The sequence below is a fragment of the Oreochromis aureus genome, linkage group 7 (assembly GCF_013358895.1).
Source record: "Oreochromis aureus strain Israel breed Guangdong linkage group 7, ZZ_aureus, whole genome shotgun sequence".
Classification (NCBI taxonomy): domain Eukaryota; kingdom Metazoa; phylum Chordata; class Actinopteri; order Cichliformes; family Cichlidae; genus Oreochromis; species Oreochromis aureus.
In genome coordinates, this window is record NC_052948.1 from 55,624,729 (window position 1) to 55,883,413 (window position 258,685).

The 258,685-nt window shown below is 39.5% G+C and overlaps 7 protein-coding genes and 2 long non-coding RNA genes across 22 annotated transcripts in view; 3 read left to right on the forward strand and 6 right to left on the reverse strand.

Annotated features, from left to right (window-relative positions):
* The window catches only part of dennd1a (DENN/MADD domain containing 1A), a 30,365-nt gene extending 23,111 nt beyond the window's left edge, over positions 1 to 7,254 (forward strand). Inside the window, exons 21-23 of one of the 2 annotated variants that reach the window (XM_039614628.1) lie at positions 1,191 to 1,328; positions 3,186 to 3,435; positions 3,987 to 7,254. In XM_039614628.1, the coding sequence (XP_039470562.1) occupies positions 1,191 to 1,328; positions 3,186 to 3,435; positions 3,987 to 5,018 (1,420 nt within the window). In that variant the 3' untranslated portion in view covers positions 5,019 to 7,254. The remainder of the gene's footprint in view (positions 1 to 1,190; positions 1,329 to 3,185; positions 3,436 to 3,986) is intronic. The other variant, XM_031738384.2, reaches the window with a different exon arrangement.
* A 7,987-nt stretch (positions 7,255 to 15,241) lies between these two features.
* crb2a (crumbs cell polarity complex component 2a) lies at positions 15,242 to 62,152 on the reverse strand. Its single transcript, XM_039615577.1, has 13 exons — positions 62,009 to 62,152; positions 41,745 to 42,437; positions 39,599 to 39,794; positions 35,424 to 35,563; positions 34,976 to 35,146; positions 34,615 to 34,728; positions 32,980 to 33,933; positions 26,984 to 27,546; positions 21,379 to 21,544; positions 17,490 to 18,360; positions 16,624 to 16,740; positions 16,290 to 16,416; positions 15,242 to 16,036 (listed from the first exon to the last, which is right to left on the reverse strand). Exons 1-13 carry the CDS (start codon positions 62,073 to 62,075, stop codon positions 15,815 to 15,817), a joined length of 4,401 nt encoding a protein of 1,466 aa, XP_039471511.1. The 5' UTR covers positions 62,076 to 62,152; the 3' UTR covers positions 15,242 to 15,814.
* Positions 62,153 to 70,726: 8,574 nt separating this feature from the next.
* On the reverse strand, positions 70,727 to 85,309 carry fbxw2 (F-box and WD repeat domain containing 2). Its single transcript, XM_031738394.2, has 8 exons — positions 85,005 to 85,309; positions 84,007 to 84,299; positions 82,726 to 82,948; positions 79,814 to 80,008; positions 76,485 to 76,618; positions 76,253 to 76,339; positions 75,967 to 76,136; positions 70,727 to 72,798 (listed from the first exon to the last, which is right to left on the reverse strand). The coding sequence occupies exons 2-8, from the start codon at positions 84,271 to 84,273 to the stop codon at positions 72,510 to 72,512; spliced, it is 1,365 nt and encodes a 454-aa protein (XP_031594254.1). The 5' UTR covers positions 84,274 to 84,299; positions 85,005 to 85,309; the 3' UTR covers positions 70,727 to 72,509.
* An 8,583-nt stretch (positions 85,310 to 93,892) lies between these two features.
* On the reverse strand, positions 93,893 to 95,112 carry LOC120441239. Its single transcript, XR_005613907.1, has 3 exons — positions 95,061 to 95,112; positions 94,508 to 94,600; positions 93,893 to 94,200 (listed from the first exon to the last, which is right to left on the reverse strand). It is a non-coding gene; the product is annotated as an uncharacterized LOC120441239 (long non-coding RNA).
* A 2-nt stretch (positions 95,113 to 95,114) lies between these two features.
* LOC120441238 lies at positions 95,115 to 96,647 on the reverse strand. Its single transcript, XR_005613906.1, has 4 exons — positions 96,329 to 96,647; positions 95,574 to 95,639; positions 95,441 to 95,479; positions 95,115 to 95,215 (listed from the first exon to the last, which is right to left on the reverse strand). It is a non-coding gene; the product is annotated as an uncharacterized LOC120441238 (long non-coding RNA).
* A 6,507-nt stretch (positions 96,648 to 103,154) lies between these two features.
* On the reverse strand, positions 103,155 to 202,450 carry LOC116319160 (ras-specific guanine nucleotide-releasing factor RalGPS1). Of its 10 annotated transcripts, none has more exons than XM_039614689.1 (21): positions 188,122 to 188,158; positions 181,556 to 181,660; positions 180,223 to 180,338; positions 179,709 to 179,824; positions 175,195 to 175,245; positions 168,089 to 168,172; positions 166,425 to 166,514; positions 162,654 to 162,746; positions 158,519 to 158,645; positions 130,945 to 131,082; positions 128,307 to 128,400; positions 121,717 to 121,784; positions 114,759 to 114,885; positions 113,103 to 113,254; positions 112,946 to 112,994; positions 112,350 to 112,430; positions 111,815 to 111,920; positions 111,588 to 111,680; positions 108,527 to 108,632; positions 108,329 to 108,420; positions 103,155 to 106,066 (listed from the first exon to the last, which is right to left on the reverse strand). In XM_039614689.1, the coding sequence occupies exons 5-21, from the start codon at positions 175,228 to 175,230 to the stop codon at positions 106,037 to 106,039; spliced, it is 1,566 nt and encodes a 521-aa protein (XP_039470623.1). In that variant the 5' UTR covers positions 175,231 to 175,245; positions 179,709 to 179,824; positions 180,223 to 180,338; positions 181,556 to 181,660; positions 188,122 to 188,158; the 3' UTR covers positions 103,155 to 106,036. The 10 variants fall into 10 exon arrangements, with proteins under 10 accessions (XP_039470623.1, XP_039470621.1, XP_039470622.1 ...); XM_039614684.1 differs by lacking the exons at positions 179,709 to 179,824; positions 180,223 to 180,338 and adding exons at positions 201,330 to 201,433; positions 201,592 to 201,762 and having other exon boundaries at positions 103,490 to 106,066; positions 188,122 to 188,260; XM_039614681.1 differs by lacking the exons at positions 179,709 to 179,824; positions 180,223 to 180,338 and adding exons at positions 191,454 to 191,653; positions 191,762 to 191,842 and having other exon boundaries at positions 103,491 to 106,066; positions 188,122 to 188,260.
* On the forward strand, positions 136,477 to 158,328 carry LOC116319168 (angiopoietin-related protein 2-like). The gene is made up of 5 exons (XM_031738412.2): positions 136,477 to 137,256; positions 140,720 to 141,649; positions 154,552 to 154,745; positions 155,233 to 155,503; positions 157,675 to 158,328. Exons 2-5 carry the CDS (start codon positions 140,755 to 140,757, stop codon positions 157,872 to 157,874), a joined length of 1,560 nt encoding a protein of 519 aa, XP_031594272.1. The 5' UTR covers positions 136,477 to 137,256; positions 140,720 to 140,754; the 3' UTR covers positions 157,875 to 158,328.
* Positions 202,020 to 216,124, forward strand: LOC116317448 (G protein-coupled receptor kinase 5-like). Of its 3 annotated transcripts, XM_039614678.1 has the most exons (17): positions 202,020 to 202,047; positions 203,061 to 203,271; positions 203,877 to 203,966; positions 204,056 to 204,168; positions 207,055 to 207,132; positions 207,279 to 207,376; positions 208,168 to 208,260; positions 208,441 to 208,504; positions 208,880 to 209,020; positions 210,026 to 210,216; positions 210,294 to 210,331; positions 210,829 to 210,915; positions 214,249 to 214,457; positions 214,727 to 214,864; positions 215,180 to 215,317; positions 215,397 to 215,528; positions 215,611 to 216,124. In XM_039614678.1, the coding sequence occupies exons 2-17, from the start codon at positions 203,217 to 203,219 to the stop codon at positions 215,743 to 215,745; spliced, it is 1,800 nt and encodes a 599-aa protein (XP_039470612.1). In that variant the 5' UTR covers positions 202,020 to 202,047; positions 203,061 to 203,216; the 3' UTR covers positions 215,746 to 216,124. The 3 variants fall into 3 exon arrangements, with proteins under 3 accessions (XP_039470612.1, XP_039470613.1, XP_039470614.1); XM_039614679.1 differs by lacking the exons at positions 202,020 to 202,047; positions 204,056 to 204,168 and having other exon boundaries at positions 202,791 to 203,271; positions 203,877 to 204,004; XM_039614680.1 differs by lacking the exons at positions 202,020 to 202,047; positions 203,061 to 203,271; positions 204,056 to 204,168.
* An 8,119-nt stretch (positions 216,125 to 224,243) lies between these two features.
* ash2l (ash2 like, histone lysine methyltransferase complex subunit) lies at positions 224,244 to 241,350 on the reverse strand. Of its 2 annotated transcripts, XM_031736361.2 has the most exons (17): positions 241,262 to 241,350; positions 240,217 to 240,280; positions 239,996 to 240,141; positions 239,812 to 239,900; positions 239,615 to 239,709; positions 238,755 to 238,850; positions 236,633 to 236,728; positions 236,455 to 236,530; positions 235,162 to 235,179; positions 230,821 to 230,920; positions 228,919 to 229,136; positions 227,956 to 228,123; positions 225,938 to 226,131; positions 225,301 to 225,393; positions 225,110 to 225,208; positions 224,965 to 225,024; positions 224,244 to 224,879 (listed from the first exon to the last, which is right to left on the reverse strand). In XM_031736361.2, exons 1-17 carry the CDS (start codon positions 241,318 to 241,320, stop codon positions 224,772 to 224,774), a joined length of 1,779 nt encoding a protein of 592 aa, XP_031592221.1. In that variant the 5' UTR covers positions 241,321 to 241,350; the 3' UTR covers positions 224,244 to 224,771. The 2 variants fall into 2 exon arrangements, with proteins under 2 accessions (XP_031592221.1, XP_031592230.1); XM_031736370.2 differs by lacking the exon at positions 235,162 to 235,179.
* Between the last annotated feature and the right edge of the window lie 17,335 nt (positions 241,351 to 258,685).

Consider the following 258,685-nt stretch of genomic DNA (forward strand, 5'->3'; position numbering starts at 1 on the left):
TTAATATCTACAATCAGCATACCTGGACACTTCTAAGTTCATCATATTAAAATGGGTCTCCATATATAATCCGATATATTCTCAGCATCCATCTGCCATGACCGGTGGGGGTAAATGGAGATAGACGGGACAAAAGACCTGCTGTGGAAGAGAGCCAGAGATTAATAATAACTCATAACTAAGTGTGGATTCAAGGCCACCTGATCCAACCCTAACTATAAGCTTTGTCAAAACAGAAAAGTCTTAAGTCTAATCTTAAAAGTAGAGAGAGTGTCTATGTCCCTAATCCAAGCTGGGAGCTGGTTCCACGGAAGAAGGACCTGTAACCGGAAGGCTCTCCCTCCCATTCTACTTTTAAATATCCTAAGAACCACAGGTAAGCCTTAAGCATGAGAATGAAGTGCTCTATTGGGATAATAGGGTACCATGAGGTCCTTAACTTAACAGGATATTTCTAATTTTAGAGAGATTACACAAATTGAAGAAAGCAGTCCTACATATTTGTCTAACATGGTGCATTGAACAACATAGTCTGGTCAAAAGCGACTCGACTAAGAGTATAATTGGAATGTTTTTTGGTACCACTGAAAGATATTGATGACAGTGAAACAGTTGTTCTGTACTGCTGTAGTGAGTTAGACACAAATCAGACTCCCTTCAATTGCCTCTTGGTGCATCACTCACAATTCAGAAAAATCAATACATTTTGTGATGGGCATTGGTGCAGCCCTTTAGCCCCTATGTCTGAAATAAACTGTTTTAAACCACCTTGTCTTCTGATTGGCTACACTGTGTAAACAGATATTCTGAACATTAGGTGGAAGGGACTTCTGTGATGCCTATATAAGTACATCCCCTCTTTTTGACATCATAAGGATGAAGCAGTAGGACAAAAACTGTGTGTACCATTACAGGAACAAGATTTGCATCATTGGAAATTAGAAAAAATTAAGGATTTACTTGAAGGAGTGCCAAAAATTTGGATTATTTTCTTTTTCAACAAACTCTTTGTCCGTTCAAATCAATAATTGAATACTCTTATATAGCTTAAATTGAGCAACAAAATAATAAGAAACTAGAAAACTTCTCATTCTAAATCTTCTAATTTCTCTTCTTAATGTGCCTCTTGCTTTCTGTCCCCTGTGTAATGAACTGTGTATTTTCTGTTGTCTTTCCTCTTGTCACCGTAGCCCTGTCCGTCCTACTCGTCACTACACAGTCTTTCTGTCTGAGGATTCGTCTGGAGATGAGCTCCAATACGACAATGAGTCCATCTCTGGGTTTCCTGACAGCTTTTTCTTCTCGGTCCCTTTTGAGTGGTCGCCTCTGTATGCATTTCCCTGATTGACTTTGCACTGTTTGGTTCATTAACAAGCCTTTCTTATTCCTTTTCTCTTTCAGTAATTGTGGGCATGTCTGTGCATAGCTACTTTTAAAGCTGTACATTTGGATAGGTTCTTGGATAGGGACATTTGGAGATTGGTTTACAGTTAGTACGATTAGTTTAGGAAAAAAAAAAACGATGTTATGTTGTTGGTACAGGCTTATGAAACCTGGGATCTAAAGTAAGTTCAACATACCCAGGATATCTTTCCATTATCAGGATGGAAAATTGATGACAAGGATAAGTGGTCATACGTTGTTGAGGTTGTTATCAACTCAAGGGTGAAAGGGGTGGTGTGGGAAGCATCTGACCAATCACAAATGGGTGTTTCACAGATCATATGACTTCTCTTCCATAGAAAATTATCCCTGTGAGTGCAACCTACTCCAGAGATGTTATCTAATGGTGGTTAAAGATATCTAAAGAAATTAAATGTATACCAATAAAATGCATTACGGTTGTAAAAAACAAACAAACAAAAAACCCTGTAAGTATGCAGATCCAGAGGAATAATATGGAAACTTCACAAACAAATTTCCCAACCAACTAGGAAAATAAATCCAAGAGCCTTCTTAATCTGAGGTGACGATGCTTATCACTGTACAGTATGCTTATCACTGTACAGTGATAAGCACAGCTCTTCTTTTACTTCTATGTTGACATGTCTTTTTATTACTGTAGATGCTTTTTTTAGTACTCCATTGATCCATCCATCCAGCCATCCATTTTGTAATGATTACCTGGATCAGCTGTTTAACCAGAGATGGCCTGACCTTCCTCTCCCCAATCCTCTACTCCAGGTTTTTTAGAGACAGTGAAGTGTTCAAAGCCATGCAAGTTTATGCAAGTTTAAGCATCCAGGGACCAAAACAGGTTCAAATGAAAAAGCAGAAATGAAAAAAAAACAGCAGACCCCTATGGTTCCAGCCACAGATCAGTTGGTGGGCCTATGGTAGGAGTGGCCTATGTGACTCATTCAGGCTGAGCCTGGGCAGGCTCCATAGGTTAAGGCATGACCACCAGGTGCTCTCAAGTGAGCCCCTTCCTCTATGCCTGACTCTAGGGTGGGGTTCTCATAATTATGGTCTGGGTGATATTTATGGATTTCATTGTTGTAGGGGTTTATTATAGGGTTTGTTTGTTTTTTGTTTTTTTTAATCACACTTAGTTTGGCCCCTTACCCAGTACTAATTTGCCTTGGGAGCCTTTACTAGGGGCAAATTGCCCCTGACAACATGGCTCCTGGGATCCCTCCAAAACAATGAGGTGGCCATTCATGGAGGGGCAATTTAAGAGGGGTGGCTGTGATAGAGGTAGAGCAGTGCATCTACTGAAATAATAATTAAAAAAAATGTATATGATTAATTTCTATTAATATCTGACTAGTGCCATGATTCTCTGAACCAGTATGATGAAGTTCTCCAACTCTGCCTGTCTAAGTCAAAAACATTGAAGGGCAAATGTTCCAAACTGAAATTATTTTAAAGTCATTGGCTGAAAAGGTAGAGCAGGTTGTCTACTGATTTGAAGGTCTGTTGTTTTATCCCAGACTCCTGCTCGTATGCATGTCGAAGTATCCTTTGACAAGATACTAAACTCAAAGTTGCTTGCAGTGTGTTCATTGGCGTGTGAATCTTGCATAAAAAGCACTTAGATATAGAAAAAATGCTTGTATGAATGTGTATGTGAATGGTGAATGAGAAATGCTGTCATAAGCGCTAGAAAAATGGAGTAGAAAAGTGCATATAACATCCAATGTGAGGAAGAATTTATAACAACAGGTTTATCTCTTTTCCTGCAGGCCACAGCCGTACCACACACTAAAAGAGGTTGAGTTGATAGAAAGTCATGATACTGGTTTTGGGCCACCAGAAAGTCATACTGCCCCCCCTAGCCCAGTCAATGAGAAGTTCTCCAATCTCAACTTGCTTGGTGACTTTTTTGGGTGCCTGGACGAACCTGACAGCCAACCAGTTGCCTTGGCTAAGAGTCTCGAGGATCTGAGGACTTCTAAAGACTCCGATGAGTTGCAGCCCAAGTTTACCTACCAGGTGAGATTTCTGTTCCAGACACTACCTTAATAGTTTGTATTATAGTTAATTTTGTTATATAAGATTAGTTTTTCCTAAATTAAATCCAGATATTCCAGACTGTTTGTAAATTCCGCAATCTGTACATGAGTATTAATGGTCCTCAGATGATGATCTAAAAGCTTTTAGAAGATTAAATTATAGCCATTTAAATGACACGTAGTTGTGGATCACATATTTTGTTGTGTACCCGTTGAACACTATGAAAACACTATTTAAAATTGTATTGAAAAAAAAAAAACCAGATGCTTAAATCTCTATCTATAGATCCATATATATATATATATATGTATATATATATATATATGTATATATGTATATATATATATGTATATATGTATATATGTATATGTATGTATAAATCTCATCTCAAAAACTCACATGGCGTAATATATGTATATATATTACGCCATGTGAGTTAAGAAACAGTAGTACAGTAGGATTTACTGAGCTAAATTGTAAAGAAAAACAACTCAAGTGGTTCTGTAAATTCTGATCTCTTGTGCTTGCAGCGGATGGATGTAAACGTTGGTGACAATTCACGAACATTTCCAGGGCTCAAGCTCTCCAACTCTTACAACAAGTTGTGGAGTACAGGGCATGAAAAAACGCCTTTGCCTGGTCCCTCTACCTGTAATAGACCTCCATCTGTCCAACTTCCTGTGCACACAGTAACCCACTCCCCAGGGCTTGATAGCTCCAGGACGTGCCCTGAGCCTTTGGACCTTTCCTCTCTTGGTAGTATCACTATTCCTCGTCCCCAGGGAAGGAAGACACCTGAGCTTGGTTCTGTCTTGACACCTCCCACAGCCCAGTCATGCTCCAAACCAGCAGGAACTGGTGAAGGAAGGACTATATCAGGGGGAGAAGAGTTTAGACAAGCTCTGAGCATGTCCACAGATGGAGATTTGCTGAAGACCCCCAAGAGTACTAAGGAAGGTATAGATCTCATAAGCCTTTTAGATCCTCTAAAGAACTCAGCACAGACCAGCTCCACTGCACCAACTGATGGGACAGATAGTAGTGTCTCATCTTCCTACAAGCCAGTACTACAACCTGGATCCTACCCACAGGGCTTGCCTTCTTTCCCAAAATATCCAAACCTATCACTAAACCCTTTCACCCAGTCTTTGCAAAACCCTTCCCTTCAAATGCATTACTCACCAATTATAAGTGGAAACCCCTTTAATACAGTCTCCAGACCTCCGCCAGGCCCTTATATGCCTGCTCCAACCCAGCAGCAGTCATTTACAACACTACCGGGGCTTTACAGACAGCATTCGCCAGGCAGTTCCACTGCCCCACCCAGCTATTCACTGCTCCAATCAGCATTCCCATCATCAGTCACCTCTCTGCCTCACTCCTCTGCCAGCAATCACACTTTTTCCACAGCTATAAATGCACTGAGAAAGCCACTTAATGTTGAACAGGACAGTCAGAAGCCTCAGGATCCTTTTGGGGACCTGTTGTCTTTGGCCAGACCAGCTTCATCCCAAAAACAGAAGGTGGAGGACCTCCGGAGGAAATGGGAAACATTTGACTAAAGTCTTTATATGTGCATAGAGATTCTTTTATGTCACTTCTACCACTGCTCTATCAGGACCTTGGGTTGCTTTTAGTAGTGCAGTAATCTGATTCAGTCTGTTATACTTGTCTAGCTCAAAAAATACAGATTAAATGAAGATTAAAGACTGCTGAAAAATGCCATGTCAGAGTTCTAATAGAGTTATCCTGATTGCCTAAGTGGAAAAACGAAGAGCAGGTACATTTTGTATGCTATCTGCAACCAGGCTGATGAGTGTGCAGGCGCTGCCAGTTTTTCCCTTGTAGAATATAGGTCAGAACTTATATTTTTGAGGCTGAATTGTAAATTCCAAAGTAATAAATACAAGATACAATAAATAAAACGCACATTAATCAGCTGCATCATTAAAAACCACCTTCCTTGTGCTGGGTACATTAGTCATTCTGTTGTCATGTCATGAGTCTATCTGTGTAGATGCATTAGAAATGAAGTGATTTTCAAACCAGTTAATTTTTTTGTAGTTCGAAGCCTCTAACACTGAACTACAGAAGTCAACATGACAACAGTTCTTACGCAGGTGTTCTAATTCTTTGAATATGCTGAGGTCCTCTTTATTCCAAGTATCCATGATTGTGTTCATTGGCAAGTATAATATAGACCGGTTTTTGTTTTAATTCTTCTTTGGTGTAGTAGTCTTCAGGGCACAAGAGGAACCGTGAGTATACTGTTTTTGGTCAAATGCATGAATGTGGAATTGCAAAAGCAATTTAAAAGAAATTAAAGGTCCCTAGAGTATTACTTGTTTAGACAATAGCTCTGTGTTATCCTCAAAAATTAAACTAAAACAAGCGGTAAAATGGTTTGTTCAGAGGAAATGCAAATTGATGTTGATTTGTAAATACCCAGCTGTAGCCATCATTTCAGAGTTGATGGAAGAAAAAACAAGGTCTTTGTACCTATAAAGTCCTCTGTGGAGCTTCTCAGTAGGTGAGAATGCATCAAGACGTTCTCAGTAGGTTATTACCTTTTAGTGGGCTCCAGAGCAGTTTGCTCCAAAAGCACCTATTAACTGCAACAGAAGGTCCTGATATAGAAGGTAAAAATGGTCACATGATGACACCCTCACCCTCTGATTGATGACCAGTGACAAACTTTCTAGTAAACAGATTGGGAAACGTGGATGCATTTCTACAAAATGTGAACATCATGTGTGATTTTCCTGGGGAAAATGCCTTTCTGTAAAGGCATTTACCAAAACATTTGCTTGTACATTTCATTGCACAGATCTCTTGTGGGTCATTTGTCTTCGGTGCCATCCCATTATCTGTGTATAAACTTTAAGAATAGCACCCATTATTTCCTGAAAGCGCATAAATGTCACAATAGCACACGTTTTCATGAAGTCAGCTTCTATGATTAGCTCGCATTATTATTTTTAGCTAGTCTGCTATATCAAAAGAACATCCTAATGGAATTAAGTGGCTGTTGCTACAAAATATAGTGCACCTCACATGTGCATAGTTCTTCTATTGATGTTTTAGTAGCTTTGTACACAATGAATTTTTTGCTTGGGTGTTTTTTTTTTTTTTTGTTTTGTTTTTTTTTTTTAATTTTTGTTTTGTTTGTTGCTTTCATGATAAATTCTGTTTAATGCTTCTCTCTGATCTGAAAAAATGTGTTGTCAATAATTTTTTAAGACCGTCTACAAGCATAAGATTACATTACATTTCCTGGAATATTTTAAAATTGTTTGTCTGCTAAATATATGAATACTTTAAAATCCCTTGTTGTATAGTATTTTTTTGCTGGATCTTTTGGACAAGCCTGTTGCTGATATATTTTCCTTTTTTTGGTTTTTGCAACTGTGATTAGCTAATGAGGCTGCTTAAACATTGTGATGTAAGAGGAATAATAATAGCTTCTCACACTTTGGCCATCAGTTTCTAAATTATCTGTTCTGACCTCTCTACCATTACACAATTGTGTCAGTGTCCTTCTCAGCTTTTTACTGCGTTCCAGATATTTTTGATGCGCTCATGTGTGGTGAATACCAAAAAAATTAACAGCTTGAAAGTGCTGTGCAGATCAGCTGTAGCTGCTGTCTTGTGTGCCTATTTGTAAAGACAACACTATATTTGTTCTAAGAATGACTAAAGACTGCTGAATAGTATCCTACTGCATTTGAATATAATTTAAATCTACAAATATCAGTTTCATTAAAATTACATATTTCACAATGTTTTGTGTGAACCACACTGTCTGTGTGTGTGTGTTTCTTTTTAACTTTCTATATTACTTTAACTGTGGTTAAAGCTGGATTTTGTCAGCTTGAACTGGTGTGATGTGGTGACTTTTATTTATTTTTTGAACTGTTAGTAAGCATACAACATAAGTGAAAAATATTTGAAAAACACAGGTTTAATGACCATCAAAAAATTTAATGCTCCGAGAGACTGGGCCAAATTGAACCCCCTAAATGTATTACACCATTACACTGTGGTCTGGTTTATGCCACGGCTGTGTAAATTGAGGACAGCTGTGGCATTAACCACAGCTGTCCTAAAGCTACAGTACTTGTAATTACCAAAATCACTTTAGTCAAAATTATACTTTCATGCTTAGCAACAATTGTATATAAATTTTCAAAAAATGCTGAAATAATAGTAAAGCAACTTATTATTTTTGGATTAATATACTAAATTACAATTATTAATTAATGGATTAATGGTAGAATGTTATGCTTGATTAATATCTGTCTTCACAGACATGTCCAGTCTGCCTGCAAATTTAGGTATAAAATGTACATTTAGTTCAGTGAATTCAGTTAAAGTGTAATAAAGTTAACACAACTAGGCCATGTGAAAATCACACAGTGATGCTGAGATGCATGAAGGCTAATCTTATGCACGAAGATCACCAACCTTCTGCAGGATCAATAGCAACAGGCCTCCATGTTCAACATACCAGTATTAAGCAATTGAGCATAATTTAGCTGGTATAACCACATATTAATTATGGTAACTGATACATATTTATGTTCAATATGTTAGGTTATATTTTGATCTCATGTTAACCACATATAAATCATGGTTCTGTGTTTAACAGTTATAACACATATCTTCCTGCATTCCTCCAGATGGACACAAAACTGCCAAGGTTGTAGTTGGCTCATGTGCACACGCCACCACAAAACTCAGACATTAGAGACATTCTACTACTTAAACTACATTTCCCATTTATATATTGATCAAATTTATATTTTGATTTCTCTTTGATTAAATATAAAAATGCTTTATCACTAGGAAATAGAGCAAAACTCTGTTTTCGTCCCCTGGCCCTTTCTATCAGCTTCATCAATTCTTCCGCGGCACTGACTGCCCACACATACAAATCCACTCCTCCTGCAGCAGTCTCACTGGCCTATTTTTCAGCTGGTAATTTCAGTCGATTTAACACATACCTCCCGTCCATCAGATGTGTGGAGGTCACGTGGTACCTTCCAGAGGACTCCAAGAGCTTGACAACTGTTGGACAAAAGGCTCCATCTATACCCTGTCAGGTGTCTGGCTTGGCAAAGGAGTTGAGGTAAACTGAATTTCCGACTTGCATGTCACAGTCCTGGGTCAGTGACCCAGTGTTTTGTGTTATTATAATGCTTTGATTTCATCATGGTTTATCCTTATTAGTCTTTTGGTTTATGGTTCTGCATTTCTAGCTTTCTGGTTCTTCTTTGTTTTGTGATTTCTAGTTCTTGTGTTTTGTTCCTGTGCCCCTCATTTTTAGTGTAGGTTTAGTTCTGTCTTTATCTTTATTTTCTTGTTCAGTCGTCGTTGTTCAGTTGACATGAATCGTTCAGTCTCATGTCGCAGTTTGTTATTCCTGTCCCTGTGCTCCGTGTTCCCTTAGTTCAGTGTCATGTCTGTGCTTCTGTGCCTGTCGTGTATTTCCTGTTTTAATTTGTTAGTCCTTGTCCTGTGTACTGTGTATCTAGTTTTTGCTCTCCTCCTGTGTCTCATTCCCTCGTTATCCCTTGGTGTGTTTAAGCCCTGTGTTTCTCTCTGTTAGTTGTTGTGTTGTACCCTCACCGTGCTTAGTAACATTTTGGTTCTCTGTTCCCGGTTTTGTTTTCTAGTTTTCCCAGTCTTCTAGTTAGAATCTCGTGCTTTGAGTTATATTGTATTTCATGTTCGTGTTTTTTTCTCCAGCAATAAAGCTGCCACCCTTAGTTAATCATTCAGTCTCCAAGTCCTGCGTTTAGGTCCTACATCCTGCCTGCCACAGCATACCATGACATTGCACCAGCCACTTTATCTCTCCAATAATTCCATACCTGACCTGGAATGAGTCTACAGAGATGCTCCTGTGTGAGACAATACCAGCAACTGCTTTCCTCTTGCTGTGCAGTCATCCTGTGTGATGATTGGTGGGTCCTGCTCATTCCCTTTAGTACTATGGAGGATTCAGGTGTCTCCTCAAAATCTTCTCTCTGTATTTCCTTCTTTTCATCAAGTTGAGCTGTTCATTTCGGCTCTCTGATTTAAAAAACGTCTTAACCCCTGATCCTATTAGTCTTACCCAGTAGATAATGCAGGGTTCTGGAGCTGATGCAGGCCAGGAGACTCGCCCCGTGCTAACTACGAAATTGTCCAGATTAGAAAATCTCACCTATAATGTGCAAGTGGCGTGGTAAAATGCAGCTGAAGTGAGAGTACTGAAAAGGAAAGAGAGAGCATATTTTGCCCATACTTGCTTTTCTTCATACACTACCTGTTAAATTCAGAATGGAATTTAAAATCCTCTCCTCTCGTACATGGGCTTGAATAATCAGGCCCCATCTTATCTTAAAGACCCCATAGTAGTGCATCACCCACTTCACTCTCAGATGACTGGTTTGCCTGTGGTTCCTAGGGTCTTTGAAAGTGGAATTGGAGCCAGCACCTTCAGCTTTCAGGCCCCTCTTCTCTGGAACCAGCTCCCAGTTTGGATTCTGGAGAGAGAGACCCTCTTTACTTTTAAGATTAGGTTTAAAATGTGCCTTTTTGCTATAGCGCATAGTTAAGGCTGGATTAGTTGACTGTGAATTCTCACTTAGTTAGACTTCAATGGACTTACACTAGTGGGGGGCTTCCCATAATAATTCTCACTATGTGTTCATTCACCAATTTGTATTGGTCTTTAACTTACAATATAAAGCAGTGACTGCTAAGGTGACTGTTGTGATTTCACTCTATGTGAAGTGAATTAAACAGAACTAAATTAAATTGGCTTTATATTGTGGTACAATATAAAGTGGCCATCTGAAATGACCTTCAGAGCCAGAAGGTTCTGTGTTCGACTCCACCATTTGGCTGGGCCCTTTCTGTGTGGAACGTGCATATTTTCTCCGTGCCTGTGTGGGTTCTCTCTGGGTACTCCGACTTCCTCACAAAGACATGCAGTTATTGGTTAGGTTAACTGGTGATTGTAAATTGGCCATAGGTATGAATGTAAGTGTGAATGGTTGTCTGTCTCTCTGTGTTAGCCCTACAACAGACTGCTGTCTTGTTCAGGGTATACCCTGCTTCTCGCCGTATAGCAGCTGTGGCCAACTTCCCCACAACCCTGAATTGGATAAGCAGAATAGAATGGATGGATGGAGTTGAATTGAACTGAATTAAAATTAAAATTTATAATTACACCAGTCATGCTTTTTAGTCATGTAAAAGCTGGCATCATCAATTTGTTAGCAGTCTTGTCAAGGCTTGCTGTGTGGCTGGCAGGATTGTACCCAACTGGACTCCGAAACAGTTTTACTGCAGAGCATACAAAATAAACACAACATAAGCCAGTTACAGATCATCCTGGAAAGGATCCTCTGTAGCCATGTGAAGAGGGACACACAGCTTGAGGGAGAACACAACAAAGGGCAAGGGAAGACTACCTCCTGAGCATCTACCAAGGAGGTTGCTGGCCATTAGCTCTACTCCCTGTGCTAAAACTAACTGGTGATTGTAAGACAACTGGTGATTGACAGACAACCATTCACACTTACATTCATATCTGTGGCCCAATAACCATCCTGTCCTGTTCATTCATGTCCATCCAGAATTTTTTATTTACTCTGTAGCATGCAAGAATGGATGCAACACTCTTGGTTTGAAGAAACTTATTGAAAGAACCTTCTGGTTCTTCATAAAGAATAACTTCTGTGTGATAAGTTTGCTTGTAGTGATGATGAGGATAATTTGCATGGATAAAATTAAAGTCCAACCCACACAACCCACTTTTTTTTTAAATTTCATCATTATAATGCATTGATAAAAAAATACTGACAAAAGTCTTGATGAATCCCTACTTCCCAGATGTTTTTTAAGTTCTACTGATCAATAGTTCTCCAGGCTTGCTGAAGATTTTGCTCAGGTTTTTCTTTGGACATTTGCTGCTTTTTCATTTATTTTCCATGTAGTCCTTGTACCTGACTGTTTTCAGAATAATGTTTTATTCTGAAAACATTACGATACGGATAATTGGGAAACTTTGTGGAGGAAAACTGGTCTTGTTAGGAGAGACGGCATCCATCCCACTTTGAATGGAGCAGCTCTCATTTCTAGAAATCTGGCCAAATTTATTAAACCCCCCCAAAATGTGACTATCCAGAGTTGGGACCAGGAAGCAGAGTTGCAGCTTCTCTCCTCCTGTTATCCCCTCAAAACCCCATCCCCTTAGAGACTGTGTCAGCTCCCAAACAGACCAAAAACAAAGCAAAAAACGACTTAAACATAAAAAATCACAAAGAAAGAACAATACAGTATCCTCAACGGCACCAAAGAGTAAAACAGTGAAATGTGGATTATTAAACATTAGGTCTCTCTCTTCCAAGTCTTTGTTAGTACATCAGTTAATAATTGATCAACAAATCAATTTACTTTGCCTTACAGAAATCTGGTTACAATAGGATGATTATGTTAGTTTAAATGACACCCCCGAGTCATACGAACTATCAGAAACCTCAAAGCACAGGCCAAGGGGGCGGTGTGGCAGCAATTTTCCACACCAGCCTATTAATCAACCAAAGACCAAGACAGACCTTTACTTTATTTGAAAAACTCAAAACCAGTGTTATTTGTTTTCATCTATTGTCCACCGGGCCTTACACAGAGTTTCTGTCTGATTTCTCAGACTTTTTATCTGATTTAGTGCTCAGCTCAGATAAAATAATTATTGTGGGTGATTTTAACATCCATGTAGATGCTAAAAATGACAGCCTCAACACAGCATTTAATCTGTTACTAGACTCAATTCTAGTAACAGATTGGGGCGATCGTGGCTCAAGAGTTGGCAGTTCGTCTTGTAATCGGAAGGTTGCCGCTTCGAGCCCCGGCTTGGACAGTCTCGGTCGTTGTGTCCTTGGGCAAGACACTTCACCCGTTGCCTACTGGTGGTGGTCAGAGGGCCCGGTGGCGCCAGTGTCCGCCAGCCTCGCCTCTGTCAGTGCGCCCCAGGGTGGCTGTGGCTACAATGTAGCTTGCCATCACCAGTGTGTGAATGTGTGTGTGAATGGGTGGATGACTGGATGTGTAAAGCGCTTTGGGGTCCTTAGGGACTAGTAAAGCGCTATACAAATACAGGCCATTTTACTCAATTGGCTTCTCTCAAAATCTAAAAGAACCCACCCACCACTTTAATCACACTTTAGATCTTGATCTAACATGTGGCATAGAAATTTTTTTTCCTGAAAACCCTCTCTTGTCTGATCATTTCCTGATAACACTTAAATGTACAATAATTGATTACACAGCAGTGGGGAGTAGATTTCATCACAGTAAATGTCTTTCTGAAAGCGCTGTAACCAAGTTTAAGAATATAATTCACGTGCCGGTATCATCTTCAATGCCCTGTACCAACACAGAGCAGAGCAGCTACCTGAACGCTCCTCCAACAGAGGTCGATTATCTTGTTAATAATTTTGCCTCCTCACTACGTATGACACTGGATATTATAGCTCCTGTGAAAACGAGAGCGTCAAATCAGAATTACTTGACTCCTTGGTATAATTCTCAAACATGTAGCCTAAAGCAGATAACTCATAAGCTGGAGAGGAAATGGTGTGTCATAAATTTAGGAGATCATTATTTAGTCTGGAGAAATAGTTTGTTGCTTTATAAGAAAGCCCTCCGTAAACTGATGGCTATGAGTTCCTGAAGTTCATAGGGCTTATTTCCTCAGATGACAAAATATGCACAATCTGCATTGTCAATACATTTCTGTAGCACAGGTCTATAAGGAGGGGGTTATAACATCAGATGAGCCGGACATTCAGAGAAAATAAGAACAACCCCAGGTTTCTCTTTAGCACTATAGCCAGGCTGACAAAAAGTCAGAGCACTGTTGAGCCAACCATTCTTTTAACGTTAACTAGTAATGACTTCATGAACTTCTTCACAAATAAATAAATTTTAACCATTAGAGAAAAAATTACTCATAATCGTCTCGCAGATGTAACATTATCTACAGCTACTTTCAGTACCATTGATATTTATTTAGAGTCTTTTTTTCTTTCTGAGTTAACTTCAGTAATTACTTTCTCCAAACTATGTCTTTTAGACACCATTCCTACAAGACTGTTCAAAGAAGTCCTACCATTAATTAATGCTTCAATCTTAAGCATGATCAACCTATCTCTAATAATCGGCTATGTACCACAGGCCTTTAAGCTGGCAGCAGTTAAACCGTTACTTAAAAAGCCAGCTAATTATAGGCCAATCTCCTACCTTTTTTTCATATCAAAAATTCTTGAAAGAGTAGTTGTCAAACAGCTCAGTGCTAGGACCAATTCTGTTTACGTTATACATGCTTCCCTCAGGCAGTATCATCAGAAGGCATAGCATACACTTTCATTGCTATGCGGATGATACCGAAGGTTATCTATCCATGAAGACAGATAACACACAACAATTAAAGAACAGTTAAACTGCAGGAATGTCTTAAAGTCATAAAGATCTGGATCACCTCTAATTTTCTGCTTCTTAATTCAGATAAAATTGAGGTTATTGTATTCAGCCCTGAAAATCTTCGAAATATAGTATATAACCAGATTCTTACTCTGGATGGCATTACTTTGCCCTCCAGTAACCCTGTGAGGAACCTTGGAGTCATTTTTGACCAGGATATGTCCTTCAATGCACATATTAAACAAATATGTAAGACTGCTTTCTTCTATTTGTGCAATATCTCTAAAATTTGAAATATCCTGTCTCAGAGTGACGCTGGAAAACTAGTTCATGCATTTATTACTTCTAGGCTGGACTACTGTAATTCACTATTATCAGGATGTCCTAAAAACTCCCTGAAAAGCCTTCAGTTAATCCAAAATGCTGCAGCAAGAGTACTGTCAGGGACTAGAAAGAGAGAGCATATTTCTCCTGTATTTGCTTCCTTTCATTGGCTCCCTGTTAAATCCAGTACTGAATTCAAAATCCTGCTCCTCACATACAAGGTCTTACGTAATCAGGCCCCATCTTATCTTAATGACCTTATAGTACCATATCATCCCATTAGAACACTTCACTCTTGCACTGCGGGCTTACTTGTTGATCCTAGAGTATTTAAAAGTAGAATGGGAGGGAGAGCCTTCAATTTTCAGGCCCTTCTATGGAACCAGCTTCTATCTTGGATTTGGGAGACAGACACTATCTCTACTTTTAAGATTAGGCTTAAAACTTTCCCTTTTTGCTAAAGCATATAGTTAGGGCTGGATCAGCTGATCCTGAATCCTGCCTTAGTTATGATGTAATAGGTGTAGGCTGCTGGGGGATTCCCATGATGCATTGAGTATTTCTTCTTCAGTCACCTTCCTCACTCACTATGTGCTAATAGACCATAGCTTCATATATGAAATACTTTTTAAGATACACCAAATGATCAAATTTTCTCAAATTTTTATGCAAATCAGAGCCAGTTGAGCAGAACCCTTGGTTGATTTGAGACCGAATGACCCTAATATCAAAAATAGGATGCCGTTTTTGTTTGTTTGTTTGCTTTTTTGAAAAAAAAAAAAAAAACTAGGAAAACAACCTTGACAGAAAGAAAATCTGAGCACAAGAGACAATGAAAATCTAGACTAGAATTAAAAATAACAGCAAACAATTTAACTTTATCTCTACTGTCTAAATTCTTTATAACAAGCATTCTTCCTGGCCAAGCAGTAAAAACCTCTATTTGGCCTTTATTACATTTATAGATTTAATTTATGTGCATAAAAGTGGACACAAATGTAAATAAATGTAATCTTTAACAAGAAAAAGCATTTCTAAAAATTGCTACAAAGTCCCATATTACCAGAAAAACTGAAAAATAAGTCATGTTGCCAATCATGTCTATCAGAAAAGAAAGAACAGTAAAGAGTTTTCTCAGAGCCATACTGTCTCCACTGGAGGAACTGCACACACAAAGTTTCCAGCAGCAGCACCACTGGTGTGCCATGAACTTGTTGGACATTTTCCAAAGGGGACCATGTAGTGGAGAGCTTATTTGTCCTCTGTTTAGCAGTTTTGAGCATAAAAACTGGTATGATTTCTGATAAGAGGGGGTCATCAGAGGATAAACTGATGGCTATGAGTTCCTGAAGTTCATAGGGCTTATTTCCTCAGATGACAAAATATGCACAATCTGCATTGTCAATACATTTCTGTAGCACAGGTCTATAAGGAGGGGGTTATAACATCAGATGAGCCGGACATTCAGAGGATCTAACAGTTTGACAGTGACAGCCCTGTGCACCTCCCCACAGCATCGGATCGCCTCTAGCTCCCTTTATCAAATTGTGTTCCTGTCAGATCAGATAAGTCTCTCCTCCGGTGGTACTTTAAGCATGCTGTCCATCTCTAGCCGGGCTCCAGCTAGCTCCTGAGCACTGGGGCTATAAGCACCCTCTGACTGGCGCTTCTTCCTTGCTGTGAGCACTACAAAGGTCGAGCCAATAATCATTAGGAGAATGCACAGACAGAGCAACGGGATCACAATTAGCAGCCAGGGGATTCCCTGTATATGGGCTTCTTTCTGCAGAGACACAAAGAGTAGATGTTTGGTCTCACTGATGGATGTTTCCATTACATAGTTTGATTTTCAGTCATTTCAAAATTAAAAAGATGTGAATCAAAATCAAGTTTATACTGCTGTTCTGAAACTTAATGTAAAATATGAAAAGTAATTTAGTTTAGGAAACACATATAATATATCATTCGTTAAATGTTGGAACTAAGTTATTGATCTCGTCTATCTAGTTCTGAAGAAGAAATCAAAGCAAACATACGTTACTGTCACAGACTGGACCAATGTAACCGGGCGGGCATTCACATACAAACATGTTAAATCGATCCAAACAGGAACCTCCATTTCTACAGGGGTTAGACCCACACTCATTGATCTCCATTTCACATCTGCAAGACAGAAATTACCTGAAGTCAAACATTAACTGTTACATTAACAACTCTGAAGCTATGGAGATATTTAAAAAAAATAAAAATAAAGTCATATTTATGGTTATATACTTATATATATCCCCTCTACCATGATATACATACACACATGTGGTATTACTTAAATTTACTACCAGTTAGAGTACAATGACTCAGATGTGAGCTTACCTGGTGCCTGTGAAACCTGGCATGCATGTACAGTTAGCCCCCCACAGTCCATCATTGCAGACACCATCATTTGCACACATAACATCTTTACCACACTGTATAGGAGGATAGGCCCACCTGGAGGAAATGGTATTAGTCTTTATCTTGGCAAGACGTGCAGGAATTCTTAAGTGCATATGTAGTGAGTGCTAAATCTACAATGTTATTGTCTTTTCAAACTAATAAACAAAGATTGTAAACAAAGACAACACAACAATGCTTCCTTGCATTTTTTTTTAAATTGTGAAGACAAATATGGTGTAAAATAAAGCAGATTAGTTATGCTCTTAACTTGCTCAGCACAAGCTGGCAGCATGCATATCTTACATACACCATAGGAGCAAAAGTATTGGGCAAAACATTTGAATCTTTGAATTTGAGTGTTTTCAGTATCATGGCCACATGTATAATATCAAGCACCTAGTCATACAATCTGCCTTTACAAATATTCGTGAAAGAATGGGTCATTCTAAAGAGCTCACTAAATTTGAGCATAGTATTGTAATAGGATGCCAGTGCTGCAACAAGTCATTTCAGGAAATTTCTTCAAGATCAGTGATCCATAATCAGTCATAACTACTAATATTGCAAAGTGGTTTTAATTCAGCCATAAAGTGGCTGATCATATAAAACAGTGTAGGATTGGCATTAACATCAGCAAAAAACATCAGTCAGCAGGGAGTTTTATGGAATGAATTTCTATGGCTGAGCAATTCCTCTAGGGGTAATGCATAGGTGGCCCAATACTTTTGTGTAGTTTGGCTTCACTACAGTAGTTCACCTTTAACTACAGGGAATAAACAAATCACCATTTAGTGAGAACTCACTGGCAGTGGGAGCCCCTGTACTCTTTGGGGCATATGCAGGTGTACATGTTGGGTCCATCCTGACAGGTTCCTCCATGTTCACAATTATGATGCTCACACTCATCAATATCTTCATCACAGAGAGTGCCAGCATATCCCGGGTGGCAATGGCACTTAAAACCAGCCAAGTAGTCCTTACAGCTTCCATGAACACAGGGCTGAGACAAACAGTCATCAGTGTCCATTTCACACTGGTCTCCCTCCCAACCAGAGTCGCAGATACATCCAAATTTATTAAAGAGGTCTTCACAGGTGCCTCCGTTTAGACATGGATCTGAATCACAAACAGGGGTACCAGTGCAGCCCAAATAAATCTTTGGTTTCCCAACTAAATGGAACTGAGAAGGTTGTGGGGCCTTATAATCATCCACAAAAGGAAGGTAAACTCCTCCGAGCCTCACTGCACCCATGCAACCATTGAAGCTCTCTGCAAGGGCTAGTAAAGCCCCCTTCTGATTGAGAAAGCGAATACTACCTGTGCGCTCTGGCACACTGTTAGCATCTGTGATTCCATCCACAGTGATGATCCAGGGGGAGGCTTTGCGGTCCTTCTCAGTCATAGAAATGTTCACGCGGTGCCAGCTCCCGTCTGCAACCTGACGGACGCCTGTAAAGGTCAGAGGCTCAAAGCTGTTGCTTAGCTGGATCTCCACTCGGACTGATGAGTCCAACAGACCCACCATTAGGAGGTCAGAGCCCCAGGAGGCCCTCAGGAGCACAGCATTTTCTGACCGGGTCCTCAACTCCATGTATATGTTAGTGACAGGCTCAACCAGGGAGCCTCCAGAACTGTACTGCACAGCGTTGTTCTCAAATGTGGCATTGTAAACACCTAGGAGTCAAAATGAACAAAATGAACAATTTTTCCTTATTATTTCAAAATCTGGATGTCGTGTAGAAGATATTTAATTGGAAACTGGTTAATTGGAAACTCTAAATTGCCCGTAGATTTGAAAGTGAGAGTGAATGGTTGTCTGTGTCTATGTGTTTGCCCTGCGACAGACTGGTGACCTGTCTAGGGTGTACCCTGCCTCTCGCCCTAAGACAGCTGGGATAGGCTACAGCCCAACCCCCCACCCCCACCCCAATACATTGAAAAACAAACAAAAAACAGTTTAGGAGTGATTTTTTGGATGCGCCACTGCTCTCTGTTGAGTGTGGGAGAAACATGCTTGCACATAGACGCATGGACTGAGATTAACCTTATATCTTTACCTCCCTAACTCACCTCCAGTAACATTACAGGTTCTGTGAACACTGTGCAAACTACCCAGAGAGTGTTCTTCCTGTATCTGAGCTAGTTACCCTGGAGACTGATCTCCTTTTGCCCAGGCTTACTGCTGAAGATCTTCTCCCTGTGGCTGAGTCAGTTACCCCTGAGTCTGGTGATATACTGACCTCTGCAACACTTGATTCAGAGGGTAAGCATAGGTCCTGAGTATAAGTTAGTTCTTTTAGATTCTGATTTTTAAGTAGTCACAGATTCTGTTCCTGTCTCTGTATCGACAAGTCTGATCCAGTGCCCAAAAATTGTGCCTGGGTTGTAAGCCTGAGTTGAGTCTTTTTGTGCCTGTGTCTCCTCCTAAACCATTCCTCTTAGCTTTACTTTTTAGCCAGTACCATTGATCCATATGTGCATTTGCTAATAGTAAATCATCTTTAATTCTTAATCAAAAAATATAATAAAAGTATAAATCTAATCGATATGTTGAATTACAAATGTAGTTTGAGTAATGACAATTATTCTAATGTCTGAATTTTGTGTGTGTAGACATGATCCAGCTTTCATCGTGGCAGATTAATGCCTTTGTGCGTCTGAGACTGGCTGCAGGAATGTGAAAGATAGGAAATGTGTGTCCGACACATCATTATACATAATTCTGAACATAGAGTCATAATTAAATTTGGCTTTGGATATTGCTGATAGTTAATCATGCTTAACTGCTTAATACTGATCAGAATATAATCAGGTATAAGCTTAAACAGTAAAATGAAAACAAAAATATAATCTATGAAATTAATAACAGGCCTCTCACTTAGGATTTGTGTAGAGTGGCCTTTTTATGCAATGATAGCCTTCGAGGCTGCATGTGTATGTGTGCACAAGAAGGATTGGGAGACTTTAACATATATGATTTAAAAAATAAATTATGTTGAGCATATTGTAATTCACAAACACAAGCATTTTCAAGATAAAAAGTGTGATTGAGCTAATGAAAAATCTAGTTGAAGTAAAATAGCATAAACTAAATGAAACATGAGGGAAAGTATATTGACATGTGATGGAATTAATGATAAATCATGTTAAAATACAACACAGAAAATAAAAAAATGTAATGAAAGGATTTCAAGGTTTAAATTATGTTTTAAATCATATTGAAGTAAGAAAGAGAGAAGGAGAAAGGATGATAAGGTCTGGCAATTAAATGGCAACAACAGTGATAGGATGTTCACAATGTGTGTAGCAAGATGTAATCTCAGAAGACGTGATATCCAAAAAAGATTTTTTCTTAGGTGATTATACTTTCATAGGCAAGTATTAGTTTAGCTTTTTATTCGCACTGTAAGAACTATAGTCATATAGGAAAACATCTACATATAGCAGTATTTGTGACTTATATGGCTTTTTCATATAAGTACTGAAAGTAATAGACAATTTTTATTGTGTTGTCACTGAAAGTGTTTCATAATCAGAAAACCTTGAATTTTATAATTGGGAAAAAAAGTAATTGTGAAGAACTGTTTTTGTTTTACTGTTGTATTTTATCAAATGACTTCAGTTTAACGAGTTATTATACAAAGAAGACCTACAGGCAAGATCATTTTATTGAATCCACTTTGAAGCACTTTGGGCTTTTCCTTAACCGATTCAGTGTTAAGTGTGCAATGTCAAAAAATAATGAAATACAATGTATTGCCAAAAGTATCCACTCACCGATCTAAATAATTGGAAAGTATAGTGTCGGACACACACCACTACACAGTGTGGAACCACTCGACTCTGGAGTCTATCTGGCAACCCAAGGGGCGAGGCTGGGTATGGTGGTTGCCGAGAGACTTGTCTGACTGCACAGGGCTGAGTGTAAAGTTTGGTGGAGAGGGATTATGGTGTGGGGTTGTTTTTCAGGAGTTAGGCTCAGCCCCTTAGTATCATTTTGGACAATTTCATGCTCCCAACTTTGTGGGAACAGTTTGGGAACAGTCTGTTCCTGTTCCAACATGGCCGCACACCAATGCACAAAGCAAGGTCCATAAAGACATGAAGACCTTGACTGGCCTACACAGAGTACTGACCACAACTCGACAGAACCCCTTGGGATTAATTAGAGCAGAGACTACAAGCTGGGCCTTCTCGTCCAACATGAGTGTCTGACCTCACAAATGTGCTTCTCAAAGAATGGTCAAAAATTGCTATAAACACACTCCTAAACCTTAAGGAAAGCCTCCCCAAAAGAGTTGAAGCTGTTGTAACTGCAACAGGTAGGACAGCATTATATTTAATGTCACTTGAGATGTCACTCAAATTTTATATAGGTGTAAAAGCAGAGAAACAAATACTTTTGGTAATATAGTTTATCTATATAGTGTATTTGGTAATAGTGTATCTATCTGGTTTTGGATTTTGTGCTAAAACAATTACTATTATTACTATTTACCATTTTGCAATAATATTTTATCTTTTTTGTTAATTATCTGTTGGACAAATAAACTAATTATATTTATTCTTTACTTTCAGCTCTTGGTTTTTGTGTGCCTAGGGAAACAAGAGAATCTGCATGGGTGGTAGGCGAACAGAAATATATATTTTTTGCTCCATGGCATTATAGGAGTTGAAGTTTTATAAACTTACATTCATATCCATCAGGTAGATCCACACAATGGCCACCATTGACACATGGGTGGCTGACACACCACACACGTTTTTTGCAGGTCTTCCCAGTGTATTCCTCAGGACAAGAACATGTAAAATCGTTGAATGTGATGGTACACCATCCTCCATTTTGGCAAGGCTTCATCTATAAAAGGAAGAATGCAGATTATATTTTTGTAGAACAATGAACTGATATGGAAATAATCAATTACATTTTATTATTTTATTCAAATAATTTTATTTATATAGTGCAAAATCACACCAACATTTGGTGTGATTTAAGGTCCTACAATAATACAGAGAAAGCACAGAAAATCCAAACAATAAGATGACCTCCTATAAACAAGGGCCTTGGTGACACTGGGAAAGAAATACTCCCTTTTAGCAGGAAAACCCTCTGGCAGAACCAGGCTTAGGGAGGGGCAGCGATCTGCTGTGACTGGTTGGGAGTAAAGGGAAGAAAACAGAACAAAGGCAGTGGAAAAGAGATAGAGAATAATCAGATAATAATAATAAAATATCCTATCTTAAAGACATCCAAGACCTTGTAAGTGAGCAGAGTGTCACAGGCTGGGTGAGCTGCGGAAAAATTCCACTGGGTTCCTGATTCACCTGTGTCCACATTACTTAAGACCTGCGTTGACATCTCTTCACCATCAGTTTGTCAACTAATCCATGTTGGTAACAGGCTCTCACAGTCTCTCACTGCTATTGTTTCTAGTCCTTGCACTTCCCTTGTTCTCTTGTGCTGCAGTTTTCTGGTCACATCTCACCTCCATTCTTCAGCTTCGCTCACTCCTCGGATTCCCAGTCATACTCATTGTTACTTGGAAAACTTCCTGGAGACAGGATGTCTTTAATTTTAGTGTTATTGTGCAAATGCAAGCAAGCAGTCTTGTAATTATTGTTTAATATATGCAGTGAAGGCCATATCCTGGTCAATAACGACTCCCAATTATTCAGTGTTACTGAAGGCCAAGGTAATGTCATCCAGAGTAAGCATCTGGTTAGATGATATATTTCCAAGATACAATTATCTGATCTGAACATAGAAGCAGGAAATTTTAGGTCAATTTTGAGACTTTCCTGCAGTTTAAACTAATTGGTGTGTGTTATCTGGCTTCATGGATAGATAAAGTTGGGTGTCATTGACATAGCAATGGAAACGTATGCTATCCCTTCTAATGATACTGCCGAAAGGAAGCATGTATAGTGTAAGGACAACTAGTCCTAGCACAGAACCCTGTGGAACTCCATAATTGACCTTAATGTGTGAAGAAGACTCTCTAAGCCTCTAAAAGGATTTACAAATGAACAAATTGGAATCTATTACATAGACACAATTCAAATCACTGCAGTGCACTGCTTTAATACCTACAGCATGCTCTTATTGCTGTAATAAAATATTTTGGTCAACAGTATCGAACGCTGAGGTCTTGCAGGACAAGCACGGAGATGGATAAAAATTATCCTAGAAGGATCCTAGAAGGATAATTTTTAACCTTCACTAGCACTATTTCAGGACAGTGATGAGCTTTAACAGCTACTGAAACTCTTTAGATAAAACATTTCTCTGTAGCTGTTTTGCAATTATTCTTTCAAGAATTTTAGAGATAAAAAGTTAGATTGGCTTATAATTAGCTAATAGAGCTTGGTCAAGCTTTTTAAGTAGTGGTTAAACTACTGCCAGCTTGAAGGCCTGTGGTATGTAGCCAATTGATGGAGATGATTTGATCATATCTAACACTTAAGCATTAATTAATGGTAGGACTTCTTTGGGCAGGCTTGTAGAAATGGGGTCTAAAAAGACATGTTGATGGTTTGGAAGAGATAATTACTGAAGTTAACTCAGAAAGATCAACTGGAGAAAAACAGTAATTTCAATGGTACTGAAAGTAGTAATACATAATATTACATCTGTGAGATGGTTGTAATTTTCTTCTCTAATGGTTAAAATTGTATTATTTTATGAAGTCTTTACTTATTTAGGTTTAAGGAATGCTTACTTTTTATAAGCAGGGCTACAGTGGTAAAGAGAAACCTAGGATTGTTCTTACTTTCTGCAGTCAGTGATCAATATTAATATGTTCATTACAGCATTATGGGGGGCTTTTTTATAGAGCAGAAAACTACTTTTCCAGGATAAATGCAGATATCCAGTTTATACATGTAAATGTATAAACATGTCCTCTTCACACAGCTACTTTCTTCAGTCACTTTTTTTCAATCTCTGTGTTTATACACCTCTCTGCATTTAATTATTAGTTATTATTAATCTCTGGCTCTCTTCCACAGTGTCAGTGTCCTGTCTTCCTCCCCTAAACCCAGCTAGACATTGCAAATTGCTGCCCCTCTCTGAGCATGGTTCTGCTCGAGGTTTCTTCCTGTTAAAACGGAGTTTTTCCTTCCCAATGCAAAGTGCTTGCTCCAAGGGGGTCATATCATTGTTGGAATTTTCTGTTTTCTCTATATTATTGTGGTTTTTTCTTTTTTTTAAAACCTAAAATGTAAAGTACCTTGAAACTTGTGATTTGGCGAAATATAAACAGAATTGAATTAAATTGAATGCTAAGGTTATTTATGGAGTTCCACAGAATTATATGCTATGACATTATACATACTTCCGTTAGTAGTATCATTAGAAGGCATAGCATGCATTTTCAATACTATGCGGATGATAACGAAGGTTATCTAGCCATGAAGCCAGATAACACACCAAGTAGTTAAACTGCAGGAATGTCTTAAAGGTTTAAAGACCTAAATTCAGATAAAAATAACCTCAGATTTTCTGGTTCTAAACTCAGATTAAACTAAGGTTATTGTATTCACCCCTAGAAATCTTAGGAATATGATATCTAACTAGTTGTCTACTCTGTATGGCATTACCTTGACATCCAGTAACCCTGTGAAGAATCCTGAAGTCATTTTTGGCCAGGATACGTCCAATGTGTATATTAAACAAATATGCAGGACTGCTTTCCTTTTATTTGTGCAATATCTTGAAAATGAGAAACATCAACCAAGGCAACCCTACAACATCCAGAGCCTTTGGGAACTCAGGGCGAACCTCATGCACCCCAGGCTGAAGGCCTGGCAGAGAGAGCCGTCAGCTTGCAGGTCCTTCTTCTGGGAACCAGCTCCCAGCTTGGATTGGGGAGACAGACACCCTCTCTACTTTTAAGATTAGGCTTAAAACTTTCCTTTTCAATAAAGCAAATATTTAGGGCTGGATTAGATGACCCTGAATCTTCCCTTAGTTACACTGCAATTGGTCAAGGCTGCAGGAGGCTTCCCATGATGCACTGTTTCTTCTTAACTCACCATGTGTTTATACCCCACTCTGCATTTAATCATTAATTATTATCAATCTCTCACTCTTCTCCATAGCATCTCTTTTTCCTCCCCTTATCCCCAACCGTTTGCTGCAGATGGCTGTCCCTAACTCAGCATGGTTCTGAGGTGGTTCTTTCTTCCTGTTAAAAGATTTTCCCTTCCCACTGTGGCCAAAGCACTTGCTCAAAAGGCCTCATCTGATTGTTGGTATTTTTCCTTTTTTTCTTTGTTTTAGGGTCATTACAATAATAATTTTTTTGAAGCAACTGTTGTTGTGATTTGATGCTAAATAAATAAAACTGAATAGAACTGAATTGAATAATTGGCCACTGTGGGAGTAGAATTCAGGTAACTGCTCTGCACTGTGTTGGCAAGTGGCATTGAAAAAGGAAACAGTAGAGGAATTGTATACTTAAAAGACATCTATTGTGATAAAATGTATTCCCCAATTCTCTAGTGTGTTATTGTACATTTAAATGTTTTTAGGGAATGATCACACAAAAGAGGGATTTGGGGTAATATTGTTAAATGTTTGTTTTTATCCTATATGTCAGAACAAAATCCAGTGTGATTAAAATAATGTGTTTGGTTTCTTTTACATTTTGAGAGAAGCCAGTTGAGTCTAGTAATTGATAGTTGACTTAATGCTGTGTTGAGTCTGTCATTTTCAGTATCTACACGGATCTTAAAATCACCCACAATAATTATTTCATATCACATGAGCACTAAATCAGGGGTGTTGATTCATATAAACTAACGTAATCATCTTACTGCAACCAGTTTTCTGTAAGGCAGAATAAATCAAAGAAAAGTTTGTTGGTCGATTAATAATTGATGTACTAAGAGAGACCTAATCTTTAACAATAATGGGGTTTCGGGGGGATAACAGGAAGTGATGAGCTGCAGAGAGACTTGCAAGTCTGCAACTCTGCTTTCTCGTCCTGATTCTGCATAGACACGTTTTTGAGGTGTAATAAATTTGGCCAGATCTCTAGAAATGAGAGCTGCTCCATCCAAAGTGGAATAGTGGGATGGATGCTGTCTCTTCTAACAAGACCAGGTTTTCCCCAAAAGTTTTCCAATCATCTATAAAGCCCACATCATTTTTGGACACCACTCAGAGAGCCATCAATTTATGAAGAATATGCAGCTAAGCATGTCACACCTTGTTCAATAGGGGAGGGAGCCAGAGGAAACTACAGATCGGACACTGTTACAGCAAAGTTTAACATTAATTTTAGTGACCTCTGATTGATATAACCGGGTGTCATTACTGCCATCATGAATTATAATTTTACAGAGTTTACACTTATCCTTAGACAGTAGTTTCATGTTCCCTTCAGTGTTGTCTGCTCTGGCTCCTGGAAGACAATTCACTAAGGTTGCAGGTGTCTCTAGTTTCACATGTCTCAAAACAGAATTGGCAATAACCATAGTTTGTTTTTTTTGCGGGTATGTCAAAGAGTGGGGATAAACGATTAGAGACATGAACAGATTGGTGGCATGCCAGGGACCTCTGTATAGAGTTATGCTTCCTTTTTTTCCAACTGCTCGGGAAAGTCTGCTGGGGGAGAGCTAACAGTGTTTATACTAACTTTGACCACAGTGACCACAGGGGCGTGGCTAGCTGCAGGTTTTCAAGGGTGCAGACTGGGGCACTAATTATTACTTATTATATTCAAATTACTGTGAATATAATTAGCAGGTGATTCAACACAGAGTGTGCTTTGGATAAAAGATGTGAAGACTGATCTATGAAATAAGAAATTATATATAAACAATTTGAATTAAATGGGCTACACAGATATGCTACACAAAGACACCACTGTGCGTTGTAACTAGAACAGGACATGAAACTGTAATGCAGAGAAAGCCAACATGAAGCGAGAGCCACCCGGAACTGTTGGCTTCGGACTAGTATCAAAATAGTCTGTTTTTCATTTATAACACTTTCCCCTTTGGGTCATATTTTAACAAAGTGGGTACCATTTTGGCCTACATATCACCTCATTAGTTTAGAGATGGTTTATGGAAAAGTGTAACCTGCCTTTTTATAATGGCAGCTTACTGATGTCCATTAAATACACCATAAGCAGACAGTTAAGTTACTTTTTTCAAAAGACAATAGTTATACACTCACTTAGAACTGCACATCCAAACAACATGAAGGTGAACAACACACCTAAAGGTATTTTTCACAAGAACACAAAGATACAAAAGAATATAAAAAGATTTAGGAAGTTTGTCCTACCTTGCAGGTATTGTCACTGACACATCCCTTCTTTACGTTCTCAGAATAGGTTAATGAATAAATGTCCACTTTATTCAAGGTGTCCCAACCATCCACATCCAAATGCACGGAGTCTAAACGAAGATCCTGAAGGCAACCTTTGAAACGTCCCCCCCAGGTATCAGAGGTCCATTCCTTTGGAAGTCCTCCCACATAGGCCTCATCTCCACTGTTAACACTAACTTCAGGGATCTCTCCCATTCTGTAGCGAATTCCCGCATGTTCAAAGATGACCTGTCTGTGTTGCACTTCCACCTGCAGAAGGTGCTTCTCACCATTTGCCACAAATATTGGAGCTGTAAGTGGAGCACTACTTGGCAGAGAGCTAACAAAAACCCTCCCCATGCCCAGGTAAACTGAGAAGTAGGCCTCCTCTGTGGGCCTCCTCAGCTGGAAAAGCAACCCATCTGGCTTTAAAGAGCGCAGGATGAAAGACACACTGAAGCTGCTCCCGTGGCTTTTAACAATATCATATCCACTGGAACTCACTGTGTCTTCATGGTTGTAGGTCCACCAAGAAAATTCTGTCAGGGAACAATAATTGAACTACATTAAAAACATCATGTACACCTCTGCAACAATGCCCCAGGGTGTTCCATTAACAAAGTCCAGTTATATTTTATGTTTAGCACACATCTAAGTTAAAATGTTCTGGAAAAAAATGTACACCTGGATGTCTGTGGTAAAAGTGGTAAAGTCTACATTAAGTGATAGCAAGGTAATTGGACATGTATTTGTGTTGTAATTTCTGTTTTGCTGACCACTCAAAGCACTTTTACACTAAAAACCAAATTCACTCATTCATACGGATAGTTCATACATAGCTTTCAATTTCACTGTAGTATTTTATATTGGTAAAAAAACCCTGGACCCCAAAACACAAACAGATCATCCTCTATGAGCAAGCACTTAGCAACAACTGGAAGAAAGAAATCCCTGGCAACATGAAAAGCCCTTCAGCAGAACAAGGCTCAGTGAGTGAAACTATAAGCTTTACCAAAAAGGAAAGTCTTAAGCCTAATCTTAAAAGTAAGCAGGGAATCTGGTAACTGGTTCCACAGGAGAGGGATCTGTTAGCTGAAGGTTCTGCCTTCTATTCTGCTTTTTGAAATGGCAAGTAAGCCTGCACTCTGAAAGCAAAGTTCTTCATTGGCATAATATGCTACTAAGAGGTCTTTAGGATAGGGTCTGATTGTTTACTTTGTATGTGAAGAGAAGGAATTTAAATTCAATTGTTTATTTAAGAGGAAGCAAATGAATAGCAGCCAGTATAGGAGAAATAGGACATCTTTCTAGTCCTTGTATTCTTATGGTGACATTTCAGGGAGATTTGAGCTAAACCTAAACCTCCAAGTTGTTTGTTGGACTTCTGTACTAATCACAGTTTGTCCATAACAAACACTATGGGGAGGATGGTGGATAGGTCTGGTGTAACCAAACATAGAGTGAGGGTACACTGGGAGTGTCTGGCAGAAGCCCCATGAGATTTTTGAATCACACCACCAACACAACTTTATGATGGAGAATAGAGAGATTGAGCCTGAATGGTCCTTGTTAAATGCCGAGACAGCAGTACAAAGCTGTGGCCTGTCGTGGCAGTAATCCCCTAAACAAATGATGGACACCAGAGGTGAAGTGACCTATCAAGTGGAAGTAGGACTCAAGTGTGGTGAGTTTGTGGGTCTCCAGAGTTGGAGTTGGTGATCAGATAACATTTACTCTTTCAAAAAATGTTGAGATAAAAGGAAGATTGGAGACTGGCCTATAATGAGCTGAGACAACTGGGTTAAGCAATGGCTTTTTAAGTAATGTTTGAATTACCTCCACTTGAGGGCTGTAGTACGTTGCCCATTTATAAACAGATTAATCATGACAAACATTTAATAGACACATTGATGGCTTTGAAGAAGATATTACTGAAGTTAGCTCAGAAAGTTTAAATGGAGAGAAAAAGTCTAAATAAACATCAGTAGTATTGAAAGTAAATGTACGTAATGATACATCTAATTCAATTCAATTCAATTTTATTTATAGGGCACCAAATCACAACAACAGTCGTGACCCTAGAATAAAACATACAGAGAGAAACCTAACAATCATATGACCCCCTATTAGCAACCACTTTGGCGACAGTGGGAAGGAAAAACTCCCTTTTAACAGGAAGAAACCTCTAGCATAACCAGACTCGGGGAGGAGCGGCCATCTGCCGTGACCGCTTGGGGTGAGAGAAGGAAAACAGGACAAAAGACACGCTGTGGAAGAGAGACAAAGATTAATAACAAGTATAGTTCAATGCAGAGAGGTCTAGTAACACATAGTGAGCGAAAAAGGTGACTGAAGAAGAAATACTCAATGCATCGCGGGAATCACCCAGCAGCCTACGCACATAACTAAGGGAGGATTCAGGGTCATCTGATTCAGCCCTAGCTATATGCTGTAGCAAAAAGGAACGTTTTAAGTCTAATTTTAAAAGTAGAGATTAGGCCCAATCCAAAGTGGAAGATGGTTTCATAGAAGAGGGGCCTGAAAACTGAAGTCTCTCCCTCCCATTGTACTTTTAAATACTCTAGGATCAACAAGTAAGCCCGCAGTTTGAGAGCAAAGTGCTCTAATGTGATGATATGGTACTATAAGGTCATTAAGATAAGATGGGGCCTGATTATTTAAGACCTTGTATGTGAGGAGCAGGATTTTGACTACAATTCTGGATTTAACAGGGCGCCAATGAAGGGAAGCCAAAACAGGAGAAATATGCTCTCTCTTTCTAGTCCCTGTCAGTACTCTTGCTGCAGCATTTTGGATTACTTGAAAGCTTTTCAGGGAGTTTTTAGGACATCCTGAATGAAATGAATTACAGTAGTCCAGCCTAGAAGTAATAAATACATTAACTAGTTTTTTTAGTGTCAGTCTGAGACAGGATGTTTCTAATTTTAGAGATATTGCACAAATGAAAAAAAGCAGTCCTATATATTTGTTTAATATACACATTAAAGGACATATCTTGGTCAATAAAACAACTCCAAGGTTCCCCAAAGTGTTACTGGAGGCCAAGCTAATGCCATCCAGAGTAAGCATCTGGTTAGATACCATATTTCTGAGATTTTTAGCGCCGAATACAATAACCTCAGTTTTATTTGAATTAAGAGGCAGGAAATTAGAGCCTGTAGTTTAACTAATTGGTGTGTATTATCTGGCTTCATGGATCAATGTTGGGTATTATCTGCATAGCAGTGTAAATGTATGTTATGCGTAATAAATGACCTTAAGCACAGAACCCTGTGGAATTCCATAATTAACCTTAGTGTATGAAGAGGACTCAATTTACATGGACAAATTGGAGCCTATTAGAAAGATATGATACAAACCAAAGACCTTATAATTTCTGATGAATTCATCTTGCTGTTGTTGGGATTACCCCCTCCTGAGCAGCTCCCCAGCTTGGTCCTACTATCCACCCCTGGGATAGTAGGATTCATGGCCAGGCAGACTCCACAATGTTTTGGGACTCTAGTGCCCTTTTTTGTTTGGGGTGGTTCATGTTTTGGGGGTTTATTAAATTTGGCCAGATTTCTTGAAACGAGAAGGTGGGATGTATGCCATCTTTTCTAACAAGACCAGGATTTCCCCAGAAGGTTTCCCAATTATCAGTAAAACCTACATCATATTTTGGACACCACTCAGAGAGCCAGGAATTGGATGAGAATGTCACTACTGGTCCAATTGGGGAGGGGACCAGAAAAGTACAATATATTGTATTATTTAATTTAGTTCAGTTAATTACTGTTCTTACTGTCTTGGAGCAACTGTAACCACGTAATTTCCTCAGGGATGAATAAAGTCTGATTCTAAATGTTTTGTCAAAGTTACACAACAAATAAACATTCATTTTAAATGTCTCTGATTGATTTAACAGGATTTCATTATAATGGGAATTACTGTTTCATGAAATTTACATTTATCCTTAGCTAACAGTTTCAGTGTTTCTTCAGTGCCGCCTGCTCTGGCCCCTGGAGGACAATTAGCAATGGTTGCTGGTGTCTGTAGTGTCATATTTCTTAAAACTGAATTGCCAATAACCAGAGTTTGTTCCTTGGTGGGTGTGCAGGAGAACCGGGGACTTCTGTTTAGGGCTACACCTCCACCTCACTGTCACCCAGCTGGTTTCCCAGGAAGAGAAATGCTGTCTATGACCAACAGAACACCATCCACAGTCAAGCACAGAGTTACATTATGCTTTAGGGCTATTTTTCTGGTAAGGGTAAGGATCTGGTGAGGATGATTTTACCACAGTGAGAGGACAATAGTTGGGGCCATGTATCATGAAATCTTGCATAAGAAACTCCTTTCCTCAGCCAGAACACGGAATGGATTGTGAATTGGTCTTCCAGCATGATAATGATCACTTACCATCAAGGCAATAATGCAGTGGCTAAACAAGAAGCATATTAAGGAATAGAGTGACCTAGAAATTCTCCAGACCTTAATCCTATAGAAAATCTTTGGTGGGAGCAAAAGCTTGCCTTCAAGTAGAGTTTCTGTAAAGGGGAGTAGACCAAAAAGGTTTTCTCCACCCAGTACTTGGTCATGCTTTGCTTGTGATTCAAATACTTATTTCACTCAATAATGTCTGTCGAATGTGTTTTTTCTTGATTTTGGTTGATATTCTGACTCTCTCCATGAAAATAAAAGTCTCATAAAAATGTGAGACTGTTCATTATAAGTGAGGAAATTTAAAAATTCAGTAGGGAATCAAATAATTATTATTCATTAACATTTTGATGGACGCCAATTGGAATGTTATTATTATTTAAATGTAATATAAAAATAAAGTGCCCAACAACAATTATTTTGTCTATTTTGGTCAAAAGGTGATGAGTATCTATACATGTCGCCACTGGTTACATTTCAGCATTACCTTTATAGATCTGTCATTGATTCAACTGGATATTACTTAAATATCACTCAAGTAATTCTTCCCCAGCTGTTTTAAATTGGTTTCAAAATCTCCTGCTGGAGCCCATGCAGCTGGAAGAGCTAGAGTGTACTTTTTGCCATTGGAGTGTTTAGCTTCATATTTCTGAGTATGGCGTACATAGATGTGCTTAGATTAAGTATTTTAAGGAGAAATGACACAGGGAAAAAGTATTGAACATACAAAGAAAGTGGGGTGCAAAAAGGTATGGAAAGTCATGACATCAGCTGAAATCTATTCCTATTAAATCTATTACTAATCTAATTACTATCAGTAAGTAGAACCTCTCACCAACAAAAGCTTTTGTACCAAGTGTTTCAGTAATTTTAAAAATTTCAGTTAGCATGTTTAATATTTTTCCCTGTGTTATTTCTCATTATTACCCACACATACACTATGTATATATACATTTTACATTCATATCTCTTTGAAACTAAAATCAAATGTGAATCTCAGGCCAGCAAAATTATCATTTAAAAGATAAAATGGAGACAGCTACTTGTATGTAAAGTGATGTCTCTGTGTGTGTGGTTTACAAAGAGCTGTTCTAGTTGTCAGCTGGTCTAATTTCCTTTGAATTCACATTCCTTATTCAGTAATATGAATTTGAGTTCATTTAAACTGACTTTTATTTGCTTATTATTTTAGCTGGACTATCTCAGGTTTCAGTTTTAGTTTTAATCATTATTGTCTGTGAAGGTTCTCAGTCATCCAGGTCATCGTAGTCTAAAGAAATTTAATCATTATTCTTTATATAATCATCATTATTCTTTATAAAATCAATGAATTTAGTTTATTTTTTTTAGAAGGTAAAGCAAAGTAATAGGTAAGGGGAATGGATAAATCCCTTATTATATATCCCTTATATAATATATATAATATATAATATATATATATTATTACAGGCTTTAGTTTCTGAGAAATTGGGATTACAACATATAACAAGCTTGACAAGACAAGATTTGCCTGTGGTAAACATTTTTACCTTCAGAACAGTTTTCACCATGGAAGGGACGGTAGCAATCACACTGGTAACTGGTCCACAGGTCCACACACCGTCCATGCCCATTGCAGGGTTCAGTATTACACCATTCAGTCTTAGTACATCCCAGTTCATGGTCTTGGTCGTCTGGAAGTGTTTGTGGTAGAATAGGCTTAGAGTCAATCATCAGGTCTTCCATACACCCAATGAATCCTGCACCACTTTTAGAGTACTCTAAAAGGTCCTCTGGTGCTCCGCCTATATAAATATGAGTAAAGGCTTCAGAGAGCTCGAAAGGTGGTTCACCTGCACCACTATCTATAACTGTGCATCCATCATTGTCACAGTCAGGACCTTTCAGATTTAAGACTAGACCTTCCTGAGCCATAAACACGTGAGCGTCCCTCCAGTTTCCATCACTAACCAAGCCAGGAAATATTACATCCAACTCCGATTCCTCAGAAGAGGCTTTTGCATGAAGACTACCATTCACAATCTCTAGAAAGAGGTGGTTGTCCATATCCCCTCTGAAGAAGACCAACATATTAGATATAGTTGTCCGGAAGCGAAGCTGTATCCCGAGACCTTTGTGAACATGGTGGTCAACTTCCCTGCGAATTCTTTCTTCTACATCAACTTGAATGTGAATAAATCCAGGAGTGGAGAAGGAGAATGTTGTTCTGGTGGAGCATTTCTCATCTAGGAATCCATGAGGGCACAAGCATGTGTGGCCATGTTCTCCATCCTCTAGCCATGGATGGCAGGTGGCTCCATTCTGACATTTATGGTCAACGCAACCAAGGAGTTTCAAATTACAGTGACGACCTCCCCAAGGAAGGTCACCTGCAGCTGCCTCAGGACAGTGACAGGTGTAGGTGGCCCTCCCATCTTCACACCAGCCACCGTTCTGGCAGGGCTGGCTCTCACATTCATCAATGTTCACTTCACACAACTCACCTGGAAGGAGAAAATTGGTGGTTAGATATGGTGGAGGTAGATGACCACCAGATACTGTGTTGTACTAGAAAAAACAGAGATGGTAAATGAACTGGTTCTTATATAGCGCTTTTCTATTCTATCTGAAGACTCAAAGCGCATTACACAACTTGTACATTCACCCATTCACACCAGCACTTTCTTTCTAAGTTCTTCCTATCTAACATTCACACACATTCATACATGCATTGGAGAGCAGCATGGGTTCAGTATCTTGACCAAGGGTACTTCTGGTAACCCAGAAAGTGACCTAGATGAGTAGTTTTGCTGTCCAAACTTATATAAACAGGCTTAAATAAATGAATAATAAAGATTAATCGTAAAAAAAAAAAAAAAAAATACAGTAAAAAATAGAAAGTTGTGTAAAGGTCACAAACAGGAGTATATTCCTCATCTTCAAGGTGAAAATTCCAGGAGACAAAGAATTTTTTTCATTTGTTTGTTTTTAACAGAATTGAAATCCAATGTTGCTTAACTGTGTGTATGTATTACTAATTTATTTTTATAAGAGAGAATGGTTTGCAAGATTCACCTTTTGTTTAATTCACTATAAACTAGGAAGCACAGATACACTAATACGGAATTTAAATTTTGAGTGTGACAGGGAATTATGTCTCTGTATTACAAGATTATAAGACCCACCTAAAAATCCAGCAGGACATGTGCAGGTATATCCATTGATCTTGTCTTTACAAATGCCTCCATTTTGACAGGGTTCTGATTCACACTCATCAATGTTGACAGAGCAGTTCTCTCCTGTTATGCCAAACAAAATATAAGATTATCAGTAGATTTAATATCTATCTATCTATCTATCTATCTATCTATCTATCTATCTATCTATCTATCTATCTATCTATCTATCTATCTATCTATCTATCTATCTATCTATCTATCTATCTATCTATCTATCTATCTATCTATCTATCTATCTCTATAGATAGATAGATTGGATATATAGATATATAATTCTTTGCTCATTGATTCCTTTACTTTTATTGACCTGCAAATCCCGACTGACACTGGCAAATATATCCAGCTGCATCTGCAAAGCTCAGCTCCCAGTCTAGCTCCCAGTGAGATGCATCAGAGCGTTCAAAACACTCCCCATTGTTCTCACAGGGCTGATCAGCACACTCATCTATATCAGCTTCACAGTTTGGTCCTTCATAACCTAGAGAGAAAAAAAGGTGTGCGTCACACACTGAAAATATTGAAAAAACAGACAGACAAGAAAACATGACTCTGATTTAGTGAAGTGCAACTCTGATTTCTTCTGTAGGCAATTCCAGCATCTCATTGTGGTTTGGTTAAAAAACACACAAAAACAACAACAACAACAAAACAGATGGGGGTGTTATTAGAGAGATTCGTGAACATCAGAGGCATTCACAATTTGTACTCTTGTGTCTGGGACAGAAATGTTTGGATTGGAGCTTGTAGATCAGTACCTTGCCAGCAGAGACAGGTGTATTCTTTGACTCCTTCTTGACAAGTACCACCATGCTGGCAGGGATGAGACAGACATTCAGGAATATCTATCTCACAGTGATTGCCCTCATATCCTGTATCAGAGCAGTCACATGCATAGCTGTAAAAGACACAAGGATATCAACATTCAGAGAACGTGGAACAAAGTGTCCAACCATCTGAAGGTCACTGCTAATTTTCTCTTCTAATTTAACCTCAGAAATTTATGTTTTGTAGTTATGTACAAAACATAAAGACTCTTTAGCTTCTGCATAACTGAAGAGTTAATATATTTATAAAGACCCTGAAAACTTTCTGTGAAATTGGGAGCAAATATACAAGGAACCAGTGCAAAACTCTGAGAAGAAATTTGGAAAGCAGGTTAACTTCCTACTTCTAAATTCAAATAACCCTGAGATTTTTGTACTCAGTGCTAAAAATCTTGGTTAAACATACCGGTAGTATCTAACCAGATACTTACTCTGGATGGCATTACCTTGGCCTCTATTACAACAGTAATAGAAATTTATTGTTCTAATAAAGGAGGAACTATGGAAAAATATCTGTGGTATTTAGTTTTAGTTTGTGTCTCATGAATGAAATCAAGTGAAAAATCAAAATATCTGGATTTTTACATAAACTCCACAAGATTAAAAAAAACTTTGTTATGTATAAACACATATTTGAAAGTGAATTATATAGGTAGATTGAAGGCATTTTTGTCTTGAGAGAATAACAATATTATTGAGCTTATAGAGCTAAGTGGAAGTTAATGACATAAAAAAGTAATTTGAGGTCATGGAAATTCCTTATCTGATCTGAAGCAACTTAAGCAGAAATAAATAAAGTTTTAATTGTGTTATATTTAATATGCATTACATTTATGTATCAACACATTAAGTTACATCACATAAGTATTGTAATGTTTATAGCTAACTTGCAATAGATGAATGCTGAATATCTTTGACAGCTATATTGTAACAGTTTCTATCGTGAGGTAGCCCAGCATTTAAAATAAATATATAAAATAAGCATATGAGGATGTTGAATGTGGTTAAAAGGGTATTCTATACATTAGTGCAGTAGCTATGATAATAGGAACAATGATAATGACATGACTAACATGACAAAATGAAATGAGCCTTACAAGGACTAAAATGTTAAATACTGCACATTGGAAGCCCAGATTTTTACATCATTTTATTGCTCCAAACAGATGTACTTGTAAGTGTTAGACTAAATTTGGCCGGAAAAAAATTTCAAAGCTATGCCATCTGTAGAATGTAATGAAAGTTTGATAGGAATCCTGATTCAGTGTTCTTTACAGCAGTAGAGAAAAAAGAAATAGTTGATATTGTAAATACGTGTAAATACAATACATCCACTCGATATAGATTCACATCAAAAAGTTCAATATCACTGCCATTAACTGCATCAGGAGGAGAGGATTACAACAGAAACAGAATGCAGTTGGAGTATTCCTAGAGCTTAAAAAAGTATTTGATACAATCAATTACGACATGTTAATTAATAAACTAGAATGGTATTGGATTCAGGTGCTGTATTGCACTGGGTGAAAAATTATTTCACCCTGGCCATATTGTTTCACCCAGTACAATTATTTCACCCAAGTGTTCATCATTACCAATATTGTTTTGTGGGGAAGCTGAAGGCGCTGGTGAGTACGGTCACTTTGGTTTGACAGAAATAAACTATCATGAAATCTAAGTAAAACTAAAATTATGCTCTTTGGGAATTGCAAAATAAATTCACAAGTGCAGTTCTAATATAATAAAATAATATGGAAATTTCATATAAAACATATGCATAACACATTTTTAAGAAGCTCAACACATTCAGGACCGCTAATCAGCCAAAATCCATTGCAGCATAACTAAGCATGGATTTTGGGTCTCCTGATCCAGCCTTAAGTATTTAAGAAAAGCTTTAAGTCTAATCTTAAAAGTAGAGACAGTGTCCCAATACAAACTGGAAGCTGGTTCCACAGAAGAGGGGCCTGAAAGCTGAAGGCTCTGCCTCTGATTCTATCTTTAAATTCTCAAGCAACAAGGAGTAAGCCCGCAATCTGAGAGCAAAGTGCTCTCATAGGGTTATATGGTAGTATAAACTCATAAAGATAAGAGGGGTCTGGTTATTGAAGACCTTGTATTTGAGGATCAGGATTGTAAGTTTGATTCTGGATTTGACAGGGAGCCGATGAAGAGTAGCCAATATAGGAGGAATATACTCTCTCTTTCTAGTCCCCGATATACACACTGAAGGACATATCTTGGTCAAAAACAACTCCAAGATTCCTCACAGTGTTACTATAGACCAAGCAAATGCCATCCACAGTAAGCATCTGGTTAGATACCATATTCTAAGATTTTTAGCGCCGAATACAATAACCTCAATTTTATTTGAATTAAGAGGCAGGAAATTAAAGCCTGTAGTTTAACTGATTGGTGTGTATTACCTGGCTTCATGGATTGATAAAGTTGGGTATTATCTGCATAGCAGTGAAAATGTATGTTATGCATTCTAAATGATACTGCCTGGTCCTATCACAGAACCCTGTGGAATTCCATAATTAACCTTAGTGTGTAAAGAGGACTCGATTTACATGAAAAAATTGGAGTCTATTAGATAGATATGATTCAATCCACTGCAGCACAGCAGCTTACAAGACCTACTGTATACTCAACTAGCTGCCATAAAATATTACAGCCAACATTATTGAACTGAGCACTGAGGCTTAGCAGGAGAAGCCCAGGGATTCAATTCAATTCAATTCAATTCAAGTTTATTTTATTTTATTCATATATCACCAAATTACAACAACAGTCGCCTCAAGGCGCTTTAAGGTAGACCCTACAATAATACATACAGGGAAAAACCCAACAATCATATGACCCCCTATGAGCAAGCACTTTGGCGACAGTGGGAAGGAAAAACTCCCTTTTAACAGGAAGAAACCTCTGGCAGAACCAGGCTCAGGGAGGGTCGGCCATCTGCTGCGACTGGTTAGGGTGAGAGAAGGAAGACAGGATAAAAGATATGCTGTGGAAGAGAGCCACACAGATGAGTCCACTGTCAGAGGCAACTAGTACTGTTGCTGTACTGTGATGAGCTCTGAAACCTGAATGAAACTCTTCAGCTCTTCTTATATGTGTTCACTATGTTCATTATCCATTTTGCATAAAAAGACCATGAGGATAATCCATAACACTGGATAGAGATCATACAAATCCAGGCTGCATCAGGCTATCCACAGACCGCCCATTCCCAGTTTACTCCTCATTAGTTTGTGTGGCTTTCACCACACAAACCTGAAGTCTGTTTTACCAAAACAAAAAACAACACAAAAACATCCACATGGGAACATGGAATGGAAAAACACTGGACTAGGTCTACACTGAAGTCTACCCAGCCCCCGTCTCAGACAGTCATGGACTAGTTTTTTTTGATTCCCTCCCCTCTAGCAGGCTCGGGGTCAATAAAGCCAACAGAAAGACTGAAAAAGAGCTTCTTTCCAAGGGCTGTGAAAGCTCTGATTGAAGATTGAGCTGGACTAGCAAATTGCACCTTACACCCAACGCGTCACATTCATTGGACATTCACATTAGCCATAATTTGTCTGATATTTATTATTATTTTTCTTTTCATAATTGCACTATTGAACTCAAACTACTTAGCAATAGTCAATTTAGTACTTCCTATTTCTTTTTTTCTTTTTATATCATTTATTCTATATGCTGCTTTGAAAAAGACTGCCATCAAAGAGTTTTGCTGAACAAAATTGCACAATGGCAATAAAGAGCCTATCTAAAATAAGGTACAAGGATTTTTAAAAATAGGTTAAGTTATTATGATTATTATGTCTATTTCTCATGTTCAAAAAAGCACACATTATAGTATATGATATTACTGCTTTCCTCATGTTTAAACTGTATGTTGTGTATTAACGGCCTCCTGCACAAATCAAACTCTTGCACAAATCATTAGTGCTGACTGAGAGAATTAGAGTGACTACTCGACTATTGGCTTTAGTGGGTGTGATCAGCTCCTCAAAACAGTGACCTGGTAGCTTTCTAGTATCTGTCTTTAGTATTTCACGGTCTATGCTATTGTGGCAGCTACAGATGGACTGGCCTACCTGTTAACCATATCATGACAGACTGCACCGTTCTGACAGGGCATACTGGCACACTCATCAACATCAACTTCACAGTGGATGCCACCAAATCCAGGTAGACACTCACAAGAGTACATTCCTATGAGGTCATGACAGTCAGCTCCGTTGCGGCAGGGATTTGACTCACATTCATCTATTTCAGTCTCACAGTTGACTCCTGGAAGAGAAGGGGGGAGTCAAGCAAAGGAGATAAATCAAAGCGATGAAAGAATAATAAGTTGTCATGTCAAGAAAACAAAGCACAATCAACTACCCATTGAGATCAGCGACCGTCAACATTAGTGTGTCTATTCTCGTCTTCAGATACCCTTGATGATCAAAAGCTTCTGGTACATTCCTTAAACAAACTAATTGAATGACAGATGAATCTAACCTAAATGCTTAAAATACTGTGCCCAGTTTATCAACAACAAACAAAACAATAGAATTAGCAGAAGCAGAAATGCCTCTATGATGTGAGCAAGCACCGGTCTTCCTACTGATGCATTCTTAGTGAAAATGAGTATGTGATATGAAACAAAAATTTATGTGTGGACTAAGCAAATAATCAAATTAATCGGTTTCTGTTCAGACCACAATTAGTGGTAACATATACTGTTGAAATACATATTTTGGAAGTTTATTTGTCAGTGCATTAACAATGTGGAGGTTCTTTCATTTTTCCACTTTTTCACAATACATTTTGTAATTAAAAAGGTAATCCCTGTGGTCCATTGATTTAAGGTAGCATAACTGAAGAGTTAATATATTTATAAAGACCCTGAAAACTTTCTGTGAAATTGGGAGCAAATATACAAGGAACCAGTGCAAAAATCTGAGAAGAAAGCAAGTTAACTTCCTACTTCTAAATTCAAATAACCCTGAGATTTTTGTACTCAGTGCTAAAAATCTTGGTTAAAAATACCGGTAGTATCTAACCAGATACTTACTCTGGATGGCATTACCGTGGCCTCCAGTAACACGCTTGGAGTTGTATTGGACCAGATATGTCTTTTAATGCACATATTAAACAAATATGTAGGATTGCTTTCTTCCATTTGCACAATATCTCTAAAATTAGAAACATTGTGTCTCAGAATGATACTGAAAAAGTAGTTCATGCATTTATCACTTCATGTCTGGAATGTTTTCATCATTATCAAGCTGTCCTAAAAGCCTTCAGTTGATTAGACTTGATGGAGAGCATATTTCTCCCAAACTGGCTTTGCTTCTTTGGCTCCTAGTTAAATCCAGAATCAAATTCAAAATCCTCCTCATCACATACAAGGCCTTAAATAATCAGGCCCCATCATCTCAGACTGCTGGCTGTCGGCTTTTTACTTCCACCTGTCACCAACTGCTTGTTCATCTGTTTTTTTTGTTTGTTTTTTATTTTTTATTTATTTTTTATTGTTGTTGCTTTCTCTGTATTATTACTACTATGGAAGTCTTGCCTATGTGAGACTTTGGTTCACATTCCCTAAAAGTGGTAGGAATACAAAGTGAATGACATCTCAACCTGTAGCTGGAGGCACATAATACATTTCAGTTTGCTGAATAATTTCTAAAAATGAACTTCTGTTTTATGTGAAAGAGCACTCCTTGGGAACTCCTAGCATAGATGTTGCCTCTGCCTATACTTGGATTAACTTTGGTTAAGTTGGGCTCATGAATTTAAGTCCTTTGGGTGATTATCTTTTAACAATTCCATATCTCAGTTTGCTGAGTGCATTTTCAGATACTCTGGTCCTATTCTTTGGAACAAATTGCCTGCTCATTTGAGAGCCATTACAACTTTGTGTACGTTCAAAAACACACTCAAAACCTTTCACCCATGCATACACTTAATTGCTGCTGTTTTGTTTTGTGGTGCTTTGTTGTTTTGCTGTTTTCATTGCATCAAGGCACTGTATACCTTTGCAGGTTCCTATGTCTTTATTTTCTCTGTTAACCACATTGAGTTTTCATATCATGAAATGTGCCATTTAAATAAACTTGGAATTGGCCTTAGCCACTTTAGTATTAGTATAGTTTTAGGCCTTTTTAGAAATATATGCCTATAACGTAATATGGACACAGTTTTCCTCTCTATATCTTTGATGTGTGTGTATGCAACTTTTGAATGTACCTTTAAAGCCCATCAGGCACTCACACTTATAGTGGTCCTTCTCATTAATGCAAGTGGCGTTGTTGCCACAGGGTCTTGAAGCACACTCATTGATATCAATTTCACAGTTATAGCCTTGAAAACCTGGGACACAGAAGCAGTGAAATTCTCCCACTCCATCTATACAGATGGCACCATTCTGACAGGGCTCTGATGAACACTCATTTATATCTTCCTCACAGGTCTTTCCCTCAAACCCAGGTGCACAATGGCATTCAAACCCTTCAGGTTGTAATAAACACGTTCCATTGTTCTTGCAGGGTTCATCAATGCAGTCGGTTACAGGTGTCCTGCAGTCTCGTCCTCCATACCCAGATGGACACCTGCAGAAGTAGCCATTCAGCTGGTCTACACACAGAGAACGAGGCTCGGAACAAGGATTGCTCTGACACTCATCCACCTCCTCTGTGCAGTTATCTCCTGTCAGTCCGTCTGGACAGATGCAGTGGTACTCTGTGGTGCCAGGAACACTACTGCAGTCCTCACACGGAGCAAAAGAGCAGGCGTCATAGAGTTCATCACAGTTTTTGCCCATGTACCTCACCCCATCTCTGGCACAAATACAGGCATAATCATCCATTGTGTCCACACAGGTAGCACCATTTTGGCAGGGTGCAGACAAGCATCTATCTGCTGTGGCTGTGCAGAATGTTCCTGTGAGAAAAAAAGGAAACATATTGAGTTAATGTTAATGCATTGTCTCTGTTTAAACATTTAATATGTCTTCTATGTTCTATTGGGTATAAAACATGGATTTATGAGATTTGAAAGTCATGGTATTCTCTTTTACATTTTACATAGCTTCCCAACTTCTTTGGAATTGGGTTTATTTCCAGGCTGGCTGTGTAGAGCAGATCATTTTCTAGGTTGCTGTGTTAAAGGTTGGTGGGTCGATCCCTCGCTCCTCCAGTCTACATGTGAAAGGACTCTTGAACAAAATACTGAACCCCAAATTGCTCCTGATGTGTTCATTGGAGCATGAATATTAGTAAAGAAGAAGTGAGTGAAAAAGAAGCGGAAGAATATGCAGTATCTAATTGCTAAAAAGACTCTCAATATCTTTTATTTCATTCCAGGCTAATGTGTCCGATTTTATTATCCTATTAGAATACTGATGCATTAATATTGAGTATTTTAGTACTTATTTGTGTTTTTTCATCCATCATAACAGATATAAACGTGCTAAGTGGGCTTCCTGTTCTCAACATGACCCTAAAATCAGAGAAAACAGTCCAATCCAGTACTTTTGCCAGAACACTGATGACAAAATCTGCACTTGGCTGCACTTGGACAGCCTTTATAAAATCTGTCAGATTGTCTCTTTTCAGTTTAAACCTTTCCAAGCATACATATAGCTCCGTGGTCAAATCACTCCCTTACCTAGTCCCTTTCATTCAGCATATTACTGCCACCTCCTCTGTATTCTCAAAGTCTTGTTACAAAGATGACTTATACAAAGATGAGTAACTGGAGTGTGTGGCAGACACGACAGCTCTTGATCAGAGCCTAGGAGAAAAACTATGTTTGTGCATTGTACAGATTTCCTGCAATGTAAAGTGTTACGTTTTGTTAAGTCTTGGTTTGTCTGGATACTGGAGGCTGGATACTGGATGTGTTTATCAAAAAATGCCAAACATTTTTTGATAAACTCAAAAAATGCCAAACATTTTTTGATAAACTCCTCATCATTTACTGTTCTGTTTTGTTCTTTTGTTTTTTTTTGTTTTTTCTTTGCAATTTTACGATGACAAAGTTGTTCTTGAGCTGGTCTTTAAATGTGTAAACCTTGATTCAAATTCCTTTTTGCTTTTAACTTCAAATACCCCCTACCACTCCACATCAGTCAATATCTTGTGTTTCTCTGCATGTTTAGTCTCAAAATGGCAATTTTAATTGTAATCTAGACAGACTTGACAATTTTTAAAAAGTCACAAGCAAAGGGAGATCAAACAATGGCCCATGTCTAAACAAGGATGGTTTATTCATCAAAATGATTTATTAATTAAATAACTTTTTTTCTTTTAGTTAAAAAAAACATGTTCAAAGGACCACAATGGTAGCCCAATATCACAAAGAATCGTCACATGATATCAAACAGAAGCTGTCAAGTCAGTTCTCTTGAGCAGGTAATCATGATGAAGCAGTTCATTTTGATTCAGGCTGGTCTTAATATTTCTGGCCACCAGATGCCACCAAAGAGGGCTGTGTTGAAAAGCTTCAAGTAGCACCTTTACTAGTAGATCTAGTAGATCCTTCTTCAATACAAGCTTCAGTGAGCTTCATTTGGCCATTGACCATAACTAATGGGAACTAAAACCTACACTGGAAAAACACTGTGACTGCCAATTTAAGGCAGATATGCAGTATCTAAATATCAATCCATTTTTCATGTTTGAGGGTATCTAGGGAAAATGGCTGGGCAAGTACAGTGAATTCTTTCAATACATATTAATGTGTGCCCTCATCAGCCAGTGCTACTAGGTCTCAGTGGAATCAGTTCACATTCCTCTTAAATAGGCCAATCTCAACACACTATCCAAAGTACCCCAGTCTACCTCCCGGTCCCCAGTTCTTTGATCAGTGTTGTGGTTCCAAATTCTCACTGGAGTGGAAGATATTAAAAGTGACTGAGTTGCAGAGGAGAGGAATGTGGGAGCAGAGTGACAGTGTAAAAGAAAAGAGAGATAAACAATAAAAGTAAAGAAAGATGGTTATGATTACAAATTGCCTGCATTTTTTTCTGTTACAAAATTCTGTTAAAAAATAGAAAGTAATCAAGCCAAAAGATTATATGCTTTATTCTTTCTTTTTGCTCTTATATGCAGTTTATGTTCCCAGTTTTCATCATAGTGAAAAGTGGCATACACAAGTTGCAATTGTGTATAAATTTATTAGACCACCACCCAATGTAATGTTTATGCGACAGGTACCCTAAGTAACAATACTGGTAAATAACGAAATCATTTTTGGTTAATCAAGATTAATTTGTGATTTATCAGACATTTAAAATTCGTTTTATGTCTAAAACATGGAAGTGTGACAAATGTGCAAAAATATAAGAAATAATGATCAATGACTGTAAATATACTATGCTACAAATCCTAACTTCCATCATCATCCATCATCATTCCACCATCATCATCAGGAGAAAAGGGTTAGGAAATTCAGGAATAACCTAGGAACCACCAAGCTCAAGCCTACCATGAATTGGAAACCGCCAGAACACCAGTATCACTGACACTGTGAAGCAAGTTTTACATCACTGTGGACTAACTGAAATCATATCAAATGATTGCTCACAGCCAGAGACACTACCTTTAAATAAGACGACATCTCAGCTTATGGGACTACCAGAGAAGACTTGAGAAAAGCTAAAAGAAATTAAATAAAAATAAAAATAACTACATGCTAGGATTGGAGAAGACTTTTGTAGTACTGGCAGCAGACAGCAGATGTGGCAGGGCACTCAGTCCATCACAGATCATACCAAGAAAATGTAACATGTACAAACCAACAACTTTGTCAGCATTGTAGATTACCTTAACTGCTTATTTGCACAATTTGATAGCTGCAATAGCCCAATATTTTGGGTCCTCTTTTCTATTGACTCATCAGGAATGATGGTTTCTCCACTGGATCAACAGAAGGAAAGTAGCTTCTCCTAATGGTGTGCATGGACACCCATTACAGTCCTGTGCCGACCAACTGGCAGAGGTACTCACACACATCTTTATCTGCAGATCTTTATCTGGAAATCTTGAGAGATGAAGACAAAACTGCCCACCATTCCTCCTGTATGTAAAAAAACAACAACAACAAAAAAACAAAATGTTCTTACCGCAACCTTTTCAAAATGCTTTGAATGACTGATACCCACTTTCATCAAGGAATCCATCCCAGCTGATCTAGATCTAAACCAGTTTGTCTACTGAGCAAAAAGATCAACTTTTCAAGAGTCGGTGTGGCTCTCACACACAGCCCTTACTCATAGAGACAAACACAACACTTGAGTCAAACTTAAGACAAACGTCTCACACTAGTGCCCCCTCAATATGTTACTGTATATTATATTTTCTCATCAATCACCCTCAAACTGTTAAGCTAGGGGCAAGCACACCATCTTCACTTTGAGCACTGAAGTTCCACAAAGCTGTGTGCTGAGCCCTTTCCTGTATTGTCTGTATGCACATGACTGTATACCCATCTATGTATGTGTACCCATCTAAAGATATATGCATAAATAACTCAGGTTTTAACATGCAATATCCTTATATCTGATCTTATTGTTTATGTATGCCTATATAGATGGGCCAGATATTATTAATAACTAATGATTAAGATATTATTATATAAACTAATGAATGAAAATCACCCAGCAGCCTACACACATAACTAAGGGAAGATTCAGGGTCACATGATCAAGCCCTAACTATATGCTTTGTCAAAAAGGCAAGTTTTAAGTCTAATCTTATAAGGAGAGAGGGTGTCTCCCAAATACAAACTGAAAGCTGGTTCCACAGAAGAGGGGCCTGGAAGCTGAAGGCTCTGTCTCCCATTTTACGTTTTAAATACTCTAGGAATGAGATTGCTCATTTAGCTAACTTCATCTTAATAGCAAATGTTCTCCAGGCTTTGTTGATGATACTCTTTGGCTTTAATCTGTATGCTATTGTTGATTTCAGAATTACATTGTTTATATTTTGTAAGTTCAGGTAATTGATGACCTAACAGAGATTTAGAAGAGAGACACCTAATGTTTAAAAATCCATATTTCACTGTTTGGTGCAGTTTTAGATACTACATTGTTCTTTTTTTAAATGGTAAATATAGCGCTTTTCTAGTCCCTAAGGACCCCAAAGCGCTTTACACAACCAGTCATTCACCCACTGGTGATGGCAAGCTACATTGTAGCCACAGCCACCCTGGGGTGCACTGACAGAGGCGAGGCTGCCGGACACTGGCGCCACCAGGCCCTCGGACCACCACCAGTAGGCAACGGGTGAAGTGTCTTGCCCAAGGACACAATGACCAAGACTGTCCAAGCCAGGGCTCGAACCGGCAACCTTCCGATTACAAGGCGAACTCCCAACTCTTGAGCCACGATCGCCCCATTAAAATTGGCATTGCTGAATTTCGAATGTTTTTTTGGTGGTCTGGGGGCAGACAGTCTCTTACAGGATGGAGTTTTGGGGAGATAAGGGGAGGAGAGGAGCTGCAAAGGGGTGTGTAAGATTAAAACTCTTACACTCAGCCAGCCAGCAATGTATAGAGTCTGACATTGTTTTGGAAAAGTTATACAGCAGTAATTTTAGTGTCCTCCAATTCATGTTACCTGTTGTCATTACTGTTGACATGAATTACAGTTTTAAGGTATTTACATTTATCCTTAGCCAGCAGTTTCAGGTTTCGCTCAATGTTGGACAGTTCACTAGACAAATAATGGACACTATGGTTGCTGTTGTCTCTGGTTTTACATGTCTCAAAAAAGTTTATCCAATAACTGCAGCTTGTTCCTTGGCAGGTGTGTCACTGAGTGGGGAAAAACAATTATAGACATGAATGGGTTTGTGGTCCCAAGAAATTTCTAGAAATATTAGATCAAATGGAAGATTAAAGTAAGTAAATATATTAAATATATTGGATGACTGAGAACCTTCACAGACATAAATATATTAATAATATCTTAATTAAGTAAAACACAATTCGTGACACTGTTAAGACAAAAATCAGATGCTTTGGCACTCAAATCGACATTAAAGTGAACATACCACCACAATTGCTCTATCTTTTTCAGTCTATTCCCCATACAATCTCTGACACACAATTTAAATTCTGCAATAAAGGTATTTTGAGATTTTTATGTGCTGGCAAAAGACCGAGGGTCCATTATATCCAGGTAGAAGGGAGGATTAGGCTTTCCTAAGTCAAAGTGGTATTTTTATGCAATATTAAAATATTGACGTAGCCCTTGATCATAATTCAAACCAAGATCTAATTATATTGGATTCAGTTAGTAGTGGGACAAGGGCATTACAGCAGTCTGCACGTTAAGTCATAGGTTTTAATAGTCATAGCTTTTAAAGGTTTGCAGAGCTACAGGAATGTGGACTGGAAACAATATGGAGCCATGTTGGAGGTAGTGTGCAAGTTTGGACACCAATCACTCGCGCATATTTTCGTCATGCCCCCCCAAAAATCTAATATCAATCTGATACTGTGAAAAATACTGCAATACAAGCTCCACAATACTATTGAGGTCTTTTATTTGTGTCTTGAGAATGGACTTTAGACCAGGGGCGATTTTAGCCCATTTTGGGGGGTGCTTCAGCATCCCCAAAATGAATCAAAGCACCCCCAAAGATTTCTTACTTTTTTTTGACAATATTTGCTGTTTGTGTGACACACTACTAGAAATATAAAAAGCATACCTTACTGTACTTGTTTGAGACGTAACATTTTAACAACAATAGTAGAGATAATCCTCCACTCCCAAAATGGTTTGTTCCAGCTGCCTCTCCCCTAATCTGGCACTAGCACCCTTGCTGCCAGAGCGATGGTGGCTGAGACGCAGCGGAGCGGAGGTGTAAGTGCCTGGCTTAACCTTCAGTTACTCTTTATATAGTTAGGTAGGAGTCAGACCATGTTTCTGTTTAGCTGAAAAACATTACACCCAGGTAACCTGCAGTGTTGAAAACTTGTTTTCCGACGATGTTTGCTACCCTACAATCCGTCCTGCTCTGTAGTAAAATCAGTGACATTTGACCGTCCTGTTGCTCCCATTGAAATGTATATAGCCTATTTAAAATCTAAAACTTAAAATTGTCCGTAGCCTACTGTTGTTGCCACTGTCCTGTTTGAAATGGATGCTAACTGACTGAATGCCCATTAACCTTATAACTATTGTTGTGTGTGTGTGTGTGCGTGTGCGTGTGTGTTTGTGTACAGAGAGACAGCCAGGTTCATAATGGATATAAGGAAGTTTTATCAAAAAAAAGGAACCACATTCAGGTAAAAGTGTAAAATCAAATCATCCGTCAATCAAAAATAATGTTGGATCAGTGTTTCAATATTTATATCTTTTATTAGATGTACATGTGGTTTGGTTATTTGCCTTTTGGTTGAAAGTACACTGAGAGAGGACTTTTTGTTAGTGATTTTAATAGTTGTCTTGATGCATTCTCAATCATCCAGGAAAGTAAATCTCCAAAAGTTGAATCTGTTCATCTGGACGTAGCGTTTTGTGGGAGAAACGTTTCGTCACTGAACAGATTCAACTTTTGGTGATTTTAATAGTATTTTTTTTTTCATATTAATGTAATTTTTCATCTAATTGTATACAATCTATTTGTGTATGATTACCAGTCCAAAGAGGGAGAGGGGAATATGAGGAGAAAGTACAAGGTCAGGAAGAACCAGGTAAGAAAACAGACAGAGAATAGTGACAGGCAAAACAGAAACTGCTAAACTGACAAAGAGAAAAAACCTGATTTTACTCATACAATCTGGAAGTTGTTTTCTCCCTACATTAAAGCTGCTATACAGAATCTGCAAAACAAACTGGGTTGAAACATTTTTGACCTTCTTTAACAACATTCCAACATAACATTGTCATTGATTGGGGAGATTAAAATTAATGATATATTTTTATGTGGTTCAGCCACAACTCTACTAAAGCCTCAGCCAGTAATGGGTAGGCCAACTTTTGGACTGTCCAGTTGTCTGTATGACTGCCGCAGTACGTGCATCACATTTGCACACTATCAGAAAGTGCCAAACGGTGGAGTGAGGAGCTGTAAAGAGAAGCACAGTGCTCTGTTTATATTCTAAAAATGTTTTAAGCTAGCTTGTTTCAAAGATTCTGTACTGCAGCTTTAAATGTCTTCCAAAAGCACACATACACTTATCAGTGTTTCTCAAACTTTTTACAGTGTGTACCACCTGATAAAATGTCAAGCTCTCCCGTGTACCACTATGAAAGCATGAAACTCATAAATCTTACAACACAAAATTAGTATCTGCAGTAAAGATTTTTTCATACATTGTATACATTCTACCACAGGCAAAGTTGCCTCCATTTTATAGTTTTTTATTAATATTTTGTAATAATTTATTTGTAATAATTTATTTTGTTTTAGGAGTGTTTTTTATGTATCTGTATTATATTATACATACAAATTAAAAGTGAATCTCTGTCCAAAAAATGCACTCAGTTTACTTTTTACTCACTATCAGCATCATTCATTATTCTCCCCCAGTAATTAAGGTTAGGATAAGTATTTTTTTTTTATTCCAATCCATTCTTCTTTTGCAGCATTTAAATAACCTTTATCAGATTTGATGGTTTTGTTACAGACTTTTTAAAAAAATGTTTTGTTTTTCTTTCACAAATGTGGGGATTAAATTGTGTTAAAATGTACAAAAGAGTGATTTCATGTTTTGTGATGAGGACCCGGGCACAGAGAGACTTGATGAATTTAAGAATCTTATGATTTAATAAAGAAATTTGCAGACTTGCACAGAGAGGGTAAAATTATGATGACTGATAACGGAGATGAAGACAACAGACGATGAGGACAGGGAGGAACAGGGGTTTAAATGCACCAAAGAGACAGTTATAGAGAACTCGGGACAACTGGAGACATTTAAAGATGCAGGGACTAACAGAGACAGGGATGAAGTCTCATCGTGACGTGTAAAGTTTATCTTGCCTGGGTGCTCAGCACCCCCAAAGCTCTAATCCTAGAATCGCCCCTGCTTTAGACACATCCATCCATCCATTCAGCCATATCATGGGGATGATGATCTAAGAAGAGATATCGTAACTCCCAAAGCCAGCACAGAACTAAAAAATTCATAATTTTGAATAGATTTTTTAGAATTAAATTATAATTTTAATCAAATACAATCTGGGATAATTATAATTATTTTGAACTCTGACTAATTATTCCTATTATTTAATGTATTATTACCCTGCCTCTACAATTAGTTAGAATGTTGTAATTTGTCTTATTTACAGAATAACCATGCACACAAAAAAAGTAAACTCCTCAAGTTTGGCCTCAAGGCAGGCATTATCCACAGTCACTCTGTTAAAGTAGAAGGGTGTTAACATTTCCAGTTCTGGTTAAGGCGCCTTCTGCCCTCAATCCAAACATTAGACACTAACTGCGTTTGATCTTTCCAGATTACAGTGACTCCAGAGGAGTGTTAGCCACCTGTAGGCTGGATGTGCTCCAGGATGCTGTAAGGATTCAAGATTAGCTTCAAGTCTTCTTGATGTAAGACGGAGTATAGGATAAACATAGTAATTAATGACATAGACATGTTGTGATAAATCTTATCAAATTACACATTGTAGGGGGACATCGCCCTTTCACTGACTCCCCCAACCCACTTGCACACGAACTCTTGCCCACAAACACTCGGATTGTGTTGGACATTGTTGTTTATATAAGATTGTATTGTGTTGTATATAAGACTTTTATTTTATTTTTATCTTTTTATCTTTATGTTGTTTAGTGTACACTGCGGGCCGTGGCAGCATTGCACTTTCAAATTCCTGTGTATGATCTGTAAATATGGTTTTTAATAATAAAGCTGACTTTGACTTTGACATGAACAGCAACTATTTTAACAAATGTATTGCATTATCTTTTCTCTTTACCACTAGATCAAGGAGAGGTGAAATAGCCAATAATACTAAATATCTGTCTTTTTTAAAATTTGTATCTCATACATTGCATATGTATTTTGGTATATTTCAATATAATATAGTAACGCTTCTATATCCTTTTGTTTCTTATGCAGAAAAATTGCTGTGATGTAGTCCCTTTTTACTACTAACAAACAAAGAAGCAGTTAGATAAATATAGAAATAAATAAGTAGCTACATTAAAAGCTACTTTTAGCTGCTCCCTTCACAGCTCCCTTCACAGCTGGTAGCTCTACTTATTTGATTTGGGAGATTTTTTACACCTGGATATCCATTCTGAAACAAAGTCCAAAGGATTTGCATCTTGTCACGAGTTCAAAATATTGGGGATATTTTGATATTTTGATATAGTCATGATATAGTCATGGGGATATAGTCATGAACCTGGGAAGGTTCATGACTATATTAAGTAGCATAGATATTTGACGCTTAATATAAGAACTTTGCTATGTCCTTAGTTAACGGGTAATAAGATTTATAAATATTTACAATATGGTTTATTTTTAAATAAGTGAACAGATAGTGTTGAATTTTAGAATTAGAAACAGATTTATAATTCATTTGTAGGATATACTCGAAGGGAAACTTCTAATTTAACAATATTAATAAGTTCAACTAATTTACTTATTATTTCATTATTAAACATTTACTTGCATTGTGTGTTGCTTTATAGGATAACATATAAACACATAAAACATTTAATATGTTTAATATGTTTATTTTTTCAGTTCTTATTAACATATTAATTTTTATTAAGCACCTTATAAAGACTTAAAAGGGCTTTTTAATTTAACACGTATTATAGTGTTATTACATGTTGTGCCTGAAAAGGTTGAACAATTGGAAGGTTGGTCATTTGAATCTTTGGCTATTCCATAACCAAAATAACCTTGGGGAAGACTGAAAACAGAGTCATTGAAGTGTGAATGTGTGTGTGTGACCATTAGATAGAAAGCACTTAGATACGCAAAGCGCTTGTATGGTTTTATGTGTGAATGGGACATGTTGTACAAAGTACTTTGAGTGCTTAAGAACAGTAGAAAAATTACTGTATAAGAAAGCACCCATTTACCTTTGACACCTTTGACACCAGGTGACATGTTGTTTTTTCAGTTTATTTTTATTAGTTTTTATTAGTTGATTCTGTGTTGTTTTATGTTGTTTTTTAATATGGGGCTGTTTGAATTGTAATTTTATGTATTATGTGTTTTATTTTTTGCTGTTTTGTTTTATTCTATTGTTCTTAACTTATTTACTGTACAGCACTCTGATCCTGTGCTGGCTATTTTAAAGTGCTTTATAAATAAAGTTGGATTGGATTACTAACCTTCTCATATTTTACACATTTTCTCACTCATTTGATGTATACCTGAGATTAATTAGACAACGTTACTGTCCCTCTCTTTCACCAGATAAGTTCTGAAGGCCTCGTAAGCCTTTCCATGTTGTAATCCCTCTGGCCTCTTTGGGTCAATCCCCTTGCTCTTGTAATCTCCAGGTGGCGAAGAGCTTATAGCTTACAGCTTCAACCTCTAGCTTGTTTCCACTCAAGGAACCTACCAAAGTTCAGATTTGCCACCATAGGTTGTGTTACAAATGCAGTAAAACAAAGAAATGATCCATACTGTTTCATACTAATTTAGAAAACCAGTAGCACTTTATAATACAGCTCATTAGTAACATTGTAATTGTTGGGTAATAAATGGAGTGGACCTTTCTACTCTCCCGGAGTACTCAAAGCACTCTATACAACATTCACTTTCCTCTAAACTAAACACTTCCTAACTACACTCACACTGAAATGGATGTATTGGAGAGCAACTTGGGGTCAGTATCTTGCCCAAGGATACTTGGCATAAAGACTGGAGGAGCCAGGGATCAAACCACCAACCTTCTGATCAGTAGGTGACCTACTCTACCTGCTGAGCTACAGTCACCCTTCTGGTCTGACGCGTCACAGATGGATGAGTGCAGGCTTAGTGGTTGCTAGGAGAACGGCACTTGTCTGACTGCATTGTGCCAAGAGAAGATTTTTTTTATTTTTTCTAACTGGTTCTGTTCGGCAGTTTTTGTAAGCAGAATCATGGTCTGAATGCTCTTTTGCCCCAAACACATTTTTTTTTTTGCCAAGATGAGCTCTGTAGAGGCTCCTCTTGTCAGTCTTCTTTTTTTTAATTTTATTATCTGAATGGAGCCGGTGCTGAAAAGAGTTGAGGGCCATTTTGATGAAAGAGAAGAGATAATAACATAAAGATAAAAGGACGAGGAATAGAAAAAGAAAATGAGACAGAAAGAGAGAGAAAAAGGGGTGGAGAAGTGAAAAGTCGAGGATAGAGCAAACATAAGATGCACTGTGCTTCCAACTGCTGCATCTTTAACAAAACAGAGGTGGTTACACAAACAGACATACATATGTGTATGTGTGTGTGAGTGTGTGTGTGAGTGAAAGAAAAAGAATATGAGTGTCTCTGTATGAGCGCTTGTCATAAAAAGTACTTGATAATGAGAGTGAGAGACTCCAACAATGCCCCCCGGGAGCCAGAGGTGAACAGAGAAATACCAAGGAGACCCAGGCTGTCCACAATGACCAGTGGCGAGCAGCAGGGAGAAGAACACACCAAAACTAGCAATGACCTTGATATGCAGTTAGCCTAGCACCGAACCACTAGCCAACCGAGGCCCCAGACATGGTACAGGAAATGAGTGCAGGAAGTCTTGCCTCCTCCCCATCTCGCTTGTCAGTAGAGATAGGAATTGCAATTCGGATTCCATTACTGATATTTGATTCCTTATCGATTCTCCCATTGGTTCTAATTGAATTCCCATTGGCTCCGCTTTGAAAGTCACCACCATGGGCAGGCAGCATATCAAGGATATCACATGTGAGCAAATTAATTGTATGGTGTGTGGTCAAATGTTTATGTATGTTGTGATCAATGTTGAGGTTGTTACTCAAACAAAGCATTGTATTACACATATTACACAGAACACGTTTTCTAAAAGTAATGCAGGGGATTGCTCTCCTTGCTGTCCCCACTGGTCGCCACTGCCCCTCTCCTCCCCTTGGGACTTGACAGGGCATTTTGGCATGGTTGCTGGCCTGCACCCAGAGGGTTTGCATTTTGGTGGGGACTCCACGAGGGTTCGGGCAGTTCTCGAGGGTCTGGGGTCAGTGGCCATGTCCTCGACTCTTGCTTCGGGGGCTGGCCTCAACTGCATGCTGCCTCTGATCCCCTGACACCCCCACCCTTGGCTTTTGGAGGTGTGTCCAGTGCCCAGTTCTCTGCTTTCTTCTTATCTTTCACGAATCTGGCCTTTAACTGCTCTAGCATATTATCCACTAGACATATGAATAATAAAATAATGCAAATAAATAAAACAAAAACATTAGCAAAAGGAACTTAGAAAGAGGTCCTCCTCTTGGCAAAGCAAATGTGTCTGTCACTAGAAAGCATTCAGATCATAATTCTGCTTGTTACAACTGCTGGACACATTAAAAAAAAAAAAGTAATGCAGTGCGCTACTTAATTATTCCCAGGCATTCGTTACAGTGCTTACTACATTGCTTTCACATTTCTCTGTAAATGACCTGAAATGGACTGTCTCATAATTACCATTTAACTACATAAACCTATAGGCCACAGTCCCACACACCAGCACAATCCCTATTCTAATAAGATCACACCTATGATCTTTCTCTTTGAATTATGTATCAACACAAAGTTGATAGCAAAAAACAAAGTCTGTCCTAGACACAGTTTGCTCTTTACCATTGTCCTGTGAAGGTTCTCAGTCATCCAGGTCATTGTAGTCTAAGGAGCTTGGAAAGAAAAGCGTCTGGACTTCTTTAAGTTTACCATTAAGTTTACCATTGTTCTCTTGTCCTTTTGTACAATAAAAATAAAAGTAATGTCCATATCCATGCTGTGGACGCTACTATTTTTCTCTTTAGGGACATGAACTATAATCAACTGACTGTAGCACAAGAGCAAGTGGAACTAATAAGCAGGATTGGCAGCCAAGCAGGCTAATAATCCCAAGGAATTGAACCAGTTCTCTACAAGAACGAGTTCTAAATTTCCATCCCTACTTGTCAGACTTAAAGGTGAACCTTTGGGTGCATACAAGACATTTTGGAAAATTTCATGCTTCCAGTTTTTTGGGAATAGTTTGACGATGACTCCATCCTATTCTAACAGGACTGTGCACCAGCGTGCAAAGTAAGGTCCATAAGGACATGGATGAGCGAGTTTGGTGTGAAAGCACTTGACTGGCCTGGACAGAGTCTTGATCTCAACCGATAGAATATGTTTGGGATGAATTAGAGCGGAGGTTGATGCTGACTGTGCAGATAGCTGGACCTGTCAGACGTGATGCAGAGGAAAAGGTCAACAATTCAACAAAGCTGAAAATGCCCAGTGCACATTAAAGATAAGTTGCTGGGTCGCTCCTCCTTTGCATACAGAGCTCTCAAAGTCTACAGCTTAGCTGTCAAACTCCCTATGGCACAAATATAAGCAATCACAATCAATTTTCTCTTCCTAGACACACACACTATTTTGTCTCCATTTTCTGAGAGACAACTCAGATTATTAATTAACTACTAATGATAAAATAAAATTGACAACTTAACCTACAGCAACTTTAGTAACTGCTCATATTTATTTAGACTTCCTCTCTCCTATTGAGTTCTCTGAGGTAGCTTCTATATTTGTTTCGTTAAAAACATCAATATGTTTTATCCAAGCTTGACTAAAGGCATTTGACTACATTTCTGCCTGATGGCACGAGAGCAAACTGGTTAATATATAGGGCCAAATCACAACAACAGTTGCCTTGAGGTACTTTATATCGTAAGGTAAAGACCCTACAATAATACAAAGAAACAGAGGAAAATCCAGCAATCATATGATCCCATATGAGCGACAGTGGGAAGGAAAAATCCCCTGTTCACAAGAAGAAATCTCCAGCATAACCAGGTTTAGGGAGCGGCAACCACCTGCACCAACTGACTGGGGTTAGGGGAGTAACACAGGACAAGACTTGCTGTGGGAGAGGGTCAGAGATGAATAATAATTAATAACTGAATGCAGTGTTATGGTAGGATTCAAGGTCACCTGATCCAGCCCTAACTATAAGCTTGATCATAAAGGAAAGTTTTAAGCCTAATTTTAAAAGTAGAGAGGGTGTTTGTCTCCCAAATTCAAACTGGAAGCTGGTTCCACAGAAGAGGGGCCTGAAGGCTAAAGGCTCTGCCTCCCATTCTTATTTTGTCTGAGAGCAATGTGTTCTTATGGAGTGATATGGGTCTCATTATTGAAGACCTTTTATGTGAGGAGCAGGATTTTAAGTGATTTTAAGTGATTCTGGATTTGACAGGGAACCAATAAAGGCAAGGCAATATAGGAGAAACATGTTCTCTCTTTTTTAGTTCCTATCAATACTCTTGCTGCAGTATTTTAGATCAACTGAATGCTTTTCATGGAGTTTTTAGGACAATAACGGAAAATAACGAATCACAGAAGTCCAGGATAGAGGTAATACACACATGAACTAGTTTTTCAGCATCACGCTGACAAAGTGTGTTTCAGTTTGTCACAGTGTTACTGAATGCCAAAGTAATGCCATCCAGAGTAAGCATGTGGCAAGATACCATATTTCTTAGATTTTAAGGAGTACAGTAACCTCAGTCTTTTCTGTGTCATTTGCCTGTCCTGGTTTCATGGATAAGCAAAATTGGGTGTCATCTGCATAGCAGTGAAAATGTATGCTATGCCTTCAAATACCGCCTAAGGGAAGCATGTATGGAACTATAAAGAACTCAATAATTAATCTGGCAGTAGCTCAGGTGGTAGAGTGGGTCACCTACTCACTGGAAGGTTGGTGGTTCGATCCCGGGCTCCTCCAGTCTACATGCCAAATATCCTTGGGTAAGATACTAATCCCATGTTGCCCTCCAATGCGAGTGAATGTTAGATAGAAGCACTAAAAACCTTAGATAAAGTGATTGGGTGAATGCACAAGTTGTATACGTGCTTTGAGTGCTCAGTGAAAGTAGAAAAGCGCTACATAAGAACCAGTCCATTTACCATTTAATCTTAGTGTGTGAGAAGGATTCTCCATTCCATTGGAGTATATTAGATAGATATGATTCAAGCCACTGGAGGCAGTACCTTTAATACACTGAAAAAAGAGCATGTTGGATTTATTTAATTCAATAGTGGACATTGGTTGCACACAATTGTTTTGCTTTGGCAGAAACTTAAACAACTGAGTTAAATCAACACAACTTATTCATATTAAATAAACCTGTGCATTTTGTGTTGCTAAAACGTGACTGAAACATGTTTAGATGAAGTAAGTTGAGCTCTTGGAATATTTTAATCCTTCACAATTTAGTTATTTTATTCCAACACTATTCTATAACTTTTACCCCAATACTACTTACTTTTACTACTACTCACTTAAATACTACTTCTTGTCTTCATATTACATAATGTTCAACAAAGTCTAGAGTCTGGTTAACATAAAAATTGAATGGATTTACAATGACCACCATCCTCCCAAAATGATAGGTTAAGAGGCAGGGTATACCCTGGACAGCTCACCAGTCTATCACATAGAGACAAACAACCATTTGCACTCAGATTCATAGGTAATTTAGAATCACCAATTAACCTAACTGTAATTGCATGACTTTTAACTGTGGGAGGAAACCAGAACAACCCACTGCAAATGAGCCAGATTGTGGATTTGAACCTAAGACCTTCTTGCTGGAAGGCAACAGCACTATCCACCACACCACCAATCCAGGCTTAAAAAAAGGAGGAAAGCTATGCTATGGATTTCTGTACGTTTTTGTCCTTGACAGGTTAGACCACAATAAATAGCGATAACGTACACATGATGTGTGTGTAGTTGTTTGCCCCTTATGACTCCAGTGATTTTCCTGCAGTTTGAAATCTCATGTGATCTTGTGAATTTCATGAGTCCAGCAACTAACCACTCTTACTAGATTGTATCATGTCAAATCAACAAGAACAAATTAAGTTGTTGAATTTCTTACAGATCCTACATGATTTAATTACATTCACCACAGAAACATGAAATTATTTTGTTCAAATTACAAGTTAGAATTTTGTAAATGTAACAACCACCTAATGTCCTTTTTTCGGTATACCGAAAAAAGTAAAGGTGGCTGCTCTACTTGATTGAGATTGAAGTCTTCCTCAAACCACGATCCAAAGCGCGCAATGAAATCACGTGCAGTGTAGCGAGATTTAACATTGCTATATTACTGACTTACTTCACTCGAACATGATATGAACAATTTAATATACCCTCTCTGCATATCATATAGTTTCTGCACTATATATAATAAAATATAATGGGCAATAGTATCAAACTGAGCACTGAAGTCTAATAGGACAAGCACAGAAAACAGTCCACTACCAGAGCTACTGCCATCTTGAAGGCCTGTGGAACATAGCCAATTAATAGACATAGGCTGATCATATTTGAGACCGAAAGTGACTGAATGTAGTGTAAAAGGCTTTGGGTAAAAAGCGTTATACAAATGCAGGCCATTTACCATTTACCATATTAAACAAATATGTAAGACTGCTTTCTTCCATTTGCGCAACATCTCTAAAATGAGAAATATCCTGTCTCAGAGTGACACTGAAAAACTAGTTAATGCATTTATTACTTCCAGGCTGGTCTACTGTAATTCATTATTATCAGGAAGTCCTAAAAACTCCCTGAAAAGCCTTCAGTTAATCCAAAATGCTGCAGCAAGAGTCCTGACAGGGACTAGAAAGAGAGAGCATATTTCTCCTGTTTTGGCTTCCCTTCATTGGCTCCCTGTTAAATCCAGAATTGAATTCAAAATCCTGCTCCTCACATACAAAGTCTTAAATAATCAGGCCCCATCTTTTTTTAATGACCTTGTAGTACCATATCATCCCATTAGAGCACTTCACTCTTGCACTGCAGGCTTACTTGTTGTTCCTGGAGTATTTAAAAGTAGAATGGGAGGGAGAGCCTTCAGTTTTCAGGCCCCTCTTCTGTGGAACCAGCTTCGAACTTGGATTCGGGAGACAGATATTATTTCTACTTTTAAGATTAGGCTTAAAACTTTCCTTTTTGGTAAAGCTTATAGTTAGGGCTGGATTAGGTGACCCGGAATCCTCCCTTAGTTATGCTGCAATAGACGTAGGCTGCCGGGGATTCCCATGATGCATTGAGTTTTTCCTTTCCAGTCACCTCACTCACTCATTAATAGACCTCTCTGCATTGAATCATATCTGTTATTAATCTCTGTCTCTCTTCCACAGCATGTCTTTATCCTGTTTTCCTTCTCTCACCCCAAGCGGTCGCAGCAGATGGCCGCCCCTCCCTGAGCCTGGTTTTGCCGGAGGTTTCTTCCTGTTAAAAGGGAGTTTTTCCTTCCCACTGTCGCCAAAGTGTTCGCTCATAGGGGGTCATATGATTGCTGGGTTTTTCTCTGTATCTACTGTACAATATAAAGCACCTTGAGGCGACTGCTGTTGTGATTTGACGCTATATAAATAAAATTGAATTGAATACTTATTTTATCTGAGCTGAGCACTGAAACAGATAAAACATCCAAGAAATCAGACTCAAACTCTGACCAAGACCCAGGTGGATGGTAAATGACAACAAATAAAACTCCTTTTTGAGTTTTCCAGCTGGGGTGGACAAGGCTAAGTGTCAGGCTTTCAAAGTAATTAAAATTCTACCTGTGTCTGTGGTTGATTAACAAGTTGGAACTGAAGATTGTTGCCACATCTGCTCCTCAGGTTGTGCTTCGAGGATTGTGACAATTAGTACAACTCAGGTGTGTTGATTCATTTAAACTAACAAAATAATCGGGTTTCTGTGAGGCAGAGTAAATCAATTGGTGATCAATTATTAATTCATTAAGGGCTTAGAAATGACAGAAACCTAATGTCTAAAAATCCACATTTTCTCTTTTGTGCAGTTGTGGATACTACTAATACTGTTTTTTCTTTGTGATTATTGCAATATAGGGAGAACATGCGGCTGACATCACTCCTGGTCTGATTGGAGAGGAGACCAGAGAAAGCTATAGAGTCCGACATTGTTTTGGCAACATTAGACACTAATTTAGTGACCTCTGATTTCATATTTCCCTCAAATTTCCTTCTGGTCCTTGGAAGGTCGCTGGTGTCTCCAGCTTCACATCTCAAAACAGAATCTTTAATTATCAGAGTTTGTTTCCCAGCAGGTGTTTTGCTGAGTGGGGAAAAAGGATTAGACACATGAATGAGTTGATGCGGTGTACCGGGGGTTTCTGTTTAGGACTACGCTCTGGACAATCTGCTAACAGGGGCTATGCTACCTTCAGCTGAACTGGCTACAGGGGTTTTTCGAGGGTGTAAAGCTGGGTCTCTAATTTACAGATCTGGAGCTCCAGAGCTGCAAACAGGCTACGTTTATTACAAGTATCATTACTAAAGAAGGCCAAGGAGGAACTAAAGACCTGATACAATGAGCAAGAGCAGTGTGAAGTGGATGGGATCCTTTACAACAGCAAAGGCTATGTGGATAACAATGGCTGGAAGATGTCATGGATGGGTGGAAGAATGCCCTGTTTATGATTTTATAGAATTGCACTCCTGTGGTTTGCCATTTCTGAATCCCATAGTAATATATCTGTTCAGGATACTCCCTATTTTACTATTTCAGTGAAATTGATGATGATTGGTGGTGGGACTCTGGCTCTCTTTGGTGTTCAGGAAGTGCCTGCATTTGCTGGGCATTTCTTTTTGTTAAAAGGGAGATTTTAAAAAGTTGAAAATATGGTTTGTGCTTTAAAACTTTGTGACCAAGATGTGACCTTGTTTTTGCCCTCCTTTCATGCACATATAGGTGTGAATGAGCTTCTCTCCAGTCAACTGGTTGCACTGATTAGGAATGCATGACTAAGGAGCACAATCTCTCATTCAGATCCAATCATGTGTAAAATCTGACAGATAGAGCTTTCAAAAACTAGAAGCAAATGAGGAATTCTGTCTCTAACAAATCAACTTCTCTATTAAATGATCTAGCCACATATTAATTACTAATATTTAAAAATCTGCTAAATATATTTGTCTGACCACAGCCTAGTAATTAAAGTAATGGTTATGGACATGCCTATGTTTTCTCAGTATTCTCACTTATTGTTTTCAGTCCTGTCACTGTTGAGAACACAATATAGCACCTCCCTGAAACTTCTTTTTACTCATGGCATTTGTAGGACGTGCTCCTCTTACTGGTTTGTAAAAGTGAGAAACCTCAGGACTCATCAGGACTATCAAATAAATAAACAAATAAATGTTGAGAAAAAGAAATATCTTAAAGAATATTGTAAATATATGTATTTTTAAAATAGTTCTCCGTTTTTTATATATCCCTGTGATTACTCTTGCAATGTAATCTGTTACCTTCTCTAAAAAAAAAAAGTGTTAAGTGTGTTTGTACTCACCCCATTTGAACATCATCATTGTCAGCAGCACCGTCTTTAAATTCACATGAACTTTCCCCAACTCCATAGCACAATCACAGACTGGGGTATGTAAAACCACAAGGAAATATCAATTTGTTTTTCAGTAGAAAAAAAAAAGAAGTGAAGAAGTCCTACAGTAATGGCATGTTGCTGTGCAATGTAAAGGCTCCTCACTGTGTTGCAGTTGCCCCAATACTCATGCTTGGAAACAGACCGAAAGCCCTCCCTGCTTTAGACTGGAGCATAATCAGCCACGTGAAAGAAAACAGGAAAACATGAACTGGATTAGCACCTGCTAATACTGTTTTTCATTCAGAGGCCCTCAAACCCTTTAACTGTCCCACCTAGAAACAGAAAAAAGTAAGAAAATATTATCATCTGTAAATAATTTTTTCCTTCAACAAAAGCAAATGGTAAATGGAATGGTTCTTAGAAGCACTTTAGGGCAAATCTTTGAATTCTGCAACTTTTTGTGAATAAGTGCATTAAGTAAAACCCCTGTTAAATTCACTTCAGATAAAGATAAAGAACTTCAAATACTAAAGTGGGAAAGCCAACCATTCCCATTTAGCAGAATTTGGAAACAGTTTGGAGAAAAACAGAAATAATCTTCAAAAAAAAAGGAAGGCTGGCCATCAGCTTCAACCATTTGAGGAGAGGTGACAGTGAAAAGAAGTCCACCCCACTAACAGACAGAGGAAATACATGAGAGAAATCCACCACAGCAAAGATGTTCTCAGAATTACACCACCTACAAAGATAATTCAGAAATGTTCTTAAACATTTATCTATTTTTCTTAAATGTTGTAGTCACATTTGACCAATGATTCTAGTTTATGCAGCTTTTATCCCTGGTGACTATTGAAATAAAAGTCAAACTCTTCAAAAATAACAGCACAAATAGGAGTCTACAGTTATTTCAAGATGGCTGCCAAGTGGAAAAGCATTCTTGTACAAGGTCTATGACAAGTTCAATAACATAAATAAGGTAAAATTATCACTCTGAAATCAGCAAAAACTGAATGTAGAAGCTTCAAAAACAGAGTTTCAGTATTGTTTTGTAATAGTACATCTCTCAAAAGTACATCTCTTTGAATGTAGCCCTTTTTTTGCATGTGACACCACAATACACTGCTTTTTTTTCAATACATTTGTATCTACACTCGACTCTAAACTAAAGGCAAAAATGCACCCACAATAAATAAATAAAAAAAATAGAGATATATATACTTGTCTGGTTTTGACAGTGGGTGCATTATATGGATGGATTTTCTAATTTACATCAGTTCCAACATCTACCAGCTACATTTACACCTTAAAGAAATAAACTAACTGTGTATTATGTAAAACTTGTAAAAACAAATAAATAAATGTGTTTTTTTTTAAAAAAAGAAGAAAGAAATAAACCACTGTCTGAGCCTGGGTTGCAAAAACACATTGACAAGTTAGCACTCAATGACTTTCAGGTGAGGTCATGTTGGTCTGTATGTGTAACCCGAATGATGTAAACCATTCAGCCTGTTGCACTGTGTTAACTTGTACAGTCCAGTGAATCCAGCCCAGGGTTTAGTCCCTGGTCCATTAATGTCGTTATCAGCTTTAGTGGCTCCTTTGTAGTGTGGAGCTTAGCAGTCAGACATCCACCAAGCCAGTTAGAGACTTGTTACTTCACTTGTTACAACCTTAATGCCACACTCCACCTTAAACATCGGCTGCCCCCAATACCTTACCCTCTAATGGACAGATTTGGATCAGTGAACTCTATGTCACTAGCACATGATCAAGATATTGTGTACTGTACAAATGAGTACACTGGAGGAATGAATAAGATCAGGATTTAAACAACAGACTTGCCTGAAAACAAAATTGCGTTTAAAAAATAAAAAATAAAAAATCAAACGTGTGCATTGTTTACATGCACTGCTGAGAAGATTTGTACAGGTTTTTAAAGCAATATTTGTAATACTGTAAATGAAGACATAAGAAGATCATTTGTAACCTTCACTAAAGCTGTGTCTGTACTGTGATAAGCTCTTAAACCTGACGGAAACTCTTCAAATAAACCATTCCTCTGCAGATGATGTGTTAGTTGTTTGACAACTACTTAAGGGTTGACTTACCACAAAACCCCCACAGAAATGGATAATATATACAGGGCACATATAGGTCAGTCCTTTTGGGCCCATAGGCACCCCACAATGGGCATGCCCACAGAAAACCCAAGCATGGCCCACACCATGCATAAAACTCTTACTGCCAGCACGTGTGGGTTCGCGTATTAGTGGTGGGAAGTTCGTCTCTTTTCACAGAGCCAGCTCTTGTGGCACGGCTCCCAAAGAAGAGCTGGCTCTTTTGGCTCCCAAATGGCTCTTAATTTATTATCATCTGTAGCCTCATATTTTAGCTTTAATTGGAAAATATGAATGCTTTGTGTGTTGATAAACCCTTTTGCATTTAATGTTTTTGTGAGAAGCCTTATAATTGCCTAATTTTGTGTATTTGTTCTGTTACAAAAGCAGGCATTCTTACTTAAAAAAAAAAAAAATCAAACTTTTAATTTTAATTCAACACAAAAACAAAATACTGTAAACAAATCCACAGAACAGAAACAGAACCTAACTCAGTAGCCAAACAGTAAGACCGGAGTGATTCAGAAAAATCAAATGTCTCAGCTTGGATGGGGTGATTCCGTTTCTCCTCTTAGTGACTATCTGCTTCTTCTTTAAACTGCAGTCAGATGCTGCTTCATTTACGGGTGTCAGTCATATTTATGAGTTTTTGTGATGCACTTGCACTCTCTTCCTCATCGCTGTCTACCGTATCACTCACTGACTGAGGGGTGATGTGAGGAGCAAACCTGAAATATTGATACTTTCAATACCAGCATTTCATGTTGCAGGATCAATTCCCATATGAAAATATCAATATCTATTTTTATTAAATTTGTTTTAATTGTAAAGATGACATACAGACAAAAGTAAACTTTGCAATTAGCGGGATATTTGGCAATACCCTGTTAATAGGAACTACAATCGCCTTCCGCCTAGACTTGTAGTCAAGACCGCCTAAACCAAGACCAAGACAATACCAAGACCAGAGGGTATCCAGACCAAGACCAGACCAAGACCAAGTCAGAGTGAGTCAAGACCAAGACAAAGTTGAGATGAGACCAAAACCGAGTCTTTAAACTGCAGCCAGATGCTGCTTCGTTTACAGGTGTCAGGCATATTTATGTGTTTTTGCGATGCACTCGCTCAGCCTTCCTCACCGCGGTCTACTGTATCACTCATTAACTGAGAGGACAGACGCACGCTCCACTTGACTGTCGCGTCTCTCACCCTCTCTGTTTATCACATAATGATATTATCCTATATCCTTGCATGTGATTGGCCACAATATGGAGGGATTGGAGCACAGCTGAGCCACTGTGTGAGAGCTGAGCAGCGAAAGGAAATAAAATGAGTAGCCGGCTCTCGCTCAATGGGAGTTGACTCTTCTGATTCGCTACAAAGCACTCTCTAAGCATGGCTCTTAGACTCCAAATCTCCCGACCACTATGTCGCTCTGAGACAGCAAGACCGAGACAGCGAGACCAAGACAAGACCAAGACCAAAGTCCATCGAGACCAAGACAAGACCAAAGTCTGTCGAGACCAAGACAAGACTAAGACCACGTAAAAGTGGTCTCGAGACATCCAAGTCTACTTCCGCCTCTCGTTCATGCGCATGCTACGACTCCGCAAGAGTGTGAGCCAATGAGAAACCCTAGGCACAAATCATTAGACCACCAAACACGCAATCTTGACTTTGTTCACAGATCATAACCGCGTTAATGTTCAGCATATAAATTATGCTGTGTGCGATGTATGTGGAAAGACAGTTAAATACGGTGGCAACACAACAAACCTCGTTAAAACGAGTGGGGAGCTGGCTCTCACTTAATGGGAGTTGGCTCTTCTGATTCACTACAAAGGCTTTAGCACATGACACATTGAGCAGGCAGAGATGAGACACATTGACACTATTGCCTATGTAGACCTTATTAGTTTTCCGACTGAGTAGATTGTGCAGAGACAGAGGGAAAAATAAAAGCCTGGGCAATAATAAGTGACCTTACTATTACCCAGGCCAGTAATAGTAAGTAATAGGAAGTGAACAATTTCTTCATATTGGCAAGAAACTGTTCTTATGTATCTTTTTTAGTTGAGTTGGTTAAAGCTGTAAAATTCAGGTAACTGTGGAAAAATCTAATGAAAACTGTGCTACTGCATTTTTAAGTCAGGAGTAGCAGAGAAGTACACTATTGGTCAAAAGTTTTTCCGGGGGTGTTCTAAAACTTTGAAAATTATGCAGTTTAATGTCTCATTGCACTCTGAAATGAAAGCATAGTACAAGTAAGCAATTGGAGTTAAAAAGGAATCATGGAATCAATTTATAGACCAAAATGTATTCTAAACATTTGACTCTTCAAAGTAGCCACCTTTGGCAGATATAAAAGCTGAATGGTAATCTTTCTACAATAGAAATCAAATATTCTCCAGAAAGTTCTTCCCACATCTGTTGCAGAAGTTCCCATAAATGTGTGGTACTTGCAGGTTGCTTTGCTTTCACTCTTCTGTCCAGTTCATCCCAAACCAGCTCAATGGGGTTTAGAGACTGTGCTGGCCACTCCATGTTTTCAAGCTTACCATCTTGTTCTTTTTTCCTGAGGTAGTTCTGGTATAGCTTTGACTTATGTTTTGGGTCATAATCTTGCTGTAGGATGAACCCTTGACCAACTAGGGACATGCCAGAGGGTATTGCATGGTGCTGTAGAATGCTGTGGTAGCCGTTCAGGGGATCTCTCAACTCTGTACAAGTCACCGACCCTGGATCCAGCAAAACAGCCCCAGACCATCACACTTCCTCCATGTTTGACAATTGATGCCACACACTGTGTAACCATCCTTTCGCTTACTTGACGGCATACAAAGATCCTACGTGATGAACCGAAGATCTGAAATTTTGATTCATCTGTCCATAATACCTTCTTCAAGTCTTCAGTAGTCCAATGGTGGTGTTACATGGCCCATGCAAGCCTCTTTGTCTTATTCAGACGTCTGACTTTCTTGCTGCAACTCGTCCTGTAAAACCTGCAGCTCGAAGTCTTCTCTTCATAGTTCACACTGAGACTCGCTTACTACAACCACTATTAAGCTGTGCTTGAAGCTGTTGTTCTGTGAGCCGCCTATCACACAAGCTGTTACCTTCAGAAACTTGTCCTCTGATTCAGTTGTGGCTTTGGGTCTGCCAGACCTCTTCCTGAGTTTGCTCCAGTTTCTGAATGCCTTTTGATGGTGAAGGAAACTGTACTCGCTGACACCTTGACTTTCTTTCCAATTTTTCTGTAGGAAACACCTACATTTTCAAGTGTTATGATGGTCTGTCTCTTCCATTTTTAATTGCCTTTTTCTCACCATTTTTGTAGCAACAAACTACTTTCTGCAGTACAATACTGTTCAACTGATGCTCATGAGGGTATGGTACTAGCAGTGTGTTTCAGCACTGCTTTTATGCACACAGAGGGGGTTGTAAGTAATCCAGAAAAGTTGGAACACCTGTAGGAATTAGTAGCACCAGCTTTCAGGACTCAATCAGCCTCCATTGCTGCAGAATAGCTTTTTGTTAACCTATTTTGTGTTGCTGTCATGGTCCTGGGTCTGATAACCCAGTGCTTATGTTTTGATTAATAATATTTTGTGATTTAGTGGTTTTTCTAGTGGTTTAGTCTTTTGTATTTCTAGCTCCCTTAGTTATTCTTTTTGTGATTTCTAGTCTTTAGGTTTTGTTACTACCTCCCCTGTGTTCCTTGTGTTCCTCATTCCTCGTCATTCCTGTCTCTATGTTTGTGTAGTTCCCGTGTCCTGTGTTAGAGTATTCTGTTTTGCTTCCTCCCTGTCTCATGTGCGTGATTAGTCCCAGCTGTCTTTCCCTCCCGGTCCTCATTCCCTCGTTATCCCTTTGTGTATTTAGTCCTCTGTTCTCCTCTGTCTGTTGTTGGTTTGTCTGCTTTTCTGCCCTGTGTTTCCAGGTTTTATGTATTATTTTATATTTAGCTTTCCTAGTTTAGGTTGTTTTAATTCCCTTGCTGCCTATTGCTTGTAGTTTCTTCAGCCAAAATAAAGGGTAGCTTTACTTCGTCTCTGTCGTCTGCATTTGGGTCCACAGGCTCTCTGCTCCATGGTAGCAGACGTAACATTTCCTTGAAAAAGTCCTCTTTGTACAATTCTGAAATGTACATTATTTTTCAGTTTTTGGGTAACCCTACCTTTTTTTCACCTCTGGCAGTTCAGCACTTAACTTAACATAACTGTAGCATTTCAAGCTATTCATTGGGCTTGGATGATTTGAATTGCAATAAATAGCTGGAAAAAAATGGGTTGTTCTAAAACTTTTGACTGGTAGTGTAAGTGAGGATGGTGCATCATGTCTATGAGGAGAGCTAAACAGTAGTGAGGTGTGCAGTTGAAGAGACAGATGGGTACAAAGTGGGGCTAGGATTAGATCATTGATTGGTGCTAAGCCCGATCTTGTTTGACATGGTGATAGATAGTTTGACAGATGAGATCACGAAGGTGTCCATGTTAACAGACATTGTGATCTGTTATGAGTGTAAGGAGCAAGTGCAAAGACAGAATCGAGAGTCGGTAGAAGCAAGATGGAATACACATTTGTGAATAAGAAAGAGGGAGGTAAAACAGTGAAGTTGCAAGGAACAGCAGTAGAGAAGGTAGACAAGTTTAAACAGATGGGGTCAATAATACAAAGCAATGGACAGTGCACAAGAGAGGTGAAGAAAAGAGTACGGACAGGGTCAAGCAGGCAGAGATGAGTTTCAGGAGTGATTTGTGACAGGAGGATAGCAGCAACAGTGAAAGGAAAGGTTTACAAGGCGATATAAGGACCTGCTATGACGCATAATTTGGAGGCGGGGACATCGGCAAAATGACAGGAGGTGGAGCTGGAGATATCAGAGTTGAAGATGTTAAGATTTTAATTAGGAATGACCTGAATGGAGAGGATTAAAAATTAGTATATACGGGGGATAGCTCAAGTCAAGTGTTTTGGAGACAGGATTAGAGCTACAAGGCTGGTGGTGCAGAGGAAAGATGGTGGAGAAATTAGACAAATTATACCAAATATGGCACTAAAAAGCAGAAGGAAACCACGAGTATGGTTGGTTCATGAATATGGTGAAGGAGGTTTTGTAGAGAGTTTGTGTGATAGAATGATGCTAGGGATAAGATGAGATGGAGGCTGATGATCTGCAGTGGCAGTCATATTTTTGTGATTGATTTCAATTTGTTCATACAAACACAAAGTTTTCATCAGACAAAAAAGGCAGTCATAGATTTCCATGGGGTTCTGTGCTGGCACTTTTGCATGCTTCCTTTATGCAATGTTATTAGAAATCACTGAAAACATTTCTGTTGCTATGAAGTTAAATTTATCTATAAAGTCAGCCGACACAGTCAGCTGAGAGCCAGATATTAATAATAACTAATGATTAAATGCAGTGGTATATAAATACAATGAGTAAAAAAGGTGAGTGAACACTCAAAGGAAGTGAGGATTCAGGGTCAACTTATCCAGCCCCAACGATATGCTTTTTTTTTTTTTTTTATAGTTTTAAAACTAATATTAAAAGTAGAGAGGGTTTCTGTCACCCAAATCAAAACTGGGAGCTGGTTTCACAGAAGAGGGACCTGAAATCTGAAGGCTCTGCCTCCCATTCTACGTTTAAATACCCTAGGAACCACAACCCTGCAGTCTGAGAGCTTAGTGCTCTATTGGGGTAATACCGTACTATGAGGTCTTTGAGGTAAGATAAGGGCCTGGATTTTCAGGACCTCATATTTAATAAGAAGGCTTTAAAATTCAGTTCTGGATTTAACAGGGAGCCAATGAAGAAAAGCCAGTATATGAGAAATATGTTCTTTCTTTCTAGTTCTAGAAAGCAGGTTTAACAACCATGATGATGATGTTGATTGAACCAACTTGCATCTGCCTTTTTGGGACAGAAAACTGAAAAAAAAAAAAACCCTCACAATGTTATGTTGATGTCAGTAAAGCTAATTTAACATTTAAACTGGCAAAAAGTGAAAAAAACAAACAAATTTATCTAAAAGTTGGAACTGAATCTGACTAAATGTTGCAGTTTGCAATCAGAGTTTTATTTTAACATTTCTAGGGAACCCTTTTGCCCACAGTGTTAGGAAGATGTAACCTATAGATTTTATAGATCTTCTGTGCCTTTAAAAAAAATCCACAAAAAAAATCCATGTCCACTGAGCGATGTCAGCCTTTCAATTCAATAACTAATTATAAATTACCTCATGGTAAACACATAACACAACTCTAATATCTAAATAGGACTACAAGTTTGCAAAGATGTAAACTTTGGCAAATTAATTGTATACCGCCATTTGCTTTGATATCTGTAAGAACGCAATAATTAACCCAAGAGTCAATTAGTTCAGGTGCAGCAGAAGGGGAGGAGTCAGAGCTTGCTGAAGAAAACCTGCCTGCAAGCAGGTTAGATGTGCAGAATCAGTGAGTCAAATATAGTTTACGTTAGCTCTCTTTCTGGGTTAACAAACTCAGCTTTCAGAAATAAAGCCTGGGTACACCATTTTTGGCACGATAAAACACAAACAGATGCATCTGCTACATTATTTATTTGAAGGACTGCAGAACTGAAGCAGATTATAGATGCAAGGTGCAAGTAACCAAAGAATTATTACAGATGAGCAAAAGATTTTGTGATCTAAGGAACTTTGCAGTGCTTAAATGCAATGAAAGCAACTCTGAAAGGTACATGAACATAGAACTTTTCTTATTTCACATTTCTCACTTTATTTACAAGTCATGTTAATGTGTTTTAAATGTGTTGTAATGGTCAAGACAACAGTCAGAATACAGTATAGCGGTATCGTTTTAATTGGACTGGAAGTGTTAATCTAAAAGCAGTCTGTAAGTGTGCTGTGTACATTCATCCATGTGAGGATACAAGAAAAAGATCATTAATAATTAATTAAATCTCATAAACCAAGTCTGGTGAATGCACTCTGATCCATGGTCATATAAGGCCTGCCAGTGCCAAAAAAAGACAATGAAAAGTGGGGGATAATAAAAAGGTGACATAGAATGAGGCACGTTTAACAGAATTTCACATTATGGAAAAATTGGTCAAAACTCCTTTTGAAATTTAAAATAGTTTGGCAGAAGTCACTATCTCAGCTGTGTGAAATATTGAGACCTTTTACAAAAATAAAATTGATGTTGAATAGTCAATTTCTCATTTGTTCCCCAAGAAATTTACGCCAGGCAGTAGCAATAAAAATCCAGACATCTGAGACTGAAAGCATATCAAGTACAAAAATGTCAACAGAAAAGAACAATGTAACAACACTGCAATGTGCCAAAGTTACCAGGACTTCTAGTTTTTAACATCAAATGAACTGAAAAGGCACCCCAACTCACTCAAGCTGACACTGAAACCTCTTATCAGATAATCTTCAGTGGAATTTAGTGAAAGCGCCCAATATTGTACATTGTATACATATACACCAATTCAGCAAAAACGTCACTTAAACACGCAGTTAAGTGGTGTTAATCTTTATATTCCCATCTTATTCAAAACAGTTGCTGTGTTTACTACAGTGGTTCTCATACTCCAAGGTGTGGACAACCAGCGGAAACTATGGTGTCAAACCAAGTTAAGTGACAAGATTTATGCAAAGAAAATAAAGTCTGACCTGTAATTTACTACAGTTCAACTTGGATCCTCTATTGTCAATATATATATGTGTAAATTTCAGGGTGAGACAGACTTGAGTGTCAACTTTCTGCAAGGAATACCAGAGGAAGTTCAAAAACCACTGGTTTAAGGCAACCCTGCTTTTCCTGATGGAGACCGATATTTAAGCAGGTCAGTGTGGAGACTGGCTTGACAATGGATGTGCTCTTGGTGCATGCAACATGACCTAATAGTGTTTATAAAAGTTCACCCAGAAATAACACCCAATCACACACTGCAAAACTGCCTAACACATTTCCTCTTTCACAGCTGAGGCCATCACAGGAGAATTTCTATGATGGTATTTATTCTGGGGGCCAACTGTTAGCAATTACTGGTCTTCACCAAGTCTGTTTTTCTTCTTTGTCCAAGATAAGAAAACCAGCGAGAGGTTTTCAGGCTTCTGTAGAAATCAGGAACAATTGTACAAGGTCAAAAAAATTATTTCTTCATCTTCCATTTCCAACTGTGAGTGTTCATGTGGGTTTCTAGAGGATGACTGTATGCTGAAGAAGAAATGGCTAAAAAGAAAATGCTTTGGTCCATGTATGATCTATCTTGGCAGTTAGGGTTGATATATTCCAGAGCATGCATGACGCAGCTCATATTCTAGCAGTCTCAGGTACACTGACCCTGTCTGTGTTTATCCATTCTCCTTCCACAGTACTAAGTGAATGCTATGGTCCGGCATGCTGGTGGCAAACACCAGTCCAGAGTCATTGCCCCCATCCAAACCATTAAGCCAAGAGGTAACGCCGGCCAGGAAGCTGGATCCTCGCTTGGATTTTCTATACGCTGGCAGAGGCCAACGGCCTGAGATAGCCTCTGTCCTCAGGTCCATCACATACAGGAAGTGGTTGTCAAAAAGAAGCGCAAACACTTCACCAAAGCTGAGCAGGGACAGGTTGGCTGGATCTTGCATTTTTATCACCCTGGGAAAAGAAAGATAAGCTGCATTTAAAGTTGCCGAAATACAATCGGTTACTCATCAGTTTGCTCTGATTGTACATGCAAAAAGTGAGTTTAAACAACAACAACAACAACTAAATGGCTAGATGCTCTATAGCATAATGGTTTACACATTTGTTTTAAGTACAATCTTAAAATTAGAGAGGCCGTCTGTCGCCCAAATCCAAATTGGAACTGAATCCACAGAAAAGGGGCCTGAAAGCTAAAGGCTCTACCTCCCATGCTACTTTTAAATACCCTTGGAACTACAATTAAGTCAGGAATCTGAGATTAAAGTGCTCAATTGGGGTGGTTATATGAGGTCTTTAAGATGGGCCCTTATTACTGTACATTTGCGAGTCACACCAGGGAGTCGAGCACTTCTGATTTAAGGCTTTTTCAGAAGAGCCACAGTATCCAGGGTCGTACACAGTGAGGATGTAACACTATTGGCAAGATAATCTACCTCTGTGGGAGTACAGTTTAGGTAGCTGTTCTGCATTGTGTTGTCACACAGCATTGAAAGTGTTAACAGTGGAGGAATTACATTTGAACTTAGTTACACCGCTTTCAGAAACACATCTACTACACATCTAATGAAACATATTCCCCACTGTTGTGCAATCAATTCTAGTAAATCAAAATGTTATTAAAAAGGTGGGATTTCTTGAGTATAATTTAAGTGGTGGGTGGTCTCATTTACATTTTGATGGAAGTCACCTGAGTCTAATAACAGATTAAATATAGTGTTGTGTAGTGTGCTCAGCATCTACATCAGGGGTGTCCAACTCCAGGCTTCAAGGGCTGGTGTCCTGCAGGTTTTAGATATCACCCTGGGTCAACACAACTGAATCCAATGATTAGTTCATTACCAGACCTCTGGAGAACTTCAAGACATGCTGAGGAGGTAATTTAGCCATTTAAATCAGCTGTGTTGGATCAAGGACACATCTATAAACCTGCAGGACACCGGCCCTTGAGGCCTGGAGTTGGACACCCATGATCTACATGAATGTTAAAATCACCCATATTAATGATTTTACCTGATCTGAGCACTAAATAAGATAAAAGTCTGAGAATTCAGATGGAAACTGAGTAAAGGCCAGGAGAATGATATACAACAAATAACGTTTGAGTTTTCCAGTTACAATGTACAAGGCTAAGATTTAGCCTTTCAAGTTAATTACAACACTGCTTGGGTCTTTGGTTGATTATTTAACTGGAGTCAAAGACTGCTGCCACTCTTTGGCTTATGCTTCGAGGATTCTAACAGTATGACTTGGGGGTGCTGATTCATCCTACTCTAATCAGGCTACTTTTCAATCAGACAGGATTTTTTAGAGGTTCAGGAATTTCAGAGGGGTGCACAACAAAACAAATTTCAAAAACAAATTTTCAAACCTTTTAACTTTTTCACGTCTCCATAATTTTTCTTGTAACTGCCTTGATCTTTTGCTCATATTGAGGCTACAGGCTGGTTGGTGGCTGGCTCTAAGCTTTGGATAGTTTTAGCCACTTTGACTTAGCTCCTTTAAAATATACATGTTTTGTTGGTTGAGGGTGATTTAAGTGTATAATTAGGTTTGTTTTTGTGGTGTAAGGTATTTTTGACAAACTATGTGCCTCTACTCAGAGTAAAGATTTTCCATGCTATCAACATGTTAGTGTTTCACTGTGAGAGCGCATGGAACTATTTGCCTGTGCCGCTGTGTGCATGTTTATATGTATGAAATGGATGAGCTCATAATGAGTACGTGAAGCCAGCCAGCTGGTCACCAAGAAATTACCTGACTCCGGTCCATAGCCGGTCAATTGGTGCATCTCTAGTGGAAATCACTCAATTAGACTCAACTTGGATCAACTGGCTTTCCATTACAATCACTACCACCTAATGTGGTAGGTACAATTTTGGTACCTAGTACCAGGTACAGTGACCTAATGGAAAACCCTGAAAACTGTGGTGAGTTGATCCGAGTAGATACTAATGGAAAGGGGTTTTTAGATTTTCGCAGATTTTTTTCAGTGTTTACAGCAACCACGTAGATTAGTGTTGTTTTTCTTTCCAGACCAGGAAAAAAACTTTTAGAACGCTCATCGGCCTTCTATAGTCTATATCAAAATGTATTTTCCAACCTGTTCTTGCAATGATGCCAACTTGTAATTTCATTAAGGTTTCATATTATTTATTTAAATCTATAATTTAAATTTAAATAGAGATTATAGAGCCAGGTGGAACTAGAATTCGGTATGTTATCAAATTTCCCCTTACAAGCCACAATTGCTGATAGAGAACTGACAGTTAAATCTAGAACAAAAGCAAACTGATGGATAAACCACACTAAAATATGTCAGAGTGGTCAATTTGGGTCGGTTTTACATGTTGCATTTTTTCAGATGTTGTGCTTATGACACAAGGTTTTTTCCTAACCAGCCTCTATGTGTTAGCCCTGTGACAAACTAGCGACCTGTCCAGAGTGTACCCTGCCTCTCGCCATAAGACAGCTGGGATAGGCTCCAGTCCCCCCCACGACCCTGAAAAGGATAAGCTGAAGAGAATGCATGAATGGATATTATAATCTGAATTTCAGGGTTACAGCCTTGTCATCAATACCAATTCAACAGGTGATCAAATAATTATTTCCTCCACTTTAGTACAACCCTCATGATCTTACAACTTTAAAATCCCAAAAGAATGTCATATGGACATCTTGGGAAGGAAATGTGAACAAGGTGATCGACTGACACTTTCCTCAGTTACTTCAGTTTTTAACTAGCTTTTTGTACGCTGTAGTTTTCTTTGATTTTCTCTATCCATCCATGTTCTTGTGCTTATCCTTATGAGGGTTGCAGGAGAGCTGGAGCCTATCCCAGCTATCACAGGGCGAGATGCAGGGTACACCCTGGACAGGTCGCCAGTTTGTCGCAGGGCTAACACAGAGAGATAGACAACCACTCACGGAGGAACTGCAGGAGGAAGCCAGATTACCTGGAGAAAACAAAACGCAAACACGGGGAGAACATGCAAACTCCACACAAAAAGGGCCCGGCCTGATGGGGGAGTGAAACTCAACAGTACTAACCACTGCATTTTCTGTTACATCTTATTCATACTAGGCACCTGCATGTTTTCTAAATAATGCAACCTATTTTACCTGAGAATCTCAAAACTGGCAAAATCCCACTGATAGACTCCGAGATCAGAGCTGCATACGATGTAGCGTCCATCAAACTGCAGGCGAGGTTGGAGGCTGATGCTGCGGTCCTCTGACACCGACAGTGTCTTTAAACACTTGCAGTTGATCTCTCGGCCTAAAGGCCATACCTGTACACCAAACACAGGACTGGCTCCATCTTATGGACTCTTTAGATATAGCAGGTCATGTATGATGACTAAGTCGTTTTCCTTTAAAACACATTAACTATGGAAGGGAACATTACCTTAATCTCATACTTGTCAGCACTGAGGAGAATGTAATCACCAGGACTGTGCACCACTGATTCCACTTCACTCTTCTGTAGTATCACCTGATAACAGAAAATCAACAAAAGTTTTACATCTTTAAAACAACAACAAACAAAAAACATTAAGATTGGTTATTTCCTGCCAGTAATTGAAGTAATGGAAATAAGTTTCACACAAACTCAGACAAAAAAACCATAAAATTCTGACCTTTGTTACCCACTCAGTGTGTCCAGTCAGCGTGTTGAGACAGGCACCAGCAGATAAAGCCCAGACCTTCACTGAAAAGTCTGCAGAGCCACTGACAAGTACATCCAGCTCATCATTGTAGTCAACACTGAAAACTGCACGCGTGCACATACACATGCGCGCACACACACACACACACACACACACACATGCATTTAGGAGCTGTAGCACACATTAAACATGTAGCTATTCTATTGGCAGATAATACCAAGCTTTGCCTAGGACAGAGGTTCCCAAAGTGTGGGGCCTGCCCCCTGGGGGTGCGCAGAGCCATTGCAGGGGGGGCGCAGTATGAAAAGAAAAAAAAAAAAAAAAAAAAAAGAACGCTTGGACACTGCTAGCGTAATGGACAGGTTTTTGACGGGGCTCCCACACAAACGCAAAGCAGGAGATGAAGCATCGCCAAATATGTTTCCAAACCAACTTCCTTCCCAGCCAAAGACTAGAAAATATGATGAAGCATATCTTCCCTTTGGCTTCACCTGCACAAATGCCAAGGTAGGTCTCCCCTGCAAAATTAGTTTTCCCTGCGTCGGGAGCACGCGCTGGGCTCTCCAAATCAGGGACAAACAGTATCCCACATTCTTGATTTTTAGTTCACAAACACTTCTTGTAATGACTAACTACTCCTGACATTTTGGACATGTTAGCTCTTTATGCAGTAAAGTTACAGTGGGATACAAATAATATCAGGCTGGTCCTGCCATAATTTGTTCCCCCCGGTTCAAATCACGGACAAACAGTATCCCACAGCTGTTTTTGAACCCATTTTGCACAGAGAAGCATTTGTTGAAAAATGTATTGATAGCAATGTTGAATATTATTACACAGGAAAAAAAACGACTACACGTAAAATAATTACATCGTGATGCCTCTGCCTTTCTAAATGGAGGGACAGTAACTGCGTGTGCATATGTAAGCGTGTAAAACCTGAAGATAGTCAGATTAACAGTAACAGTATATTGTCTCTATCTGCCATTCTGCAATTCATCTCATGTAAAGAATAACGTGGCGCACAGCGTGACGTGAAAAGAGGCACACCTTTGTCGTTGCGCGACAAACTCTGTATTCCTCGTCCACACGTAAACGCAAAAAAAGAGTTTTAAATAATCTCCGTTTTCGGTGAATCGCAACGCCGTTTACGTGTTGACGAAAGGCCCAAACGCATAGAAACAGCTGTGTTTTCAAAAATACCCGTGTAGGTGTGGACGTAGCGTAAAAGGGTTAGTAGTATATTTTATTACTACCTGTAATTTATTGCCGTTTACTTGTATTTGCTTAATCGTTTACTAAATGTTTGAGGTGTGAAATAAACCGCAATGGAGCAAAATATGGGTGTGTGTGTTTGGAGGATGTGTTTGTGCGGGGGGGGGGGGGACATTTTTCTTGTAAAACAAAGGGGGGCCTGGCAAAAAAAAGTTTGGGAACCACTGGCCTAGGAGAAGTTCCACTAGTATAACAAAAATAGAACTATCCCGTTCTTGATAACCCTCATCTTTACACCAGCTCTTGAATCCACCACTGACTGTTTCAATGTACTCCATCTCTCTACTCTTTTTCATCCCCAAAATTGGTGGCAGATGACTGCTAAATATTCCACAGTGTACAGAAATGCGCACAGACAGTTGGGTTATATTTTTGCCATTTCCTTTTAGGATTGTTTCAAGCCTGTCTGTGGCTTCTGTTTCTTGCCTAATCAGACTTGTTGTAATGCCTTTGTTTTCACAGATTTTAAAGTGTCCTTGCCATGTAAAGCACTGTCACAAAGAGATAACATAAAATACTAAAAATAACGCTTCTTTCCTGCAAAGTTGATTGTTTCGCTATTGACAACATGTTATCTGCCTCTCCTCTAGCATTAATATGCTTCCTATTCTAGATAAGGACATAATTGCTCAACACTGAAACTAGAGATGGACTGATTCGATATTACGTATCGGTCCGATACGGACCTAAATTACTGGATCGGATATCGGAGAGAAATAAAAAATGTAATCCGATCCATTAAATATCAAAAAAGCACCTCACAAAACTTGCGACATGGCATAACTCGGCTCATAACCGTAGCACGTCGGAGCACTATGCATCACGTGATAGAGCGGCTGTGGCGTGCGAGACCCGTCGGGGGTCTGGTTCAGCATTTGGAGCCTCGCTACCAAACCGGCATTTCATCTCCGAGAAAGTTATCCCAGAGAGAAGTAAAGCAAGTGTGTAAGTTCATCTCTGAATGTTTATAAAGCATTCCAGCGTTAAGCTTAAGAACCGATATATGGAGCGACTGCCTCTCCTCTCCCCCTCCCTCTCCTGCTGCTACTTCAATCCTGAAACTGATCAATGATCAGCTGATCGGCTTTTCTGTCGCAAGTCCGTCTCTCTTGTTTATCGCCCACTTTGCGCTAGAAAGAGGAAACCAGCGGCTGAACAACAGCAGCACGTTTAAGCTTGATAAGCTGTTGTTAGAATTTATTTAATATTACTTTCTACACCAGGATCGTTTTCTACATAGCTGACGGCTGGTAACTGTGCAGGGGCGGATCTAACAAAGTTTAGCCAGGGGGGCCGATAGGGCATGAACAGGGGGGGACAAAGACATACTTTTCTTTTATTTAAAATGTCAAGCTTTTAATAAATAATTATCTGAATCTTACACCCAAAGTTTTAATCTGATGTAAAATGTATAGAAGTCCATTGCTGTATATAGTAACTATTAAGTCTAATATACCCTAGTAAGCTAGTACTTTTTCCTTTGGGAAGGTACCATCTGTGCAGTCTGCAGTTCTGTAGAAGAAAGATGTTGAATCTATTTAATTATTCTTGAAAAATAATTGATTTCTGTGCATTTTCTTTCACACTGCATCAAATTAAAGTTGATTACGTCGATTAAGCATCATGAGGTGGAGGGTGGGGGGTGGTTCCCTATTTTTTTTTTTTTTTTTTTTGCTGGGAGTTTGCAACCCTATTAGTTAGGTTGCTTACTCTTTAAAATACCAGAATAGGGAGGATGGAGTAGGTTTAAGTTTATTAGATTGATCAGTATTGCTGAACTATGAAATATTTTGGGTGCAGTGTATTTTTTGCATACAGGTATAACAGAATAGCTTTAGTGTTTGTTTGTTTTTAAACTTGAGTTTGAACTTATACAAAATGCAGCAAGATATTTAAAAAAACAGTTTTATTGATTAAAAAACACACTATATCGGATTCATATCGGTATTGGCAGATATCCAAATTTATGATATCGGTATCGGACATAAAAAAGTGGTATCGTGCCATCTCTAACTGAAACCAACCTGCTCCTGTGTGCCCACGGAATTGCTGGATTTTAGCCCCTGTACTCCACTCCCAGCATGCAATAGTGTTGTCAAAGGACCCAGTCACCAGCTTCTGTTCATCAAATTTTACTGTGGCACAGGTGTGTGTCTGAATTCCATAAATGCACTGTCCAGTACGCACATCCCATAATTTGGCAGAGAGATCGTCTGATCCTGAAAAACAAGTAAAAACCATCAGTGTTACTGCTGTAGTGACAGGTTCAACCTACATGAATGTATATAGAAGGCTCAACATGTACAGGCCCTCAGGATCACACACTGAAAATGAAACAAACATTACAAACAATGCTTCCACACCTATTCAAGACATGGTCTGCATGAAAGAAGACAAAACTGGGTATACTCATAACAGCCCTTATGAGTGTGCTACTGGTAGAAACTACTGTGCCATAATGTGATACAGATGAAAAACAACAACAACAACAACTGCAACCTATACAGTACCAATAACAAGTATATGTCTTAGTTTTTATTTTTATTTTTTGCATGTTTGTCATAGTTTGGGTCCTGAAGCAAGGGCACTCAAGTTGTGCGGCAGGACAATGATCTGAAACGCACGAGCAAGTCCACTACCAATTCTGTTTGTTTTTTTTGTTTTTTTTTTTTTTTAATACAACAAGACAAAAAAACAAACTCATTAACAGTTATCCCAAATACTTTATTGCAGTTCTTGCTGGCAACAACGGCACAACCAGTTATTAGGGTTAAGGTGCAATTTCTGTTTCACACACGGCCAGGTAGGTTTGGATTAGGGCTGCCCTAGTTATTCTTTATATATCACTTTAAGCAAGACATAAGTGTAAATACAAAACAAGAGAGGAAAACTCACACACCTATCTTTTTTCCTAGTAACTCTCTCTTCTCTATTTTATCTATCAAACCTCCAAAGAAGAACCAAGAGTAGCTAAAACAGGCTCAAAGAAAAAGTGTTTTTATGATAACTATGAACCTGAGTGCAAGTCAGCCTCTTTACACAAGGGTGCAGAGAATGGAAAAACTGTGTTGGAATATGAAATGTAAAATAAAAAGCATATGAAATCATCAATGCGGTGTGTGTGTGTTGTTTGGGGTGTAAGAAGTTGGCAAACTATTTCAGGTAGCAGCTTCCTAAGTTGTAAAGTCGAATAGGAAGTGGTAGTTAATGGAAACAGTAGAGGACAAATTAAGGTGTGGTTTTAAGATCTTAAGGCCAGGAAACTTTCAGAGAAACTTGCTGATGATAGAAAAGAGATATCATGTTGTATGCTTAATATTCCTAGTAATGAAATCCCAGAAAGTTGATTCTGGTCATCTGGACTAAGAGTTTCCAGTAGGAGAAACCTCTGATCACTCATTTAAGTGACTTCTGTTTTCTGTATAAGGTTTCCCCAAGATTATATAGATTGTACAGGTGCATAACAATCATCAACCATGAACTAGCATCATTACCTAACATTGAGCCACAAGTGCAGTTTCATGATCATTAATATGCAAATTGGTATGACGACTGATCAAAGTCCAATTTGAGTACTATTAAAAATTCTGCAATAATAATGGATTGGATTTATATAGCGCTTTTCAAGGCACCCAAAGTGCTTTACAATGCCATTATTCATTCACGCTCACATTCATACACTATAAAAGCATAGTCCAGACATCCTCTCATATACATATATTTAAATCTATAATCATTAAAAGCAAACTTTTTTTTTTCATTTACCCATTATTGGGTATGGTGTATAGAATTTTAAATTTAAATATAAATTTAATCCATTTCGGAACAAGAGAAGTACTGTAAATACTTTCTGGATGCATTACATGTGAATGACTCCTGGGTGAAAATCACATTTCAAGACGTACAACAATTCACTGATCACATTAATACATCAGGTTCACAAGAGAAGGAAAGACAAAATCACGCGGCAGTGTTCTTGAACTGTTAAATTACCATGAACAATAGGGAACATTTCAAAGCTGTAAACTAACACATACCAATCAGTTTTTAAGGTTTTGACTATCATCATCCACTCAAGCACAAATTGTGTGACATCAGGACTCTACAACACAGAGTGACAATGGATATCATATCAAAGAGGCCCTGAGTAAATGTGGTTATCGCAACTGTGCATTTATCAAAGCTCAGAACTACTTCCTAAACGAAAACCAGTGGTAAGATCTTATGTGTCTGGAGTATAAGAAATGCTGACATACATGTTTTCAAAGCACTATTCCAAAAGCTGGACCTTGGGTTGGACCTTATACTACTTAATTTATAAATTCAGCAGGGGATCAAATAATTAATTCCCCTGCTGTATGTGAAAAGTGAACTGCCATCTCTGAACTAAGGAGTGTGCTGAGATTGAAGACATTTCCCAACTCTTGTTAATAGTACTCATGGACATTAATCCATGGTCATGACAATTTCCAAATCAAACTCCTTTTTAAATAAAAACAAAAAAAACCAAACCATTGGCCCGGTGACAGATCTATTTTATAAGCACTCTTTAAATGACTATAACTCTCTTACCATTGCGCTAAAGAGAAAATTGAAATGGCTTTAACCCTTTGAAACACATCATATATCAGTACTTTTAGTGTACTCAGTGAATAGTTTTATATTTACTTTTTGTCTATACAGATGTCAGATGATAGACTTGTTTAAACGCTATTATCAAACTGCAGTTTTTCGTGCGTGTATGGGTACATTTCTCAGGACATGATGTGAAGTTAATCTAAAAGCAGTGTTAGTATTATGAGGTTGACAGAAATATCTCTGGATAAAACTGATGAGCTGTACAGCACTGTGTCATGACTCTATCATAGACTTTTGAGAGCTACTAATTTGATATTTTGCTACTCTAATAAAGACAGAACACATAGTCATGGGGTACCTGTACAGAGGAGGCCGTCCTTGTAATAAAGAGCATATACTCGAGCACTGTGACCAATAAGTGATGACGTCTCAAAGGCTTCTTGATCCTTTAACTGCATCATACGCAGCTTAGCCTTCAGGTAGACCCCCTTCCAATGTAATGCATCCTGAATGGTCTCATCAATCTTCCAGCCTAGCTCCCGACACACACCCTGCCACACCTCAGTGCAAGAGTTTATCACCTACCCCCCCAAAAAAAAGAAAAAAAAAGAAAGAAAGTAAGAATATTTGATATGTTAAACAAGTTTTGTCAGGCTCTGTGGATCACTAATAAACATCCCTAAAAACTTAATTATCCATCTGTGTCACATAAATTAAGCTGTATGACACATTTAATCAATTAAATTTCCACCTGTAATTCACTTTGCTCATGCTTCATATAATCATTATCTATACATTTACACAAACACATCAGAAAGTCCATGCAAACAACTAATATATATAATATATATATGCCACTTGGTGGAGAGGTTCATATTCATCTAACTATGAGAATGTATACAGTCTTGGCAGTCTAAATATGTGTTCGCTTTTCATGCAAGCAAACAAAAGTCATACCAAAACACAGATGTCAAATGCATTTTACATCACTGGCCCCACATACAGCCCACTTTGATGTTAAGTGGGCTGGACCAGTGACACTACATGATAAATGTGTAAAATTAGTTAAGTGCACAAAACGCAGTCTCGTATGCTTTTTCTCCCACATGTTATACTTCTAATGTGACAGTATTACAGATTCATCAACAGATCAATCCAGAGTGCTGACATGATGTCCATCTCAAGCGTATTCCATAAGAGCACTGAACAAACACTATTCTTTTTCACGGATACAGTAAACCAAGAAAGACTATGTTGAAAATACAACATGAACATATCACAGTTGGAACTGTCAGTGAAGCTCATATGTGGGCATACATCAGTGCAACAACATCACTGTCTGTATATGTTTCTCGGTTTAGCTATTGACTGTATCTTTGGGCCTGGACAACCGCCATATCTGCAATTTTGGATTTAGGTTGTTATTGAGGATTAAATGGATACCTATAGACAGCATAATAACAGATAAGTACCTTCTACAAACCAAACAATTCTTTCAAAAGCTAATAGCTGCACTTTTATCAAAAACTGAAAGAGGACATTAGATTTCACTGTGAATGTTTGCATGCATTATTTTCTTTGAAATTCCATTCCTTGAGTAAAGTCAGATAAACAAGGAGTCTGGAAATTTTAGAATTACCTTGTTCCATTGTTTGCAGACTAGGCAGCAGGTGAGCAAGGTCTGAGGATCCAGCCAGCGCAGCAGGTAGAAGGCCAACTCCAAGGGAAGAAGGCGCAAAAAGTCACGTTTCAGCAGTGTCTCTAGTCCATTAGAGAGATGGCGGAGCTGAGCAGCACCACTTAAAGATATGAGGTGGTCCAAAGACTGGTTGCGCTGCTGGTCATTTAGAGTAAGGAAAGTAGCAGAGACTGACTCCAGCCACCCCTCAAATGCTGCCTTCTCCATGGGCACATGAGAGCGACCTGCAAGAGCTATAAGAATAATGCAGGGTCTGACCTCATCACTTTGGTCAGGAGAAAACTACCAAACTCAGAATACACAGAGACAGATTCAACATCTGGGATAAAAAAGTGATGCCCTCCAGTCATTGCAATTATCTTTTTTTTTTTTTTTTTTTTTTTTTTAAAGAATACGTTTGAGCCCCTCCAACCCCTTAACATTTAAATCTCTTGAAGAATGAATGACGCCAATTCTGAATCCCTGAAAGGTCATGAACAACAACAATACAAAATGTATGATTTAAGAAGTGTCCCTGGTTCAGACATTTGACCTGGATCAACCAGCATCATCTCCTCACTCATACAGCGTTTAAGATCCGGCCATACATTTGTAGCAGGGCAGCTAATAACCAAAACTGCAGAAGGCTTTCCGCCAGGCTTCATAAAGCCTTCCGAGCCTGAAAACGACACATGAATGTAAAATAAAGTACATTCGGGTATATGTTTCACTTATTTAAAATTGAAATTTAAAGGAAGCCACTTTTATGGGCTCCTGCTTGTGCATTCGTTCTAAGTTAGCCTGACTAGCTAGCAACTTTTGTAGCTAACGTTAGCTCTGTAGCAGTGTTATTGTTTAGAGCAAACTGGCTACAAGTGGAAACACTCAAATACTTAAAGAACAGTTTATGCTATTAAATGATTTATAACTGTAATTGGAAATTCAAATTGCCCACCAACCAGAGTTGCGGGGAGTTTCCGGATCAACACTTTCCCGGCTTAGGTCACATCGCTAAGTTAGCTGTCGAAAGCTAATCTGGCAACCACCAAGTTAAACGGATTCCAAAGAAAGCTAGTTTTGCAGTTGAGGTTAGCTAACAACCACGATAATGCTTGTTTTTGTTAATTTTGAATTACACGTAAAACACGTAGCGGTAGTCTTCGTTACAGTTTCATGGTGTAGATATTTCATGCAGCAGGGGAAAATGATAGCACCTTCTGACAGCATGAAACTATAATATAATGGAAACGCTACCCCTGTATAAAGAGGTCGTTGTCACCCTCAGTATAATCTTACAGGAGGCAAAGTAAGAGTTTTTACCTCAAAACAACGGGCAACATTTAACAATATACCACCGCATATTTAGTAGCTTCGCCAACATATTCAGTATACTTATACTTTATAACATTTTTGCATTTTTATTTTCAGCGTTCCCTCTTATGACGCAACTTGCCTGTAAGACAACGCTGCTGGCATCAAAACAAATAGATTCACTAACTTCCGGTTTTCGCGCGAGTAGGTGTGTCCAGAGTCAGAACCCTTGTTTTAAAGAAAAAAATTCTCTTTAATTCTGGAATACATAAAGGAGTATTAGTACGACGGAGTAATAGCGCCACGTTAAGAAAAAAAATATTATTGATCATTTTGAGAATAAAGTCGAAATTTCGAGATTAAAGTTCTATTTCGAGGAAAATAGTACAAATACTGTTTTGAGAAAAAAGTCGAATAAAAAAAGTGAAAAAGTTCAATTTTGCTGCACGCTTTGAATGGTAAAAAGTAGCACCACCTGGTGGACAAATATAAAAATTGAACCGAGTAGTCCAAAAGAAAATCTTAGTATTAGTTATGTATGGAAGCTTCATTCCGCCACTAAAAAAAACGCTATCCATAACTCGAAATAAGTCGAAATTTCGAGTTATTATGAATAGCATTTATATTTTTTTAGTGGTGGAAACAAGCTTCTATAGGATAGCAGTTAATCACATGGGTAAAATTGAGAATGGTATAAGGTCTACCCCAGTACTCCTCACCTCTAATGAAGGATATGCTACCAAGGAAAATAATGTGGGATGAATTAGTTACACTTTGATGGGTTAGAGCCCTCCAGTGAGATGTTTCAAGTGTCAGAGTTATGGATATGTGGCAGCTAGGCTGCTAGGATTCAAGGAGATTAATGTGGAAGAAATATGTCAAATTACCTATCCTAAGGACAGTGAAACACAAAGAACCAAACAAAGTCAGCACTTAGGATGGGATGACACAGACACAGAGGACTTGTTCTAAAGAGACTGAGGTTATGATCATGGCAACTAGCAGCATTTGCATACTGCTGTTTGTTATGCTAGGAGCCTCATGGCAAATGAATAGGAATTTCACCGCTTAGACATTTTCTGAGCGGTGATAATTAAAAGCCTAATATTATTTGCATTGTTAATATTACAAGAAACTTGGTTTAAACCAAGGCTAGGTTTTGTGATTCCAAGATCCAAATGTACATATAATTTCTGCATCACATTAGAGGAAAACTATTTTGTAGAAATTACAGATAAAATCGGTGTCCCTCTAATGTGGGTTGAAGACCTAAATGCACATAATGAGCTGTTGGGAAGCAAGAAGAAGGACAGAAATGGTATAGTAGTGGAGGAATTTATAGACAAATACAACTTGGTTGTTTCAAGTGACGGATGACCAACATGGTTTAGGACAAATCAAACAATATCATCATCTATTGATATTACATTTGTATCAGCTGATTGGGATTAGTTAGCAAATGTGATTTACTGGAGCGAAGTACGATGGAAAGTGGCCATACCCCAAAAATCAGTAGCAAATAATCAGTTGCTTAGTTGGAATGAGGAGTCAACAATACCCTCCCATAAGATTCAGTCTATAGCATTATATAATATTTTATTAGTGTCCTGTTAGACCCATTTATTTAAAAAAAAGAAAAAAAGAAAAAAAAGAAACAAACAAATAAAAAACAGTCTCTTTACAGCTCCGAGATAGTCGTCATTTACTTCCGATATTTATGATATGGCATTATTTTTGTCAGTTAATAAAGAAATATTTTAATATACCAGTTAACATGTTCTGAATAAGAAACATTTTATTGTCATTAAATATCAGATGTTCAATGAAATGATAAGTTTTTACATTAACTTACATATTCCACTCTCTGTGTTCCTTTCATGCACCTTTGAAATGCCGCTGGTGCATTTGATAATGCAAATGGCATCCTGCCCCTCTAATATAGCCCCCAAGGAGTTGTGAAAGCTGTCAAGTACATCGATCCTTCTGCTATGAAACATTGGTGGTAGGCTTTTCCCTGGTCCAGTATGGAAAACCAGCTGGATCCCTCCAGTGAGTCAGTGAGATCCTGGTTCTGAGTAAACTGGGGTTGGTCTGGCACTGTTTCGTTATTCAAGAGCTGATAATCAATACAGAGGCGTAGGGACCCATCCTTTTTCCTCACACACGCCTGGAGCACCATAGGGTGACTAAGATTTAACAAGCCATCTTTTTACCAACAACTCTGGAATATGTTCTTTTACCTCCCTATCGACCGGCACATCATCCTTAAGTCTGATTTCTATTTACAGGGCTGAAACACGACCTCTTCACAAAACATTTCTTCCACCACTTATTGCTTTTCGGGGATCAGATGGCTAATGTCAGGTGGTGGAAAAGCAAGAGTCCTTATTGGGGTTTACTGGGAAAAAGTTAATCTGAAAAGATTAACTGTTCTCTCACGTCCATCTCAGTCACCTTGGTGACCTGCTAAACTGTACCAAGAAGTTTTCTCTTTGGTAGCATGATCTCATGTTTTAAGTGCTTAGAGATTATGTCTGTGAAGGTTCTCAGTCATCCAGGTCATCGTAGTCAAAGGAGTTTGCAAAGAAAAGCGTCTGGACTTCTTTAAGTTGCTTGAAGACGTTTCACCTCTCATCCGAGAAGCTTCTTCAGTTCTAAGGTCAAATAGCCGAGAGTCCCAGATTTAAACACAGTGGGAGTATCCCCACTGGTGGCTCTTCTATGTTGTGCCATACGCTTGTGAAGTGGCTGTTTGGTCTCTCCAATGTAGAGGTCTGGGCATTCCTCGCTGCACTGTACAGCATACACCACGTTGTTCAGTCTGTGTTTTGGAGTTTTGTCTTTCGGGTGAACCAGTTTATGTCTGAGTGTTTTGCTGGGTCTGAAGTACACTGGGATGTCGTGCTTGGAGAAAACTCTCCTGAGTTTCTCTGATACACCGGCTACATAGGGGATGACAATGTTGTTGCATCTGTCTTTCTTATCCTCCCTCGCTGAGCCACCTCCACAGGACAAGACTCAGCAGTCCATCTGCATCTTAAGGATAAAGGTCACTCTTTCGAGGATGCCAATGTTCACATATTGGACAGAGAGGACAGATGGTTTGAAAGAGGAGTGAAAGAGGCCATCTATGTCCACTGTGAGCGACCATCTTTGAACAGAGGCGGTGGTTTACGACACCAACTGTCTGCCATCTATAATCCAGTTTTGAGTTCCCTCCCCAGACGCCTTAACGCCCACTCACATCCTGGGCCATCTGACCTCAGGAATTCACATGACAAGGTGGGGCCAGGTTTCACAATGAGCTCACCCGAAACCCTGGCTGATTAGGTCCCACACCCGCTTTCACACCTTGGCGCATGTGATTAGAGGATCACCAGGGGGTCCTTTGTCCCTCCTTGGGGGGATACTCCCACTGGGTTTAAATCTGGGACTCTCGGCCATTTGACCTTAGAACTGAAGAAGCTTCTCGGATGAGAGGTGAAACGTCTTCAAGCAACTTAAAGAAGTCCAGACGCTTTTCTTTGCAAACTCCTTTGACTGCTTAGAGATTAGTACCATGATATAGGGGTGGTGAGGGTTATCGAACTCCAGAAGGCCTTCCCTCAAACTCAGCTGTCCTAGGACATCGTCCTGCTCCACAGGTTCACACAAAAACAGTAGTCTGTACCAAACCTGGAATGATAGCATTGCTCTTTCCCACTCTTACTGTAGCTGTGTCACAGTATTTTCTTTGTTGTACCTGGATGAAACTGACCATGGGAATCACTTGTTCACCATTCCAAAGACATCGCATCGGAGGCTAACAACTGTGGGAATGGCATCACCTGAGAGTTCTTGTCTCTTGATAATCGCTTCAAGCACATTAGCTGCTAGTAGGTGCTGTTGCAGTGACAGCTGACTGACCAGGAAGGGGCCTTGAATGGTGAAACTGGAATTGTGATTCCCTCCTAAGGTGAAGATGATCTCTACCCAGCCATCTTAGGGGATGGTGTGGCCATTAACTGCATAAACATCAAGGCTTAAATACCTGACCAGTGGCTACCCAGTGAAGTTCAATTCTATTCAGCTCATAGGTGAACATCATCAAAAATGGGCTGACACCCACATTCCCAATTATACAGTCAGATCCCTGCAGGAGCTTTTCAGTGAAGACTGTCTTCACTTTTTAGGTAGGGGTACCTTGCATTCATGGTGCTCTGACAAGCGACTTTGTGTGACTGTTGCTTGTTTTCCTGTGGTCGACAGACAGATCAGAATGGTGATAGACATTAAAATAACATAAATATTAACAATACTTTTAGGCAATTTTATTATCACCATAGTAAATCACCAGGGCCTGATGGCCTGAGCTGTTAATTCAATTTTTTAACAAGGGTTCCAGCATCATGTGGTATGATCATTTCATTAGATGCAGAAAAGGCCTTTGATTGTGTCAACTGGCTGTTTTATGTTTTGAATACATTTGGTCTGGGAGACATATATATTAAAACTCTTGTACATTACCCTTTCATCATCACTAATGGCCTAAGATCAAGCAGCTTTCAACTTCACAGCTCAACATGGAGATGTCCTTTTATACATTTCAGAAATTCTAATTGCTAGATTTAAGAAATATCAATAACTAAGATGAGTGACATGCTAAGATTGCTATACCCCCTCCAAATAATTCTTTTACTTATATCAAACAAGGCTCAAAAATTACTTATATGACTTTATATGGAACAAAAGAAAAACAAGGTTAAAGGTATCAAAACTTCAACTTTGTAGTTTAAATGGAGGTCTGGCAACCCATCTCAGGTTTATAACAGAATGGATCAAAAATGACCCTCCTTTTGTATAGCTGGGCCTGGAGAAGTCTGAAAACGTCAAAAAGGTCTCAAAAAGCCAGGTCTGGGAAAAAGAACTTGATTTAAACATCAGTGAAGAGGAATGTAATGTACTTTGGGACCATACAAACAAAAAAAAATCTATGTGTGTAATCACATAATCTTTCTTAAGATTGTTGCTATTTAAAATCCTGCATCATGTGCAAATCTCCCCAATGAAAGGCACCAGAGGAACCACCAACTTTCACCTTTATGTCTGAAGTTTAAGACTTCAGTAGGAACCTACACACACTCTGTTTGCTTATGCCAGAAAATCCAGTCCTATTGGATACACATCTTGAAGGATATGGAAAAAAAATACTTGGAGCGTCTTTGAAAATGGATGCTGTATCTCTGCTTTTGGGACATCTGAGTGTGAAAAATCTTACTAATGCGAGGTTGACTTTATGATATCCTTGCACATGCTGCAAGAAAAAAAACCCATTGTTATCTCTTGGATATATGGCAAACCTGCCACTAAAACAACCTGGCACATAATTCTCATGGAATGCTTTCCTTTGGAATGTCTGACCTGATTGCTCCATTTGTCAAAGGAAGAGTTTATAGGAATTTGGACTATATATCTTTTTTTCACCAACTCTTCAGTCGCATCAGTGCTCTCAAATCTCATCACTAACTGGTCATGTCGGCTGCTTGTTTACAATAAAGTCACTACTGGCCACATCTGTAGCTGCTTGATTGCTTGATCTTTGTTTAGACCTTGCTAAAAGTCTGAGCTGTGAACTATCTGCTCTTTATTCACAGCCAAGGTATTGCGCCGTGTGTTGTGTTAATGTGCTATCATTCAGACATACATTAGCTGTGTCCAAATTCAGAGGCTGCATCCTCCTAAAGCTGCATCTGTAGGCCAATTACGTCACAGCGACGCGACGAAGGCTGTCCAAAATTGGAAGACTCCTCCAAATGCGGCAGACAAATGTGTCCTCCTTTTCCCCAGATTTAAAGGATGGGTCGGGTGTATCCTTAGTGGCCCAACCTATCCCAGAATTCATAGCGTGGCCCAGCCAATTCCAGTTTCCGACAATGGCGGCAGCTACTTAGTTTTAAGATTACTCTTATTACTCTTTCTGGGTCACAAAATAAATATTATTTATTTAAGGACCTATTTTCAGGCGAGAATGTAGCTGTGTAAAATTCAAATATCTGCTCGATTTATCGAGATATCATATATTTGCAAAAGTGCTCCGATGTTTACGGAGACGTCTGTTACCCACCAGTTCGATATCTAACCTGGAGGTCAAGGCTCACTAGAGTTGGCGAGAACAGCAAACTCCCGGCACATCGTTTTCAAATCCCCCGCTGTCTTTCGCTACTCAGGTTAAACATGATACATAAGTCACTTGGATAACGTAAAAATGTTATTGTTTGGCTTTTTTCAGTATTTTTTTTGTTCGTGAGGAAATCGGTTTGGCTAAGATTACAGCTGAATAAAAGTCAAACAGAAAACTGATTAAACAGAAGTGTGAGATGGTAGAGAATTTATGCCAATGTCGTGTTATATTTTAGACAGCAACTGAGTTTATTAAACTCCACCGAGACAGCTGGTGACGCAAATCTGAAGGCTAGACCGTCCAATTTCACAGCCTCGCACTTCCAGCCTTCTTGGTCTTCGGAAGACCAGGCCCACATAGACCGTGAAGGCCAGGTCTTCCAAAGGATGCAGCCCCTGAATTTGGACACAGCTATTATCAAATCACTTCTGAAATGTCCACCCCTGAAGAAATTTCATTTAGAATATATAACAATGATCACAGCACCACTGAGCAGAAACTGGAAATTACAGGAAATTTGAGGTGACTCTTCAACCCCAAGCTTCACAAGACTGATGACAGTCCCACCCTGAAACTAAACCGAAAGTCAATCATTTTGATTTTAAAGTAAAGAGGAGCACTGCTCAACTGTGGTGTGCCCGGAGGTGGGGCAGGGTGCAAGGGCCCATTCATCACCAATTGCAGCTTTATTAATACTGTGGAAATGGTGGATATCTTCAGATATCTAGTAAGGTTTGTTTGCCAGGTCTTTATATGATTTATTATTGTATTTGCCATTTTCTTTTTTTCTGCGGGACCATTTACAAACAAACAAAAAACAATCTCTGAAGACAAAAGATGCATTGTGTCACAGACTGGGTCTCTGACCAAGCGTTTTGAATTTTATTTTGTATTGTTGAGATTCTCATGTTAGGTTTGTGATTATAGTTTGTGCACTCAAAAAAATGAAACGTTGACTTTAATTAAAATTATTTTGTCAACAGGTTCCACGAAATTGCATTGTGTTAGTTTAAAGCAAAAATCTTTAGTTCATCTAATTTTAAAAAACTACTTAAGATTAACAAGAGATATTTAAGACTACCTAAATCAAATTATGTTGTATGAACATAAATGATATATTTACAGGTTAGATAGTTTAGATTAGTTACTTCAACACATTTCTTATTTGTGGCAGTAAAATGTTAAATTTAAGTTAGATTAATTCAAATATTATATTTTCAGCCACCTTGTGCTTTACTAATTAGTTTTACATAAATCTATTTTGTCAACAGGTTCCACACAAATGAATTAAGTACATCCAACTTATTTTTTTAAATTTCTTTTATTGCCAACACATTCAGTGAGCATTTGTGTAAACCCAGTCCAAAATAAAACACAACAGCTCATTAGGGTTAGTAACTAACAGTATGTAGACAGATGCAACATCAAGACTTTAAATTAAATGTCTGTAAATGCCAGAAATAGAAGAAAAAAACATTGAAGACCACATAACATGTTGATAAGATGACACTTGAGTTACGCATATGTGATGCTAGTAAGGTCTGTGGAGTGCTTTTTCTTTTAGTGTCTAAAATGGATAGCAAAGTTGGTATTTGCAATGATTGCTTAGGGTCAATCCAGTAACAAAACGCCAATGAAGTGCTTTCCTTTAACAATGCAAAGTGAAGTGTCCACCTCAACAGCCACAATTAAAAAAAATTAATGTTGTAATAATAATAATAATAATAATAAATAGTCCACTGATATTAGCAATCAAAGAAAATTATATCACCATCCCAAATAAAACTTAAATAAAGCATGCCAGCATTATGGTCTAACAATAAAACAGCTTGTCAGCGTTCAGTTTTTTTGCAACAGCACAACAGTAACCATTTAACACTTGCCACCCTCAACGTTTATTTTACCAGTGTTTGGGCAAAAAACTTGGGTTGTAAACATTTTAACATGGAAACAATTGTTCGCCTTTAAAAGTCCATAAAATATACATTCATCCTGCATTTCTAACTTACCCTTATTCTTAGTATGTATTGCAATTACCTTTACAATGCACACAATGTAACACAAACAGAATATGAACATATTTCCACCTCATAACAATATACCTTGAACGCTAATATACACACCACCCTTCAACATTTCTGGTGCAGTATCATGTCTCAATTAAATCCTTTAAATCTCAACACTTTTGATTGTCTCTTACTAGCCCCCCCCCCCACAAGAGTAAAATCTCTCAAATTGTAGTAGTTTACAAACTTTTCAAATTTTCTCTTAAATGTAATTTTCCTTTATCTGTCATTTTCGACAAATTACCGTTTATTCCCATTCAGCCTCTGAAAACTTCTGTCCATCTGACAGAACATTCATCATCAAATTAAGGATTGGCTTATTCGTTCAGTTTATTCTTGAGTATCTGTACCTTGGTCAAGAGTCTGCTGACATACAGATGAAGGAAGAGCTTCTGAAGTACTTCAAAGAAAGCTTTCAGTCTCGAGGTTAACTGAGATTCAGTGCATATATCCCACCCATTAAGAGTGCACATGCAGAGGCCATGTTTTCCAGGTCATGCAGAACACCCTAGATGGTTATACCCACATCGGCTGGAGGAGTGCTGACATCAGCTTTTTCAATGGTGAAGATAGCAAGGGTAATTTGTTCCAGCTCCCTCTGAACAGCTGTAGCTGTAGCTTAGACACAAAAACAAAGAAAAATGGCGTCCAGTTAAATTTAAAAAAGGAAAAGAAAAAAAAAAGAGCCAAAGCTACCCTTTAATGAAGTAAACACAATATTAGGAACATGCACCCCAGTGCGCTACTATTTTAGACTACAGATTCAACAATAAATATAAATAGTTTGGGTATACAAGAAGATTCCCCAAAACATTTAAACAGGTTCCATGCAAATTACAACAACAACAACACTACAACATGCAACAACATTAGTTATTCAAAATTTGGTTTAATACAGATAAAAAACTAAACTAAAATTACCAACCAATTATTCTTTGAAGAGGATGCTTGGGTCTTCATTCAGGTAAAAAGGTAGTGCCCTGAGGACACACTCCCTCCCGTTTTCAATAGTTTGCTTCTGTAGAGAGTGGCAGAGATACAGGAAGAGAAAACAGATATACTTTAGGATGACACAAACTCACATTATACACAAAATGAATGACATATTTACTGCACAGATAGACATGTACACAAGACCAACTAATCATCACATGGACATGAATAGTTAACCTGTTGGGTAGGGTTTCCACCACATTATATAGGTCCATAATGGAGGTATAGACAAACTAATACATCATCGTTTTTGCATTCAAAAACTGATCTTTAACATAAAAACATTCACTTATGGTTTAACCCGAAATTGAGGGATCAGATTTTACTTATGTTTAGGTAATTTTAATTTTCCAAAGTTTTGAGTACCAAACTTTGTCTTGCTTAATATAAATGTAAGTACACTGTGCAGCTACCATACACTAGCTGTTTAAATTTGAAAGTGATCTTATTAGCCATAATATTTTGCTACCAACAGAATAACGCACCTTTGTGGCTGGAGCCAAAGTTTGTCTAATTTTCTTCACTGCAGCACCTCCTTTTTCTTGAAGACTTTTATGAGCTGGTCAGTGTATTGGTCAAGTTGTGCAAAAAGCCTTGGAACAAGTGGAGCAGTAGTAATCCTCACAAATTCTGCTTCCACCTGAAAACATGTCAACAAACACAACATACTGTACTGTAAATATACATACTATATGTACACATATACATACTTTATAACTGAAACTAATGTAGAAAGACCTCATTAAAGCTATAATTTTAACACAAACATTTACACAAAATGCTAATGGAGCCATTACAGCTTTTATTGTTATTTATCAAGTTCCAAAAAATATTGATCACAGCTGATCTGAAAAGAATTTCATACCTCAGGCCCTTGAACTGCAACCTTTACAATGGTTCAGATCTGGAGAAGAAATAACAGGGGCATTGAATGGGTCACTAAAGAAAAATTAACTTATAAAACAGTTTTGTTTTTAAAAGTATAACAGTTCACATACCACATACAAGCTCAGCAGTACCACATACACCACATCAGTATAGGAGGGAGCAGGTAAAGGAAGGATCTGAGATTTATAAAATAAAACAAGAAATTCATTACTTAATTTCAAGAAGCAAATTATTGATTGAATTACAACTAAATAAAATACTACTCAGAAGAAAAGCAAGAGATTGACACTGCCATGTGCTAACTTTCTATAGAAGCAATTATCACCAGGACTGTCGACTTCCATTGTCTGCCCACTCATATGTCGTGAATAATTTTATTTAAAAAAGTAAGTGTGTGATTTAACAAACTGTAATTTATAACTATGCTGATCTGTATCACTCCTAGGAAACATGCTGTATTTACAGACCATTTTACATAATACAGATTACTGATAGAGCATAACAATGGTGTCACAGTGGCTTTCGCCCTCGACTTTTTGGATTTTAAATGTCACTTTATGCTATCCTTGCTATCCTATTCGATATTTATGACTCTCGGATTACAGTAAAGGAATCCCAAGAAAGCAAATGAAAAAATAACCTCATGAACCCCTGTAGCTAATCCCTTAATAAAACCAAAAACAATAAAAATGTTTCTTACACAGTCCACAAAATAAGCATGTTAAGCATGTCCAGGACCCAGTAAAACTAATGTAGAACAAGCGCACGCAAACGATATAACATGTCTTATAAGACAAACGCAAAATATAACCATGCTCGACATGTAGATACTACACAACATAGTCAAAGAAAAAAGTGGTCTTACCTCTCAAAGAAACAGCAGCTTGGCGCCAAAACAACGTTTTTAAGTTAAATTTGAAGTCTTGCGCATGAGCAGGCCCAAGCCGTGAAACCTTGTTGTTCTTCGCGGTTTCATTACAACTGTTTTTGCATTACTGCCACCTTGTGGATATACAAAGTATATCGATCCTAATTGACTTAACTTAAATGTTATGCCATCAAGTAACACATTAGTATTATGTACAGTGAATAATAGACACAATTACGTAGACTTGATTAGAAAAACATATGTTAACTTAACAAAAACATATATTTTAAGTAAAATGAAAATAAATAATTAATATACACTGAACAATCCACCTCATTCATTTTTTTGAGTGTGTGTTATTCTTATTTAGGTTTTAGTTGAGGTTAAGCATAGCCATTATTTATCATCTGTCTCCTTGTTTTTCTGTTTGGTTTCTTGTCTTGTCTGTCATATGTTTCAGGTCTGGTAAGCTGGTGTTGTCATGTCTAAGTCTCCATGTTTCCTGTTTTATTTTGAAGAGGTCTTGTGCTCTGTGTTCATTGTTTTAGTTTCATTTTCTCCTGTGGTGTCATTATGTTAATTTGTGTTAGCTGTTTCCCCATGTGTTTCCCTTCCCCTCATCACCTCTTGTGTATTTAGTCTGTGTTTCCATTCGCTCCTCATCACGTCATCTGTCTATCTTCCCCTCATCATAGAAATTTTAGTCAGTTCATGGTCATCATAGTGTCTTAGTTGATTCATAGTTTTCTTTGTTAAGTCATAGTTTCACAGTCTAATTTGTTTTTCGCTTTGATTTATGTTCCACTTATATCAGCTGAAATAAAGGCTCGCTTTTTTTAAAAATTAATTCTGTCTCCTCACCTGTGTCCGCACCTGGGTCCTCCACACACACTCTACACGGTCTGCTCCCGCAGATCGTGACAGCATTGTATCAGATTTAACTACTAGCTAACTTCCATCTGCGCTCCCCGAGCAGGTCAAATAACAAATAGAAATACATAAAATATATACAAATGTAGCTGATAAGTCAATGCAATAAGCCAATCATCCCAGCTAAAATTATTTAGAATCACATGAACAGTATCTGAAATTAATATCCCTAAAGAAAAAATGCACTGCACCAGACCCAGCAACCAAGCAATTTCTATCTCCAGTCAATGAGCAGATAAAACAACAACCAGGAACACACGCAGATGCAGTTAACTATTCAATAAGACAAACACCCCAGATAAAGTTGTATATCAGAACTAATGACTGTAGAAAACAGTCATTGATCAGAACGTGTATTCAAATTTGTCTGGTTTGTCTGGTCTGGTTGCTGTATAAGAAACTGGATTGAATTCTCCAACTTTTTGTCTAATTCCATATAATTATTTTAATTTAAAGAATAGGTGATGATGAAGTTTGTAGGGGCTCTGGTTTGTCTTTCCTTTTCCCATTGTGAGCTGTTCATTATAACAACAATGGAAGTAATATTCCAGATGAGGGAGGGACACATTTATATACAATCTTCACAGTCACACACAAAGAGGTACAGATGCACCTCATAAAGTCACAAAGTAAATGCATCTGTACAGAACGTTTATTCCCTGTTCAGTGATAGAACAACATATAGCAATTCAATGGTGGGAAATAACTTGGCAAAAAAGTCACAGACTGATAATCACAAGCCAGTGGTTATGTTATTCACAATTACAGAAAACACAAAAAGTTTTAGAACACAAAAAAATGCATGCATGTCTGTTCAGAACACAAGAGTTATTTCCTCAAAGGAATTCATCAAAATCATAAAATAACTAAAAACAGCATATAAATTCCTCACCTTAATTATTTTTTTCATTGAATTATGGTGCATTAAAGAATCATATAAGCTGAAGCTAACATACAATATATTTGTTTCATATGTATGTTAATAATCAAGGTAAAGGAAAGAAAAATGGCAATGTGGAAGAAATATATCCTGTAAGTGTACTCTTCTGGTTGTCAAGTCAATATTTGAGAGACACTGTTTACAAAGATGGATGACAAGCTCCATTGAAGAATGACAGACTACCTTTGTGTGACATCACCTTGGCAGCATCCAAATCACAGATTGTAAATATATATATATATATATATATATATATATATATATATATATATATATTCTTTGTTTGTTTGTTTTATACATACATACATATATATATATATATATATATATATATATATATATATATATATATATATATATATATATATATATATATATATATATATATATATATATATATATATATATATATATATATATATATATATATATATATATATATATATATATACACACACACACACATATATATATAGCTAGCAGAGGGCCATAGAGGGCCAATCCTGCTGATGGGTATCCTTTGTGCATGGAGGAGCAGGATGAGCCGCTGGTGTGAATCTCTCTGACCAATCAGAAACAGACTTCACAATGGTGGCCCAGGTCTAGTGTCTTCTAGTGGGCCCTGTGCTCACTGCCTGGCACCGTGGAGTTTCATTAGCATTGGTGCCCTATGCTTTTTACAGAGCATGTTCACCCTGACCACATATGAGAGCCATGGAGAACTTTAGACTGCCTGTAATATTACTCAACCTAACTTGGTTTTAGTGGTGGGTCAGTGATGGTCTGGGAAGGCATATTTATGGTGTAACGCGTAGACCTCCACAGGCTATACAATGGCATTCTGACTGCTATTAGGTATCGGGATGAAATCCTTGGACCTATTGTCAGACGCTACACAGGCGCAGTGAGTCCCGGCTTCCTCCTGGTTCACAGCACGTCTGGCGAGCATATGCTGGCAGTTCCTGAAGGATGAAGGAACTGATACCACTGACTTGCCCCCAAGTTTGGCTGACCTAAAGTTAATAGAACACCTCTGGGACCTTATGTTTCAGTCCATCCAATGCTGTTGGTTGCATCTCAGACTGCCCAGGAGCTCAGTGTTGCCCTGGTCCAGATCTGGGATGAGATCTTCCAGGACACTGTGCTATCTCATGAGGAGCATGACATGATGTTTTCAGGCATGCATAGAAGCACATGGGCCATGCAAACTACTGACTGCCATTTTGAGTTGCTGCAATGAAATTTTGGTGAAATAGAGTAGCCTGCCGGATCATTTTATTTCATTTCTAACAATTACCCAGTCGATATCAGTATAGATATCCATCATAATGTTTTTCTCATTAATCTCTGAAGTGCTTTCTTGGTACTCCTTTAAATTAGTGTTTCTTTAAAAAAAAAAAGAAAGAAGAAATATATAAATATATAAAGTTTACATAAGTATAGCGAATATCAGGATATAACTAGCAACAGACTGTATATACAAAGATGGACATAACCACCTTGGCATCACCCATTGGTTAAGACATGCTTTGAAGCTCCAGGTGTTTTCACCTTTACCAGTATAGCTTTTGGAAACTGGTATGTCATGCTTGTGGGGTAGATCTGATTGTGAAACATAGGTACAGTACAAACTGTAATTTATAATAGTTAGTCAATGAGCATACCCTGGTTTATCTTAATTCCTAACACTCACTGGAACACAATTTTCAAAATAAACATGCTGAAGCTAAGGGCCGTTTTCCCATGGTCTTCTATACAATTGCAGGGCTTTTTGCAAAATGAGTCACTGCCCACTTCTGACCATTAGAAAAATGCATGTTTAAGGCACGTCTGCACTGACTGCCTTTATCAGACCAAGAAGCTACATCCACATTATAATATATGTAACCAGCATATAAGGTCTTTGGTTTTAGTGGAAAGGTTGTATATTGAAGTGGGCAGGGAGACTGTTCTTCATGTGCCAAAAAATGCTACAATTCATTCTGATGTCTACACAATATACTGTCTATTCATGGGCCAATCAAAATGGACTAACAAAACTATAGAACTAACATGGATTTTAAGCTTCATAGTGTTTCCAAATTACCGCAAACCATATTAATGACATTTTTGTATTATTTCCTTCTTTTATTTTTTGCATATAGTTACTCGAATACAGAAGTATCTCCAATAAGCTGAAGTTGTGAATATGTCAGTGTCAACCGAAGCAAATGCCAAATTATTCACTATAAAATTAGGAGTTAAAGATTTGGCAGGTGGGGGATAGCTATGCCCACAAAGGAAGTGGCAATTAGATGCAACAAAAATTCAACAACATTCAGCAACTTCAAATGGCTAAAAATAAAAACCGCCAAAAACAAACAAACCCAACTGATGATGATACAAACAGGGTGGGTATAATTCATGGAAAGTATGTTTTGCCTATGTCTATTCACTATCACTCTCCAGCAACTGATAGCAGCAACTGATGGTACTAAACTGTATTCGTCTAACATTTCCCTTTGATTCTACCAATGGCAATGCCAAGAGAAGGATCTTGACATCAAGGCAGCTCAAGGTCATCATATATCCCACTCAGGCTCATAGTGCCCTGGAGAGCACACTCCCGGGCACCTTTGTCTTGCAACAATGGCACAACAAGGGGGAAGTGGCAGTTACCAGTAAAAAGCTTAATCTGATTGGCATAGGAAAAGAGTGCATGGGACCATTTCTGATGGTGGGAGAGACCATTGTTTCTCATTGGACAGCTGCCACCTGCCACAAGCTAGGTATCGTCTCGCCTGGGTGCCTTAGGCTTAGAGTTCATTGACCATGACAAGGAAGCTGTAATGTTGCACTAGGAAAAGACAATAGAATTAAGAATGTGAAAACTTCAGCTCTTCACAAGCAGGAAAGTGCGGACCATGTGGCCTGGACTCACCAACAATCTCTAGTAGATCAATAATGCTTGCAAAACTATAATCATTGACAAGCATCTGTGAGACTAAACACTTACATGGCTTGCTTACAGGAGACATGCTTAGCTGACATCAGAGAGTCCAATTAGACCTTCTTCTGCCAGGGTCTGTCACAGGATGACCCCAGACAGCATGGTTTCAGCTTTGCTGTGAAAATCTAGCTTACTGCAGCCACTGAAACACACCGGTGGAACAGAGTGAATCCTCACTCTCTGTGTTACAGCATCATCAGGCACCATTAACCTTTTGAGTGTCTATGCCCCAAGACTTGGGCCTCGCTCAGTGGCGAGCTGACTGAGAACACCAGGCACGATATCAGATCATCTATCAAGCTTGTGCACTCGACACACTACTCTCCGGCAGTGAGTACTGGACCATATATGCCAACCAGAAGAGAAGGCTGAACAGCTTCCACCTTCTTTGTCTTAGATGTGTTCTGTGCATCGAGTGGCAGGACACAGTACCAAACACCAAAGTAGTACAGCAAGTCAATATTCTAAGTCTTCCTGCACTGCTCAATTAAATGGTAATGGTAAATGGACTGATTCTTATATAGCGCTTTTCTACTCTCCTGGAGTACTCAAAGCACTGTATACAACATGCCTCATTCACCCATTCACACCCACTCATACAAGCACTTCTAAACTCAAGTGCAACTAATAAACATTACTCGCACATAGCAGTACACCATTCTCTCACGAAACAAACGGATGCCAATAGAATGATTCCAATAAACATTCACACACATTGGGTTAGTATCTTGCCCAAGGATATTTGGCATGTAGACTGGGGGAGCCAGGAATAGAACCACAAACCTTCCAATCAGTAGCTGATCTGCTCTACCACCTGAGCCACAGCCACCCCACAGCCAATTAGAGACAACTCAGATGGTTGGGCCATGTTCTACACACGCGGGTCACATCTCCAAGGACAATCTGTACGGTGAATGTACGTTGACACTGAATGTACGGTGCAAAGAATCACACCCTGTCAGCCAATCAAAACTCAGCTTCAAAGGTGTCTGCAAATGTGACATGAAGCTCACAGATATCAACCTACACCTACCTGGGAAAGCAAACAGATTATCGAGAGGCCTGAAGAGCTATAGTACTATCAAGGAGGGAGTTGAGAGGGTAGAGAACACCAGAAATACCCAGCTGGCTGACAGGAGACCCAAGAGGACAGCAAGCGCATACACTGCTACAGTGCCATCTTTCACCGTCACCTTTGTTTGCAGCCAGTGTACAAGAGACTGTCCCTCCAGAGTGGGACTCCACAGCCACGCTAGGATGTCCACATCCAACCCATAGCACTACACCATTGTCTCACGAGACAAATGGATGCCAATAGAATGATTCCAGCATTCAGATTTCCTACCATATGGATTTTTTGTTACTAAATTACTTCTGTTCTTATTTATGTATTATTCATTTTTTCTAGAAGAGATGGCTTTAAAAGGTGTTATCCCTTTTTAAAAATATATCATGGCTGATCTCTCTCTCTCTCTCTCTATGATGACTTTTCACTCTGTTTTCTAGCGTTGTCATTCTGGTTACACCAATAATTTCACTTTCTAATGTAGTTGCACATGCAAATGGTAAATGGACTGATTCTTATATAGTGCTTTTCTACTCTCCTGGAGTACTCAAAGCGCTGTATACAACATGCCACATTCACCCAATCACACCCATTCTCTATATTTAGTGTTTTCTAACTACATTCACACACATTCATACTCTGATGGATGCATCGGAGAGCAACTTGGGGTTAGTATCTTGCCCAAGGACACTTGACATGCAGACTGGAGGATCGAACCACCAACCTTCCGATCAGTAGGTGACCTGCTCCACCTCCTGAGCCACAGCTGCATGCACATGATAGAATCTAGTTTAGCCAAATCCTAATGATGCTTTCTTGTTAGGATTAGGGTGTTGTTGCTTGGATAAGGTCAGAGACATTTCCAAGCAAACTTACTTGGAGTCTTTTACCTGCCATATCACTTTATGGGCTATAATGCTGAACTTATAACCACAGGGGACTCTTTAATAAACTGATAATGAAGAAGCTTGACGTAACTTCATTTGGTTAGGCAGACTTAAAGAAAGGTAAACTCTTTTAACTCTTTCATTTCCATATTACGAACAGAAGTGAGAGAATTGCACTAAAGAATAATTTTCAGGTATCTGCACTCTACTTGAGTATTTTTCTGACAACTTTTTACTTATACTCTCTACGGTTTAACACAAATATCCGTACTTTGTTACTTTTGAGGTAACACATTTGAGGTAGGATATTATTTTAAATCACTACACACCTTCGCACATCAAACAATCAATCAACAATTCTATTGGGGTATCAATCATCGTTGCTTATCACATACAAAGGGATGAAAGAGGGGAAAAAAAGTATGCCAAATGTATATCTAAAAAAAACCCCCAACAACAGGCAGGAGATTTAAAATGCAATGTTTCTAACGTCTCATATCACGTTAACAATATCACCAACCACACAAACTGTTTGTGTGGAGTTTATTACACAGTGAGTCTGTGTGCAAATGGTTCAGTAGCTGTATTTAGCAGGGAGAACAAAAACTTCACTCAGAGATGAACATAGATGTAAGACAGACAGGATTTAAACAGGATTTATTTATTTAAAGGAGAGGACTACTCAGTGACATTTGATAAACTGGGAATTTAAAGCTAAGGTATGTCCTCATTTTAATTTAAATTGTATCTGTATATGATATGAAGGTATGTTTTTCATATTGTGAAATGTCCTGCAAAACAAACTAGGTATACTAATTTTGTGTTATTGAAATACTTGGCAGTTTAATGCAGGATAAACAGGTTAGCTTGTTGTACTGTGATGAAACACTGTTTTTCACAGGGGAACATTGGCTGTGGTGTTCATGGTCAGTGTTAGGTCACAGCAAGTGTAGCAGAGATGAATTTGCATTTAAGCTGACAATGCTTAAACTCACTCAGTAAAGACAATATAAACTAACTTGTGAAAACTTGGGTTACATGTTGTTGAATTCAGTTGTGCAAATCCACAAACACCAATAAACCTCAAAGGAGCTCAACACAGGTTAGCTGATAACAGCATGTACACAAAGAAAATCTACTATAGCTTACAATAGAAATTATTGAGTTGTAATTCTTTTCCCCATGTTGAGTCACTGCAACTGATCTTATTGTTCCCCCACCTGCTAAATTTCAAGTTAACCCCTGACTGCACTAATTTTTCTGTTTAGGTGTGGATCCAAAGTCAAAAAAGTTGGTATTCCCATATACCACTATTATTATATCACTATAGAAAGAGGTTCAGTTAGCTTTGCACAAAAAAATCATGGTTGGAAAGGTCCTTCAAAGACCTACTTTTCTTACTTTGGATATATATTTACAAGCCTGTACTTTTTCACTTTTACTTGAGTAAAGAAGTTGAATCAGTACAGAACTTTTATTGGAGTATTTTTTTACTAAAAAGTATTTGTACATCTACCTAAGTAAAGTAAATGGTTCTTCTCACTTGAAAACCCATCCCTGACTGTCACACGGCTGTACTTTTGCCACCTCTGATCACTGATTCAGTTAAAACTTAAACAATTTTTTTGTAAAACTTACAAAAAAATAAGTCCCATCCAATAAAACAGAATTAGTATTTACAATCAACATAATATTTTGATGCAGATCATTAATTAATGCCATTGCTAATGGAGTTTTATCCTGATGTCCTTCAGTTGGAGAACAGGAGTCCATCCAAGTTTTACGGTGGGCTTACCAACAGTGTCTCTGAAGAGCAGAATCCCACAGCAGCTGGTGAATCAACGACAATCCATCATATCCTTTTCCCTTCTATAGCCAATTGTCAAAAATAAACTCTTTTTATACATAAATACAGTATTTACACACATTTGATTAATGAAAACTTGGTATTTCATTGGAATTCACTTTAATTTTACTCAGCTAGCTGCCTCAGCATACTGGTGAAGACAACAGCTGGCTGTCTTCTGCTTATTAACTGGAATTACCTCTTTGTTCAGTATTGTTTCCATGGTATCTTACTATTTTTAATTTGTTCTGTAGAAAATATTAATTGTTTGTAAATCTTGTTACATACATTTGCAAGCACATTTTACACAAGGACTACCAACTGAGGTAGCAGGGGTAAACACAGATCCAGGGCTTCATCCCCGCAAGAGCATCGCATCTTAATCATAAAACAACCTTTAAGGTTAATTCCTGCGTTTGTATGTACAAATCTTCTATTCTGGATTAGATTCAGTCAAACTATAAGTCACAGGGCTGAAGGTAATGAAGACTCAGCTTCTGTCTTTTTTGCTACAGTACTGATCCTTCATTAAAATAACGAGGCCTTGAGATGATGTCACACTTTTTCTGGTGAATAAAAGTTTATGAGTGGGAATGTGCACTTCCCACCTTCCACTTCCTTATGACGATGACATTCAGAGTAAACTAAATCTAAGAGTCATCTAACACTGTCATCCACATTTTCACACTGATGCATCTTTTCACCCAATTATAAGCCCAACATGGGCCAAAAACCAACGTGTTCATGCACACATTATAGCAGCGTAACAAATAACAGAGAACATGGAAACTTAGGGAACGAATCCAACCCCGCAAAAGTCTTCCATTGATTGGATTTTTATAGAGATCATATAAGACTTGTTCTGGTGAAGATCAAAGCAGGTGCACTGGCACGACAGTCACACATCCAGCATCACAGAGCTTCTTCGACAGTGTCATATGCTTCTTGACTCTAATGCTGATGTCAGCGTTATCAAATTCCTTATTCAGTCTGTAATTCTCAAACAACAGTTTGGCACGATAATATCCTGCTCAATAAAGGCTGCTCTCATTCAAATGACATAAGGTTTGCAGGTATCTGTTGAGAGAACAGAGGAGATATTCAGCACAAGTGATGGAAAAAATTACAACAAGCAAAGGTTGAATAACAGGGAATGTGGTATATGGTGAAGAATTTCTAGACTGTGTACCCAGACAGTCCTTTAATGTTTAGTGTCTTCTCCTGTGATTGGTCACTTTCAACTGTCAACAGTAAGGAACATCCATCTCTACAATGCCGTTCACACAAATAGCCAAAATTTCTTATATGATGCTATTTTCTGAGTCCTTGCCCTACTTTTGATAATCCTAATGGCTGACAACTAACTTGTGAAAGTTGCTAGCACTGATGTTAACTAACTTGAATTGAATTGTAGCATGGAATTTACATTCTTTTCATAGCAACTCTAAACAACTGTATGCATCACATATACCACTCTGTAATACAAGTTAGTTTAGAGAAACAGCACTGCAAAGATGTAGATGTTCCTCAGTTTACCTTGACTCACTAAAATAATTTTTTGCGATAATTTGGCAAAACTAGGAATGCACAGTAACCGACAGGCTGGAGACCAGAAGTGCTGAAGGTGACCAGCTAAAGGACTGAATACAAACAATTCTGTGCATCTATATATGCAAATGTGTGTTTTTTTACTTATACTTTAAAACTAACAAACATCACATTCCTGTTTGTATAGCTGTTTCAGTTCCTTTTTTTTGATTCACTAAACATAAAACAACATCATCTGTCTGATGATTCTATAAAAGTATAATAATGAGGAATGAGGCCATGGTCCTCAGCTGGAAAAGGGTGGAGTGCACAGTACTCATTAGGGACAAGATGCTGCCCCAACTGGAGGAGTCTTTGGGATGTTGTTCATGAGTGAGGGGAGAGGGGAGGAGAAGACTGACAGATTGGGACTGTGACTTCAGTGAGGCAGATCCTGTACCAGCAATTTAGCAATTCCAATTACATTATTGTTATCACTTATCGATTCTCTTTGGCTCCACTTTGATTCATGCAAATTAATTACATGCTGCATGGTCAAATGTTTGTGCATGTTGGAGGCATTCCTCTCTTTGTTGTGATCAGTGTTTGGGTCATTACTCAAAAAGTAATCATTGCACATATTACACTGAACAATTTGTCTTAAAACTTAATACAGTAAGTTACTTAATTACACCCAGAAGAAAGACTTTGGTTATACTACTCGTTATGTTACTTTCATTTTACTCCGTAAAATGATCTGAAACACACAGTCTCATAATTACTATTTAACAATATAAACCTACAGGCTACAGCCCCCACACTCCAACGAACCTGCCCTTGTAGCTTCTTATTGGCAAAGCACACCTGATCTAGGTAATCAGCAGCAGGTAGGGCAGGGATATCTCAAAAGCAAGCAGGATGCTGGCCATCGAGGACTGGAGTTTGACACTCCTGCTTTGAAGCAATTGCCACAGTGATTCTACTTTAGAAACTTGAACCTGTAGAAACAGAGGCTGCAGCCTGACTGCTCATCAGTTTGTTACCTGTTGAAGTTCAGCAACAGCTCACTTTATCATGGTGCTGGGCTGGAGTGAGCATTTACTCAGCTTTAATATCACTCTAGATTTTTGGCTAGCTTAGTGTTAGCATGCTGCCTGTGCAGGTGCTTGCAAAGTTGTGTTAACAGCATAATGCAGTTGTTTCTGTCCTTGAGCAGTCTTCACTTTACCATCGCGCTTTCATCCTTTTGTGCAACAAAAATAAAAGTAATGTCCATATCCACGATGGATATGGACAGCCACTATTTTCCTCCTCTGACACACGAACTGAAATCAGCTGACTGTAGTGAGAGTGCAAGAATCGATAAGTGGGATCGACAGGCAGGCAGACTAACGATTCCGGAGAGTTGGATTACTGGGAACCGGTTCTCTAAAAAACCCGGTTCTCGATTCCCATCCTTAGCAAAGCTGTAGGTTTATTCATTTATTATGTCCCTACCCTCACCTATGGTCATGAGCTTTAGGTAGTGACTGAAAGAATAAGCTAGCAGATGCTAGTGGTTTAAGCACCTTCTCTAAAACAGGATGAGGAGTTCAGTCATTTAAGAGTGGTTTAGAGTAGAGCGGCTACTCCTCAAAAATCAACAGGACCTAGTTGAGCTCAACCAGTGCTCCAAATGCAACACAAGAAGGAATACTGCTTTAATAAAATAAAATGAAATTCGTTTAAATCATGTCTTCATGAAAAAGGATCGTTTAATCTGACCAAACCAGACGTGCGAGCCAAACAATATGTTGTGTGTGCTTAGCTTACCTGAGGTCTACTTTTTCTACAAGCCTCCTCTAGGTTTTTGTGCCAGATGATTGCTGAAAACCTGGACCCTGTCTGGAACTTGTAAACATTGCCTGTAAAGTGATATAAATGGTCTTCATGTGAGTATCTAAAATACTCACATGAGTAAAGACAAAAAAGACAAAAAAAGGCAAACTCTGCTGATGGTGGGAGGCTGACCTTTTTCTGGGTCACTGAGCTGGAAGATGTTGGGTCGGGCTGGGTCATCTGGCAGTACCACCATCCAGCCAGTCACACAAACTTTTTTACAAGGCCTTGACTTGTACTGTTGCAAACACAGAGCACAATTATCCACTTGCCCTCACTGTACAATTCTGCACTTATCAGGGGAAAACCTTCACCTTAAATAAAACTTCATGTGGCTGTGCAAACACTTAAAGCCAAAATGTGGACAAAGTTTCTCTGAAAGTGTCAAGACATTAGCAGCTGATCTTTATTTGTAGTAGTGTAGTGTGTAGTTTCCAAATACCCCGCCATATCTTGGACAATTGTGGTTAGCTACTCATCACTGTTCACTAAAGCTTTCCACAAGAAATTTTGACCAGTTGTCCTGTACTAACCATTTGGGTTAGATCAAAGTTCCTTACAACTTTACAGCAGAGCACAAGCTTAGTGTGTTCTAGACTAGATAAAGACAAAAATGTGATGTGGAGAGATGAGTTCTAACTTTAAGAGTTTTGCGACATGGATTCAACACGTTCCTTTCCATCATTTTTCAAATGTGTTGTTCAAAATGAGGAGAGGCTTTAGGTTCCCATTTTCAACATTTGATGCATGATGACCAATTCATTCATTTCTTCTATGAACAGGAAAGAAAACATAACAGAATAAAGAGGCACCACTGTGCAAATTTGTAACGGAAAGCCTTATCTGCTTTCATAAGAATTAAGAGGATAAGTAGCAGCCTTCTGCTGGTAATCAAATGGACTTACTTAACTGTGACTACCTCTATAAAAGCATAGGAAAAACATCAGCAATTAATCTAGGAAGTGTAATAAGCACATATAATAAGTCTATAATTCTAAAGCAACAAAGTGGAAAACACTTCAGACATTTGCCAATCTTTCCAGGAATGGACATCCCAGCAAATTTGCCTCAAGGTCCTGCTGTACAATGGAGTATTTCTAAGAATATAACCAACCTGTTATCAAGTTTTTTTTATTAACTCTATATTCTTGTTCAAGCTATCTTCAAGTGGAACTATGAAGATTTTCAAGGTTTATGGCTGCAGCATTTTAAATTATTAGCTTCTAAAATCACTATATTATCCCATTCACTTCTGCATGAGCAGATATAAAAAATATATAAAAATTGGAACACATAGTTTTCTGCAAACACCACAATATAGTCATAAAATATGTCCTCGGGTATATCTATGACCATTTTCACATCATATGACTGTAGAAATCTGAAATTATTACATCCAGTAGTCACAAAAATGTCCCTATTCACTGTTGCAGATATTGAAAATTAATTAAAAAAAATACAATAAACTTGGTTTCCGCAAACTCTTTATAACATTATTTTCTCATTTTAAATATTTGATATGTTTCCTATGCTCTGTTCTGAATAAAAGATTGGTTAATGAGACAGGTAAATAATCACATTCTGTTTCTGATGACATTTTACACAGCATCCCAGGGAGCCAGACTTCCTTGTATTTTTTAAAAGTGGTCTTGAGCAACAGTTCTCCAGGGTTTCTGAAGGCATTTCAAGATTTTTCGTTAGACACTGGCTGCTTTTTCACTCATTTAAAAAAAGTAATTAAAAAAAACATTGTTTGACAAATTTGGCTATATTCCACTCAACACAGTGAAGATGGTTTAAAATTAAAAATGCAAAAGACAATAAATGTCCCTAAGACCCTCCAAGGGATTAGTCCAGTCCTTACTACCTGACCATTTTCAGTGGAATGATTTTTTTTGTTTAATAACCCACTTATCACAATCGTTTGAACATAAAAACTTTGTTATTTTGTTACTAGATGGCTGTCACAAAAACACATCATTTGTTCACATTGTGTTAGCTGAATCTACTAAAACTGCCATAAATAACACAGTTTGACAGGCATAGAAGCATACTTTTTCTTCAACAAGTTGCTTTTCAAAGAGCTGTTACTGAAAACTTGGCATTTGTCAGCTCATTGCAGTATTTCCAGACATGTGAAGTACAAATGAAGAAGTGACAGTTATAAAAAAAAATTCCTACACCACATGAACAGTGTCTGAAAGTCAAGTTCTTAAGAAATAAAAATAGTGCATCTAATTGTGAAGATCATGACAATGATACCAAACACACTGCCAATGCACTGAAAGCATACCCGGAAAGAAAAACACACAATGGAACACTAACAGAGAGTCAAACAAAAGGGCCGCCAACGTCTAGTAGTCACACTAATAATTATAATAACAATAATAATATATTTTCAGTAATAAGATCAAATTTGGAGTCTCTGTTCTAAAGAGTTTTGTGTTTGTTTCTCTTGCCATGATCTAGTACAACCAAATTAAGGACAAGGTTAATGTCAAATAATTCCTAATGCTTTTATTATTATTTTATCATTGTCACACTACCTACTTTTGTCCCAAAAGCCAACTAAAATGACAAAATGATATATTGGGGCCCTAAGAAAGCATTCCATAAAAGCAGAGTATAGGCAATTTTATTTTATGCCTTATTTTATTTTACTTTGAGCTTTGACTGTACTTGAGATTATTTATTTAGTTTTGCATTTAAGAAAGTGTTTTCTTTAAAAACAGAAAATTTTAATATGGGTAAATACAATCAAAACATTTTTTGACAGATGTTGTATGCAGTTAAACTTAAAACCTTGCAATTTCTGAAATGCAAACCAATGAGCAGTTCAGACCTGTGTTTTTTCTATTTTGAATATTTATTAGTCTTCATTAATAAGAAAAAAGCATTTCTTGTCCAATTACTTGATTAATCAATAGAATACTCAATAACTAGGAATTGCTAATTGCAGCCCTAATTAGGTGTATTTAGTTTTTCACACACTCCTTCATTTTGGCTTTGAGTATTAATTGTCTCGTTTTGTTTTTCATCTGAGCTTTTATTTACATAAAGTTAAAACACAGTAAAGAACGGACTTTTTTGTAATTATGTGCTCATACATAAAACCTTACAACTGAAAGAGGGGGTATTTTATTTTTCACATGACTTTAGGTGTAGACTCATGTTTCCAAGGCATCACACTTACATGCTTCCTCTCAGAGTCCCTCAGTGCTTTCGCTCCATAGAATGTCAGTGTTGATCCAGACAAAATGATCCAAAATCTGGTCCACGAGGACAACTGTTAGATAGAAATATATAGAGGAGGCTGAAAACAGCTCACTGTCAGCTCACAGTTTTTTTAAAGTTGCTGATATTCAGTACTAGACTGAATGCAAAATAACTAACTTAAACAACAATAAAAGTTCACCATACCTTGGGCTTTCGTCCCTCCTTCAGCAGTGTTTTCCTTCGCAGTGGTCCTTCAATGGTCACACTACCAGCTTCACTGCATCCATAGCAGGAGTTGGTAGCAGAGTAGCTAAGGATGTTGGGTAGTAAAGAACATTTAACACTGTAAGCAACTAAAACAGTATTCAGAGCTCAGTGAATGCAGTTAAAACTACCTTTAAGAGACTCTTTAAACAAAAGGAACATCTATAATTGTTTCTAAAAGTATCTGCTGGCAAACCATGAAGGTCACTGTGAGGTGTTTTCCTACTTAATTGGGTAAACGGATACTTTAGAGACTTAAACAACGACCATACCACAAAATACAGTCAGTGTTTCTATAACTAGAAAAGCTCTTTTTAATTAAGTGGAAAGCAAAGCAACATCATTCTAACATCCAAGCAGTCAGGAAATGAAGGGAGTTAAAACATCAAACATTAGAGTGTGTCAAACACAAATAATGACTTCATTCTCTTTTAAGACTGTAATACTGATTTCTTACTTTGTTGATTCACTGTACCTGTAAACATAGCTTCGGCTCCGGGGAGAGTTGCGAAGAGGGACCCTCCAGTTCGGGCCCAGTGTTGCATACATGCGGCCCCTGTTTGTCACAAATTATCATAGTCAGCCTTCGTGGTTGGATAGGTCAGTGCTCAACATCATCGAACCCAAAGTGTAAACCAAAGTCAACACTTTACAGTAATATATGACTAAACATGTCATATTGTCCACTCCCAGCCTCTACACAGAAAATAATCTACAACATTTGCAAAAGTGCATTTCCTCTTTCTGGAGTATCTGTTAACTATAGAGAACTGCTGTTCTAATAAATTTAAGCCTTATAAAATGACATTAACCTTGTCCTTAATTTGGTTGTACTAAAATTTTAAAATGAATTTATCATAGCTTCAGTATAAGGGCAGCGGCATGATAAATTCTAAAGAGACTGACCAAAACGCTGTTGATAATAGTCTTTTCATCTCATTGTACTACAACCTATTAGTGGTTCTAAAACAAAATTATTTTTTCCTGTTAACGTGAAAATTTGTGGGAAAAAAACCTGTCATTTATAAAAATTCTTATTTCAAAATTGTTACAATTATAATTGTCTCTGACCTCTCCACTGCAGGTGATAGTTCCTCCCAAAACGAGCTTTCACTACTGCCTATCATGGGAAGAAAGAAAAACAAATGTAAAAGTCTAAAGATGTGGATTTGCTAATAAATTGAATACTTGGGAATATTTTCATCAGACATCTATTGGGCACACATACCTAATGACAGGCCATTGGACACAGATGTACTGTGCGGATCATTTCTGACTGGGCTCTGAGATTCTAAGAAGCTGTCATCCAGCAGGTGTCGTGTTTTCTCTATAGGAAATGTGGCACTCCTGCTTTCTGACATGCCATACTGACACATCACGCTGTGGACAGAGATCAACCATCAGACAATCAGTGAAACAGTGATGCTGGTCGTACATCTTATGTGTCATGTCATGGCTCAGGTATAGATTCTAAATCCTGAACATTGATTGTAGGTAACAGAAGCATTTCATGGCCTTGAAGTTCACTTTAAACCTACCATCCTTTTTTTCTACTTGTTCTATTCTTGTTCTATAACTGTGCAGTTATAGAAGAAGAATACAAGGCAATATTATTTTCTGGACAAGAATTCATTGCCACATCTTTCAATTAGATGAACTCTGTTTGAATTAGCAGCTGCAACAAGTACCAGTATTATGCTTTAACACAGGGGTGTCGAACTCCATGCCTCAAGGGCTGGTGTCCTGCAGGTTTTAGATACCACCCTGGGTCGACACACCTGAATCAAATGATTCGTTCATTACCAGGCCTCTGGAGAACTTCAAGAAATCTTGAGGAGGTAATTTAGCCATTTAAATCAGCTGTGTTGGATCAAGGACACATCTAAAACCTGCAGGACACCGGCTCTCAAGGCCTGGAGTTCAACAAGTGTGCCTAACATGTTGCATGTGTTTTCTTTATTTTGTTCCCATCTTTCTACCATTTTATTGTGCTCTGTTGTAAATGGCCAACATTACATTAGTGGGATTAAACAACAAACAACTCCAAAGTCCTCTATTTTTAAATAATATTTTGAATCCATGTAAAGTCTATGATATTTGTCAAATATAAACCAAAATTCCATAACCGACACACCATACTACTAATTACAAATAACATGAATGCATCTCAAATGGTAAACACAGTTTATAGAAAGACAGTAAGTGTTCATTTAAGGCAGGTTATTTAATGGCCTTAATGGCTTCCTGTTGGCTAAGTCTCCTTTGTTTGTCGCCTCTTCATATGGAAAGAGCAGCATGGGAATTCCAAACACCAGTTAGGCAATGACAACCTTACAGAGTTATTATATTACACAGATTTTTTTTTTCAAGTCAGATTTGTTTGTAACTCATTACTCTGCTTTTGTTGAGGACAATACTGATGTGTACAAAACAATCAAACAACTGGAGAATACAGATACAGAGACAATGGGCAACCATGGATCAGTCATTGTACACTGCAGATCATGAATTGGACTATGGGACTACCTACACCCCCATAACAGTGCACTGTCCATATTACAACCATTCCTTTCCATACCAAGAGGTGACAGTCAATGGAAGCTTTCTGGAAACATTTTGGATTTATACATTACAGGCCAAGAATTACTTGGATTTTACTGCTTTTAAAAACGCATTAGTTTGTCCTTCTACGAGCACTCATATTATTTGTATTCAGTACACTTTATTTTTCTGTGTTGCTTTCAGTGAAGTCCGTTTTATTCCCTAATAAAGGCTTGTGCTCCAAAATGTTAAACAAGAACATGCCATGAAGATGAATTATTTTAATAATATTGTTTTAATACTATTACTACTGTTAAAATTGGTAATAGCTTGTTCTGCTTACTTGTTTCCCAGACTGTGACTCTTCCTGTGGTGAGAGGGAGGGGGGGTGGGAATATGAACCCCCACAGACGCATCAGGGCAAGTAGGTCGTCGGTTATACCTCAAAGAGGCTGATACCTCACACAGACCTGAAACATAAAAGGTCATTAATAGTACTTATGTGCAATTTACTTATGCGCAACTCTTTTAAATTTACTTATAGTAGGCTACTTTTGTTACTCGACACTCATGTGTCTTATTTAATCCCATTCACATTTATTATTTCACAATGATTTTCTTCTGACAGTGCAAAAAAATGTTAATGATAAATTGGTTACTGTATATCTGAGTTTCTTTCTTTCACATCTTCAAAGTAGCAAACAAAAGCAGCAGTGGAACAAGTACAAGTCCTTTATTTGCCTGATATTGAGACTTTCAGGTTATGTGCTGCTTATTGGTTACTAGTGTGAGAGCTTAAATAATATATTAAGGCACAAAGAAAACTTCTGATATTAGAAACTAGATAAATTATTAACAATGTAGAGAATTAAGGCTTATGGAGCATTAAAGCAGGATTTTGTGAAATCACTGGCCAAAAATCAACAAAACCCATAATCATATTGTAATTAAATTAGTGTGTGAGAGAAACGAATTCATTAAAATAAAATATAGTTTATGACAGAGGACCTCTGGCCGATCACAAATCTTTTCAGACTTGAATTTAAACAGGGTTTACGTTTAATGGGATGCTACAAGTGGTAAATGGCCTGTATTTGTATAGTGCTTTTACTAGTCCCTAAGGACCCCAAAGCGCTTTACACAACCAGTCATCCACCCATACACCACCGGGCCCTCGGACCACCACCAGTAGGCAACGGGTGAAGTGTCTTGCCCAAGGACACAACGACCGAGACTGTCTAAGCCGGGGCTCGAACCGGCAACCTTCCGATTACAAGGCGAACTCCCAACTCTTGAGCCATGATCGCCCCAGGTGAAACACATACATGCATATGCTTATTTTCATTTCAAAGGGCTTAGAAGTAAGAGTGCATTCCTTATAAATGCACATAAAAAGGTACCAAGGGCTTCCACTGGCTTGCTGGCCACACTCTGAGTGTATTAAAAAAACAACTCAACACCACAACCACTAGAGGGCACTGGTAAGGTGCAAACTGACCACATAAAAGCCTTTATTAACATAATTAATCAGTGCAGTCATGTATAAGTGCCTACATAAATTTATCATCAGTCCAGCCACAGTTTGGTCTTCTGGCAGCACTGCTGATGGACTAGTGAATTGATCCACTGTTCCTATGTGCTTTCTGTGCCAGTGGAACCTCTGAGTCACTTTGCGTTCCCTCTCACTGGAAACCCACTGGGTGCCAGTCATTTTGACCATTTGGGACCCATAAGGCCAGTCTGTATTCAGCATCCTCAGCTTTGAACACTTTAGATTTGTATGAAGTTATTTTTTAAAGATTTTTTAGTGTAGCAGGATCTTTTGATCTCATATGGAGCATATAGAGCTGAACAGAAGACATACAAGCAGCTGTATATGATTGTGCCTATTGGTGAGGTTGTTGGGAAAGCAGATGCATTCCCAGTCATGATGTAATGTGGAATTTGTTGAAATCAGAATCGTTCTACCAGCAGGAGGAATAGATTTAGAGCTCTATTAGCAATCAGTATTGCAGTGCAGTAAAGTTAAATTGAAGGAATGTAACACACATTAAGACAGTTTCTTTTCCCGAAACTGGGAATAAAGTGACTCAAACTAAATGACTTTTACAATATTGAGAAGCACAAAAACACACAAAAATCAAATCTACTCTTGTTTGCTGCTTTTGTCTTTGTCAAGAAACAATAGCATTGTTTCTTGATATAAGCAGTTTTGAAGGTATTTAGCAAACACATTATTTTAGTGCTTTTTGCCTGTTTTCGTAATCTCAGAGTAACTCCATGATGTTGAGATAAGGGTTCTGCTGCTGGAGGACTGCCTCTTCTTGTTGTTACTGAAGTTAATACATGCTGCTTATACTCTGTCTGTATGCTGTAAAGATTAAAATATATTAGTTTTGTGTGATGAAAAGATTATAATTTAAATTAAAACCAGTCCTTTAGTTTTTCTCAGACAGCCAACGGGAGAAGCAATTCAGACAAAGCAGGCCTGGCAGGTTGTCCGCAGCAGTAAAATTCTGCTATTACCTCACAACAGTTCTTTGAACAGTCATTCCCAGTGATTGTGTGACAAGCACACATGCAGGCTTATTTAGCTTTTTGATCTGCTGCTCAGACATTACAAAACAGATTGGATGAAATTAACCACAGTGAGGAGTCTCTGCCACGAAGAGTTCAGTCACAGGCTTACAAGGACAATTATTAAAATGAGAATGGAAAATTGTAATGGTGCTAACGTCACACAGAGCAGCAACATTAGAACGGTTTCACCTTGTCAGACACAGTGATGGTGAAAGTGATCAGTTCAGCCCACCTCACCTCCTCTTACACAGAGAGAGTGAGCAAACCAAATTCTTCTGTTTGGCATTGTGTGAAGTGCATGAGACTTGTTTATACTGACTGAGCCAACAAGACAGTGGACACAGCCAGAACACCCCTTTTCTGCCATGTTATGTAACTGCAAATCTTCATCAAAGCAACAAGAGGAGAGTACCATTAGCTGCTATCATGCACTTACAGTATGAGACAGCCTGCTGACAGTAAATCAGGTAATCCCTTAGTTAGCCAAAACATTGTGTTCACCTCTACATTAGTTTTTTTTTTTTTAAACTGAAACCACACATCCAAAATATGGATATCTAGAACATCTTTTCCACTGGTGCCTAATCTAAAACTGCTTTAACAAAAAGGTTGCTGCTATGTTACACACTCCACTGCACAATTAAATTTCATGTTCTAGTTGCTCTTATCTACTAGCCAGCTGGATGAGAGCAGAGCATTGTGGTTCAGGAGTATGCCCAGATGCCTTAGTCCCCAGCTCCTCCACTCTACATGTCAAAGTATCTTTGGGAAAGATACTGAGCCCTGAGATGCCCCATATATTAATTGGAGTGGGAGTGTTTCTGAGAATGTTGTTGTGAGAATGAAGCACTTACGCTTCAATGAAGGCTCAACAAAAAAGCAGTCTTGGATACCAAAAAGAATTGCCACATGAGCTTTGCACCATCATTAACAAATTTCCCACGCGTGGGACTAATAAAGGTTATCTTATCTTATCTTCTCTTAAATCCAACGTGTTTACTTGGAGATTTATTTTCATTATATTCACCTGCCCAGAATTTGCATATTAAAATGAACTAGTAGTTAAATCTGATACAAAGTATGTTTTTGCATATGAGATGAGTGCCACTGTGCATGGTTCCTGATAAATAAAAATGAAATAAAAAGCAAAAGAGCCTTAGTTTCTCATGCTTTTGACTCTGTCACAAAATAATTAGTGCTATTCACTTTATATGAGGTTGATTAGAATGTTTTGCCTCATCAAAGCATTTATTAAATGAAAACACATTGCTCTAAAGCAGATAACTTTGCATCTTTAAGTTGCAAAGTTATCTGCTTTGCAACTTAAAGGTATCTGTGTCTTTGCTAGGGATCAAACAAAGATCCTTTACTTGTTAAGTAGACATGCAAACCCCTACCCTGTGGAGCCGCCTTGAAAGAAAAACGCCTATACACACAAATTTGTCCAAAGAGACATGTTAGGTTAATTGGTGATTCTAAATGGACCGTGGATTAAATGTGTGAAATACTTAAAGTATATATCCAAGTCTACCAGAAGACTACATGAAAGTGAATACAGAGCGTTCACTGCAAGGTGCAAACCACCAAGATCAACCTCTACCAGAATGATGGCAAGAAAAAAAATCATGCATTCTGCTTAAAATTTACCTCCCAGCTACTTACAAAAATGTGAGAAAGAAATTTTAAATAATTATTATAAACAAAGTTTATCATCTAATCAAACTTAATGTGGCCTTCAGATTAGCTCGGGAACACTGCATAGAGAGCTTCATGGAATGTTTTTCCACGACTAAGCAGCTGCATCACCAATGCAATGCTAAGTGTTGGATACAGTGGTATAAAGCACACCACAACTCACCACTCGAGTAGTAGAGACGCTTCTCTGTCCGGCAATTTGACTGATGAGTTTTGTTTTAGTGGTTACCAGGAGAACGGTATGTGTGCCATGTGTAAAGTTTGGTGAAGGGCGGATTATGGTGTGCGGCTGCATTTCAGCTGTTGGGCTCAGCCCCTTAGTTCCAGTGAAAGAACTCTTAATGTTTTGCCATACCAAGACGTTTTGAATCATTTCATTCTCCCAACTTTGTGGGAACAGGTTGGATGGTGGTGGCTTACTATTTCAACATGACTGTGCACCAGTGCAGAAGGTCCATCAAGATGAGTATGAGTGAGTTTGGTGTGGAAAAACTGGATTGGAGTCTTTCCTTCAATCTGATAGAACACCTTTGGGATGATATAAATCCAGGCCTTCTCATTCACCAGCATTGTCTGACCTGCACTTCCAGAAGAATCATAAAAAAATTCTATAAAGACATTCCTAAACCTTATGAAAAGCATTCCAACATGAGTTGAAGCTGTTGTTATTGCTGCAAACAGTGGGCCGACAACATGTTAAAGGCTATGTATGCTTTAATATGGTGTCGGCCACAAAACCATATGGGATCCCACTGAAGTTCATATGTGTGTTTGGCAGTTTAGTTTATGTTTAATAATTGAATTTCATTACATTTGTGTGTGTTTTATTGTTTGTTTGTTTGTATTTCAATCAAGCTAGCTAGCTAAACAGATTAGTACATGAGGATGCTACTAGTCACTATCTACAATGTGAAAGAGAGTATCATATAGTGTTTTCAAGGCAACGGGTGGGAAATAACATACAATTTTTTTTAGGTATCTGTACTTAAATTGAATATTTACTTTTCTGACAACTTTTTACTTTTACTCTCTACATTTTTACACAAATATCTCTACTTTTTACTCTTTACATTTTAATAACAGGCTTGTTACATTAAGACATCTGAGGAAAATGTTTATTTCACTACTTGCCTTCAATTCATCAATCTGATTGAGCCCAAATTTTAGGGAACAATAACATATAAAAGACAATCCTATTGGTGTGTCTGTTACTGGGACTTATCATATACAAAGAGATTAAACAAGTTAAAAACTTATGTATCATTTGCAGCAGTATACTCAGAGTTTATTGCGAGCAGAATGACCCTGAACTGCATTATTAGTGCAGCTATCCACAAGTTATAAGCTTCTAGCTAGCACTAAAGATAAAAAGTATCAAACATACAAACTGTGCACAGCCTTAATGTAATTTTCTTATTTTTAAATTAGATGTTTTTTAACACAACTATGTGTACTTATACTTAAGTAAAGAATGTCTATACTTTTGCCACCTCTGCAAGACAATAACTATTCCTTGCCAAGTCAAATAGAATAGAATAGAATAGAATAGAATAAACCTTTATTATCACACGGATGAGAAATTTAGGTATTACAGAGCTCTTACCGGAAGGGAAACTAAAATATGAAAGGAAGACACAAGGTGGTCCTATAAAATCTTCAGATTCATTATAAAACCATGACACTAGATTTTTAAAAACCTGGCGCTGGCTCATCACCATATTCCCAAACCATAAGAATACAGAGAAGTGAGTCTGGCTGTATGATGCTGACATTACTTCCTGGTAGAGATGGGTAGAAAATAACCCTGAATGTAGTCTTCATCATGCTACACTAATAAATGAACATCATTACTTAAGTTTAAAGAAGTAGTAAGAGACAGAACTTAAACTGTTCTGTCTCTTCCACTCACATGGTAAATGTTTCTATCAGCGCAGTGCACCAAAGCACAGCATGTGACATTATGAAGTAAATGTTGGTTACACCCGCATGTAATGACTATAAACTAATACACCATTAGAGTCTAAACCACCAGGTACAAGGTACTGTAAAAAATGAAGGTTAAATTTACAACGGAAACAGAAAGAGGATGGCTTCTTTGTTCATGTTGTTAGCTACTGATAGTTTTCACTTGGTTACTGAAATAGTGAAAATATGAACAGTAGGAGTACCTGTGGGAACTACAGGGCTAAAGAAAAGTATATGTGTGTGCCTGTGTGTGTGCGTGATCTGTTTCACCACAGGAACAGTTGTGTTTATCTCTGATTATTCTTTTTAATACACCATATTTTTTTTTCTTTTTTGGTGCAAAGTAAATGTTCATACTGATGCTAAATGCTAGTGTTCATTTCAATTCAGTTATCAGAGCCCAGGTAAATTTACATAGCACCAAATCAAAACAACTGTCATCAGGGCACTTCACATAGTGTACTTTACATATACTTTTTATGAAAACTCTAAGGTCATGAACATGCAGCAGAGTTATTATAGTTTTGTATTTTCTAATTAGGTTTTATTTTTATTTCCTTTTTCCATTTTGGGTTTTTGGATTTTCTTATTTCAGTTGAGTTTTTATTGTTCTAAAATGTTTAGTTTTACTTTAGTTTTCATTAGTTTCACAGTTATATCTTTTAAATTTATTACTGCATGGAGGGCTTGGAAAATTAGTAAAGGTATTACAAAAAAACCACACAATAAATGTGTCTATCAATGAGTCATCAGGCAAGTTGTAATTCTTTTTTTAAAATCAAACTAATAGATACTAAAAGCAAAGCAAATTTCCTCCACAAAAATCAGTTCAGTTACTTTAAAGTTTTTTTTAAGTCTAGTTTTTATTTTTATTTCAGTTAACTAAAATGATTTTTCACATCTAGTTTTACTTTTTAGTTTAGTTTCAGTTAACTATAATAACTTTGCCTTGCAGTACTTGACAGAAAAAGCTAATAATTTTTGTTTTGAGTACGACTTGGTGGAAGTGGAGGATATCTGCAGGGCTTTTTATCAGTGCAGTTCAACCATGTGTGACTTACCTGCCAGGTCTTCTTTAGAAGAAGCAATGCGAGGGGAACTGTTGCCAGGTTCAATCTTTAGAGAGAGCCTGTAACACAAATGCTTCCATTAGATAAAAGAGCTCAGTGCTGTTGTGTTTGTCAGTTAAAAGGTAGTTTCAGATCTTACTAAACAAACTAAACATTACGCAACTGAGTAAGGTGATGCCACATCATCTGCTGAGGAAGAAAATTTTTAATTAACATTGTGTTACTTCTACATAGAAGCCGTCTCACTCACACTTTCTTTTATATCTCAAGTCTTAGGTCAAGCAGCTACGTCGCCCGCAATACTCGCAAAATATCAATCACTTTCTTTGGTCTCTGTTTGCCACATCACCATAAATTTCTTACAGTGTATGCAGTTTTATTGGGGCTGAGATAGACAGCATTAAACAACATTTTCTTAAATGTAAAAATGAGGAAAGATAGAGTTACTGCTGCCACTCATCATTTTTTAACATAGTCTAAACACATACTTACTCTGGTAGCATTACCTTGGTCATCAGTAATGTTGTGAGGAGTCATGGACTAGTTTTGACCAGGATATGTCCTGTGCATATTAAACAAATATGTAGGACTGCTTTTTTGATAAAGTATATAGTTAAGATTGGATCTGGTGACCCTGAATCCTCCCTTATTTATGCTGCTATAGGCCTAGACTGCTGGGGGCGTCCCATGATGCACTGTTTCTTGTTCACTCAAGTTTTTCACTCACTGTGTGTTTATAGACAACTCAGTATTTAATCATTAGTTATTATTCATGTCTTTTTAATGGAAAACACAAGCCTTGTAATGTCCAAAAGGTTGAAGTCTTGTCTTTGTCTGCCAGTAACTGAAAGTTTCTTTTTAGACCAGTCTTATTTTGATCTGCCTTTTGGGACTTTGCTGCTGGATTAATCTTTAGTTCTGTCTTCCTCCCATGACCCTTCAATCAGTTACAGCAGTTGGTTGCCCCTCCCTGAGCCTTGATCTGCCAGAGGTTTCTTCCTGTTAAAAGGGCGTTATTCCTTTTCACTGTCTCTAAGTACTTGCTCAAAGGGGGTCATTTGATTGTTGGGGCTTTCTGTGTCTCTACTGTACAACATAAAGTGCCTTGAGGGGACTGCTGTTGTGATTAGGTGCTATATAAATAACAGCATATTAAATTGAAATGGAATAAAACAGTATTTTTCTCCTACAGGGTGATTCCCAAAGAGCCGTTAGCCAAATACTTGAAGATATATATAACATGCATATCTTGGCATATGTTGTGGTGTGCCCTTAAAAACAGACATGAAGAAACGGAACAAGTAAATGACAAAAGAAGAAGTATTTTAAAAAATATCTATAGCAAATGAACAGTGTCTGAAAAAGGACCTGAGAGATGCACGTGGCCCGGTCCCAGAAGCCTCATCAGATATGGTCTAAGTGGACGGGCGGCTGTCAAGAACCCAAACTTAAGGAAGGGAAATGGGGAGAAACTGCTGAGGCATTTCAAATTAGCCAACCCTGAAATCCTTGGAAGAGAGTGTGTCTCTATAGCCTTTTGCAAAACACGGTGGAGGCCCTTTCATGATTTTAGACAGTAATGCTGGAGATCTTGTCCCTGTACTAAAAAATACAAGCCTTGTAATCCCCAATAGGGTGAAGTCTTGTCTTTGTCTGCCAGTAACTGAAAGTTTCTTTTTAGACAAGTCTTATTTTGATCTGCCTTTTGGGACTTCTGGATTTAATATGCAGTATACAATACTATGCAGTACTGTAATTTCTTTGGAAATACGGATTAAAACTTTAATTCATGCCATAAAACGCCATGCTAAGATGTAGGGAAAGAGGACACAATCAGCCTTAGATTAGCCTCCTCAGAGATTGGACCTTAGTATTATTGAAACAGTTCCATTCTCTATCATCTTGATAGAGATGATAGAGAGCAGCCAACATCCAAAGAAGAGGTTTGGAATGTAATTCAAAAGCCCGGACAACTATCCCTGAAGACTACTTAAAGAAATTACAAAAAAGATTGCCTAACAGAGTTAAAGCTGTTTTGAACAATAAAAGTGGCAATACCAAATACTGACTTTAAAGTTCATGAAAAATATACAAACTGTTTTTGCATTATATGCTGCATTTAAATGCATGTTCACATGTTTCCGGTAATCAGTGCACCTACTGAACAATTTCCTAGCATAACAAAGAAATGACTGGTGAATCACTGTATCTTTCACTGTGTCTCTCTACAACTACTAGCAGCAAACCTTTACAACACAACGATTACCAAATGTTTTACGGAGGCTTTATATTTATTAACTTTTTTGAGAGCCAAGAAAAGACATGTCATGTGTTCCTGCCCAGTTTGCCACTAAATAACCGTTTATGACCTATGAGTCAACTTTACTGAATAAGATGCATCTTCTGTACGTGCAAGCTCATCCTACACAGGGTTGTTTGGGGTGTCTCAGTACTTGTTCAGGAAATCTCACCCAGGTGAATTTGTTTCCATCATGAACATCTTGAGAGTTTATGTCTCCCAAGCAATCCCAGCTTGTTCTTCTTTGGTGAATCTCTGGACCTTGGTCTTCTGTTCACCCGACAGATTTCCAATGGGACTGAAGTCAAGGTTTTGTGCACACCAGTCAATAACATTTACTTTGGTGATACAGTTAGGACTTTACCAGGAGCGACACATGTTTTAGGTTGTCATGTTGGGTTGTCAACCCAGACCCAGTTTTGCTGCGAATACTTGAGATTTTCTTTCAGAATTGTCACATAGCCTTCTTTCTTCAAGATTCCTTCCACCTTGACACACTCACCTCTCTATAGTTCTCTCACACATGCACAGCCTGCTAAAACTCAGAACAAAGAGTTGTAGCCATATTCATTAAGATAAACTTATAAATTTATTGATAAACGTCACCATTCAATTTTATTCATATAGCGTTGTTGCTGTCACAACAACAGCCGTCTCAAGGCACTTAGCAGCAACCATCAGAAACATTAAAAAGAATCCATAAGATAGACTTTCAGTAGTTAATTTATCTATTCAAAATATGGACGTATGTATTGACGTATGTAATGTGGACCAAATGTGTATGATTTTTTCATGCTTTCTTCACTTCACTTTCTGGTCACTCTCACACCACACTCATAATAGGGGGAGACTTCAACCAGTCATTTAATCCAGAAAATTATAGGCTCAGTACAGGACTAGCTCAAAGGAACTGCAGGCTACAGACATTCTTAAACAATGAATTATTATGGTCTTTGCGATGCTCTGCATTCATATGTCCCTACAGGGACTGCGCTATCTTTTCACTAGGACACCACTCACATTCTCACTTAGGCCACTTTTATATTAAAGACACTCAGATTCATCCTATCACTATCAGTGATCATCAGTGTTGGGACTAACGCGTTATTAAGTAACGCGTTACAGTAACTACGTTATTATTGTGGTAACGAGCACGGTAACTAGTTATTATGCCAAAACCAGGAACGCGTTACTCGTTACTGGGATTTAGATAGGCTCGTTACTCGTTACGTCGTGTGGTGGATATCGCGGAGCTTCCACAGATTCAATAACATTAGCAAGTGGTGGAAGCCAGCAGGTGGATGAAGGAAAAGGGAGGCAAGAGGAGAGACCCGAAGCGGCCGCCGGTCCGCGTGTCAGGTGAACTGAACTTCAGGTAAGAAGTTATGACCTGCAGTCTGTCTGGGTCAGATATAAACCAAGTTTAGGTGGAGTTTATTTTCGGTATGCTGACATTTTCGTCATGCGTGCTAGCTAGCATGACGGAGTTTCTATACAGCTGTGTGGGTGCTATGTTACTGATGTTGAACTTTATTTTGTTCATACGGTTAATTATTAGAGTTGCCAACCGTCCCGTAAAAAACAGAATCGTCTGGTATTCAGAGAAAATATTACGCGTTTCGTACTGAGGTGAAAAGGAACACAGTTTGTCCCGGACTTCAGCTACAATGAAAAAGACACAAAGCTGAAGCTGCACAGCTGCCTCTTCTCTCATTCTCTCCTCTCCCGTTTCTACTTCAATCACGAAACTGATCAATGATCAGCTGATCGGCTTTTCTCTCTTGTTTATTTATCGCCCACTTTGCGCCAGAAAGAGGAAACCAGCGGATGTCGCGTTAAACAACAGCAGCACGTTTAAGCTTGATCAGCTGTTGTTAGAATTGATTTAATATTAATTTCTAGTATCAGCTGATGTTTGCTGGAGCCACAGCTGTAAAGCTGCTGGTCATGATATCGGTTTGGTTATCTGGTGAGAGGGAAACATGCAGATGAAACCAGGAGATGTTCTTACTGAATCATCAGAGCTGAACAGGTGATGTAGAAACAGGTTTACCTTTTAGGTGACATGAATGAGTTGAAGGGAAGTTATGAACTGTTTCTGAGAGACAAATAACACCAGGATCCTTTTCTAAGTAGCTGACAGCTGGTAACTGTGCAGGGGTGGGTCTAGCAAAGTGTTGCCAGGGGGGCAGGTAGGGCATTAACAGGGAAAGGGGGGCACAAAGAAATAGTTTTCTTTATTATTCTCATTTAAAATGTCTCGCTTTAAAAAAAAATAATTATCTGAGTCTTGCAACAAACAATTGATAGATTGATACATATATACCATCAGAACAGTGTACATCACTGTCACAACAGCGTTTATTTTCATTCAAAGTCTTTATGATTTTTCCTATAATGGCGGGCTGGTCTCTAGTCAAAATGCCCGGGATGATTTTTTTGTCCCAGTCCAGCTCTGTATGCAGCTCATCTGCAGTCTGGTGTTACCTACATCTTCCTATTCAGAAGGCAGAATTTCCAAGTTCTGAGTACAATCAAAAGCACCACGACTGCAGTTTTTGTGTTGGATGTAAAAAGTAGGCTAGAATCATGGCGGCGGTCAACGATGGTCCAGGCGTGGGATTTCTCTCGTGGAAATGTGCACATTATTTTTTCCTTTCTGTTGGTAGGTGGCACAGTGCACTTGTGGCAAGTAAGCAAGCTAGAAGACTGGCAAACTTGCTGGGTATCCAGTTACGGAAGCAACACATTAACAAGAGAATTCTGAGTAAAACCAAAGTTACTTTCCCTAGTAACTAGTTACTTTGAAAGTAACGAGTAACTTGAAGTAACTGAGTTACTTTTTTAGAGAAGTAACTAGTAATGTAACTAAGTTACTAATTTAAAGTAACTTACCCAACACTGGTGATCATTCACCAGTGTCTGTCTCTCTGACAAAGAAAAGAGTCACACATATTAAGATGGTCCTTGTTGTCCTAAGACATTTACTTCTTTTTCTCTAATTACACTTAATAGCTTAACTACAGTAATAGGCTAGATGCTCCTTAGAGATATTACCTCCATCAGTGCTATCTGGACTCTCACCAGGATTGGTTCATCATTGCTATTATTAACAGCTAACTGAGGCAAGGCTGCATTCAATCTACTTTAAACATACCAAGGTAACATCTTTACTACAGCAAATCTAATCTTGATGCCAGCTCTATATGGTAATTTTGGCCTATTTCAAAATTGCCATTTGTTAGCAAATTATTAGAAAAAAATGTAGAAGTCAGTTAACATGTAAAACCTGTTTCTTTCCTTTAAGGAATATTTCCTAATTGTGACATATGGTCTCCTCAGCCGAACTCAAGCAAACTGTCAATGAATTTGTGTCATCACACTTATATTACTGTAATGGCCTGTTTACTGGCTTGAACAAATCATGTCTTTCACATCTCCAAGCTATACAAAAGGTAATGGCCAGACTATTAACACAAGTTCACATCACTCTCATTTTATGCTTTTTACATTGGCTCCCTATAGATTTTAGGATTAGTTTAAAAATACTAAACAACCAGACTCCAGATTATTTATCAGAGTTTCTTACAAAATAAACAGATACTTGCCATCTACATTCCTAAGCTCTGACTTTTTGTTAGTTGTTCCTCATCCACAACTAAAGACTATAAGGGAAAGAGCCTTTCAGTCTGTGGTACCAGGACAGTGGTACAGTCTACCACTACAGCTACATTTAGCTGATTCTGTGTACTCATTTTTAAAATTAGTTAAAAAAATCTTTGCTTAAAAAACTTTTTTGTTGATGATTTCATTTTTTACTTACCTGTTTATTTTATTGTATATTTTTATTGGCTAATAATTGGCTTCTCATTTTCTTTTTTTTTTAACTCTTTTCTGTTGCACAGTGCTTTGTGATAGTGCTTGAAAGATTTACTGTGTTGGCTCTATCGTCCCAAATGATATCATATTTCATTTCATATTTAAAGTTTATATGACACATCATTTATGTCCAACTTGAAAAATTGTGATTTAAAAAGTGACTCTAAGAAACCAAGTAACAAGCAGAGCAACCTAGACTCTGTCAGATAAAGCCATTAATGTCTGCTGGATGAAAGGACACCCTATTGAAAAGATCCTTTCCATTTTGCTTCCTGTGTATTGACCATCTTCAATTTTAGACTTACATCCATGCTTCTATGTGCCTGCCATAATCGACTGATATCAAACAAATGTCAGATAATTAATTTCACAATCCCATGCCATTCACATTGAAAACACTTACTTGAAGTTATCGTCCTCTACAAACTTCTGGAGTTCCTCTATGTAGCGAACTGACAACAGATACTTCTGAACATGCGGCAGGGTCACCAAGTGATCTAATGGAAAAAAGAAAAACCACATTACCTTCAACACAACTCTTGGTAGAAAATTAACTTCTCTTCTGCACCATCCAAACCATTTTAAGCCTTAGCTCTCTAACTTTTGGAACAGTCCCGAGTAAGTTGGAGGTCAGAAATTCAAAGTTCCCAGTCAGAAAATGTTTATGGAAAGCCCCCTTTCCCACTCAGAAACTCAGAGGAGAGTTAACAATCCAACATGGCAGTACTGAACATAAACGGTAGTAAAACTATAAACTATATAACTTTTTCAGTCATACTGTTATACCTTTTTGCCTCTCATCCACCCACGTGTAATCTGTCTTTTTTTTCTCTTCTCTTATACTTTCACCTCTCTAGGCTCTCTACCATCCATCTGCTCCCTCTTCTCACTTTAGATAACAATACCGTCTGTAAATATCATAATCAGTAGAGACTCCTGTCTGACCTTATCTGCCAACCCGTTCACCACTACTGCAAACAAGAAGGGGCTTACAGCTGATCCTTAATGCAATCCACCTTGTTTCCATCAATGACTCCTACTGCACACCTTACCACTGTCTGGCAGTCCTCATACATGTACTGCACCAGCCTTTCTCTAGATCCACAAATACACAGTGCAGTTTCTTTTGATCTTCACTATACTGCTCAACAGTATCAAAACAAACATCACAGCATGAAGCCATACTGCTACTCACACCTCACACTTCCACCTTCTCAACATAAGCTACACGTGTCAGTACATTTACATTTCTATCTTTCATCACAGTAATCTGCTGCACACTCTTTCGAGCTTAATCTGTCTTTCTAACCAATTGTCTACATTCCATGTAGGTTATCCTTCCTTAGCGTCTAGCTATGCATGCAACTAATTATAAGCCTTTTCCTTTCCTTTTGCCACCACTATCTTGGCCTTGCACCTCAACTCCTGGTAGTCCTGTATACTTTCTTCATCTCCTTGACATAGCAATGTTATCTTGGACTTGCATTTACACCTGTGTAAATGCACAGCAAAACATAGAAGTACATTTTTTATTTGGACAACAGTATTTTATATAATGCTAACACTCAATAAAGCACAAGGATGGCGGCAAAGCAATTACAGAATCACCCACTGATTTACCATCTATAGCAGACTAGGAACTTATTTTGTCAATTTATTTTTAAATTATCTGAATTATATGTATTAATATAATAATTTTTAAATATAATTTTTCATCATGTTTGTTAAACTTCGCCGGTTTAGCACAGTGTGTGAGCAGGTGACCACATGCAACATGGCCAAAGAGCAGCAGCTGGGGTTTGAGTCTGACCCGTGTCCCTTTGCTGCATGTCTTCGCCTCTCACTCTCCCTGCTTCCTGTCCTCTTCACTGTTATTATCCAATAAAGGCAAATTTGTAAAATTTGAGTGTCTGTTTTTATACTTAAAATTAATTACTCTGCTTAAAATTGTTTACAGTACAATGTCTGTCTTCTTTCCTGTAAAGATACTCATGATTTCAAATGAATTACTTGTAATTACATTTTATTACACAGTAGTTAATTACCCCTAGTAGCTGAGCGAATTATAGTGTAGCCCATTTTTTGCAATGACATTTTAAAAATAACATTAAAATGTAGGTACAGCAAGCCAAGCTTATTTTCGGGAACAGAAATGATAAAACACAAAAGTGACTTCCCTGAAACAAAAGCTTTACATGAATCACTCATTTATTCCATGATTCCCCTGCTTAGAGTTACAATTTGACTTATTCTAACTTTTAGTCACTTTTAGTCACAGATAGTGAAAGGTAAACATATTTAAACTAATTAAGATTTCCAGATTTTTTCAATAAAGCATTTGAAAGGCTTTAGAATAGTAATAGAGGATTTATATTTATTGCAGAAATTCACCCTTACTCGCCCCTCCGTCTGGGGCAACATTTCATGCAGGTATCTTAAACATTTTTATTACTCAGCAGCTCCCCACACAAAGCACACTGGAAACACCACATGCTAGCCAAAACAATTAAGGACTTGAATAAACTTAATTTGACTGGCTGACACTTGAAAATTTTCCTGAACTCGTCAGTGAAAGTAACTTAAGCAAAGCAGAGCAATAAAGGCTCGGGTAACTAAGGCAGAGCCAAGCCATTAGAACTTTATACAAAAACCCAAACTTACATGTAAAAGCTAAAAAGACCATATTTCTTTAGCATCCTGCAGTGGTGATCTACTTGGGTTATTATGAACACATATAAATATTTTGGCTTTATCCATATTAAAGATTTATGACATACAGGGCTGTGAAAAATGTTGGGGTTTTTTTCATATTTGTCACATGTTTCAGATCAAACAATTTAAAAAAAATATTAAACAAACTTAAGCTTTGTAAATACAAACTGCTGTTTTTAAACTAAATGCTATTTTTTTTATTAAGGAAAGGAATTACATTTTCACAGTACTGTACAACCACAACTCTTATGTCAGAAGATCATCAATATATAGATGATAAGGAAACAGACACTATGCTGTTCCTACTGGATGATGTAATTGTGTCTTACCATAGTTACATGACATCTGCAGGTCTGAAATAACTCTCAGAAGATTGTTCATCTGATTTGTCCTCTGCTCTGTTTCTATGATGCTGTCTGATGCAGGATAAGCCGAGTCAATGTAGATAATGTCCAACAGGTAGATCCCTGTAAAAGGCACAAAAAAGCTAGTCAAACTCTTCTAACAACAGGAATAATGATGTGTTTGAAAGCATACCCAGTGATTTCAACAGAAGAACTTATTACTTCAATGAAAGCTTTAATGTGTGGAAGCATCAGTGTTTTCTGTATTTGGTTCTTTTTAGTCTTTCTCACAATGTCTCATGATGTCAGCGAGAGATATTGTGAGAGCTAGAGGAGCTGCCAGAAGATTTCCCCTGGAAGTCATTAACACAAATGTGTTGTATGGAAACACTGATAAACACTGTTAATCTTGTTCACTACAGCTTCTAGTGAAAATGGCCATTAGGCTTTTATTGGTCACTGCAATGTTTTTACTCATTTATAAAGGATGTGGACATATTATTTTTCTGTACAACTAGAATACATGAATTATTTTGTTGATTTCGGGTATGAACTTGGGGGATTTTGGTAGATGCAAACCTCAGGAGAATGATATAATTACTAAAATTTAAGAAAAAGTGTAGTAAAAGCAATTTAAATAAGCACATCAGCTCTGTGACAAATGATCTGGAAAACAGCTGCTGAGTCACCAACTTTCCAGCAATTTGTTTTAATATCTCAAGTGTTACAAAATAGCGGGGTGGAAACATACCCTGAGCATGAACAGAAACTACAAAGTGTACTTTTGAAAAATAACTACTTCTATAATAATGTAGAACATTTTCTGCACTTTATATTTAACTTTATATCCACATAATATGATCAAGAAGGTGTCTGACCTAAATTCATGTCTCCAGACATCCAGTGAAAGTCACAAACAACTATCTTCAGAAGAACAAGAACAAGAAGCGCTGGTACAACCTTCATCCAAGAAAAACTGGTGCTGTGTTAAAGTGCCTGCAATATTTGTGCAGCTTTGTGTTTGTATAATACACAATATGTATTCTGCAGACCAGGGACTAATAGAGGGAAACTGTATAAAGATACTGCTCTGTAAACAGTGGATATTGCTTTGTAAACTGCTTCACTGAGTGAATGGGTTAAATGCAGAGAGGAATTTCCCCACGGGGATCAATAAAGTATACATTATTAAACAGTGAGATGCTTTTTGGTCAAGCGATTATGGTGAAAATATCAAACACATTACCTTTTCAAATGTTCAGTTATTTAGCTAACACTTCCTTCTGTAGCTGATAAAAACTGAGTTCAAAGACTGTATTAAGGTTACATCCATAGAGCATGCCAAGTGGTTGGAAATTTACCCCATGTAGATACCTTTCTGTTTCCCTTTCAGTTATTATTTTGTGTACACAAGGCCAATTATGGATCTTAGGATCCACATTATGTCAGCAGCTGTTCTCCACCGTGAACTATGTTAAAGACAAACACCGTTCACGCCTGACAGATGACAGCTTACAGTCCTGCATAAACTGACTTCGTATAGCCCCGATTTGCGGACTCTGTGCGCAGAGGTTCAGGAGCAGAAGTCCCATTGTAAACAAATCACGGCAGACCCGACGATGTTTCCATAAGCATGCTTTTGAGTATCTCTTTATTGAGCACTTTTCACACATGGTTGCTGTACGCATACAGCCGGCTGTAGCTTTTCAGCTCACAGCCCGACATACACCACCAACAACACAACAGCACAGATAGCGCAGACGTAAAGGCAGTGAGGCGTGATTGCGGGTGTCGCTCAGGTGCGTCCGCCTCCCCTGCAGCGGCGCTGCAAACCACGCCCGCGCGCGCGCATTAACCAGGTAAAATACATATTTAGGCAGAATTTTGCAAATATCTATTTTTCATTTTTCAGCAGCATAGTGCTTTTTTCCAATTATTTTTTAAGAGTCAGGTCAAGGCTCCAACAGCCCAAAGGCGATATAAGGGTGGCGGCTGACAACAGTTTTTGTTTGCTACATGGATCATTTTAGTTCAGGTTGGTGTCTTTCCTTTTGTTATATTTCTTTAAGAGTTCAAAATGTGTTGATTACATAAATATAATTTAATTTTCTCTGTAGCACTTCATGGATTTCATAAGCAGCACACCTTAGTTGTTCACACAAAGCATAAAGATAAAAAACAATATATACAGTGTTATCTTCATTTTAGATGTCAAAAAGCATTTGCGGCTCCCAGTGTTTTCTTTTGCGTGGAAACGGGATCCAAATGGCTCTTTGGGTGTAAAAGGTTGCAGACCCCTGGTCGTCAAATATTAGGAAGATTTGTGAGTTTAAATAGTTTCCTTCAGATCTTGTATAATTAGGCATCAAACTTAGCACTGGTTTAAAAGACATGAAGAAAGAAAACCTGCCACCTATTCAGAAAACTGTGAGCACATTACAAAGTTGGGCCAATTTACATCATAAGAATACTGCAGCTAGAGTAGTGGTAAGACTGCACACCTTTGGAGTGGGAGTTGCTAGTTCAATTCCCACCCGGTATCCAGTCCTGGCTAGACCCCCCATGCTAAAAAACCAAGCCCTGCAATAGCGCGGCTACATCTGCAGCCTGTCTGCAGCTCAGCCACTACATGTTATACTGTATATGTGACAAATAAAATTTGAGTTTATTTATTTAATGATATTTCCACAGGTTAATTTTATTACATATTTGTTGCCTTTGAGGTTCCTTACTCTGCTATTTAAAAGGTACAGTAAGGCTGTGAATACCTTTCTATGGACAAGAGAAAGACCTTATTTGAACAGAACAATATTAAAAGGTTATTAGAGAGGATGGGGGTCTTGGCTTGCCAAGAGTCAGTTGGTACCACTATGCCTTTTATGTTAATGAGATATCCAAAAGTTATATAGTAGAAAGTCAGACTCCAGGATGGGGTTAAAAAAGAACTTGTCGAAGCTCTCCTTATACCGGCTTTTATCTCAGAAGCAGGGGAAGAAATAATGTCTAAGTACAAATTCCCCGAAAGAAATTTTTTTTAGAAATATCTTTGATTAAGAAGCTGCATAATGTCAGGATGGAGAAAAGGCCTGCCAATATCTCACACAATGGTACAGGAACTATTTCAGAGTAATTGGAATGCTAAAGTCAGGACATCTAGGTTTTATAGTACAATGAGACAACATCATCTGCAAAAATTTGCAGGTCTCAAGAGAGCTCGGGAAGTGAACCTACAAGGGGTGATAGCTATGGAGACATAGAGAGAAATTGTTGGTGTAAGACAGTCCAGACAAGATAAATGACATATAGTATCATTCATAAGAGGTACTGGACTCCCCGTAACATAGCAAAATTAAAACTGAGGGAATCAGATATGTGCTGGGGTGTGACAAGAGTAGAGACACACTAATACACATGCTATACGAATGCCAAAAGAAATGGAATCTATGGAAAAAATAATTACATTAATAATTACATAATGCCTACTACATGGATAAAAACTGGTATTCTGAAGAGCATCAAGAGAAACTTGCACATATAGATTTGTAAATGGTTATTATAACAATTATTGTGCATTGTGACAAACATTTATTGGATATCTGGGATAGAAATATGAAATAGCACTAAAACTGTTGTTTGTAGAACTCATTTTAAGGATCTTATTACTAAGGGTGGCTGCATTATAAACTTTAAAATCTAGATCTTTGAGTTGTATTTGACCATGTTATGTCCTTCAATGTACATATTAAACAAATATGTAGGACTGCTTTCTTCCATTTGCACAATATCTCTAAAAATAAAAAACATCCTGCTACAGAGTGATGCTGAAAAACATGCATTTATTACTTCTAGGCTTGACTACTGTAATTTATTATTATCCTAAAACGTCCTAAAAAACTCCCAAAATGCCTGATGATCCAAAATGCTGCAGCAAGAGCATTAAAGGCATATAAAAGCTTTAAAAATAATTAAATAATTATGTTTTCTGAAGACAACTAGTATGCTTAGAAATGATCTGTTGAAATTCCCAGGCTCCATTAAAAAAGCAGTTGGGAATATTCTGACAAAAACATGCAATGCGGGTGGGGGGGTGTAATTATTATTTTTTTCTCATCTTCATCAGCCTGCCATATACTTGTGCTGCTTTACTTCCTATAAAGCTGATTGTCTACCAATCACACCGTTTGTTGCTTGTTCACCATATCCTCAACTTCACATTTGCTCAACTAGTCTACATGTGGTTATGGGACTTGGAGAAAGTATTCAGCTGCATCCCTTTGTCGTGTAGGGGTGCTTTCAGAGTGTGGGGTAGTGGGCCTCTTGTTGCAGGCTACTAAAATGGATGAGGAAGAACCTTCATCATTACCAATTACACACTAAGTTGACAAGATGTGTGCACATGGAAGAGGATCATGGAATCTACTGGAAATAATGAGTAACACCTCAGGCAGTGTTTTAGCATTTTATCTCCTCATGTAATGACGAAAGAAATTAATAGGATGAAGCCTCAGTACTGGCTCTGAATCCTTTGCACCTCATATCAGTGTTGGATGGAACAATCAAAAGTAGTAACTTCTTCAAGGACACGAAGAAGACAAATAGAAGTTCAAACAAGAATATAATATAAAACAATTTTCTGGGTTTCTATTTTTCTTAGTGCTACAGCCTAACCCCACTGAGATGCACTGGCTCTACTTGATATCAGCTGTTCCGACAGTTCCACTGTTAATATTACAGCTGCATAAAACAACCAAAACGATTAACAAATATTTGCCTATGATGTCATACTGATAGATACATGAGTTTAATGCGTTTCAGCTGTGCTCAGTCTAAAAAAGCTGTGCAGCCTTGTTTCCTGTCTCACAGCAAAGCCTAGTCAAAGCATCCAGCACTCATTGGCGAATTCAAACACATTGAGTCAGTAGTTGGGCAGCTGCCACTCAGGATATAATGCTACTGTTCATAACAGATGAAGCCAATTTAAATTCAGGAAGTTGTTTTTAATGATTACATTATTTTACTACATTTCTTTGTCATCTCCATATTTGTTACCTTTCCTTAAGATAAATGTAGTGTTAAAAGCAAAAATGTAAAATAATAATAGCAATAATATTGCTGTTGTACCATAATGCCTCTTAGGATCTTTGCTGTCCTTCTCAAACAGGACTCCAACTCCACAATGAGAAATGTTACAGCTGAAGATGCAATTATGATACAAAGCCACTGAGAATGTCCCTGTAAAGGTCTGGAAATAAACAAAAAGCACAATCAAAAGCTTCTAGAGTTTCACCAAATTAAATAAAAACCATCTCAATCAGATGACTACGAGGGAAAGATAAAAGTATGTCTTACAGCTTAAGTTTGTGAGCATGTTGTGCAATTAAAAAAAATTCTCTGAGTCACTGACTATTTGTTGAAAGTTTCTCACATGTTATGCAACCAGTAATTACTATGACAACATAACAAACTGTATCCAGACGCTTCCACCTCTCCTCCAGGCAAATTGTTTGAATGGACAGTCACTGTTTAGTTTCACAGATATCCCCCCATTTAAAGACAGAAGGACAGAATACACTATTTGTGAAGGAGCTCTTCAAGGAGTTTTTGTTTTTGTTTTTTTTGAAGACTTTTGCAGTGGTTTACCATCATTTCACAACAAGAAGGTTTGGGGATCAAATTAATCAGCTGGCTGGACCCTCTGTGTTCTCCCTGTGCCTGCGAGGGCTTCTGCCCACAGTCCAAAGACATGCATGTTAAGTTAGATGGTTATTTGTGAATGATCTCCCAGTCTTCCCCACAGATGGAATTCCACAATCACTGAAGAACAGTGGAAAAAGGGAAGACAGCGGGGCTTACTGAGGATAAGGAATTAAAGGGTTTTTCGATCCTGTCTCGTGTCCCCATGATGTTTTTGCTGCAAAGGGGAGGGGAAGGAGGAGTCGCTATGCCTCACAGCTTAATTACTCCAAGCAACACTGTGTCTCATATGTAATGGAAGGAAGACGAAGTAGGAAGAGAAACAAATTTTGTCTGCAGAGTAGGCACAAACTTTGAGTTTGAGACTCATCCCTTCACTGCAACACATGAAATTAGAAAGGAAGGCTTTGTTGCCGCTGTATAGATCATCACATCACTACAACTGGACCACTGTCTTTGTGAACTTTAAATCTGATTCTGACAGAAGGTAAGAAATGATATCAAGAACTTCTACTGACTAACAGAGGAAACGTGAATGACTTCTGAGGACCTGGAGTCAAATCTTAAACCAAAGCAAGAGAGAAAAGACATAAACAAGTGGAAGTAAGTGAGGAAATTCTCTTAATTTTCATTTCATATGCAACACACACTGAATAAGTGGCTCAACCTTATTTTACACTTAACCCACAGTTTACCTTCCCTTCTGCCTTTTTACTAATTATATCTATGTTAATGTTATTTCCTGCTTTATTTAAAAGTAATGCATTACTTCAACTCTAATACATCTATAGAAAATAGAGATGTTACACAGCTCATGACATTACTTTGCATTACTCTATAATGTTGTCAGAAATGCTTTGTCACATAACTGCTAGTTCACATTCTATATACTCCTGAGAACCGAGGACAAAAATCTTTCAGTTTAACTGTTTTTGTGATTTGTGCATCCAATAGAGAGGACATAAATGAATATGCTGGGTCTCAGGCGCATATGATCACATGTGGAAAAATCTTTATTCTAATATGGACACTAAACTTTACCACACCTTTGTCTTCTTGTTCAATTAACTGAAAGTAATGTAAATATGCATTATACTGCAATATTTAATAAAGATTTGCTTCGCAGAAAGTGTGTGCAATCATTTCACATTGTGGTTCAGGGAGCCTGCAAGTCATTCAGCTTTTACACTAAAGGATCATCTTGAACCTCAAACAGTTATCTCAGACTTTCAAACTATCAACAGCCTTTAAAAATGTTTGTGTTAAAAATTCTAAGAAGCTCTCCAAGAGCCAAGGCAGTTCAATCTCTGGGCAGTGTTTTACTTTAAAGGTAATAGTATTAAATTATTTATTATTATTTCTTCTTTTTAATACAATTTGAGACGTTTAAGATGTTCCAGTAAATACAAGTTCAAAATTCAGACTTTCTTGTCCTGTTTAAACCAACTTTAATACACTTGACATCATTTTGAGTACTTTCTTTCATTTTTTATGTGAATTTTTTATGTGAATAAAGTACAGGTCCAGTATTAATTTCATTGTTCAGTAAAATCTGTTTAGTCATAAATTTCAAGTGAAAAAGTTTTTTGGTCATGAGTGCCTTAAACACTACTGATAATATGTGACAAGCTGTGCAAGCTATAGGCTGCAGCTTACTGCACTGGTTGGCTAGCTCCCCAAGGTTTTGAATGTCTTTAACTATCCTGATAATGTCTATTTCTGACGTCGATAAGGGTATAATGTTTATGACGGCTGACTTTAATTACACAAGGATTATGTATTAGAAGATAATGAATAACAAGTATTGACTTGCAAATAACTGTAAACAAATAACTTTAGCTTATAATATATAGTACAGTATAATTAACTAATTTATATTAAACTAACTGGGCAGCACATTTTCTTTCTCCTGACAATACTTGCTTTAAAGATATAACATATTTTGAGGTCAAAAAGAAAGGCACGTGTGAAATACAAAGCTCAAATGTAAAGCTTCATTGGGATGCAAACTGTAATGTGATATTTAAAATCCCCTTTTAACAAATTTATTTCTAAACACATTTATTACAACCGAATGATTCTGATGTCTACTACACTTAAGTGTGTTTAATGTGTGGTTGCATACATGTCAGCTGACACCATTTGTGGATTTGCATGACAGACACGGATAAGTGTCTGCTTCTGTATACATCAGCTTCTCAGTCACAATAAGTTACAATTTACGACTACTTGTTTTATAAGTTGTGTGTTTAGTGCAGACTACATTGGTGCAAATCAGGTTAGGTGTTTTTCATGATTAAAAGACTCATAGGTCAGTGTTAGGTGGCCTAAAAACCACAATAAAACAAAACAAAATAACCATATCTCTTAAAATGGTCAGGTACAAGTACTGGATTGAATGAGAGGAAGCTGCCTCTCAAAACTTAGATTCCAAAAAAAGAGTTTTTATATTATGATTGTAGCCAGACAGAACTAAAAAAAACTATAAGGCAACATGCCAGAAATAAATTTATGACCACTCACATGTTGAACTTACTTGAGGTCATCTTGGCCAAGTAATGGTACTTATGGCCTCTGTTGTATGGGGAAAAAACAGCTCACTAACTGTGTCTGAACTGACCTGGCTGAGGCAGGACTTTAAAAAAAAGAAAAATGAAAAAGAAAGATGATGTAGTAACTACCATATCCTAAAGCCCAAGATAACATGGTCTTGTGTAACTGTCAGGGGAGGCTCTGCGTTTCATGTTGTGTTATTGAACATTCCAAAGCTGTGACAGTATTTTTCATCGCAAAAGGCAAGAGAAACAAAAAGATACAATATTCCATTATATGAGGTTGGAGCCTAGACTGGATACAGGGAACATCTTTAACTAAACTACTAAAGTGTAACTTTAACATTTACTTTAACTAAAATACTAATGTAAATGTAAATGTTTTCACTATTTCATAATAAGGCAATAAGGCAACTTTGAGCCAGACATACTATTTAGTGAATATCTTTTGTTCATACCCTAGACCATGAAATATGTACATGCAAATACAGCAGGCAGTGACTGAAGCTGGTTGTTGTTCTGGCAAACTTACCAACCAAATACTGATGGGTTGGTTATAAACCTGCTCTCTCCTCTCTGATTTTACCCTAGCGTAAACTAGCTGCAGAAGACTTGCTGTGTAATTTAGTAGATATTAGTTGATTTGCAAGTTACTGGCCGTAATTAAAGCACTACCTTTGTTTTATTTTGAAAATTCTTGAAAGAGCAGTTGTAAAACACCAAACTGATCATCTTCAGAGAAAAAGTTTATTTGAAGATTTTAAGTCAGGTTTCAGAACCCATCACAGTACAGAAATGGTGGTAGTGAAGGCTACAAATGATCTTCTTTTGGCCTCTGACAGTGGACTCATCTCTGTGCTCATCCCTGCTAGACTATAATGCTGACTATATTTTATTACATGGATTAGAGCATGCTGTAGGTATTAAAAGTATTGCGCTGTAATGGGTTGAACCATATGTATCTAACAGACTTCAGTGTGGTTATGTAAATGGGAAGTCTTCTTCACACATAAAGGTTAACTATGGAGTTCCACAGGGTTCTGTGCTAGGGTCAGTTGTGTTTATATTACATACACTTCCCCTAAGCACTACAAATAGAAGGCATAATATACATTTTCACTACTATGCAGATGACTTCCAGATTTTTCTATCCATGAAGCCAAATAAAATACACCAATTTTTTAAACTGCAGGAATGTCTTAACGACATAACGACCTGGATGACCTCTAATTTTATGCTTCTAAATTCAGATAAAACTCAGGTTGTTGAACTCAGCCCAAAAGATCTTAGAAATATGGTATCTAACTCTCGATGGCATTACCTTGCTTAAATTATAGGCAGCCACTTTCTGGGACAGAGCTGTGAAAAAACATTCACTGCCTGTATGAGCTTCTGAGCACACAGAGGTGGTGATAAAGTAATTGCCTAAAAATTTCTTCGACGAGTAACACCAGGTCAATGAATGATGCAAGAAAACAGACCTTTGCTGAGCATCTCTGCTTCATCTCTTTTAGAAATTGTCGTGGTCTGGGAGCAGCTGAACTGTGCTATGATTCTCCCTGTGGTGGTAATGGTGGGTCTCCTGTTGCTCTCTGGACCAGAGTCAGGTCTCCAAGAAGACACGCTAGAAATTGACAACAGCAATGACATCCTAGAGAGAGAGTTTATCTACGTACCAAAACGTCAAAAAAGGGCTGTTGCTGACTACAGTGCCTTCCAAACAGATAAATGTTCTTATACCTTCATTGTCCCTCAGCAGAAAAACAACGGGGCAATATGTGTGAACTCCAAGGAGCCAGAGACCTTGCTGCAAAACCGTATTAATAAGCAGGAACTGGAGCTGCTCAACAGTGAGTTGCAAAAGCAGCGAAAGGAGATTGAGGCACTCCAACTGCTAATAGAGCTTGATGGGGGTGTGATCAATGAAGTCAAGCTATTGCGTAAAGAGAGCCGCAACATGAACTCCAGAGTTACACAGCTCTACATGCAGCTGCTGCATGAGATTATCCACAAACGAGACAATGCTCTGGAGGTGTCACAGCTGGAGACCCGTGTGCTCAACCACACAAATGAGATGGGGAGGCTAGCTGGGCGGTACCGAGACCTGGATCATAAGTACCAGCATCTTTCAGCCCTCGCAAGCAGCCAGAGTGCTCTCCTGGAGCAGCTGGAAGAGCAGTGTAAGCAGGGAGGATACTTTTACAGTAAGGTTCAAGAGCCCAGCCGTCGTCTCCAGCCACAACCTCCTGCAATCTCCCAGCCTCCTTTACAAACACCTGAATTGTCTCCTGGTGGCTACAGACCTTTCCATCCACCCACTTACACTCGTTACACCAACTACCCCATGAATAATGAGATCCAAAGTGACCAGAAAGCCAGAGCACTGCCACATCCACTGCCCACAATGCCAGGTGCACCATACAGCTTCACAAATGAGCCCTCGGGTAAGTACTGCTAAAAATGTTTGTATCTTCCTTTGAGGTCTCTAACTGAACAAACATTTGCAGTCCCGCATTCACTGAGAATATACCAACAGAGACATATTTATTGAATAACTAAATTTTCTTTTCACAAAACTGTCAGATAGTTTAGGTTACTATAGGGTAATTTCATCTTATATTAGCCAATTTGTAGAACATCTTCTGTTTGAATGATATGCATAAAGGTTTTATGGTAGAACATTTAAACATATATAATGGTTGCTATTAAATTTTAGCATCATACAACACAGATATATATTTTTTGAAAAATGGTCTGTTAGTCCCCACTTTTGAACTTTTTTTTGCAGTCTGAGGGAATGTTTGATAATAAATATCTCAAATTCTTTTAAAGGTGAAAGTCAGGTATTTCATACAATCAATATGAATTCAATGTAATTCAATACAATTTTATTTTTATGGTGCCAAACTGCAATAGCAGTTGTCTCAAGATGCTTTATATTGTAAGGTAAAAACCCTACAATACAGGGAGTGCAGAATTATTAGGCAAGTTGTATTTTTGAGGAATAATTTTATTATTGAACAACAACCATGTTCTCAATGAACCCAAAAACTCATTAATATCAAAGCTGAATGTTTTGGAAGTAGTTTTAGTTTGTTTTAGTTTTAGCTATTTTAGGGGATATCTGTGTGTGCAGGTGACTATTACTGTGCATAATTATTAGGCAACTTAACAAAAAACAAATATATACCCATTTCAATTATTTATTTTTACCAGTGAAACCAATATAACATCTCCACATTCACAAATATACATTTCTGACATTCAAAACAAAACAAAAACAATCAGCGACCAATATAGCCACCTTTCTTTGCAAGGACACTCAAAAGCCTGCCATCCATGGATTCTGTCAGTGTTTTGATCTGTTCACCATCAACATTATGCAGCAGCAACCACAGCCTCCCAGACACTGTTCAGAGAGGTGTACTGTTTTCCTCCTTGTAAATCTCACATTTGATGATGGACCACAGGTTCTCAATGGGGTTCAGATCAGGTGAACAAGGAGGCCATGTCATTAGTTTTTCTTCTTTTATACCCGTTCTTGCCAGCCACGCTGTGGAGTACTTGGACGCGTGTGATGGAGCATTGTCCTGCATGAAAATCATGTTTTTCTTGAAGGATGCAGACTTCTTCCTGTACCACTGCTTGAAGAAGGTGTCTTCCAGAAACTGGCAGTAGGACTGGGAGTTGAGCTTGACTCCATCCTCAACCCGAAAAGGCCCCACAAGCTCATCTTTGATGATACCAGCCCAAACCAGTACTCCACCTCCACCTTGCTGGCGTCTGAGTCGGACTGGAGCTCTCTGCCCTTTACCAATCCAGCCACGGGCCCATCCATCTGGCCCATCAAGACTCACTCTCATTTCATCAGTCCATAAAACCTTAGAAAAATCAGTCTTGAGATATTTCTTGGCCCAGTGTCTTGACGTTTCAGCTTGTGTGTCTTGTTCAGTGGTGGTCGCCTTTCAGCCTTTCTTACCTTGGCCATGTCTCTGAGTATTGCACACCTTGTGCTTTTGGGCACTCCAGTGATGTTGCAGCTCTGAAATATGGCCAAACTGGTGGCAAGTGGCATATTGGCAGCTGCACGCTTGACTTTTCTCAGTTCATGGGCAGTTATTTTGTGCCTTGGTTTTTCCACACGCTTCTTGCGACCCTGTTGACTATTTTGAATGAAACGCTTGATTGTTCGATGATCACGCTTCAGAAGCTTTGCAATTTTAAGACTGCTGCATCCCTCTGCAAGATATCTCACTATTTTTGACTTTTCTGAGCCTGTCAAGTCCTTCTTTTGACCCATTTTGCCAAAGGAAAGGAAGTTGCCTAATAATTATGCACACCTGATATAGGGTGTTGATGTCATTAGACCACACCCCTTCTCATTACAGAGATGCACATCACCTAATATGCTTAATTGGTAGTAGGCTTTCGAGCCTATACAGCTTGGAGTAAGACAACATGCATGAAGAGGATGATGTGGACAAAATACTCATTTGCCTAATAATTCTGCACTCCCTGTATTAAAATCTGTAACCCAAATCAGAACCGGTAATTTAAGACATCAAAAAATGTCTAGATATTGGCTAGTTAAAATGTGAAAAAAAAAGCTGAGCACGCCTGCAACTTTCATGCTGGGTTGAGCAAAAATATAATTAGATAGTATATTCCAAATAGAACAACATACTTGAGTTTGTTCTTACCCACAACAAGAAGAAAATGCTATTTTTATTCAAATCTCATGGTGGATTGTGCAAATATCTCAAACTGTACCAACATCATTAATAGCTCAGGTAGCTCAGAGCAGGTCATCTACTAACTGGAAGGTTGGTGGTTTGATCCCAGTCTGCTCCAGTCTGCATGCCAAATATCCTTGGCCAAGATACTAACCCCATGTTGCTCTCCGATGAGGGGTGTGAATGTTAGATAGAAAGCACTTAGAAACAGCAGAGAGAAAAGTGCTTGTGTGAATGGGTGAATGAGGGAAGTTGTGTAAACAGCTTTGAGTGCTCAGAGTAGAAAAGCGCTTTATAAGAACCAGTCCATTTACCATCAAAAATATACCGTAATTTTCAGGCTATAAGCCGCTACTTTTTGCACAAGCTTTGAACCCTGCGGCTTTTAGTCAGGTGCGGCTTTTCTATGGATCGTCCATGATTTTTGTGATATCGTAAGAGGATTTGTTTTGGTTGTTCCGCTGTTGTACGGCACTACGTTGCCTGGCGGAAGGCCATGTGATCAGACACACAGTATCTGGGTACAAGAGTGGTATGTTGGTCACATGTCCATCCGCCAGGCAATGTAGTGCCGTACGAAGTAGTGCGAAAAACAAACTTGATTAGCAAGAGCAAGAGGAGTATTACAGGAGCAAAGGAAGCTTTCATTCACAAACCCTCAGTATGGCAAACAAAAGAAATGCTTATGATGCAGCATTCAAATTAAAGGCAGTCGATTTGGCTCTCAGCGAGGGAAATAGAGCTGCTGCACGTACCCTTGGTATAAAAGAATACATGGTGAGACGTTGGAGATGCCAGCGTGACGAACTGGCTCAGTCCAAAAAGACGAAAAAAGCTTTCAGAGGAAATAAGAGCAGATGGCCCAAACTTGAAGACTGTATTGAAGACTGGGTGAACACACACAGAGAGCAAACGGACGAGGTGTTTCAACTTTGCAGATCCGACTGTCACGGTTCTGGGTCCGTTGGACCCAGTATTTTGAGTTTATTAAGCTTTGGTTTATTTTGCATCTGGGATTGTTTTCTTGTTCTCTTGTTGTGATGATGTCTATTATTAGAGTTTCATGTTTCTGTTTATTTGTGTTTAAGAATTGTTCTCGGTTGTATCTCACGTTTAGTTTAGTTCAGGTTCCATGTGTCATTCTCTGTCTGTCTCTCAGTGTCAGGTCTGCGTCTTGGTGTAGTGTTCTTGTTTCCTGTTTTATTGTGAAGGTCTGCGTCTCATGTGAGTGTGTTCAGTTTTACCTCTTGTCTCGTCTCATTAATTACTCCCAGCTGTGTCCACCACCTGTGTGTAATCTCCCTGTGTTTCTCTGTGTGTATTTGAGTCACGTCTTTAGTCATTGTAGTTGCTGGTCCGTCTGTGTATCCACCATGTTTCATCCGTGTGTCCCCTGCCGTCATCATTATCGTCTTCCTTCTTTCATGTCCAGGTTCGTGTTCTTGTTCATGCTCAGTAGTTTAGTTGTTCTCCGTTTTGCCGTTTGCCGAGTGCCTCGCCCACTCGCTTCAATGGAGGACGTGCCGTCCGACCCGCCGGACGAGGAGTTTCCCAGCCCGTCGGAGCGGTCTCCAAGGAGGAAGCGACGTTCGCGCCGCCGGCGCGGCACTCCACAGCTGGATGTCGGGATATGTAAGCAGCCGGCTGTGGTGAGTGAAAGGGACACTTTGTTGATTCTGTTGCTTCTGTGACTGTTTATTCTGGGGCTATCTTTTGTGTTTCGACTGAGGATAACAATGATTCCTCAATCTCACCTATGGCCACAGTTTCTAAGACTGCCTGTTCTGAACCCTCGTTCCGAGTTTATGACCGTGTCCGCTCCATTGTCCCATCCGCACTTCCATCCCAGTTAAATGCCCGGCCTGTAACACTGCCCGCAGTTCAGTCAGCAGCCCAGCTGCCCGCAGTTCAGTCAGCAGCCCAGCTGCCCGCAGTTCAGTCAGCAGCCCAGCTGCCCGCAGTTCAGTCAGCAGCCCAGCTGCCCGCAGTTCAGTTAGCCATTCCATCACCTGTTACGCCTCCACTCCAATCATCTCTGCCCCCTGTAGGTCAATCCTTAACCTCACTACCTGTTGTCCAGTGGCCGCTAGCTCAGCTGTCTGCCCACTCATTCATTCAGCCGCCATCCTCACTGTTTCATTCCGAGCAGGGAACACACTTCACCACAACATCTGCTGGTTCACTTAAGCTGGCCATCTCAGAGACAGTTGCTCCCTCTAGGGCCTCCCCAGAGGCTGGGTGTCAGTCACCAGCCAACTCTGGACCCCTAGAGGTCAAGACGCCAGCACCAGCAGCTTCACTGGAGAACTTTACTGAGCAGTCTCAGCCGTCATCCCCTGCTGAGAGCTCCAGTGAGTTCGCGCTTCTGCCTCCGTCCTCTGCTGGAGGATCAGAGGGACCCATTCAGTCGTCTATCTCAGCTGGAGGGCCGGAGGCGCCCGTCCAGCCCCAAGTCTCATCAGCTGGGGGTTCAGGAGAACCCAGCCAGCCCCAAGTTTCGTTAGCTGGGGGTTCAGGTGAACCCAGCCACCTTCAAGTGTCGTCAGCTGGAGGGCCAGAGTCGCCCGTCCAGCCTCAAGTGTTGTCAGCTGGAGGGCCAGAGTCGCCCGTCCAGCCTCAAGTGTCGTCAGCTGGAGGTTCCAAGGAGCCCGTCCAGCCTCACGTGTCGTCAGCTGGAGGTTCCAAGGAGCCCGTCCAGCCTCACGTGTCGTCAGCTGGAGGTTCCAAGGAGCCCGTCCAGCCTCACGTGTCGTCAGCTGGAGGTTCCAAGGAGCCCGTCCAGCCTCACGTGTCGTCAGCTGGAGGTTCCAAGGAGCCCGTCCAGCCTCAAGTGTCGTCAGCTGGAGGTTCCAAGGAGCCCGTCCAGCCTCAAGTGTCGTCAGCTGGAGGTTCCAAGGAGCCCACCCAGCACCACGCCTCGTCTGCTGGGGGTCCTGGAGGACCCAGCCAGCACATCCTCATGTCAGCTGACGGTCCGGGGAAGTCTGTTCAGCCGTCACCTGCTGAACTATTCCCCGCGACTTCAGCATCATCTCCTGCAGCATCATCTCCTGCAGCATCTCCGCCTCCAGCCGTCCCGCTGCCGTCGTCAGGTTCCGCAGCCATCCCGCTGCCGTCGTCAGGTTCCGCAGACATCCCGCTGCCGTCAGGTCCGGCCTCCGTGTCTTCATCCCCGCCTGGTCCGGCCTCCGTGTCTTCATCCACGCCTGGTCCGGCCTCCGTGTCTTCATCCACGCCTGGTCCGGCCTCCGTGTCTTCATCCTCGCCTGGTCCAGCTCCTGCTCCGCCTTCGTCTGGCCCTGCCTCGTCCACGTCTGGCCCTGCCTCGTCCACGTCTGGCCCTGCGGTTGCCACACTGTCATGGGACCCAGCTCGTCCTGTTCCGCCTCGCCTCTGCTGGCCGCTTTCTAGGCCTCTAGTTGGGCGTTATGGCCGTCGAGGCCGGCCTCCGGAGAGAGATCGTCGCCGCTGCTGGCATCACAGCCAACCTCCGGATCTGCTCAGTGGCCGCCACTGCCTTCCAAGTGGTCGGCCTCCTGATTGGTTTTACCTGCGCCGCCGCCATTGCCATGTGCACGGTTGGCCTCCAGAACTGTTTGCCCGCTGCCGTGTGCACGGTCGGCCTCCTGAACTGTTTGCCCGTCGCCGCCGTTGCTGTGTGCACGGTCGGCCCCCTGAACTGTCTGCCCGTTGCCGTGTGCATGGCCGGGCCCCTGACCTGTTTTGGCTCCTGTATGGCCGACCTCCGTGTCGACCCCCTGAACTGTTCGTGGACTCTTGTTGAGCTTTAGTTTGGTTTCATTTTTTGATGTGTTTTCCTGTGTTCTTGAGCTGTTTTCTTGTGTTTTTTGGTCTGTTTGGACGCTCTTGCTCAAAATACTGTTTGGACCCAGTATTTTGAGTTTATTACCATCTTCACGCCTGCCTGCGTTTGGATCCTTCCTTACCTTTTCCACACGGCTCTTCTCACTCGCCGTGACACCGACTGAAAGTCAAAACAGTCGCCAACAAAAAGAAGATAGAAAATTTAACAAGCAAGGTGAATCAACCATCACGGTGAGAACCACTGGCCATGAGAGAACGAATTTCACTTGTGTGCTGGGCTGCACAGCATCAGGGTTTAAACTTTCGCCAATGGTGATTTTTAAGCGGATGACTATGCCAAGAGAAGAGATCCCGAGCGGCATCTCTGTTAAAGTCAACAAGAAAGGGTGGATGATGGAAAGCGTAATGAAGGAGTGGCTGCAAGAGTGCTATGGGAAGCGACCTGGAGGATTCTTTCGCCAAAAAAAAGCGTTGCTTGTTTTGGACAGCATGAGGGCCCATATCACAGATTCTGTGAAAGCAGCCATTAAGAGCACAAACTCGATTCCAGGTGTGATTCCTGGAGGCACAACGAAGCACCTGCAGCCACTCGACATCAGTGTGAATCGTGCGTTCAAAGTAGCACTACGCGTTCAGTGGGAGGCGTGGATGACGAGCGGCGATAAATCATTCACCAAAACTGGTCGCATGCGAAAAGCAAGTTTTGCCCAAGTCTGCCAGTGGATTCTGACAGCGTGGAGAAGTGTGAAAACATCCACGATCACCAACGGATTTCGAAGGGCTGGACTACTGCGTGATGGAGAGGAGGACACCGCCACAGCCCTTCAGAGGGTGTTCGACTCCGATACTGACAACGAGGATTTCTTTGGTTTTGAAAGCGACAACGAAGGAGAGAAGTGGAGAGTGGATGACGAAGCCATCCTGAGCCTGTTCCTTTCCGACACCGGAGAAGAGGACTTTGGTGGTTTTAGTGCGCAGGAAGAAGAGAAAGATGGTGGTGAATGACTTTTCTTCTTGTTAAAGCCGTGTTACTGCACCTGAGCCTAAAAGGTAGGCCGAATCTATTTTTCTGGTGTGCTGTAGGTTATTGTTATACACTACATTTGTTACTCGTTTATAAAGCACAGTACATGTTTCGTACTTCTAATTACCGGTACTTGTACATATACGTAAAAAGTTATGCAAATATATACCGGTAACTTGTTTTTCAAAATATTAATAAAAGGGATGTGTTCCCAAACAGCCATCTCTTTCCTGACAATCCCCTTTGTGCATATTCTCTTACATATGGTAAGTAAACATTAAAACACCTGCGGCTTTTAGTCAGGTGCGGCTAATGTATGTACAAAACAGGATTTTCCTCTGATTTTAGCTTGTGCGGCTAATATTCAGGTGCCCTTTGTAGTCCGGAAAATACAGTAACTGCTTATACAGCAATCACTTTATAAAGTGTATAAAATGTACTGTATAAACCTACAAATTTATGTAATTTGAAGATGGTGGAGCAGAAAACATTCTAAAAAAATGATAATTTGACATTAGTATTATAATAATTTCTAGAAAAACTATCAAACTCCAATGTTTTGTTCCATTTAGAAAGGACAACCTACTTATATTTTTGTGGTACAACTACTCATATTTTCTCAATCCAGCATTAAAGCTGAATCAAAATGGCATTTTTGTCATTTTGGGACCACAAATTTCATGTTAAAAAGCATTCTACATGACTGTTTTACAGTATTGTGCAATTTAATTATTTATCATTCAGAAATCCTAAATAGAAATCTTCCTCAGACCTCCCCTGTATAAACAAACCCAGCATTTCATGAACAGTGTGATAGTGACCTTTGCTTTCTGTAATGTTAGAAACACTCGCATCATCCTAAGATAAAGCACAGAGACTCTGGACTTTTACATAATGATATTATATTGAACTTTCCACAGGACTGAATATTTAACCTCCTAGGACCTGCCGTCCACATATGTGGACATTACATTTTGGGTTATTTAGACCAAAATACTCAATTTTGCTCTACATGGGCCTGATATCCACTTACGAGGACATTATACTGCTACTGTTCTATCAAAATTTTAAACAAATATCCTCATATGTGGCTCTTATTTTTCTTAAAAACAAAAATAAGGTAAAAAAAAAAAAATCTGGTAATTCTTTGTTTTTACATTAACCAAATATCAAAGAGAAATTAAAAAAGCATGTCGTGGAAGAGTTCGGGTCTTAGGAGGTTAAAATATATATTATTCTTTCTGCTTACTCTGGTATGAATGACTGAATACCTTTTAGTAAATAACACACTATTAGCAAAACACAGTGTGAAAGAATTCTAGATTAAATTTTTTAGTTCAACATACAAGTAAAGACGTTTGACCTTCATCAGGTTTTATTTAATGCTATCAGAGAAAATATCATGTTCTCTTCATGCAGCTACAGTGGCTTGCAAAAGTATTCGGCCCCCTTGAACTTTCCACACTTTGTCACATTACAGCCACAAACATGAATCAGTTTTATTGGAATTCCACGTGAAAGACCAATACAAAGTTGTGTACACGTGAGAAGTGGAACGAAAATCATACATGATTCCAAACATTTTTTACAAATAAATAACTGCAAAGTGGGGTGTGCGTAATTATTCAGCCCCCTGAGTCAATACTTTATAGAACCACCTTTTGCTGCAGTTACAGCTGCCAGTCTTTTAGGGTATGTCTCTACCAGCTTTGCACATCTAGAGACTGAAATCCTTGCCCATTCTTCTTTGCAAAACAGCTCCAGCTCAGTCGGATTAGATGGACAGCGTTTGTGAACAGCAGTTTTCAGATCTTGCCACAGATTCTCGATTGGATTTAGATCTGGACTTTGACTGGGCCATTCTAACACATGGATATGTTTTGTTTTAAACCATTCCATTGTTGCCCTGGCTTTATGTTTAGAGTCGTTGTCCTGCTGGAAGGTGAACCTCCGCCCCAGTCTCAAGTCTTTTGCAGACTCCAAGAGGTTTTCTTCCAAGATTGCCCTGTATTTGGCTCCATCCATCTTCCCATCAACTCTGACCAGCTTCCCTGTCCCTGCTGAAGAGAAGCACCCCCAGAGTATGATGCTGCCACCACCATATGTGACAGTGGGGATGGTGTGTTCAGAGTGATGTGCAGTGTTAGTTTTCCGCCACACATAGCGTTTTGCATTTTGGCCAAAAAGTTCCATTTTGGTCTCATCTGACCAGAGCACCTTCTTCCACATGTTTGCTGTGTCCCCCACATGGCTTGTGGCAAACTGCAAACGGGACTTCTTATGGTTTTCTGTTAACAATGGCTTTCTTCGTGCCACTCTTCCATAAAGGCCAACTTTGTGCAGTGCACGACTAATAGTTGTCCTATGGACAGATTCCCCCACCTGAGCTGTAGATCTCTGCAGCTCGTCCAGAGTCACCATGGGCCTCTTGGCTGCATTTCTGATCAGCGCTCTCCTTGTTCGGCCTGTGAGTTTAGGTGGACGGCCTTGTCTTGGTAGGTTTACAGTTGTGCCATACTCCTTCCATTTCTGAATGATCGCTTGAACAGTGCTCTGTGGGATGTTCAAGACTTGGGAAATCTTTTTGTAGCCTAAGCCTGCTTTAAATTTCTCAATAACTTTATCCCTGACCTGTCTGGTGTGTTCTTTGGACCTCATGTTGCAGTTGCTCCCAATATTCTCTTAGACAACCTCTGAGGCCGTCACAGAGCAGCGGTATTTGTACTGACATTAGATTACACACAGGTGCAGTCTATTTAGTCATTAGCACTCATCAGGCAATGTCTATGGGCAACTGGCTGCACTCAGACCAAAGGGGGCTGAATAATTACGCACACCCCACTGTTCAGTTATTTATCTGTAAAAAATGTTTGGAATCATGTATGATTTTCGTTCCACTTCTCACATGTACACCACTTTGTATTGGTCTTTCACATGGAATTCCAATAAAACTGATTCATGTTTGTGGCTGTAATGTGACGAAATTTGGGAAAGTTCAAGGGGGCCGAATACTTTTGCAAGCCACTGTAACTACATTCAGTGTTAAAAGCAGAAGCTGTGCAGGTCTGAGATCAGCACCTTCTTAAACACCAAAATGAGTTACTATTTATGCTCTTATATAGTGACACCAGTTACATGGATCATGAATCCCTTTGACTTTTTGCCTTTAACTTTATCAATAATACAGCTGCAGTTTTCACTGACAGTGTATCATAAGGTACTTTAGCCTTTGTACTTTGAGTTATTACAAAGGACAAACATATAGGATGATTTGTCTGTTGTCACTGGGTGGTGCTGTGGACTGAATCTGAGGGCAGCTCCTGTAATCACAAAGAGAACAGAATCATCACACACTCTGAAATTTGAAGTTTATCCCTCAAATATTAAATAAAAAAAGCCTTATTTCCAGACTATCCAGACATTTTTACCTTTAAGTTGTTTGTGCTTTTTAAAAGGTGATCTGCAAAGATGAGATGATGGAGCAGGTTTCCAGTCCTTTTTACCTGCAAGAAAATAGAGAAAGATATAGAGGTATGCAGTTTTTGAGCTGCTGCCTGAGCACTGTACAACATATATTAATGCTCTCTATATTATTTCTCTCAAAGGATGTAAGATGTACAGTGTACTGCAAATGTACAATACCTCATTCAGGATTAATTCAGATAATTTTTTTAACCTCAATATTTGAACCAAACTCTGTAAAAAAAAAAAAAAAAAAAAAAAATCTATAAATAAATATATAGAGTTGTGCTGAAAAATTAGCTTTTTTTAAAATTTGGTGTTCCTGTTCTGTTTCTCATATAAACCGTTTCAGTGCCTCATCTTCAGCTAATGGTCTGAACATCCTTCAATTCAGTACAGTCTGAGCAGCACATCTAATAACAGAAATATAACACTGACTTTAGTGAACTTTCAGGTTCAGAGGGTATATTCATTCGTGTGCACAGATTTAGCTACTAAACATGGCTTTCCCCAACAGCTGATTGCTCATCTTAGCTAGCTAGCTAAGGACGTTGATTACAGATTAGCTTACAAACACATTTAACTTACTGAAAAAGTGCGCCAGGGCCTTGGGTCCTTCTCTCTGTTAGTCCAGGTTATTGCAGAACACCTTACGTCGTCAGTTTAAAATACTCACTTGTGGTTTTGGAAAATGAACACTGGACCTCCTTATAGCACCCCCGTCTATCTACCATTCCCAAACAGAGATACAGAAGTTTCTCCAAGAAAGCAGCTACCATCAAAGCTATCATGATGATGTTGCACCCCAAATTCACATCATGTAGTTGGTAATTAGAATACAACTTATGAGAAAAGACCGCTTGAACACAAATCGGTGATGAAGACTACTAATAACGGCAGAATGCATCTTTGGGAAAAAATTTGTCTGAGGAAAACTTTTTGTTTAATTTGACCCCAGTCCCATCCGCTAATATGGAGGCGGCGGGGTTTATGACCTATATTGCAGCCAGACACCAGGGGATAACAGACACATTTTGGCTTCATTGTTGGGGAGATGTTAGGTTGTCCACATTTTCTACGGTCATTGGTTTATATACAAGTTACCATGTTGTGTAAAATGTAAAGAAAAAATGTAATGTGTGTAATATAACGTCTTCTTTTAATACTCTCTAAGTGTATGGGAACTAAAGAAACCAGTTGCTGTAATTTTAAAGAAGAATGTTTCCCATTCTCACTTAATGTAGGACTTCATTTCATATATGCTAAATGTTTTTAGTGGGTGATAGGTCTGAATGGCATTTGACTGAGCAAATTTCACCTCTTACTGATTTTCAGATACAGCCACCCTACTCTACTCAGTGTTTATTCCTAACTGACATTTTTTTGCAGTTATTTTCCCCTCTCTTCTTTTGCCCCTAGTGGGTGGCAGGAGTTCCCCTACCTAAAGTGAGTTCTGTTGGAGGGTGAATCCTGTGTAAAAGTAAGGGTTTTTTCCTACCAATGGTTGCAGTGGTGCAGTGTTTAGCACTGTTGCTTCACGGCAACAAGGTCCTGAGTTTAATTCCACCATCAAGCAAGGATCTTTCTGTTGGGAGTTTGCATGTTCTTCCGTATTTGCGTGGGTTGTCTTCGGGTACTCCGGCTTCAGCCCACAGTCCAAAGACATGCAGTTAGTGGGGTTAGGTTAATTGATAATTGTAAACTGACCATAGTTGTGAATGTAAGTGCTTGTCTGTCTATGTGTTAGCTCTGCAACAGACTGGCGATCTGTTCAGGGTGTATCCTGCTTCTCGCCCTAAGACAGCTCAGATAGGTTCCAGCCACCCTGTGACCCTGAACTGGATAAGCAGAAGATAATGGATGGATGGTTGCCAAGTGGTTGCTCATAGATCACGGGCTCTTTTAGGTTCTGTCTTTAATACAATAAAGAGAATTCCACTAATTTTGTGTAATACTTTCCATCATTCCACAGAGGACAAAAAGTGAGATATAATTTAAGAATAGATGTCTGTGTTCCCATGTGTGTGCTGTGACAACAAAGAAGGTTTTGCCCACAGTACTGTTTACTCTTGCCAGCAGCAAACAGACTGGAAAGCATTTGTCATATTTCGCAGAGACAACACGTGATCAGGAGTGACTCACTTTTCCAGGAACCCTCCATCTGTATATTTTTCTATTACACTTCATGTCTCCATGTGTGTTGTGTGCACAGGTTGTTAAAACTATAATAATGATGAAGCCAGCATGTCACTAAAAATGAGCCTATGATGATCACACACCCTTCATTTTCTGCCTTCTACAGGACCTTTCAGAGATTGTCTGGAGGCTCTGGAGAGTGGATATACCACCAGTGGAATGTACCTCTTAAAACCAGACAAAAGCAATCAACTTATGCAGGTCTGGTGTGACCAGAGACAAGACCCTGGTGGCTGGACCGTTATTCAGAGACGTCAGGATGGCTCTGTCAACTTTTTTAGGAACTGGGACACTTACAAGGTAATAAGTTATAGTAGCATCGAAGATTGTACTTATGAGGTTCTATGTGCTGTCTAGTAAGTAAGAAAATTGTAATTGTAAGAAAAACTCAGTAAACTGAAATAAAGAGATCACAACAGCAGATAAGAAATCAGTTCCAGTGGTCTCAAAATTCTCAGTGCTGCTGCCAACACAGTGATCCAAGAATGTTACAAGCATGCTGTGTTTCCATGTAGTCATGAATGGTGCTCGATAATACAAAAATATAAATGTATAAAGTCATCTTGTGACCTAAAGTCAGCCGAGTTCTCTTCTCAGTCTCAAGATAAAGGCACATAAGTATTTCCAAGCCAACAATTCCTCTAATGCAACACTGATAAGTCATCAAAGCACTTTAAGCCAATTAGATGCTCACAGTTGGAGAGAAGAGGCCTCTCTTCTGACTTAATCCATGTGCTCGTTCATGTACTTTATACCTGACCAATTCAGTGTCTCTCTCCTTCCACAGCAAGGTTTTGGAAACATTGATGGTGAATACTGGTTGGGCCTAGACAACATCTTTTGGCTGACAAACCAGGGCACCTACAAGCTTTTAGTGACGCTGGAAGACTGGACTGGTCGGAAGACCTTTGCAGAATATGCTAGCTTTCGTGTAGAGTCAGAAGCAGATTTCTACAGGCTACGACTGGGCCAATACCACGGCAATGCTGGAGACTCTTTAACCTGGCACAATGGAAAGCACTTTACCACACTGGATAGGGACCATGACGTCTACGCAGGTAAGTGGATTCCCGTAAAAGACAAGGTGATCACACCTTCTAGTAGATTTCTTTTTCACACATTCTACAGTTGTTATTAGTAGTTACTAATAACTCTTAATAGTTTCTACACTCTTGTAGACTGGTTTGCAGGGACATCCACTTATCCAGGAAGTACTGGATACAACAATTGCTTTTTGCTTATTGCTTTGTTATACACTCCAATTAGGATCTTCAATCTCTTTCCCCAAACCACAGGTTTGTCTTGAGGTACACAATTTTTCTATGGTGGTATTTCTAGAACAGGAATTTCAGACCTGTACCTCTTTTTCCCATCTCCAGAGGCTCTCTGTGAGAAAAAAGGAATATGAAAATTGATGAATATGAAAGATGTCCTTTTATGGACAGTGTCATTATGTACAAAATTTTAAACGGGAAGCCCAACATGGCAGTCTTAAAGAAAGCGACACTCTAATAACAATTCAAGAAACATTGAAGGAAGCTGTGACTGTGGGGAAAGACCCTGCTGAATTCCGCATTAAGTTATGTGAAGATGTAAAAAAAAAAAAAAAAGAAGAAGGATGAACTCACAGCAGAGTTCAACCGGAAAATACAAGAAAGTGTGCATCACATCGAAGGAACTGAAAAACAAATTGGAGAAATAGAGGGGGACATGGACAGAGCGGTGGAATATTGGAGTGAAGAATGCTCTCTCACGGCTTCTCAGAAGCCAAAGGTAAAGATGAGCAAAGTGTCTGACCTCGAAGATGGTTCCTGATGTAATATGATCATGATGAACATGATGATTACGGTATTCCAGAGGGTGCAGATTGCACTGCCACTGTAACTTTTTTTGAAAATCTAATTAAGTCAGAGCTGGTTGAAAACAGCATGCTAAACCGAGAGTGAGACCTAGGAATAGAACAAGTACAAGGGGTCCTCGCACAGGGCCTCCAAGCGCACCTCCTTGCTATGTAGTGGTCCGGTTTATTCGATATGTAGTCAAAGAATAGAATCCTCCAAGCAGCTCAGACTAAGAAGAAAATGGTCCAAAACAAGTGGTTGGAATAAAAATATCTCACGATTCATTTGGAATAATAAGAAAGCAAAAGTGAAATTCTCTACCCCGTTACTGCCTGAGGAGATGGGGGTAGGGCTCTGCCTTTATTACTTATCTGCTCAGTTACTGTCACTTTTATGTTTGTGTAGTCCGTATTATGAAGCCAATGAAAGAACATTCTACAGTACATAACCATTACAGTCAATGTCTGGTTGTGTTGATAAAGAAATTAAGGCATCCAAGGAATGGGTAAATATGGGAAGACTTAGTAAAAACCTGTAACTATTGGATGAGGCAAAATTGTTTAGGCGGCCAACATATAAACCTGACTTTCCACCAGCAGTACAAGACAGCAGGTTCTACCAATGGTTTTCTTTAGAGATTACCTCCATATGTAAGCTCCCCAAACACTGGGAACTGCGATTTTAAAACCTTATTTCAAACATACCGCCTGGAAATAACTGGAATTTTATAGATATTCAAAGAACGATGGGAAAAGGAACTAAATATTGGAATACCCGTTAAGGTTTGGCAATCTGTCTGGAAAGTACAGCCATCATCTAGAAATTCCTGGACTCGAAAGACTTTTGTTGGAAAAACATAAATTGCTTCTTTATAATGCCGAAACAGAAATCTAAACTAAACATCTAAACATATTCTGGTCTTGTATCTATTCAAACTTTTTTGAATGAGGTATCAGTAATCCTTTCCAATTTCTTGGATTTTAACTTTTTGTGCAATAATCATTATTATATTTGAATCTGTCGATAATTGTCCCATGATCACTTGTTTCTTCTTTTCCTGTGTATGTGTTTTTCTATTCACAATTTGAAAAAAAAGAAACTTTTAAAATTTTTACTTCAATTGTGGTGGATGGAATTGAAATATACACATAAATGGCTCATCTTTAAATCTTCAAGCTATGTATTCCAAATCCAAAAAAATGGTGGAGGAAAATCAAGAATTTAATAGTGCATGGAAACATCAGTTTGCTTTCAACGCTAATGGACTTTTGAAAAAACTGAAACTTTCTTAATTTTCTTTATCATATTTAAAGCCATTAGGCTGCTAGTTGTTTTATTTAGTGTACATACCAATTGGTCTTATTTGCTTGTGTTATTTGTGTTTCCAGGGAATTGTGCCCACTATCAGAAGGGAGGATGGTGGTATAATGCCTGTGCTCATTCCAATCTGAACGGTGTGTGGTACAAAGGTGGGCATTACCGCAGCCGCTATCAGGATGGGGTCTACTGGGCTGAGTTCAGAGGAGGAGCTTATTCTCTAAAAAAAGTGACCATGATGATAAGACAAAATGGAAATACCTTCCAATAATTGCTCAGTATGTTGAAACTTATATTTAACAAGATGTTTCCACCAAAGGGATTCTGTATCACAAGACCAGGCACCATTGGTTGAATTTCAAAGCTTCTTTTGGTTGTTATACATTCACAATGCCAAGACGTGGCAGAACTTTTTCATTTCATTTGTCCTACATGTAACGCTTTTATTCATGTTCTTGCGCTCATAAAGTTATACTGCACACAAATAAAAAGCATACAACCTTGCATGTAATGAATGTAAGATGATGCCTGCATTCCTTTCTCAATGCAGGCTGTTACTGATGTAGTGTTTAAAGGTTTTTTTTTCCCATCAGAACAAAATCCACAGTTGCATATCAATGTAACTGAAATGTTAATGTCTTGATTGCTGGCAAAAAAAACTTGTACTTCTCAATATTAATGGCATTTGTAATACTCGTTAAGTATAAAAAATATGTGCTCTTTGACATAATGTTTTCCTTGATTCTTCCGATGTGCCCAGTGGAATTTGAGCTGTTTTGAACAAAAAAGAAAAAGTATACTTATATGTCTGGAATGGATGTTGGGCTTGGAAATCTAAAACTTACTTAAAAGGAAATAAAAGGATCTAAAGCAGATGGTGTTAAACTAATCCTGAGACACAGATAGCAGACTCACCAAGGTAAGGAATACAGGGCACCATCTTCAGGGAGCGAATGTATTCCCTCATGCGGGTGTAATTCTCTTCCTTGGATGTCAGATAGTTTAGCTTCTCAAACGTGGCCTTGTCTTTCCGACTGATCAGCTACAACAGACAGGAAACAATAACACATACATAATTTTCTATTTTCATGTAGAGCCTTTACTTAAGTGGGAACAGAAGGATTGTATAATATCACTTATATAAACTGACAGACTGCAGTGCTTTCTAAAAACCTACAGATTTATTGATATTATGAACTCAGTTGTTTCTATCGGTCATCCTGACTGATTCAGACACATATGACAAAATCTGGCTTTGTTTTATGTCAAAAATAGATCCAAGCATTTTCCAAGCACAAAGTCAATGTCGAATTTTTGGCAGTAATACTCTATATCAGGGGTCGGCAACCCTAGGCATGCTTGCCACCGTTGGCACGCGAAGGGTTAACTGATGGCACGCACGACCATAGCTGGACTGGCCATCGGGCATAAGGGCATTTGCTCGGTGGCCCGATTTTTTTACACGCTGGTCGGTGTGTAAAAATAACTCAGTTGTTTGGTGGTGGCTATGGCGGAGCTTTCACAGATTCAGTAAAATTAACAAGTGGTGGAGGCCAGCAGGTGGATGAGGGAAGGGGAGGCAGGAGGAGGAGAGACCCGAGGCAGCCGGTCGGAGCGTCAGGTGAACTGAACTTCAGGTAAGAAGTTATGACCTGCAGTCTATCTGGGTCAGATATAAACCAAGTTTAGGTGGAGTTTATTTTCGTTGTGCTGACTTTTTACAGTCAGTTACAATAACTCGTACTGCGTACTAGCTAGCATGACGGAGTTTATATACTGCTGGGCGGGTGCTATGATTTTATTGATAGTGAACTTTATTTTATTCATAAGGTTAGTTAGTAGAGTTGCCAACCGTCCCGTACAAACGGAATCGTCCGGCATTCAGAGAAATTATTACACGTTTCGTGTTGAGCTGAGAAGGAACACAGTTTGTCCCGTACTTCAGCCAGGATGGAAAAAGACACAAAGCTGGAGTTATTGTGTCTTTGCTGCACAGCTGCCTCTTCTTCTCCTCTCATTCTCTCCCCTCTCTCTCCTGTTGCTACTTCAATCATGAAACTGATCAATGATCAGCTGATCGGCTTTTCTGTCTTGTTTGTTTATCGCCCACTTTGCGCCAGAAAGAGGAAACTGCCGGATGTCGCGTTAAACAACAGCAGCACGTTTAAGCTTGGTCAGCTGTTGTTAGAATGTATTTAATATTAATTTCTAGTATCAGCTGATGTTTGCTGGAGCCACAGCTGTAAAGCTGCTGGTCATGATATCGGTTTGTATATCTGGTGAGAGGGAAACATGAAGATGAAACCAGGAGATGTCCTTACTGAATCATCAGAGCTGAACAGGTGATGGAGAAACAGGTTTACCTTTTAGGTGACATGAATGAGTTGAAGGGAAGTTATGAACTGTTTCTGAGAGACAAATAACACCAGGATCCTTTTCTATGTAGCTGACAACTGGTAACTGTGCAGGGGCGGGTCTAGCAAAGTTATGCCAGGGGGCCAGGTAGGGCATTAACAGGGAAAGGGGGGCACAAAGAAATACTTTCTTATTCTCATTTAAAATGTCTGGCTGTTATTAAATAATTATCTGAAGCTTACAACCAAAGTTTTTATCTGACGTAAAATGAATAGAAATCATACATTTACCAACAAGACAGTGTACATCACTGTCACAACAGCGTTTGTTTTCATTCAAAGGCTTTATGGCTTTAATATCTTTAGTCAAAATGCATCCATAGACTCGACACACAATGCATTTTTGGGGCTTTCAGGTGTATGGACCAATGTTTTATTTTCTGATCAAACCAGAAATCTTTAATGAGCAGCTAGATTTGTCTCGCATTAACTGGCTGAGTTAATGCCAGTTAATGCGACATCGAAGCAGCTGGAATCTACACCTGTGCGTGTTCATGGAGTTTGCATTTTCACCTGCTGGACATCACTACCTGACAAGTTTAACTGTCTTCAGAACATTGCAGAGGCCTTATTGACAGTATTTGGCTCTACATATCTGTGTGAGCAGATTTTCTCTCACATGAGTGTCCTCAGGTAGCCGTCTGAATGCTGGAGACCAGAGATCACATTAACATGTTAGTCTCTGTATTAACAAACATACCATATTGGCCCAGTTTATTTTTCTTATCATTGTTGTGAGGAGACCATAAATAGCATTTGTATTTTCTGTTGTACAGTTCATTTGCTGTTATGGAGTTCTTGTTATGGATAAAAGTGTCTTTTTTTGTTTCAAAATAGCTGATAACTATTCGCTGATAGCTGCCAACATTTGCAAACAAATATAATTCTATAAAGTGGTTCTATATAATGTGTAACTGTTAATATAGAGCGTTATTAAATTTATTGCTAATGCAATCATATGGCACACTGACTTCTGAGGAAATTTTAAATGGCACTCGCCATCAAAAAGGTTGCCTACCCCTGCTCTATATCAACATTACAAATCTAAAATTTTGGTGAAGAGAAAAATTACTAATTCTTTTGTAAGGCAATGGTCCAGCTGTTCTAATCAATGTATGAAGAAGAGCTCTGAGCTCACATGTAGTTCTTCTCCTCTAAGCTAAGAAAATGAACCTGAGGCTACAATAAAGGGACAGATGGGCATAAGCTTTATGGTCTGCTATCACAATCAAATAGGTAGATCATGAACATGTATCACTCATTCATAAAGAAGAAAGCTTTGGAACTATCCCGACTAGTTAAGAGAGTGTAGTTTCAACAACAGTGATTTCCTCCCGAGATCTGCAGAGCCACTTAAAGGAATGAATTAAAGGCTCTGGAGGTCCCTGTATATGCACGTAAACCTGTGTCAAAAAGTTCAATGAACTCAGATACACACGGAATGTTTTCCTTCATTGTGTAGTTTAACTTAATGCAGCTCTAGGCTTCGTTTCTATTGGTCACAGATTAATAATGGGATTAATAATGGGATTAACCTATGGATTAATAATGGGATGTCACTCAAGTTCATATGCGTGTGAATGTCCAGCATCCTCCCCGGCCACCTGATCCAACTCACCACCAGGTGGTGCAGTTACTCTGAACTATCATTTGGTGCCTAAGTGCAGACAACAGTCAGGACCGTTTCCTCGCACCAAAGGCGTAGAGAACAAACCCCCTCGTCCACCGGGAGAAACCCCAACATACAAGCAGCAAGTCGAGAGGATACTAGGATACCACCCCAGTCCGCAGCCTCTCACCAAGGGCAACTCCAGACTGAGACAGAGTCCAGTCCCTCTCCAGGAGACTAGTTCCAGAGCCCAAGCCATGCGATGAGGTGAGCCCGACTATATCTAGCCGATACCTTTCAACCTCACACACTAACGCAGGCTCCTTCCCCACCAGAGAGGTGACATTCCATATCCCAATTGCTAGTCTTGGTAACTAAGGCCCACCAGGGCCTCCATTCCTGGCTGCCGCCAAACACATATGGCACACGACTCCTACGGCACCTCCTGCAGGTGGTAGGCCTACAGAAGGACGGGCCCATGTCCCTTTTTTGGGTTGTGCCTGGCCTGGCCCAATGGACTAAGGCGGGGCCACCAGACGCTCACCCTCAGGCACTCTCCCCTGGCCTAGCTCCAGGGCGCAGCTCTGGTAACCCTATCCCGGGTATGGTGAACTGTTCCCTTGATTGTATACTCTTAGGGGTCTTTTAAATCGCTCTGGGTCTGTTCCCTCACCCAGGACCAATTTGCCATGGGTGACCCTATCAGGGGGCAAAAGCCCCCCGACAACATGGCCCCTGGGATCCCTGGGGCACACAAACCCCTCCACCACAATAAAGCAGTGATTCATGGACAGGCAACAAATAACAAAATATAAGTCAAAACACTGGGTCAAAGTGTCATATAAATACATTAACTGGTAATACCATATGTTAGTTAAGTTTAATACAAGTTCTAAAAGAGAACGGCAATTGACCTATGATAAAGAGATACCCATGACAGGTAAATGTCATCACTGGCACACAGTAACATCAAGACTATGAATTACAGAAGTAAGACTTTAAGGCATGCACAAAGCTGAAATCTTACCGCCCAGGTTTTGCTGAGTCTGAAGATTGGCGCACTCTGCAGAGCAGAAACCACGGACACCAGAGAATGGAGATTGTTCAACTCCAACAGTTTCTGTAAACAAGAGCGTTTATAAAAGACATGTTAGGAACAGGATAGGAATGCGTAAAGTAACTTAGTTTTCCTTTAATTTTAATAAAATATAATAATGGGGAACTGGTTATTAGGCTTTATTAGGCATTATTAGTGATTACCAATTATGGTACTAATTACTAATGAAGAAAAGAAAATACCACACCACAATAAAAAAAATTCAAATTATTACTTGGATAAGGTACCAGGATGCGGAGTAAAAAGAAAATTTAAAAAAATGTATTATTTATAAATTACAAATTATTTAAAGGTTATATTCAACTAAGAATAGCAAAAAAGACAACAATTTCACTAAAATATGAACACTGAGAAATTTGCTTCTTGAAAGATTTGCGCTCATCTTAAATTTAGCATCCACTGTGTTATATTGCCTTGTCCTTTAAAAAAAACTGTAACTGTGTTTAAAGGTCTAAGGGACTAAAGTCCCTTCAAGTTATTTCTGAGCGACAAACAGACAACTACACACTCTCACATACCTATAGCATTGTCCCCTCATCTTTCACTACAAAGATGAGGGGACAATGCTAATCACTGCACCACCGAGACACCCTGCTATATAAATCTTTTTCTCTCCCAAATAAATTTGTATGTTTTGGGAAACAAGATGTGCATACTGACTCACACACAAACTGAGGGACCTTGAAAGTAGCCCTGACCCCCTTAAAATACCCTTTGCATATCTTCCACATCCTTCCCAGTCCACCTAGTACTGACCCTCCGAAAGCATCAGGAACCCATAACATGAGTTACGGAAAATATACTGGCTCACCCTCAATGACCCAGGCGGGTAGAGAGGGCCTGGGCGGAGGGCAATTTAAACCGGGCAGCAACAGGGTTAATCATAAAGTCTATCTCAATCTGGACAATTTCTTTGACTCCGTACGGAGAGGAATGCTTTTTGCCAATAGCCAAACATTCTGGCCGGCCTGGTAGGACGGAGTCGAGGTTCGATGGCCAAATACTTGTTTTCCTCCTTGGTCCTTAGCAGTGTAGAGCAAGTAGCTCTCCAAAGGTAGCAACATCTGCAGAGGGGAACAGAGGCCTCACCTTTGATTGCCGGGCAGACTGGCAGCTGATAACCGAGCAATGCTTGAAAGGGTAATAGGCCTGTAGCAGCAGAGGTCATGGAGTTGTGGACGTACTTTACCCATGCTAGATGGGACTTCCATGTGAACTGGGTGAACTGGGGGCCCCAGTCAGAAATGATGTCATAAGGATTGCAGATAAGTCTAAAAACGTGCTGGGTGAGTTGTTCTGCAATTTCCAGAGCTGATGGGAGTTTAGGAAGAGCAGCAAAATGGACAGCTTTGGAGAACCAGTCTATGCTGAATCTAGGGCTAGGTGAAACCACGGGTGACCAGGTGTGGGTAGGGGTTTCAGGAGTCTTACAGGGAGGGAAGTGGAAATTTTGAGCACATCTGGGTTGGAACATACTAATAGACATCCTTGGACAAGGATGGCCAGGATGGCAGGTGAATCTTGTAGTCTGGGCCCAATGAATTACTTCTAAACTGAACTCTTGTGGGAACATAGAGACTATTTGGGGGTCCTGTAGTGGGGTATGGCTCCCTCTGCTGGGCACTGACGATCTCAGACTTAATCTCCCAGTTTACGGAACCAGTAAGAGGGCAGAATCGTGTCATCCTCAGGTGAGCTGCTAGAAGTGGCCAATTGTCTAGACAAGGCGCCTGACAGTGGGCCAGTAGGCTATGGAAATATTAAAGCGTGTAGAGAGCTGACCCACCTGGCTTGATGGGAGTTTAATCTTTTTGCAGTTTACACACAGACAGATACAAAGAATATTGCCTAAACAATGAATATTTGCTCTGAGCCCACAAGCCAATGTTTCCACTCCCCCAATGCCAACTTTATGGCTAGCAACTCCCGATCATAGTTTTTCCTTTGCTGGAGTCAGACGATGGGAGAAAAAGGCACACGCATGCATCTTACCAGAGTGTTGCTGTGAGAGAACAGCATCCACTCCAGAATCCGAGGTGTCCACCTTCACAATGAATTCTTTGCCCAGGTCCAGTTGTATGAGAGTAGGTGCTGTGGTGAAGTGCTGCTTCAGCTTGTCGAGGGCAGCTTGGGCTGCAGAACTCCCCAGAAATGGATGCTCCATGGCTTCTCATTCTGGTTTTGACAGACTATATAAGCATCTAGTGGGCAAAGCTCCATGTAAAAGGTCTATGGCACAATCATAACTCTGACATCTATCAGGATACCTCAAGGGAAAACATTGGCAGCAATAGCCTGGACTGTAGTAACATCCAAGCATGTGGAGATGTGTCACAAGTTTTGTCCCCAAATTTTGTTGTAGGCTATGGCACTTGGCCACAGGGGGCAATAGTTGACTGGACTCCATTTGAGTTCACACAAAGTGCATGCTTTAGTTATAAAGCGACAACGCTGACATCGGAGTAATAAAATGCGGGGAGAATAATAACAAAGATAACAAGATTCTCCATTGTTAACTCTTTCAGTCTTTTGAACAGCATCGGTGTGGTGACCTATATTTAATTGCCGTTTTTGCAGTCACTTCATTCATTCGAGTGTTATAAAACTTTTGACCAGTAATTTTTTTACATTTAATTATCATTATTATTATTATTATTATTATTTTATGTCATGTGTAATTTCCATTGCAAATATTAATCACAGTTAAATTAAGAGGGGATGGCAGTAAAAACTTCGGAGTTGTGATGTCATCAAGTGCACTGCCGTTCCAATTGTAGAATGATCGCCCTGCGTTCTCTGGAAGTCTGGTCTCCCGTGTGAGCTTACAATGTCCAGACTAGCGAAAACTGCAGGAATCCTTCATCAATAGTAATAATAAAAAAAAAAATAATCACACAGCAATAGTACATCGAAGGTACTGACGTTTCGCCCATCCCATTCTTCTTATGAAGTAGTGTCGGAATTTCCAAGTAAGAAATGCATTCCTGCCCGTGCAGTGCTGGCTCTGTTGTACTGGCTCTGGGTCCATTGTGTAACTGACGCCACCAACATTAACAGGACACTTACATTAGAGCCTCTTACTGCATGTTTTGTTTGGGTTTCCAGCAATCAGAATCAGAGAAACTGTATTAATCCCAGATAGAAATTGAGTTAAAAAAAAAAAAAATTTAAAAAAAAAAGAGCCGCGGGTCATACTCGAACCCCGGCTGGCCGCTCTCAGCCATGTGCCCAACTGCGTTTAATCACCAAAATTGGAGAAGGCATAGAGAGGGGCTAGCCTAACATATGAAACCGGAAATGACTGCCGTGTATTCTATTTATTTCAATAAAGTAACTGTATTCTGATTACCGCCTATTTAAACGGTAACTGTAATGGAATATAGTTACTCATTTTGTGTTTAAAATACAATACGTATATGTATTCCTCGCCAACACTGTGTGTTAAGTCTATACAAGCACTAGGGGGAAATGGGGGTAATGATTAATATGGTAAATCAATAGTGCTCCATTTCGGACTTGATGATTGAGAGGTTATTACATGTCACTGACATATAGTTTATGTTGTTTGAGCACATATCTGTGTGAATGTGTATACATATGTGTGTGTACATGTGTATATGCAGCTGTGTATATGTTAAATAGAAGGTTGTCATCATCATCATTATCATCATCTGAACTCACCTTTGCTATCTTGACAAAGTGACTCAGTATCTCTGCTCGGATTTTCAGCGTCTGGGCAGTTAAGATTTCTCTCACCAGCCAAAAGCTCACCTAAAGCACACAAATATAATTAGAAACACAGGCACATGCCCGCTCACACATACACACAAAACTTCTGAGGATTAAGTCTGTTTATTTAGGATTTTCACGATCCCACAGATTTTGAATGAGTCATTAACACACACACACACACACACACACACACACACACACACACACACACACACACACACGCGCACACACACACACACACACACACACACACAGTGAGCAAATATTGGTGAACAGGACCCTTCAAAATTAAAATTTCTTTTATAAGAGAGTTAATAACAAAGATGAACCTACTGCAGTTTTCTTGTCTGCTTCCAGTTTATGTTAACCTAGATTAATGCCGCAAGATTAACCTACTGATACTGATGATACTTTGCACGGCCCCCACTGGTCTTTGTTGTTGTCAAAATTAATCAGAGTCTGTAATTTGGCAGACATACACAAAAAATGTCTGAGTATTGGCTAGTTAAATTATGAACACAAAGTCCAGCTCTACTGCAATGTCCCATTTTTGGGCACACATTAAAAACTCCAAATTGAAGACAGAAGACAACTAGTGATGTATAGTGTATTACTGTAAAATACAATGAAACAACATGAAATTTCTAATATCAAAATGAAGATAATTTTATTTTTAGTCAGTTCTCATGCTGGAGTGTATAAATACAAGTTGTATCAAAAGCAAAAAATATCAGTAGTTTTTTAGATGATACTCTCATAAAAACTAAGAAATTTTTTTTGTTAAATATACGCATACTTTTCATTTTCAAGACCTATTTGCCCTGTCTTCCTACAATTCTGAGGCCTACTCCCCTGGAAGAATTTGAAAATTAAGAGCCAAAATATGCATATATTAAACAAACGTACTTAACTAGTTATAACCAGAATAGTTACAATAATGTTTGAAAAAAAGTGCAGTGAAAGTTAACTGGCTGACATTTTTAAATAAAATACATCTTGATTTTAAAGAACCTTAAAAAAACAAAAACTTAAAAAACAAAAACAAAAACTAAGAGCTCCAAAGGGGAAAGAAATACAAAAAAAAAATTCTATTTGAATAGTAATTACACCAGATCTACCAAGATTAGCAAATGGGGAATATCGAAGGTAAAGTGTTCACATGACTGTGAATTGTAGTTATAGGTTTTAAATAAGAGAAGAAACATGCATTTATCTTCACCAGTAATGCATCAGAGATTGAATCCATCAGTACTTTTCATACAAAAACAATGATGAAGATTAAATTTGTCATAATTGATAGAGTGCATCTTCCTGGTTTTAACTAATGACATTTGAGCAGCATCAAGTTTTTTATTAACATCAAAGCCAAGAATGTTCACTATGAGCTTTATAGTTGAAAGAACTATAGTTTAAACTCCCTAGTTTCATTTTCATTTTTTAACTCCATATATTGAACTTAAAAATGCTCAAAAATATCGATTTCAATATAAAGCTAAAACAAAAGTGGGCCGTCAAGTCTGATACCTTAGTATTAATAGATTTGAACCTTGAATGTCACTACCTGACCAGAAGACTAAAACAAATATGTGCTTTAGAAATCGTATGGGACAAACCTGGTTGAACCGACGTGTGAATGCAACCACATTGGGGGCTAAACTGTGTTTCTCCTTTCCACTCCATCCACAACTAGCCAGCTCCTGCAGAGTCGGACAGAAGAAAAATTTTTCAGGAATCACCAATAGCACCTGGAGTGTGGTTGCTGACACTACATATATTTATGCATTTTACTAAACTAACAACGGATGATCACACCACATTATTCGTGGTCAGCAACACTCGTAAAACTAGGAATATATGGGACTCCCCTGCAGCAAAATAACAAACTGCCATTTAGGGTGTTTTCACACAGGCTAAACTGGATTTTTCCCCATCAAACTTTGTCCAGGTGGTTACTGCTTTGTTAGTCAGCCTCATACATCTGGTCAGGGTGGAGACTTTGCTGCTGTGTTTGAAAACAGATTCTCATGTCATTCTATGAAAATTAGACATTTTTCATTGTCTCAAATGCAGTTGATTAAAGCAGGGAATAAGAATAATTTTCCCATTTTGTGCGGTATCATCTGCTCTTTCAAGGAGTTCAAGTGACACTCTAATCTTCCACTATAAAGCTGTCCAGATTAGTTATAGTTGATGCAATGACTCTGACCTCTTTACCAGGACCTTTATCAGTATAATGGATTGTTTTCATTTCACCCAATATGTGTCTGGCCCTACACATAGTAAAGGACAGACACTGGACCTTGTTTTTACTTTGGGTTTCAGAGTGGCATTTGTTCTGAGGAAGTTTTTACTTATGATCATCATTTTTTTTTAAGTTCTCTCTCCTTGTGCCTTCCTCTCCTGTTTGCCATGTAGTTAGCTCTCACATCCTAAATCTCTTTTCTGCAGTTAAATTATTCTGATTCTTTTAATTTTTTTATATCCTTTTAATGATGTTGAGCTCTCAACAAATTATTAAATTATCATTATGTTTGCAATGACCCATGATGTTAATGGGCTTGTTGTAGTTTTTTTTTGTTTGTTTGTTACTCTGGAAGTAAACCATCTCTTTTTCTTGTTTACATTCCGAAAGAGGTTATTTCTGCTGGACCTTTCCACAAAGCTCCTCACCTCACCCTGTATTCCAATTCCACTCCACCCTTTATACACCCAATCACTGCAGTGTCAAAGAACTTCTGCAGGTGGCATGTTTTACTCCTATACTGTAAATCTGCAATCCACATCAGTAAACGGGAATGGAGATACGACTGTCCTCTATGGTGCGCCAGCATTACTAACCACCACATCAGACAGGGTGCCCCTAGTTGCACCAACTGAGGCCTATCTGACATATATATATAGCAATCCAGGAGACATTAGAAGTGGTGAAATCCATTCTGAGCTTCTTCTCACTCATCTCCTCACTATTCAGGTGAGAGTGAGTATTCTGTAATAGGTAAATAACAGCATCATTCACCCCCACAAGAGGATGATAAGCAAACTGATGAGATTCAAGATCATGTAAGCTAAACCAGCCAAGAACCAGTCTCTCCAACACCTGCATGACATGTGACATCGTGATCAAGATTTATAAAGAAGGAATCGCTTTTTTTGGTATCAGCACAAAACATGATGTCTTTCATAGCACTGGTACCTTTTTCTGTAAAAGACTCAAGTTGAAGAGTTGCTGCAGGATGCCAGGCAGCTGGGTAGCACATAAATTTAGGAACTTTGGAATGATGCGATCATTGGGTGAGCCTTGGCTTGGTCTAACCTTTCCAGCTGTCTTCTCACCTGGCCAACTGTCACAGTCGTGTTGAGAACTGTATAATGGGCTGAGGGCGTGTTAAGGCTGTATTTAGTGTTTAGGGTCAACAGGGATTCAAATACTAAACCTCAAATACTAAGTTTCTTAATTATTTTGTGGACAAGGTTGCTAGTTTGAGACCTCCGACTCTACCTATTGCTGACCCAGCCATGCATGGTTCTTGCTCAAGTCTGTTCTCTGATTTAGAGAAACTTGTGTTGAATGCTAAACCATGTGGCTCTCCAAATGACGTTGTTCCTCCCCGTTTTCTTAAAAAGGTATTTCCTATCATTGGACCACACATTCTGAATATTAATACTAGTCTTTTGTCTGGTCAAGTACCTAGGGAATTTAAGCATGCAGTCATACATCCTTTACTTAAGAAACCGGGCTTAGACAGTTCAGTCATATCAAATTTTAGACCCATCTCTAAGCTTCCCTTTCTTAGTAAGATTCTGGAAAGGATTGTTTATACTCAGTTGATGGACTACTTGAATGACTCTCAATTGTCAGCAATCTTTCAGTCCGGCTTTAAACCATTTCACAGTACGAAGACAGCCCTCGTAAAAGTTATGAATGACATCCTGATAGCGACAGACCATGGTAAATATGCAGTGCTGGTCTTGTTGGACATGACAGCTGCATTTGACACAGTGGATCACGATTTGCTGATCTCCCGCTTACAGCACTGTGTGGGAATTTCTGGTTCAGCACTTTTGTGGTTAAAGTCCTATCTCTTAAATAGGACCTTTTGTGTTAAGTTGGGGTCGGCTTCATCCTCGGTGGCCCCTCTGCTTTGGGGTGTGCCACAGGGATCTATTCTTGGGCCGTTATTGTTTTCACTGTACCTTTTGCCTCTTGGCGCGATTTTCCGGAAACAAAGTGCCATTCCATCTATATGCAGATGACTGCCAGCTCTATTTACCTTTTAGTCATTCTGATAGTCTCCCAAGTCGACCTTTGCTTGACTGCCTTACTGATGTCAAAGCATGGATGGCAAAAAACTTTTTAAATTTTAATGATCGGAAGACAGAAGCAATTTTATTTGGCCCAAATCGTTTTTCACATACTCCAGATGTTGATCTTGCAGCTTTGACTTCCCAACTAAAGAGTTCGATCACAAATCTCGGAGTTAAAATTGATTCTGCACTTACCTTTGATGACCATGTAAACGGGGTGGTAAAATCAGCATTCTATCACCTCAGACGTTTATCAAAGGTTAAGCCCTTTCTTTCCAAGCGTGACTTGGAAAGTGTTATTCATGCCTTTATTACCTCACGTTTAGATTATTGTAATTCTCTTTTGATAGGGGTTGGGCAGGGCACCTTGTCACGCTTGCAATTAGTGCAAAATGCTGCGGCACGATTTTTAACTGGCAGAAGGAATTTTGATCACATCACTCCGATTTTGGCCTCTCTACACTGGCTTCCAACTGAATTTAGGATCCGTTTTAAAGTCCTTTTATAGGTTTTTAAATCTCTAAATGGTCTGGCACCTGTTTATTTGTCTGACTTGTTGAAGCCCCACGTCCTCACTCGTTCCCTTCGGTCAGCTGAGCAGTTGCTGCTTTCGGTCCCAAAGTCATGGCTGAAACTTAGAGGAGACCGAGTGTTCTCTGTTGCAGCGCTGATGCTTTGGAATAACCTTCCTCTCCATATTAGACAGGCTACATCAGTGCCAGTTTTTAAGTCTTTATTAAAAACCTATTTTTATTCCCTGGCTTTTAACTCTGTGGGTAACTGATTGATTTTTTTTTATTATTTTTTTTTTGTTATTGTTATTGCTATGTCTGTTTTTTATTACTATGTGCATATTAGTATTGTACAGCACTTTGGTCTACCAGGTGTGTTTTTAAAGTGCTATATAAATAAATGATGATGATGATGATGATGATGATGATGATGATGATGATGATGATGATAAACCTGTTGAAAAACCGATTCATTTCATTGACTCTGTCTAGGATGCCCCCCTGCTGCTGTTGATCTTTTGGGTTTAGGCCAGTAACATTCCAAGTCAGCAATAGGACAACGTCAACATTTGGACATGGATTGATCTACCCAATAGGCAGCTCAAACCCAATAGGCAGATCAAACCATTCCAGGTGTTTGCATAGAAGGTCATATTTAAATAAACTTTAAAAGATTTCTAATAAGTCTAAAATTAACTCACTGAGAGTACAAAGGCTAAGTTATAGTATACACTATCAGTGAAAAATGCAGCAATTTTATTGAAAAAGTAAAAGTTACAATATTTCCATGTGATTGTTTTTCGCTATATATATTCTTATTCTCATCTGCATACATGTAAGGAGCAAACATCTTTATACTATGCACAGTGGGCAATTAATAGGCGAGTATTATGACCAGATTATTATTTTTATGAAGAATCATGTTGCCTTCTGTGCAGGCAGTCACCTTCATAAAAAGTGCAGGGGGGCTTTTTTGCTGTGTCGCTCAGAGAAGGTGTAGGCGGATTTTCGATGCAGTGACTCCACCCCAAAACATTGCGTAAACTGGCTTCAAACATGCAAGACGGTAGGGTAGCCTCCATAAGATGGAAATTTTGGCTTCATTTTTGTATAATGGGAGGAGACAAATCATCCATCTTTCATACAGCCAAGGAATAGAATGTCTTTATTGTCACTATACAGTTGTACAATGAGATACATTGTACAGGGCAGTCTGTTATGCTTTGTGAAGAAGTGGTTTCACAAAACAACAGTACTTCTGATGTCTTAGTCACAACTACAAGTTATCCATTTTGATAGCCAGAGAACTTATATTTATATTTTATATTTCCTTCTCGCTTAGGCTCTTGGTCTGGATTGGCATGCGCAACACCTCCTCTCAAGTTCCTGTAGGATGACTGATCTGGGTCTAGGTAGTAGATGCGTTTTTGGAGAGCGGTAGCTGCTGGTCCGCAGCTGCAAGTGTCAGTAGCAGCTTGGGATCATCGCCACTGTCAGATATCCTGATAGAGCCACTCCATTCAGCATGACCCCTTACCATTAAAAGCATTTAAAAAAAGACTATAAAAACCTAGTTTTAAAGACAAGATTAGCCACAATTATAAAATAAAAAAAATTAAAATAAAAATACAAAGAAACTAAGGGAGCTGCTGCAACGGGCTCCCACTCTCAACGTGCCACTCACCAAGTATTCAGATCCATGTTTAATTAGATCTGGATATGTGGACAGATGTAGAAAAGTCCTAAATGCTTTGCTCAAAGTATTTAAAACACAGATGAATCAACAGTTGCAACATGAAATTTTTGCTTCACTTCTCTCATGGCAGATGAGAGAAGTGGGGTTAATGCAATCCAAGACTTAGGGTTTTCTCCAAGTCTTGGATTTCATTAACCCCAGGCTTATTTTTCAGGCTGTGTACTGCTCTGCTTGCACTGTGCCTCAATAGTTGTGCAGCCCATATACCAACAGTCAGCAATGGAGCCCAGTGATTTTAACATTCCAACATTCCAAGGGAGCTTTTATTCTGACTTAACGCTTTCTGTCACACATACACTCACTACAATGGATGCACTAGGGGCAATTTGGGGTCAGAGAATCTTTCTCCAAGCAAACTTTAGCATGTGAACTTGAGGAGCTCAGGACTAAACTAACATTTGATTGGTAGACTACCCACTATACTACCTCAGCCACATGCAACTGAATAATTGAAAAGTGAACAACGAATGACAACTACTTTGTTTAGAACCCCACCATATTCAGCTCAAGACCTATGCGTTATGGAAAAAGATGGTGACCCAAGAGAAGCCTTTGTTGTCCAAAAATTTCATCCATCCAAAACTACAGTTTACCAGAAAACAAAGACTGACCAGACTTTCTGTCAAAGATGGAATTGTGTGACCAATATAGTAGAGATAACTGACACAAACCAAAGACAGATTTCAATGAAGAAACAGATGCATGGTGGAGGAAGTGTTCTGCTTTTGCTGTCTTGGAGATTGGGCAGTTTGTTGTTTCCAATTTCCATTTGAATTCTGTAACACTTCAAAAACAGTGGTGCAAGCTAATGACGTTGTCTGTCTGAAACTTGAAGTTGAAAGAGAAATAGATTCTAAACTAACACTAGAAAATTTCTCCAAGGAATATATCAAAAAGAAGAATTTGAGGTTATGCAACAGCCTAATCAAAGCCCAGATTTGAAACAACAGATCTGAACCTGGAGGACTAAAGTTCAACTAGTCAATACCAGAGACTGGTGATTAATTATGCAAAGAGCCTTCAAGAATTTATTTTTCCAAAAGGGAGCAATACATTATGCAGCAATGACAAACTTATATATATTCAGTCCTTAATTACTTACTGCCATCTCAAAATCTATCAACAAATATCTTACAAATGCATAATATCTACAACAAAAACATATGTTTTGCTCCACACACTCATGGTAATCCTTTCGCATTTCAATCCGTCAACATAATATTAAAAACCCAAGATAATACAAATGTTAGAAATGGTAAAACTGAGGTAAACAAAACACAACAAAAACAACAGAAGTACATATGTGCTTTTGTTTGGTTAAAAAAAGGAATGAATATTTCAACTGTTTGAACCTGATTCAAGTGACATTTGGGGGAAGTCTGAACACATGTTGGATGGGCTTTATAGTACACCCACCACTGACAGATGTGATCAGTCTTAGAAATCACATTAGAAGCATAAACCCCATGGCTGCAAAGTCATAACTTTCTGACTGCCATTTTAGAAGAACTGATTTGTGTACAATTACGTAATTAGGGGATTTCATCCCGAGCCAATTCCAAATCTCAATTTCTTTCCATTTCTCTCCCGGGTAATCCTCCTGGCACATAGCATCTGAAGACGCTGATGTTTCAAGATTTTTCAGCCAGAAACAGTGAAAGGAAGTTCACTGACTAATGCAGGCTAAGCAGCATTTCCAAACATGGAGGACAATCCAGGTTCAGCTGACTGGAGCAACTGTGAAGACCATCTTGAGCAGAAATACTTGGAATCAGTGAATGAGGAGGAGCAGCTCTCTGAGGGGTTTCCTGCATTTTGGTCTTTTCACCTTTTTTTAATGATAGAGAAAGATTGCTTTCAATGAAGCGCAGTAAAGGTTTGTCTGGCCAAGAATCACACCACTGAGTGCACTGTTATTGCCACTGTATAGGTGATACCATTTAGCAATCATAATCATATTGCCCAAGAACACTGTTCATATTCCATGGGACTGTTATACATCTAAGCTCATAGAAATTAATCAGAAACTGCTTCACTAATAATCAACTATTAGGCTTATGACACTCCACAGTTGGCATTGAGAATGAAACTGTGAAATGATTTTTAGAAGACTACCCACCACTTTAACATCACAAGCATTTCTTACCTCTGGTTGTATGGCTTTAAACACTGGTGCATCCATCAGGGTGATTTGACTCTGAAAAAAAAGAAAAGTTATATAGACATATACACACACACCAATCCATCTGGCTAAGCTTTTCTGACAACTTTTTACTTTTACTCCCTACATTTTAATACAAATATCTGTACTTTCTACTCCTCACAGTTTCAAAACAGACTCGTTACTTTAAGCTCAATGGCATCATTTACAGTTTTTATATTTGGGAGGATTAAAGTGGGCCGGAAGGAGTGCAGGTGTCCGTATGTTGTGGTTAGCATACAGTTAGTGTCCAGATATATATGGACCTAATACAAGGTTTGTTTGTTTTTTTACCCATTTACTGAAACATAGTCCAATTAAAATTATATAATGGACATGGACATAATGTTTAGACTCTCGGCTTTCATTTGAGGGTATCCACATTCAACTGGATAAAGGGTTTAGGAGTTTCACCTCCTTAACATGTGCCACCCTCTTTTTAAATGAACCAAAAGTAATTGAAAATAATTGAAACTTAAAGGCTATTTTATGGGCAGGTTATGGGCAATTCCTTCATTATGTTATTGCCAATTAAGCAGATAAAAGGCCTGTAATTGTTTTGAGGTGTGGTGCTTGCAGTTGAAAGATTTGGAAGATTGTGCTGTGAACGGACAACACGCGGTCAAAGGAGTTCTCCCTGCAGGTAAAACAAGCCATCCTTAAGCTGCGAAAACAGAAAAGAAAAAAAAAACATCAGAGAAACTGCCACATCATTAGGAGTGGAAAAATCTACAGTTCTCAGTACATCTTGAGAAAGAAGGAAAGCACTGTTGAACTCAGCAATGCAAAAAGACCTGGACGTCCACGGAAGACAATAGTGGTGGATGAACGGAGAATCATTTCCATGGTGAAGAGAGACCCCTTCACAACAGCCAAGGAGGTAGATGGATCAATATCCAAGTCTACCATAAAGAGAAGACTGCAGCTCATGATCCAAAGCATACCACATCAGAGGTAGTGTGATGGCTTACGTGGCTGCCAGTGGCACTGGGACACTAGCGTTTATTGATGATGTGACACAAAACAGAAGCAGTCGAATTAATTCTTAGTTGTTCTGGGAAATACTGTCTGCAGCAAAATGCAGTCAAATTGATTGGGCAGCATTTCCTGATACAGATGGATAATGACCCAAAACATACAGCCAAAGCAACCCAGGAGTTTATTAAAGCAAAGAAGTGGAATATTCTTAAATGGCCAAGTTAGTCACCTGATCTTAACCCAACTGAGCATGCATTTTAAAGTCTAAACTTCAGACAAAAAGGCCTACAAACAGGAAGAGCATTAAAATGGAGGAAACCCACCATCTAGTGATGTCCATGAGTTCAATACTTCATGCTGTCATTGGCAACAAACGGGTTTTCAACCAAGTATTAGAAATGAACATTTTATTTTCAGTTATCTAATTTGTCCAATTACTTTTGAGCCCCTGAAATGAAGGAATTGTGTTAGAAAATGCTGTAGGTCATCGCATTTTTATGCAGTCTTTTTGTTCAACCCACTGAATTAAAGCTGAAGGTCTGCAGTTCAACTGGAGTTGAAGATGTTTCATTTAAAATTCATTGTGGTAATTTAGAGAACCAAAATGAGGGAAAAAAAAGTTGTCTCTGTCCAAATATTTATGGACCTAACTGTATAGCTAGTGCTACAGAAGAGGAAATAGGCAATAAATAGGCAATAAAGAGGCAATAAAGAGAGTAACATTTCTACATGACAGTTTCTACAACATCTCTATCAGCTCAACAAATATCAGCAAAGACATGACTGTTCGTGTGCAGGTTGTCACACAGTGTTTTGCTAACTAAAGGTCCAGCTGCTAAAGGTCCAGAGAGAGAAAAATATTGAGTTAACTTCACTCAGAGATGGAGAAACATAAGAAAAGACAGGAGAGAAGGGGAAGAAGAGAGGGTACATTTAAGGTAAGGTCTCCTCGGTGACACTTAACACATAAATTGCAGATTTAAAGATTACATGTGATGTTGCATTAAAATTCTGGGTACTTTTTTGCAGGATTAGCTTAGCTTTAATGTAGTGAATTCACATTGAAAAACTGTGTTGGACTGACACACAGTGGCTGTGGTGGTCAGTGTTAAGTTACAAGTGTAGCAGAGATTAATTTACATTTAAACTGATGACGCTTAGATTCTTTCACTGAATTCACTCATTATGTTGTTATGTATGTTGTTGTATGATGTTGGTGTAGGAAATGGAACTCAGCTGAGATAGCTGTCACACAGCTGCTTAGATCTTGTTGAATTCAGTTGTGAAAATTCACAAACAGCAACAGGTCAGCTGATAACAGCTTCTCTACTAAGAAAATCTAGTGGAGCTCACAATAGAAATTATTGTAAGCTGTTAGTATTTTCTCCAAGCTGAGCCACTACAAAAGATCTTAGTCTTGCCCCACCTGCTAAATCAAACTGAGTACATTCATTAGAATTAGAATGTAGATTCAAAAAACATTTGAATTCTCATGTACTAATAACATACTTATATATAAGTATATTAATAAAGCAGAATGTCCAGTTGTCTGTGCATAAAAACAGATTGTACTTTTTACTTTCTTACTTTGAGTAGATTACAGAGACTGTACTTTTTCACTTTTACTTGAGGAAAGAAGTGAAATCAATACTTTAACTTTAATTGGAGTATTTTTTAACACAGGTATCTCAGCTGCAGAGGAGGGGTGATGCAGTGGGTTCAGGGCAGTGCTAGTTGAGGCTGATTGGTGCTGCTAGTAATAACTGTCTAATCTTGCTTCTTCTATTTAATACAATGTTGAGACAAGGCAAGCAAAGCTGCAGAGTGGAAGCAGTATCGTAGTCAAATGCCTAAACCAGCTCAAGTGGCACTTTTCAATGTGGAGGAGTAGTGGCTCTACTTTGATCCTCTCTCTGATGGCTGAACCCCTCATCTCTAAAGGAGAAATGGGGTGAGGAGAAAGCTTACCGCTTCTATTCACAGCCCTGTTCGTTAGATCACTACCCAAAGCCTGTGACCACTGGTGAGAGTGTGAACATAGGTTGACCAATAACACGACAACTTCGCTTTTACGCTCCTGTCTCTCTTCTCCGTGGCAGACTAGGACTGGTGTAACATGTGCATAACTGCAGCCTCGGCCCCAGTCCATCTCTCCCCTCACACATGAACAAGATTCCAAGCTACTTAAACTCCTCTACTTGGAACAGCAATGTCTCTGCCCCGGAGTGAGCACTCCACTTCACCCTTTTCTGACTGAAGACCATGGCCTCAGACATTGAGTTTCTAATTCTCATACCTGCCACTTCACACTCTGCTGAGAACTGCTCCAGTGTAAGATGGAGACCACGACCTGATGAAACAAATAGGACTACATCATCTGCAAAAAACAGAGATGAGATTCTGAGGTCACCAAGGCAGATGCCTTTCACCATTTGGCTAGACACCTAGATATTCTGTTTATAAAAATTATAAACAGAATTGGTGAAAAAGGGCCAAACACCGTATACTCTAGCACCACCCCCCACGGGATACCCTGAGGGATATGGTCGAATTTCTTTTACAAGTCTATAAAACACATGTAGGAACACACCATTCTTAAAGATTGGAACCACCACCTCAGTCTGCCAATCCACAGACAATGGCCCAAATTGCCACAAGCGCTGCAGAGGTGTGTCCACCAATACAGCCCTATAGCATCCAGAGAATACAGGAATTTAGGGTGAATTTCATTCACCAAGGCCACCAAGGCGTTGTTTAACTACCTGAGTGACTTTGCCATTCAGACTCAATGTCCTCAGCCTCCCTCAGAACACTATTAAAGTTCTGCCGGAGGTGAGAGTTGAACATCTTGTGGTCAGCGGCTTCCGCCAGGTGTTCCCAATGCACCCTCGCTATATGTTTTGGTGTGCCATGTCTGTCCAGTGTCCTCCTTTGCCACCTGATCCAACTCACCACATGTGGTGATCAGCTGACAGTTCAGCTCCTCCTTCATCTGAGTGTCCAGAACATTATGGCCAGAGAGCTAGTGCCATGTACACTTATTGACATCTTTATGTTCAAATATTGTGTTCATTATTGACAAAGTCCAATAAGAGAACACCACTGAGGTTCAGATCAGGAAGTCCATTCCTCCCAAATGGAATACAGTCGAGAACCCCACCCAGCAACGTCAAGAAGGCTGAATACTCTGAACCATCATTCTGCATATAAGCACAAATGACAGTCAGGACTCATTCCTTGGCCTGAAGATACAGGGAAACAACCTTCTCGGCCCACTGGAGAAAACACCAAAAGTAGCGGCATCAAGCCGACAGAATACAAGGATACCCACCCCAGCTTGCCACCTCTTACGAAGGGTAAGTCCAGGCTGGAACAGAGTCCATCCAGTCTCCAGAAGACTTCCAGAGCCCTCACCATGCATTGAGGCAAGCCTGATTATATCAAGCTGGTATCGACCTCGGGCACTAGCTAAGGCTCCTTACCTACCAGAGAGGCGACGTTCCATGTCCCAATTACCAGCCTCAATAGCTGGGGATCAGTCTCCCAGGGCTTCCAACCTTGACCGCCGCCCAGCTGGGTGGTGGGTGTACAGGTGTTCCTTATTCACAGATGGAAAAAATCTTGGAACAGTTGTTGGCCTACCAAAATTATTCTAAGAGCACATTAGTGATTCAAGAGGTTACCAAAGCACCTAGAATAACATTTAAAGAACTGCAGGCTTCAATTGCCTCAGTTAAGGTCAGTCTTCATGAATCAACGGTAACAAAGAGACCAGGCAAAGATGTCATCCATGGAAGAGTGCCAAAGTGAAAAACCACAAGTGTCCACAAACACAAAAGTTTATCTCACATTTTCTAAAAAACATCTTGACAAAACCCAAGACTTTTGGGAAAATATTCTGTAGACTAACAAAACAAAAGCTTAACCTTCTGGAAGGCTTGTGTCCCATTACATCAGGCATGAAACTAAGAGCATGTCATAAAAAGATCATCATACCAAGAGTAAAACATGGTGGTGGTAGTGTGATGGTTCTGGGGCTGCTTTGCTGCACCTTTGTTGGACGACTTGCCTTAACTGATGAAACCATGTATTCTGCTCTTTACCAGAACATCCTGAAAGACAATGTCCAGCTATCAGTTTGTACCCTGAAGCATCATTTTCATCCAGAAAATGATTCGGAACACACCACTAAATCCACCTCTGAATGGCTCCAAAAAAATGAATTAACTAATTAAAAAAATAAAGTAGAGGTTTATGAGTGGCCTAGCCAAAGTCCTGAGTTTAATCCAGTTGAGATGCTTAGGCATAAATGGGCTGATATTGCTTGAAAACCTTCTAACGTGGCTAAAGTTTAACAATTCTGCTAAGATGAGCGAGCTAAAATTCCTTCACAGCAATGTGTAAGACTCCTTACCAGTTATTGTAAATACCTGATTGCAGTTGTTGCTCCAAAGGGTGGCACAAGGAGATTTAGATTTTTCAACACAGTGCCAGATAGATTTGGATAGCTTTTTACCTGTAATTGTACAGTACCTACATGATGTTTTTATTCATTTATTTATTTGTATTATTTTTGAAAACCTTAATTAATAATGAAAGCTTTAATGGAGAAGCATGTTTTGTCCTATTTTAAATTTATTTATGTTAACATGGCACATTTTGGCTGTTTTACATGGCTGTTTTACTTTGTTTCCAACATATCATTTAGTCCATAACAGGATGCTTTAAAAATCCAGTGTAACAAAAAAGTTTGGAAAATAAAATATATCACAATCATGTTTAAATTAGGGCTTGGATTTTAATTTCAATGACTTTTGCTTCCAGCAATTATGAAAGTAAATTAATCATGATAAAAGGGTTAGTCTTTACTGTTCATTTTGTATTCCTTTTCTTCAGACCCACCCACTCTTTTTGACCAGGTCAAGACAAGATGACCAAAAGAGATCACTCTTTCTGTTATAATTTTTTTTTTCAATTAAATTACACTCAAAGTTATAAAAACTCTGCTGTAGTAAAAGAAAAAAAAAAATCTGAATTCCAACTTGAATTCCAAGTAAGTGCAAATTATTTTTATTGTTAAGCTGATAATTACTCATGTTAACCAAGTATCATCCAAAATTATCATTATGTTTTTTGATGTAATCAATTAGCTTAGACTGCCACCTAAAAATGTGAAAATAACGTTAAATGGCAAGGTTTTTAAAGAAAATGTACTTAAATTAAATTTATATGCCATTTACCATCATCTATTCCATAATATCTATTCCATTATATTCTCTTATAGAAGTTATTCATTAACCTCATAAACTCATTTAATCAACATACTTACAGCAAACTCCTCAGGTGTCACCTTAAGCACATCAAAGACAACCGCATCGTAGCTCTTGGCGTAGTTCACATAAGGTCCTTGCAGAGAGTCAGAGCTGCTGCTGGCCTGACAGAAACAAATTTCACCATCAATCTATCACAGAATAACTCAAGATATAATAGTGTCACAATTCATGCAAGACAATCCTCTGATTTGTAACTAAAATATTTTAAGTTTTACTGTGTCAGTTTAGGCAATTGTGATTTGCTGCCAGCCATACTTGTGTGGTAAGTTGTTTCTTCACTGTTTCACAGTAAGAATGAAAAAAGTAGTGACTTTGGTTAGGAATGTCAAAAATTAATACATAATAATTGATACCAAAATTACCATCAGATTAAATACTCCTTTACAACAATACCAATAGTGCTCTTTACATTCTTCAGTAGACACAGAGTGCAGTGGAAATGCCCCCCAAATTATCCTCAATTATCCACAGGTATATAAATATATACAGGGATCAATAAAGTATTCTGATTCTGATACAGTACATGTGCAGTACATTTTTGCATATCAATATTATTAATGTTAATATTTTTTTAAAGAAGTATTTACAAATGTATTTGTAAATGTCCTCTGAGTTTAGAACTTTCTTCAAATGTAGAAAATAATTTGTTAATGAGCTCAGAAACACAGACCCACAGTGTGACAAGAATAACAGTCTAGATTTACAGGGGGTATTAAAATATCACTGAAAAATTAAGGTGAATTTTCAACAACATGCATCACTCATAATGCACGGCACAATGAGCCACACTTTAAACACTGGATTTTTCCTAAACTCTACTATAAAGAATCCAGCAGACAGGTATCAAAATGCATACTTCACATACTGGAGAAAACGACTAGAGGACTATATCGAACGCTACTACGGCAACTACGGAATTGTTTCAAACACAACCCAACAAGACACCATAAAGCTATTTCAATCTAATTAAATTTTATTTATAGTGGCAAGATAAAGATCCTACAATTATAGGGAGAAACAACCTCCCTTGAGCAAGCATTTGGTAGTGGTGGGAAGAAAAATCTCCCTTGAAACAGTAAAAAATTTCCAGCAGAACCAGGCTGAACGTGGGGCAGATACACTGTAACAGAAGGACCCGATGCCCAAAGCTTTGCAAGTTAAGCGGAAGTTTATTTATGGTGTTTTTCTTCCCAACAGTCTGCTTGTGCAGCGTTCTGGCTGTGCACCTCCTTCAGCTCCTCACACCACACAACTATCCTCCAAGCCCCGGCAGTTACTGAATTAGGGACATTGTGGTTGATTCTTGCTGGACCTTGGCTGGTCCGTGACGATAATGAAATACACATATACACTGTTTTTTGCCACACAAAGGGAGAAAGATAGATCACTTAATTAAATAAAAACAAACAACCAAAAAAACATACTTAGACTAGATTAGATAGAACTTTATTAATCCCTCGGGTGGATTCCTCCAAGAAATTCAGTGAAGTATTGTACTTGTGTATCTAGCAGCATATTAGGAACCTTTACAATACCAATTTGACATAATTTTTTGGTCTCAAGATACAGCAGACAAAAGAGGCACAACATTTTTAAAATTTCTCTAAATGAGAAATTAGAAAAAAGTGACATTAGGTATATGAATACAGAAATTGTCTGGGAATTAAAGCATCTTTACAGTTCTCAGTTACGAGATTATTTGGTTCCTCCTGTTGGCCTTATCAGCAATATTACAAAGTATTGGTCAGTCTATGGGTACATCTTTACACTATTAAACATTTATAACAACATTTGTATGATGCATCACCAAACTCAACAGATAGAGGCTTTAAAAACAAAACTGAAAGACACTGGTCATTAGAGGTGACATGCTTTTTTAAAAAAAAACTTTGACTATCACCAGTGGTTTATTATTATTGTTATATTTGTTATTCATTATATTGTATTATTTGCCTTAATACAAGTGGGCAAATAATGTGTCCAAGAGTGATTCTTCTTTTAGTTCAATCACATGATATTAACCAACAGAGTGTTTCTGATGGGCCAAGCGCCCGAGGACTTGAAATATGCCATGAAAGAATATGGTAACACATTTAAGGCATTTGTGAAAATTATAATACAGATATATCTATATGTTTAGTGTTTGTTTTAGTTACTTGTATTCATAAACAACAAAAACATATATGTTAAATCCATCCATCCATCCACTTTATTCTGCTTCCGGGGCCGGGTCGTGGGGGCAGTAGCCCAAGCAGAGAAGCCCAGACCTCCCTCTCCCCAGCCACCTCCTCCAGCTTGTCCGGGGGAACACCAAGGCGTTCCCAGGCCAGCCGAGAGATACTGGCCGTTTATCAATGCCCGGCAATGCGCGCAGTATGTACTCGCGTTCTCGGTGAGTACGCATCGCCGAGAACGCGACGCGAGTACGTACCCCCGCCGAGAACGCGAGCACGGACTTGCGATATGTACAATTGGAACACCTGCGTGCGTGATGATGTCACAGGTCCGGAGTTTTACTGCCGTCCCTCCTAATTTAACTGTGAGTAACATGTTATGAAGCTTAACTGTAATCACAGCCAAACCGGGTTTACTCAGGAACAAATAAAACACTGAAATAAACCAAACATTAACATTTAGAAGTGATCTAAGTGACTTATATATCATTTTTAACCTCAGTAGTGAAACCTCTATTAATTAAAATAGTGTACATTAGGGCTGCACGATTTTGCATAAAATGAGAATCACGATTTTTTTGCTTAGAATCGAGATCACGATTCTCTCACGATTTTCTTTTCCAATATAAATATTTATTGCACTTATTGACTGCACATCAACTTCATAACAGTTGAAACTGAACATAAAAACAATAAATAAACATAAAAACAATAAATGCCTCACATTTTGTGGTTGCCGCAAAATGTTGTACTGCTTGAAATTCCGTCTCCACCGTTGCTCGACAGTGCGTGTATAGAGCAGGTAGTGCAACAATAGAAAAATAGTTGCAGGACGGCACTGTGTAGCGTTTGTCTAGGGTGTTGATCATTTTCCTAAATCCCTCGTTTTGCACAGTGTTGATGGGAGCCATATCTTTGGTCAGGTGATAAGTAATAGCCTCCGTAATTTCTTTGTGCCTGCGGGAGTTCGACGTGTATAGGGAAGCGCTGTATAAGGTTCCCGTTGTTGATGTTTGGGTGGTTGACCGGGACAGATTTTCTCCTGTCACTTTCTCGTCATCCCTGACCTGTTCTCCGTTGTTTTTTCCCTGCCAATTTGAGCATCACACGGCACAGCTTCTATATCACGTGGTATAAGGCTCCGCCCTTGTCATTTGTTGAGCAGGAAGAGTGAGCGCTTGTTTTCATGCAGATTACGTCCCGGATCAAAATGCGGTACAATCGTCATCGTCTTTTTTTTTCTTTTTTTTTTAAAATCGTTGTCATTTGGAAATGAGATCGCCCATAAGTATGAATCGAGATCACGATTTTCTAACGATTAATCGTGCAGCCCTAGTGTACATGTACATACGTGTACATACCTTAATAAAAACAAGCAGGTGAGATGTTAGAACGCTTTTATTTCTATTCTAGTGGACAATCAATACTATAGACAGCTGCTGGAGTTTCTTTAACCTGAGTAGTGAGAAGTCCGCGAGCGGGGGGGGGTGTGTGAAAACGATGTGCCGGGAGTCCGCTGTTGAGTTTTGGACGAAATGCATTCTGGGATATATAGCTGTCCCAAGTCCACACCGATGCATGCTCGATAAAACGGGCGGATCGAGAACACATCCGGCACTTTTTCGCGTTCTCGGCTTGATGCGTACTTCGAATAGGAACAGTACTTGGTCTCCGACTGATGACGTATCACGAGTACACGAGAACGCAAGTACGCACAAGTACACATATTGATAAACGCCCACAATCTCTCCAGCGTGTCCTGGGTCTGCCCCGGGGCCTCCTCCCGGTGGGTCATGCCTGGAAAACCTCACCCAGGAGGCGCCCAGGAGGCATCCTTGTCAGATGTCCGAACCACCTCAACTGGCTCCTTTTGATGTGGAGGAGCAGCGGCTCTACTCTGAGCCCCTCCCGAATGGCCAAACTTCTCACCCTATCTCTAAGGGAGAGGCCAGCCACCCTTCGGAGGAATCCCGTTTCCACCGCTTGTATTCGCGATCTCATTCTTTCGGTCACTACCCACAGCTCGTGACCATAGGTGAGGGTAGGGGCATAGATTGACCGGTAAATTGAAAGCTTCGCTTTTACACTCAGCTCTCTCTTCACCACAACAGACCATTACAGCGTCCGCATCACTGTGGCTGCTGCACCAATCCGTCTGTCGATCTCCCGCTCCCTTCTCCCATAACTCGTGAACAAGTACAAATACAGGCACAAAAGCAGCCTAGGCAGTTTTCCCTGGAAAACTTTTTAAATAAAAATCTCAAAAACTTGCTCAACACTTTAACAATAACCAAGCAACTTTGCAGGAACTGCACAATAATGTCACATAATAAAACTGAAAAATATTTTCAACCTGGAACGTTCTTGGATAGAGCTTTTTAACCAGCTGCTTAATGCCTCGTTTTTCTACCAGGTAACAATAAGAGTAATTTCCATCCAGTTTTGTTTTGTTTTTTTGTTTTCTTGTTTGTTATATTTTGCAAAATATTCTGCTTCCTTGGAGGTTTCTGAAGTAGATCCATTTTTAGGTACTCAAAAGTCATTGGCAGGGGAATGTGCACCTCTGACGACCTCTGACTCTCAGACATGCCCAGGCTTATTTTGTTGTTGTTCATACACAGGAGCAAATGTATGACATTTTTATAGCAACAATTTCATAATATGACATTTTGATATAAATATCAAATAAAAAATACATAAAAATTATAAATTGAATACTCACATTAAACACAAACAAACAAATAAACCCACCGGCTTTCTACTACAAAGTTCAATGTTGGATACATTATATATTTCAGAGACACCACTCGTAAGATAATGTTTAGGGCATCATGTTTTCTGCCATCCCGGGTATTAACCCCCCTATGAAAGGTTTTTTTTTTTTTTCTCAACATAGCAATTCTAAACATATTATTTTTCTTTAGAAAGCACCAATTATTTCTATTTGCACCCGTAATAGAAATATTTCAGAAATCCAACTAAAATTACCAGTGTCATTATTATTAAGCCCTCTGAAAAACTGACCTTTTTTACAAAAAAAAAAATTGAGCCATTACACAAACTAATGCTGAGCAATGAGGTGCTTTAACTTTGTGATGCTTAAAGCTTCACAAAGTCAAAAATCTCACGGTTCGGATCGGATCACGGTTTTAAGTCACGGATCGGATCAATTTTCGGATCAGCAAAAAAAGAAAAAAAATTTAACATTTACTTATTTACTTATTGAAGTATTTTTTGCCTGTTAAAAACATTCAACTCAAGACTCATTCCACGCAATTATATAAAAACAAATTATGGTACAATATAGGGCTTTGTATCTACCACTCAATTCAATTCAATTCAATTTTATTTATAAAGCGTCAAATCACAACAACAGTCGCCTCAAGGCGCTTTATATTGTAAGGTAGACCCTACAACAATACATATTGCTCATTATATCGCACTCTGCTGTGATATAATGAACTGTCACGGTCACGTAGCTTTCCGTGTCCTTGGAGGTCTACCCATTTGTAGTTAGGGCAACAGAAGATGCCTGAGACAGTTCAGCCATAACTTTAAACTTTTCCTGCTCATACATGCTTGGAACAATCTTACCACTAAAGTGGACGCGCAACGGGATATCATAGCGGGGCTCAAGCACGTTCATCATAGTTTAAAACCCTTGTTTTGCACAACAGAATACGGCCTCCCGTCTGCAGCTAAACACCCCAGTAGCTTTTGTAATAGCTTTACCCCGGTCGGATTGGGCAGCAAAGGGCTGCTTAAATACCGCAAACTCCTCTGCTCCTCCACTTGGACCGCTAGCGCTGGCCATAACTATCGCTTGACAGACTGACCACGCGCACCATACACATACTTTTTTTTCTTCTTTTTCGAATCTTTGGATCACGTGCGTACCGAACCGTGGATTGCAAGGGTTTGAACTGTTACTTGAGAACGTATCACAAAGCCTTATTTTTGCATGCAGAGAGGACAGAGTCAAATCCCTTGTTTGTGTGCACAAATAAAGATGATTCTGATTTAGCCCTGCACAAAGCCCTGACATAAATCCTACTAAAAATCTGTTGGGTGAATTAGAAACCAACCATGCCAGAAGACCATCAAATCTAGAGCTTAAGAGATTCCTCAAAGAAGAATGGGCTGGGATTTTCTTTTTGGAGACTGCAGGCTGTTATCTAGCAGAAAGGATACACAACTGGCTATTAGCATTATGGGACACTAATAATTTTGACCCTTGTAGCTTTTGGCTTTATTTTTAAATAATATTGTTTCTGTGCACAAAGCAAAATAATGGAAGCATCCATTATAAAACTAGCATGTTTTATAATGGAGCAAAAAACAAAAATAAAAATAAACAAACAATAAACTCTGTAGAAGCATGTCCTTACCTCTGAGGTGACTGAATTGATGCTAGTACCATCCGACAGCCCGTTCCTGCGATACATGCTCACAGAGGGATTGAATGGATGCACAGGTAAGGGCAACTGAGGCCTTTAGCTGGGGGCACACATAACCTGTCATCCATGCCTGCAAACAGAAGACATAAAGCAACTTTGAGTTTCTGTTTCCATCTTAACAGTATTCAAATGGCTGTCTGCCTATCTCCTGAGTATTTGCTATAGAATACTAGGTTGGCCAGGTCCACCACTGGTGTGCTCTACTACCCACACAAGACACGAGCAACAGTGGCTCACAGACCAGTACATACTTTGTACACTGCCTCAATCTGACAATAGAGTTCACTGCAGGCAGACGGGCAGGCCCTGGAGTAGAGCGAAAAGTGAACACACCCTCTCTCTGCTTGACCATAAAACCAATAAGACCCTGTGTTAGCATGACCGCTTTGCCAGTGAGTAAGTGATGGTCTGGGAAGGCATAACCATGGAGGGACATACAGACCACTACATATTAGACCAAAGCACCCTGGCTGCCATTAGGAGCATGAAATCCTCAGACTGACCAGAAACGCTTTGACTTTTGAACTTTAACTCTCATGGTGTTTTTGAATTCACCCCTCTGTAGGTCGATCAAACAATGTGGCATCCTTTCATTCCTTACATATGACCCAATCCATATCAGTATAGATATCGAGCATGATTTCTTCCCCTGAGATCTGGTGTGCTTTCAAAAAATTTTCCCACACCATGGCTTATTACTATGCATTTGTTTGGTGTTTAACAAAATTTCTTTACCTCTACACCATAGCAACAGCTCAGAAGTAATTTGTGTTCTTTTTAGAAAATAAAATATTTGCCCCGCCAGAATTCTAACAACCACACACACATATACAATAAATGGACAACCCATTCTTCTACTCTGCTGACTGATGCATCCCACTCAGGTAACACCACTCTGTGAAGAGGGCTAATTTATCTCTGTAGCTGCATGGTAATCAAAGTTTAAATCAAGGCTAGACTGAAACATTTGGACATTTAGACGTACAAGTTCTATGAAAGGGAACCTTTCCCTATTTCTGATAGAAAACTTTATGATGGTCCTAAAACCAGACTTCTTTTTAGTTTATGAAGATATTTCACCGCTTAAGGTATGAGTCTGTCCTAAAAACTACACTGTTTAGCTCAGGTGTTTTGCCCTTGTGATGAGCCAGTTTTTGTCAAAGGGTGTTGATGAGTCTGAAGTGCACTGGGATGTTACGTTTGGAGAATATTTTTCTGACAATGTTTTGTCATTCTGTTTCTCCTTGGCCAGCATCTGAAATTGTTGCCATGCATTTTTGCTGGATTAATGACGGTCCAGTTAAGATAATCATGTTTTAAATGCTTTCGCCATGTTTACATATTCCTTTTCTTTCCCTTCTACATTAGAGGAAATATTCTCTGCCCCGTATGGTGCTGAGCTACCTGAAGGACATCACAGACCCAAGTGTGGATCTTCCGCAGTTTGCCTAATGGGCAAATAGGTCTGTCAAGACTGCACCTCGACCAACCGGGAACGTTCACCAGGATTCTGTTCATGGACTTCTGCTGGGGCTTCAACACTGTAATCCCAGACATCCTCCACTGGACGCTCATCCAGCTTACTGTACCCACCTCCACTTGTCAGTGGATGGATGAGGCTGAGGAATATCACATCCCACACACAGATCATGAGCACCAGCCTCCCCAGGGCTGTCTTCCCTCCCTGCTACTCTTCGCCTTTTACACTAATGACTGCACCTCAGGAGAACCATCTGTGAAACTCCTGAAGTTCACAGATAACGCCATCATCATTGATCTGATCAGCGATGACGAATCAGCGTATAGATGGGAGGTGGATCAGCTGGGGATGAACCCGCTCAAGATTGTAGAAATGATGGTGGACTCTGAGAACTCCCTACCTACAGTGCTGTTTGCTAAACCCAGCCGCTGCAGAGACAGTTTCTTCCTCCTCTCTGATGAACACTGTGAAATAAGCCACTATTATATCTTTCAAGGTCTGATCAGACCAGGCCGCCTTCTTGCACTGCTCCATGGTTGAGGTCTGATACCCATTGTTATCACTTTAGGTAGTGGACAGGGGTCAGCATGGGTCTGTGCCTATGCCCCATACAGAACAAACTGCAATACACTGTGTATTCTTACATTTTTCTGTCAGAACCAGTATCACCTTTTTCAGCAGTTTGATCCCCATTCTTGGATCACCACTGTTCCTTTCTTGTTCCACTTTTGATAACCACAGATACAAACTACTGCAGACTGGAAACACACACAGCAAGCTGCAGTTTTAGAGATGCTCTAACCCATTCCTCTAGCCATCATAATTTGGCCCTTTGCAAACTCCTTCAAATCCTTATGGTTGCCCATTTTTCCTGCTTCTGATACATCAATGTTGACGGCAAAATATTCACTTGTTTCCTAATATACCCCATCAACTAACAAGTGCCATAATGAATAGATTATCACACTGATAATGTTATTCAAGTATTTATTTATATAGATAGAATTCATGTGTTTATACTGTGGGAAAACAGCAGATTATTTCACTAAATAGTCTGAAAACAGTTATTTTTTTGAGAATGTGTCAAAATACGACAAACAGCATACAGTGGACTTCATTACTACTATGCAGTCTCAAAAGATGCACAGGGTGTGAGCATGTCAGTATTATGGGACAGTTTAAGGTCACTGCAATAGAAGGGTTTGTTTCCACTAATTAAACCAAAATGAGATTCAATTGGTCACCTCACTCACCTCAGCTGGACTCCAACAGAAAGTTAGAGTAAAGAAGGAACGTCATTTAATATCAAAGCAAGTATCAGATTTTTTGTATTGCACTATACTACTGTAATAATAGCGCAGTTAGCCTTTGTGTGTGTGTGTCGACAATGTTGTTTCTACTGTATATGCTGCCACGTCCCTACATATGACCCTGCAGAGGCAGGGGTGGGGGTAATGACGAGTTAGTTTCTTAGAGGGGGGGGAGAGGCATTTTGTGCTTTAGGCCAGTTCAACACTGAAGCGAGCACTTTACCACACAGACATCTTTTGGCAGCTGAAATACATGTCAAAAGCCTCACAGAGACACACATCCACGCGCCTGTATAGAAAACATGCGCATCGCAAACATGTTTGCGGGTGTCCGCAGGCGGCGTCTTGTGACAGCGACGTCGTACGCCGCGGTTGTTCTAGTAGCCTATTTATTAAGCGCGCACTGCCAGGCCTGCTGCCAAGTCTGTATCAACGATAAGAGAAAAGCATACAAACACATCTGTTGTGCCTACCTTTCCATGGCACAGTCCCTCCCTCCTCCTGCTGCTGCAATAACAAAGACGACAATATGAGCCCACATTAAAACAACCCCCGAAGCTGTAGCTCATTAAAATCCAAACGGTGTTTTCCAAGCGGTGTCCAGGAGGGTTACTCCTCCTTTAAGCCGAACATGAAGCCAAGGTCGCAACGTGTGGTCCGTACGATCCACAAGCTGCAAGGGATACATTAGACGAAATCATTCAAATATGGCAGTGACGTGCCAAATTATCCCCAGAATTAAAAAAAAAAAAAAAAAAAGTGAAAATGAATAAATACCGACAGCAGGAAGTGGCAGGTAGGCGCATTCATCTTGATAGCCAGGCGTATTGCCTAATAGTGTGCTTGGCTTCATAGACAGCTCCCGCCTCTAAGAGCAACGGACCAATCAGGGAACGGATCAAAGATAGCGTCCTTAAGACGCAGGTGCATCTATGTTGCCTTCAACAGCAGTATATAAGCTCGTACATTACACTCCTTTTATGCCGTGTTCCTGGGCTCGGCTACATCGCACCATCTAGTCAAATAATTTTCAATTGATGTTTATTGTAGGACTTCATTAAATCAGAATCATCTTTATTTGGCAAAATAAGGAATTTAACTCTGGCTCACTTTGCTCACTGCATCAAAAAAAAAAGATAGGTTTTTAAATAGACAGTGTATATAATATGTGTGAACAGAAAGTAAGATAAAACAAGTTTTAAGAAGCTAAGCAAAGTACAAGTCCTGTCTTGTAGCGGCTGTTTTTTCTGTAAAAAGAATTCTTTAGCGACTGCCTGAAGGCAGCAGTTTGCACAGTTTATGTCCGGGATGTGTGTTCAGAGACGTTTTCTGCCCGTTTGTTAACCCTGAATTTGTATTAGTCCTGGATGAATGGAGGATCAGAAGCATAATAACATGAAAATGAGTTCCATATGTTACACAAGGACGTTTCCTGGTGGCCTGCTGTGAATTTCAATGAGCTGAGAGAACCCTCACACTGTCACCCTCTAGACTTCATGTCTTTGCTACAACATCCATTGCGTGCAGATACATAAATCAAAGTTGCACTTGCTACTGCAAGGGGCGAGTTTAGGAACAAACCTTCAAGGGGGGGCTCAGCCCTCAGTCATAATGTCAAATAATGTCAACAATGTAATGTAAATAATGTGTAATTAACATTAACAGAATATAATGCTTGTAAACGTACTCAACCCTTTGCACACACACATGGGAGACATTCAGAAAAGATTCTCAAGCATAAAAATTTGGACACCACTGACATGATTCACACCTACTGCCTAAACAAACTAACTACACCCTATGAGAATGTGACAGCACAAATGAACCAGCTGCAAATGGATGAGACAGACAATTCTGATTTTCAGCCAAAACTTGGACATTTTTCTTTGTTTTTTTTGTTAATTGGTCTTCATGGCTTATTCATTAGAAAAATATAAATCTAATCATAATCATGACACTCAGGGAGTGAGTGTGGTCAGGTATTCTGTACAGAAAGGAACAAAACATAACTGCAGTCCCAAAAAGCCAAAGCATGACAAATGCGTATTTATTGAGGAGCCAATACCACTAAACTCGTTCTAGGAGGTCTAGTGTGATTTCCATTAACTGAAATGGTAGGCAGAGGCAGGATGAAGACCTGCCTTTAAAACACAAGGCATACACATATGCACACAAGCACACGCAAACGCACTGACTGAGAAAGAGAGAGATAGAAAAAAAAACTAGCGAGAGAAAGACAGAAAACTGAGTTGAGAGGCCAGGAGGACTAGAGGACCATGACATTGGCATCTTTTTAAAATGTGAATGGTGTCTGAAGCTGAAAGTATATGGAAGCGAAGTTGAAAGAGGAAGGGAACATGGAACAGTCCTGAAGAAAATGGGAAGTGATGTTTGATTGTATTTTTAGGGTGATTTAAGTTGAATTAGATACAGGGCAAAAAAGGTGCCCTGTATCTTCCTTTCAGTGTTGTGATGCAGAAAAGTGTCCTAAAAGGTGGAGATGTTTGGAGTCCATCTGTCCAGCTTAATTTTTTCCAGGGTCCAGGAGGTGAGTCAAGGAGGGCAGGAGGGGGAGCCGAGAATAACACAGCTAAGGACAGGCACAGGCTGCAATGTAGAGAAAACCAGCATTGAGAAACAAGGTGAGTGAAGCAGGTGAAGCAGGTAAATAGTAGATTCTGATCCCAGGATACTAATGGTCTGTTTCAAGCTAAAGCTCAAGTGCATGTGTCCAAAAATTAAATAAATATATAAATTAAACGCAGCGCTTCAGAAACACTGTGTCCAGGGTCTGTTCGCCTGGCCAGAGTCACATGGTCAGAGACATCCAGAGCTTCATTTGGTGCATCACTGCTTCAGTACCTGATTCAGTGGTTTATAAGAAACTCAATAATTGGAGCAATTTGTGGTGTTTTTGGTGGTAATTTTGTGCAAGACATAGCAAACCAGTCTGCGCCATACTGAGAGTCATGGAGCCAGTGAGGAAGAGAAGATGCTCTGCGTATTCCTAAAGCAATTCTACCCCCCAGGGCAGAAGCATAAATGAAAAATACATTATATAAGTTATAATGTATTATATATAAAAGTACCTGTCCACTGGTTAATTGCATACCCACATGGAAGTAGGGACGAGTTGTTCATTTTAATTTGTAGATTCAATTTGCTTTTTATGTTTTTGGCCACCAGATGCCACCAAAGAATATTGTGTTGAAAAGCTTTGAGTGATGAACCTTTTTCAACACAAGCTTCAGTGTTTCAAAACGCTTAATTTGGCATATATATTATAAAATAATTCCCCGCTTGCCCCTGCGGGCGGTCAATCCTTCAAGCTCGGGTCCTCTACCAGAGGCCTGGTCGAGCTTGAGGGTCCTGCGCAGTATCTTAGCTGTTCCTAGGACTGCGCTCTTCTGGACAGAGAGCTCCAATGTTGTGGGTGGCTGTAGCTCGGGTGGCAGAGCAGGTAACCACTAACCAGAAGGTCGGTGGTTTGATCCCGGGCTGCTCCAGTCTGCATGCCAAATATCCTTGGGCAAGATACTAACCCCATATTGCTCTCCGATGCATGTTAGATAATTAGCACTTAGTTTAGAAGAAGTGTGATTGGGTGAATGAATTAGTTATATAAGCGCTTTGAGTGCTCAGACAGAGTAGAAAAGCGCTATATAAGAACCAGTCCATTTACCATTTGTTCCCGGGATCTGCAGGAGCCACTCGCCTAGCTTGGGAGTCACTCCACCTAGTGCTCCGATGACCACTGTTACCTTCTCCCTCCACATCTTCTCGAGCTCTTCTCTGAGCCCTTGGTACTTCTCGAGCTTCTCGTGTTCCTTCTTCCTGATGTTGCTGTCATTCGGGACCGCTACATCGATCACTACGGCTGTCTTCTTCTGTTTTTCTACCTCCACTACGTCCGGTTGGTTAGCCACCACCATTTTGTCTGTCTGTATTTGGAAGTCCCACAGGGTCTTAGCTCGATCATTCTCCACCACCCTTGGGGGCATCTCCCATTTTGACCACGGGATTTCCAGGTTATACTCGGCACAGATGTTCCACAATGTGTGAATCTTCCAGATTCTAGTTTTATGATGTTATTGTATCATGGTCATACAGTTTATGTATGCAGCTTGCTAACCAAGCTTGCAAGTATTAGCTGAAAAGTTAAACTCTGGTCAAAATATGGTTTTGGACACAAAATGGGAGTAACTTCAGAACTAAAAAGTAGACCAAAACCAGCTAAATTCTGATAACTCGTTGATCAAAAATGGCCAGTGTCTGTGAAGGTTCTCAGTATGGCCAATATTAACATTTAGAAACTCTTTTCTAATAATTCTTTGTTTCTGTGATATTCTTGTTTGGGGTCTTGAAAAGATCAGAACAGAAGGACGTAGATACGTGCTTTATTGAACAGCAGGACATCACACACTAACTTGTTGTTTTTCTTAGCGGTGCACAAAAACTACCCTTTTTGTTATACGTTGGTCAACCAAGAACTAGCCCTGTAACAAGCACTTCTGTATTTTACCACTGGGGGGCAACAATTCACTCTATTACATTCCTCCCCTTTTAGATTTGTAATTGAAATAAGCAACCCTTTAAAGAATGTATTTCACTGCCCTCCCCCAAAAGAGATATTCTGTGGCCCTTTCGAACAAAGAACAAATGTAGCCATTACTTGTATTATTAACTGTTCACTTCTAAATAACTGGCAGTAAATAACTAAAACATAAATCTACATTTTCAAAGACTCAGTCTCTTTGGGGGAACTCTGCGCCTCTCTGGGTATCTGCGTTCCACAGATGGGCTTTGGGTGGTTTCTGGGGTGGATACCGGTGGTTCCTCAGTGGTCTGTTTAGATGGTGCAGGAGGTGAGGGGTGTGATGTTAAAATCCCAGGTGGACTGGGTGGTATCTCTGGAACAACACCGTCCATAATCATTTCTGGTCGTCCCTCTGGAACTGGTGAAAACATAACTGGGGGTTTCTCCACAGTCTGTCTCCATGGTAACAGGTGGTCCACATGTATTGTGCGTGTTCTCTGTCCCTCTCGTATCAGGTAAGTAACACTTCCCATTTTCTTCAGGACTGTTCCATGAGTCCATTTTGTTTCCCCCCCCCCCGAAGTTTCGGATACGCACAGCGTCTCCCTCCGAAAAAACACGAACAGGTTGGGTTCTGCAATCATGTTGTCGCTTCTGCTCAGACTGTTTCTGTTCAATGTGTCTGCTTAGTTCAGGTTTCAGCAGGCTGAAGCGAGTCCGGATCTGACGTTTCAGGAACAACTCTGCTGGTGTACGACCCGTCACAGTGTGCGGTGTACTGCGATACATGATAAGGAAGTTTGCCAAACGATGACTGAGTGGCAATGTGGCCTTACCATCTGCTTCCAGCACATTCTTCATCAGGGATCGTTTCAGGATTTGTACTGACCTCTCTGCTGCCCCGTTTGATGCAGGATGATAGGCAGGAACAGCTGTGTGTCTGACCCCATTTAACTCCAAAAACTGATTGAATTCCTTTGACACAAGTTGAGGTCCATTGTCTGAAACAAGCTCTTCTGGAAGTCCATATGAAGCAAATAACCCTCTCAAAACCTCAATGGTGTTGTGTGAGGTAATGGATGGCATAGGGAACACTTCCAACCATTTTGAATGACTGTCAATGACAACTAAAAGTACTGCTTGCCTTTTTCAGCGAAATCAATGTGAATCCGTTGCCAAACTCTCTCAGGCCACTTCCACGGATGGAGTGGTGCAACGGGTGGTGACTTCTGTACAGCCTGACAGACTGGGCAGCTTTGAACCAGTTCTTGTATATCACCATCACAGCCTGGCCACCACAGGTAACTGCGGGCTAGTGCTTTCATACGACAGATACCTGGATGTTCATGATGCAGGTCTTCCAGCACTTTCTGTTGGTAAACTGGTGGAATGATGACCCGTTGTCCCCAAAGAACACATCCTTGTTCTGCTGACAGCTCGTGTCTGCGTGTAAAGTAAGGCTTAAGTGATTGGTCTTGCATATAACTCGGCCACCCATTCATGGTGTAGCTCCAGACCTTGCTGAGGATTGGATCCTTCATAGTTGCTCTCTCAATGTCTTTAGCTACTATTGGTAGCTCTTCCACGTGTGAGAAATAGAAGATACTCCCTTCCTCTGCAGTGTTGTCTGGTGTATTCCGAGGTAAACGTGACAACGCATCTGCATTTGCATGTTCAGCTGATCTCCTGTATTCAATGTCATAATTGTATGCCATTAGAATAAGAGCCCAGTGTTGCATTCTTAGTGCAGCGAGTGTTGGGACAGCTGACTTTGGCCCTAGTATAGCCAGCAGTGGCTTATGATCTGTTATGAGGGTAAATTTCCTTCCATACAGATATTTATGGAATTTCTTTACTCCAAAAATTATGGCAAGGGCCTCTTTTTCTATCTGGGCATACTTTCGCTCAGCTTCAGTTAATGTTCTTGATGCGAATGCCACAGGCCTTTCCTCTCCATTTTCCATGACATGAGAGATGACCGCGCCCACCCGTAAGGTGTGACGCATCGCAGGCTAACTTCAATGGCAGATTTGTGCTGTAATGCACCAACACTTTGTTCTGCAGCAGTAGACTTTTGCATCTTTGAATGCTTTTGCACATTCCATGGTCCAAATCCATTTAGCATCTTTTCTCAACAGGTTATGCAAAGGCTGAAGAATGGTGGATGGATTTTCCAAAATCGACTGTAGTAATTTAGAAGACCAAGAAAGGACTTCAGTTCCGTGACGTTTGTTGGTTCTGGTGCATTTGCTATGGCTGCTACCTTTTCTTCTAAAGGATGCAGTCCATCCCCGTCAATACGATGTCCCAGGTACTCCACACTGCTCTGAAGAAAATGGCACTTGAAAGCTTCACTCTGACACCATGCTTCTCCAGACGTGTGAGCACTTCCTCCAACCTCTTCAAATGCTCCTTTTCAGATGAAGCAGTGATGAGGATGTCATCCAAAAAGCAGGTCACATGCTCCATCCCCTGAAGGATTTGATCCATCACAGACTGGAAAAGAGCCGAGCACTGGAAACACCATAGCTGAGGCGATTGTACTTATAGAGACCCTTGTGTGTGTTGATGACCAGATACTTCTCTGATTCTTCATCTAACTGTAGCTGCTGATAGGCATGAGAAAGGTCAAGTTTACTGAAGGATGTTCCTCCAGCTAAAGTAGCAAACAAATCTTCCGTATTAGGCAGTGGATATCTTTCCTCTTCAACACACTGGTTGACACTGACTTTGTAGTCACCACATATCCTAATTGTTTTGTCTGCTTTTGGCACAGTAACAATAGGGGATGCCCACTCACTTTTCTCAACCTTTGAAATAACCTTCACCTTTTCCAATCTGTCCAGCTCCTTTTCCACAGCTTCTTTTAGTGCATAAGGAACTGGGCGAGCTTTACAGAAAATTGGTGTAGTGTTTGGTTTAGTGTGGATTCTAGCTTTAAATCCCTTGATGCAGCCTTGGTCATCCGAAAACACTGCCTGATGGCGCTGAATCACTTCTAGTACTCCAGGCTTTGCTTCTTTCTGCACCAGTACCTTGTGTACTGTGAAAATCTGTTTCCAGTTCAGCTGTAGTTCCTTTAACCAGTTTCGTCCAATCAGAGCTGGTCTGTCTCCCTGAACAACGATCAGTGGTAGGGTGATGTTTTGAGTCCCATACTGTACTGGTAACATAATATATCCACGCACAGCAATGTGTTGGCCTGAGTAGGACTTGAGCTTTAGCCCACTGGCTGGTTTTATAGGGAAATGAGTGAGATGCATCTGATAATACTTGTCTGATACCACCGACACTGCTGATCCTGTATCCAGCAGCATGGTGGTGTTCTTGTTTCCAAGCGCAACATCCACTGTGTATCCCTTCTCACTGGAGGTGATGGAGTACATTGAATATACTCCAAAAAGTTCAGCTTCATCATTCCTACTTGAGCATTCATCCTCAGTTTCCAAATACTGAGTTTGCTGACTGAATTTTTTATTCCTGCAAGCACGTGCAATGTGTCCTATTTTTGCACAAACATGACACTTTTCACTCTTAAATTTGCACTCACGTGCTGAATGCTTTCCACCACAACGATAACATGGTTGCTTCACTCCTGTCTTTTTTAGGTCCCTTCCAGTTCTTTGGCTTGTTATTGCCCTCTTGCCTGTTCTGTCCTCTCCATCCTTTGTTGGAAAAATTTGGAGCACTTGACAAGGCATTTACGTTGTGAGGGTCCTGGCGTCCCGAGAACTCCATCGTATTTTTCGAAGCGAGTTCCATGGATATGGCAATCTCACATGCACGTGGAAATGTAAGCTCTTTTTCTGATAGTAGCTTGCGCTGCACAGCATCAGAACGCAGCCCACTAACAAAACGATCCCTCAGGGCCTCATCCAAATATTGTCCAAAATCACATGTGGCTGACAACTGCCTTAGGGCTACAACATAGTCAGAAACTGCCTCCCCTTCTTTCTGGTTACGTTTCTGAAAACGAAAACGCTCAGCTATCACCACTGGAGTCGGCTTATAATCAGTGTTGGGACTAACGCGTTATTAAGTAACGCGTTACAGTAACTACGTTATTATTGTGGTAACGAGCACGGTAACTAGTTATTATGCCAAAACCAGGAACGCGTTACTCGTTACTGGGATTTAGATAGGCTCGTTACTCGTTACGTCGTGTGGTGGATATCGCAGAGCTTCCACAGATTCAATAACATTAGCAAGTGGTGGAAGCCAGCAGGTGGATGAAGGAAAAGGGAGGCAAGAGGAGAGACCCGAAGCGGCCGCCGGTCCGCGTGTCAGGTGAACTGAACTTCAGGTAAGAAGTTATGACCTGCAGTCTGTCTGGGTCAGATATAAACCAAGTTTAGGTGGAGTTTATTTTCGGTATGCTGACATTTTCGTACTGCGTGCTAGCTAGCATGACGGAGTTTCTATACAGCTGTGTGGGTGCTATGTTACTGATGTTGAACTTTATTTTGTTCATACGGTTAATTATTAGAGTTGCCAACCGTCCCGTAAAAAACAGAATCGTCTGGTATTCAGAGAAAATATTACGCGTTTCGTACTGAGGTGAAAAGGAACACAGTTTGTCCCGGACTTCAGCTACAATGAAAAGACACAAAGCTGAAGCTGCACAGCTGCCTCTTCTCTCATTCTCTCCTCTCCGTTTCTACTTCAATCACGAAACTGATCAATGATCAGCTGATCGGCTTTTCTCTCTTGTTTATTTATCGCCCACTTTGCGCCAGAAAGAGGAAACCAGCGGATGTCGCGTTAAACAACAGCAGCACGTTTAAGCTTGATCAGCTGTTGTTAGAATTGATTTAATATTAATTTCTAGTATCAGCTGATGTTTGCTGGAGCCACAGCTGTAAAGCTGCTGGTCATGATATCGGTTTGGTTATCTGGTGAGAGGGAACATGCAGATGAAACCAGGAGATGTTCTTACTGAATCATCAGAGCTGAACAGGTGATGTAGAAACAGGTTTACCTTTTAGGTGACATGAATGAGTTGAAGGAAGTTATGAACTGTTTCTGAGAGACAAATAACACCAGGATCCTTTTCTAAGTAGCTGACAGCTGGTAACTGTGCAGGGGTGGGTCTAGCAAAGTGTTGCCAGGGGGCAGGTAGGGCATTAACAGGGAAAGGGGCACAAAGAAATAGTTTTCTTTATTATTCTCATTTAAAATGTCTCGCTTTAAAAAAAATAATTATCTGAGTCTTGCAACAAACAATTGATAGATTGATACATATATACCATCAGAACAGTGTACATCACTGTCACAACAGCGCTTATTTTCATTCAAAGTCTTTATGATTTTTCCTATAATGGCGGGCTGGTCTCTAGTCAAAATGCCGGGATGATTTTTTTTGTCCCAGTCCAGCTCTGTATGCAGCTCATCTGCAGTCTGGTGTTACCTACATCTTCCTATTCAGAAGGCAGAATTTCCAAGTTCTGAGTACAATCAAAAGCACCACGACTGCAGTTTTTGTGTTGGATGTAAAAAGTAGGCTAGAATCATGGCGGCGGTCAACGATGGTCCAGGCGTGATTTCTCTCGTGGAAATGTGCACATTATTTTTCCTTTCTGTTGGTAGGTGGCACAGTGCACTTGTGGCAAGTAAGCAAGCTAGAAGACTGGCAAACTTGCTGGGTATCCAGTTACGGAAGCAACACATTAACAAGAGAATTCTGAGTAAAACCAAAGTTACTTTCCCTAGTAACTAGTTACTTTGAAAGTAACGAGTAACTTGAAGTAACTGAGTTACTTTTTTAGAGAAGTAACTAGTAATGTAACTAAGTTACTAATTTAAAGTAACTTACCCAACACTGCTTATAATGCGCACTTAACGCCGCAGTCAGCGCTGCATATCCCATAGTGCTCGGTACCCTCGGAGACACAAGATTCTTTAGCAGCCTGTATGTATCTGCTCCGATCACAGAGAGAAACGTGCACACTTTCTTCTCATCGGACACATCATTTGCCAACATCCATTGCTCCAAACGCTCCAAATATGACTCAAAATCTTCCTTTGATTCATTATACTCTTCAACACGACCCACATGCATCGCCATGTTAGCTCACCAAAACTGTTCCGCTGCAGCCGTGAAGAAAAAAAAACGTCGTTGTGCGAACACAGCCCTTCTACAACTTCTGTCACGCAGTGGAAATCTTTAGAATCCTCGTCGCCAGTTGTGATATTCTTGTTTGGGGTCTTGAAAAGATCAGAACAGAAGGACGTAGATACGTGCTTTATTGAACAGCAGGACATCACACACTAACTCAGTGGTTCCCAAAGTGTGGGGCCCGCCCCCTAGGGGGGGCGCAGAGCTATTGCAGGGGGGGCGCGGCATGAAAAGGGAAAAAAAACAAAAACAAAAACAACGCTTGGACACTGCTAGCACGGGGCGCCCACACAAACGCAAAGCAGGAGATGAAGCATTGCTGAATATGTTTCCAAACCAACTTCATTCTAAGCCAAAGACTAGAAAATATGGTGAAGCATATCTTCCCTTTGGTTTCACCTGCACAAGTGCTGAGGTAGGTCTCCCTGCAGAATTAGTTTTCCCTGCGTCGGGAGCAGCGCTGGGCTGTTCAAATCACGGACAAACAGTATCCCACAGTTGTTTATGTTTTTGAACCCATTTTGTAGAGGGTTTTTTTTGACAAATGTATTGATAGCAATGTTGAACATTATTACACAGGAAAAAAAACAACTACATGTAAAATAATTACACCATGATGCCTCTGCCTTTCTAAATGCAGGGACAGTAATGGCCTGTATATGTAAGCGTGTAAAACCTGCAGAGTCAGATTAACAGTATTTTGTCTCTATCTGCCATTCTGCAATTCATCTCATGTAAACAATAACGTGGCGCACAGTGTGACGTGAAAAAGGCACATACCTTTGACATTGCGTGACAAACTCTGTATTCCTCCTTGTCCACACGTAAACGCAAAAAAAAAAAGGAGTTTTAAAAAATCTCCGTTCTCGGTGATTCGATACGCCGTTTACATGTGCCCGAAACAGCTGCGCGTTCAAAAATACCCGTGTAGGTGCGGACGGAGCGTAAAAGAGTTGGTAGTTTATTTTATTACTACCTGTAATTTATTGCAGATTATTTGTATTTGCTTAATTGTTTAATAAATGTTTGAGGTGTGAAATAAACCGCAATGGAGCAAAATATGGGTGGTGTGGTTGAAGGATGTGTTTGTGCGTGAGCGTGCGCGCGTGCACGCGCGGGGGTGGGGGGGCGCGAACATTTTTCTTGTTAAACAAGGGGGGCCCAGCAAAAAAAGTTTGGGAACCACTGCACTAACTTGTTGTTTTTCTTAGCGGTGCACAAAAACTACCCTTTTTGTTATACGTTGGTCAACCAAGAACTAGCCCTGTAACAGGCACTTCTGTATTTTACCACTGGGGGGCAACAATTCACTCTATTACAGTTTCAGTGTATTTTGCTTTTGTTGCAAATCCATCACCCCTCTACAGTTTTCGATGTATTTGTATGCTCTTCACATCTCCTGTGTTTTGTCCCTCCTGTCTTACTTAGGGCGTGTCCCATGCTTGGAGTGCACTGTCATACATTAAGTATCCCACATTCATTAGTGACTCACAGGTACTGCAGTTGTATTTTTACTTTTGTGCATGAAGGCTACTGTGCAGTACTGAACTAAAGGTAACTTGTAGTGCAAAGGCACAGTGCGTCATGGAAACCATTGAAAGCATCGCGGCAAATACCGCTCTTGTTAAAGCCAGAGAAGGTAAGCAATTTCTATATCCAGAAAGTTTATGTGAGAAGATGACATGCTGAAATTCTCACAACTTTTGACTTATGTCTCAAACATTTTGGAACATGACCTTTATCAGAAGCAGTGCTTATATGGATTATCTCAGGACACTGATTTCTCAGTCACAGTGTTGAAGAGTGGTGTATGATGAAACTGATCAGTGATGAGTTTTAAGTCATGTGTTTTTTCAAACCAGTTCAGTTTAGGATAAATCAGTTAATCAATGTAGCATTTCTGAATAAAGTGAAATTCTGTCTGAAGGCAACATGAATGTATTTGCTGTTACTTGAGACAGGAAATAAATTTGGAGTGTGGAAATTGAGACGCAAACTGTGAGTGATAGTGTGTAAAGTACGTTGCAGAGTAATGCGGTTCCACAGGCTTTGTTCTGTTTGTTCTGGGAGCTATTTATAGTTCAGTCAATGTAGTCGAAAAAGCTATTGTCTGAAACCTGTAGGACTAGGCATGCTGATTGACATCTCAGCCTCAGTTATTCAGTACGTCAGCACTTTGGTTATAAGCATGTATGCATATTTGCAACACTAAAAAATCATTTTCTGTGTCCCCACTGTCTGTAGGTGGGGGAAGCAAGGGAAGGAGCTGGAAATGGAAAGAAATGCTTCGCTTTCCCCACATTACCCAGTGCAAAGACCTGGCCATGAACATAGGTGTGTGTGTGCAACTGTTTTTCATAAGTGTAAACAAGGTTCGTTGTGAGATTTTACACCATATATTTTATTTTATATTTCTCCATTAGAACGAGACTACTATAGTCTATGTGTGAAGCAGCCTATTGGCAAGAAATTGTTTCAGCTCTTCTGTCGGAGTCGGCCTGATCTGCAGAACTACATTTCCCTTCAGGATGATTTGGTATAAACTTTGAAAAATGTGTTTACTGGAATTTGAGTCCTGAAAAATATTGAAAATAATGGCACTTAAATATCAGTAATTATTTCAGAAGCTATAGTTGCATTGGTCTTGTGTGTCTTAAGTAATGACATCGCAGTGTAGTGCGCTTCTTCTATATAATTAAAAATAATAAACAAGACAATGAAAACCAACTCTTGACAATTGAAAAATATATGTGACTTTAAAAGCACTTTTAAGAAATGGAATCAAATTTCAAATTCGATTCACCGTTTTCAATCGTGGCTCTGCACTATACTGTACATTTCTAGAATAACATTAATGTGGGTGGAGTTGTGGAACAAAACAGACATGTATTAGAAAAACAAATTCATAAACAACTACAATTTGACTTTCCCGTACACATTTATTTACTTAGTTTTACCTTTAAAAATTAAATGTTAACAGATGGAATTAGAACAGACGTGCATGCAGCAGGCACAGTAGTAACTGAATTTGATACAGAAGTTCTGATATCACAGTTTTTCTCAATAGCTTTGGTACATTTTTTGAGATACATTGCCCATACAGTCATACATGTAGCAAACAACTATAGCTAACCTCCTACATCACAAGTTCAATGGACACTCATTTAGGACTGGGCTAGACAATATTCTTTCAAATGAAGCATCCTAAATTTTGGCTTTACAGTTTTTTGCTGACCTTACCCCTGACCATGAGTTGCCATTAACCTAAAGGATGTCAAAAGACTAACCTGCAAAAGCATGTAATTCACTTGCCAAAATGTTTGTGTCAGTGAGCTAACTGATATGACAAAGAGAATGAAGGTAGATATATTGTGTGTGCAGCATACCAGATGGAAGGGAAACAAGGCCAGGAGGATTAGAAATGTATTCAAACAGTTCTTACCGTGTTATGGATAGGAAACCAAACCATATATGGGGTAATCTTGAAGGAAAAGTATATGAAAAGTGTTGTGGAAATAAATAAAGTAAATTGGATGAAGTGGTAGCGAGTGTTCCCAGGGGCTAGAGTGATGGAGCAGGCTTCATTGAAAATGTAGGAAAAGGGAAATGGGTGATGATGGTGTGTTCTGTAGGAAAACGGACTTGTGAAATGCTTTAAGCACACACACTGATGCATCAGGGGCAACTTGAGGTTTTAGTATCTTGCGCAAGGATAGCTCAACATGCAGACTAGAGAAGTCGGGACCCCCAGTTAGAAAGTGCTTCAAGTCATATAGTCATTTCTCTATTAGTTTACACCTGGGGGCTTGGCAGATTTTAACCATCATTTTATAATTTTGAGAAGTAAAACTCTTAGACTCATTGAAATATATATCATTCTCATTAGATGCTACCTCTCTGCTAAAAATGAGCGACTGTAAATCTTACAAATGAAGTGTACAAATGAAGTGTGGTATGACACACTATGTGATATCTATGGTATGACATACCATAGCGTCGAATTCAATTTTATTTATAGAGCACAAAATAACATTAACATTGGCACCTCGAGGCAACCCTCAAGCTGTCTTAGTAATATAACAATTTTATTATATTGTGTATTCTTTTGTAAATGTCACTCAGACTTAAAATATCATTTTTTGAGACTGACGTGGGCGAGAGGGCAGCAGACCCTAACAATTGAACATAAACACACAAATTCATATGAGATTCATTATAGTACAGAGAACGCATTAAGATTATATGTAGTAAGAGATTAAGAGTAAAACAAATGTGATTGAAACTAACATGAAGAACATTAGAAAGCTGAGAACTGAAAATATACTTGAACAATCACACCATAACACTTTACATTAAAACAATTTATAGCATGTTGTAATTTCCATCTGTTATTCTTCGCTAATTTCTTTCTTTCTTGATTACTGAACTTCACTTCAGTGCACAAGAAGGTAAACTTTACTTGGACCTGACTGATACGTATCATACTAAGTGGAAAAGAGTTTTTAGTGTTACTCCTGTAGATACAACAGCTCATATAACCTTGTATCCTGTGCACAAACAAAGTGTTACTGGACAGGTAGTATCTAATGAGCCTGACCCTCAAAAGCACCAGCATTAATTCCTATTGTTTTTCAGCATTTGTGAATGCCACTGCATTTTTTTTAAACTAACATTTTTAGCTTTACTTCAACTGGCAAGTCATCACATCCAGGATATTCCATCTGCTTATGAAATGCAGGTAAAAAGCCTTAAGTTTGAGATCTCTGAGAAAGACCGAAACCATCAGTATCAGGATGTCCAGCAATCCCACTATCTTGATACTGGTTGTTCCTGTTCGCTGTGTTGTAAACATTGCAGAAAAAATATTAGTTCCCCTCTTATTACATGGAAATGTAGTTTCTTTTTTTTTCTTTTTTTTTACAATTTAAATTCAAAACAATGTACTCTAGATACTAGCTTTTGAAGAGTATTCATTTCGATACACATAACAATCAATCATTCCCAGAAAAATAATACAGTAGGTAGTCTCAAGGGCAATATTAAACCTGAGAAATTAGATGAGAAGTGTGCTTATCTGAAACATTTTAACCACCCGAGTTTAAACAACTTCTAAAGAACTTTTCATTTTGTTGGCAATTAATTATTCATTGACACAAGATCTTTTTAAGTTTATTGCACGAGTTACAGATTGTGAATGAGCTACACCATTTGATTTGCTGGTGATTTGCTTTACGTGTGAGCATCTATGTCTGATCACTTAAAAATTTTGCAGTAAATAGCTCAAATCAGTTCAGAAAAACTGACATCAGACCTTCTGTCTGATAATAGATTTTACTGTCTAAACCCTTTGAAGAACTGACCTGTACATATATACTCTGCATCTACTTATGCAAACAAATTTAATACTTCTTTTCTCCTTTAGGACAAGTTTGACACTAAATCAGATGACGAAAGGAAAGCGTTTGGGAACAGCATCATCCAGAGATTCCTCATGAAACAGGTGTGACAACACGTGTGGGAAAACATGGTTGATATTTTACAACAGTCAATATTTTTCTTTAATTACTTCCTCCTCTTAAGTTTGAAACAAGAATTCTTATATTGTGCTACACATCACTTTATCCAAGTTTATCCATGTCCCCTCAGTCCAGTGAGTGTGTGTCCATCCTACTGAGGCATGAAAGAAGCTGCAAACAGAGTCTGGAGCTCAATCCCTGTGGTGATGTCTTTCATGGCTGCAGGGAGTAAGTTATATCTCTACTGTCTACTTCTACCAAATGTTTTTACGGGACTCAATGCAGTTTAGAATCCTTTGGTATACATAGGAATTCATAGTCGACTCAATGACTGCATAGTGCCCAGGTCCTGTGGTTGTAAAACAAGCCCAAATCCTCACCCCTCCATCACCATGCTTCATACGTACTGCATTTTATTTTCACCAATGTTGCATCATACATTAAGGCCAGTTGTATCCAGTTTGGTTTTGTCTGTCCAAAGGACATTGTTCCAGAAGGTTTAGGGTTTTCAGATTTGTCTTCAGCTATGCCATATTTTTCTTAGAGAGAAGCAAGTTTCTCCTGGGAAGCAACACTTATTAGATCTTTTTGTAATTGTACTGTTATAAATCTTTAACATTTAGCATGCTAACAGAGGTCTATAGAATCTGAGATGTATTTTTCTGGTGTGCTCTGCAATTTTTTTGAGTATTGCACGGCTGAATTTTGGTGTGAGTTTTCTGGGACATCCATGCCCAAATCTTCCTGGGAAGGTTAAACCACATCTGAATACATCTAACCATAAAACTCCACTATACTGACTGTATATGATTTTAACTACTGGCTTAACTGGATTTTTGCTGGTCTGATGTGATGACTACTTTTCTAAACATTGTTATTTTGCTAAATTACTGCGATATACACAGTAATATATACAGTATGTCCAGTAGCTTCTATTTGTATAGAAGAACTGCTTTTCAGAATCAGTTCTCTAAAGTGTGGCACATGCAGATGGGGTTCATCTTTCTTTTTTGGATTAGAGACCTACATAAATACCTCAGCAAAGAGCCCTTCGCCCAGTACCAGGACAGCATGTTCTTTGACCGCTTTCTACAGTGGAAACAATTGGAGAGGTCAGTAACTCTTCAATGTGTATGCCCAACAGTGGTAATGTGGGGTAATGCCCAACAAAGGTATGAGACTAATTGTTTCATGGATCAGTGGTTAGCCAAGTAGCTGGTATTAACAGTTCTTCTTTAAAAATGTTTTTCAAAAATATTTAGAATGAAAACATCATGTTTGTCTCTTTCAAGGCAGCCTATCACGAAGCAAACATTTCGACAGTACAGACTGCTGGGGAAAGGAGGGTTTGGAGAGGTATGTATGTGTTGGCATTTACTCTAAGGCACAGTATTAGCATATTAGACACTTTATGCCATATATTTTTGAGGTATGCTTTTACCCACGGTGTATCAAAATGAAGGGAGTTTTTTTTTTTTTTTTTTTAATGTTAGTTTTTTCAATTTTGCATATTCCCTTGGGGAAATTCATGGACCTTTATAACACTGTTCTACATCTATGTTCCTCTTTAGTTCCCTTATCTCATATTAGTATACTTGCATACTAGTTACATAATCGTATACATATTAGTATACTATTCACTTTCCAGCAACCTATTCCTTTTTGACATATAGAACAGCTCTGATACTGGCAACAGCATTAGATCTTATAATCCTGTAATTTTGTCTCAAGGTGTGGGCCTGTCAGGTGCGAGCCACAGGAAAGATGTATGCCTGCAAAAAGCTGGAAAAAACCCATGTGAAGAAGAGGAAAGGAGAGGATATGGCTCTCAATGAGAAACGGATACTAGAGGAACTGGATAGTCGCTTTGTGGTGAGACTGCTGTGCTCCTCAAATATTTGCCTCATTAAAAAAAATGTATTTCTTAATTTTTTTACGTTTTTAAACTGGTTTTTGTTCATTGTGATGATTTTCACTTGTTCATTTGTTTTTAATCAGTATATTTGTTTAGCAGTGTTATCTGTGTAAGCAAAGTTGGCTTATTCTTAAAAGGCAAATCCATGACCTACACCGTTACAATGGTAGATATTTCTTTCTTCTTTAAAATAAACATATACACTGTTATTAAGTTACACTTTGACTTCAATTCAATTTAATTCAATTGTATTTATATAGCGCCAAATCACAACAACAGTTGCCTCCACGTGCTTTATAGTGTAAGGTAGGCCCTACAATAATACGTACAGAGAAAAACCCAACAATCATATGACCCTCTATGAGCACGCACTTTGGCGACAGTGGGAAGGAAAAACTCCCTTTTAACAGGAAGAACATCAATTTTCTTTCATCCATCCATCCTCTTCATGCAGACAAAGAGAGAACATGAAAACTATACACAGAAAGGCCTCAGAATGGATTCAAACCAAGGACTTTCTTGGTGCCACAGTACCACCTCTCAGCAATATAGCTGAGTATAAAATAATCAGGGAGAGAGCAAGTTCAAAAACAACCTTGGTCAGACAGAATTCTGTTTATACTGACATACTGATTCAGATGAATTTCGTGATCAAATAGTATTTTCTTTAGATTGATTTACAGTTTTTGTACTCAGTGAGCACAACTCTATTTTTCTGAAATGTGTATTTTCAGTTTCTTTTAAGGATAATATTTAATAATTATGATTGGCTTTCTTTCATAGTGGGTGGTATTCTACACTGAATTATACTGAATTGTTTCAAGTACTTTTCCACCTCATGTAGGTTGGGTTGGAACTGACACAAAAAACTGTAAAAGCTTTGTAAAAGCTGCATTTACAGTATAGCTGATGCCTTAGTGAGTTCTGTTTTCTTATTTTTATTGTATTTTTTTATTGTTCAGGTGAATCTGGCATATGCTTATGAGACCAAGCACAATCTCTGTATGGTTTTGACCATGATGAGTGGCGGTGACCTAGGGTATCACATACATCGCATGGGGTCACCTGGTCTGTCCAAAGACAGGGTACATTTCTACGCCGCAGAAGTCTGCTGTGGTTTAATTCACCTCCACCAGAAGTCAATATTATACAGGTAAGTGTATTTCTACATGCATTAAATCACATCTCTGCTAGTTGGGAAGAAGTTTTTAAATGCTGTGTTTCTTCTAGAGATTTGAAGCCAGAGAACATTCTCTTGGATGACCATGGTATGCACAACTACAAAACAGTGGTTTTTTTTATCATTCATGTGTTATAAATAGCCTCATGTACTACAGTAACATTCAAGCAGTTAGAATTCCAACATCCGCACATAGTAAAAAAGTTGGCAGTTACTTTCTGGCTATTTTTAACTCTGGAAATAATCTGACTGTTTGAAATGCCACACAGTTGCTCATGCAGCCAATCAGATGAATCTACCTGCTCTCAAGAAAAATCTGTGTTGATTGTATTTTGACAGGGGTAAAAAAAAGAAAAAGAAAAGAAAAGAAAAGTAGTTTGAGGAAGTAAAAAACCTGTTATCTATTTATAGAAACTCCCACACCTGTTCCTTTATTCTTGGAATGAAAGAACAGTTGTAGTTTCCCTTTGTGTCAGCTGGAGGAAAGTGAAGCATAACTTGACAGGGCAAAAGTGAAAGTATGTAAGCAAAATACTCTCAACAATGATCCAATTTTGGTTAATCTTACTTTTATGTTCGATTAAGGACACATCCGCATCTCTGACCTGGGTTTGGCTGTGAAGCTGTCTGAGGGAGGGGCACGAGGCAGGGTGGGCACACTGGGCTATATGGGTATGTATGGAACTTCTAATTACCCACATAAATCACTATATTCTATTAGTATGTTAGAAAACAAATGAATTTATTTCTGTTATTGTATGACTTTTACCCATACCTCCTAGTAGTGCATACTGGCCTGCACACAGATGAATGGAGTGCTTAAGTAAATTCTTGGTTCTTACATAGATTTTATCTATGTAAGTTTATCTATCACTAAGGGCCTACATATATATATATATATATATATATATATATATATATATATATATATATATATATATATATATATATATATATATATATATATATATATATATATATATATATATATATATATATATATATATATATATATATATATATATATACGGTGGTTAGCACTGTTGCCGCACAGCAAGAAGGTCCTGAGTTCAATTCCACCATCAGGCCGGGGTCTTTCTGTGTGGAGTTTGCATGTTCTCCCCGTGTTTGCGTGGGTTCCCTCCGGGTACTCTGGCTTCCTCCCACCGTCCAAAGACATGCAGTATGAAGGGATAGGTTAATTGGATAATCCAAAAATTGTCACTAGGTGTGAATGTGTGAGTGAATGTGAGTGTGAATGCTTGTCTGTCCCTGTGTGTTGGCCCTGCGACAGACTGGCGACCTGTCCAGGGTGTACCCTGCCTCTCGCCCTATGACAGCTGGGATAGGCTCCAGCGCCCCCCGCGACCCTGGAAAGGATAAGCGGAAGCGAATGGATGGATGGATGGATGGATGGAGATATATATATAAATATATATATATATATATCAGCTAAGATACTGCGCAGGACCCTCAAGCTCCCAGGCCTCTGGTAGAGGACCCGAGCTTGAAGGATAAAACCGCCCGCAGGGGCGTGCTGGGTGTTTTTTTTTTTTTTTATATATATATTTATATATATATATATATATATATATATAATTTGGACAATTCCCAATGAGAAGTAATACTGTTGAATTTGCTTTATTAGTAGACTCTATTTCCAACTTGTGTTAGGTTGCTTTGCTCACTGTTAATTCTTGAAGTGGGAGAGGCACTGGGAAAAGTTTCATATCTTTAGGATTTTTCTAGAAAATTGATCCCACAACTCAGTGATTACTTGTGTATAAGGTGACTTTGTTTTTTTCTAAGGAACTTTGAAAAAAAGAGGGGTACTGGAATTCATTAAGTTTCTTGAAGACGTTTCACCTCTCATCCATGAAACTTCTTTAGTTCTAAAACCAAATGAGTCCCAGGTATTTAAATCCTAGTGGGGCTTGTCCCTTAAAAGGGTTGTTGACCTTTAAATGTGTGCCTCATCACATGAGCCAAGGTGAGAAAAAGGCGTGGATCATGATCAGCAGACGTTTTGAGAGAAACTAATGTGATACCTTGGCTCACCCTATTATGTAACCTGAGGCACCTGGGAATAGATCTTAAAACTGCATTGTAAGTGACTGACAGTTAGTGTCATAAGACACCCCCTCTATTCAATGATGGTCATTCACAGTGAATATCGATGGCGTCTTTAACTCCTCTTTCAAACAGTCTGTCTTCTCAGTCCAAAATATGAACATTGGCATCATCAAAAGATCGACCTTTAACCTTTGGGTGCAGATCTTTAGCTGGTCTTGTCCTGCCGAGGTGGTTCTTCTATGTTGTGCCATGCATTGATAGAATGGATGTTTGGTGTCCCCAATGTAGAATCTATGAATTCCTGCGTTGTAATAGTTTAAAACCTTCCAAATTACCTGATGCTGTCAACTGGATGGGAAGAAAGAACCTACTATGACTTTATGTCTAAAGTGCTTTCAGAAAATGTTCACAGTGCTTCACTTGCTTCACAATTGATTAAATTCATTTGTTTCACCTCTACACACAATACCACATATTGACAAAGTGAAAAAAAAAATAGCTTGAATTTTTAGCAATTGTATTAAAAAAAAATCAACAACTGTAACTTAACTATCCACAGACTTTGCCATAAGACTCCAAACTGACCTACATCCTGGTGCACTGGTCAGATGTTTCTACGATTGATTGATTGATGATTGGACTCTACCTGTGGTAAAGTTACTTGGACATGAGTTGGAAAGACACACACACCTGTCTATTTCACTGACTGGTGCATGTCAGAGCACAAACCAAGCCATGAAGTTCAAGGAATTGTCTATAGACCTCAGAGACAGGATTGTATTGAGTCACAGATCTGGTGAAAAGTACAGAAAGATTTCTGCTGTATTTAAGGTCCCAGTGAGCACAACAGTCTCCATCATCCATAAAAGGAAGATGTGTGGAAGCACCAGGACTCTTCCTAGAGATGGCCTCCTGGCTACTCTAACCAATCAGGGTAGAAGGGTCTTAGTCTATCTCCTGAATCCAAACTAGATGTTCACTCTGGCAGAGCTTCAGCATTGCACTGTGGGAAGAGGAGAACCTCCCAAAAGGATAACCATTTCTGCAGAACTCTACCAGTCAGGTCTGTATGGTAGAGTGGCCAGCTGGAAGCCACTTGTCAGTAAAAGGCACACGACACCCCGTCTGTAGTTTTGCAAAAAGGCACATGAAGGACTTTCAAACTATGAGAAATAAAACTCTGGTCTGATTCTGGTCTTGTCTGATGAAACAGAGACTGAAGTCTTTGATCTGAAGTGTCATGTTTGGAGGAAACTAGGCACCAATGCCATGCTACAGGGAAGGATGGTGGTGGCAGCATCATTCTCTGGGGTTGTATTTCAGGAGCGGGAACTAGGAGACTAGTCAGGGTCTAGTCACAGAAGAATTGATGCAATATTGTACAGAGACATCCTTGATGATTACCTACTCCAGTGCAGTCTGATCCTCAGAATGAAATGAAGGTTCATCTTCCAACAGGACAACGACCTTAAACACACCGACAAGATAACAAAGGAATGGCTTTGGGACTGCTCTGTGAATGTCTTTTAGTGGCCCAGCCAGAGCCCATACTTGATTGAATCTGATCAAACATTCCTGGAGAGATCTGACAAAAAATTACTTTAACCCACTTTGAAATAAAGCATAACATTTGTAACAAATAAAGCACTGTAAATCCTTTCCAGAAGCACTGTATGTGTTTTGTTGAAAAGATAGCAACTCAAGGAGAATGAGGGCCACGCTGTACTTTAGTACTATACCATTAACAGATGGTGCACAATCAGTGTAACTTTGAGTTAACCATGCAACCATAAATATTTTTGAAGGTAGCATAATTTTAATAATTTTCACGACATGGAAACATAGAGTTACAGAGTACACAAGAATATTGCCTTGGCAATAAGTCACAGCAGCAAAGCATAAACAGATTATTCGTTTGCATTCCCATTTCAGCTCCTGAGGTGATTGGCTATAAGCATTATGGAATGAGTGTGGACTGGTGGGGCCTCGGGTGTCTTATTTATGAAATGACTGCAGGTCGGCCCCCTTTCAGGGCCAAAGAAGAACATCCTAAAGCCTCAGAAATGGAGAGAAGGATTCAGAATGAACATGAAGAATATGGTAACCAGTTCAGCAAGGAGGCAAAAGACATCTGCTCCTTAGTGAGTTCTTCAAAATGAAACTATTTTATTTCAGCATGCACAGAAAATGTTCTTTCATGCACATCATACCTTTATCCCCTGTGTGTCAGAATGTCTGTTCTTAAGCCTGATTCTTAAGACATAGCTTTTGGAAATTGTTGTACTAAGTCATATTCTAATAGCATAGGTTCAGGGTTGCTTACACCTTAGAGATTTACTAAACCCAATTTCTGAAGAGGCTGTATTACATCCTTCACGCAATGATTACACCTTTCTTTCCACTATTGTAGCTGTTGACCAAGGACCCCACAAAGAGGCTGGGATCCCAGGAGTCTGGGGGAAGAGATGTAAAATCTCATCCTTTCTTCCAAGAGATCAACTTCCGGATGCTGGAGGCAGGACTTGTTAATCCTCCATTTAAACCTGATGTAAGTAGTACCCAATGAGATATCTATATCTATAGATTGATAGAGAGGGATAGATAGATATAGAGTTTTGAATATATATATCCCTCTCTCTATATATACAGTACATACATACAGGATTACATTTATGTATTTAAATTAGATTCTGTTTAGCTGGATGTAGCGTTTTAAATGGGAGGATTATCTTGTCAAGTGACTTTGGTTTTTAAATAGTATGTAAAATACTTAAATAAAAACTGACCAAATGTAGAAGTGTTCATTTTAACAAGCTTAAAGCCGTTTAGATTTGTATTCACTGCATGTGGTCTTTTATTTTAGCCCAACCTGGTGTACTGCACTGATGTACAGGACATAGAAGAATTTTCTACAGTGAAAGGAGTCCATCTTGACCAGATTGACAGCTTCTTCTACTCCGAGTTCAACACAGGAAGCAATTCAATAATTTGGCAAAATGAGGCAAGTTCTAGGTTACATTACCAGGGTTGATCCAGACAAGAGCATCAAACCTCACCTTCCTTTTCTGTCTTCCATGTAGCTAATAGAAACGGAATGTTTTAAAGAACTCAATGTTTTTGGCCCTGAGGGATCTCGTTCTCCAGATCTCGACTGGTCCCGGGCCCCAGAGAGCCCCAAACGCAGCCTATTGCGCCGAATCTTTCGCAAACATGTAAGGACATGAAATACGTTCTGTCAAAATGTGTGTGCTTTTGGAAAAGCTAAAGATATCGTTCATCTTTTTACTCCAACAGCATCATTCAGATTCAGACGAAAGCAGAGAGAACCTGTTGTCCAGTGAGGGCTACAGCAAGTCAGGAATACATAACTCTGGCCTGAATCCCAGTAGAGTCTACACAAAGGCACCAAAAAACAACAAGTCATTGTAGCAGCAAAGGGCTCTTCCCTTTAAATTGCAGAACAGCAGGCATTTATTTGTGTTTTCATTGTCTTCCTTACACCTAATCTATATTAGCATTTTCTGCTTCTGTCAGGTAAAACAAATGAATACACCATCCCAACTTTTTAAAAGTAGTTGAATTTTTAAACAAATGTTTTTTTTAACAATTCCAATATAATAAATGTCATCTGAATAATAAATTATGATTATTTGGATTACCTGGGTCGCCTGGATGTCCGGACGTCTTGGGATTTCTTTACCTGGATGACTGAGCATGCATCAAGACATTAACTTGTAATAATTTTAAAATGAAAAAAAAAAACAAGACTGAACCAGATATTTGACATAAACATCAAGACTCAAAGCAATTCAGTTCAATTCAGTTTTATTTATATAGCGCCAAATCACAACAACAGTCGCCTCAAGGTGCTTTATATTCTAAGTTAGACCCTACAATACATACAGAGAAAAAACCCAACAATCACATGACCCCCTATGAGCAAGCACTTTGGTGACAGTGGGAAGGAAAAACTCCCTTTTAACAGGAAGAAACCTCTGGCAGAACCAGGCTCAGGGAGGAGCGGCCATCTGCTGCGACCGGTTGGGGTGAGAGTGTCACGGCTGGGGCAGCAGTCGTGTTGTGGAATGAAAGGAGGACCCAAAATGCAGGCAGCCGACTGATGATATGAGTGAGAGTTTATTTACAGAGTGGCAGGGTGGCAAAAACGGGCAATGAAGCATGAGCAGTTACTGAAGAAGACCTAAACTGGGATAAACTAAAGAGCAAACCAGAAGTCATAACGAAACGGAGAGAGGAGCAGCGAGACGCAGGCTAAGGAGCAGGATACCAAGAGACACAGAGAAACACAGACAAACGCAGAGAACGCAGACGAGCCGACAACGAACACAGACCGACACCAACTAAATATACACACACAAGGTAATCGGGTAATCACACACAGGAGGGAAGAACAGCTGATCCTAATACACATGATGACAGGAGGACACAAGCTGAACACAATGACGACAGAGACCTTCAGAATAAAACAGGGAATCCAGAACACGAACCTTCAAAGTAAAACAGGAAACACACAGACTGTTTTACAACACAAACACGGGGACATAAACAGAGCACTGAGGACAGACACAGGTAGGGCTGATAAAAAACTAAACTCCAGGTTCAACCCTAAACTAATACAAAATCAGAATAAACAAGGCACAAAATGAACTCCAAGGAAACACAAAACGCTGGGTCAAAATGACCCAGGATCATGACAGGAGAGAAGGAAGACAGGATGAAAGACATGCTGTGGAAGAGAGCCAGAGATTAATAACAAGTGTGATTTAATGCAGAGAGGTCTTAAAAGACCTCTCTGTTGAGTCTCACTCAAAATATGTTGAGTGACAAAGGTGACTAAAAAGGAAATGCTTAGTGCATCATGGGAATCCTCCAGCAGCCTACACCTATTGCAGCATAACTAAGGGAGAATTCAGGGTCACCTGATCCAGCCCTAACTATATGCTTTAGCAAAAAGGAAAGTCTTAAGCCTAATCTTAAAAGTAGAGATAGTGTCTATCTCCTGAATCCAAAATGGAAGCTGGTTCCATAGAAGAGGGGACTGAAAACTGAAGGCTCTCCCTCCCACTCTACTTTTAAATACTCTAGGAACAACAAGTAAGCCTGCAGTTCGAGAGCGAAGTGCTCTAATGGGGTGATATGGTACTACAAGGTCATTAAAAAAAGATGGGGCCTGATTATTTACAACCTTGTACGCGAGGAGCAGGATTTTGAATTCAATTCTAGATTTAACAGGGAACCAATGAAGGGAAGCCAATATAGGAGAAATATGCTCTCTCTTTCTAGTCCCTGTCAGTACTGTTGCTGCAGCATTTTGGATTAACTAAAGGCTGTTCAGGAGTTTTTAGGACATCCTGATAATAATGAATTACAGTAGTCCAGCCTAGAAGTAATAAATGCATGAACTAGTTTTTCAGTGTCACTCTGAGACAGGATATTTCTAATTTTAGAGATATTGCGCAAATGGAAGAAAGCAGTCCTACATATTTGTTTAATATGTGCATTGAAGGGCATATCATGGCCAAAAATGATTCAAAGGTTGCTCACAGTGTTACTGGAGGCCAAGGTAATGCCATCCAGAGTAAGAATCTGGTTAGACAGCATATTTCTAAGATTTTCAGGGCCGAATACAATAACCTCAGTTTTATGTGAATTAAGAAGCAGAAAGTTAGCAGCCATCCAGGTGTTTATGTCTTCAAGACATTCCTGCAGTGTAACTTATTGGTGTGTGTTATCTGGCTTCATGGATAGGTAAAGTTGGGTGTCATCTGCATAGCAGTGAAAATGTATACTATGCCTTCTGATGATACTGCCTTAGAGAAAGCATATATAATATAAACAGAATTGGTCCTAGCACTGAACCCTGTGGAACTCCATAATTAACCTTACTCTGTGAAGAAGACTCCCCATTTACATAAACAAACTGGAGTCTATTAGATAGATATGATAGAAACCACTGCAGTGCAGTACCTGTAATATCTACAATGTGCTCTAATCGCTCTAATAGAATATTATGGTCGATAGTATCGAACACTGCACTAAGGTCTAGCAGGACAAGTACAGGGATGAGTCCACTGTCAGAGGCCATAAGCATATCATTTGTAACCTTCACTAAAGTTGTTTCTGTGCTGTGATGGGCTCTGAAACCTGACTGAAACTCTTCAAATAAGCCATTCCTCTGCATATGATCAGTAAGATGTTTGACAACAACCCTTTCAAGAATTTTTTGTTATGAACCATTTAGCCATTTATTAGAGATAGGTTGATCATATTTGAGATTGCAGCATTAATTAATGGCAGGACTTCTTTGAACAGTTTGGTAGGAATGTGGTCTAAAAGACACATTGATGGTTTGGAGGAAGTAATTACTGAAGTTAACTCAGAAAGATCAATTGGAGAAAAAGACTAAATGAATATCAATGGTACTCAAAGTAGCTGTAGATAATGTTACATATCTGAGATGATTATGAGTAATTTTTTCTCTCTTGGTTAAAATTTTATTTGTGAAGAAGTTCATAAAGTCATTACTAGTTAACGTTAAAGGGATGGTTGGCTCAGCAGAGCTCTGACTTTTTGTCAGCCTGGCAACAGAAGAGACGAGAAACCTAGGGTTGTTCTTATTTCCTTCAATCAGTGATAAATAGTAAGGTGTTCTGGCTTTGCGGAGGGCTTTCTTATAAAGCAGCAAACTATTTCTCCAGGCTAAATGATGATCTTCTAAATTTGCGACACACCATTTCCTCTCCAGATTACGAGTTATCTGCTTTATGCTACGTGTTTGCGAATTATACCACGGAGTCAATTACTTCTGATTTGAGGCCTTATTTTTCACAGGAGCTACAGTATCCAGTGTCATATGTAGTCCCACATAGCAAAATTGGTATGGCCCAGATCTGGTCCACACATTGTGCTTACACATGGGCCACATACCGCAAAGAATGATGGCCCTTTGCTGGCCCAGAGAAGGTTTGCCAGAGGTGGCGCACACATGGGCAGCACAAGGCCAGTTGCAGACACACTGCTGGCCCCTGTGCTGGCCCAGAACAGTTTCAGCTCTGGCCCCAGATGTCAGCCTAATGTGTACCTTAATCAATCCATGTAATAACAACATGTGCTGGAACATAATAGTGCAAAAATAGCATGACAAAACTCTGTTCAGACAGTGAATGGACTGCTTCTTATGTAGCGTTTTTCTACTCTCCCGGATTACTCAAAGTGCTCTATATAACATGCCACATTCACCCAATCATACACTTTCCTGCTGACCTGCTCTACCGCCTGAGCTACAGCCACCCAGTGGTAAACATGAGTGAACCCTCACTAGGTTTTGGATAAAGTGTACACTCACAAACCTGTCAAACCTGCATTTGAAACATTGGCTACCATAGCAGTATAGTATTGTAACATAGCATTTGAATCTTCTAACTAAAATAGAAAAATAGGAACATAAATACTGGGTGGGCCATTTATATGGATACACCGTAATAAAATGGGAATGGTTGATGATATTAAAGTCCTGTTTGTGGCACATTAGTATATGTGAGGGGGCAAACTCTTCAAGATAGGTGGTGACTAGGGCTGGGTATCGTCACTGATTTCTAGAATTGATTCGTTTCCGATTCACAAGGTCCCGAATCGATTCGATCCATGATTCGATTCGATTCGATTCGATTCACTTCGATTCGATTCAATTAAATTCGATTTAAATCTGGGAAATTTTGACAGTCAGAAATATTATAATTCAGATCAGTACATTTACATATTTTTGTATCTATAAAAAGGAAGCTGACACACGCAAGACTTTATCAAAGGTGTGAGCGTCACAGCAGATGCCTTTGTGTCAAAGTAGCTGAAGATAAAACACAGAAAAACATGAAGGTGGTTTTCCTGGACTGGGATTTTATAAAAATATGTATCTGCAGTACATCAAAAACAAAAGAAAACCATTAATCAACATATGAACGTTACCTCTGACGTTACAGCGGTTTTATTAGTGACATGGCTAAGCGTTTTGCATTTTGCATAATTTTAAAAAGTTTAAATTTGTTCAGTATTGAACGGCAGAAATTAGTTTTCTTTTCGGAAGTATGTAAAACGAAAAAAAGGAAAAAACAGCGGCGGACAGCGCTGTAAACAACGGTAGACTTGTGCGTAGCAAGCAAGCGAATAATGCAGAAAACAGATTTTTAGACGGGAAACTGTTCTTGAAGTACAGAGAGAGAGAGAGAGAGAGAGAGCTGTGCATGAAGTGTGATTTTTTATCGTGGTGGAAGCAAAACAGTAAAAGTCAGAGTGAATTCATGACGATGTTTATGTGAAGCGTAGTTTGGATCTTCTTTTGCTGCTGGTTCAGTCAATATTGTTTGGAGAGAGATAAAACTAACAGCTTTAGAATCAGCGCAAAAAGGACGTGAACACAAAGCGCAGACCCACCGAAACATCAGAATCAGCGAGCTGTCGCTTTCAGCCCCGACCGTGTCCGTGCAGTTGTTGTGCCAAAAAGTGATTGTCTACCAGAAAGTGATTGCCGTCCGCGGGAGCGCGCGCAGCCGCTTAAAGCTGCAGCGCCCGTCGGGTGAGAAAGGCGGCATCTCACTGATTCTGATCCGCGGGTCCGTGCTGTGTGTTTACGTCCTTGTGCAGAATCCGTGTACCTGCTCTCATTTACTGTTTTGGCTGTTTGGTGGTTGTTGAAATTTTGTGAGGTTTCACCTGAGATTCTGGCGTTTCGGGCAAAATAAATTTATATTAAAAAATCGATTCAGGATTTTAATGAATCGATTTTAATCGATGAATCGATTATTAAAACCCACCCCTAGTGGTGACCATGGTGGCCATTTAGAAGTCGGCCATCTTGGATACAACTTTTGTTTTTTCAATAGGAAGAGGGCCATGTGACACATCAAACTTATTGGTAATGTCACAAGAAAAACAATGGTGTGCTTGGTTTCAACGTAACTTTATTCTTTCATGAGTTATTTACAAGTTTCTGACCACTTATAAAATGTGTTCAATGTGCTGCCCATTGTGTTGGATTGTCAATGCAACCCTCTTCTCCCACTCTTCACACACTGATAGCAACACCGCAGGAGAAATGCCAGCACAGGCATCCAGTAGCCGTAGTTTCAGGTGCTGCAAATGTCGTATCTTCACACCATAGACAATTGCCTTCAGATGACCCCAAAGATAAAAGTCTAAGGGGGTCAGATCGGGAGACCTTGGGGGCCATTCAACTGGCCCACAACGACCAATCCACTTTCCAGGAAACTGTTCATCTAGGAATGCTCGGACCTGGCACCCATAATGTGGTGGTGCACCATCTTGCTGGAAAAACTCTGGGAACGTGCCAGCTTCAGTGCATAAAGAGGGAAACACATCATCATGTAGCAATTTCAAATATCCAGTGGCCTTGAGGTTTCCATTGATGAAGAATGGACCTACTATCATTGTACCCCATATACCACACCAAACCATCACTTTTGTTGTTCCAACAGTCTTGGATGGATCCATCCAATGTGGGTTAGTGTCAGACCAATAGCGGTGGTTTTGTTTGTTAACTTCACCATTCACATAAACGTTTGCCTCATCACTGAACAAAATCTTCTGCGTGAACTGAGGGTCCTGTTCCAATTTTTGTTTTGCCCATTCTGCAAATTCTGTGCGCCGATCTGGGTCATCCTCATTGAGATGCTGCAGTAGCTGGAGTTTGTAAGGGTGCCATTTGTGAGTAGCTAATATCCGCCGAAGGGATGTTCGACTAATGCCACTCTCCAGTGACATGTGGCAAGTGCTACGCTGTGGGCTCTTGCTGAATGAAGCTAGGACAGCCACTGATGTTTCTTCATTAGTGACAGTTTTCTTGCGTCCACATTTTGGCAAATCCAACACTGAACCAGTTTCACGAAACTTAGCAAGCAGTTTGCTAACTGTAGCATGGGAGATGGGTGGTCTCGTAGGGTGTCTTGCATTGAAATCTGCTGCAATGACCCGGTTACTGCGTTCACCAGATTTCAACACAATTCCGATCCGCTCCTCACGTGTTAACCTCTTTCTTCGACATGTCAATGGCTGTGAACAAAGAGAAACTTGTAAATAACTCATGAAAGAATAAAGTTACATTGAAACCAAGCACACCATTGTTTTTCTTGTGACATTACCAATAAGTTTGATGTGTTACGTGGCCCTCCTCCTATTGAAAAAACAAAAGTAGCATCCAAGATGGCCGACTTCTAAATGGCCACCATGGTCACCACCCATCTTGAGGAGTTTGCCCCCTCACATATACTAATGTGCCACAAACAGGACTTTAATATCACCAACCATTCCCATTTTAATACGGTGTATCCATATAAATGGCCCACCCTGTAAAGCCATCATTGCAAGACCTGGCCCACAACTTGTTGACACACACCCTGACATGACACCAGTCAGTCAGAAGTGCCAGCTTGATGCTGGATCCAGGCCAGACCTGTTTTCTATGAGCCTGGGCCACATAAACCAAACCACAATCGGGCCAGATGTGGCATGCCATCACATAAACAGTGCCATCTACACCAGGCCTGGCCCATATCTGGATGACATACCACTTACCATGCCAGAAGTCAGCCAGCAGTGCCGGCTTGACACCAGATCCGGGCCAGACCTGTCTGCTATGTGGGCTGAGGAGGCAAAATTATTAACAAGTTAACTGACCTCTGTGGGAGTAGCGTTCAGGTAGCTGCTCTGTTCTGTGTTCGTACAGGGCATTGAAGATGACAACAGTGGGTGTGTTATATTCTTAAACTTAGTTACATCATTTTCAGAAAGACATCTACTTTGATGAAGTCTACTCCTGCTGTGTAATCAATTATATTATTTAGAAACATCTTGGAGCTTAAAAGAGATTATTTAAGGGCATTTCTTATCTCTGCTAAGAAAAGAGGAAGATATAACAGAAACAGTAAAGGCTCCAAAATAGAAAGGCCAACTAACTGGAGAGTCTGGAGGTTAGACAGCTATGCTCAGCTTGAACTGTTTTGGCAGTGGATTATGGACACAGAGAACCAGGTGAGTTAGTGGTTGCACAGAGCAGCAAGGGAACTGTAGCTGAACTGGGCAGCACCCAGAGCATGGAGAACCAATCTGAGGAAAGACTGAATGAAATCTGTGGGAGAGCAGCGAAATCAAATGGGTTTTAGGCCTGTAGAGCAGAGCTGAGGTGGTGAAAGAGCTGCAGACTGAAACAGAGCAGTTTGGCGGGTGAATGAGAAAGAAGCTGCAGGTGACTGTGGACAACTTTAACTTTTCTGCTTTTACAATAGCTTTTAAAATGTTTATTTTGATGTGGTCGGTTTTAAAACGCATGCAGTGTCTTTTGATATCTTCCATATTTTAGTGTAATACCACACTGAAGTTCATCTTTAACTTTTCCACTAAGCTCTTCTTTTACAATAATTATTGAGATAGGTATTGTACTGTTGTATTATACTTTTGTACCCTGTATATTAATAGGTTCTAAAATGTTTCACCTTCACTCTCTTTAATGCAATCAAATTTTTGTAAAATTTATAAAAACTCTAAATTGAATCTTAAATCTGACTTATAATTGGGAAAAATACCTTTTTCAAGACATGAATTCCTCGCCATTACTTTTGTTTCAGGATGGGTTCAAAATCTTCCCAGTGGTATTGAACACTTTCCTGGGTAGTGGGTGATTGATGGTATTCATTACAGCTTATTCAGACACAGTATAGGAAAGAAACTGTGTATAAATTTGTCTTTGTATATCATAGATACATATCATTTCAAAGTTCTACTTTAGTCTCCTGCACCAGGTATTGGACATATGGGCATGTGCAGCCCACACAAGTAAAGCAGCTCCTTAGAAAAAGGCTGGGTGAACCAAAAAGACCATTCAACAAAACCCAGGATTTATTTAATCAGACCAACTTTGTCCATGTGGATTTTTTTTATTAAATTTAACCCAGTGTAAAAAAAACAAACAAATAAAAATCACCAAAAAGAGACAATAACAGAGACTTTCATGTAGAGAATAAGTGAAATGGTGAATTGGCTCCGTTTGGCTGCAACAACACGCACAACTTCATGGTACCAAAAATGTGTTGAACTAAAATCTTTCTAAAGCATAACAACTTTAAAATATACACATTTGAAACCAGAGCTCCATAAGTAAACTAATTCAGAAAAGCCTGGTATGGAACGTCTCCCTATGATAACATAATGGAATGCAGCCCACAGTTAGGTGTCATTTTAAATGTTTTATGTCTAGGAAGAATTCATTCAGCCCATACTGCTGACCATATTTTAATATTGCAAGAGCTGAAATGCTGCTTATTTGACCTACAGTTTACTGCAGCATGAAGTGTTTTCATTTTGGCTATCTAAAGGTCGAACAACGTTTTTGACTCCAGGGTGTGTGAGTAGTCAGTTCAATGTTTTCATCCCTCCCATGGAGGACTACGTCGTCCATCCACCTCCGTCTCCACATGGTACAGCATGTCAGCTAGAGTGTGTTCGATCACAGCTCCCCAGCCCATGTCACTCATCTGAAAGTAATCAAACAGTGGCTCAGAGGAAGTTTCAAGATCATTTGGAGAAAGTTGGGAATCTTAAAAGGTATGAAGCTCTCACCGGCTGGTACTTAACATCCTTTGGAGGATATTTGAAGTGGGGTCCAAAATTGACAGAAACCTGAAGAGAGGTAAGAGTATACTTTAAAAAAAAACCCTTCCAACCTTAAAATCAAATAAGTCATCAAATGCAAATGTGTACTGACTGTGCAGCTCTTGTATAGTGAGATGGCAGGGAAGTAGATGCCCTCAAACAGGTTTTCAAAGGCAACACCTTGGTTCACTCCATTTTTGTAGAAAATCATCTGAAAAACAAGAGGCAGGCCAATAAGAGGTAGGTAGCGGAAAAGACAGTAGGTTTCCTCCACTGGAATTAATTTTGGAGAAGTTCTCTAACCCTGCTGGGACTCATTGGCTTGAGGCTTTTCTCTGCTTTGTCCACATAGTCCTTCTCCTCAAAGTACAGGTAACTCTTAAACTTAATTAGTGCCTGAAAAGAGAAACTGGTTTTAGATGTGACTAATCCAAGAAAGACATGAAAACATAATGAGAAAATGTAGATAAAAACATGAAATATGTGAGTAAAAGTCATGAAACCACAAGAGTCTTTCACTTATAATGTTGTAGAACATCTTATTTATTTTGAAATTCCAGGTTATCAGAATGGTCAAAGATTCAATTCAGTATAATTACTGTTCCCTCATCTATTCCATCCCAGTAATAATACTGTTAATTTGTGTTATTTCTACAACACAAATTCTGGCTCAGAGGAACACATCTATCATTCCAACAGTTGCTGTTCCTTTAAAAATACTGGCGGTGGTATCCAGTGATTTAAATCTGATTGACATTTATATCTCTCTTGTATAAGTAACATAAAGAAGAGATGCAAGTAAGAATGGGAGAAATGGGAGTCAGATAAATGAAACGCAGCCAAGCTCTCGTTGGGACCATTTGATACAACTACATGTGACAGAAATGCAATGCTCAACACAAGAAGAAATCAGAAGTGCAGCTGATGTAGCTGAGGTTACCTTGTCCTTGTATGTATCAGGCAGAGCCTTGGCTGTCTCTGTGTCTTCAGGCAGCTCTATGAAGAAGCCCAGTGTGTCTCCCTGACCGTAGCCTGAGGAATAATGTTTTCCTATTGACTGGTGAAACCGCGTCCCCTTCTTACTGCGCCACGAGTAGCTGAACTTGTCATAACCCAGAGGCGCCTGCAGGTTACCTAAGTTATAAATAAGATCCAACATGTTACATATTGTGGTATTAACATTTTGTCAAAGCTGAGTATCAAACTCTATATTAGGGCTGCCAGATTATGGCGAAAAAATGATACTTTGATACTTTACTTAAAACTTTGGTCAAGAGTGACAACACAATGTATTAGTTAAATTGAAGGGAATATGCATTAACTGAAACATGATTAAGGACAGAGAAACCTTAAAGCTGAAAGGAAAAAGAGGACCTGTTCTGATGTATACCAATACATAAGAATGGCAGATACTCATTAAACAAAATTTTGAGGTTCGTGAAATCTTAGCCTCCCATCTATTTAGGAGTCACAGAGGCGGCTGAAGGCTGTCCCCGCTGTCACTGAAGAAGACGCAGTATACACTATGAACAGGTTGCCATTCGTCACATTGTAGATTGTATATGGACTGGTTCTTATATAGTGATTTTCTACTGAGCACTCAAATTGCTTTATACAACATGCCTCACTCACCCATTCATTCAAGCACTTTTTTTCTATGCTTAAGTGCTTTCTATCCAACAGTGACACGCCGATGGAAACATCGGAGAGCAATTTGGGGTTAGTATCTTAATATCCCTGCCAGTCTTCCAGTTAGTATGTGACCTACTCTGCCTCCTGAGCCAAAGCCAACATTAAATGTACATGTTGTGCATTTTGAACATGTAAATGTATACACAAGTAATCTTTATTGTCCAAAAACTGAAAATTGCTCTGTAGATCGGCAGTAACAGCAGGTAGCCCCAATATAATAAGTATCTCAGGTGCACAGCTTTGAGAGCACAAAGGCAAACTGAATTCTGATGTGCCAAACACATTTGCTTTGCCAAGGGTAGCTCTACAAGTCTCTCCTGCTACTCAATTTATTTTCCTTAAAAAAAAATACTATTCATATTAATATATTTATTACATAACAATGACGATAAGGGTGAGAAGCCAGAGATCGAGGAGATCGGAGCCCCCCGCCATAGGTCCTCAAGAGTACAGACGACCCAGACATCACCATGAGCAGAGGACAGGACCCCAGGGCCTTAAACACCTAAAATCTGCCTGGCACCCTGCAAACCATCATCAGACCTCACCCTAGCCTCATTTTAAGCAGTCTGAGCCTGACTTGGCAGTTCAGTTTTAAGTCTAATGAATGGAGTGTCACACTTGCTCTTCAGCCGAGCACACACCTGACCGACCCAAACCTGAATCTGTGGTCCTTTTGAGCAAGATTACTACTGTTACAAAATAACATCACTAAGGGAAATCTAAAGGTCTAATATGAGCCATTATTTTTTCTCTCCATCATTTCATTTTTTATTCTGTATTAAAATTTTATTTTCAATTCACTTGAATTAACAGTTTTTGTTACAGGTTTCCTGTTGTTATTTTTTTTATTAAAAATAATTGTTTCTATAGCTTTAGTTTTTAACTCAGAATGAAGACTCCGGTTATCGCAATACACTTAAATGATCCTGACCCACAGTGATGACATTCCTGCCTCAATGCACAAAATATACATTTCTTTTTAGTCAATTTTTCAGATACACTATATAATTTTCTTTAAATTCTAGTTTTTATTCTTATACAAGTTAACAAAAATATCTTTCCACACCCAAGTTTGTATTTTTAGTTTAGCTTTATTGAACTATAATAACCTTGTAAACTCTTTTTAAGCTGATCTACAGTCAACTGATGAGACTGTACAAGTGTATTTTAATGACACTGTATATATGTCTTTCTACTCTGTACACAAACTATATTGTAGATGTAAATGTAAACATATTTGTATGAGTTCAAAGCACTACTGACCAAGTGGTTGAGACCAGCCAAGTCTGGCTGCAGTCTCTGGAGGCATGTCATCAACAGACACCTCAAAGTACCAGGCGCCTTTCCGGACACCATGGGAAGCTCGGACCATTGAGTAACCCTTCTCCCCAGTCACTGTCAGGCGATCATCAGAGATCTTCAACTGAGGCGCTGCAAAATAAACATACTTATTCATACACACCATAAAGTAAAGTGCCATGAAAAGTCTTGAGTCACCTATATTTTGTTTCCATGGAACCAGACTTTTTTGTAATTTGTTTTTTTAAAGGGGTGTTCAGCAACAGTTGTACAGGCTTTCTGAACATCAAGATATTAACTACTTTTGGATTCAGTTTCAGTCCTTGTACCAGAAAATTTTCAGAGGAAAATTTGTTAAGCGACTTACTTATGAATGATTCAAGCATTACAAAAGGCTTCTAAGTTGAGGGATGAATCAGTGTTGTGCCTAAGCATAACAGAAAACTTAGCAAAGGACCAACTTTCAGTTACATCTTTAGGTACTTTTTGTACCTAAAGACATTGTGATCCTTGTACTTTTACCACAAACATCACATTGTCTTTCCAATGTGATGTTTGTGGTTTCAACAGTATGTTTGTTCGGAAGGGGTCCAATTTCACTGCAGGTAACAACTTTGCATGTGACAATTGATTGATGGATTAATGGATGGTTTGATGAAGAGATTTGGAATGTCTGTCAAGAAGCCTGGTAAAGTACTCCTGAGGTCTGCGAAAATGAATAACAAAAAAGCTTACCAAATATCGAGTTTCAAACTTCTTGACATTCTACACTCTGCCTCATATACTGAATTTCCATTTTCGTTGTCCATATTTCAATAAACTGCCGCAAACAAAACACTTAACAAAATACAAAGCAGTCATGGGTGGCTCAAGCCTTGTGCACAGTATTGTTCACAGGAAAAAAAAGAAATTCCTTGAAACCCATACCTCTGTCATGTAAGGCCAGCAGCACTCTCTCATACAGACAGGCCCTGTATAGATCACCAGGTATGGGTTTGCCTGCCCAACAGTCTAATTCGAGCTTCTCCGGGTCTGGAGCATGCGGGTCTGGTTCTGCTAGGACATAACGGTAGCCATCTTTATTAAATGGGTGCTCCAGTGGGTAACCATGAGGAGGCAGCCGCTGAGCAGAGAACAGAGGGTCGCTGCAAAGAGATAGAATGACAAGTTATAATTTAATGGTAGCATGTACGTGTTAAAAGTTGCACGAAGAAAAAAAGAGATTTGCATTAGAAAAATGCATAGGGATAACTATGACATACATATAACTATAAATTTGTTATATAACTAAAACTAAAATGCCCACAAGCTATGTTTTTTTTTTTTAAAATAAATTCCCAGAAATCCAACAAGGGCAGGGGGGTCCAAGCCCATTCAGCCCCTCCACCTCTGGCAGATCCTCCCGCCTGCAGAGTGGTCTCTTCAAAAGTAGTGAGCATCTTCAAAAAGATGATAAGACCTCCTGCCAGCTAATCTGAGTAGTTTATTATATTGGGAATCAACCAAATGAATCAAATGAAAAGGATTTAATGGTTTCCTCTAATTCTTGAATATGTTTGTTTTTTCTTTTCTTCTTTCTCTTTCATCTTTAAGCAATGATTTATTAAATCTCCAGTTTTTACTTGGCGGCATTACCTTCTTAATTACTAGTATTAAAGACACAGGAGCATGATCGCTGACAGCTATTGGGTCTAAGTGTCTGAAACAGTGTCTCAACAGTGAGCTGCTGACTAGGAAATAATCCAGACAAGAATAAGAGTGATGAACATGTGAGAAGAAAGTATATTCCCTGCGGTTGTGGTGATGAGATCGGCATCCATCACAAAGTCCGTAATCACTCATGTACTGTTTTCAGCCCAAGTGTTGCTTTTTATTATTATTTTTAAATGACTGTCACTTACACTTTGGACAAACACTTTGGAAAGCGGTTTCTTCTGGCTGTCTATGTGGACCTGCTAAACTACCATTCAATTTTCTGGGACAGATTCTTTTGCTTATATTTTGCCTTAGAGATACAGGCTTCTCTCTTACAACATCATCACTCAAAAGTATTTACTTATATTGTGAAATGGAGGCAGGGCAACATGCAAATTGTAAGGAGAGTGCACAAGGCTGATGGTTCTGAATGATTCTGATTTACCTTAATATGCATGTGGTGAGAACAAAATAGACCAGTTTGTTCCGGTAATCATTTCAACAGTAATTTTGTGTGGAATCCAGTTTTTTTTGCACACGGTAAGAACATTTCCTCACAAATTTCAATAAATGAGGCCCAGTGTCCGAATAGACTTACTTAAACCTTAAAACCTAAACAGACTCAGAAATCTAACTCCCTTGGTCGCCTTTAATTGCGAACATAGACTAAGCTGGTTGATTAATGCTCACCCACTGCCTTTGTATCAGGGGGAAAAAAGAAGGAAAAAAGCCTATGTTGACTTTGTCCCAAAGTATTTCCCCTGGACAATATAGGCCTGTCACTTTGAGGAAGTCTTCAACCAGAATGGAAATGCTGACGTGAAAGTTTGCCAAATTACCTCATCAACTAAATGGATTTTAGCCATCACCAAATCATATAATGTAAGCAAAGATGTATATCTTACATTTGTTTACAACAGTAATGGCCATCATGCAGGCATATAGCCAGCCAGCTATGACTTAGCTATGCAACATGTATTTGACAGGAGTTGATTCATCACATTTAAATAATCTTTGCTGACATTATGGTGATACCTGAGTATATAATAAACACAAGTCTCCCAGTTGTTATACAAGATACATGACAGACAGAACATACAACAGTGCAATATGATAGTACAGGACAGTTAGTACCTCCTAGTTCTCTTAGCTGCTCCTGCAGCCGTCCCCTCTTGTTGCTGCTGTTGTTTACGTTTGGCCCCTCTTCCTTTTCCTGGACCAGGGGCCAAAGCACCTTCAAGAACATACGATAGATTATTCAAATGAACCCACACAGGCACACACAAACAAACAGTCAGACAGTAGCAAAGGCAATATACACATAGATGCCAATTTCTCACGCAGTCCTGCAAGAAATTTTCCTTATGTCAACTTTTCCCCCCTCTCATTTTTCAGGCTGTACAACCATTTATTTATTGCAGGGCCGGCGTCTTAAATTAGCTTTCCATTAGCTTAGCTCTACCTAGGTGTAGTGGACATATAAAGACTAACAGTACTGCAGGCACTAGTCTCCAGGTCTGATTACACCAACTGGTATTTACTGAACCTGACCTTAACTACTAGGTTGGTCTTTTCTTTCACTTGTTTGGTGCAGAAATCTGCAGAAATGACAGTGCCCTCCTGCAATCCTGAGGGAACAGTCGACTCTGGGCTGACACGTTGACTGACAGTGATGACAAGGAGTTGAGGAAGTTTAACCACAAATAGACCTAGCCACAGTGGCACCACTGAATGAGGTATTGGAGATTATGAGGATCACTATGATAACACCTCACAGCTCCTCATATCCAACTGGGAGGATGACGCATGAAATTTTAATTCCCTCTTGAGGTAAAGAGGACAGCGCACCAACTTCCCCCACTGCTAGGACGGATATGCAGAACGTCTCCAAATGTGCTACATTACAGGTTGAACATTACTTGGCTTTTTGTGGTAACAGAGAATGCCAGCAAACCAGTTATTTCCAGTCTTACTGGAGCTGCTGGAAGAGGTATCAGTCTCACAGAAGGCATGTGTGGGAAAAGATCAAGGTGATTATAAACATTTGGTGAACATGAATGAATGAACCCCTTTGAGCAAGCACTTGGTGACAGTGAGAAGGAAAAACTTCTTTTTAACAGGAAAAACCCTTCGGAGGAACCAGGCTCAGGGAGGGGCAGCCATCTTTCGCAGCAGGTTTGGGGTAATGGGAAGTAGACAGTATAAAAGACACTCAATTTCATTTGCTAAAGTGAAGGCATTCAGAGCGTGCCTCATTCTTTGCCACCTGCACAAAAGGGTACCTTCAGATTATGCCTTGGTTACTGGGGCTTATGGCATCAGGTACCCTGGTAGTCTGATTCAGCTGGCTATAGAGGAGGGGGTTTTAAGTGCTGGGTGTCTCATCTCAGACCTAGCCCAGTGCACAGCAGAAAAGAGTAATTGTAACAGTGGAATTGTGCCATTGGTGACATCCAGCTTTTCTGACGTGCCCAGTGGGCACCGTGCAGTCTCAGAGAGCAGTCACTATGGAATCAAGCTTGTCCAGCTGGGGCAGTGTAGAGGCAGGGTAATCAGTAAAGGGTCTCTGGATCAGCATTCTCTAGCAATCCCACATTCTAATGTTCAAATGTTAGGGGGAACTGTGTTTACACTGGTTGCACATGCTGAAAAGTGCAAGGGCCGATGGTCTTCTTCAGGGTTTAACACCATTTAAAATGCTTGGGGATGTCACATTCCCTTTCCATGTCTGGTTTGTGTAGTTTTTTTTAAAATCATTCTTATAAGACCTGATTGACAAGCATAAAGCTTTTTTCACATTTAAAGTTTACTAGGCTGCTATTACTACTTGTCATGTAGGGTTTGGAGATAAAACAGCTGGCCAACAATCCTGCATGTCCTTTTTTTAAATTTTATTTTAAAGGGGCCCCCAGATGGCCTCTGGAGACTTAGCAGTGATTTGGGCCTCTGCAAGGGGGAGAGCATTCGTTTCCTAACGCAATTGGTTCATATGTGCCTTTTATCTCTCCATGTCTCCTTTGGTTTCATATAAAGAACAATATGTGCACTGTCTGCGTTTCGCATGCTTTTTTTGGGCAGGAAAAAGAGTTTTCAGCAAAGTTCTTTGGCTTTTCATTTACTGGGCTGGCTTGTCAGTGTTTATACGAGTCAGGGGCTGCAGGTGCCAGTTGGTCTGCAAGCTCACTTTACTTGTTGTCTAGCAGCATCCTGAGCCCTGTTTAAGGGGCATCTATGCCACAACATGCTGGTCCTCCCTCCTCACTTTTGTCCAGACTATGCAATAGAGCAAGCTATTTAAGGGTGAGTGGTTCAGCCCAACAGATGTTGTCATCATCAGCAGATCAGGACTGGTATAATGCTTCTCAAGAATACCCAGCAATGTGCATCTCCAAGTGAAACATCTAACATATGGTGCTTTGACAACCGGGATTACACAAGAAGTTACAATAAGTTATGACTGACTTAGCTTAAGTGCTGTTGGTGTAACTGAACCCAAAGGCCAGAGTACAGATAAAGCAGCAGTGAATTTGTGGACAGACAGCCATTGAAAACAAGTTGCAATAAATATATGTAAATGACTTTAAAGAAAAAAGTTTGCTGCTCAATATTACTATTTAATATACAACTATTGTTTCTTTTTTAAAATGTTTTTTATAACAATATTGCCAAAACCACCACTAAGCATACACACACAAATGGAGAAAGCAGCTTATTCAGCATCTGGAGTACACAGGAAGGACAGCAGACACAAAAAGGCAGGAATTAGTCCATGACTTATGTGGCATTTTCCAAATACTATCAGCCTCTAATGCCTCTTTGATGTGACCTTGCCACATCTGTCTGGCAAAATGTAAATTATATGGAACAAGACCGACTCATTTGATTCAACTCATTCCTCCAAACACAAATAGAAAGTCAAAATTAAGTGCTGTAAAGTAAACAAGAACTAACCAAACATGCCCACTTACCAATAAGTTTAGTGATTCAAGTGATGGCTTCTCAGTAGCTGCACATAACTCAGTTCTTATTTTTCTAATTTTTAAGTCAAATTTTTGTCTCCAATTCTAGCGTGTTACTCAGTTGTTCAAGATACATCTGAACATCTTTTACTAACTAAATTATAGGTCTTTTCCACTAGTACCTACTTGTATATCTGCAGTTTTGGTCATTTTCCATTACAATTGAATACCACCAAATGTACATGGGGTCATTATAGCAACATAGTCGAAGGTCCCGTGACTCATTTGCATGCAACACAAACCACACAACAAAGGAGGACGTTGAGTCGATGGTATGCCTGCTGCTCAGTGTATGGCTTTTTGTCAGATTCTGGGACCATATTGTTCTTATTTTTTTTGCCCCCTCATTACCGGGTTTCAAAATTGGTGTTGATTTTCATGAAGGAGAGACACTCTCATCGTTGGCACGTAGTATGTTGACATCAGATTTTTGCCTCAGATTGCTTGGAACCCCAGCAGAGGAGGTACTAAAGAAAGTACCTGGTACCATTTATTACACCTAATGGAAACCCTACAAACCGAGTCGAGTCATGTCAAGCCAACCCAAGTAGGTACTAATAGAAAAGGGCTATTTGTGAACTACAGGTTTAACCACTGAATGTAGGTGTGAGTTGAAGTAATAAATGCATATTATAAACATCCCATTGCAAGTACAGCTTAATGCCAACAACAACAACAACTAATTTTTAAAGTTCATTGTGATGTTAAAATATTTGATCATCACAAACTACAAACATTAAAGATTCTAATCTAGACATTATTTTCACAATATCCATTTTATTTACTGAACACAATTGTTTAGTAAATAAAATCCGAGAAAATAATTAATTTTTCACACTACTGTAGGATATTTTTGTATAGCTTGCTTCTAGAAATGTCTAAAACCTGTCATTTTGGGGTTTTTTTTCCTTTGCTGTCGAGCTTATCTTTTTAAAGTAATTTTATGGCTCCAGTCCTGTGACACAAAACTTGAGATGGAGGCAACTGAAGAGGATGAGGCTAATAAGCATTGGGTAAAAGCCAATAGCAAATCAAAAATGAAAATCTATTCTCGCAGCCATTGCACTTTGGAAGGGCAGAGTGCCATTACAGTCAGGAGATTTTGAAGGATTTCAGAGCTCATTAGCAGCAAGCCAGAGACAAGGAAGATTCACAAATGAGGGTAAAAGCTTTTTAGAAGGTGGGTGGGAGACCAAACAGATGCAGAGAGCAGACAGGGAGGTTACAACTAGATGTGGATGAAGTTGCCCTCAAGATGCTTTTTGGGGATCAGTTTGGGTTGGTTTGTGCTACACAGGAAAGTCTGATTGGAACATTTGGGCCAACTTCTATCCAGAGAAGTTATGACACACACACACACACACACACACACACACACACACACACACACACACACACACACACACACACAAACCCCACACTAATTGCTCCAGATGCCAAAACACCACATATTCACCTGAGAAAGAAGATCCACCTGGAACATAATGCACAGAATCACTATGGGAATCACATATCACACCATTTGACTGAGTTTGGGGAGTTTACAGCTCATTATTCATGTAAGGCTGATTTCACACCCAACCCATTTGGTTCAGTTTAGTCACACTCTTATGCCTTGATTATACCCTGCTGTGGACATGGACATGGAAAGATAGAGACACAATGGCCAGTAGTCATTCCTGTTACACTCAGATTGATGTTCACTTCTCTGTGGACAAGTCAGGTAGCAAGAGGGGGGAGAAGACAAACAAAAAACAATAGGCAGGCACATCAAGGTCTGCCCTGCCCTCACCATCTGATGGCAAGATTTACATCACTTGGACCCTAGCAAACCCTGGAGGACATGGAAATTGTAATCAAGGGTTTACTATGATACATGCCAGCAGTTTGTCAAAGCTGTCAAACTGGTGCAAATGAAACCTAACCAACTCTACCTGAAAAGGAGGGCCTTGGTATGTATCCAAGGAAATTTTATCCAGTTCTACGGTGAAAAAAAAGCCCAATCAAAATATTTTTTTTTATGTTAGAGTGACTGCAGCAGAGAACGTTTTAATCAACACAAACTTGCTCTAACACACTGTATATCACTCTCCTTCACTGAGACCTCAGTGCTTGCATGACCAATGAAAATCTGAGGGAGAGAGAGAGAGCACAGGAAAGCAAGAAGTCATTTCAAAGGCTAAGCTTTTTTTGTCACAGCTGTGAGCAAGAGGGATGACAGTCAGTTAAGATAAGGTGGTTAACTTGCTCACCTCTTCAGCTGTAATGATCCACTTGGAAAAGTAAATCTGTTGGGCATTTTTCATGGCCTTCAGACAATAATTCTGATTGCTACAGAGTTATAAACATTATATGCTGGCTGAGCAAGAGCCAGATTATAATGCCTGCAATCAGTATCTTGTTAATGATGGATTGTCAAGTTTAATAAAGTGCACCGTCATCTGCTGTCCCATCTCCGAAATATTATCTTTACATGTGCAACTGTGAGAGTTGTTGCTGCAGGATGACAGCTGTGAAATCTATCCAAAATGTCTGTTTATTTTATAATGATGTAAAGTGAACCAAAACTACAAATCAACAAGGAACAATATTCTATTAATTTACTTTGGGGCCAAACGAATCAAACTGTGGGTGTGAAACCGCCTCCAAATATTTTTCCCTCTTTTTCTTTAACACACAATGTTATATAACAGAACTGTAATCTGTGCTTATCATTATTACAGTTTGGAATATTGTTTTGCACCCTTACCATTGAGCCCACCAGCCATGGGAGTACCAGTGGTCTGTTTCTGTGTGTCATATGAGGGTCCAATGTTTCCCAGGTCCTACACAAGAAATACATATTTTACACACTGTATTTTTTTTTTTGAAAATGCAACAAATGCCCCTCCAGTGTACAACAAATAACTGAATAAAACAGTAAATACCTGGTCCAAAAGGCCAAATTTAGGGTACTCCTCTTCAGGGTCTTTACTGCCTGGATCAGGGTGTTCCTTCACCAGGAAAACATCACGCTCTTTGCACTGGAAAATAAAAATTCTACTCAATACTAATACTACAACATATCAATAATCATTACATATTTATTTATATAAGGATACCTGGGGATGAAACAGCAGTGCAGCAGGGTGTATAGTTATAAGAATGGTTAAACAACATTTCTATAAATACCTCAGAGTACATATAGATAACAAACTGGACTAGGTTAAAAACATCACTGTACTCTACACTATTTTCTGAGGTGGCTGAGGTCTTTCAACATCTGTCGGACAAATCTGGCGGGGTGGCTGTAGCTCAGGAGGTAGAGCAGGTCACCTACTGATCACAAGGTTGGAGGTTCGATCCCAGGCTCCTCCAGTCTGCATGCCAAGTGTCCTTGGGCAAGATACTAACCCCAAGTTGCTCTCCGATGCATCCATCGGAGTATGAATGTGTGTGAGTGTAGTTAGAAAGCACTCAGTATAGAGGTAGTGATTGTGAGAATGGGTGTGACTGGGTGAATGTGGCGTGTTGTATAAAGCGCTTTGAGTACTCCGAGAGAGTAGAAAAGCGCTATATAAGAATCAGTCCATTTACAAAGCTCATGACTTTTTCCGAGTCTTTTGTGACCAGTGCCATCCTCTATGCCGTTGCATGCTGGAACAGCAGGTTGAGGGTCGCAGATGCCAACAGACTCAATAAGGTCATCCGCAAAGCCATTAATGTTGTGGGGACGGAGCTGGACTTCCTTAGGTTGGTGCCAGAGAGGCTGGCCATTCACAGGAGCATGTTCAGTAAGTAGGGCTGCCACGATTAGTCAACTAGTCACGATTACGTCGACTATCAAAATCGTCGACGACTGATTTAATAGTCGACGCGTCGTTTGAAGCTTTGTAAGATCACAAAAGACGCAGGAATAAGTAGTAGGATTTAAGAGTGTAATAACGGACTGAAACAGAAGATGGCAGCACTGCATGTACAAGGATGCCAGCTGCCGTTACACTCGAAGAAGAAGAAGCAGCAGTGTCCCAGAATTCATAGCGCGCCCTGCTCAGTTTTCAACAATGGCGGCAGCTAGTTAGTTTTAATATTACTCTTATTAATCTTTCTGGGTCACAAAATAAGCGTTTAACATATTTTCAGGCGAGAATGTAGCTGTGTAAACCTCAAATATCTGCTCAGTTTATCAAGACACTGCATATTTTCAAAAGTGCTCCGGCGTTTTCGGAGACGTCTGTTACCCACTAGCTCGATAGCTAGCCGGGGCAAGGCTCACTAGAGCCCGTGAGAACACCGGACTCCCGGCAAATCGTTTTCAAACCCACCACTGTCTTTTCGCTACTCAGGTTAAACATATATAAGTCAGTTAGATAACTTAAAAATGTTATTGTTTGGCCTTTTTTTTTTTTTTTTTTTTAGTATTTTATTTGTTCCTGAGTAAATCGGTTTGGCTGAGATTAAGTTATAGTTTATACACGACTGAATAAACGTCAAGCAGACAACTGATTATCAGAAGTGTGAGATGTTCGAGAATATACTCCGGTGTCCCGTTATATTTTAGATAGCAAGGAGTTTATTAAACTTTACCGAAACAATCTGTAAATCTCATTAAATTGAATAAACTATCATCTTGTCTTTATTTTTAGTTAGCACATACCCTAAACACTTAAAACTGTAAGCTAATGTTATATAAGAGCAGATGCTGCTGGTGCAATAAGCTGTACGTTTTACGTCCAATGGATGCATGATCCAATTAGTCGACTAATCGCAAAAATAATCGGTGACTAGTCGACTATCAAAATAATCGTTTGTGGCAGCCCTATCAGTAAGACACTGAGATTATCAAAATGCACCACTGAATGACACAGAAAATCATTCCTGCCTGTGGCTCTCTCTCTGTACAACTCCTGTACTCCTGTACAGTGCACACTGCAACAGTTACATTTTTCCTAACTGTGCTGTCTTCACATGGACATGGTTTGTTTTTTGTTTTGTTTTTTAATAAAGAAGGAGAATTTAAAGCATAACTGCCTATATTTTCTGTGTAATTGACTTTAGCAGTCACTGTACCATTGTCTTCACTATGTTGTTTGGCCAGGTGAGCTTCCCGGGTCTCTGTCGAGTTGTCATGCACTCCCAGTACTTGTCAATAAATGGGATGATATCCTGTAACAAAAGAAAAGAAGAAAGAAAATTGAAAATTAATTAATCCTACAATTTAGGAGGGCTTCAACAAGTTAAAAAAAAAAAAAAAAAAAAAAAGGTAAATAATAATTCTTTCACATAAAAGTCCATAAGCTTGAATTCTTTCCCCTGCTCCCTTTTAATAGGTTGTCACCACAGCAGATCATCTGCCTCCCTTGAATATGTTTGATTCACTTCATTTATTTGTAAAGGATTTTACATTCAGCTCCCCTTCTGATGTAACTCGACCCATTTTTCCCAGCTTAAAACTGGTACAAAAGGTACACTACCGTCTGACCTCCCATGGCTCGTCTGAGATGACCATCCACCAGTGTGTGTTTATACACGATTGTGCTCATTTCCCATTATGATTTAGGAAACTAACTTGACTGGAACTCGTATACCACAAACCTCATTCGCCCATTCACACCCACTTTAACACAGTTCTATAGTCTATCCTTTAACCCTTAAGAATACTGAAGGAGCTGGAGATGGCTCTTTTAGGTGGTAGATGACCTGCTCTACTGCCTGACCCACAGTTTTCATATACTCAGTGCGCGTCAGGAAATGAACTGGACAACAGTAATTTAAGTAAAGATTGCGATTACTCAGAATTTAAAACTGTTCCATGAACATCTACTATGTTTGAAATAGGAAGGGAACAGTTTGATACACCTACTTATAAGACTAATGGCTATCCTATAAGTGTAATATTCATTGGAAAAGCCAAAAACAGTTACACGCACCTTGTCTTTAGAGAACATGGTCTTTGGGTGCTCGTCTTGTGTTCTGGATCTCCATGTCAGGTTAGCAAGAGCTGTGAGACACATCTCTTTCAGGTCTGAGAAACAAAATCACTTTGTCAGTCATTCAAAACACAGTAAGTTATGATCTTAAAGCTTCATAAAGATTATTAGCTGGTTAAAGCACATGGCACACATACTTGCTTGTTTCCTGAGAAAATATGTGTTACCACTGTGATGGCACACGTTGCAGTGAAACACATAATTGGTCATAAAGGGCAGACAGGTCCTGTAGAGGGGGAGAAACACTGGAGCATGAAAGCTGTCAGGACCATTACACAGCTGCTGATATTGTACTGACCAGCTACCGAAAATTGGCTTTACTCTGTGCCGATGCCAAATGTGTCAGCGGTGAACCACTTCATGCACAAAGCACATTGCAGCTCCACCTCTCCTAGCTGCCTGCCACTCTCCTCATCTCCTGATCCAGTGAGAGCGTCAGCAGCCTCTGAGCCTTCACCAGCTGCCTCCTGAAATAATCAAACTCAGATAATTAAAAGCAAGAATTTAAAAAACAAAGCCTTAGCAGTTATATAACTCAGTACCATTCCCTCTTTGCCATTAGATGATTCAGTCTCCATGGTCGGTAGCACTCCAAATGCAGTTTCCCTGAACATCAATGGACAAATCAGATGATCCAACAATTATTATAAATGCAAAAGCAGCCATAAGAGTGCAATAACAACATTTCTATTAACTTTATTTAATTTAAGGAAAACCAAAGTTTACCCATCCATGAAGAGATCTTATTTCAGCTAGTACATGCTCACTTGTTTTCCCTTTGTTAGTTTTTCTTTTAATCAAAAACGTACTACTAGAGAACAAATTGCTATTTTCCACATAAAGTCAAAAGATAGAAGGTCTTCAGTTATAATTTCCAGATTTTACGTGTCTGTCAGCAGACCACACAGTGTAGGGTCTGTTGGTGTAAAGCTGCTTTCTCTTTCAAACTGGCTGCGTACGCTTTTCGGTAGGTCAGGAATTTAAGCAGAATTTATGGCCGCAGTGAGCTCTGCTGTCAGATGGAGGCGGTGTGCAAAGTATGTCTTACAACCGGCCTATGAGACACTCTCGCATGTGTTGTTGTTGGTCCGTTAGCTAGCGACGGAGAAAAGCGAAGCTAAACCTGAATAGAAATCGAGTGTATAAAACAATAAAAAAGTGTCACTGCAACCACACTCTGTGCTACTCGTACGATAATTTTTGATATTTGGGTTTTGGCACGGTTTAATGTGCCAAAACCGGTAAACTCCTATATTGCTCCCTGCTCTATTCCGGTGTTGTACACGCTTGTAATACAGTGGAAATTATGGACCTGCAGATGCAGATGCTGGGAAACGTGTACGCGGATGGACACATTTGCGGGACCATAAATCCAGCTTAAACTCTAACATTAGGGATCCTCTGTAAGTTTAAGGAAAGCTAATGCTAGTTAGCAAGTTTAGCCAGTTTGCTAACAGTGTTTCTGATAAAAACAGAACGTTAATGCTGATTAATGCGGGTTATATGTACACATATAATCCGCATTATAACCTAAAAATTCTATACAATCTACACACACACAAAAAATGTTGCATCAAGCGCACATACCCGTCTCCGGACTCCGGTTCGGCTGCACTAGCAATGCCCGCCTCTACTTCGGACGCCATGTTTCGAATCAATAACAGCAAAAAACATCGCGAGAAGATGACAGCTTCCGGTTAGTAAATTAGTGCCACTGGAATTCAAATTTGTGAAGTTGTACTCAACAAAATTACCAAAAAACAAACAAACAAAGGCAAGCTATTCCCAATCAAAAGCACAAATTGCATCCAGCTGTAAATTTAAAGGTTAGCATAAACAACCATGTTAGGTTAAAGTTGTTTTTTTTTACTAAACACTTCTCTATTCATTAGAAAGAGTCGAATCGTGATTATTCTCTCTATTTTTTTACACTCACTATAACAGTACAACCATTTGAATCAACTTCAAGTCTCAGCCTAATAAAATCATTAATTGGAAAAATTTCATTTAAAATTTTAGAATGTAAATTTTAAAATCCATGTTAGGAGGAGTTGAAATATTTTATTTTTCTAATTGTGGTTATCTGATCCAATTCAAATATTTTAAAAGTAGTCTTTACATCTTAAATGAAATTCGCTACCAGTCAAAAGTTTGGACACACCTCATTGTTTTTCTTTATTTTCATGAGTATTTACATTGCAGATTCTCACTGAAGGCATCAAAACTATGAATGAATGCATATGGATTTATAGTAAAGAAAAAAGTTTTAAATAACTCAAAACATAGATTCTTCAAAATAGCCACCCTTTGTTTGATTACTGCACACTTCTGGCATTCTCTCGATGAGCTTCATGAGGTAGATACTTGAAGGAGTTCCCAGAGATGCTCAGCCCTTGTTGGCCCTTTTGCAAACCACTCTGTGGTCCATCTCATCCCAAACCATCTTGATTGGGTTTAGATCAGTTGACTGTGGAGGCCAGGCCATCTGGCACAGCATTACTCTCCTTCTTGGTCAAACTGGTTCAACTAAACGCAAACCGGATGGGATGGCATGTCGATGCAGGATGCTGTGGTAGTCATGCTGGTTCAGTGTGCCTTCACAATGTCACCAGCAAAGCATCCCCACACACCTCATCACACCTCTTCCTCTATGATTCACGATGGGAACCATGCATGTAGAAACCATCCATTTACATTTTCTCAGTCGGACAAAGGCATGGAGGGTGGAACCAAAGATCTTAAATTTTGGACTCATCAGACCAAAGCACAGATTTCCACTGGTCTAATGTCCATTCCTTGTTTTCTTGGCCCAAACAAATCTCTTCTGCTTGTTTCTTTTCTTTAGTAGCGGTTTCTTATTTCACCATAAAGGCCTGATTTGCACAGTCTCCTCTGAACAGTTGATGTAGAGATGTGTCTGCTACTGGAACTCTGTAGCATTTATCTGGGCTCTAATTTGAGGTGCTGTTAACTTGCAATTTCTGAGGCTGGTGACTTGGATGAATTTTTCCTCAGCAGCAAAGGTGACTCTTGGTCTTCCTTTCCTGGGGTGGAAGATGTTTGTTCAGCACTTGATGTTTTTTGCGAGTGCATTTGGGGACACATTTGAAGTTTTAGCAATTTTCTAGACTGACTGACCTTACTTGGCACTTAGCTCCTTCTATGCCGAGCGGCGCATTGGGCAGCTAACAATCTCCATCCATGTCGGTCAGCGGCGACTGCTTCAGCTTTGTCCCAGGCAATGTCGACGGTTCTCAGATCATCCATAAACATTCGCTTTCGCTTGCCAGTGCGTGGGACCCATGTAACGGCGGAAGCGCCTTTCTGCAACAACATTGGCTAAAGGGCGGATGCCTTCTCTTTGTAAGACCTCCTCATTCGTTATTCGGTCCGGTAGGAAGTTCTCAGGATTCACCGCAGGCTGCGTTGTTGAAGCACGTTCGGACGTCAAGTAACTGCATTTGTTGAGCACCAGGTTGCATAGCGTATAGTGCAGTCGGAATGACAATAGAGTTCAATAGTCTGATCTTGACCCTAACATTCAGGGCGGTCGAGTTCCAAATAGGTAGGAGACGTCGGAGGACACCGACCGCCTTCCCTACTCTGACGTCGATATCTCGGTCAGAGATCCTGTCATTCGATATGATGCTGCCAAGATATGTGAAATTCTCCACCTCTTCAGCACGGTGTCGATTCATCATGACAGGAATGCGGGCACGTGCATAGCCAACTTGGAGTACCTTGGGTCTTCTTGGCACTGATTCTTAGTCTGACTCCGTCGCCTCCCTCTGCAGGGCCGCGGTCAACTCTTGGAGGTCTTCCTGAGTCGAGCCCAGCAGGGCGATGTCATTCGCGAAGTCCAAGTCAGTGAGAATACGCGCTTAGTGCCAGGGGACACCGATGCCAGCTTAGTCAACTGATCATCGCAGGATGAAGTCAATTACCAACAGGAAGAGGAGAGGTCCGACGCATCCCTGTCGGACACCAGTATTGATCTCGAAGAAATCCGTGCAGCCGTCATCCGTCTGGACGCAGCAGCAGGAGTTGGAGTAGAGACCACGAAAGGCATCTACAAACTGCTGAGGGACTCCATAGTGGCGTAGGATAGCTCATAGAGTCGGCCGGTGCATGCTGTCAAAAGCCTTCTCGAAGTCAGTGAAATTAATAGAATTCCTTTGGTATTCCAATGTTTGTTCAATGATCATATAAAAACCCCAACTGCTACGGAATCAGCAAATGAATCTCATTATCAACTGACTGACCTACAGTTCTTAAAGTAATGATGGACAACACAACACAACTGATAGTCCCAACCCCATTAAGAAGGCAAGAAATTCCACAAATGAACCCTGACAAGGCACATCTGTGAAGTGAAAACCATTTCAGGCGACTACATCATGAAGCTTATTGAGAGAAGGACAACGGTTTGCAGTGCTGTCAACAAAGCAAAGGGTGGCAACTTTGAGGAATCTAAAATATAAGACATATTTATTGTGTTATTTCTCCATTTTTCTTTGCTACATAATTACAGATATCTTGCTTTATATATTTAATGTCTTCAGTATCTACAATGTAGAAACTGGTAAAAAATAAAGAAATTGAGAAGGTGTGTCCAGATGTCTGACTGGTATGTGTTTTCCAAAGATGTTTGGGCTCGTATTACGTTTTATGAATGATTGATGATGTGTTACCATATGCAAACAAATTTTTAAAAAAATCAATATTCAGCATAATCTAAAAATTTACAAAAAGTTGATAATAACAAATAATAGAATTGAAGAGAATTGAAGAGAAGAGAAGAGAAGAGAAGAGAAGAGAAGAGAAGAGAAGAGAAGAGAAGAGAAGAGAAGAGAATAATCCTTTAATTGTCCCACAAGGGGAAATTTGGTTGTAACAGCAGCAGAAGAAAAGCACATATACAAACAGAACAGGACACAGAACAGAAACACACACAATTTTTACAGAAAAAAATATTTACATCATGGACAATAGTTACAAAAACAGAGTACTGTACAGTTATTAAGATTAAAGTACAGATAAAAATGGCAAACCCAGGTTGTAGTGTGCAGACAGAGTAGGATACTGGAAGATGTTTAAATAATTAGGAATATTTAAAATATTTAGAAAAAGTACAGATTGTGCATTGAGAAAAATAATGTGCAAGTTATAACAGTAGTAGTTGTTCGGTTGATTAGTGCAAATTACAGCACTGATGTAAACATCTATGTTTGTTGGGAGTAGTTTTGATTGTACATTCTGATAGCTGCAGGGAGGAAGGATCTGCAAAAACGCTCCTTCATGCATCTAGGATGCAGCAGTCTGTCACTGAAGGAGCTCTGCAGTTCAGCAACATTTACATGCATGGGGTGGGAGACTCTGTCCATCAGAGATGTTATTTTGGCCAGAGTCCTTCTGTCTCCCACCACCTGCACTGGATCCAGGGTGCAATACCAATTCCTCTAAAATCTATGGTTGAACGAGATCTCCTACATTCTAAGGAGATTGGAAAGAAAAGTGTTTGGACTTTTTTAGGTATCTTGAAGACATTTCACCTCTCATCTGAGAAGCTTCTTCAGTTCTAAGAGCAATTGGTGGAGAGGCCCAGGTTTTAAACCCTATGGGTGTGCCTAAGAGGGTCATGGACCGCCCTATTGATCCTCTACCTAATCACACGAGCCAAGGTGGGAAAACGGGTGTGAGTCACAATCAGCCAAGGTTGCAGGTGAACCAATTGTGAAGCCTAGCCCCCACCCTTTCATGTGATTAACTGAGGTCAAATGGCCCAGGATGTGAGTGGGCGTTAAGGCATCTGGGAAGAGATCTTAAAACTGGATCATAGATGGCAGATATCTGGTGTCGTAAGCCAGGGCCTCTGTTCAAAGATGGTCATTCACAGTGGACATAGATGGCTTCTTTCACTTCTTTCAATGACGTCAGTGTTATGAGCATACTCTATCCAGGAAGGTTGAGAATCCAAAGAGATTGGTTGGTAGATGCAACACATGTGAGCGCAGCCTCCAGCAAGTTGTAGAAACATCTGGCAGATTTCCACATGATCTGTGGAAACAAAATGCACCTGAGGTCATGGCAAAACCTGTGAATATTTACTGTATGTACATGTCATATTTTTGTGTATCTATCTATCTATCTATCTATCTATCTATCTATCTATCTATCTATCTATCTATCTATCTATCTATATCTACATAACACTTTTTGGGGTGTGTAGAATTTTGTGATTCACTTCTACACATTTCAAGGAGTTTAGACAGATAACCCTGGAAGCTAGGAAGAGCCACAAATTAACACATTGTGGAAGAGAACAAAGACTGGAGAATAAGATGTGTGCAACTGTCCAAATATGTGGTCTGGACTATTTTCTCTATTCATGTCTTTATATCCTCATCTGTTTTCCCTTTTACCAGTTACCCCCAAGATTATCTATTTTTTCCCTATCTTACTACATAAAGCCCAGGGTCAGAGAGGGTCAAGCTTACAAGTAACATCTGCTAATTATCCTGGTGGGCCGGCTGCTCGTGTCTTTTCAATACCAATTGCTTTGTAGGTGTCTGTATCTGAGAGCACACTAGAGCAGCTGCCACCTTTATGGTTTCGCTCCACAGGAACATTCACACTCCCTCTGACTCTTAACCCCTGTGGACACTTCTTTACGCTGTAAAGACTGGTCATTCTGGGCACTAAGAAACTATATATTGTGAAATAAAAGATGCAACTGTTAGCTATAAAGCTAAAAAATGTGGACGGTAACAAATGCCAATTAAATTCAACTATATATCCAACTTTGGCATTCTTGTACTTTACCTCAATATTTCTACATTTAAAGTAGAATAAAATTATCTAAATAAATGGTTGCAGACATGGATTTTCCAGTCTGACTTTCTGTTGAAAATGATTATACAATCCAAACTTTTTGATACATTTACAAAGTATGATGATATATACTGTATACTGACATGTGTATATATACTGACATATACTACAGCAGTCAGATATGTGTTGTCTTTAAATCAAAATACTATACATTCTGTGTCCAATATAAAACTTCCACCTTTCAGTAACAATCCTTATACTGAAATGTGTCTATGCAGGAAAAGAGTTCGCAAACTAAATTGTTACTTAATTGTTAATACCATAGTCAAATTCAGTACACTCTTTAGAGTAGCCCATTGTAAAGCAATAGAGCTTAGGCATAAGGCAGATTGCATGGGTAAATGCTTGATTTTATATGGCAGTGGGACTGGAAACATCTGAATTCAAACATTAATATTTGTGACGCAGTAGTTTACTAGTGTACAATATTAAATCCAAGAAAGTCACACAATGTGTAACACTGGTCCTTTTCAATCATCTCTGTCAGGCTGATATCAAATGTTCCATATCTGACACACATGTTATGGTAATTTCATAGATGGTGTGTTTTAGTGTTTTAATGTATGTATCTTTTAAAAATATTCACCAAAATTGATTACAAAACATTTTTCTGTAATGTTATTTTCAAAAATCTCAAAATATTCATGTAATTTATATGCCTTTTGGTAATATATATGATATATATAATATCAGTAAGAGCTGGAAGGGTTAAACAAGCTGCAATCAGATTTTGTATCTTTCTTTTGAACAGAATCTGGAGTCATAAAACAGGTAATGTGTGGTACAATGCTGTCTAATGTCAACAGCAGCTGCAGGAAGGCAGATGACTTTACATAGAGAGGATAATGTGTATAAAACTTACAAGTGGACACTGTTTGGAAGAGAACGTGAAAAACGTGATCAAATTTGGAGTGGGGGAGGGGAACCACATTTAGAATGCTGGACACAACAGTAAACATTGTATGGCCAAGGCAAGTATACCAAACTCAGTAGCATTTGCATGCTAATATACCACACTAACTTTACTCCAACTCGCTATTAAATGACTATAGATATTGCATCTAGTTATCTAGTTAAGAGAGGTGTTAGCCAATGATTAAACTATTAAACCAACTGTTCCCTATCATGATGCTGAGAGGAGAATGGACATCCTAGTAAAGCTATTGAGATAATATTAGTCATCTTTTTAGCTACCTGCATACAATAGTTAACATTCATTACATATTTTTGTTTGGATTTAGGTACTAGTTTGAGTGTTCCTTGTGCTCACAGACTTGCTTTTCTCAGTAAAATTAACCAAGAATTCTGAATTGGCTTATTCCCAATAGACTGGCAACAAAGAAGAACGAATTGGGGAGGCAACAGTGACGAGATAGGGAATGAGGTCAACAGCTTAGGTGGAGCCCAGCTGATGGTTGGGGACGAGGCCCGCAATGGCATTGAAGGAGACTATCTGGAGCCTGCCAGTGGCACTGAAGGTGGAGACCCTCTGGTGGCCTGGCTGGGGACCAGTGACAATGAGTAGAACACACCAATGGCTTAACAGGAGAGTGTGGCCGACTGAGAAGGCCACAACTCACTAGCTCACAGGATATTCTGGGAAGGCAGAAAAAACAAACAAACAAACAAACACAACACATGGTGGTCTGGAGATGCCAGAGGCTGGGGCTGCTTTTAGAGTACGCAGCCAACCCTTCTGGAGGCAGGGACTGCAGCTGTTCTGGCTCAGGATTCACTGAACTAAAAACATTGTCCTCTATCTTAAATGTACAGCACCTTGGTCAACAGTTGTTCTTTTAAATGTGTTATATAAACAAATTTGACTTTAACTGCCAGCTCAAAAACACCATATTTGTCAGCTTGTAAACTAACTCCTCAATTGCATTCTTAAAAACAAAATAATCAGACGCTAGCTCAAAAACGGACATATTGCCTGACTGGTGAAAACACCAAACAATATTTTACTATTGGCTGTCTCAGAGACACCAGGCACTGTCTTATTACAGAATGTAAAAAACAAAAATCAGTCACAGAGATGGCACCACAGGACCCAAAAACAGTCTTTGAATTCAGGCAGACAGGAATAAAACTCTTTTGTTGTGTCAAAAATGGGGGTGAAGATAAAATTTATCCTCTAAACTTTAATACTGTTACTAATGTAGTCAGAAAATACACAAAAACACTGAAGATGCAGCTTCAAATTGCCAAAAATAGCTGATTGAAACCTGACCTTTTTCCTGAGTTAGCTGATGACAGGTTTTCACAAATGAAAAACACAACAATACAAAGGAAAGTGAAAACTAAACTACTGAAACTTAAAGTCAGTAAGATATAATGACACTGAGGAACACTGGGGCTGAAGTAGGGATTATTATTAAACCTGGGAGACTGAGACAATATATACACAGGAGGGTGATTAGGGCAAGTGAAGATCGTTGTGGAGAACAAAACACAGCAGGAACAAATTAGGCATAATGAGACATTGGAAGCAAAACCGAATATATGAAAACTGTATATATGAAAATATATCCAAGACAAGGAAGCATCAAAATAAAACAGGAAGCATAAACACTTAAAAAGAGACTGACACCCAGACTTGACCTAGACAAAAAGCAAAAAAATAAAAGTAAACAAACAAGGATGAAACACACAGAGAGAACAGGAGTGGAACAAGTAAATGTAAAGTAATTTATGACTAAACTAGAAACATAAACTAATACAATAGGGAATTAAAGCTGCAAGCAGCGTTATGAGGGCCCTCGCACCCCCGGCGCGTCAAGCAATGCCCAACACCTAAAACCAGCACGTCCAATCTGATGTCACATTGATGGAATTCATGCATTTAACCACCAGCTAACATTTCATCTCATTCAATCATGATTATAGTCGTCCCACTAGGTGGCGCTCTAACCATTACTGACAAATGGCATAATAAACATTTCCGAGCTTGAGTCTCATCATGCCTGTGATCTTTGGGAGCGATTGGACATTGTGTTTTGGAGTGACAGAAGATCACTGCTTTTTGGCTAGTGATTGAAACTCCACGTGCCGCCATGACCACCCGTTTCCCTGGACGTAAAAAGCTTCGCAATTTAACATCACAACGGTCTTTAGATGCCACGCACTGTAGATTGGTTCAATATGATGAAATCCCTTGGAGGAGTTCGTCAAAGTACGAGGCCTGAAAGGAGGGGAAAATGTGGCCAAAATTACACATTCATTTTAAAATGGCTGACTTCCTGTTGGATTTGGGATATTGCTCCAAGAGACTTTTTTGTACATCTTGATATCTCCTATAACCTCACCAGGATTCAGACTCATAGAAAAAACACAGAGCAGGGGCTGTTGTTTTGAAATATTGTAGGGGGCGCTGTGGAGCCATTTTGCGCTATTCAATGAAAATGATAACATAACACGATAGCCCTCATCACATTGGAGGTGTGGGCCAAATTTCAAGACTTTTTAAACTTTCCAAGCCCCTCAAAAGCCACTTAATCTTTCATGGTGAACTGCGTTGCCACCAGGGTGCGCCGTTGAGTTTAAAGTCACAATTTTCTCACTGAAGCATCAAGAGGCACTGATGTTAATATTCACCGCTTTTGAGATGGCCACGATTAACCTGTGAAAATCAGTACAACAAAATGAAAGACACTACATTTCCTGTTGCCACTAGGTGGCGTTTTACGTATTCCTGACAATGGGCACATCAATCTGTTCAGGGCGGGTCTGACATCATCCCTGTAAAGTCTGGTTCTGATCAGATTGGATTTCATTGAGTTATACTAACTTGTTTCTTCATGGCGAGACATCAAAGTTCGCCATGCTGCTGGGGTCACACCCTTTCGCGAAAACTCACAGTTTTCACTGTAACCCAAGACCAACTCCTTAAGGCTTTCCTGGAGAAATTTGAGGCTGCAGATGTCACCCATTACAATACTGTACACCAAAGTTTAAAACATGACATTTCCTGTTCCCACTAGGTGGCGCTGTCCTTGGTGTCAAATATGGCAGTTGAAATATGTTCAAGGGTGGACCCTTATCATATGTGTGCTCTTTGGTCCAGGTCGGACCATGTATGACAGAATGAGAGGCAATAATATTTTCATGGCGAGTCATCGAAATTCGCCGTGGCGCCACGGCCTCACAGTATCGCGAAAACTCAAAAGCTCCGCAATTTAACATGGCCCAGGTGTGTAGTTGACACTGACCAAATATGAAGCTTATACGACCAAATCCCAAGGAGGAATTCGAAAAAGTTCGAGGCATGGAAATGGCAAAATTAGAGCCAAAATGTCACATTCACTTCTAAATTGTGGACTTCCTGTTGGGTTTGCGTCAATGGCCATAAGTTCGTCTTGTCATGATACACATGTGTGCCAAATTTCATACATGTAGCTCAAACGATGTGTTCGTAGGGCTGCATTTAACAAGGCATAGGTGGCGCTACAGAGCCATTTCCCAGTGCGCATATGTAAAACCATTAAAATACAAAATTTTTTACCAGACCTGGCATGTGTGCAAAATTTCATGAGTTTTTGAGCATGTTAAAGCCCTCAAAAAGGCAATTCATTTCAATGAAAAATAATAATAATAATAATTAAAGCTGCAAGCAGCGTTATGAGGGCCCTCGCACCCCAGCACGTCGGGCCACGCCCAACATCTACAACAAGCACGTCCGATCTGATGTCACATTGATGGAATTCATGCCTAGAACCACCAGCTAACGATTCATCTCATTCAATCATTATTATTGTCGTCCCACTAGATGGCGCTCTAACCATTACTGACAAATGGGATAACAAACATTTCCGACCTTGAGTCTCATCACGCCTGCGAACTTTGGGAGAGATTGGACATTGTGTTTTTGAGTGACAGCAGATTACTGCTTTTTGGCGAGGGATTGAAACTCCATGTGCCGCCATGGCCACCCCGTTTCCCTGAACGTAAAAAGCTTCGCAATTTAACATCACAAAGGTCTTTAGATTCCACACACAGGAGATCGGGTTAATCTGATGAAATCCCTTGGAGGAGTTCGTCAAAGTATGAGGCCTGAAAAGAGGCGAAAAAGTGGCTAAAATTAAGATAAGATAAGATAAGATAAGATAAGATAATTCTTTATTGTCATTGCACAGTCATACATAGTACAGTAGTACATTGAAATTGGAAAAACTGTCCTACGTCGGCACTACATATAACACAACACGACACGATATGACACATCACAACGCAACACAAACAACACAACACAGTATATTAACTTAGAAATAAAAAAGAAGAATAAGTGTTATGTGTATTGCACACTGTTATTATTGCACATTAATTATTATTGCACCTTGTTATAAATATAAATATTATTATTGTTATTGTTTTAAACATTGTTACCTCCCCTAAAAAGTCCAGGAGGTAGCCAATCAGGTCAGCTATTTGCATTGATTAGGGCTATTGCCCTATTGTAAAAGCTGTCCTTGAGTCTGTTTGTTCGGGACCTCAGCAGCCTGAACCTCCTGCCAGACGGCAGCAGCTTAAACACCCGATGTCCTGGGTGTGTACAGTCTCGTGGGATGCTGCGTGCCCTCTTGAGACAGCGAGTGCTGTACAGGTCCTTCAGGGAGGGAAGAGGATGCCCAATGATTTTTGGGCCATATTGATGACCCTCTGGAGTGCCTTTCTGTGTGCTGTGGTGCAGCTGGAGAACCATACACCGATGCAATATGTCAGCACACTTTCAATGGAGCAGCGGTAGAAGACGGTCAGCAGCTCCTTCTTCAGGTCCATTTTTCTGAGGATTCTCAGAAAGTGGAGACGCTGTTGGGCCTTCTTTAAGACCGCAGAGGTGTTAGAGCTCCATCGGAGGTCTGTGTCTATGTGCACACCCAGAAACTTGAAACTGGAGACCCTTTCCACGCACTCCCGTTGATGCTGACAGGCTGCAGCTCAGACTTCCTCCTTCTGAAGTCGACTACCAGTTCTTTTGTCTTGGTGGTATTGAGGTCCAGGTTGTTATCTACACACCAATCTGACAGCCTCTGAACTTCAGCTCTGTCGCCGTCTCATCTCCCCTGAGATGAGCCCCACCACGGTGGTATCATCTGCAAACTTGATGACTGCGTTGTCTGGGTGGGTACTAACACAGTCATGTGTGTACAGAGTGTACAGTAGGGGACTCAGTACACAGCCTTGTGGAGAGCCGTGTTGAGGCTGAGGGCTGAGGAAAGATGAGGCCCCACTCTAACTCTCTGTACACGGTCTGACAGGAAGTCTCTGATCCAGCGGCAGGTGGTAGAAGGAAGTCCGATTTCCAGCAGTTTAACTAGTAGTCTGTCCGGGAGTATCGTGTTGAAAGCAGAGCTAAAGTCAACAAAGAGCAGCCTGGCGTAACGGCCCTGCACTTCCAGGTGAGAGATGGTGGTGTGGGCGTTGTAGCAATGGCATCTTCAGTTGATCTGTTAGCTCTGTATGCGAACTGGAGTGGGTCGAGTGTGGGTGGCAGGCAGGACATGATGTGACGTCGGACCAGTTTCTCAAAGCACTTCATTATAACAGGTGTTAGAGCAACTGGTCGGTAGTCGTTGAGGCTGCTAATGTTAGTGCGCTTTGGCAGTGGGACAATTGTGGCTGACTTAAGGCACGGTGGGATGCAGGACTGGGACAGTGAAGTGTTGAAGATCTTAGTGAAGACCCCAGCCAGCTGGTCTGCACACTCTTTTAGGACCTTTGCGGTTACCCCATCTGGTCCGGCGGCCTTCCTGGGGTTCACTGCCCTCAGTGTGCGCCTCACCTCATATTCCTGCACTATGAGGCTTGGGCTGCTGCTGCTGTCCGATGTTTTTGCTGCTGCTGCCTCTGGTCCCTTCACCTCAAAGCGTGCGAAGAAGTGGTTCAGCTCCTCCATAAGCTCCGCATTGCCCTCAGTCAACGTGGTATTGCAAGGTTTGTAGTTGGTTAAGTGCTGAACTCCTTGCCATACCTGTCGTGAGTTGTTGGTGCTGAAGTGGTCTTCGATCCTTCTCTTGTACACTGCCTTGGCTTCTCTGATGCCTCTTTTCAACTCAGATCTGGCTGCACTGTGCTGCATACCATCACGGATCTAAAAGCGGCGTCACGTTGCTTCAGCAGGACCTGGACCTCTTTAGTCATCCAGGGTTTCTGGTTGGATACACCCGGAGACGTTTGTCCACAGTGACACTGTTGACACAGAAGTTAATATATGAGAGCACTGATGTTGTGTGCTCTGCGAGGTCCTGATGTTCAAACACGCTCCAGTCCGTGTTTTCAAAACAGTCCTGCAGCTGATGTGATGCACCTTCTGGCCAGGTTTTCACAGTTTTTGTGACTGGGGGCTCTTCTCCTAATGGGAGTGTATGCAGGGATCAGCAGCATGGACATGTGGTCTGACAAACCTAGATGTGGTAGAGGGTTGCTCTGTAGACTTTTGGATGTTGCTGTAGGCTTTATCCAATGTGTTTTTCCCCTGGTTGCACATTTAATATGCTGTTCAAATCTGGGGAATACTGACCTTAAATCAGCGTGGTTGAAGTCCCCAGCTATAATGTGCACTGCGTTTGGATGGGAGTTCTGCTGGTTGCTTATTGTCTTGTGCAGCTCCTCCATGGCCGAGTTAGCATTGGCATCGGGTGGTACATACACGGCCGTTACCATGACAACAGTAAACTCGCGAGGTATGTAGACGGGTCTGCACTTCACAGTCAAATATTCCAAATCCGGGGAACAATGGCTGTCTACAGTCTTTGTGTTTTTGCACCAGCTGTCATTGGTGTAGATGCATAAACCCCCTCCTTTGATCTTACCGGAGTGGCCGTTCCTGTCGTGACGGTGGACCGTGCAGCCTGCTAGCTCAATAGCCGAGTCCGGAATTGATGGCTGCAGCCAAGTCTCTGTGAGTAATATTATGCTGCTGTCCCGCATACACTTGTTGATTGCAATCTGTAATCTCAGTTCGTTGATTTTGTTGGTTATGGACCTGGCGTTAGAGAGGAAAATACTGGAAGCGGTGGCTAAAATGGCTGTTTCTTTAGCCGTGCTAGTGGGCCCGCCCTGCAGCCACGCTTTTGCCTCCTTTGTTTACGTTTCCTCTTTGTCTTGCCGCTGGGAAGAACCAACCACGGAGACCCTGGAGCTCTTATTATGTCCTCCGGAATGCCGTGAAAATGGTAGTAGTCCGATGTAATGCTCCTTGCACAGCGTAATCCCAAACTCAGAAGGTCCTGACGACTGTAAGTGGACTCTACTCGTTGTATAATAATAAAAAACACACACATCCAAACAGATACACGTAGAAAAAGTAAAAAACAAAACACCGAACGTGAGGAGCAGTGAGCCGCTGCGTCTGTGCGCGACGCCATCTTGTATGTGATCACACCTTACACCTTAATTTTAAAATGGCTGACTTCCTGTTGGATTTGGGATATTGCTCCAAGAGACTTTTTTGTACATCTTAATATCCTCCATGAGCTTACCAGGTTTCAGACTTATAAATAAAACACAGAGCAGGGGCTGATGTTTTGAAATTTTGTAGGGGGTGCTGTGGAGCCATTTTGCACTATTCAAGGAAAATGATCACATAACAACAAAGCGCTCATCACATTGGAGGTTTGGGCCAAATTCCAAGACTTTTTTAAATTTCCAAGCCCCTCAAAAGCCACTTCATCTTTCATGGTGAACCGCGTTGCCACCAGGGTGCGCCGTTCAGTTTAAAGTCACAATTGTCGCACAGAAGCATCATGAAGGACTGATGGTGATACTCACCGCTTTTGAGGTGGCCACGATGAACCTGTGAAAATCAGTACAACAAAATGAAAGACATGACATTTCCTGGTGCCACTAGGTGGCGCTCTACGTATTCCTGACAATGGGCATATCAATCTCTTCAGGGTGGGTCTGACATCATGCCTTTAAAATCTGGTACTGATCAGATTGGATTTCATTGAGTTACACTAATTTGTTTCTTCATGGCGAGACCTCAATGTTCGCCATGCTGCTGGGGTCACACCCTTTCGCGAAAACTCACAGTTTTCTCTGTAACCCAAGACCAACTCCTTAAGGCTTTCCTGGACAAATTTGAGGCTGCAGATGTCACCCATTACAATACTGTACACCAAAGTGTAAAACATAACATTTCCTGTTCCCACTAGGTGGCGCTGTACCTGATGTCAAATATGGCAGTTGAAATATGTTCAGGGGTGGAGCCTTATCATATGTGTCCTCTTTGGTCCAGGTCGGACAATGTATGACAGAACGAGAGGCAATAAGATTTTCATGGCGAGTCATCGAAATTCGCCGTGGCGCCACGGCCTCACCGTATCCCGAAAACTCGAAAGCTCCGCAATTTAACATGGCCCAGGTGTGTAGTTGACACTGACCAAATATGAAGCTTGTACGATGAAATTCCAATGAGGAGTTTGCAAAAGTCCGAGGCATGGAAATGGCAAAATTAGAGCCAAAATGTGACCTTCAATCCAAAATGGCGGACTTCCTGTTGGGTTTAGGACAATGGTCCCACAGACTTTTTGTTCGTCTTGGCATGATACACATGTGTGCCAAATTTCATACATGTAGCTAAAACGATGTGTTCGTAGGGCTGCATTTAACAAGGCATAGGTGGCGCTCTAGAGCCATTTCCCAGTGCTCATATGTAAAACCATTAAAATACAAAATTTTTCAGCAGACCTGGCATGTGTGCAAAATTTCATGAGTTTTTGAGCATGTTAAAGCCCTCAAAAAGGCAATTCATTTCAATGAAAAATTAAAGCTGCAAGCAGCGATATGAGGGCCCTCGCACCCCAGCACGTTGAGCCAAGCCCAACACCTAAAACCAGTGCGTCCGATCTGATGTCACATTGGTGGAATTCATGCATTTAACCACCAGCTAACATTTCATCTAATTCAATCATGATTATAGTCGTCCCACTAGGTGGCGCTCTAACCATTACTGACAAATGGCATAACCGAGTTTTCCGAGCTCAAGTCTCATCACGCCTGCGACCTTTGGGAGAGATTGGACATTGAGTTTTTGAGTGACAGCAGATTACTGCTTTTTGGCGAGTGATTGAAACTCCACGTGCTGCCATGACCATCGTGTTTCCCTGAACGTAAAAAGCTTCGCAATTTAACATCACAAAGGTCTTTAGATCCCAGGCACTGGAGATTGGGTCAATATGATGAAATCCCTTGGAGGAGTTCGTCAAAGTATGAGGCCTGAAAAGAAGGGAAATTGTCGCCAAAATTACACATTAATTTCAAAATGTCTGACTTCCTGTTGGATTTGGGATATTGCTCCAAGAGACTTTTTTGTACATCTTGATAACTTCCATAAGCTTACCAGGTTTCAGACTCATACATAAAACACAGAGCAGGGGCTGTTGATTTGAAATTTTGTAGGGGGCGCTGTGGAGCCATTTTGCGCTATTCAATGAAAATGGTAAAATAACAAGAAAGCGCTCATCACATTGGAGGTATGCGCCAAATTTCAAGACATTTTAAACTTTCCAAGCCCCTCAAAAGCCACTTCAATGGTCATGGTGAACCGCGTTACCACCAGGGTGCGCCGTTCAGTTCAAAGTCACAATTTTCTCACTGAAGCATCATGAGGGACTGCTGGTGATATTCACCGCTTTTCAGGTGGCCACGATGAACCTGTGAAAATCAGTACAACAAAATGAAAGACATGACATTTCCTGGTGCCACTAGGTGGCGCTCTACGTATTCCTGACAATGGGCATATCAATCTCTTCAGGGTGGGTCTGACATCATGCCTTTAAAATCTGGTACTGATCAGATTGGATTTCATTGAGTTACACTAATTTGTTTCTTCATGGCGAGACCTCAATGTTCGCCATGCTGCTGGGGTCACACCCTTTCGCGAAAACTCACAGTTTTCTCTGTAACCCAAGACCAACTCCTTAAGGCTTTCCTGGACAAATTTGAGGCTGCAGATGTCACCCATTACAATACTGTACACCAAAGTGTAAAACATAACATTTCCTGTTCCCACTAGGTGGCGCTGTACCTGATGTCAAATATGGCAGTTGAAATATGTTCAGGGGTGGAGCCTTATCATATGTGTCCTCTTTGGTCCAGGTCGGACAATGTATGACAGAACGAGAGGCAATAAGATTTTCATGGCGAGTCATCGAAATTCGCCGTGGCGCCACGGCCTCACCGTATCCCGAAAACTCGAAAGCTCCGCAATTTAACATGGCCCAGGTGTGTAGTTGACACTGACCAAATATGAAGCTTGTACGATGAAATTCCAATGAGGAGTTTGCAAAAGTCCGAGGCATGGAAATGGCAAAATTAGAGCCAAAATGTGACCTTCAATCCAAAATGGCGGACTTCCTGTTGGGTTTGCGTCAATGGTCCCACAGACTTTTTTGTTCGTCTTGGCATGATACACATGTGTGCCAAATTTCATACATGTAGCTAAAACGATGTGTTCGTAGGGCTGCATTTAACAAGGCATAGGTGGCGCTCTAGAGCCATTTCCCAGTGCTCATATGTAAAACCATTAAAATACAAAATTTTTCAGCAGACCTGGCATGTGTGCAAAATTTCATGAGTTTTTGAGCATGTTAAAGCCCTCAAAAAGGCAATTCATTTCAATGAAAAATTAAAGCTGCAAGCAGCGATATGAGGGCCCTCGCACCCCAGCACGTTGAGCCAAGCCCAACACCTAAAACCAGTGCGTCCGATCTGATGTCACATTGGTGGAATTCATGCATTTAACCACCAGCTAACATTTCATCTAATTCAATCATGATTATAGTCGTCCCACTAGGTGGCGCTCTAACCATTACTGACAAATGGCATAACCGAGTTTTCCGAGCTCAAGTCTCATCACGCCTGCGACCTTTGGGAGAGATTGGACATTGAGTTTTTGAGTGACAGCAGATTACTGCTTTTTGGCGAGTGATTGAAACTCCACGTGCTGCCATGACCATCGTGTTTCCCTGAACGTAAAAAGCTTCGCAATTTAACATCACAAAGGTCTTTAGATCCCAGGCACTGGAGATTGGGTCAATATGATGAAATCCCTTGGAGGAGTTCGTCAAAGTATGAGGCCTGAAAAGAAGGGAAATTGTCGCCAAAATTACACATTAATTT

Excerpts from the sequence above, each read along its gene's own strand:
- LOC116319168 (XM_031738412.2), top strand. The coding sequence starts at position 140,755 with ATGATTCTCCCTGTGGTGGTAATGGTGGGTCTCCTGTTGCTCTCTGGA. Across the intron at positions 141,650-154,551 it reads CTTCACAAATGAGCCCTCGG|GACCTTTCAGAGATTGTCTG; the intron begins GTAAGTACTGCT and ends TGCCTTCTACAG. Across the intron at positions 155,504-157,674 it reads GGACCATGACGTCTACGCAG|GGAATTGTGCCCACTATCAG; the intron begins GTAAGTGGATTC and ends TTGTGTTTCCAG.
- ash2l (XM_031736361.2), bottom strand. The coding sequence starts at position 241,320 with ATGGCGTCCGAAGTAGAGGCGGGCATTGCTAGTGCAGCCGAACCGGAG. Across the intron at positions 238,851-239,614 it reads CCATGTTCTCTAAAGACAAG|GATATCATCCCATTTATTGA; the intron begins GTGCGTGTAACT and ends CTTTTGTTACAG. Across the intron at positions 226,132-227,955 it reads TGGCTGGTCTCAACCACTTG|GTAACCTGCAGGCGCCTCTG; the intron begins GTCAGTAGTGCT and ends TTTATAACTTAG.
- LOC116319160 (XM_039614686.1), bottom strand. The coding sequence starts at position 188,178 with ATGTATCGCAGGAACGGGCTGTCGGATGGTACTAGCATCAATTCAGTC. Across the intron at positions 128,401-130,944 it reads GCAGATGTCATGTAACTATG|ATCACTTGGTGACCCTGCCG; the intron begins GTAAGACACAAT and ends TTTTTCCATTAG. Across the intron at positions 113,255-114,758 it reads AGTCACAGTCTGGGAAACAA|CGTGATGTGTCAGTATGGCA; the intron begins GTAAGCAGAACA and ends CTCTGTCCACAG.
- crb2a (XM_039615577.1), bottom strand. The coding sequence starts at position 62,075 with ATGGAGTTGGGGAAAGTTCATGTGAATTTAAAGACGGTGCTGCTGACA. Across the intron at positions 35,564-39,598 it reads TGTCATGATATGGTTAACAG|CTATGCATGTGACTGCTCTG; the intron begins GTAGGCCAGTCC and ends TGTCTTTTACAG. Across the intron at positions 21,545-26,983 it reads TCAGTGACAATACCTGCAAG|ATGAAGCCTTGCCAAAATGG; the intron begins GTAGGACAAACT and ends TTCCTTTTATAG.
- LOC116317448 (XM_039614678.1), top strand. The coding sequence starts at position 203,217 with ATGGAAACCATTGAAAGCATCGCGGCAAATACCGCTCTTGTTAAAGCC. Across the intron at positions 203,272-203,876 it reads TCTTGTTAAAGCCAGAGAAG|GTGGGGGAAGCAAGGGAAGG; the intron begins GTAAGCAATTTC and ends CACTGTCTGTAG. Across the intron at positions 207,133-207,278 it reads AGAGATTCCTCATGAAACAG|TCCAGTGAGTGTGTGTCCAT; the intron begins GTGTGACAACAC and ends ATGTCCCCTCAG.
- fbxw2 (XM_031738394.2), bottom strand. The coding sequence starts at position 84,273 with ATGGAGAAGGCAGCATTTGAGGGGTGGCTGGAGTCAGTCTCTGCTACT. Across the intron at positions 82,949-84,006 it reads TCTGCAAACAATGGAACAAG|GTGATAAACTCTTGCACTGA; the intron begins GTAATTCTAAAA and ends TTGGGGGGGTAG. Across the intron at positions 76,619-79,813 it reads CCGTGGGCACACAGGAGCAG|TTTTCAGTGTTGACTACAAT; the intron begins GTTGGTTTCAGT and ends GCACGCGTGCAG.